Below are 288,358 nucleotides of genomic sequence, written 5' to 3' on the forward strand. Positions count from 1 at the left end.
ATAAACCCCCCCCCCCCCCTTTTTTACTACATTTTTATGAGCCCGTATCCGAATCATCCTGTGTTATATTATATGCGCATCCATTTATTTATTGGTATACACTTATCCCTATAGCTAGAATGACATGTGATATGGATAATCTTACCATCATCAGCAGATCCTTTTGGGGGGCCAGTTGGTCCTCCAAGGCCTTCAGTCTGGCCTCCGTGTCCATTTGTGCTCCAGCATTGGTTTCCATGTTGTGGAGTACAGCCGTCACCAGATTCCCCAAGCCCTGATAGGCTGGGAAACAAGGGATGTTGGCGCACAGCTCATTGAGCTGTCTTAAATTCATGGTGGATTGCGTTGTCATTTTTGAATTTTACTAATAAAGAACTAATAAAAGTCAAATAATTCGCCTTCTCGCTATGTAACGCTAAATATCACTTTTCTGTGTCTCAGTAACACCTCCTCTCACCTCTGAGTCAGAATTATGATTGACAGTTATGCCTGGCTGCGCTCCTTTTTATACCCTTTGTAAGGCTCCGCCCCCTGTAGGAGTTGGCAGCCTGCCAGATTTCTGACCGTTTTTTTTTTGTTTTTTTTTTTCAAAAAGTAACTGATCAATGTGCTAAAAATAGCGCTCAATACAAGTAGATGGGGGGAGGAGCATTGATCGTTATAGTGATACTAAAAAATTTCTATGGTCACATGACTCCTCACAAGAAGGAAACAAATCTTTACCCCCTTCAATATCGGGCTCCTCCCCCTTCCTGCCCAGGGCAAAATTCAGCTTTCAGCGCTGTCACACTTTGAATGACAATTACTCACTGTATCCATAGGACATTTTTAGAATTTTTATCACACAAATAGAGATTTATTTTAGTGATATTTATTCACCTCTGGGGGGAGGGGGGGGGGGTATTTTTTGTGCTACAAATGAAAAAAAAAAAAAAAGAACATTTTAAAAATAATTCTTTTTTTTTAGTTTCTGTTATATAAAAGTTTGCAAATAAGTAATTTTTCTCATTACATTTTGACCAAAATTCATACAGCTCCATTTCTTTGGTAAAAATACCTTAAATCACCCCCCCCCCCCCCAGTACAAATACCCCCAAATCACCCCCCTCAGTACAAATACCTCCCAAATACCCCCCAATCTTCCCACAAGCACAAATACCCCCGTGTCACCCCCCAGTGCAAATGCCCCCCAATCACCCCTCAGTACAAAGACCCCCAAATCACCCCCATCAGTACAAATACCTCCCAAGTACAAATGCCCCGCAATCACCCCCCAGTACAAAGACCCCCAAATCACCCCCAATACAAATACCCCCATATCACCCCCCCAGTACAAATGTTCCCCAATCACCCCCAGTACAAATACCCCCAATCACCCCCCTCAGTACAAATACCCCCAATCACCTGGACCCCTTTACATTACACAGCCCCCACACCTCTGGACCCCTTTACATTACACAGCCCCCACACTTCTGGACCCCTTTACATTACACAGCCCCCACACCTCTGAACCCCCTTTACATTACACAGCCCCCACACCTCTGAACCCCTTCACATTACACAGCCCTCACATCTCTGGACCTTTTTACATTACACAGCCCCCACACCTCTGGACCCCTGTACATTACACAGCCCCCCATACCTGTGGCCCCCTTCACATTACACAGCCCCCATTCCTCTGTACCCCTTTACATTACACATACTGTGGTAGAGTGGCATTTTAGGGTGGTATAGTAGTATTATAGGGGCAGGTTAGGGTGATATGGTGGCAGTATGGTGGCAGGTTAGGGTGGTATAGCGACTGTACAGTGGCAGACTGGGGTGTTATAGTGGCAAGTTAGGATGGTATAATGGCAGGTTAGGGCAGTATAGTGCCAGGTTAGGGTGGTACAGTCACAGTGGCAGACTAGGGTGGTATAGTGATTGTATAGCGGCAGGTTAGGGTGATATAGATATACTACGGCGGTTCGCGTGGGAGAGCCAGCCTGCCGCAGTAAAATGCGGCGGCTGGTCCGGAAGCAGTTAATTTACACCGGCATATGTAAACGGTGTTCAAACCACACGTGAGGAATTGTCTGCGATCAGAGTGAGAGTGAGTGAGAGAGCAATAATTCTAGTGCTAGACCTCCTCTGTAACTCTAAACTGGTAACCATTACAATTTTTTACAGCGTCGCCTATGGAGATTTTTAAGCACCGTAGTTTGTCACCATTTCACTAATGTGTGCAGTTTAACCACTTACCGCAAAGTGACGTAGGGCTACGTTGGCAAACTTTGTGGCGTTATACCGGAATGATACCTCTAGCTAGAGACACCATCCCGGTACCGTGGTTTACAGCCGACGGTTGGCTTTCCGTCAGTGATGACCGATGCGGCTCAAGAGCCGCTCAATCGTCACCCGGGTGAGCGGGAGGGGACAGCCCCCCCCTTCTGCCGCCTTCCGTAACTTTCAACGGGCCTCCCGTCCCACCGGGGGAGACCCGAGCACCCAGCCGGCGCGTCCGCCGGCTGGATGGAGTCCGATGATGTAACCCGGAGGCGGCGTCCATGACGTCACTTCCGGGTTACTCTGCTGCAAAAGGCGGCAGATTTAAAAAACGGCTGTATGCCGTTTTCGGCGTTTTGCATACATGAAAGTGTAGTGGAGGGGTCTAGGGTTCTTTTAGACCCTTGATCCCTCCATAAAGAGTACCTGTCACTGCATATTGGTGTCACAAGGGATGTTTACATTGCTTGTGACAGCAATAAAAGTGATTAGATTTATTTTTTTTTTTTAAAAACTGTAATAAAAGTTAAAAAAAAATAAAAAATTTAGCTGCCCCCGTCACCGTTAGCTCGCGCACGAAAAAAAACGTATATGGAAGTCGAGCCGCAAATGAAATCGCTGTTCAAACCACACATGTGAGGTATCGCCGCAATCGCCAGAGCATGAGCAATAATTTAAAAAAAAGAGCTACACTCTAACCCTAAACTGGTAACCGTTAAAAAAAATTTAAAGTGTCGCCTATTGAGATCTCTATTGACCGTAGTTTGTCGCCATCCCACGGGTGTGCGCAATTTTAAACCATAACATGTTGGGTATCTATTTACTCGGCGTGACATCATCTTTCACAATATACAAAAATAATGGGCTAACTTTACTGTTAAGTATTTCTTAAATGCAGTGAAATGTGATTTTTCAAAATTTTTCCAAAAAAATGGCGTTTTAAAGACCGCTGCGCAAATACCGCGCGACAAAAAATATTACAATGACCGACATTTTATTCTCCAGAGTCGTTGCTAAAAAAAATATATATATATAATGTTTGGGGGTTCTAAGTAGTTTTCTAGGAAAAAATACTGGTTTTAACTTGTAAACAAAAAGTGTCCTAAATAGGGCTGGGGCTTAAGTGGTTAAAGCGTGACATGTTAGGTATCTCGTTACTCGCTGTAAAATCATCTTTCACATTATACAAAAAAATTGGACTAACTTTACAGTTTTGTTTTTTTCTAATTCATGAAAGTATATTTATTCACAAAACAATTGTGTTTGAAAGACCGCTATGCAAATACTGTGCGACATATAATATTGCAACCACCGCCATGTTATTCTCTAGGCTAAAATATATGATATATAATGTTTGGGGTTCTAAGTCATTTTCTAGCAAAAAATACAGATGTGTTCTTGCAAGCAGCAAATGTCAGAAAAGGACATGAAGGGGTTAACCCTTGAAGAGCTGGAGAAACCAAATCTGACAGCAGCAGTGTTACTGAGAGAGTCCAGGGAGGGTGACAACACTTTGTATTCCCTTCATGTATGTGTGATCCTCTTCTGCCTTCTAGTGATGGGATTAGCATTGAATAGAGCCTCTCATCTTCACATACATGTAACATGTATGCGTGCCATTATATCATCTCATATACGTGTGTTTAATGATTCACTATTATCCAGAAACTGAATGGCTGCATCGGGGGCGCGCCCGTGGGCGGGATCAGGGTGAATAAAGTGCTGTAATACTTTGTAAATAGATTCCACGGAGAAACAATGGGCGGAGTATTGATCGGCTGGAGAGGCAGAGCTGGGAGGAGCTGGATTGCATCAGGCTGGAGGGGCGGAGTTCCGATCACAGCCGAAAGCAAGCAAGGGGAAACTGGTTTCCTTTACCGGTGTTCCGTGAGAATTACCTACCCGTGAGAAAAACCTACCCCTCGTCACTTCCGGGACTCCGCACTGTATGTAATGCAGCGGGTACATTAAAACAGCTGTGCTGAAATACGAGTGATCTCCGCTCCTGTCCCGGTCACTTCCCTGCTCTCGGATAGTAAATATAAAAGCGGCGGCGGCTGTATGAAAACATAAATCACTGAGCCGAAAGCCGCTTTTATATTTACTTGCCGAGAGCAGGGAAGTGACCGGGACAGGTGCGGGGATGACTCGTATGTCAGCACAGCTGTTTTAGGTAAGTGCCGCGTCGGTAGGTTTTTTTCACGGTACACCGTGATCGTTTTATACTAGTGCGCATGCGCACTAGTAAGCTCCTCTGTTCTGCCATTAGGTATCCGGCGCTCTGAGCATGCGCACTGCTGCGCTGCTCAGATGCTTCTGGCCGGAAGTGACGAGGGGTAGGTAATTCTCACAGGGTAGGTAATTCTCACGGAACACCGGGCTGCTGTGTTGTCTCCTCCTCTTTCTCCTTTAGCGGTGAGATCAGCCTGAGGGTAGGAGGAGTGGAAGAGGCAGCCACACCCTGAACCCGCCCACCAAATCCGGAGATAGTGAACATCACCGAGGGACAGCCTAACTCGATCACAGATGAGGGGGGAGTGTTACTGACAGCCTCCCCCCACACCGCTTGACTCTCATCTGACCCGATCAACTTTTTTTACAAAGCTGCAATGACAGGGAACAATGACAGTGCAGGGACCCCACATGCAGCAGAGGTGCCCGTTCATTAGGATGGCCCTGCCTGACACCCCCCAATGTGTGTCACCTGGGGCGGACCCCCCCCTTGGTACTGCTCCTGGATATAGTGAGCTCTCCCTCAGATGGTCATCAGGTCCCCTGTAAAGTACACGATCGGATCCTCTCCCAAGCCCTCCACTAAAATACTCTCCTTACATGGGGGAAGATTGCTAGCTGCAGATTCCTCTGCTCAGAGCATTTGAAGACACCCACTAATCAATTCTTATTAATTCTTATCAATTCTTATTAATTCTTGGATTTTTTTGCACTTTTGAAATTGGACATTTTTCAGCACGTTGTCACTTTTTATATTTATTTACAATATTTGTATTTTCCATCAATGAATATTTTATTAATGGACACTGTTTGATGCACTATGGCAGTGATGGTGAACCTTGGCACCCCAGATGTTTTGGAACTACATTTCCCATGATGCTCATGCACTCTGCAGTGTAGTTGAGCATCATGGGAAATATAGTTCCAAAACATCTGGGGTGCCAAGGTTCACCATCACTGACTATGGACTCTAGGGTTTGTTTGACATAAACCCCCCCCCCCCCCTTTTTTACTACATTTTTATGAGCCCGTATTCCGAATCATCCTGTGTTATATTATATGCGCATCCATTTATTTATTGGTATACACTTATCCCTATAGCTAGAATGACATGTGATATGGATAATCTTACCATCATCAGCAGATCCTTTTGGGGAGCCAGGTGGTCCTCCAAGGCCTTCAGTCTGGCCTCCGTGTACATTTGTGCTCCAGCATTGGTTTCCATGTTGTGGAGTACAGCCGTCACCAGATTCCCCAAGCCCTGATAGGCTGGGAAACAAGGGATGTTGGCGCACAGCTCATTGAGCTGTCTTAAATTCATGGTGGATTGCGTTGTCATTTTTGAATTTTACTAATAAAGAACTAATAAAAGTCAAATAATTCGCCTTCTCGCTATGTAACGCTAAATATCACTTTTCTGTGTCTCAGTAACAGCTCCTCTCACCTCTGAGTCAGAATTATGATTGACAGTTATGCCTGGCTGCGCTCCTTTTTATACCCTTTGTAAGGCTCCGCCCCCTGTAGGAGTTGGCAGCCTGCCAGATTTCTGACCGTTTTTTTTTTTGGTTTTTTTTTTCAAAAAGTAACTGATCAATGTGCTAAAAATAGCGCTCAATACAAGTAGATGGGGGGAGGAGCATTGATCGTTATAGTGATACTAAAAAATTTCTATGGTCACATGACTCCTCACAAGAAGGAAACAAATCTTTACCCCCTTCAATATCGGGCTCCTCCCCCTTCCTGCCCAGGGCAAAATTCAGCTTTCAGCGCTGTCACACTTTGAATGACAATTACTCACTGTATCCATAGGACATTTTTAGAATTTTTATCACACAAATAGAGATTTATTTTAGTGATATTTATTCACCTCTGGGGGGAGGGGGGGGGTATTTTTTGTGCTACAAATGAAAAAAAAAAAAAAAGAACATTTTAAAAATAATTCTTTTTTTTTTAGTTTCTGTTATATAAAAGTTTGCAAATAAGTAATTTTTCTCATTACATTTTGACCAAAATTCATACAGCTCCATTTCTTTGGTAAAAAATACCTTAAATCACCCCCCCCCCAGTACAAATACCCCCAAATCACCCTCCTCAGTACAAATACCTCCCAAATACCCCCCAATCTTCCCACAAGCACAAATACCCCTGTGTCACCCCCCAGTGCAAATGCCCCCCAATCACCCCTCAGTACAAAGACCCCCAAATCACCCCCATCAGTACAAATACCTCCCAAGTAAAAATGCCCCGCAATCACCCCCCAGTACAAAGACCCCCAAATCACCCCCAATACAAATACCCCCATATCACCCCCCAGTACAAATGTTCCCCAATCACCCCAGTACAAATACCCCCAATCACGCCCCTCAGTACAAATACCCCCAATCACCTGGACCCCTTTACATTACACAGCCCCCACACCTCTGGACCCCTTTACATTACACAGCCCCCACACTTCTGGACCCCTTTACATTACACAGCCCCCACACCTCTGAACCCCCTTTACATTACACAGCCCCCACACCTCTGAACCCCTTCACATTACACAGCCCTCACATCTCTGGACCTTTTTACATTACACAGCCCCCACACCTCTGGACCCCTGTACATTACACAGCCCCCCATACCTGTGGCCCCCTTCACATTACACAGCCCCCATTCCTCTGTACCCCTTTACATTACACATACTGTGGCAGAGTGGCATTTTAGGGTGGTATAGTAGTATTATAGGGGCAGGTTAGGGTGATATGGTGGCAGTATGGTGGCAGGTTAGGGTGGTATAGCGACTGTACAGTGGCAGACTGGGGTGTTATAGTGGCAGGTTAGGATGGTATAATGGCAGGTTAGGGCAGTATAGTGCCAGGTTAGGGTGGTACAGTCACAGTGGCAGACTAGGGTGGTATAGTGATTGTATAGTGGCAGGTTAGGGTGATATAGATATACTACGGCGGTTCGCGTGGGAGAGCCAGCCTGCCGCAGTAAAATGCGGCGGCTGGTCCGGAAGCAGTTAATTTACACCGGCATATGTAAACGGTGTTCAAACCACACTTGAGGCATTGTCTGCGATCATTAGAGTGAGAGAGAAATAATTCTAGTGCTAGACCTCCTCTGTAACTCTAAACTGGTAACCATTACAATTTTTTACAGCGTCGCCTATGGAGATTTTTAAGCACCGTAGTTTGTCACCATTTCACTAATGTGTGCAGTTTTAACCACTTACCGCAAAGTGACGTAGGGCTACGTTGGCAAACTTTGTGGCGTTATACCGGAATGATGCCTCTAGCTAGAGACACCATCCCGGTACCGTGGTTTACAGCCGACGGTTGGCTTTCCGTCAGTAACGACCGATAGGGCTCGGGAGCCGCTCGATCGTCACCCGGGTGAGCGGGAGGGGACATCCCCCCGCCTCCTGCCGCCTTCCGTAACTTTCAACGGGCCTCCCGTCCCACCAGGGGAGACCCGAGCACCCAGCCGGCGCGTCCGCGGCTGGATGGAGTCCCGATCAAAGCCGGAAACGGCTTCGATCGGGTCTCCGATGACGTAACCCGGAGGCGGAGTCCATGACGTCACTTCCGGGTTACTCTGCTGCAAAAGGCGGCAGATTTAAAAAAACGGCTGTATGCTGTTTTCGGCGTTTTGCATACATGAAAGTGTAGTGGAGGGGTCTAGGGTTCTTTTAGACCCTCGATCCCTCCATAAAGAGTACCTGTCACTGCATATTAGTGTCACAAGGGATGTTTACATTGCTTGTGACAGCAATAAAAGTGATCAGATTTTTTATTTTTTTTAAAAAACTGTAATAAAAGTTAAAAAAAAAATAAAAAATTTAGCTGCCCCCGTCACCGTTAGCTCGCGCACGAAAAAAAACGTATACAGAAGTCGAGCCGCGAATGAAATCGCTGTTCAAACCACACATGTGAGGTATCACCGCGATCGCCAGAGCGTGAGCAATAATTTAAAAAAAGAGCTACACTCTAACCCTAAACTGGTAACCGTTAAAAAAAATTTAAAGTGTCGCCTATTGAGATCTCTATTAACCGTAGTTTGTCGCCATCCCACGGGGGGGGGCGCAATTTTAAACCATAACATGTTGGGTATCTATTTACTTGGCGTGACATCATCTTTCACACTATACAAAAAAAATGGGCTAACTTTACTGTTAAGTATTTCTTAAATGCAATGAAATGTGATTTTTCTAATTTTTTCCAAAAAAATGGCGTTTTAAAGACCGCTGCGCAAATACCGCGTGACAAAAAATATTGCAATGACCGACATTTTATTCTCCAGAGTCGTTGCTAAAAAAAATATATATATAATGTTTGGGGGTTCTAAGTAGTTTTCTAGGAAAAAATACTGGTTTTAACTTGTAAACAAAAAGTGTCCTAAATAGGGCTGGGGCTTAAGTGGTTAAAGCGTGACATGTTAGGTATCTCGTTACTCGCTGTAAAATCATCTTTCACTTTATACAAAAAAATTGGACTAACTTTACAGTTTTGTTTTTTTCTAATTCATGAAAGTATATTTATTCACAAAAAATTGTGTTTGAAAGACCGCTATGCAAATACTGTGCGACATATAATATTGCAACCACCGCCATGTTATTCTCTAGGCTAAAATATATGATATATAATGTTTGGGGTTCTAAGTCATTTTCTAGCAAAAAATACAGATGTGTTCTTGCAAGCAGCAAATGTCAGAAAAGGACATGAAGGGGTTAACCCTTGAAGAGCTGGAGAAACCAAATCTGACAGCAGCAGCGTTACTGAGAGAGTCCAGGGAGGGTGACAACACTTTGTATTCCCTTCATGTATGTGTGATCCTCTTCTGCCTTCTAGTGATGGGATTAGCATTGAATAGAGCCTCTCATCTTCACATACATGTAACATGTATGCGTGCCATTATATCATCTCATATACGTGTGTTTAATGATTCACTATTATCCAGAAACTGAATGGCTGAATCGGGGGCGCGCACGGGGGGCGGGATCAGGGTGAATAAAGTGCTGTAATACTTTGTAAATAGATTCCACGGAGAAACAATGGGCGGAGTATTGATCGGCTTGAGAGGCAGAGCTGGGAGGAGCTGGATTGCATCAGGCTGGAGGGGCGGAGTTCCGATCACAGCCGAAAGCAAGCAAGGGGAAACTGGTTTCCTTTACCGGGCTGCTGTGTTGTCTCCTCCTCTTTCTCCTTTAGCGGTGAGATCAGCCTGAGGGTAGGAGGAGTGGAAGAGGCAGCCACACCCTGAACCCGCCCACCAACTCCGGAGATAGTGAACATCACCGAGGGACAGCCTAACTCGATCACAGATGACGGGGGAGTGTTACTGACAGCCTCCCCCCACACCGCTTGACTCTCATCTGACCCGATCAACTTTTTTTACAAAGCTGCAATGTCAGGGAACAATGACAGTGCAGGGACCCCACATGCAGCAGAGGTGCCCGTTCATTAGGATGGCCCTGCCTGACACCCCCCCCAATGTTTGTCACCTGGGGCGGACCCCCCCCCCCCCTTGGTACTGCTCCTGGATATAGTGAGCTCTCCCTCAGATGGTCATCAGGTCCCCTGTAAAGTACACGATCGGATCCTCTCCCAAGCACTCCACTAATGTACTCTCCTTACATGGGGGAAGATTGCTAGCTGCAGATTCCTCTGCTCAGAGCATTTGAAGACACCCACTAATCAATTCTTATCAATTCTTATTAATTCTTATCAATTCTTATTAATTCTTATCAATTCTTATCAATTCTTATTAATTCTTATTAATTCTTGGATTTTTTTGCACTTTTGAAATTGGACATTTTTCAGCACGTCGTCACTTTTTATATTTATTTTCAATATTTGTATTTTCCATCAATGAATATTTTATTAATGGACTCTGTTTGATGCACTATGGCAGTGATGGTGAACCTTGGCACCCCAGATGTTTTGGAACTACATTTCCCATGATGCTCATGCACTCTGCAGTGTAGTTGAGCATCATGGGAAATATAGTTCCAAAACATCTGGGGTGCCAAGGTTCACCATCACTGACTATGGACTCTAGGGTTTGTTTGACATAACCCCCCCCCCCCTTTTTTACTACATTTGTATGAGCCCGTATCCGAATCATCCTGTGTTATATTATATGCGCATCCATTTATTTATTGGTATACACTTATCCCTATAGCTAGAATGACATGTGATATGGATAATCTTACCATCATCAGCAGATCCTTTTGGGAGGGCAGTTGGTCCTCCAAGGCCTTCAGTCTGGCCTCCGTGTCCATTTGTGCTCCAGCATTGGTTTCCATGTTGTGGAGTACAGCCGTCACCAGATTCCCCAAGCCCTGATAGGCTGGGAAACAAGGGATGTTGGTGCACAGCTCATTGAGCTGTCTTAAATTCATGGTGGATTGCGTTGTCATTTTTGAATTTTACTAATAAAGAACTAATAAAAGTCAAATAATTCGCCTTCTCGCTGTGTAACGCTAAATATCACTTTTCTGTGTCTCAGTTACACCTCCTCTCACCTCTGAGTCAGAATTATGATTGACAGTTATGCCTGGCTGCGCTCCTTTTATACCCTTTGTAAGGCTCCGCCCCCTGTAGGAGTTGGCAGCCTGCCAGTTTTCTGACCGTTTTTTTCCCTCCAAAGTAGCTGATCTCTGTGCTAAAAATAGCGCCCAATACAAGTAGAAGGGGGAGGAGCATTGATCGTTATAGTGATACTAAAACATTTCTATAGTCACATGACTCCTCCCAAGAAGGAAACAAATCTTTATCCCCTTCAATGTCTGGCTCCTCCCCCTTCCTGCCCAGGGCAAAATTCAGCTTTCAATGCTGTCACACTTTGAATGACAATTACTCACTGTATTCATAGGACATTTTTATCATTTTTCTCACACAAATAGAGATTTTTTTTAGTGATATTTATTCACCTCTGGGGGGAGGGGTGGGTATTTTTTCTGCTACAAATTTAAAAAAAAACATTTTAAAAATAATTTGTTTTTTTAGTTTCTGTTATAAATGTTTGCAAATAAATAATTTTTCTTATTAAATTTTGACCAAAATTCATACAGGTCCATTTCTTTGGTAAAAATACCCCAAATCACCCCCCCAGTACAAATACCCCCAAATCACCCCCTCAGTACAAATACCTCCGAAATACCCCCCAGTCTTCCCCCAAGTACAAATACCCCCATGTCACCCCCAGTACAAATGCCCCCCAATCAGCCCCCCAGTACAAAGACCCCCAAATTACCCCCAGTACAAATACCCCCCAATGACCCCCCTCAGTACAAATACCCCCCAATCACCCCCCAAGTACAAATACCCCCATGTCACCCCCAGTACAAATGCCCCGCAATCAGCCCCCCAGTACAAAGACCCCCAAATCACCCCCCAGTACAAATACCCCCAAATCACCCCCCCCCCCCCCAGTAAAAATACCCCCCAATTACCCCCTAGTACAAATACCCCCAAATCACTCCCCCCAGTACAAATACCCCCAAGTACAAATACCCCCCAGTACAAATACCCCAATAAAAATCACAGCTTTTTGGAAAGTAGACATTCTGAGGGATTTAGTAAAAGGCAAAAGATGTATTTAACCCCTTCACGCCTAAATCTTTTTCTGACATTTGTTGTATATATATATATATATATATATATATATATATATATATAATTTTTAGCAGAGACCCTAAAGAATAAAATGGCGGTTGTTGCAATATTTTATGTCACACTGTATTTGCGCAGCGGTCTTTCAAATACACAGACTCCTCATCCCCCCATTGGCCGTAGATGAAGATGAAATTTAGTGTAATGTACAGGAATCCAGTCCACCCCCCCTCCTCCGATATGTGACTGCATTAAACCAAACCTACCAGGGCCTGGGGGTCGGCTTCTTCTGTGTACAATTCAGGGCAAGGCTGCCATGTGCTCCTAATTTTACCTTCTCTGTGATTGGAGGATCTGACGGCCTCTTCATTTCATTTTATTTACTTGGGCAAACCGAAGAGCTGGAGGCGGAGCTTCCTGGCATCTCCACAAAGCTGGAGGACATCCCGCTCTGCGCTAGGATTGGGATTTATAGCATGGGAGGGGGAGGGGGAGGGGGGAGGAAGATATCACTTTGATGATCAGTAGAGTTGGATTTCCCCCAGCGGCAGCATGTAATAAATGTTACGAATGAACAGATGAATGGATTGGCAATGTTTTTGCCTCGCATTTAGCTATACAGAACTTTAAGAAAAGTGGAACTTCCGCTTATCTGTCTCCCCCCCCCCCCCTCTGGTGCCACAGTTGGCACCTTTCAGGGGGGAGCGGGTACCTGTTTTTGACAGGTACCCTGTCCCCACTTCCGTCGGACCTCGCTGCGGCGAGGTTCATCACAGGTTCGGCCCCCTACTCCTCCCTCTGCTTTGTGGCCGATTACCGAGCGCAGCGACCTTCGCGCATGCGCAGTAGGGGCCCGGCCGTGAAGCTGCAAGGCTTCACAGCCGGGTTCCCTTATCGGCAATGGCGGTGGAAACATCGGCTGCGGTGCTGACATCGCTGGACTCCAGGACAGGTAAGTGTCCTAATAAAAGTCAGCAGCTACAGTATGTGTACAGTATGTGTAGAGTATGTGTAGCTGCTGTCTTTTAATTTTTGGAGGGGGGGTGGGGGCGGACCTCCGCTTTAAGGATCGGGCCTACTTCTGACATTTGTTGTTTACAAATTAAAATCATTATTTTTGGCTAGAAAACTACTTAGAACCCCAAACATTATATATATATATTTTATCAGAGACCCTAGGGAATAAAATGGAGATCGTTGCAATACTTTGTCACATATTTGCACAGCGGTCTTACAAACACAATTTCTTTGGAAAAAATACACTTTTTTAAATTAAAAAAATAGGAAAACAGTAAAGTTAGCCCAATATTTTTCTATAATGTGAAAGATGATGTTACGCAGAGTAAATTGATACCTAACATGTCATGCTTCAAAATTGCGCACACTTGTGGAATGGGGACAAACACTGGTACTTAAAAATCCCCATAGGCGACACTTTAATAATTTCTACAGTTTACCAGTTTAGAGTTACAGAGGGGATCTGGGGATAGAATTATCGCTCTCCCTCTAATGATCGCCCCGATACCTCACATGTGTGATTTGAACATCGTTTACATATGTGGGCGCGACTAGCGTATGCATTCGCTTCTGCGCATGAGCTTAGAGGGACGGGGCGCTTTCAATGTTTTTTTTTTTTCTTATTATGTTATTTTTTATATTGTCCCTTTTCAAAAAAAATGTATTTCCTGACAGACTCCATGGCAGCATACGTTTGGGTAGGCCCCGCCTCCTCTCCTACCTCATAGGACCCCACTCCCATAAATCTTTGCTCTCTTTCAGCATCAGTGTTCTTTTTTCGTCCTCCTCATACATACGGTGTTATGTTCCTACTATTTTCAAGTCCTATACCTTGAAGCAGATTGGGTCGTGGAGACTCCGATAAGCCCTGGCTATTAGCAGGGTATGGGGGGGGCAATGGAAGAGACCCTCAGCAGGTTCGCTGTGGTCTGGCCGAGAGAGCCCTGCTGCCGCGGGTGGCCTAACTTTGCCTGAAGACACAGTGCGGTGGTGTGCCTCTGGGACCCTTCTCTGCTTGGGCAGGGTGGTAAGCCCTGTTATGGGACCTTTTTTCATTCGTTTATCCTTATCGTTATTGTGCCAGTTTAAAGCTATTGTTTAGGCATATGTCAATATTTCTTACTGCTGGTGTTTGCGTCTGCGGCATTACCTTCTTTTCATTGTCCGGTGGCTCCCGGTCCCGCCGCGGCCGCGATCGTGGCCGCCGCTTCCGGGTTGCGCGGCGCTTCTGCGCATGCGCAGTAGCCGCCGGGCACTAGATTCGGTGCGCATGCGCGGGAGTGACGCGTGACGTCACTCGCGCATGCGCGGCAGCGATCGGCGGCCGCGAGGCGGCATACTTAAATCCCTCAGTATGTCAGAGCTGGTGGGAAGGTCGGCACACACATACAGCCTCCCCCAGACTGACTGTCGTTTTGAAAGGTAAGATTCGTATTTTTAAAAGGCTTATTGGCAGTTTCTGTTGTTTGATGCTTAGGCTTAGCTCTATGTATTTACCTTTTGCATAGTGGTGAAGAGTTTTTTCGCTCCCTTGGTTGCTTCGATATGGACGCTTCTCCACCCCCTAGTGGCCAGTCCGCTCATACCAGCTATGTGCTGGGCATTGGAGGGGGGGTGGGGAGGATTTGTGTGTCTTTCCCTTACATATCGCTGCATGTGTCTGTCTCCAGCTCTTCCAGGTCTGAACACCAGCCTAGCGCACGCAGCGAAGACAGACACTCTAAGTCGCATCACCGGCACTCCTCGTCTAGGTCCAGACGCAGTTCCCCCCACAATAGGGGACGTGATGGCAAATCTTCCGGTTCAACACATCATGGCCGTTCAGAGCACCCGCATGGGAAGAAATGCTGGGGTTGTGGTACCATAGTAACTGATGGCTCCTCTCTGTGTAAACCCTGTTATGCCCAAGCCACGGGTGAAAGGGAGAAGTCGGACCATCATATCGAGGAAGTGGTGCGCAGAGTCCTCAAAGACTCTTTAGCTGAGTTACAAAAGCCAAGTACTTCTGCAGGACCATCCCGCTCTCCGGAAAGAGATCTTTTGGTTCAGGATCCTTTTGAATCCTCTCAACCCAGCCATCCTTCTATCCTTCCGTCAGAGTACGAATCTGATTCAGATGACTCCGGTTCAGGTTTTGAGTTTAGCCTTGTCTCCCCTCTAGTGAAGGCGGTGAGAGAAGCCCTTGAATGGGAAGATCCGGCTGTCTCCTCCCCAAAACAACGAAAATATTTCAAGCAGCTATGCAAAGAGCCCTTGGACTTTCCATTTTCAGGGGAGTTGGGAGACATAATTACGGAAGAGTGGAGCAAAGTGGAAAGGAAGAATTCTCTGACCACAAAAATGGCGAAGTTGTATCCATTTAAACAAGAAAAGGGGAAGTACCTGGAATCTTCCCCAAGTGTGGATGCAGCTGTGATGCGTTTGGTCAAGCATGTCACCCTTCCAATGGAGGATACAGTCTCTTTTAGGGATCCGTTGGACAGGAGGATCGACGCTGACCTTAAACGAGCGTATCTTTCGGCCGGCATGGCCTGTAAGCCAGCTTTGGCTTTGGCTACAATTTCAAAGCCCATGGAAGTCTGGATTAATGCCCTCGAGGGCACGCTTGGAGGAGTTTCAGAAGAAGTGCTCCAGAGCTCCCCAATCCGGGAGCTGAAGATGGCTGCGGGTTTTCTGGGGGAGGCGTCTCTAGACACCATTCCCCTTTTGGCTCGAGTTATGCTGGCTTCAGTTACGGCTAAACGCGCCCTTTGGCTTAGGCCTTGGGTGGCTGATGCTGCTTCCAAACAGGCATGGTGCCGAATTCCCTTTGAGGGTTCTTCCCTCTTTGGGAACAAATTGGATGCAGCCATAGCTCGGGCCACGGGTGGAAAGTCTGGGTTCCTCCCTCAGGATAAACGTCCAGGCGCTCAGAAGCGCTCTTTCCCGAGAAGACAAACTACCAATCGTGCCAGGGAAGCTCGCAGCTACAGACCAGGCAAGTCCTACGGAAGAGGTTGGAAGTCAAGGCAATCCACCTTCCAGAAAGGCTCTAAAGGCTCTTCGTCTGGTGACCGAGAGGCCACCAAATCCTTTTGAGGTTGGGCCCGTCCAGGCCTTCCCGGTAGGGGCCAGGTTGCTCCAATTTCGGGAGGTCTGGGCGGCCTCGATCCAGGATCCCTGGGTGTTAAGCATCGTGTCTCAGGGACATTCGTGGGCGTTCGACAACGTTCCCAAACCCAGGTTTGTCGCAACCTCACTTCCTCCTTCGGCAGAAAAAAAGAAGATTCTTCTCGCCTACGTGGACTCTTTACTGGTTCAGCAAGCAGTTGTGCTGGTTCCCGAGGAAGAACGAGGTTTGGGAGTCTATTCACCTCTGTTTCTCGTCCAGAAGAAGAACGGCTCCTGGCGTCCGGTAATAGACCTCACATATCTCAACAGGTCTATCCATCAAGAAAGGTTCAAAATGGAGTCCCTAGTCACCATACAACATTTGATTCTCCCAGGAGATTGGTTGGCATCGATCGACCTAAAAGACACGTACTTCCACGTTCCTGTGGCAAAAGAGTACCATCAGTTCCTCCGATTTGCTGTAGGTCATGCTCACATGCAATTTACGTGTCTTCCCTTCGGGCTCTCAACTTCGCCTCGCACGTTCTCGAAGACCTTGCTGGCAGTTGTGGCTCTCATCAGGACCAGAGGCATCAGATTGCATCATTATCTGGACGATATCCTCCTTCTGTCCCAAGACAGGCGTTAGTTACTCTTACATCTGGAGCAAGTGACATCTACGCTTCAGGAATTCGGTTGGATTCTGAATCTAGAAAAGAGCCATCTGGTGCCTACACAGTCACTGGTGTTTCTTGGGGCACTGTTCAACACGGTGAAGTGCACCATTTCCCTGCCAGAGGAGAAAATTCCTGTTGTCCAGAGCAGGGTGTCTCACGCTCTCGCTGCCTCTCGTCTCACTGCTCGTCAGTGTCTGAAGGTAGTAGGGACGCTCGTGGCCACCTCGCCCATGGTGAAGTGGGCTATGTGGAAGCTGAGACCCTTCCAGAAGGGGTTTCTCCAACAGTGGACGACGGAGAATTTGTCACAAGTTATTCACCTGACCCCATTCATGAAGGGATGCCTTCCCTGGTGGTTACGCCGTACAAATCTGACCAACTGTCACTCAATCGCTCCAATTTCCTGGATAACGATAACCTCCGATGCCAGCAGTACCGGTTGGGGAGCCCACTGTCTGACCGAAGTGGCACAAGGCAGATGGAACTTCCCAGGTCACGGAGTGGTGTCCAACGTTCTAGAACTACGAGCTGCCCTCAAAGCACTCCAGGCTTTTCACCATCTAACACAGGGGGCTTCAGTGCTGTTAAGGATGGACAACACCACGGCAGTGGCTTATGTCAAGAGGCAGGGAGGAACACGCAGTTTGTCTCTCCTCCAAGAAACAGAGCCGATCATGACATGGGCTCAGCATCATCTGGCCAATCTTTCAGCGGTCTTTGTTCCGGGAGTGTTGAATGTGGAGGCAGACTTCCTATCCCGTTTCCAACTAGACAACAACGAGTGGTCCCTCCATCAGGAGGTGTTCAACTGGGTGCTGTCCCTGGGGATTTTGCCGGAAGTGGATCTGTTTGCGAGTCCACGCAACAAGAAGCTTCGGAAGTACTACACGAGATTCAGAGATCCTCGAGCTTTCGGAGTGGATGCCCTCACGGACAGGTGGAACTTCCAGTCTGCTTATGCTTTTCCACCAGTACCAAAGTACTCCAATTCCTGCGGAGACTGAAGATGGAGGAAGTAGAGATCGTGGCAATAATCCCCTTCTGGCCCAACAGGCCATGGTTTCCCCTGCTGTCCCTTCTGAGCTTTAGGGATCCAATCCCTCTACCTCTCAGGTCAGTCCTTCTGTCTCAGGGTCCTACTCTGCACCCATGCCCTGCACGGCTGCACCTCAGGGCTTGGAGTATTTAAACTAGGAAGGGGGGGGCAAAAGAGTGCAATTACAAGAGTCCAATTGCCCCCCGAAACAATGCCAGAACAGGTCAGAAGCACAGAGGTTAAGAAATGATAAGCTCAGAGTCCTGTCTACAAATGCTCGCAGTTTAGGTAAAAAAATCAATGAACTTGGGTCAATTATGGCATCTGAGAATGTAGATTTAGTGGCTGTTACGGAGACATGGTTTAATGAAAGAAATGACTGGGACATAACCATACCAGGGTACTCTTTATACAGAAGAGACAGAGAAGGCAAGAAAGGAGGAGGAGTGGCCCTGTATGTGAAAGATAGCATTAAATCTAACCTAATACAAGTTGGTGAAGCCAACATAGAGTCAGTTTGGGTTACGTTGCAGTTTGCTAATCATGCAGTAACTCGTGTAGGTGTGATATATAGACCACCTGGTCAAGTCAAAGAACTAGATGATCTACTAGTTGAAGAAATAGCTAAAATGACAATGAAAGGAGAAGTTATCATTATGGGAGATTTCAATCTTCCAGATATAAACTGGAAAACCAAAATAGCAAGTTCTACCAGGAGTACAGATATTCTAAACTCCCTACTGGGGTTGTCTCTGCAACAAGTGGTTGAGGAGCCAACCCGGAGGGAGGCCATTTTGGATCTGGTATTCACAAATGGGGATTCGGTATATGATGTCATTGTAGGCGAAACCTTGGGATCCAGTGATCACCAGTCAGTGTGGTTTAATATAAGAACTCTGAAAGAGTCACACCACACAAAAACAAAAGTTTTAGATTTTAGAAAAACAGACTTTTCAAAAATGAAATTAGTCATAAATGAGTCCTTATCAGACTGGTACGGATTACATGGAGTCCAGGAGAAATGGGACTACTTAAAAAGTGCATTATTGAAGGCAACAGAAAATTGCATTAGACTTGTCAGTAAAAGCAAAAAAAGGAAGAGACCACTGTGGTACTCAGCAGAAGTGGCCCAAATCATTAAAAATAAAAAGCTAGCATTTTGTAATTATAAAAAACCCAGAGCAATGAAGATAAGGAAATCTACAAGATTAGGCAGAAAGAGGCCAAGCAAGTTATAAGAACTTCTAAAGCGCAGGCAGAAGAAAAACTAGCTCAGTCTATGAAAAAGGGGGATAAGACATTCTTCAGATATATAAATGAAAAAAGGAAATTAAAACAAGGAATAACTAAATTAAAAACAAAGGATGGAAGGTATGTAGAAGAGAATAAAGGGCTAGCCGACTGCCTTAATGAATACTTCTGTTCAGTTTTTACAGAAGAAAAAGGAGAAGGACCTCCACTTGAAAGGATAACTAATGAATCGTTTGATGCATGTGTCTTTACAGAGGAAGACGTTCTAAGATTGCTGTCTAAAGTGAAGACAAATAAGTCACAGGGTCCTGATGAGATACACCCAAAATTATTAAAAGAGCTTAGTGGTGAGCTGGCAAAACCATTAACAGATTTATTTAACCAATCATTAGTAACAGGAGTCGTCCCGGAAGATTGGAAATTGGCAAATGTCGTGCCCATTCACAAGAAAGGTAGTAGGGAGGAATCGAGCAACTATAGACCAGTGAGTCTGACATCAATAGTAGGCAAATTAATGGAAACCCTATTAAAGGATAGGATTGTGGAACATCTTAAATCCCATGGATTGCAAGATGAAAAACAACATGGGTTTACTTCAGGGAGATCATGTCAAACAAATCTTATAGATTTTTTTGACTGGGTGACTAAAATAATAGACGGTGGAGGTGCAGTAGACATTGCATATCTAGATTTTAGTAAGGCTTTTGACACTGTCCCACATAGAAGACTTATCAATAAACTGCAGTCATTGAGCATGGACTCCCATATTGTTGAGTGGATTAGGCAGTGGCTGAGTGACAGACAACAGAGGGTTGTAGTCAATGGAGAACATTCAGAACAAGGTCATGTTACCAGTGGGGTACCTCAGGGATCTGTACTGGGACCAATTTTGTTTAATATCTTCATAAGTGATATTGCAAAAGGCCTCGATGGTAAGGTTTGTCTTTTTGCTGATGACACAAAGATATGTAACAGGGTTGATGTTCCTGGAGGGAAATGCCAAATGGAAAAGGATTTAGGAAAACTAGAAGAATGGTCAGAACTCTGGTAACTGAAATTTAATGTGGATAAGTGCAAGATAATGCACCTGGGACGTAAAAACCCAAGGGCAGAATATAGAATATTTGACACAGTCCTGACCTCAGTATCTGAGCGAAAGGGATTTAGGAGTAATTATTTCAGAAGACTTAAAGGTGGGAAGACAATGTAATAGAGCAGCACGAAATGCCAGCAGAATGCTTGGATGTATAGGGAGAGGTATAAGCAGTAGAAAGAGAGAAGTGCTTATGCCGCTGTACAGAACACTGGTGAGACCTCACTTGGAGTATTGTGCGCAGTACTGGGGGCCATATCTCCAGAAGGATATAGATACTCTAGAGAGAGTTCAGAGAAGAGCTACTAAACTAGTACATGGATTGCAGGAAAAAACTTACCAGGAAAGGTTAAAGGACCTTAACATGTATAGCTTGGAAGAAAGAAGAGACAGAGGGGATATGATAGAAACTTTTAAATACATAAAGGGAATCAACTCGGTAAAGGAGGAGAGCATATTTAAAAGAAGAAAAACTACCACAAGAGGACACAGTTTTAAATTAGAGGGGCAAAGGTTTAAAAGTAATATGAGGAAGTATTACTTTACTGAGAGAGTAGTGGATGCATGGAATAACCTTCCTGCAGAAGTGGTAGCTGCAAATACAGTGAAGGAGTTTAAGCATGCATGGGATAGGCATAAGGCTATCCTTCATATAAGATAGGGCCAGGGACTATTCATAGGATTCAGATATATTGGGCAGACTAGATGGGCCAAATGGTTCTTATCTGGGGACACATTCTATGTTTCTATGGTTTTTGAGAGGGGGAGGTTGGAAGCTCTCGGATGTCCAGAGGAGGTGATTTTGACTCTCATGAGTTCAAGAAGACCTAGCACCAACAGGGTATATGAAAGGATATGGGCCAGGTTCATGAGTCATCAGGCCCAGAGGTCAGGTCCAGTAGGTACACCTACTGTTCAGCAGATTTTAAGTTTTTTGCAATCTGGTCTGGATCTGTCCCTCTCGGTTAGTTCTCTCCGGGTGCAAGTATCGGCCATTTCAGCCTTCACCGGAATTCAGTGGGCAAGTCATCAACTGATTCAGCAATTTTTTAAGGGAGCAGTCAGGCTTAGGCCTCAGAGAAGGCCGAGATTTCCAAAATGGGATCTTCCATTAGTTTTGGACTTTTTTTCTTCAAAGGATGTTGCTTCCATGTCTATCAAGGAACTTACGTTGAAGACAGCATTTTTGGTGGCCATTTCCTCCGCTAAGAGGGTCTCCGAGATACACAATTTGGGTCACAAAGAACCTTTTTTTACCTTTTTTCAAGACAGGGTGGTCCTTATCCCTATGCTGGGGTCAAATCCAAAAGTGACCTCTGTCTTCCACGAAAATGCTGAGATAGTTCTTCCCACTTTCAGAACTGATGAGAATTTTTCAGTCCATCCTCTAGACGTGGGCAACACTCTAAGTCAATATTTGGAGGCCACATCCTCCTTCCGCCAATCGGATTTCCTTTTCGTTCTGCTACATGGCAAAAAGAAAGGAATGCGTGCATCTTCCAGAGCAGTGGCTGCGTGGATTGTTCAGGCTATCCAATGGGCGTATAGAGCAAAGGGCTTGGCTCCTCCAGAGGCGATTACAGCTCACTCTACAAGAAGCGTCGCTACGTCTTGGGCAGCTTCCAAGCACGTCGCACCTGACGTGATCTGCAAGGCAGCATCTTGGTCATCTGTTAATACTTTTCTTTCCCATTATTGTTTTTGATCCTGCTGCTTTATCTTCCGTTAATTTTGGCGTTCAAGTCTTGTCAGTTGACAGTGCCAATTAAAGTTTCTTTGTTCAGCATCTTCCCACCCGGGAGTGTATAGCGAGTTATTTCCCAAACGTATGCTGCCATGGAGTCTGTCAGGAAAACGGAAAATTGATATCAAATACTTACCATAATTTTCCTTTCCTGATGGACTCCATGGCAGCAGGAGTTCCCTCCCAATTCCTGAGTAGGCTAGTTACAGAACACTGATGCTGAAAGGGAGCAAAGATTTATGGGAGTGGGGTCCTATGAGGTAGGAGAGGAGGCGGGGCCTACCCAAAGGTATGCTGCCATGGAGTCCATCAGGAAAGGAAAATTACGGTAAGTATTTGATATCAATTTTCCGTTTTGATCACTTTTATTCCTATTACAAGGGATGTTTACATCTATTGCAATAGAAATAAGCAGGACAGGTCCTCTTTAATGTGAGATCGGGGGTCAAAAACACTGCACATCTCACATCTACACATAAAAGCAATAAAAAAAAAGGGCCCTTTAACCACTTAAGCCCCGGAAGATTTTACCCCCTTCCTGACCAGGGGGTATTTTGCGATTCGGCACTGCGTGACTTTAACGGACAATTGCGCGGTCGTGCGACGCTGTATCTAAACTAATTTGGCGTCCTTTTTTTCCCACAAACAGAGCTTTCTTTTGGTGGTATTTGATTACCTGTGCGATTTTTTGATCACGCGCTATAAACAAAAAAAGAGAGTAAATTTTGCAAAAATAGCAATATTTTTCACATTTTTTTATATGAAATTCCCCCCCAAAAAAATGTAAAAATCAAAATTTTTTAACATTTTCGGCCAATTTGTTTTATGCTACCTATGTTTGGTAAAAAAAAATCGCAAAAAGCGTATTTTGATTGGTTTGCGCAAAAGTTATCGCGTTTACTAACAAAGGGAAAGATTTTTGTCATTTTTGTTGTTTTTTTTTTTTAACGCGTAATGGCGGCGATCTGCGATTTTTTTTGCGGTACTGCGACATTGCGACGGACAGATCGGACCCTTGACTGACATTTTTGCCACTTTTGGGGCTACCAGTGACATTTCTACAGTAATCAGTGCTATACATATGTACTGTTACTGTAAAAATACACTGGCAGTGAAGGGGTTAACTTTTTTTGAAAGGGAGGGGCTGTGTGTGTCCCTAGGGGCGTGCTTTCTACTGTGATTGGCTGTGGCTTCAGATGTATGAAGAGTGATCAACGGTTCTACATAGTAGAACCGTATGATCATCCTTCATACACAGGGGAGAATGACAGGCAGCTTGTTTACACAAGCTGCCTGACTTTCTCCCTCTCCCCCGCCGATCGCAGAGTGACCGCGACCACGCGGGAGCGCACCTCCGGCGGCGCACGCTCGCTCCCTAGACCCTCACAAGCTAGTGACGTAGCCCTACGTCACTTTGCCTGTGAGGGGCTGACCTCCGACGTAGATAGTCGTGCGGCGGTCGGCAAGTGGTTAACCACTTCTGGACCGGAAGATTTACACTCCTTCATCACCAGGCCATTTTTTGCGATACGGCACTGCCCTACTTTAACTGACAATTACGCGGTCGTGCCACGCTGTACAATTTACGTCCTTTTTTCTTTTGGTGGTAATTGATCACCTCTGCGATTTTTATTTTTTTGGCGCTATATACAAAAAACAAAACCAATTTTTTTTATTTCTGTTATAAAACATCCAATAAAAATTTAAAAAAAAAATTTTTTTTTCATCATTTTAGGTCAATTTGTATTCTGCTCCATATTTTTGGTAAAAAAAAAAAAATCCCAATAAGCGTATATTGGATTGCGCAAAAGGTATCGCATCTACAAATTAGGGGAAAAAAATGATGTAATTTTTATTTATTTAGTTTTTCCTACTAGTAATGGCGGTGATCAGCGATTTTCAGAGGGACTGCGACATTGTGGCATACAGATCGGACACCTAACTAACATTTTTTAGGGGACCAGTTACATTACTACAGTAATCAGTGCTAAAAATATGCACTGTCACTGTACTAATGACACTGGCCAGGAAGGGGTTAAAACCAGGGGCGATCAAAGGGTTAAATGTGTGCCTAGGGAGTGCTTGCTAACTGTGTGGGCCGCAGGGGTCTTCAAACTATGGCCCTCCAGTTGTTCAGGAACTACAATTCCCATCATGCCTAGTTATGTCTGTGAATGTCAGAGTTTTACAATGCCTCATGGGATGTGTAGTTCCGCAACAGCTAGAGGGCCGTAGTTTGAGGATCCCTGGGATGGACACACTGGGTGAATACAGATCTGTGTTCCTAAATAGAAGGATCCTTGTGTTCATCTCTGACAGAACAGCGATGTGCCTTGTTTACATCGACAGACTGTCATTCTGTCTTCACAGGGAGCGATAGCGGTTGCCCGGCAGACATCGCAGGCGCTGGACCCACTGATTTGCTCCACCTCTAGCCAATCAGCATGCGCCCCCTCTATCTGCTACACAAAGCGTACAGGTACGTCGTTTCGCATAACAGACGCGACCTGCTGCAGTAAAACTCCGGCGGTTGGTCAGCAAGTGGTAAACCCGTTGGGTGGAAGTGACGTATGACGTCGCTCCAGTCCTCCAAGGGCATAGAGATGAGTGGGGGCCATCTTGCCCTCACTCCACTTCCTGCCCAGCAACACCGGGGATTGTATTGTTTTCCCCGCTACCGACGGCTCTGGTAATCGGGGAAAAACACCTGAAAGTGGCGTGGGGGGGGGGGGGGGGTCACCTCTCTCGACAACAATAAAAATGATTCTGTGGCCCCACTAGCACTACTTTTATGTGAAAGCAGACCACCCGCCATGTAAGAAAATACCGGATTTTTGGCTGCTATCTGCTGCCATAACTCCGGTATTTACTGTCAAATTACCGACGTATATACACGGCGGGCGGTCCGGAAGTGGTTAAGCATTCCTTTAACCCTCTTACTGCCCCCGCTTATCTAATCAGGCCGTGACTGCGGCAGCACAGGCATGTATAGAAACTACTGGCCGCCATAACAGCTGGGGGTGTACTTACCTTTTAACTCCTGGCTGCCAGCTGCAGTAAGGGAAAAAAGTATTTGATCCCCTGCTGATTTTGTACGTTTGCCCACTGACAAAGAAATGATCAGTCTATAATTTTATTGGTCGGTTTATTTTACCAGTGAGAGACAGAATAACAACAAAAATATCCAGAAAACACATTTCAAAAAAGTTATGAATTGATTTGCATTTTAACCACCAGATTTACTGTGGCAGGCAGCCGCTCCTGGCCAAAGCGACGTAGTACTACGTCGCTCGCTCAGGAGACTCTAGTAGGCGAGCGTGCGCTGCCCCCGCTCGTCAGCTGGGGAGCCAGTGCATGTGACCGGCGGCTCCGATGGCCGCCGGCCACTCGCGATCTCCCGCAGCCGAGAGAGAAGGACGGACGGCTGATGTAAACACAGCCATCTGTCATTCTCCCTTAGATGATCACAGAGGCTATGTTATCCTGCTATATAGGATTGCATGTCTCTGTGATCATCTCACAAGCAGGGCCGGTCTTAGTTGTTCAGGCGCCCTGTGCGAGCATATTGTGTGGCGTCATACCCCCCCCCCCCCGTGCGCACGCACGCACTTTCTTGCACCTTTTTTGCACTTTATTTGACTTTTCTTTTTATGATCACTGATAACTTAGCCCCCCTTACATCAGAGACCCCCCATACAGAGCCCCCCTTACATCAGAGACCCCCCACACAAAGCCCCCCTTAATTTAGAGCCCCCCCCTACATCAGAGAGCCCCCCACACAGCCCCCTTACATCAGAGACCCCCCCCACACAGAGCCCCCCTCACATCAGAGACCCCCCACACAAACCCCCCCTCACATCAGAGACCCCCACATCAGAGAACCCCCACACAGAGCCCCCTCACATCAGAGACCCCCATATCAGAGAACCCCCACACAAAGCCCCCCTCACATCAGAGACCCCCCACACAAAGCCCCCCTCACATCAGAGAACCCCCACACAGAGCCCCCCTCACATCAGAGACCCCCGACACTAAGCCCCCCTCACATCAGAGGCCCCCACACAGAGCCCCCCACATCAGAGAGCCCCCCTTACATCAGAGACCCCCCCACACAGAGCCCCACTTACATCACAGACCCCCCACAGAGAGCCCCACTTACATCAGAGACCCCCGACACAAAGCCCCCCTCACATCAGAGAGCCCCCCCCCGTACATCACAGACCCCCACACAAAGCCCTCTTACATCAGAGCCCCCCCACACAGAGCCCCATTTACATCACAGACCCCCACACAAAGCCCCCCTACATCAGAGCCCCCCCCACACCAGAGAGACCCCCTTACATCACATACCCCCCACACAAAGCCCCCTTACATCAGATCCCCTCCCCCACACAGAGCCCCCCACATCAGAGAGCACCCCTTACATCACAGACCCCCCACACAAAGCCCCATTACATCAGAGCCCCCCCCCCACACCAGAGAGACCCCCTTACATCACATACCCCCCACACAAAGCCCCCCTCACATCAGAGCCCCCCACATCAGCATACCTCCCAATCGTCCCGGATTCCGCGGGACTGTCCCGCAATTTGGCGGGAGTCCCGCGGTCCCGGGAGCCGGGCTGAAGTCCCGGAAAATGTGGCCGGCCATCTCTTCTCCCCCCTCCTCCTCCCAGCTCCGCCTCCCTGCCTCTCTCAGCGCCGCTGCGCCGGCCGCGATCGCTGCAGCGGGGGACAATCAGAGGAACACATGTCAGGGGAAGATAACTCTTCCAGAGAGTAGACAGATGCAGATCGCAGAGACCTCAACTCCCGGGTCCCGCTGCACCCGCCCGCAGGTCCTGCTGCTCGGCACTTCCTGTAATCATCATCATGTGTCAGGGGAAGATAACTCCGCGGCCGCCTGACACAGTCTGTAGTTAATGCTGCAGCGGGCTGTCTTCACTCCTGTACTTTTTAACTACCGTCTGTGTCAGGCGGCCGCGGAGTTATCTTCCCCTGACACATGATGATGATTACAGGAAGTGCCGAGCAGCAGGACCTGCGGGCGGGTGCAGCGGGACCCGGGAGTTGAGGTCTCTGCGATCTGCATCTGTCTACTCTCTGGATCTCCCTGTCTCCCGAGAGGTTGGTGTCCTTTTTGGAACTCCCTACCTCTTGCTGCGATGCGAGGGGGGGTTGTAAATGGAGCTGGGGTGAATGGATGTACCTGGGGAGGGATTTAACCGGGGGGAGGGACCTGGGGGAGGGATTTAGCCAGGGGGTTGTATGGAGCTTGGGTGGGCATTTGGGGTGGATGGAGGGATTTAACCAGGGGAGGCTGTATGGAACTGGGGGGGGGATGGATGGAGGGATTTAACCAGGGGGGGGCTGTATGGAACTGGGGTGGATGTAGCTGAGGGGGGGGTTGTTTGGAGCTGGGGTGGATGGATGGATGGATGGATGGATGGATGGATGGATGGATGGAGGGATTTAACCAGGGGGGGGGGCTGTATGGAACTGGGGTGGATGTAGCTGGGGGGGGTTTGTTTGGAGCTGGGGTGGATGGAGGGATTTAACCAGGGGGGGCTGTATGGAACTGGGGTGGATGTAGCTGGGGGGGGGTTTGTTTGGAGCTGGGGTGGATGGATGGATGGATGGATGGATGGATGGAGGGATTTAACCAGGGGGGACTGTATGGAACTGGGGTGGATGTAGCTGGGGGGGTGGATGGACCTGGGGGAGGGATTTAGCCAGGGGGGTGTATGGAGCTCGGGTGGGCGATGTAGCTGGGGGGGGGGGGGGGTTGTATGGACCTGGGGGGATGGATGTATGGAGCTGGGGTGGGCATTTGGGGTGGATAGAGCTGGGGGAGGGATGTAGCTGGGGGGGGGGTGGATGGAGCTGGGGGAGGTATTTAACCGGGGGGGTGTATGGAGCTGGGGTGGATGTAGCTGGGGGGGTGTATGGACTTGGGGGATGGATCGACCTGGGGGAGGAGGGATTTAGCCAGGGGGGTGTATGGAGCTGGGGTGCGCATTTGGGGTGGATGTAGCTGGGGGAGGGATGTAGCTGGGGGGGTGGATGGACCAGGGGGGATGTGTGGAGCTGGGGTGGGCATTTGGGGTGGATAGAGCTGGGGGAGGGATGTAGCTGGGGGGGTGGATGGACCTGGGGAGGTATTTAGCCAGGGGGGGTGTATGGAGCTAGGGTGGGCATCTGGGGTGTATGGAGCTGGGGGGTAGATGGAGCTTTGTTGGGTATTTGGGGTATATGGAGCTGGGGTGGGTGTTTGGGATGGATAGAGCTGGGATGGCAGGTTGGCTGGGGGGGTGGAATGAGCTGACGGAGGGATGTAGCTAGGGGAGGGGTGTATGGAGCTTGGGGTGGGCATTTGGGGTGTATGGAGCTGGGGTGGGCATTTGCGGTGGATGGAGCTGGGGGGGTGGATGGAGCTGGGGGGGGGGTGTAGGGAGCAGGGGTGGGCATTTGGTGTGTATGGAGCTGGGGGGTAGATGGAGCTTTGTTGGGTATTTGGGGTATATGGAGCTGGGGTGGGTGTTTGGGATGGATAGAGCTGGGACGGGAGGTTAGTAAGGGGGTGAATGTAGCTGGGGGGGTGGATGGAGTTTGGGGAGGGATGTATGGACCTGGGGTGGGCATTTGGGGTGGATGGAGCTGGGGGAGGGGGTGTATGGAGCTGGGGTGGGCATTTGGGGTGGATGGAGCTGGGGGGTGGTGTAGGGAGCTGGGGTGGGCATTTGGGGTGGATGGAGCTGGGGGGTAGATGGTGCTTTGTTGGGCATTTGGGGTATATGGAGCTGGGGTGGGTGTTTGGGATGGATAGAGCTGGGATGGGAGGCTGAGGGGGGGTGTAGCTGGGGGAGGGATGGAGCTAGGGGGGTGTATGGAGCTTGGGGGGGGGGGTTATGGAGCTGGGGTGGGCATTTGGGGTGTATAGAGCCGGTGAGGGGGTGGAAAAAAAAAAATAAAACAATAAAAATCACATAAATCTTTCCCGTAGTTAGTAGACTTTTGGGCAAACCAATCAAAATACTCTTATTGCGATATTTTTTTTTCACCAAAAATATGTAGCAGAAAACAAATTGGCCTAAAATGTTAAAAAATTTTGATTTTTAACATTTTTATTTTTTTTTGAGAATGTTATATAGCAAAATATGAAAAATATTGTTTTTTTTTCAAAATTGTCATTTTTTTGTTTATAGCACAAAAAATTAAAATCGCACAGGTGATCAAATACCACCAAATGAAAGCTCTATGTGTGGGGAAAAAAGGACGTCAATTTTATTTGGGTACAACGTCGCACGTCCGCGCAATTGTCTGTTAAATTAACGCAGAGCCAAATCGCAAAATAGGGCCTGGTCAACAAGGGGGCAAATCCTTCTGGTCCAGAAGTGGTTAAACCGTAACATGTTGGGTATCTATATACTCGGCGTGACATCATCTTTCACAATATACAAAAAAATTGGGCTAACTTTACTGTTTAGTTTTTTTTTTAATGCAGTGAAATGTATTTTTTCTCAAAAAAATTGCGCTGAAAGACCGCTATGCAAATACCGAGTGATAAAAATATTGCAACGACCGCCATTTTTTTGTCTAGAGTCTTTGCTAAAAAAATATATATAGTGTTTGGGGGTTCTAAGTAGTTTTCTAGCTAAAATTCCTGATTGCAATTTGTAAACAACAAGTGTCAGAAGTAGGCGGGTCCTTTAGTGGTAAGTAGCCGTGTAAGATGTTTGCGTATGTGTGCGCTATTCTCTATGGTACAATTTGTAGATTGGTCTTTATAGCAGCACCAGCCTTACAAATGTATGTTTAGGGTGTGCCCCCCCCCCGCCCCCAAATCTTTGTTTGTTTGCCCCCAGGTCACCAGAACTAGTGTCCCCATTGGAAGATTTCCCCTCTCTTACTTTTCTGGGGCAACCCATACTTTGGGATTTTCTGTCCCTTTCAATGATAATGGTAACCAGGAGAAATAGAGGGGGGGGGTGTGTCTTTTAGGCGATACAAACTGACAGGAGTTCTCATCCCTCTTCACTCTATCCAAAATAAATAAAAAATTGCCTTTAGTTATACTTTCATTTGTGAAACGCGTCAACTCCAGCTGTTGCTTTTCATGATTTGTTTATATGTGGAATAAAGAAACCCATTTAACCCATGGGTGTCCAACCTTTTGGCTTCTCTGGGCCACATTGAGTGTAGAGAAATTTTCTCGGGCCGCATATAAACTATATACTATAGTTAAGGTATATAAGTAATAAAATGCCGCCGCGCCGTTCCCACGCCGCTGCACCCCCCCGCACTAATTTAACACAACTAGAGGATGATGAAATGAAATGGAATCAGTATACGGAGGTTTACTTCTTCTGAGAGATATTAAAGAAACACTCTAACCATCATGACCACTTCAGTGATTTGAAGTGGTCATGGTGGTAAGAGTCACTGCACATGCTCGCCTCCCCTCCCCTCCCCTCCAAGGAAGCCTCTGCCTACCGTTAGTTGGAAGCCGCTGTGGCCATGCCCCTGACCTGACTTCCTTCCTTCCAAGCAAAAAAAAAAAAAAAATTGGCAGGGGGCAGTGGGCCGCATTGCCTGGGGTTCTGGGCCGCATGTGGCCCCCGGGCCGCAGGTTGGACATGCCTGGTTTAATCGGTTACCGACCGCCGCAAGTACATATACTGCGGCGGTCAGCCCTGGCCAGGCAAAGTGACGTATATATACGTCACTAGCCTGTCAGCTGCTTGTGAGCCAATAGCCCGCCCCGGCTCGTTCCCTGGGATGTCCGCCGGTCACTCGCGATCGTCCTCCGTGAAGGGAGAAAGGCAGGCGGCTGATGTAAACAAGCCGCCTGTCATTCTCCCCTGTGTAGGAATGGTGATCATACGGTTCTACTATGTAGGACCGTTGATCAGTGTTCCTACAACAGTAGCCATGTCCAATCACAGTTAGACTCACGCCCCTAGGGACACACTTAACCCCTCCTTCCCCAATAAAGTTAACCCCTTCCCTGCCAGTATCATTTTGCAGTAACAGTGCATATATATATAGCACTGATTACTGCAGTAATGTCACTGGTAACCCCAAAAGTGTCAAAAATGTCAGTCAAGGGTCCGATCTGTCCGCCGCAATGTCGCAGTACCGCAAAAAAAAAACGCAGATCGCCGCCATTACGCGTTAAAAAAAAAAACACCAAAAATGACAAATCTTTCCCTTAGTTAGTAAACGCAATAACTTTTGCGCAAACCAATCAAAATACGCTTATTGTGATTTTTTTTTTTACCAAAAATATGTTTATAGCGCAAAAAGTAAAAATCGCACAGGTGATCAAATACCACCAAAAGAAATCTCTGTTTATGGGAAAAAAAGGACGTAAATTTCGTTTTGGGTACAGCGTCGCACGACCATGCAATTGTAGGTTAAAGTCGCACAGTGCCGAATCGCAAAAAGTGGCCTGGACGTAAGACAGCAAAATCCTCCGGTGGTAAAGTGGTTAAAGACCTTAAAATGCTTTTACATGTACAGTGGCAGTAAAAAAAACATGCCTACAATGCATTTTAATAGGGTTTTTCTATTTCGCGGATTTTCACTTTTCGCGGCTGGGTCCGGAAAGGTAACCCCCGCAATGGGGTTGAATGAATGGGGGTGTATACACTATATTGTCAGAAGTATTGGGACACCTGCCTTTACACACACATGAACTTTAATATGTAACCTTGCTATGTACACTGGTCCAAATCATTTGGTGGAGGGGGGGATTATGGTGTGGGGTTGTTTTTCAGGGGTTGGGCTTGGCCCCTTAGTTACAGTGAAGGGAACTCTTAAGGTGTCACCATACCAAGACATTTTGGACAATTTCCAGCTCCCAACTTTGTGGGAACAGTTTGGGGATGGCCCCTTCCTGTTCCAACATGACTGCGCACCTGTGCAAAAAGCAAGGTCCATAAAGACATGGATGAGCGAGTTTGGGCTGGAGGAACTTGACTGGCCTGCACAGAGTCCCGACCTCAACTTGATAGAACACCTTTGGGATGAATTAAAGCAGAGACTGTGAGACAGACCTTCTCGGCCACATCAGTGCCTGACCTCACAAATGCGCTTCTGGAAGAATGGTCAAACATTCCCATAGACACTCTCATAAACCTTGTGGACAGCCTTTCCAGAAGAGTTGAAGCTGTTATAGCTGCAAAGGGTGGGCCAACTCAATATTGAACCCTACGGACTAAGACTGGGATGCCATCAAAGTTCATGTGCGTTTAAAAGCAGGCATCCCAATACTTTTGGAAATATAGTACCTCTATGACTAATTCACAGTGGGGTGGGGTGGGGCAAAGCATGTTAAGTGATTTATACAGTATTCATACCCCTTGAAATTTTCCACATTTTGTCACGTTTCAGCCAAAAGCGTAAATGTATTTTATTGTGATTTTAAGTGATAGACCAACACAAAGTGGCACATAATTGTCAAGTGGAAGGAAAATGATAAATGGATTTCAACATTTTTTGCAAATAAATGTATGTGAAAAGTGTGGCGTGCATTTGTATTCACCCCCCTGAGTCAATACTTTGTAGAACCGCCTTTCCCTGCAATTACAGCTGCAAGTCTTTTTGGGGATGTCTCTACCAGCTTTGCACATCTAGAGAGCGACATTTTTTCCCATTCTTCTTTGCAAAATAGCTCAAGCTCTGTCAGATTGGATGGAAAGCATCTGCGAACAACAATGTTCAAGTCTTGCCACAGATTCTCAATTGGATTTAGGTCTGGACTGTGACTGGGTCATTCTAAAGCCCCGTACACACGTACCGATCGTCGGCCGAACGATCGGCCGTCTTTTGTCCCCGGGCTGTCGTGTCTGTTGAAAAGTGCAAAAGACTGCACAAGAATTTTGTCCGCCGACTACAGAAGTGATGTCATGTGATGGTTCACTTTCCCTGTGTTTTTTCTTTTCTGAGCATGCCCAGTCTTGCAAATCTGCTGTCTGTCGACCGAAATCTGTACTGACTGACGAACAATCGGCTGTTCTGGTGTCGGCATACAAAAATTTTAATGCTTGCATGACAGATTCTGTTCGGCCGAAAGTGCGCTGTCGGCTGTCGGAAGCATCATACTAACAAGCCGAAAATCGGCCGATCGTTCGGCGGCCGAACATTTTCGGCCGACAATCGGTACGTGTGTACGGGCCTTTACACATGAATATGCTTTGGTCTAAACCATTCCATTGTAGCTCTGGTTGTATGTTTAGGGTTGTTGTCCTGCTGGAAGGTGAACCTCTGCCCCAGTCTCAAGTCGTTTGCAGACTCTAACAGGTTTTCTTCAAATTCTGTATTTGGCTCCATCCATCTTTCCATCAACTCTGACCAGCTTCCCTGTCCCTGATGAAGAAAACATCTCCACAACACGATGCTGCCACCACCATGTTTTACGGTGGGGATGGTGTGTTTAGGGCGATGTGCAGTGTTGGTTTTTGGCCATACATAGTGTTTTGCTTTTAGGCCAAAAAGTTCACTTTTGGTCACATCTGACCAGAGCACCTTCTTCCATGTTTGCTGTGTCCCCCCACATGGCTTCTCACCAACTGCAAACTGAACTTCTTATGGCTTTCTTTCAACAATGGCTTTCTTCTTGCCACTCTTCCATAAAGGCCAGATTTGTGGAGCGCACAACTAATAGTTGTCCTGTGGACAGATTCTCCCACCTGAGCTGTGGCTCTCTGCAGCTTCTCCAGAGTTACCATGAACCTCTTGGCTTCTTTTCTGATGAATGCTTGCCCTGCCCAGCCTGTCAGTTTAGGTGGACCGCGATGTCTTGGTAGGTTTGCAGTTGTGCCATACTCTTTCCATTTTCAGATGAAAGATTGAACAGTGCTCCGTGAGATGTTCAAAGCTTGGGATATTTATTTATAGCCTAACCCTGCTTTAAACATCTCCACAACTTTATCCCTGACCTGTCTGGTGTATTCCTTGGCCTTCATGATGCTGTTTGTTCACTAAGCTTCTCTAACAAACCTCTGAGGGCTTCACAGAACAGCTGTATTTATACTGAGATTAAATTATACACAGGTGGACTCTATTTACTAATTAGGTGACTTCTGAAGACAATTGGTTCCACTAGACCTTAGTTAGGGGTATCAGAGTAAAGCCCCGTACACACGTACCGATCTTCGGCCGAACGATCGGCCGTCTTTTGTCCAGGGCTGTCGGTGTCTGTTGAAAAGTTCAAAAGACTGCACAAGAATTTTGTCCGCCGACTACAGCCGACTGCAGAAGTGATGTCATGTAATGGTTAACTTTCCCTGTGTTTTTTCTTTTCTGAGCATGCCCAGTCTTGCAAATCTGCTGTCTGTCGGCCGAATTCTGTACTGACTGGCGAACAATCGGCCGCTCTGGTGTCGGCATACAAAAATTTTCATGCTTGCAAGACAGATTCTTTTCGGCCGAAAGTGCGCTGTCGGCTGTCGGAAGCATCATACTAACAAGCCGAAAATCAGCCGATCGTTCGGCGGCCGAACATTTTTCGGCCGACAATCGGTACGTGTGTACGGGCCTTAATAAGCCATACACACTATAAGATTTTCTGAAGACTTTTTCCTTTAGATTTACCAAAACCATATAATATGAGGTCAAACCTAAACACTTTCAATTTGTATGCAATCTGGCAGGCAGGCCCTTGCTCTACATAGAAAAGGTAAATCTGAAGGAAAAAAGTCTTCAGAAAATCTTATAGTTTGTATGGCCCTTAAAGGGGGCTGAATACATATGCACACCACACTTCACATATTTATTTGCAAAAAATTTTGAACACCATTTATCATTTTCCTTCCACTTCACAATTATGTGCACTTTGTGTTGGTCTGTCACATAAAATCCCAATAAAAGATATTTACGTTTTTGGTTGAAACTAGGGATGCACCGATTCGATATTCGGATCGGATATCGGCACCGATATGGCCATTTTAGATGGATCGGGGGATCGGTAACACTGGCCGATCCGGTTTTTGCTGAGTAACGGCTCAGCCATCCCTTACTAGGTGCAGTAGTAGTATGGGATGGGAGCCGCTACTTCCTGTATAGAGTCCGGCTCACAGGCGGAGTGATATCAGATGCACTCTGCCTGTGAATGGAGGAGTCGTACACATGAAGCAGCGGCTTTGCTCTGTGTGTAGCTCCGGATCAGTTAAGGTATCGGCGATTTCACAACGCCAGATATCGGTATCGGGTCCAAAAAAGTCAGATCGTGCATCCCTAGTTGAAACATGACAAAATGTGGAAAATGTCAAGGGGTATGAATATTTTTTCAAGGCACTGTAGCTGCAAAGGGTGGGCCAACTCAATGTTGAACCCTACGGACTAAGACTGCGATGCCATTAAAGTTCATGTGCGTGTAAAGGCAGGCGTCCCAATACTTTTGGTAACATAGTGTATGTATATATATATATATATATATATATATATATATATACACACACATATACACAGTATATATTATATATATATATATATATATATATATATGTAGCAATATTTCCAGGTTTTGGGCCTGATGTGGGTCTGCCATGGTCACCGGTAACACCAACAGCACATTTAAGCTGATTGCCCGGGGGCCGAGACCGAAAAAGCCAGTGGTGTAAGTGCCCCTGGGGTGGCAGCCCAGGGGTGCCTCAATTCTCACTGGTGAGAGGCAGCTCACCTGAGTTTTTTGGCACCTTGGTCACTGCACCATCACACTTTTTCCGCACCTGCCTCTTGGGACGGGCCTTTTGGCCAGCACCAGAGGAATTTTTTATTCCTGGCCGGGGGGCCTGTCAAGGTCTTGCACTTTGACACTACCCAGCACTTCTCCACTTCCCCTTTCCCCACTCTTTTTCTTTGTCGTGTGTTCACATTTGTCCTTTTTGCTTGTCACTTGCACGATTAGTACGGCGTAGGTCCTCGGGCCTGCCCTGAACGTCTTGGGAGGGGGTGGATATGGCCTTCTGGCTTAGTTCACCCTCTCTCATGGGGTCTTCCTTCGGGGGAGCCCCACCTAGTACTTGGGGTGGGCTGTTTCGGCAGTCCCCCTGGAGAACGGGGTCTGCCTGGCTTCGGCTGGGCAGACCAAAGTGAGTAGAAATCCAAAAAGAGAGAGACCGCACTCAAAGATGTAAAATGAAAATCAATCAAACTCCTTTATTCTCCATAAATACAGCAGACAGACAGTGCAATACACGAACAGACGTGTCGGGTTGACGCGTTTCACGATAAAAATCGCTTAATCATAACCACACACGATGAGACTGTGAATGCCAGCAACCTTTTGTAGATGAACTAAGTAGAAGGTGGACAGGAAATGTGATTGCTCACACCCTGAATTAATTGGTACGAAAAGACACACAGCTGCAAGTTCAGCAATCCACAGTCTCAAGGTGAAGACATTTAGTTACAAAAAACTTCTCCCTCCCTCCAAAGGGAGGGGGAAGAGTACATATAGACAATATAAAATCACATGTTTAGAAAAATAGAAAGACATATATATATAACAGGCTGAAAAGGATTACAACAGGCTGAAAGGGTTACAATATGACACATTGAATATATACTTATAGGGCTTGACCTCTGGTAGTCAAAAAACAAATACATATATAAAGAATTTTTATCAAAAGGTATTTTAGAATTCTGAAACGCGTCAACCCGACACGTCTGTTCGTGTATTGCACTGTCTGTCTGCTGTATTTATGGAGAATAAAGGAGTTCGATTGATTTTCATTTTACATCTTTGAGTGCGGTCTCTCTCTTTTTGGATTTCTACATGCTTGGATGGCGGATCTGACCTGCACCGAGTGCTGAACTTGCACCTGAGCGGCTTCTCCCCTTGGTTTAGACCAAAGTGAGTACCTCAGTCCCCGTCAGGAGCCTCGCACCCCGGGGGATCAGGGTTAGGGCCCTTCCTCTTTGGAGGAGGGATATGTGTACGCCTTGCGTTTTGCGTGTGTGCACTATTTTATGCACCGGGTGTAAGTCTTTTGAGTGTGTTTCACACACCACGGGCTTTAAAAAAAAAAAACAAAAAAAAAAAAAACCTGATTGCCCAAGTGTGAGATCTGAGTCAGAGAACAGTCTGGCATCTTTGATTTGTTTTGTTTATTTTATATAGGGATGGGAGAAGGGAATGAGTGGAGAACTCCTCTGGCTCAACTAGGTACAAATTGGGACATTTGAGGAAAAATGCCTTTCAGAGCTGACTTGACGCTGGCTGAATGCCGACCAACGCTTCCTGGCGCTTAAAATCACTGACTTGCTTGTACTGTACTGAAGACTGACTTCTGACACTCTGGTTAGCTCAAAAGTACTTGACCCTGCTCCCTCCAGTCCTTCCTGACTGAGGTAGCCTTTAGTAACACTGCTGCAACTCTCAACACTGTACACTGCATGCTGTGCACTTCCACTGTACACTGAATACTTTAGGGCCCAACCACTGGCACCCCCTTTACTCTTCAGGGTCAACACTGGCACCCCCTTTACTTTGCTCCTGCACCGGCTAGCTAGCTTCCGGATCCCTCTGACCTTCTCCGGAGTGGTCCCCTCTCACTAGGCAGACCCCCAGGGGCAGTTTGCAGTACTCATGAACTGGGAATGATTTCCTGAAACTCGACCCCTCTCAGCTCCGCTGGTCCTCAGCACACCGGATCCTCTCTGCAGCTCAGCTCAGCCCTCTGTCCCCTGAGGCAAGCCACCTGGGAAACCCGATTCCTCTTGACAGGAGGAGAGACAGCCGTACCCTCCCTCCTGAGACTCTGCTTCCCGCCAAAGACACTGCGTCATGTGCTCCCCTAAAACTTATACCCACTCCCAGAATGCTGTGCAGCAGAATCTGCCTTTCTGGGGTAAATACAAGCCTGGGTGTGCCATTGGCCGGGGTTTCCTCCACTGCCCAATGAGAGCCCTCATTGAGCACAGTGGGGAGACTCCCCAGTCTCAACAGCCACACCTGGGAACCATGACAACCCAGCTGAAAATCATGGCCCTGCTGATAAGCAGACAAGGCCCACTACACTTTACCTAGCACCTACCTTGTAGGGTGCTACATATAGTATCTGACAAAAGTGAGTACACCCCTCACATTTTTGTAAATATTTTATTCTATCTTTTCATGTGACAACACTGAAGAAATGACACTTTGCTACAATGTAAAGTAGTGAGTGTACAGCTTGTATAACAGTGTAAATTTGCTGTCCCCTCAAAATAACTCAACACATAGCCATTAACTAGTTTGCAACCGCCCGCCGCAGATGTACTGCGGCAGGCAGCCGCTCCCAGGCAAATCGACATACATGTATGGCGCTTGTTCTCAGGAGTCTAGGGGGCAAACCGCGCGCCACCAGCGGTACTCTCCCGCCCCCGCTAGTCAGCGGGGAAGCCGATGCGTGTGTCAGGCGGCTCCAATTGTCTCACACCCGCGATCGTTCCCTGCTGAGAGAGAAGGATGGTCGGGTGTTGTAAACACAGCTGACCTTTCTTCTCCCTGGGATGATCATAGAGCCCATGTGATTCTGCTATATAGGATCGCAGGTCTCTATGGTCATTTCAGAAGCCCAACCTCCCACAGTTAGAATCACTCCCCTAGGCTCACATTTAACACCTTGATCACCCACAGGGTTAACCCCTTCCCTGCCAATGGCTTTATTACAGTAACAGTGTATATTTTTAGCACTGATTACAGTAGTAATGTCACTGGTCCCCCCCAAAAGTGTAAAAAATGTCAGTCAGGGGTCTGATCTGTCCGCCGCAATGTCGCAGTCCCGCAAAAAATTGCAGTTTGCCGCCATTACTAGTAAAAAAAAACAATAAAAATGACATAAATCTTTCCCGTAGTTAGTAGACGTGATAACTTTTGTGCAAACCAATCAAAATACGCTTATTGCGATTTTTTTTTTTACCAAAAATTTGTAGCAGAAAACAAATTGGCCTAAAATTTTATAAAATTATGATTTTTAAAAATTTTTTTGGGGGAATGTCATATAGCAGAATGTGAAAAATATTGTTTTTTTTTTTCCAAAATTGTCACTCTTTTTTTGTTTATAGCGCAAGAAATAAAAATCGCACAGGTGATCAAATACCAACAAAAGAAAGCTCTATTTGTGGGGGGTAAAAAGGGTACAGCGTCGCACGACAGCGCAATTGTCCGTTAAAGTAACGCAGTGCCGAATCGCAAAATAGGGCCTGGTCAGGAAGGGGGCAAATCCTTTCGGCCTTAAAATGGTTAATGCCTAAACCGATGGCAACAAATCTGAGTACACCTATAGCAGCCCCTTTGGCATCGATTGAATAATGAGAGGAGAGGTTCTGACGGGTGCAGTATTTTTATTCTTTTGCATCAAAGGTGTGCAGGAGGGTTGAACACCACCAACGGTAATCTCTTTAACCACTTGCCGACCGCCTCATGACTATTTACTGCGGCGGTCAGCCCCTCACAGGCAAAGCGACGTAGGACTACGTCGCTAGCCTGTGAGGCTCTAGGGAGCGAGCGCGTACCGCCGGAGGCGCACTCCCGCTTGGTCACGGACCCCCCCGCGCGTGTGACCGGCGGACCCGATGTCCGCTGGGCACTCGTGATTGTCAGCATGGCTGTCGTCCCAGAAGGAAGCCTCTTCTAAAGATGATGCACAAGAAAACCTGCAAACAGTTTGCTGAAGATAAGCAGACTAAGGACATGGATTACCGGAACCATGCCCTGTGGTCTGATGAGACCAAGATAAACTTATTTGGTTCAGATAGTGTCAAGCATGTGTGGTGGCAACCAGGTGAGGAGTACAAAGACAAGTGTGTCTTACCTACAGTCAAGTATGGTGGTGGGAGTGTTATGGTCTGGGGCTGCATGAGTGCTGCCGGCACTGGAGAGCTACAGTTCATTGAGGGAACCATGAATGCCAACATGTACTGTGACATACTGAAGCAGAGCATGATCCCCTCCCTTCATAGACTGGGCTGCAGGGCAGTATTCCAACATGATAACGACCCCAAACACACCTCCAAGGGGACCACTGCCTTGCTAAAGAAGCTGAGGGTAAAGGTGATGGACTGGCCAAGCATGTCTCCAGACCTAAACCCTATTGAGCATCTGTGGGGCATTCTCAAACGAAAGGTGGAGGAGCGCAAGGAGCTTCCTCCAGCTCTGTGATGTCGTCATGGAGGAGGGGAAGAGGACTCCAGAGGCAACCTGTGAAGATCTGGTGAACTTCATGCCCAAGAGGGTTAAGGCAGTGCTGGAAAATAGTAGTGGTCACAGAAAATATTGACACTTTGAGCCCAATTTGGATATTTTTACTTAGGGGGTGTACTCACTTTTGTTGCCAGCGGTTTAGACATTAATGGCTGCGTGTTGAGTTATTTTAATGGGACAGCAAATTTACACTGTTATACAAGCTGTACACTCACTGCTTTACATTGTAGCAAAGTATCATTTCTTCAGTGTTGTCACATGAAAAGATAGAATAAAATATTTACAAAAATGTAAGGGGTGTACTCACTTTTGTGAGATACTGTATATAAAATGTTTGGGGTTCTATAAAAATTTCGAAACAAAAAAAAAGTTGATTTTTACATGTAGGAGAGAAGTGTCAGAATTGGCCTGGATGGGAAGTGATTAAAGTGTTACTAAACCCAGGAGCTTGCACTCACTATATCTGCTCTCCCACAGTACACAGAACGAGGAAATGCAATTATTTTAACCACTTGCCGTCTGCTCACTGTGCTGCTACTGCGGCACAGTGGCTCGTTATCGTCCAGTGACGTAGACCTATGTCGTTGGACTCCGCCCCTTGTGGGCGGCACGCGCGCGTCGCCGGAGGCTCGCTCCCACTGTTTTCAGTCACAGCGGGAGTCGGGCCAGGGGAGGAGCGCCGGCGATCGACGCTGCTCTTCCCCCGATCGTTGGGGAATCGAGTCTGGAGATCTGCCTGCTTGTGTAAACAGAGCGGGCGGATCTCCTAATTGACAGGCAGTGACAAATTGCAGGGTTCAGCATAGCTGAACATGCGATCTGTCCCTGTGTCACTCAGTCCCCTCCCCCCACACATGTCAGTAAGCACCAGGCATACATTAACCCCTCCCTCTCCAATAAAATGAACCCCTTCCCTGCCAGTGTCATTTTTACAGTAACAGTGCATATGTATAGCACTGATTACTGTAGTAATGTCACTGGTACCCCCAAAAATGTCAGTCAAGGGTCCGATCTGTCTGCCGCAATGTCGCAGTCCCGCAAAACAAAATCGCAGATCGCCGCCATTACGCGTTAAAAAAAACACCAAAAATTACAGAAATCTTTCCCTTAGTTAGTAAATGCAATAACTTTTGCGCAAACCAATCAAAATACACTTTTGCGATTTTTTTTTTTTTTTACCAAACATAGGTAGCAGAAAACAAATTGGCCGAAAATGTTAAAAAATTTAGATTTTTACATTTTTTTTGGGGAATTTCATATAAAAAAATGTGAAAAATATTGTTATTTTTGCAAAATTGACGCTCTTTTTTTGATTATAGCGCATGATCAAAAAATCGCACAGGTGATCAAATACCACCAAAAGAAAGCTCTGTTTGTGGGGAAAAAAAGGACGTCAAATTCATTTAGGTACAGCGTTGCACGACCGTGCAATTGTCCGTTAAAGTCACGCAGTGCCGAATCGCAAAATACCCCCTGGTCAGGAAGGGGGTAAAATCTTCCGGGGCTTAAGTGGTTAAATGTAGGAGAGAAGTGTCAGAATTGGCCTGGATGGGAAGTGATTAAAGTGTTACTAAACCCAGGAGCTTGCACTCATTATATCTGCTCTCCCACAGTACACAGAACATGGAAATGCAATTATTTTAAATACAAGCTGCTAAATCCCTTTTCTCATCAGCAGTATATAGCAGTCTTGTGACTTCTATCAGTGTCTGGTTAGAGCTTGTAGGAGGAGTTTTCATTCTCCTCTGACTGTCCTATGAGGCTGCAGGACCCCCGACCTCTGTCTGGACAGTGCTGATTGGCCTTGTGCTGATCACATGCACCCTCCCAAGATATCAATACACACCAAACTGAGCATGTGCAGAGTGACTCCATAGACTCTGTGTTATCAGGAGATGGATTGGGGACAGTGGAAGAAGGGAGGATCAAAGAAGACAGGATCAAACAGCCTTTTTTACACAATGCTAAGGATTAACCCCTCAGGTTCCACAGTGAGTACAACAAGCATGCTTTACTGCTTATACACACTGATTTTACTGCTTTGGATTTAGTAACGCCTTAAGAAGCTTTGGCCCCGCCCCTTCACACTGCTGATGCTTGGAATGTGGTGAACAGTCAGCTCCGCCCCCCGCTTCTGCGTAGCCTATTGATTCGGCCAATCACGTGCTTGCTGTGTGCGGCCCGTTCTGTTCTCCGCCCACCTCGGTCACCCGCATGCGTCTCCGCCCACTCCCCCCCTTCCATGAGGTGAAAGTCTCGCGACGGGTCGTAGAGGTCTCGCGAGAGTTGAGCTGTAAGATGGCCGCGGGAGGTCCGCCGCTGTTCCTGTGAGGGAAGGAAGGGATGCCCCGGGTGTGAGCCGCTCCAATGACCGGGGAGAAGCTCCGTCCCCTGCGCCGGGACCACAAGCCGTGCAAGGAGGAGGAGCTGCTGGAACCGGACGAGGAGAGCGGAGGGGAAGGCGGGAGGAATAAGAATGCTAAGAGCTTCTCCAATCACCGGATCATCCCGTCCAATCCGGCCCTCAGCCAGGCCTCCTTCCCCGTCCATGAATGTGTATTCCGGGGAGACATCCGCCGCCTGTCCTCCCTCATCCGGAGCCATAGCATCGGACACAAGGACATCCATGGTACGGGGGGGGGGGGGTATGACAGGTTAGAGAATGGGGGGGAGGTATGACAGGTTAGAGAATGGGGGGGGGGGGGGGGAAGGGTATGACAGGTTAGAGAATGGGGGGGGAGGGTATGACAGGTTAGAGAATGGGGGGGGGAGGGTATGACAGGTTAGAGAATGGGGGGGGAGGGTATGACAGGTTAGAGAATGGGGGGGGAGGGTATGACAGGTTAGAGAATGGGGGGGGGGAGGGTATGACAGGTTAGAGAATGGGGGGGGGTATGACAGGTTAGAGAATGGGGGGGGGGAAGGGTATGACAGGTTAGAGAATGGGGGGGGGGGGTATGACAGGTTAGAGAATGGGGGGGGGGTATGACAGGTTAGAGAATGGGGGGGAGGGTATGACAGGTTAGAGAATGGGGGGGGGGGAAGGGTATGACAGGTTAGAGAATGGGGGGGGGAAGGGTATGACAGGTTAGAGAATGGGGGGGGGAAGGGTATGACAGGTTAGAGAATGGGGGGGGAAGGGTATGACAGGTTAGAGAATGGGGGGGAGGTATGACAGGTTAGAGAATGGGGGGGGGGGGGGGGAAGGGTATGACAGGTTAGAGAATGGGGGGGGAGGGTATGACAGGTTAGAGAATGGGGGGGGAGGGTATGACAGGTTAGAGAATGGGGGGGGAGGGTATGACAGGTTAGAGAATGGGGGGGGAGGGTATGACAGGTTAGAGAATGGGGGGGGGGAGGGTATGACAGGTTAGAGAATGGGGGGGGGTATGACAGGTTAGAGAATGGGGGGGGGGAAGGGTATGACAGGTTAGAGAATGGGGGGGGGGGGGGTATGACAGGTTAGAGAATGGGGGGGGGGTATGACAGGTTAGAGAATGGGGGGGAGGGTATGACAGGTTAGAGAATGGGGGGGGGGGAAGGGTATGACAGGTTAGAGAATGGGGGGGGGAAGGGTATGACAGGTTAGAGAATGGGGGGGGGAAGGGTATGACAGGTTAGAGAATGGGGGGGGAAGGGTATGACAGGTTAGAGAATGGGGGGGGGGAAGGGTATGACAGGTTAGAGAATGGGGGGGGGGGGGAGGACAGGTTAGAGAATGGGGGGGGAGGGTATGACAGGTTAGAGAATGGGGGGGGAGGGTATGACAGGTTAGAGAATGGGGGGGGGGAGGGTATGACAGGTTAGAGAATGGGGGGGGGGAGGGTATGACAGGTTAGAGAATGGGGGGGGGGGGAAGGGTATGACAGGTTAGAGAATGGGGGGGGAGGGTATGACAGGTTAGAGAATGGGGGGGGGAAGGGTATGACAGGTTAGAGAATGGGGGGGGGGAAGGGTATGACAGGTTAGAGAATGGGGGGGGGGGAGGGTATGACAGGTTAGAGAATGGGGGGGGAGGGTATGACAGGTTAGAGAATGGGGGGGAGGGTATGACAGGTTAGAGAATTGGGGGGAGGGTATGACAGGTTAGAGAATTGGGGGGGGGGAGGGTATGACAGGTTAGAGAATTGGGGGGGGGAGGGTATGACAGGTTAGAGAATGGGGGGGGGGAGGGTATGACAGGTTAGAGAATGGGGGGGGGGTATGACAGGTTAGAGAATGGGGGGGGGGAGGGTATGACAGGTAAGAGAATGGGGGGGGGAGGGTATGACAGGTTAGAGAATGGGGGGGGTATGACAGGTTAGAGAATGGGGGGGGGGAGGGTATGACAGGTTAGAGAATGGGGGGGGAGGGTATGACAGGTAAGAGAATGGGGGGGGGGTATGACAGGTTAGAGAATGGGGGGGGGAGGGTATGACAGGTAAGAGAATGGGGGGGGGGGAGGTATGACAGGTTAGAGAATGGGGGGGAGGAGGGTATGACAGTTTAGAGAATGGGGGGGGGGGTATGACAGGTTAGAGAATGGGGGGGAGGGTATGACAGGTTAGAGAATGGGGGGGAGGGAGGGTATGACAGGTTAGAGAATGGGGGGGTATGACAGTTTAGAGAATGGGGGGGAGGGGGGGGTATGACAGTTTAGAGAATGGGGGGGAGGGAGGGTATGACAGGTTAGAGAATGGGGGGGAGGGAGGGTATGACAGGTTAGAGAATGGGGGGGGGGGGTATGACAGGTTAGAGAATGGGGGGGGGGGGGAGGGTATGACAGGTTAGAGAATGGGGGGGGGAGGGTATGACAGGTTAGAGAATGGGGGGGGGAGGGTATGACAGGTTAGAGAATGGGGGTGAGGTATGACAGGTTAGAGAATGGGGGTGAGGTATGACAGGTTAGAGAATGGGGGGGGAGGGTATGACAGGTTAGAGAATGGGGGGGGAGGGTATGACAGGTTAGAGAATGGGGGGGGGAGGGTATGACAGGTTAGAGAATGGGGGGGGGGAGGGTATGACAGGTTAGAGAATGGGGGGGAGGGTATGACAGGTTAGAGAGTGGTCGGAGGGTATGACAGGTTAGAGAATGGGGGGGGGAGAGGGTATGACAGGTTAGAGAATGGGGGGGGGTGAGGGTATGACAGGTTAGAGAATGGGGGGGGGAGAGGGTATGACAGGTTAGAGAATGGGGGGGGGAGGGTATGACAGGTTAGAGAATGGGGGGGGGGTATGACAGGTTAGAGAATGGGGGGGGGGGTATGACAGATTAGAGAATGGGGGGGGGGTATGACAGGTTAGAGAATGGGGGGGGGTATGACAGGTTAGAGAATGGGGGGGGGGAGGGTATGACAGGTTAGAGAATGGTCGGAGGGTATGACAGGTTAGAGAATGGGGGGGGGGGGTATGACAGGTTAGAGAATGGGGGGGGGGGGAGGGTATGACAGGTTAGAGAATGGGGGGGTATGACAGGTTAGAGAATGGGGGGGGGTATGACAGGTTAGAGAATGGGGGGGGGGAGGGTATGACCGGTTAGAGAATGGGGGGGGAGGGTATGACAGGTTAGAGAATGGGGGGGGAAGGGTATGACAGGTTAGAGAATGGGGGGGGAAGGGTATGACAGGTTAGAGAATGGGGGGGGAAGGGTATGACAGGTTAGAGAATGGGGGGGGAAGGGTATGACAGGTTAGAGAATGGGGGGGGAAGGGTATGACAGGTTAGAGAATGGGGGGGGAGGGTATGACAGGTTAGAGAATGGGGGGGTATGACAGGTTAGAGAATGGGGGGGGGGAGAGGGTATGACAGGTTAGAGAATGGGGGGGGGGAGGGTATGACAGGTTAGAGAATGGGGGGGGAAGGGTATGACAGGTTAGAGAATGGGGGGGGGAGGGTATGACAGGTTAGAGAATGGGGGGGGAGGGTATGACAGGTTAGAGAATGGGGGGGAGGGTATGACAGGTTAGAGAATGGGGGGGGGAGGGTATGACAGGTTAGAGAATGGGGGGGGAGGGTATGACAGGTTAGAGAATGGGGGGGAGGGTATGATATGACAGGTTAGAGAATGGGGGGGAGGGTATGACAGGTTAGAGAATGGGGGGGAAGGGTAGGACAGGTTAGAGAATGGGGGGGGGGGAAGGGTATGACAGGTTAGAGAATGGGGGGGGGGGGAGGGTATGACAGGTTAGAGAATGGGGGGGTATGACAGGTTAGAGAATGGGGGGGGGGGGGAGAGGGTATGACAGGTTAGAGAATGGGGGGGGGGAGGGTATGACAGGTTAGAGAATGGGGGGGGAAGGGTATGACAGGTTAGAGAATGGGGGGGGGTATGACAGGTTAGAGAATGGGGGGGGAGGGTATGACAGGTTAGAGAATGGGGGGGGGGGGTATGACAGGTTAGAGAATGGGGGGGGGGGGAATGACAGGTTAGAGAATGGGGGAGGGTATGACAGGTTAGAGAATAGGGGGGGAGGGTATGACAGGTTAGAGAATGGGGGGGTATGACAGGTTAGAGAATGGGGGGGGGAGAGGGTATGACAGGTTAGAGAATGGGGGGGGGGGAGGGTATGACAGGTTAGAGAATGGGGGGGGGAAGGGTATGACAGGTTAGAGAATGGGGGGGGGGGAAGGGTATGACAGGTTAGAGAATGGGGGGGGGGGTATGACAGGTTAGAGAATGGGGGGGGGGGTATGACAGGTTAGAGAATGGGGGGGGGAGGGTATGACAGGTTAGAGAATGGGGGGGGGGGGTATGACAGGTTAGAGAATGGGGGGGAATGACAGGTTAGAGAATGGGGGGGAGGGTATGACAGGTTAGAGAATGGGGGGGTATGACAGGTTAGAGAATGGGGGGGGGGGAGAGGGTATGACAGGTTAGAGAATGGGGGAGGGTATGACAGGTTAGAGAATGGGGGGGGGGAGAGGGTATGACAGGTTAGAGAATGGTGGGGGAGAGGGTATGACAGGTTAGAGAATGGTGGGGGGAGGGTATGACAGGTTAGAGAATGGGGGGTGGGGAGAGGGTATGACAGGTTAGAGAAGAGAATGGGGGGGGAAGGGTATGACAGGTTAGAGAATGGGGGGGTATGACAGGTTAGAGAATGGGGGGGGGGGGGAGGGTATGACAGGTTAGAGAATGGGGGGGGGGGGAGGGTATGACAGGTTAGAGAATGGGGGGGAAGGGTATGACAGGTTAGAGAATGGGGGGGGGGTATGACAGGTTAGAGAATGGGGGGGGGGAGGGTATGACAGGTTAGAGAATGGGGGGGGGGTATGACAGGTTAGAGAATGGGGGGGGGGAGAGGGTATGACAGGTTAGAGAATGGTGGGGGGAGGGTATGACAGGTTAGAGAATGGGGGGTGAGGAGAGGGTATGACAGGTTAGAGAATTGGGGGGGGGGGGGAGGAGAGGGTATGACAGGTTAGAGAATGGGGGGGGGGGAGAGGGTATGACAGGTTAGAGAATGGGAGGGGGGGAGAGGGTATGACAGGTTAGAGAATGGGAGGGGGGGAGAGGGTATGACAGGTTAGAGAATGGGAGGGGGGGAGAGGGTATGACAGGTTAGAGAATGGGGGGGGGGAGGGTATGACAGGTTAGAGAATGGGGGGGGGGTGGGGAGGGTATGACAGGTTAGAGAATGGGGGGGGGGAGGGTATGACAGGTTAGAGAATGGGGGGAGAGGGTATGACAGGTTAGAGAATGGGGGGGGGAGGGTATGACAGGTTAGAGAATGGGGGGGGGGAGGGTATGACAGGTTAGAGAATGGGGGGGGGAGGGTATGACAGGTTAGAGAATGGGGGGGGGGGTATGACAGGTTAGAGAATGGGGGCGGGGGGTTATGGCTGGGAGAGTATTGTATTGGGGGGGGGGGGTATGTTGGTAAAGGCCCTTGTAGGGTTGGTTTCAAAATGGGGCTCTGGGGCTCTCACGGCTTTTTTGCAGAAACGCAGTAAAATTGCCTATGGAGTTTTGCCGTATTTCCAGTGTTTTGCCTGTGAAAAAAGTACACTTGATCAAAAACGTAGCCACAGGTGTGTTTTTGATGCGTTTTCAATTTATTTCCATGAGGTGGTTGTGTGTTGCCACTTTTTTTTTTTTTTTAAACCATTCATGCGCCAAAAATAGAGATTTTTTAAAAATGCAACCGAATCGCAACCTGCCGGTGTGAAGGTCTAATGGTCGTTTCATTTTTTCTCTCCTGCTTTTGGTAAAGCGAGTATAGAAGAAAAACTGAGTGTGAAAGGACCCTATGGAGGGCAATACTATACTGGAGAGGAGGTGTAGGTGGGGAGCAATGTGAACCTGGGGTATGGCAGGGGTTAGCAGTGTGAAGGGGGGGGGGGGTGGTGGGGTGGAGAGCAGTGTGAAGCTGGGGGATGGCAGGGGAGACATCTCCGCTGCCATCTGCATTCCGATCCTGTCCGTGAAATCCGGACGGATGGAAACCCTATGTATGTGAGATCAGGACCTAGTGTCTATAGCTGCGTATACTCCAGTATATATACACCATAGGTTTGAAGATGCCATAACTTTCACACAAACAAATAATATACTCTAAGACTCCTTTCACACGGGCGGTGCGCCCGGCGGACTCTGTTTTGTTCGATCGATCTGCCGAGCAGGCAGATGGCAGTTCCACCTCCGCTTACTTTGCAGAGACGGAGCTGTCAGAACCCCGCTCTCCTCTATGGGAGATTGGATGAGAAGGACCGCCTGTCCGTTTTCATCTGATTCTATCCAATACTCCAGACAGATGGAAAATAGGACTTCCACCCATCCGGCTTTCACGGACAGGAGCATCTGATCAGGTCCGCCTGAAAAACTGACAAAGCGGACCGGATTGGAAAGCCCGTGTGAAAGGAACCTTATTGGGATTTTATTTGGTTTTTGTCAAACGCAGAATACAATTTTTGGCTTAAGTTTATAAAAAAAAAAAAATCTTTTTTTAAAATTATTTTATTGTAAATCTTTATAACGGAAGAAAATGTATAACATATATTTTTCATTTTCGGTCCTTTTTCATTTATATAATAAAAAAACCTCATGGTGATGAAATGCCACCAAAAGAAAGCTCGATTTGTGTGAAAAATATGGTGTTCAGTGTTGCATGACCTCACGATTATCAGTTAAAATGATTGTAAAGTCTTTGTTTTTTTTTTTTTTTTTTTATATTATGTTATATTTGCCTGCTCTGTGCAGTTGGTTTTGGAGTGACTCGGATCCTCCTCTTCTTGGGTCCCTCTTCTGTGTTCCTGGCCCCTCCCTCCTGTTAAGTGCCCCCCACAGCAAGCAGCTTGTGATTTACAGGCTCTGAGGAAGAGGCACGGCCTCGAAACGCGTCAGCCCTCTGCTTCCAGTAAAGGACGTTGATCTTCTGGCAAGAGCCAGATGTATGGAATTGATGTGCCTGAATTTTACGATTGTTTGTGAGTAGCTGATTTTTATTTTTATTTAAATAAACTCGCTGAGGATAATGCGCTAGGCTGGTGCGCCCTCTTCTTTGCTTTGTATTTTCAGTGTTTGGTCGACCGCCCTGGTCGTAAGGGGCAGCAAAGCCTAGCCATCATGGATGCCTAATATTAGCACGAGTTCCGGGATTGAGGCAGCCTGAGGACCAGGTTCCGAGCGCAGGAAAAAGGGGGTGCTATATAGCACTCATCTTCTTTTGTGATTTACAGCTCCCTGTGTCCATTCAGACACAGAGCCGCGCCCTGGCCCCGTCCCCTCTCCCTCCTGATTGGCTCACTGACTTTGACAGCAGTGGAAGCCAGTGCTGCGCTGCTGTCTTGGCCAATGAGGAGGGGAGTCCAGGGCAGCTGAGACACTCCTGCAACATTGCTGGATAGAGAGGGGGCTCAGGTTAGTATTAGTGGGGATGAAGGGGGGTGTTGCACACAGTGTTTCTCTATCGCTCATTGACAGACGTAGTCTTCTTGATTCTCAAGAGCTGGGTTATGTTGTCTCCGCAGGAGTAGGACTAGGCAGAATGACAAAAACGTTCTGGCTCCACCCTAGGGGGCAGTCCCTGAGGGTATATCCTCCCTCTCTCTGCTACAGGGAATCAGTTTTTTTCTGTCTAGTCAGGAGTAAGGACCTAAGTTCCTTGCTGGGATCTTTTGGTCCTGGCAAGACTTTTTTTCTTTAAGAAAAAGACATTTTTTAGGTAGTTTTCTCCAGTGTTTTTTTCCTGTGAGATCTTCAAGCAAAAATGCCGGACTGGGCGACACTTGTGGTCACCCCAGCCGGCCTACGAGCGCGTGCAGACCAGGCATTGCGCTTGGTCGGCCACGACATATTCAAGTAAGTATGCGGGGCCGGGCGACGGGCTGGATGTGAGATCCAGTGGTCACCCCGGTTTCTGCCTAAAAGCGCGTGCAGACCAGTGCGCTGAGTCGGCCGCGACGGAGTCCCAGTAAAGGGACTGACTTTGCGAGTTAAAAGCTCGCTTGGACGCCAGGACCAGAGAGTCGAGGCGTCCACAAACCCCCACCTCGGTGGAGAGGGTATTATGAAGAGAGGGTGCCTGTCGGTTCGGTATGGTGAGTAAAACGTTCCCTTTTTTCCTCATTTATGAGGCAGTATATATTATGGGCCCCTCCAGATATGGTCAGTATATATCTGACACTTACAAGTCCCCCTTGTAATACAGCATGTGTTTGTGGGAAGTGGACTTGGTTCAAGAGCTAACACTCTACCCAGCAGACTGTAACATTACAGCAAACATAGGAGGTATAATCCTACCTTATGTGCAGTATATCTCTGTAGATCCATATGTCACCTTTCAGCAGAGTGCAGGTGGATGTGCTGGGAAGACGATATCGGCGGTCCGCCGCCATTTTGCCGTAGACCGAATGCATGTATGTCCTCAGGTCACGCCGGCCGCCATGTTTTTGGAGTCTTATGTCTCTTCTATGGGGGCGGCCATGTTTTGTGAGCCCAGCTTCCTCGTGGAGGGCTGGGAACGCCGGAAGGCGTACACAGGGGGCGGAGCCACGCCTTCTGCCCGGGAAAAAGCAAACAGCTCCTTCCAGTCTGTGTAAGACAGACGCTGGCTGCAGTTTGTTGGAAACTGCACTGCATCGGTTGGTGAGCCTTGGGGGTCCCTCTCTCTCTCTCTCTGGGATCGAGAAGCAGGTACTCTGAGGGGCGCTATTGCGCTAGGGGGAGACACACAAAAAAAAAAAAAAAAAAGGTTTTTTTGTTTATTGCTGGCAAAGTGTCCTGTATTAACATGGACCCTGCCACTCATGTATCTCCTCCGGATCCCCTCGAGGGGTCTGCGGGATCCTCCAGCACCCCATTGACAATTGAATCTTTGTCAGCCATTATGGAAACTTTTGTGTCCCGGGTGGAAGTGGCTTGTCAGGGACAGGGCGCAAGAAAGCGACCCCCGCCTAACCCCTTATTATCTGAAACCTCGGATTCAGACTCTGAGCCTATTTCTGCAGTTGCAGGTACTTCATCTGGTATTGGTGTCTCGGGTCCTGTCTCTTCAGACAGTGAGGAGGATGTTTCGGCATCCGCCATAGCCCGAGAGGAAGCGTTGGTAAACGCACTCATTGTATCTGTCCAAGAGACTTTAAGGTTACAGGGTATTCCATCAGAAATAGCTGAAACTGAGATCCCTTTTGGGACTAAAAAGCGCATCAAAGTGGCAAAGGTTTTTCCATTGCCCAAATGTTTTGGCAATCCAATCGATGAAGAATGGCGTCTGCCAAAACGCACTTTTAATATTTCCAAACGCATTGACAGGCGTTATCCGTTTGAGGAAACCCTTATTAAGAAATGGACAGAACCACCTGTGGTGGATTCACCAATTGCTAGATTGAATAAAGCCACGGTTATTCCTTTAGAAGACGCTCCGTCTTTTAAAGATCCAGTGGATCGCAAGATAGAAGCTATGTCTCGCACCATGTTTTCCTTGATTGGATCAGCTTTCAGGCCAATAATTGCTATTGGTCTGGTTTCGCAGGCTGTAACTGAATGGACCAAGTGGTTACGCCGGGACTTAGAAGAAGTCCCTCAGGCGGTATCAGATTTGTTGGAGCAAATGATACAGGGGTTACAGTTTGTATGTGATGCGGCGTTAGACGCCACTCCATTAATGGCGCGAGCATCAGTCTCAGCAGTGGTTCTCAGGCGTACACTGTGGCTAAAAGGTTGGATAGCCGACCAAGGTTCCAAAAAAGCATTGGCTAATATCCCCTTTTCAGGAGAACGTCTATTTGGAGCCAACTTAGATGAGATCATTAAGGATCTCACCGGTGGAAAAAGCACCTTTTTACCGCAAAATTTTAAAGGTAGAGGAACTCGTCAAAGACGAGGGCCTTCTTTTTCTGCTCACAAGAGGTTTTTTCGTCCAGCGGGTGAAAAAACTAAGTCCTCCAAGGTTCCTACAGGAGGCATCAGGGGTCGTTGGTCGGGCAAGCAAAAGCCCGCCCCCTCCAGACCTGAAGATAAACCATCCAAAGCCTGAAGGTGCGCCCCCACCCATAACTGGGGTGGGGGGACGTCTTCGCCGGTTCCCGGATCCATGGCTTTCCAGAATCCCGGACAAATGGGTTTGCGAAGTCATAAAGTCAGGGTACAAGATCGAGTTTCGATCTCTCCCACCGGCGCGATTCTTCCCTTCCAATATCCGACTATCTCCGGATCGTCTAGAAGATCTGCGGAGAGCAGTCACAGATCTACTACAACAAGGAGTGGTAGTCCACGTTCCTTGGACAGAACGGTTTCAAGGGTTTTATTCAAACCTGTTTACAATACCCAGGAAAGAGGGCAAAGTGCGTCCAATTCTGGACTTAAGAGCACTCAATTCTTTCGTCAACATAAGAAGATTCAGAATGGAGTCCATTCGCACGGTAGCAGCCTTTCTGCATCCAGGGGATGTCCTAGCGTCCATAGACATCAAGGACGCCTATCTTCACATTCCCATTTTCGCAGGACATCAGCGTTTTCTACGCTTTTCCGTAGAGGAGAACCACTATCAGTTTGTGGCGTTACCTTTCGGTCTCGCCACGGCTCCGCGGGTCTTCACAAAAGTGTTGGCCCCAATGTTGGCACTTCTGCGCCAAAGAGGTATATCGATTCTAGGTTACCTAGACAATCTTCTGCTTCATGCAGAGTCTCCTCAGACCTTGCTACAAAACATAGAAATTACTATGATTTCTTTACAGGAATTCGGGTGGCTGGTGAACCAGCAAAAGTCTTTTCTGGTTCCCACCCAGAGGCTCGAATATCTGGGTCTAATTCTAGACACAGTCAGGACAAGAGTGTTTCTTCCGGTAGGGAAACTTCGAAAGATTCAATCAGCAGTCCAGTTGTTACTGTCCAACAGCTGGTCTTCCCTTCGGACTTGCATGAGGGTTCTGGGGTTGATGGTGGCTTCATTCGAAGCAGTCCCATTTGCCCAGTCCCATACCCGAATTCTTCAGCAAGAGATTCTCCTCAGATGGAATCGGAATCCGGAATCCCTGGACAATCAGATACGATTGAGCAAACAGACCAGAGAGTCTCTGGTTTGGTGGCTTCGGTCTCCAATGCTCAGCCAGGGAAAGTCATTTCTGCCAATATATTGGACGATAGTGACCACGGATGCCAGTCTATCCGGATGGGGAGGAATTCTCGGTCAATTATCTGCCCAGGGACTTTGGTCCCCGGAAGAATCCAGATTACCGATAAATGTATTGGAACTGAGAGCGATCAGACTTTGTCTGATTCACTGGACCGAGCAGCTCCAGGGCAGCCCGGTTCGGATCCAGTCGGACAATGCCACGGCCGTGGCTTATGTCAATCACCAGGGGGGCACCAAGAGTGTCCGAGCGGCCAAAGAAGTGGCTTGCATTCTTCGCTGGGCGGAACGATTTGTTCCAGCAATCTCTGCGGTGTTCATTCCGGGGGTGGAGAATTGGCAGGCAGATTATCTCAGCCGTCAGACCCTGGATCAGGGGGAATGGTCCCTCCATCCAGACGTTTTCCACCAGTTGTGCCTACGGTGGGGCACCCCGGATGTGGATCTGTTGGCATCACGATTCAACAGGAAAGTTCAGAGATTCGTGGCTCGCTCCCGCGATCCTCTAGCAGAAACCGCAGACGCACTGATCGCCCCGTGGGGGCAATACCAGCTAATATATGCCTTCCCTCCTCTCGCGTTACTGCCAAGACTTCTTCGCAGGGTAGAGGAGGAAGGAATCCCAGTAATCCTGGTAGCTCCGGACTGGCCTCGTCGAGCTTGGTACGCCGACATGGTCAGACTGGTGGCGGACGTCCCGTGGAGACTTCCTCTCAGAGAGGATCTACTGTCTCAGGGACCGATCCTCCATCCTGCTTTACGATCGCTGGCTTTAACGGCCTGGCTATTGAGACCCAGGTGCTGAAGGACAAAGGTTTGTCAGCTTCAGTTATTCCTACTCTAGTTGAAGCAAGGAAAGCGACTTCCAGAAAGATTTATCATCGCACATGGAAGTCCTACATTGCATGGTGTGAACCTTTGGGGTTCCGTCCTCGGTCTTATTCGATTAGTCGAATATTGGCTTTTCTGCAACAAGGGGTTGAGCAGAAACTGGCCTTGAGTACTATCAAGGGTCAGGTCTCAGCATTAGCCATCTTCTTTCAGAAGCCTTTGGCTACTCATTCCTTGGTGCGGAATTTCATCCAGGGGGTGCGACATCTGGCTCCGCCAGTGCATGCGCCGTTACCCCCCTGGGATCTTAATTTAGTGTTGTCGGTTCTTCAGAAACCTCCCTTTGAAGATATTAGGGAGATTCCTCTACCCACGTTGTCCCAGAAGGTGGCCTTCTTGGTGGCTATTACTTCTGCACGCAGGGTGTCAGAACTGGCCGCATTATCTTGTCGTTCACCATATCTGGTGGTTCATAGAGATAAGGTGGTTCTTCGTCCGAATCCATCCTTCCTACCAAAAGTAGTTTCAGAATTTCATCTGAATGAAGAAATTGTATTACCTTCCCTGTGTCCTAAGCCCAGTCATCCTCGGGAATTTGCTTTGCACTCCTTGGATGTGGTCCGGGCGATCAGGGTATACTTGAAAACGACAGACTCGTTTCGCAAGACGGATTCACTTTTTGTGATCCCAGATGGACCCAAAAAGGGGTTGCCTGCATCTGCCGCGACCATTTCCAGATGGATCAGACAGACGATAGTGCAGGCTTATTCTATTAAGGGTCGGGAGCCCCCGTTCCCTGTTAAGGCGCACTCCACTCGGGCACTTAGTGCGTCATGGGCCTTTCGCCATCAGGCGTCAGTGGTCCAGGTGTGCAAGGCGGCTACCTGGTCGTCGGTGCATACCTTCTCTAAACATTATAAAGTTGATGTAATGGCATCGTCTGATGCCTCATTTGGCCGCAAGGTTTTGCAGGCCGCAATTTGAGGAGACCAGTGGTCTACCTCGAGGGTTTTTTTCCGTTGGAAAATTTTTTCTTTAGTCTCATTCTTTGTTTATAATGAGCCTTTTAAACTTCTAGTTTGGCACCGGTTGGGCCTACTAGATTGGATTTGATTTTGTCAATCCCACCCCTCATTTGTGGCACTGCTTCTGGATGTCCCAGCTCTTGAGAATCAAGAAGACTACGTCTGTCAATGAGCGATAGAGAAAAATGGATTTTTGTAAGAACTTACCGTAAAATCCTTTTCTCTTAAGCTCATTGACAGACGTAGTACCCGCCCCTCTATCATTGAGTTGGGTTGGGTTAATTTCTCTGTACTGCTTTAAACAGAACTGATTCCCTGTAGCAGAGAGAGGGAGGATATACCCTCAGGGACTGCCCCCTAGGGTGGAGCCAGAACGTTTTTGTCATTCTGCCTAGTCCTACTCCTGCGGAGACAACATAACCCAGCTCTTGAGAATCAAGAAGACTACGTCTGTCAATGAGCTTAAGAGAAAAGGATTTTACGGTAAGTTCTTACAAAAATCCATTTTTTTTTTTTTTTTTGCATTAAGATTAAACAAAAACAAAACTTCCTTTAGCCCCCGTTCACACTGGGGCGACGCTACTTTGCCGGGCGACCTCATAGGTCGCGGCGCGCTACTCGCACCACGACCTCGGAGCGGCCGGCACGGACTTCATAACATTGAAGTCTATGCAGGTCGCTCCGGGTCACCCCAAAGAAGCTCCCGACCCTTTTTCTAAGTCGGAGCGACTTGTGTCGCTCCTATTAGAACGGGTCCACAGCTTCTCTATGGAAGGCGACCTACGGCGACCTGTCAGGCGACCAGGTCGCCTGACAGGTCGCCCCAGTGTGAACGGGGGCTAACAATCCCTTTTAGGCACCTTTCACACTTGTGCGACTTGTCATGCGATTTGGGACTGCAAAATCGAATGACAAGTCGTTCTCCATTATTTCCAATGAGTGCCAATCATATCTGTGCGACTTGAAGTCGCACCGACTTCAAAGTAGTCCCTGCACAACTTTGGCACGATTTTGAAGCGTTTTAAGGCCAAAGACATTCAAGCCCAGTCAAACTCGTGGTAAAATTGCACGACGTTGAAGTCGCACAAGTGTGAAAAGGGGCCTTAAAGTAGCTTAGTGCTAAATATCAAAACATGCTCTGGTCATAACATCTTCCAGTGGTTAAAGCAGTTGTAAACCTAAAATAAAAAAAATAAAAAAAACCTGCAAGACAAAGGCATAATGAGCTAGTATGCATTGCATACTAGCTCATTATGAATTACCTTAGAAGGAAGCCCCAACACGGATCCCTGGACACCGCTGCGGGCGCTGACATGATCCCACAGCATCTCTTCCGGGTTCGGCGGCTCCAGCGCTGTGATTGGCCAGAGCCGCGATGATGTCACGCCTGTGCATGCGTGCGGGAATCATTTTCCGGCAAGCTCCCGGCAAGGGAAGCTGAAGGTCCGCAAGAGCGCATGAGCCGCTCACGTGAGCGGCTGCATGCAGTGCAAATATCTCCTAAACCGTGCCGGTTTAGGAGATATTAAGTGTACCTACAGGTAAGCCTTATTATAGGCTTACCTGTAGTTAAAAGTGAAAAAGCGGTACCGCTTTAAGTACATAAATATATACTTGCATGGCCAAAGTGATCATTTACATCACGGGGGGGGGGGTGATTTACTAAGACCGGAGAGTCCAAAATCTGGTTTTCTGTGCATAGTAACCAATCAGCTTCTAACTTCAGCTCATTCAATGGAGCTTTCACAACAATAAAGGGAAGCTGATTGGTTTCAATGCAGAGCTGCACCAGATTTTTCACACCCCAGTGTTTTGTAAACGAACCTCTGATTGTGGCAGTGAATATTGGTTTATAGATTGTTATTGTGCCCCTGGTGATGACTATGAGCCGCTCCTTCATGAGTCATATTTACATTTATAATATTTCCTGTTTGTTTTTTTCATGTTGATGCACCAGGTGCACATGCCTTGTGTCCAAACCTGTAATGACCTAAAGCAAAATATTCTCTATATCTGCTACGTCTTCCCCATATTCTTATCCCTTGGGCAGATGTTGCTCTGTAAATATATTTTTTTCATGGTAATTTTATTTGCGCACACATGCCATGGTAGTCACTAAATAACTAGCTGCCAAACATAAATATGATCTGTAGCTATGTCAGTAGCTGATGCTGATTGTTTTTTTTTTTTTTTTTCCTGTACACTCTTCTCAGAACAGCCATATTTCTTAATTCAGGGTCCTAGGAGTCCTTCTAAGTGGCTAGATTGAGCTCAGAATTTTTTATTGGAGTAGGAAGCTTTTTTATATGGATGAGACGGAGCGGAGAAGCAAGCACAGCAGTAAAATCCAGGCTCGATAGACATTACAGTTACAGCACCCTGGTGAGGTACAGGATGGTAAGCGAAAGGGAAAATTTCCGCTCTTAAATAATTCTACATGCTTGATATGTTATGTAAAGCTGCTGATTTAAGTTTCCTAGTGTTAAAAATGGTCTGGTTTAGTGCTTCTGATAAAGCAGCTGTTCCTGTTCCTTATTTTGTATATAAAAATTAAAGTGGAACTGTAGGTAATAAACGACAATTGGCAAACAGGCAGGATTTTTATTGCAGAAGAGATGTTTTGTCTCTTCTACATTAACCACTTAAGCCCCGGAGGATTTTCCTGCTAAAAGACCAGGGGATATTTTGCGATTCGGCACTGCGTGACTTTAACGGACAATTGCGCGGTCGTGCGATGCTGTACCTAAACGAATTTGATGTCCTTTTTTCTCTATCGCTCATTGACAGACGTAGTCTTCTTGATTCTCAAGAGCTGGGTTATGTTGTCTCCGCAGGAGTAGGACTAGGCAGAAAGACAAAACGTTCTGGCTCCACCTTAGGGGCAGTCCCTGAGGGTATATCCTCCCTCTCTCTGCTACAGGGAATCAGTTTTTTTCTGTCTAGTCAGGAGTAAGGACCTAAGTTCCTTGCTGGGATCTTTTGGTCCTGGCAAGACTTTTTTCTTTAGAAAAAGACATTTTTTAGGTAGTTTTTTTCTCCAGTGTTTTTCCTGTGAGATCTTCAAGCAAAAATGCCGGACTGGGCGACACTTGTGGTCACCCCAGCCGGCCTACGAGCGCGCGCAGACCATGGCATTGCGCTTGGTCGGCCGCGACACATTCAAGTAAGTATGCGGGGCCGGGCGACGGGCTGGATGTTGAGATCCAGTGGTCACCCCGGTTTCTGCCTACGAGCGCGTGCAGACCAGAGCTCCGCGCTGGGTCGGCCGCGACGGAGTCCCATTGGAGGGACTGACCTTGCGAGTTAAAAGTCTCACTTGGACGCCAGGAACCACAGAGTCGAGGCGTCCGGAGTGGTCCACAACCCCCCACCCCGGTGGAGAGGGTATTGTGAAGAGAGGGTGCCTGTCGGTTCGGTATGGTAAGTAAACGTTCCCTTTTTTTCTTTCCTCGTTATGAGGCAGTATGAATTATGGGCCCCTCCATATATGGTCAGTATATATCTGATACTAATAAGTCCCCCTTGTAATACAGCATGTGTTTGTGGGAAGTGGACTTGGTTTGAGAGCTAACACTCTACCCAGCAGACTGTAACATTACAGCAGACATAGGAGGTATAATCCTACCTTATTTGTAGTATATCTCCTGTAGATCCATATATCGCCTCTTAGCAGAGATGCAGGTGGATGTGCTGGGAAAACGATTTCGGCGGTCCGCCGCCATTTTGCCGTAGACCAAGTGCATGTATGTCCTCAGGTCACGCCGGCCGCCATGTTTTTGGAGTCTTATGTCTCTTCTATGGGGGCGGCCATGTTTCGTGAGCCCAGCTACCTCGTGGAGAGCTGGGAACGCCGGAAGGCGTACACAGGGGGCGGAGCCACGTCCTTCTACCCGGGAAAAAGCAACAGCTCCTTCCAGTCTGTAAAAGACAGACGCTGACTGCAGTTGGTTGGAAACTTCACTGCATCGGTTGGTGAGCCTTGGGGGTCCCTCTCTCTCTCTGTGGGATCGAGAAGCAGGTACTCTGAGGGGCGCTATTGCGCTAGGGGGAGACACACAAAAAAAAAAACGTTTGTGTCCCGGGTGGAAGTGGCTTGTCAGGGACAGGGCGCAAGAAAGCGACCCCCGCCTAACCCCTTATTATCTGAAACCTCGGATTCAGACTCTGAGCCTATTTCTGCAGTTGCAGGTACTTCATCTGGGATTGGTGTCTCGGGTCCTGTCTCTTCAGACAGCGAGGAGGATGTTTCGGCATCAGCCATAGCCCGAGAGGAAGCGTTGGTAAACGCACTCATTGTATCTGTTCAAGAAACCTTAAGATTACAGGGTATTCCATCGGAAATAGCTGAAACTGAAATCCCTTTTGGGACTAAAAAACGCATCAAAGTGGCGAAGGTTTTTCCATTGCCCAAATGTTTTGGCAATCCAATCGAAGAAGAATGGCGTCTGCCAAAACGCACTTTTACTATTTCTAAACGCATTAACAGGCGTTATCCGTTTGAGGAAACCCTCATTAAAAAATGGACAGAACCACCTGTGGTAGATTCACCAATTGCTAGATTGAATAAAGCCACGGTTATTCCTCTAGAAGACGCTCCGTCTTTTAAAGATCCAGTGGATCGCAAGATAGAAGCTATGTCTCGCACCATGTTTTCCTTGATTGGATCAGCTTTCAGACCTATAATAGCTATTGGTCTGGTTTCGCAGGCTGTAACTGAATGGACCAAGTGGTTACGCCGGGACTTAGAAGAGGTCCCTCAGGCGGTATCAGATTTGTTGGAACAAATGATACAGGGGTTACAGTTTGTGTGTGATGCGGCGTTAGACGCCACTCCATTATTGGCGCGAGCATCAGTCTCAGCAGTGGTTCTCAGGCGTACACTGTGGCTAAAAGGTTGGTTAGCCGACCAAGGTTCCAAAAAAGCATTGGCTAATATCCCCTTTTTAGGAGAGCGTCTATTTGGAGCCAACTTAGATGAGATCATTAAGGATCTCACGGGTGGAAAGAGCACCTTTTTACCGCAAAATTTTAAAGGTAAAGGAACTCGTCAAAGACGAGGGCCTTCTTTTTCTGCTCACAAGAGGTTTTTTCGTCCCGCGTGTGAAAAAATTAAGTCCTCCAAAGCTCCTGCAGGAGGCGTCAGGGGTCGTTGGTCGGGCAAGCAAAAGCCCGCCCCCTCCAGACCTGAAGATAAACCGTCCAAAGCCTGAAGGTGCGCCCCCACCCATAACTGGGGTGGGGGGACGTCTTCGCCGGTTCCCGGATCCATGGCTTTCCAGAATCCCGGACAAATGGGTTTGCGAAGTCATAAGGTCAGGGTACAAGATCGAGTTTCGATCTCTCCCACCGGCGCGATTCTTCCCTTCCAATATCCGACTGTCCGCAGATCGTTTAGAAGATCTGCGGAGAGCAGTCACAGATTTACTACAACAAGGAGTGGTAGTCCACGATCCTTGGACAGAACGGTTTCAAGGGTTTTATTCAAACCTATTTACAATACCCAGGAAAGGGGGCAAAGTGCGTCCAATTCTGGACTTAAGGGCACTCAATTCTTTTGTCAACATAAGAAGATTCAGAATGGAGTCCATTCGCACAGTAGCAGCCTTCCTGCATCCAGGGGATGTCCTAGCGTCCATAGACATCAAGGACGCATATCTTCACATTCCCATTTTCGCAGGACATCAGCGGTTTCTACGGTTTTCCGTAGAAGAGAGCCACTATCAGTTTGTGGCGTTACCTTTCGGTCTCGCCACGGCTCCGCGGGTCTTCACGAAGGTGTTGGCCCCAATGTTGGCACTTCTGCGCCAAAGAGGCATATCGATCCTTGGTTACCTAGACGATCTTCTGCTTCATGCAGAGTCTCCTCAGACCTTGCTACAAAACATAGAAATTACTATGATTTCTTTACAGGAATTCGGATGGCTGGTGAACCAGCAAAAGTCATTTCTGGTTCCCACCCAGAGGCTCGAATATCTGGGTCTAATTCTAGACACAGTCAGGACAAGAGTTTTTCTTCCGGTAGGGAAACTCCGAAAGATTCAATCAGCAGTCCAGTTGTTACTGTCCAACAGCTGGTCTTCCCTTCGGACTTGCATGAGGGTTCTGGGGTTGATGGTGGCTTCGTTCGAAGCAGTCCCATTTGCCCAGTCCCATACCCGAATTCTTCAGCAAGAGATTCTTCTCAGATGGAATCGGAATCCGGAATCCCTGGACAATCAGATCCGATTGAGCAAACAGACCAGAGAGTCTCTGGTCTGGTGGCTTCGGTCTCCGATGCTCAGCCAGGGAAAGTCATTTCTGCCAATATATTGGACGATAGTGACCACGGATGCCAGTCTATCCGGATGGGGAGGAATTCTCGGTCAGTTATCTGTCCAGGGACTTTGGTCCCCGGAAGAATCCAGGTTACCGATAAATGTATTGGAACTGAGAGCGATCAGACTTTGTCTGATTCACTGGACCGAGCAGCTCCAAGGCAGCCCGGTTCGGATCCAGTCGGACAATGCCACGGCCGTGGCTTATGTCAATCACCAGGGGGGCACCAAGAGTGTCCGAGCGGCCAAAGAAGTGGCTTGCATTCTTCGCTGGGCGGAACGATTTGTTCCAGCAATCTCTGCGGTGTTCATTCCGGGGGTGGAGAATTGGCAGGCAGATTATCTCAGCCGTCAGACTCTGGATCAGGGGGAATGGTCCCTCCATCCAGACGTTTTCCACCAGTTGTGCCTACGGTGGGGCACCCCGGATGTGGATCTGTTGGCATCACGATTCAACAGGAAAGTTCAGAGATTCGTGGCTCGCTCCCGCGATCCTCTAGCAGAAACCGCAGACGCACTGATCGCCCCGTGGGGGCAATACCAGCTAATGTATGCCTTCCCTCCTCTCGCGTTACTGCCAAGACTTCTTCGCAGGATAGAGGAGGAAGGAATTCCAGTAATTCTGGTAGCTCCGGACTGGCCTCGTCGAGCTTGGTACGCCGACGTGGTCAGACTGGTGGCGGACGTCCCGTGGAGACTTCCTCTCAGGGAGGACCTACTGTCTCAGGGACCGATCTTCCATCCTGCTTTACGATCGCTGGCTTTAACGGCCTGGCTATTGAGACCCAGGTGCTGAAGGACAAAGGTTTGTCAGCTTCAGTTATTCCTACTCTAGTTGAAGCAAGGAAAGCGACTTCCAGAAAGATTTATCATCGCACATGGAAGTCCTACATTGCATGGTGTGAACCTTTGGGGTTCCGTCCTCGGTCTTATTCGATTAGTCGAATATTAGCTTTTCTGCAACAAGGGGTTGAGCAGAAACTGGCCTTGAGTACTATCAAGGGTCAGGTCTCAGCATTAGCTATCTTCTTTCAGAAGCCTTTGGCTACTCATTCCTTGGTGCGGATTTTCATCGAGGGGGTGTGACATCTGGCTCCGCCAGTGCACGCGCCGTTACCCCCCTGGGATCTTAATTTAGTGTTGTCGGTTCTTCAGAAACCTCCCTTTGAAGATATTAGGGAGATTCCTCTACCTACGTTGTCCCAGAAGGTGGCCTTCTTGGTGGCTATTACTTCTGCACGCAGGGTGTCAGAACTGGCCGCATTATCTTGTCGTTCACCATATCTGATGGTTCATAGAGATAAGGTGGTTCTTCGTCCGAATCCATCCTTCCTACCAAAAGTGGTTTCAGAATTTCATCTGAATGAAGAAATTGTGTTACCTTCCCTGTGTCCTAAGCCCAGTCATCCTCTGGAGTTTGCTTTACACTCCTTGGATGTGGTCCGGGCGATCTGGGTATACTTGAAAACGTCAGACTCGTTTCGCAAGACGGATTCACTTTTTGTGATCCCGGATGGACCCAAAAAGGGGTTGCCTGCATCTGCCGCGACCATTTCCAGATGGATCAGACAGACGGTAGTACAGGCTTATTCTATTAAGGGTCGGGAGCCCCCGTTCCCTGTTAAGGCGCACTCCACTCGGGCGCTTAGTGCGTCATGGGCCTTTCGCCATCAGGCGTCAGTGGTCCAGGTGTGCAAGGCGGCTACCTGGTCGTCGGTGCATACCTTTACAAAACATTATAAAGTTGATGTAATGGCATCGTCTGATGCCTCGTTTGGCCGCACGGTTTTGCAGGCCGCAATTTGAGGAGACCAGTGGTCTACCTCGAGGGTTTTTTCCGTTTGGAAATTTTTCTTTTAGTCTCATTCTTTGTTTATAATGAGCCTTTAAAACTTCTAGTTTGGCACCGGTTGGGCCTTCTAGATTGGATTTGATTTTGTCAATCCCACCCCTCATTTGTGGCACTGCTTCTGGATGTCCCAGCTCTTGAGAATCAAGAAGACTACGTCTGTCAATGAGCGATAGAGAAAAATGGATTTTTGTAAGATCTTACCGTAAAATCCTTTTCTCTTAAGCTCATTGACAGACGTAGTACCCGCCCCTCTATCATTGAGTTGGGTTGGGTTAAATTCTCTGTTACTGCTTTAGAACAGAACTGATTCCCTGTAGCAGAGAGAGGGAGGATATACCCTCAGGGACTGCCCCTAAGGTGGAGCCAGAACGTTTTGTCTTTCTGCCTAGTCCTACTCCTGCGGAGACAACATAACCCAGCTCTTGAGAATCAAGAAGACTACGTCTGTCAATGAGCTTAAGAGAAAAGGATTTTACGGTAAGATCTTACAAAAATCCATTTTTTCCCACAAACAGAGCTTTCTTTTGGTGGTATTTGATCACCTGTGCGATTTTTTTTGATCACGCGCTATAAACCAAAAAACAGCGACAATTTTGCAAAAATGGCAATATTTTTCACATTTTTTTTATATGAAATTCCCCAAAAAAAAATGTAAAAATCAAAATTTTTTAACATTTTCGGCCAATTTGTTTTATCCTACCTATGTTTGGTAAAAAAAATCGCAAAAAGCGTATTTTTATTGGTTTGCGCAAAAGTTATCGCGTTTACTAACAAAGGGAAAGATTTTTGTCATTTTTGTTTTTTTTTTTTTTTTTTTAACGCGTAATGGCGGCGATCTGCGATTTTTTTTTTTTTTTTTTTTTTTTTTTTTTGCGGTACTGCGACATTGTGGCGGACAGATCGGACCCTTGACTGGCATTTTTGACACTTTTGGGGTTACCAGTGACATTTCTACAGTAATCAGTGCTATACATATGCACTGTTACCGTAAAAATACACTGGTAGTGAAGGGGTTAACTTTATTTGGGAGGGAGGGGCTTTGTGTGTCCCTAGGGGCGTGCTTTCTACTGTGATTGGCTGTGGCTTGAGCTGTAAGGACACTGATCAACGGATCTACATACTAGATCCGTGTGATCAGTGTCTTTACAGCGAGGAGAATGACAGGTGGCTTGTTTACACAAGCTGCCTGACATTCTCCCTCTCCCCCGACGATCGCCGAGTGACCGGCGGACATCGGGTCCGCTGGTCACACGCGCGGGGGGGGGGGTCTGTGACCGCGCCTCCACGGGCGCGCGCTCGCTCCCCAGACCCTCCCAGGCTAGTGACGTTAATTAACGTCACTCTGCCTGGCAGGGGCTGACCGCCACAGTAAATCTACTTGCGGCGGTCGGCAAGCGGTTAAAAGCACCTATCTGCCTGTACTGTCCTGTCCGCCCCTGCACAGTGGGCTGCTCATGTACAGCTCCCTGTAGAAATTTGGCAATGCCAAAGCCGACAGAACTCCCGCACATGCGTGTGAGTAAAGTCATCCCTGCTTAGCCAATGAAAGAGGCCCGTGTTTAATACCCAGAAGCTGTTCGCAAGATTTCAGCTGCCGGCGGGGCAGCGCCAGGAGTCTGCATTATTTGAGCCAAGTGAAGAATAGTTCCACTTTAACCACTTGCCGTCTGCTCACTCGAGCTCTACTGCGGCAAAGTGGTTCGTTATCGTCTGGCGACGTAGACCTACGTCGTCAGACATTCGCGCCGCCGGAGGCTCGCTCCCTCTGTATTCAGTCACAGCGGGAGTCGGGCCAGGGGCTCTTCCCCGATCGTCGGGGAATCGAGTGTGGAGATCCGCCTGCTTGTGTAAACACAAGCGGGCGGATCTCCTAAGTGACAGGCAGGGTCAGATTGCATAGCTCAGTCGCCTCCCCCCCACACATGTCAGTAAGCACCAGGCATACATTAACCCCTCCCTCTCCAATAAAATTAACCCCTTCCCCGCCAGTGTCATTTTTACAGTAACAGTGCATATATATAGCACTGATTACTGTAGTAATGTCGCTGGTAACCCCAAAAGTGTCAAAAATGTCAGTCAAGGGTCCGATCTGTCCGCCGCAATGTCGCAGTCCCGCAAAAAAAATCGCAGATCGCCGCCATTACTCGTTAAAAAAAAAAAAAAAACACCAAAAATTACATAAATCTTTCCCGTAGTTGGTAAACGCAATAACTTTTGCACAAACCAATCAAAATACTGTATGCTTATTGTGATTTTTTTTTTTTTTTTTTACCAAACCTAGGTAGCAGAAAACAAATTGGCCAAAAATGTAAAAAAATTTTGATTTTTACATTTTTTTGGGGGAATTTCACATAAAAATATGTGAAATATATTGTTATTTTTTAAAAATTTACGCTTTTTTTTTGTTTATAGCTCAAAAAAGTAAAAATCGCACAGGTGATCAAATACCACCAAAAGAAAGCTCTGTTTGTGGGAAAAAAGGATGTAAATTTCGTTTGGGAACGGCATCGCACGACCGCGCATTTGTCAGTTAAAGTCGCACAGTGCCGAATCGCAAAAAGTGGCCCAGACGTAAGACAGCAAAATCCTCCAGTGGTAAAGTGGTTAATTCCTTTACACTGCATTTTTTTTCCCCCCCGTGTACTTTAATGCCTTGGTTCCACTGAGAGGTACGGTTTAGTACGGTACGCAATTTTTGCCGTTTCCATTGTCAAAAGTTGTGACTGGTACCCTAATTCCGAACCGTACCGTACCACGGACCCTTGGGACCCTTTCGTTGGGGTACCAAGCCCAATCGTACCATACCAACAGGGTGGAGCTACACTTTGCAGAACATTGATTGGCCTATCACCACGCCTATCAAGTGACGTCGATCACTACTTTCCGGTTACACCACGCCTATCATGTAAGGGTACTGTTGGCGGTGGAAACTCAAGCCTAATCAAGGTGTACCGTTCCAAACCGTACTGAACTGTACCGAACCGCTCAGTGGAAACAAGGCATTAAAGCACCAAATCGAAATCCTACAAATTTTAATAAACAATATACTTGTTAGGGGCTTAGGGTTAGGGATAGGGTTGCCTATTGCCCATACAGGCACAGGGGATGGTTTTGACACAGGAAATGGATCATGGACCCACCCCAAAGGTCAGCAGGTGTGGACTCGGAGGTCAAAGGTCAGCAGGTGTGGACTCGGAGGTCAAAGGTCAGCAGGTGTGGACTCGGAGTTCAAAGGTCAGCAGGTGTGGACTCGGAGGTCAAAGGTCAGCAGGTGTGGACTCGGAGGTCAAAGGTCATAGCTCCACCTACTGCTGGACACAGGAAAAAAAAATATAACGGTGAGCGAATGCCTCCACACTCCGTGGTTGCTGAGCTGTCACACCCTCGCAGTCAGTCCAGTGGTCAGGGGATTGACTAGAGCTGCACGATTCTGGGAAAAATATGAATCCCAATTTATTTTCTTAGAATAAAGATCACGATTCTGACAAACTTTTTTTTTTATTATAAAGATTTACAACATCTAATCATTAGGTCATCAAACAAAAGAGCAATAATGTATCTAGGTTTGATACCTAATCAAAAAAAGGATGTATTATTTGTTGCAGTAGACAGCAAAACCTAAAACGTATAATGGGACTCAAGTAGAAGAAAAAGGCCCAAATAATGTAATAAAGAGCGATATAGTTTGACCATTCTTATAAACCAGTCCTTGGTGCGAATAACTTTCCATTAAAAAAAGTTCCTTGTTAGCAGGCATACCCATCTGATATATTTCACAGAAACTTTTAGTAGGCATGTATATATTATCAAAAGTTACCCAGATATTGTATTTAAAAGAATTGCTGGAAAATATTGACCTGGTATTTAAATAAAAATAATTATGCAGTTTTCATAATTACCCATCCAGTAACATTATCATGAGCGTCTCTGCTGCTCTTTGCTATGATGAGCGAAGGTTAAGGTAGCCTGCAGCAGAGGGACTGAAGGGCGAGCCGCAAAGAGAACACTTCGTGCCAGGGGCTCCGCAGCAACTTCCTTATTTACATATAGTTACATAGTTAGTGAGGTTGAAAAAAGACATAAGTCCATCCAGTTCAACCTATGATGTGTGTGTGTGTGTTTGCTTTTAACCGTACATTGTATACCCCTGTATGTTGTGGTCTTTAAGGTAAGGTGTCCATCCAATAGTTTTTTGAAACTATCAATGCTCCCCGCTGATACGACTACTTGTGGAAGAGAATTCCACATCCTTACCGCTCTTACAGTGAAGAACCCCTTACACACTTTAAGGTTAAACCGCCTTTCCTCAAGTTTTAGTGAGTGGCAACGCGTGTCTTATTGTATCTCCTTTCTCTGAATAGTTTGTTCCTTATGCTAGGGTCGCCAGTACAGTATTTGTACATTGATATCATATCCCCCCTCAATCGTCTCTTCTCCAGAAAGAATCGGTTCAGTGCTTGTAGTCTTTCCTCATAGCGGATGTCCTCCATTCCCCTAATCATTTATGTTGCCCTTCTCTGGACTTTCTCCAGTTCCAGCACATCCTTCCTGAGGACCGGTGCCCAGAACTGGACAGCATACTCCAGATGTGGCCGGACCAGAGTCTTGTAGAGTATTGTTGAGGGTGACTGACTGGGAAAATTAACCCCAACCGGATCAGTTGGTTCTTTACTGGGACTGCTTTAACGTCTATATACAGTAGGGATAGACCGATATGTTTTTTTCCAGGGCTGATACCGATATATTGGTCACAACGTATCGGCCGATATTCTGCACAGGCAATCACACATCCAATGCAGAGTGGCCAGTGCCCCCCCATCCAATGCAGAGTGGCCAGTGCCCCCCCATCCAATGCAGAGTGGCCAGTGCCCCCCCATCCAATGCAGAGTGTGGCCAGTGCCCCGGGATTAGAGCGCTGCCTGATAACACAAAAAAACGGGATAGCCCCTTCTACATCTCTACAGCCCCGCATCTTCCCTAACCCGCTCTTCACAAACCGTCCCCTCTCACCTTTTAACTTGCCATCACAGCACCGCCTGTACCAACCAGTGGGCTCATACCACACACGGCACAGTTCTGTCCTTTATGCCCGGCTGTCCCCCACACAACAGCTACTGGATCTGAAACAGGCGCCAGAATGCAATTTCAAGTCGCCATAGAGACCTGGCGTCTGGGGTTTCTCAAGCCCTGGATTAAGCATAAACCTAAGTTAGGGTGCAAGGGTGTTCTTTTAAAGTGAAATTCCACCTTAAACCCAACCTAAAATGTCTCCCCTTCGAACACCTATGCTAACTAACCTGTGTAAAAAAGAAGAGACATATACTTATCCATTTTATGCCCGCTTCGGTTTGGTCATGTGATTCGGTTTCCTTGTTTTAGCACATCATCCCTGAAGTATCCCATACTGTTTTGCTGAAACCAACATATATATGATTCCAGTTACTTTTAGAGTGGCAAGTGGGATGTTCTGTATGAAGTCCCTCACCACCCCGTCCCAAGGGCTGCCATCCAGCCAGTGCCCCGTCCCAAGGGCTGCCATCCAGCCAGTGCCCCGTCCCAAGGGCTGCCATCCAGCCAGTGCCCCGTCCCAAGTGCTGTCAAGGTCGCAAGGAAGCAATCATTTTATTTGACAAATGTAGAAAATCAGATGGAGACTGATTGAAACGGGCAAAACAGAAACCAAATGTTTGTTAAAACTATTCCAATCCACAAGGAATGGAAATAGAACACAACGTATTGATCAATGATAGCTTTAACAGTGAATGCGGATAGAACACAAAGTCTGCATTTACAATGAAACTACTACTAATAGTCTGATCTCTACATGTCAATACAATACATTAGAAGCTAAAAAGGAGACCTCCATTTCAAGGTCTCGCGTGTCTGAAGAAATAGCTGTTCTGAGTGCCTAAAAAACCTGTAGACTGGTCTTTTAAAATAGGAAACCTTTTAAAATTTAAAGAGACAGACCATGTAAAAAGATTTCTATCAAATGTAAAGCGGGCCATAGATTATGCAATTTTCTTTCCTTCAACCACAGATTGAAGGAAAGAAAATTCCTTCAAGAAAAGTGCTATTGTATTCTGACAGAGGAAGGTTTCCCCACTGTCAGAATACAATGGTCACAGCTATAGCCACCAGCAGGGATCGCACGGGAAAAAAAAAAAAAAGATAGGCTGATTGTACTGAAGTCATTTGATAGATCAACTTCAATACTGCCAGCTTGCCCACAGATGGATTGAAATTAGGCCTGCCTCTGCTGAACCGGCCAAATTCTGATTTGTCTATGGCTAGCCTTAATGCTAACAGGATAAATCAGTCATTTATTTATGGGTCCCTAGAATCTCATTGCAAAGGCTTGACTGCTGGCTCTGCCCAACCCCAAAAACAACACAATCACACTGCTGCAAAGAGGAGGTAAAAGGATAAGATCTTTACTTTGACTGTAATTGCCTAGATACTGCAAAATACAGTATGGGCTCTTTGACATGATCCGTCTCCGTAGGCGGATCCGTGCTGCTCAGTGGGGATCGATCTGCGGATCCCCGCTGAGCCGGCGGATGACAGCTCCGTCTCTGCTTGCAGAGAGGAGAGGGAGGTGTCACAGCTCCCGCTGCTCTTTATGGGGGATCGGATGAGAGCGGATCGCCTGTCCGCTCTCATCCGATCCGATCCCTGGACTGATGGAAAAATAGGGTTTCCATCCGTCCGGATTTCATGGACAGGATCGGATACGGATGGCAGCGGATGTCAGCGGAGGTGTCTCCGCTGACATCCGCTGCCCCATAGAGCTGCATGGAGGATCTGATCAGATCCGCCTAAAAACTGACAGGCGGATCTGATCGGACCGCCCATGTGAAAGAGCCCTATAGGTCAAGAGGGCCCAGCAGCATCTGTATATTAGGGATCTACCGATTATCTCAGCGGCCGATATTCCCTTTTTTGCAAGTAGCAGTATCGGCCACAAACTTGGCCAATATGACCGATTATTTCTGCCTGCAGAAGGGGGGGGATGGGGATTAGACGGCCGCCTCATAACACAAAAGGCAGGTTTCTTCTGCTTACCCGGCGCGGGCGCTGTCATACGAAATCCCGCCTCCTGGACCAGCTCCTACCTACCTATGATAGACAGCACACTGGTGATGTCTATCATAGGAGTCGGTCCAGGAGGCGGGACTTCATATGACAGCGCCAGAGTCGGGTAAGCAGGAGAACCCTGCTTTTTGTGTTATCGGGTGGCGCTCTAATCCCCGGGCACTGGTCACTCTGCATTGGATGGGGGCACTGGTCACTCTGCATTGGATGGGGGGCACTGGTCACTCTGCATTGGATGGGGGGCACTGGTCACTCTGCATTGGATGGGGGGCACTGGTCACTCTGCATTGGATGGGGGGCACTGGTCACTCTGCATTGGATGGGGGGCACTGGTCACTCTGCATTGGATGGGGGGCACTGGTCACTCTGCATTGGATGGGGGGCACTGGTCACTCTGCATTGGATGGGGGGCACTGGTCACTCTGCATTGGATGGGGGGCACTGGTCACTCTGCATTGGATGGGGGCACTGGTCACTCTGCATTGGATGGGGGGCACTGGTCACTCTGCATTGGATGGGGGCACTGGTCACTCTGCATTGGATGTGGGGCAGTGGTCACTCTGCATTGTATGTGTGATTGAATGTGCAGAATATTGGCCCATATTGGCCGATACAGATACGTTATGACCAATATATCGGTATCAGCCATGAAAAAAACATATCTGTCTATCCCTACTGTATATATCCTTTAAAGCATTCCCAGTAAAGAACCAACTGACCTGGTTGGGGTTAATTTTCCCAGTCACCCCCCAACAATAAGGAAGTTGCTGAGGAGCCCCTGGCACAAAGTGTTCTCTTTGCGGCTCTCAGTGACATCATGGCAGAGTAGACTTGAGCCTCCTGCTTTGGGCTACTGGAGCGCCTCCTACAGTATCACTGGGTGTGGGTCTAGGCAGAGCTGTCCGGGGAGATTCTCAACCTCATCTCAGAGCAGGAAACGGTGGTGCTGAACTAGCTCAGCAATGGCCCTGAGCCAAACACCCCCCTGGACAGCCTGGAGCCGGTGTAAACCTCTATCAGTCCCCATCTCTGCAGCCCCGTCACCGCACATCAGTGAAGAAGAAAAATTACTTATTTACAAAATTCTACAACAGAAATGAAGAAAAATTTTTTTTTTTTTTAGTTATTTTTTTTTTTTCCATGTATTTAGCAAACAAACAAAAAAAAACCCAGTGCTGATTAAGCCCCGGTTCACACTTGTGCGTGTGCGGGGTTCGCATGTAATGTCGGAGCGCACTGCTCCGACATTACATGCGATCGGCTGTGCGGTGCGAGTTTAGCCATACAGTTTGTATGGCGAAATTCGCACCACAGCCGCACCAAACACGCACAAGGACCCTTTTTGGCAGCCGCATCAGGATCGGATCGCACAGCGGTTCACACTTGTGCGATCCGATCCTGTGCGAACTGCACGATCGCACTGCGATATGCGATCAAACTGGGGGTGTCGTTAACATTACATTGACACCCCCAGCGTATCGCATATGGCAGTGTGAACTGCCGGGGGTGCGTATGCGATGCGGGAACAGGCTGCGGATTCGCAGCCTTCCCGCATCGCATAAATGTGAACCGAGGCTAAATACCAGAAAAAGCAAGCTCTATCTGTGTGAGAAAATAGATAAAAATTTAATGAGTACAGTCTTGCATGACCACACAATTGTCTTTCAAAGTGAGACAGCGCTGAAAATTGGCCTTGGCAGGAAGGGGCTAAAAGTAACCAGTAGGCAAGTGGTTAAAAAAAAGTCTCCTAGCTTGTTTTCTTTTTTTAGCTGGCTCCTAGATTCAAAGCAAATTCGCCAATCCCTGGCTTAGTGGTTCTAAAGGCAGAAGGTTATTTTATCTAAATGCATTCTCTGCATTAAGATTAAAAAAAAAAAAAAACACCTGTGTGGAGCAGCCCCCCTAATAGTTACCTGAGCTCGATCCATTGATGTTGCACTAGAGATTAGGCTGTCAGTCAAAGTCAGTGAGCCAATGAGGAGAGGGGGTGGGGCCAATCCGCAGCTCTGTGTTTGAATGGACACACACAGCAGAGGCTCGGCTCGGGTGCCCCCATAGCAAGCTGCTTGCTATGGGGGCAGGAGGGAGGGACCAGGAGCGCCGACGGGGGACCTGAGAAGAGGAGGATCCGGGCTGCTCTGTGCAAAACCAACTGCACAGAGCAGGAAAGTGTAACATGTTTGTTTTTAAAGAAAAAAACAACACTTTATAATTACCGTATATACTTGAGTATAAGTCTAGTTTTTCAGCACATTTTTTTGTGCTGAAGACGTCCCCCTCGGCTTATACTCGAGTCATAAAAAAAAAAGTGTCCTGGCCGGCCCGACGTGCTCCTGAGACGCCTTAGATTTAAAAATGGCGCCAACATGTTACCGCGCATGCGCGGTCGCCGGTCTGGGACTAGCCGAACGTGTATACGAGCCTTCCCGAGCGGCGCATGTGTGGTGACGTGTTGGCACCGGGCGGCGCCATTTGTAAATCTAAGCCGCCTCAGGAACAGGTGAGTGAGACTCCTCCACAGCCGCACTACCTGTCATAATGAGGGGCTGCGGGCATACTACAAGAGATGCAGTGCTGCGGGCATGGCACACCTGTACCATGCCCGCAGCCCTGCATTCTCCTGTACCATGCCCGCAGCCCTGCATTCTCCTGTACCATGCCCGCAGCCCTGCATTCTCCTGTACCATGCCCGCAGCCCTGCATTCTCCTGTACCATGCCCGCAGCCCTGCATTCTCCTGTACCATGCCCGCAGCCCTGCATTCTCCTGTACCATGCCCGCAGCCCTGCATTCTCCTGTACCATGCCCGCAGCCCTGCATTCTCCTGTACCATGCCCGCAGCCCTGCATTCTCCTGTACCATGCCCGCAGCCCTGCATTCTCCTGTACTATGCCCGCAGCCCTGCATTCTCCTGTACCGTGCCCGCAGCCCTGCATTCTCCTGTACCGTGCCCGCAGCCCTGCATTCTCCTGTACCGTGCCCGCAGCCCTGCATTCTCCTGTACCATGCCCGCAGCCCTGCATTCTCCTGTACCGTGTCTGCAGCCCTGCATTCTCCTGTACCGTGCCCGCAGCCCTGCATTCTCCTGTACCATGCCCGCAGCCCTGCATTCTCCTGTACCATGCCCGCAGCCCTGCATTCTCCTGTACCATGCCCGCAGCCCTGCATTCTCCTGTACCATGCCCGCAGCCCTGCATTCTCCTGTACCATGCCCGCAGCCCTGCATTCTCCTGTACCATGCCCGCAGCCCTGCATTCTCCTGTACCATGCCCGCAGCCCTGCATTCTCCTGTACCGTGCCCGCAGCCCTGCATTCTCCTGTACCGTGCCCGCAGCCCTGCATTCTCCTGTACCGTGCCCGCAGCCCTGCATTCTCCTGTACCGTGCCCGCAGCCCTGCATTCTCCTGTACCGTGCCCGCAGCCCTGCATTCTCCTGTACCGTGCCCGCAGCCCTGCATTCTCCAGTACCGTGTCTGCAGCCCTGCATTCTCCTGTACCATGCCCGCAGCCCTGCATTCTCCTGTACCATGCCCGCAGCCCCTGTTTTGGGTCTCATGGTGGTCCAGTTGGGTCTATTAGCTGCTGCATTTCCCACCTTAGGCTTATACTCGAGTCAATCATTTTTCCCATTTTTTTGTGGTAAAATTAGGGGCCTCGGCTTATATTCGGGTCGGCTTATACTCGAGTATATACGGTACTTTAATCTGTTTACATTTGTTTCTCAGTATGGGGATTGTCCCCTACCTCATGGTCAAAGGCAAATTTGGGGCTTGCAACTGTGGGTGTGAAAATTTTTATTTGTTCAAATAAAATTCCCTTTTTATGTTTTAGAAGGTGAGACAAACTTAACAGTTTTGGTTACCATGCTGTATTTTGGTGGATTTTCCCTGTTAGAATGCTTTTTTTTTTATCTCTTGTGTGGAAAAACCTTCTGTTTATTCAGACAGTGAACTCGGTGAATGCAGAACCGTACTGTGACATTCTCTCCAAGCAGCAGAGCTCTTTTTTTGTGCACAGAAACTGAGCCCACCTTTACAGAGCTGAATAAAATTCCGCTATGTTGCTACATTTATTTTTTTTTACTAATTGAGTTGCGTGCTTTCACAATCTGCCTCTACCCCAGAGAGAAAGGAACCGCTGGCCGCCTTTTAAAAGTCGATAGTGCAAAGAATCCCGTAGAGAAATGTCTAAATTAAAACATAATGAAATTACTGCCAAGTTGTACTGCGCAGAATGTTACTCGGTCGCTATGGTTTCCGATGCCCAGGCTGACTAATCCTCCCACCCTTGTACAAATGTGCCCGTGTAATAACCCGGACGCCGCTGGCAAAGTGCTGCACATTGCGCATTTAGCTTCTTAAACCATGTAAATATAATTGTGCCAGGTGCTTCGGCTTTCTAGGAAACAGCGATGTGTTGCCACAGCAGCTGTGCAGATTTTACAAAACTATTCTGTTGACAAGCATAGCAATGTGTTTAGTTGTTGCAAAGTGTCAATGTGCGGGATTGTAGTGTGACCCCAGAGTAGGCGGCTCTTGCTGCGCAAGGTATTCATAGCATATTTGCACTTCATTGGTTTGACCTCCCTGGCTTTGGTAGCTCCTCTATTTCACAGTTGCCACTGTGAAACAGTATCCACTTCTTCAAGTTCCTGCGTTTTATATATATATATATATATATATATATATATATATATATATATATATATATATATATATATGTATATGTATATGTATATGTATATGTGTGTGTGTGTGTGTAATTATATTAACCACTTGCCGACTGCCGTCAGTAGATTTACATCGGCAGTCAGCCCCTCACAGGCAAAGTGATGTAGGTCTACGTCGCTAGGCTGTGAAGCTCTGGGGAGTGAGCGCGCGCCGCCCAATGCGCGCTCCCGCTCGGTCACGGACCCCCCGTGGGTGTGCCGGCGGACCCGATGTCCGCCGGGCACTCGCGATCGTCCGTGACACCGGGAGAAAAGCAGGCGGCTAATGTAAACAAAGCCGCCTGTCATTCTCCCCTGTGTGAAAATGGTGATCATACGGTTCTGCTATGTAGGACCGTTGATCACTGTTCTTACACAACTAGCCACAGCCAATCACAGTAAGAATCACGCCCCTAGGGACACACTTAACCCCTCCCTCTCAAAGTTAACCCCTTCACGGCCAGTGTCATTATTACAGTAACAGTGCATATGTATAGCACTGATTACTGTAGTAATGTCACTGGTAACCCCAAAAGTGTCAATGTCAGTCAAGGGTCCGATCTGTCTGCCGCAATGTCGCAGTCCCGCAAAAAAAATCGCAGATCACCGCCATTACGCGTTAAAAAAAAAAACAACAAAAATGACAAAAATCTTTCCCTTAGTAAACGCAATAACTTTTGCGCTAACCAATCAAAATACGCTTTTTGCGATATTTTTGGTAAACAAAAAATGTAGCATAAAACAAATTGGCCTAAAATGTTAAAAAATTTTGATTTTTACATTTTTTTTTTGAGTAATTTCATATAAAAAAATGTGAAAAATATTTTTGCAAAATTGACGCTCTTTTTTTTTTTTTTGTTTATAGCGCATGATCAAAAAATCGCACATGTGATCAAATACCACCAAAAAGCTCTGTTTGTGGGAAAAAAAGGACGTCAAATTTGTTTAGGTACAGCGTCGCACGACCGCGCAATTGTCCGTTAAAGTCACGCATTTTTAAGTGTACAAACATGTCGTCATACTTTCCTACTTTGTGGAATGGTTTTGCACAGAGCAGCCCTGATTCTCCTTTCAGATCCCCCGCCAACACTTCTGGCTTCTCCTCCTCCCTGCTGAGTACCCCCATAGCAAGCCGCTTGCTTGGGGGTATCCAAGACTGCTGTTGGCAATCATGGGGCCCCAAACAACTTTCCTGACAGCCCCCCCCCAGACTAGGTGTTTGTATGGCCCCAAGCATGGCTCCAGCTGCATGAACAAACCACTTATTCACGCAGCCAGAGTACCTGTGTGTATGATCCCTTCATTTTTATTTTTTTCAGCTTTGGTGAAATATCAGGGGTCTTAACAGGCTCCTGATGCCTTGCTTTTGAGACCAAGAAAGTAATTAAGGACACAGATCCCTAAATTCCTTGGTCTGCAGCCTCAGCTGCACTGCAGAATAAATGGACAGGAAGTGCTCTAGGCAGAGGCTCCCTGTTCATTCACTAACTGAAGTTGGGGGAGTTGGCATGCAGGGAATTCAAAGCTGCAGGAAGTTGGTTGAGTCAGATTAATCTCCTCCTCCTGGCTCCCCCTGCAGTGGCTGACAGCCAATGGGAAGGAGAGGAGAAGCCATCTGTACTACAGGTGGGAGGGGGGTCACTGAACTTGAAACTGTCTGCACCATACATCTGCCTAGACCCCCCCCCCCTCTGAAATGATTGGGCTCTGTATAGGAGGGCCTGTGTGCTACCCCCTTATTGGCGGCCCTGAGTGCACCCATGTGTGCTTACTCCCGAGCCAGCACAAACCGCTTTGCAGAGGTACTGTGGTTTAACCACTTACCGACTGCCGCACGACTATTTACGTCGGCAGTCAGCCTCTCACAGGCAGAGTAACGTAGGGCTACGACGCTTGCCTGTGAGGGTTTTGGGAGCGAGCGCGCGCTGACGGAGGCACGCTCCCGCGCGGTCACGGACCCCCCCACGCATGTGCCTGGCGGACCCGATGTCCGCCGGGCACTTGCGATCGTCCGTGACAGCGGTAGAAAGGCAGGCGGCTAATGTAAACAAAGCCGCCTGTCGGTTCTCCCTGTGTAAGAATGATGATCAAACGGTTCTACTATGTAGGACCATTGATCACTGTCCTTACACATCAAGCACAGTTAGAAGCACACCCCTAGGACACACTTAACCCCTCCCTCTCCATTACAGTTAACTCCTTCCCTGCCAGTGTCATTTTTACAGTAACAGTGCATATATATAGCACTGATTACTATAGTAATGTCACTGGTAACCCCAAAAATGTCAGTCAAGGGTCCGATCTGTCAGCCCCAATGTCGCAGTCCCCCAAAAAAAATCGCAGATCGCCGCCATTACGCGCTAAAAAAAAACAACAAAAATGACAAAAATCTTTCCGTTTGTTAGTAAACGCAATAACTTTTGCGCAAACCAATCAAAATCCGCTTTTTGCGTTTTTTTTTTTTTTACCAAACCTATGGTAAAAAAAAAAAAAATTGGCCTAAAATGTTAAATTTTGATTTTTACATTTTTGGGGGGGGGGGGGGAATTTCATATAAAAAAAGTGAAAAATATTGTTATTTTTGCAAAATTTACGCTCTTTTTTTGTTTATAGCGCATGATCAAAAAATCGCACAGGTGATCAAATACCACCAAAAGAAAGCTTTGTTTGTGGGAAAAAAAGGACGTCCAATTCGTTTAGGTATAGCGTCGCACGACCGCGCAATTGTCCGTTAGTCACGCAGTGCCGAATCGCAAAATAGGCCCTGGTCAGGAAGGGGGTAAAATCTTCCGGGGCTTAAGTGGTTAAATACAAGTCTAAACTTGGCCTAAATCCTAATTTTGTCCAACTTCTGGTCTCGTGTTTCTGTAATGTGTGGTTGCAGTGCATTCACATGAGGCATGGAACTAGAACAAGACACTTGGTTTGCATTTTTAGAAGCACAAATTTGGGAGTCTTTGGAATGAGGAAGTATCTAAGTATATTGTGGCAATTTTAGTAGCAGGCTAAGTAAGACAGGAATGAATCACACAGGATGTAGTATGTGACGTTGGAAGCCAGTTGGAAGTAAAGCTGAGAAACACACAGATTGCCATTGCTGACATCTCCAACTAATGCGGTTTTGTGTGTGTGTGTGTGTGTGTGTGTGTGTGTGTGTGTGTGTGTGTTTTTTTTCCTACTTGTTCAGTACAAGGGCTAAAGCATTCCCTGCATTAATGTTACTAAACCCAGGAGCCTGCATTCACTATATCTGGTCTCTCACAATACACAGAACATGGAAATGCAGCTATTTTAGTAAATATAAACTGCTAAATACCTTTTCTCATTAGCAGTATATAGCAGTCTTGTTTTAGACAGTGGTCCCCTTGTATTAGACAGTGGTCCCCACGAATGCCTGCCAGGGAGGTGTCCTCCGCAAGCATTCTGCTAAGAGGATCTGGACACTGGAAGAGTCCAGACTATCGATCAATGTCCTGGGACTCCAAGCGATCAGACTGTGTCTGGGATCATTGGATGGATCGCCTTCAGGGATGCCCAGTGCGCGTTAAATCAGACAATGCCACGGCTGTGGCTTATGTCAATCACCAAGGGGACACAAGAAGTGCTCTGGCGGTAGCCAGCATTCTAAGGTGGGCAGAACAGTTAGTCCCAGCCCTCTCCGCCGTACACATTCCCGGGGTGGAAAATTGGCAGGCAGATTACCCCAGTCAGCAGGTGTTGGACCACGTGAGGGGTCCCTTCATCCGCTGTGTCTCCAGTGGGGCACCCCCTAGGTAAATCTGTTGGCGTCTCGGCTCAACAGAAAGGTGCAGAGGTTTGTGGCCTGGTCAAGGGATCCACTGGCGGATGCCCCAGCTTTGGCGGTCTTTCCAACGACCCTTGGCCACACACTCCCTGGTGCGTACTTTTCTTCAGATTGTCCGACATTTGGTTCCCCCAGTGCAGGCTCTGTTGCCGCTTTTGGATTTTAATTTGGTGCTTTCGGCTCTACAGAAGCCTCTCTTTGAAAATATTCAGTAGATTCCCCTGCTTACGCTGTCCCAGAAGGTGGCCTGAATCTGGTGATTCACAAGGATAAGGTGGTTCTTCGCCCCTGTCCGTTATTCCTTCCTACGCTGGTCTCTGAATTTAATTTGAATGTAGAGATTGTGTTGCCTTCCCTATGTCCCAGGCCTAAACATGTGAAGGAAATTGCCTTGCATGCCTTGGGATGTGGTACGGGCAATTGGGGTGTACCTGGCAGCTACGGAGTCTTTCAGGAAGTCAGACTCTCTATTTGTGCTCATGCATGGATCTTGCAAAAGGTTGACCGCTTCCTCTGTGACCAATTACAGGCGCAGGTTTGCAAGGCGGCCACCTGGTTGTTGGTGCACACTTTTACAAAGTTTTATAACGTGGATGTTATAACTGCGGATTCTTCCTTTGGCAGCAAGGTGTTGCATCGGCTGTTTAAGAGGTCCTGCTTCTCTTTAGGAGTGTATTGTGTGGTTTTTGGGTTTTTTTTGTTTTTTTCCCCCTTTTTTTTCAGGTAGGCTCCAGTTGTTTTGGTTGAGCCCCTGTTGCCTGGTTGGCTAATGTTTAGCCTTGGGAATTTTTTTTGCTGTTTCCCACCCCTCGTGTTTAACACTGCTTTGGGACGTCCCAATGGTCAAGAATGACAGGAGCTGTGTCAATGAATGAAAGAGAAAATTAGATTTTTGACTTACCGTAAAATCCATTTCTCTGATGTTCATTGAGGGACACGGCACCCTCCCCTCTGTGGAGTTGTAATTCTTCTGACACTGCTTGTAACAAAACTGAGTGCCTATAGCAGGGAGAGGGAGTATACCCCTTGACTGACCATGGGTGTAGCCAGAAGTTTTTTCTGCCTAGTGTCCTTCTCCTGTAGGGGGCATTATAACCCAATAGTCAAGAATGACAGGAGCCGTGTCCATCAGTGAACATCATGAACAAAATGATTTTACGGTAAGACAAAAATCCAGTTTTTCACACCTGAGGTTGACGGTGATTTAAGTATTAAGTCTTTTTTTTCTTTCCAGCTTCTATATACTCAATCGACCATCTTCAGTTTTTCAGTCTTCCCATTATGCTCTCTCATGCAGATGTAACACATGAAACAAGATTTATTTTTTCCCTTTCTATCTACCTGAAATATTTATTTAAAATGCTGTTTAAAGTTTTATCGGAATAACTTGTGTGTTTAGCTGCCCCAGATCTGTCAACCTCAATATGTAAAAGAGCCCTCTTAGGCTTTTCATGGTCCCTTTTTTAAAAAGGTTCTCTCGTTTCCTTAAATCGCAGCCAGTTAATTAGGACTTGTGCTCCATGACACTGGAATGTGTGCTAATGTTAGAATTGCTGCCTGCTTGCCTTTCATCTTCACGTGATGAATTATTTTATTGCTGAAAGAGAAGCCAGTCTTTGAAAATATGTTTTGCTAAGTAAGCTGCCAAACTAAGTTTTGGGCCCCCCTGAAGCTTTTTGTCATCTTGGTGTGCAAGCATATATTGCAAAATATAGCAGATTTACCCAGCAAGGTGATCTGTTCAGCACTGCGTAGTCTGCGCTTCTGTCTTCACCTTGTTTTTTGTCAGGTCTCTCCAGCCATCTTGATTGGGCCAGGCTGATTTGACATAATCCCCATGCATGCGCACTGGAGTTATGTCCTGGCACAGAATCGTGGTTCAGTGTATCCACAGAGTGTGTCTCTTCCTAACACCTGTCTAGAGCGGGCCAGGAATGTGCATCTTCCTGATGCCTGTCTTGAGCGGGAGGGTTCACGATCTGCCCGACGCCCCTCTGGATCGGGCCGGGAGGGTTAACGATCTGCCCGACGCCCGTCTGGATCGGGCCGGGAGGGTTAACGATCTGCCCGACTCCCGTCTGGAGCGGGCCGGGAGGGTTTACGATCTGCCGACGCCCGTCTGGAGCGGGCCGAGAGGGTTCACGGTCTGCCCGACGCCCGTCTGGAGCATGCCGGGGAGGGTTCACGATCTGCCCGACGCCCGTCTGTAGCGTGCCGGGGAGGGTTCACGATCTGCCTGACGCCCGTCTGGAGCGGGCTGGGACGGTTCACGATCTGCCCGACGCCCGTCTGGAGCGTGCCGGGGAGGGTTCACGATCTGCCTGACGCCCGTCTGTAGCGTGCCGGGGAGGGTTCACGATCTGCCTGACGCCCGTCTGGAGCGGGCTGGGACGGTTCACGATCTGCCTGACGCTCGTCTGGAGCGTGCCGGGGAGGGTTCATGATCTGCCCGACGCCCGTCTGGAGCGTGCCGGGGAGGGTTCACGATCTGCCCGACGCCCGTCTGGAGTGTGCACCAGCTGCCCAACACCCGTCTGGAGCGGGCCGGGAGGGTTCACGATGTGCCCGACGCCCGTCTGGAGTGTGCTGGGGAGGGTTCACGATCTGCCCGTTTGGAGCGTGCCGGGGAGGGTTCACGTTCTGCCCGACGCCCATCTGGAGCGGGCCAAGAGGGTTCACAATCTGCCCGACGCCCGTCTGGAGCGTGCCAGGAGTGTGCACCAGCTGCCCAACACCCGTCTGGAGTGTGCCGGGGAGGGTTCACAATGTGCCCGACGCCCATCTGGAGTGTGCCAGGGAGGGCTCACGATCTGCCCGTTTGGAGCGTGCTGGGGAGGGTTCACGTTCTGCCCGACGCCCATCTGGAGCGGGCCAAGAGGGTTCACAATCTGCCCGACGCCCGTCTGGAGCGTGCCGGGAGTGTGCACCAGCTGCCCAACACCCGTCTGGAGCGGGCTGGGAGGGCGCACTTCACTGTTTGATGCAAGCAGTAAACAGAAAAAAAACGCGGAACGGGCGTATAAAGTCTCTTCTACCTGAAAATTCTACCTGCTGTCAGGTGTAATGTAATATCATTTTTTTTTTTTTTTTTTTTAAGTTCCACCCTAATAAATAATTTATACATATAGTTATTGTGCTTGAGCCACACTCGGCTCATTCTGCCGTACTGCTTGGCAGCACTGTCCCTTTTTTTTTTTTTTTTTTTTGGCGCAAGATTATAAAGAACTCCGACAAGAGACTTTCACTGAAATCGTTATTCCTCCTTAAGTCCTGTCCAGCATCAGACTTTCTTGCAGCAGTCATTCAGCAAAGATGAGGTTAGCAGTATCCATTTTTATTTAGTTTTCCACAAAGTTAGCATACCAGTAGAATCCAATACTAACTATATGAGAAAGATGGATATATCATTTTTTTTTTTTTTTTGAAAATTGTTCTGTGGTATTGCGTTTCTTTGATGATTTCGTGTTTTTTATTTTGCAGGTAATACTCCATTACACCTCGCTGTGATGCTGGGCAACAAAGGCAAGTGTTGTTTATTTTTTTATTGACTATCTCAGTCCTTCAGTCTCAGGCTGGTTTAACATAGGCTGTCCGATCAGGTCCACCTGTCAGTTTTTCTCTGGAGCGGCGGATGTCAGCGGACTTGTGTTCGCTGACACCCGTCTGCATCCGATCCAATCCTATCCTGTCCAATAAAAACATTGGATCGGATGGAAACGAACAGGCGGTCCGTTTCCATCTGGCAGCCCCATAGAGAACAGCGGTTTTCTGACCGCTCTGTCATCTGCCTGGTGGATGCGGACTACGGACAACGCCCATGTGATACCAGCCTTATACAGTTTCTGCTCTGACCACCAGCTGGGCCACGAATGGCCAAACGCATTTTGTCTAATGTCTAAATTGGCGTTTGTTAGTGGAGTTGTATGTTCCCTCAACATCTTGGAATAACTTCCTGCATTGGTGCCGGTGCCCGCAATAATAACCCCCAGCATTGGTGGTTAGTGCGGTTATAAACTTCCTTCATTGGTCAGAGGCAATGCTAAACCAACTGTAACACCCTCCCTTAATATATGGCCAATGGCAGTGCTGTTAACCTCCTCCCTGATCCTTCAATGTTTACTTACCAGATCACGCACTCCTGCACTGCTCTTTCCTGATGATGTGCTAGGACTGTACTTTCAACTTCAGGTGGTGTGATCTCCGCCTGACTGTATCCGGTTCAAATCAGTACCTGGCATGCTGCTGCCCTCTCTGAATAGTGCCCTACACGTGGCTGGCCTGCAGATAGAGCCTGTGTGTGTGTGTTGAGCACCAGGGACTATATTTTATCTACCTGTGCATCGTTCTTTCACCCTCTACCAGTCACTTGTTTGTGCTATCTATTCCATGGAACTTTGGTTTGGAGGTCATCTTCCCTGTGTTTGAAAACCACTTGGAGGAGTGTTAAACAATAGGCCATCTGCACGCACATACCGTAAAAGCAGCTGACTGTCACACCAAAATAGATTTTCGGTGGCGAGGTATCTTTACACTTCATCACACACTGCAGCCAATGCAGCTGTTCCTCTTCACTGGAGCGGACATCACCCTTTTACTCCTACATGACAATGCCATCATACTGTATTACCCTTATTGGGAGTCCTGCTTTTCAAAGACAGTTATACACATATTGACCACTTTATGTGCATCTCTCTGTGTGGGGACTTAACACTTTGTTGTAATCAACCCTCAGGAAGGATGTCCTTGAATTGGAGAGAATCCAGAGGAGGACAACATAGATGGCTAATAAGGTGGCTGAAGGACCTCCGTTACGAGGAACAGCTACAAACATTAAACTTATTACCCTTGCAGAAGATGTGCTTAAGAGGGGATGTGATAGATTTATATTTGAAATTGTGACTCTAGCATTGGGAGAAAATTGTTTTAATCTTAGGTCCCTAAAGAAGACACACAGTGCAGAGGGATGAGAAGCTGTTCAATCTTGAACTGTGTAGAACTGGGTGGTTCTTTACTGTTAGAGCGGTAAGGATGTGGAACCCCCCTTCCACAGATTTAGATCTATTTCTTAACAAACACAATTACAGGGATATTAAAAAAAATACTCCCTCTCCCCTGGTTGGACTGGTGTCTTTATTTAACCTTGCCAACTATGTAACATGGGTTTGATTTGCCAGATCAGGAAATTGGATTGCACATTGAAATCAGGGTGGTTTAAAAAACTTTTAATTGGATTTTAAGTGATTTTAAAGGCCTTCTTCTTTCTTCTTTCTTCTTTCTTCTTTCTTCTTTCTTCTTTCTTCTTTCTTCTTTCTTCTTTCTTCTTTCTTCTTTCTTCTTTCTTTCTTCTTTCTTCTTCCCCCCGCTGGTGCTGTCCACTCCTCACCCTGAGTGCTCTCTCTCAAGCCATGTGCTGAGGAGACTCGTGTAGGCACACTACAAAGTCCGGCTGCGTGCATCCATAGACACACACAATGCCAGCAAGACATGCCCCTGCTACCTCCTCACAGGAGTTTCACCGCAGCAGAAGTCAATTGCGCCCACTGTCCCTAGGGTCTCCTGTGACACCAGGAAGAGTGGAGCTGGACCACTACCAGGACTTGGGTAAATGTTTGGAGGTGGGGGGGGGGGTTTCCCCATAATGCAGGGAATGCATTAAAGTCTTTTTTTTTTTTTTTTCTTAGTTAATAAACATGTTATACTTGCCTGCCCTGTGTGATGGTTTTGCAAAGCAGCCCCGATCCTCTTCTTCTCCTGGCCCCTCCCTCCTGTTGAGTGCCCCCACTGCAAGCATTGCTATGGGGGGGGGGACCCGAGCCACAGCTCGATGTGTATATTCAGGCACAGAGCCCTGGTCTGGCCCCACCCCCTTTCTCTTCTTATTGGCTGACTGCACTCAGAAGGCTTTTTCTTAATGCATAGAATGCATTAAGAGAAAAAAACCTGCCTTTACAACTCCTTTTTAAAGGTAATAAAACAGTTTTGGGTTTAGAATCACTTTAAGGTGACTGTTACCTGGGTGGCTATAAATATTCATATATGTGCCTGATATTCATTAGAAATGAGTGGGTTGAATGTCTTCAATGTTACAAGTCCAGTTAAAGTAGTAGTAAACATGTTTTTAAGTTTTGCTTACAATATGGCTATGGTGCTGTGTTCCTGTTGGGGAGATTTAGTCTGTTGATATGGTGTCCACCATTGCTATATGAAGGAAAATCCAGAATTTGGAATTGTCACCAAAATAGGAATAGAGGGGAAACCTTCCAATGGAGATGCCTGTTTGCATCTGTTTTGTGAGGATTTTCCTTGCCTTGTTTCTCCTGCTGTACCTACGTTACACAACAGGAGGTGAAGGGGCAATGGGACTGATGACAAAAAATAAAACTAGCAGGATTTAGAGAGAACCTGTCGCCAAACAATTCAATTCAACTAAATCTAACCATAAGATATGTACATTCAACATATTCTATACTGTATCTCACAAAAGTGAGTACACCCCTCACATTTTTGTAAATATTTTATTATATCTTTTCATCTACCGTAACCACTCTGAAGAAATTACACTTTGCTACAATGTAAAGTAGTGAGTGTACAGTTTGTATAACAGTGTAAATTTGCTGTCCCCTCAAAATAACTCAACAAACAGCCATTAATGTCTAAACCACTGGCAACAAAAGTGAGTACACCCCTAAGTGAAAATGTCCAAATTGGGCCCAATTAGCCATTTTCCCTCCCCGGTGTCATGTGACTCGTTAGTGTTACAAGTCTCAGGTGTGAATGGGGAGCCGGTGTGTTAAATTTGGTGTTATCGCTCTCTCTCTCATATGGTCACTGGAAATTTAAACATGGCACCTCATGGCAAAGAACGCTCTGAGGATCTGAAAAAAAGAATTGTTGCTCTACTTAAAGATGGCCTAGGCTATAAGAAGATTGTCAAGACCCTGAAACTGAGCTGCAGCACAGTGGCCAAGACCCTACAGCGGTTTAACAAGACAGGTTCCACACAGAACAGGCCTCGCCATGGTCGACCAAAGCAGTTGAGTGCACGTACTCAGCGTCCTATCCAAAGGTTGTCTTTGGGAAATAGACATACGAGTGCTGCCAGCTTTGCTGCAGAGGTTGAAGGGGTGGGGGGTCAGCCTGTCAGTGCTCAGACCATACGTCGCACACTGCATCAAATTGGTCTGCATGGCTGTCGTCCCAGAAGGAAGCCTCTTCTAAAGATGACGCACAAGAAAGCCCGCAAACAGTTTGCTGAAGACAAGCAGACTAAGGACATGGATTACTGGAACCATGTTCTGTGGTCTGATGAGACCAAGATAAACGTATGTGTTTCAGCTGGTGTCAAGCGTGTGTGACGGCAACCAGGTGAGGAGTACAAAGACAAGTGTGTCTTGCCTACAGCCAAGAATGGTGGTGGGAGTGTCATGGTCTGGGGCTGCACTGGGAAGCTACAGTTCATTGAGGGAACCATGAATGCCAACATGTACTGTGACCTACTTAACAGATCATGATCCCCTCCATTCGGAAACTTGGCCGCAGGGCAGTATTCCAACATAACGACCCCACACACACCTCCAAGATGACCACTGCCTTGCTAAAGAAGCTATGGATAAAGGTGATGGACTGGCCAAGCATGTCTCCAGACCTAAACCCTATTGAACATCTGTGGGGCATCAAGGTGGAGAAGGGCAAGGTCTCTAACATCCCCCAGCTCTGTGATGTCGTCATGGAGGAGTAGAAGAGGAATCCAGTGGCAACCTGTGAAGCTCTGGTGAACTCCATGCCCAAGAGGGTTAAGGCAGTGTTGGAAAATAATGGTGGCCACACAAAATATTGACACTTTGGGTCCAATTTGGACATTTTCACTTAGGGGTGTACTAACTTTTGTTGCCAGCGGCTTAGACATTAATGGCGGTGTGTTGAGTTATTTTGAGGGGACAGCAAATTTACAGTGTTATACAATCTGTACACTTACTACTTTACATTGTAGCAAAGTGTCATTTCTTCAGTGTTGTCACATGAAAAGATATAATAAAATATTTACAAAAATATGAGGGGTGTACTCACTTTTGTGAGATACTGTACATGTTATATAGCTGTAATACCTCCCTTGTAGCTGTTGCTGGGTACTGCCATCTTAATTGTGATTTCAGCAGCCCCAGCAGATTGGAGCTGTCACTTAAATGACAATGTATAGTTTTTCTCTTTTTGCTCCATCCCTGGCAGCTTCATAAAGGGTTATGAAGGGAGGGGCAGAGGAGCTGGGCTGTCACTGACAGTTGAACCTTACCAGAAAAGGAGAGGGCTGTGACATGCCAGCGGTGAGGAGGCTGTGCTAGAAAATAGACTTTCCCAGTGTCGTCTAATTTCTTCTAGCAGTTAGGCACATTTCAAGTGAATAACAATTTTTGAAAAGGAAAATACTACAAGTAAGGCCTCTTTCACACTTATGCAACGCGATTTTACGGCGCGATTTTGAAAGCAATGGCTATGGCTCAAAACGCAATCAAATCGTGGCAAAGTAGTGCAGGAACTACTTTGAAGTCGGTGAGACTTCAAAACTCACTGATATGAATGGGGCTCATTGAAAATAATTGAAAACGACTTGTCGTGATTTTGCGGTCCAAAATCGCGGGACAAGTCGCACTAGTGTGAAAGGGGCCTAAAACATTTTAAAATAGTGACTTTTGCAAGGTTTTGTTTTTTTTTTTTTTTTTTTGTGACAAGGTCTCTTCAGCCATTCCCTATCCAAAATGAAAAAAATATAATGGCTTCAGCTATACAGTACTTAGGAAAAAAGAAACAATATGTGGTAAAGTCCATTCTTTGTTCCAGTATTACAATAACTTTTCCTTTGCATTGCAGAATGTGCTCATCTCCTTCTGGCACACAATGCTCCGGTCAAGGTAAAGAATGCCCAGGGCTGGAGCCCCCTGGCTGAAGCCATCAGCTATGGAGACAGACAGATGAGTAAGCACCTTTGTGTTTCTTTAGATTCACACAGCACATTGGGTTCTTCTGTCCTTTTTTTATTTGAAACTAAATGTGAAAGACAGGTGGGCAGTTCAGGTCTTGGCTGCTGTTGTCTCATCTTTTATAAATGCTGATTGTGAAATAATGGCAGCTAGTGTCAGGTCTCCTTAATGCTGCCTGAAGCTTGGAAACTGCTGTAACTCTGCCAGGGTTTCTTCTTCCTTATCCCCTTAATTTTCTTACAGCAATAACTAATGCATTTTGGATCAATACAATGACATGACAGTATTTTGTTACATCTGTATTCATCATTACACTGACTTCAATGTACTATATATTTATACTAATGCCAGTAATGGAAGTTTCAGTTCAGTCATTAAAGGATCAATCCACACAAAAAAAAAAATGTGGCACTTCCTTCTTTGAATTTGGCAATTTTGTGATGAGTCTGCTTTTGCCGACATTCACTTGTGGGCTGAGTACTCTTGGCTTTGGGGTTCCCAATCTGAACGTGAAAATAATACGAAACAATGATGTGGTTTTGATATTGAGGATTAGTAATAAATTATTGCGTTTAGCTTTGGGGGGTATTATGTGGAGGTGTGGAAATTAGTAGATCGTTTTGAGGTTTTTGGAAAATAATGGGTTAAAGTGAATTAGATTAGAAATTGTGATTAAGACGACACACCTGTGTAGTGTGAGGCTGGATTCACTGAGGGTATAGAGATAAAAGATTGTACTAAGGCCCCTTTCACACTATCCGTCCGTCGGTTGGATTCCGTTTTTCTCAGCGGGGGATCGAGCCGCCGATCCCCCGCTGAGCAGGAGAATGGCAGCTGTGTCTCTGCGCTGTGTGCAGAGACACAGCTGTCAGTTCCCCATACATCTCTATGGGGGAAATTGCATGGGAACGGACTGTCGGTCCGTTCTCATCCGATCCGCTGGACGGATGGAAAATAGGGTTTCCATCCGTCCAGATTTGACGGATCGTGTTGGATGTCAGCGGACATGTCTCCGCTGACATCCGACGCCCCATAGGAATGCATGGGGGGACCGTTCAGATCAGCCAAAAAAACGAACAGGCGGATCTGAACGGTCCGCCTGTGTGAAAGGGGCCTTAGGGTTAGTTCTACACATGCAGCTTGATGACATATGCATGTCCGAAACTGGGCAGTTGCTTGTAAATGTATGCTTACTTATATGCATGAAGATCAGAAGTAAAGGATATTTGGAACAATTATTGGATTGCATCGTCTATTTTATTTATATATAAAGTAAAACCTTGGATTGAGAGTAACTTGGTTTGAAAGCATTTTGGAAGACAAGCAAAATTTTTAAATTTTGACTTGATAAACAAGCGATGTCTTGATATACAAGTAGCGTCATGTCACAATTGAGTATAAAAGAGAAGAGAGTATAAAAGAGAAGAGAGGTGCCTCTAAGTGTAGCAATATGGTTACATTTAATGAAGGTGCAACCAGTGCCGGGACCAGGTCATCCAACGCCCAGGGCAAGGATGCCAAACTGCGCCCCCCCCTTCCCTTATGGTTATGGTCAAGGCACCCCCCCTTCCCCCCCAATCCTTGCAATAAATCATTGCACCCAGGAAAACCGCTCCCTCCTGCCCACCCCTTGTCCTGGCCCTATGTTGGGTACAACATTTAGCAACTCACATGGTTGATTTATTAAGAGGCACATTTAAGAATGCAGGCATCTGGGGTAAAACAGTCCACATAGACCGTCCTCCACACCGCCATCAACGCCATCCCTTCCACACTGCGCTCCGCGAGCGCTTCGAACCTCGCTTTCAGATCGCTCTACTGCAGGGTAGTCTTCCCAGTCACGAATACAGATTGACAGCAGTGAGAGCTGGCGGTGCGGAGGATGGTCACTGTGGACAGCTTTACCATGGATGCCTACATTCTTAGATGTGCCTCTTCCAATCATCAACCATGTGAGCTACTAAATGTTGAACCTCCATTAAATTAAAACATATTGCTACACTTGGAGGCGCCTCTCTTCTCTTTTATACCCTGTAGTTCCTGCTGGATTTTGCTTCTAATCCCCTTGTGGAGGCACCATTTGTGGATGGACATTTTTATGGTTGCACGACCCATCACATTGCTATAATCTTTTTGTCTGGACTATAAACTGAAGGATTTATGAATAAATGGTTGTGGAAAAGAATAATTGGAGTTTCCATTATTTTTTATGGGGAAATTTGCTTTGATATACGAGTGCTTTGGATTACAAACCTGTTTTCGGAAGGAATTATGCTCGCGATCCAAGGTTTTACTGTATGTATGTATGTATGTATACGTGTGTGTGGTGTGTATGTATGTATGTGTATGTATATGTATGTATGTATGTAAATACACAAATTTCTGGGTAGATGCAGTTAGTTGAATCGTCTACAATGTTCTTGTGTGTCCAGCTTTAGAAGTAAATCTAGTGAAGTTCCTGGGTCCGCCCACATGCGTGTGGGCATTAAAAAGTTTTGGATTTTTAATTAAAGTGGTTTTAAAACCTCAAGGTTTTCTACCCTAATGCATTCTCTGCATTAAGGTAAAAAAAACAGTTTAGAAGATCCTCCCAGCCTCTGCTTTTACTTAAGTCTGATCTTGATCTAGACTAGAGGAACGGCTTCTTCCTCTCTCCCTTCTCACAGAGCAGATTGATAGCAGCTGGAGCCATTGGCTCCTGCTTCGGTCAGTCAAATCCTATGACACTGCCTGTGTCTATGAATGCAGGCAGCGGAGATGTGGAAGGAGCCCACACAAGTACCCCCCCCTAGCAAATGACTTGCTGGGAGGTACTCGAATGTAGAGGGGGAAACGGGTACGCCGGCTGGGGACCTGAAAAGAGGAGGATAAGGGCTGCTCTGTGCAAAACCATTGCACAGAGCAGGTAAATCTAAAATAAAAAAAACCCTGAACCTTTACTATCACTTTAAAGAGCTCCTCTAAGCGCAAGTTGCAAAGCCAGAAAACAAACCGTGAAGGATTTTGGTTTAGGAGGCCAGTTGATTTATGTAGCAACACCCCTTCCATCTTTAAAGAGTGCCATAGGTTTAGAAGCAGGAGGTCGTGGGGCAGATTGTCACCCTACCTATTTATTGTGACAGGGTCTGTGTAGAGTACACCACTGCCTTTTTATACTTTTCTGCTATGCCCTGTCACTTCTGCTGCAACTGCCACCAAAATTTCAGGACCAGTGACATTGCCCCCTTCTATAATATGACCTTGCTTGTGCATAGTTATTGGTCACTAAAGCACTGCATCATGTACATCGATCATGTGCTGCTCCACATCTGGAAACTCCTGGTATTTTTCACTGTCAGCCACAGAAGGCGAAACAGCGGAGAGGTGATCAATTAGGTAGTTAGAGGGTGAGATTCCATTGAATGGGCAAGGTGACCATATCTCTTTAATATAGACCAGTAGTCTCCATACTGAGGCCCAGTGGTCACATGTGGGCCTTTGCTTTCCTTTATCTAGCTCTTGAGGCACTATTCCATCTACTGACACCAATAATGGGGCACTATTCCATCCACAGATGACAATGATAGGCTACTGTTCCTCCCACTGACACCAACAATGGGGCAATACTATTCTTCCCACTGATACCAACAATGGGGCACTACTATTCCTCCCACTAAATTGAATGAGGGGGCATTGTTTACTCTCATTGATGCCTGGGTGTTTTCTGCTCCCACTGGCACAGTCTGCTCCCCTAAAGTCTGAAGGACCATAAACTGGCCCTTTTTGTTTTAGAAAGTTTGGAGACCCCTGATCTACACTTACAGAAGTCAAGACTCCATGTTCAGCAAAGGATGTAAAGATGCTTTACTGGAATGCATTTGGAGATTAAAGGCTAATGACTTCCACTTCTACGATTAAGCTCTTTTAAGGTGAAACTCATCAGAGTGTGTGGTTTATGGGAGGAGAGCTGAAGCCGATCCCTGGATCAGTGTTACCTGGTTGACATGGACAGTGTGCATACCTGTTTTCCTATAATGTATGTACACACGTCAGCTATGTTACTGTTTAGGCCAGGGTAGGTTAACTTTAAATATCTATTGGATGTAAATTAAAAAAAAAAAAAAGACACCTATTGCCAGGCTGGGGAGTAATGGTCATGTTTGTTTTCCATTACAACTACTGATGACCATCAGATCATTTTTAATTGTAATCTCTCTATCACCCTGTCATTGGTTTGGTTTTGTATGTGTGCAGAATCAGATCAATAATGCAGTCGAGAGCCAGCATGTTTTTTGAGAAAAGCATGGCCTATGATTGTTCTATTAATATATTTCTGTTTCAGTTACAGCCCTGTTGAGAAAGCTGAAGCAGCAGTCCAGGGAGAGTGTTGAGGAGAAGAGACCGCGCCTGTTAAATGCGCTGAAAGAGGTAAATCCTTGAAGTCTTATCTGGAAAAGGAGTTCAGGTAGTATTAGAAATTGAGAGAGTTATGTTGATTCTAGTAAACGAGTCCTAAATGTCTGTATGTAAAGGGGTAAGAGAAATGTGTGAACATACACTGAATACCACATAAAGAAGAAAATGTGTAAATACAAGGAACTTCCTGTATCAAGAAATGTTTTGGATTCTTCGAATTAGTTGCGAAAAGCTAAAATAAAAGCAAAAAAGACGGCAGACAACTTTGTCTGTGAGTAGCTTGTGTCCTTACATTAAAGCGGAGTTCCGGCCTCAAAAATTTTTTTTAGATAAAAATACCCCTAGGACAGTCAGGGCTAGTGCATTTCAGCAACGGTAGCCTCTGAACTGTTCCCAGTTTCACTTACCTTTTAGAAGAAATACTTACCTTGAAAATGTCTTGTCCAGCGCTGCCATCTCAGGTGTGGGCAGCTGAAGCCAGAGCGTCCTTCTTCTGTGTCCTCTTCGGTGACGTCGGAGTCCCAGAATGCCCTGCACCGGCCCTGCTCGTCACTTCCGGTGCTGGCACGTCATCCCTGCACAGCTTCTGGGCATGCCCAGAAGCTGTATAGCAGGGAATAACGTGCCTGAAACGGAAGTGACGAGCAGGGCCAGTGTAGGCGCATTGACTCCTGGGAGCGATGACATTCGGGTCCCAGGAGTCAATGCAAGCAGGAGGAGACGGCGCGGGCCGCGGCCGCAGAGGGAGGAAGAGGAAGGAAGGTAAGTATATTTTCTTTAATAACAAGGTAAGTAAATAAAAATAAAAAAAGTAAATTATCCAATTCTTTTTGAGCTACATTACAGCAAGAGGATGGTGTAAAGTCTATTTTGAGGCCGGAACTCCCCTTTAAAGCTTAATTCTGGGGATAAAAAACCTTTACCCTTGCTGAGTAATGTGGTTGAAAGCTATACCATAGCACTGCCCACTGTTCCTTAATGCTGGCGTTGGGGACCTAAAAATTGTCTGTCATTTTAATCATTGTTATTTATTCTATGTTGTATTTTAATTGTTTGGATGTTTTATTTGTAGTGTAGTTTTAATTTGTTTTATTGCTAATGGCTGCTGTTGGTTGTTTTGTATCTTGTTCAGTCTATTGTTCTGCTCTTGTGTTGTCTTTGTGAAGTGTGTCTGTCTGTGTTGCAACAATTTTCCCTTTGGGATTAATAAAGTATTCTGTGTATGTGTAAAAGTGGCTTTTTCTTCACCCAACCGTAAGTGGAATCAAGCCCTTAGTGCAACTCTGTAGCCATTAATATAAATTGAATATAGATTTCCCCAAGCAGTATATATGCCTGAATTTAACTTGGTACCAGCCTCTTGCAATCCATTGCACAGCAGAACTCAGACTGGGGTGGAGGGAGAGTGTAAGGAGTATGCTGATGGGAGAAAGCAGAATGACAGATGGATTATTAGTCTGCTGCATTTCCTTTCACCATCCTCATTATGCTCTTGCTAGAGTTTTTTGTTCATTTTGGGACTGGATGAACACATACAAATTCTTTGGTAGGTAAAACTGTTCCAATATATGTATTTCATTTGTGTATTTAGTGGTTTGCCTGGAGTACGGCTTTAAGGGAAAAAGGTTTTTCATCTCCAGATTTTGCATGTAGTCCTACTATTTTACGTTTTTTAGTAAACTCAACATCTTTCTGGCTTGTTTCCATCCACAGCTGGGAGACTTTTACCTAGAACTTCACTGGGATTTTCAAAGTTGGGGTAAGTTTTTGGGTATTGCCTTTACTGAAGAGAGTTTGTGATGAAAGCTTGAAATTTTCTATTTGGTGTGATAGGGATGTTGAATTAATAAAATAGCAGTCTTCTGCCTACAAGAGACTCATGATTTCTATAGGGAACCTCTCTGGATTGTTCTTGGAGACGGTCCCATTACCCATCTGTAAGAAATCCTCCAGCACTGTCTGGGTACTTTGGTTGTGATGGGCAGCAAGATTAAAGTGCAGTTCCAACCAAATTTCGTTCATTGTAAAGCCAAACTCCAGACAAGACTTTGTTTTGGATAGAGTAAGAAAAGGTTTATAACCCTTTATTTTTATTGCTGGAGTAAGAAGAAGGGCAAGAATGGTATTCAAAAATGTTTGTTGCAATAAAAGGTTCAAGCATGGTAAATATTTAGCCAAGATGTTTAATTGGGTAGAATCTCTGCATGGCAGATTTCAAGTGGTAGTAATAAGAGCCGGTTCACACTACCACGACCAGAAAGTCGCCCCGTGACTTGTTTAGAGACTTGTTTGTTTACAGACTTGTTTGTTTACAGACTTGTTTGTTTACAGACTTGTTTGTTTACAGACTTGTTTGTTTACAGACTTGTTTGTTTACAGACTTGTGCACTACTTTGAAGAGACAGGCGACTTTGTGGGGAATGCCTGGCTAATCTTTCTTCTTCCTGGAAAGTCTGATAACAAGTCGCTTCAATTAAGATAAGGAGGCGACTCCCATTGAAGTGTATGGGACAGTCTGATCACAGGTCGCCTCAAAGTAGTACAGGACCCTTTTCTGAAGTTGGAGCGACTTCAGTAGTGCCAATTAAGACGGCACTGATTGATTAACATTGCTTTTGTTATGTCAAGCGACCTGGGGCTACACAAGTCGCCTCAAGTCGTGCTAGTGTGAATGGGCTCTTAGGGTTTTGTGTTGTGTTTTCAATTAATGCTTTTAGTTAGGCACTCATTCACACATAGTTGCTGCAGTCTTGAGCCCCCATTCACTCCGCAGTGTTTTGTCACGTGTTGTCAAAGTGCAGCAACGCTCAAGATGAAGAATGGGCCTCTTCACACCCGTACATGACGCTGAAAAAGTACATAAGCTTCTTTAGTGCAGAATTGTGCATTTTGACCCCATAAGCTTTAATGGGAGCGCCTAAAAAAGTGTGTGTTCAGAGACTCTGCTCCTTTTTACTACAAGTCACACATAACATAAAAAAGAAAACACCTGGTCCATGCTCCAGTGTTAATAGGGGGCTCCCCTTTGGAAGAAAGGTTTTAAGATTTGGAGGTACTTACTTCAGATGATTGCAAAGTGAGCAAACAGTGTAATCAGGCAGAGTAGAGGCAGATGGAACTCTAAAGCCTCGTACACACGCAACGATTGTTGGCCGTGAATTTTCGGCCAACGTCCGATCGGCCGATTGTCGGCTTGTTAGTATGATGTTTCCGACAACCGACTCCGACTTTTCGGCCGAACAAAATCTGGTGTGCATGCTATAAAATTTTTGTTGGCCGTCAACAGAACGGCCGATTTTCCGTCAGTCAGTACAGATTTCGGCAGACAAAATTCAGATGAGCAAGACTGGGCATGCTCAGAGAAGAAAAAACACACGGAAAGTAAACCAGCACATGACATCACTTCTGAAGTTGGTTTTTGTTGGCCGAGAAAATTCATGTGCAGTCTAGAGCACATTTCAACCAACACAACAACACTGGTCAAAAGACGGCCGATCGGTCGGCCGATAATCGTGTACGAGGCTTAAGATGCATATCCTAGAGCAGAGATATGCAAAATGTGGCCCTCCAGCTGTTGCAAAAACTACAAGTCCCATCATGCCTCTGCCTCTGGGTGTCATGCTTGTGGCTGTCAAGAGTCTTGCTATGCTTCATGGGACTTGTAGTTCTGCAACATCTGCAGGGCCACAGTTTGAATATCCCTGTGACCTAGAGGGATCACCAGCAGGATAAAGGAGTTCCTGATTCCCCCTAATATAGGTCTTATTTTAGACCCCACGTACAATATGGTGTCTAGTTCTGGAGACCTCACTTTGAAAGTGTAGGACCTCATATTGACCTATGCCAGAAAATAGGAAAAAAATTAAGAAATGTTTAAACAGTTAAAAAAATAAATAAAAAAAAAAGTAAATCTACCTTCCTATCTATCTACTAAGGCTATCAGCATCTGGACTAAAAATAGTTAATCTTGGTTGAGCTAGTTTAATTTTGCTTTTAAAAGTTTGTTTTTTTTGCTTTCCGATTTTAATGCTCGCATCAGCCTCAAATTAAAAACTAACTCACCCTGTCTATAACCTATCATGCAACCAATGCTCATGTATTATAGTGGTAGAATCTAAACAGGATTTCAGAATTTAGCCCTCTCCATTTCACTCCTGCTTTTCATTTTTATATTTTTATATATATATATATATATATATATATATATATATATTTTAAAATAAAAACTTTTGCTCAGAATACATCATGGTTAATGTAGCATTTTATTGTGTTTGTGTGGGGTTTTTTCAAAGTAGAAGGGATGATTAATAGCATGAAGTTGTTTTTGTATTGTGTTGGATAAATATACTGATTTTGCTTGAACCTTTTATTAGAATGAACAATTTTTGGACTCCATTGGTGCCATCTGGTGTGGCTGTCTTGTTCTTGCCTCATCCTCCAGTTCCAGTCTGAAACAGCACTGGGAACCCTTCTGTTTTGTGAGAGCTGCCAACGTAGTGTCAACACGCCACCATCACTTGGTTGGATACAAGACCAACTTGGGGATCCAGCACCACCCATCCTTCCCTCAAAGTGTTTTCATTGCTGTGTCCCAGTTTTTTTTTTTTTGGAGGATTTCTGTTAGTGGTTCTAAAGGCTGAAGGATTTTTACCTTCATGTATAAATATAGAATGGGATTGGTGCAGCGCTAACACAATTGAATCCACAGTCCATACAAATGTTCAAATGGATCAAATACAAAAGTGCAGTGAACAAAAGTTCATCAGAGAGTGCTCCAATAAAGAAGGGAAACTGTCCACCACTTCAAACTTGGAAAAAGCCCCGAGTGCAGGAACCGCCACCAAGATAATAAATGGCCTCTTACCAAATTGCAATGACCCCCATTACAAGGATCAAAGACAGCCTGTGTGATCAAATCAGTGCCCAGATCGACATGTATCGATTCCCAGTGTTCCCTCAGCAGCTCCGACCGGAACAAGTGAACATAAGGAAAAGAGGGACAACTCCAATAGTGAAGTACGTTCACAGGTTTATTCAGTAAAAGCAGAGTGGCAACTCACGTTTGCATGAAGAAATCACAGCATGTCTCGGAGCTATACTCTCAGAACCTTTGTTTCCAACCAATAAAATGGCCGCCGTGTCTCCTTGCTGGCCTCAGCACGACGAACCGCAGGCTCCTTGGAGGAGGAGCCTGCGGTTCGTCGTGCTGAGGCCAGCAAGGAGACACGGCGGCCATTTTATTGGTTGGAAACAAAGGTTCTGAGAGTATAGCTCCGAGACATGCTGTGATTTCTTCATGCAAACGTGAGTTGCCACTCTGCTTTTACTGAATAAACCTGTGAACGTACTTCACTATTGGAGTTGTCCCTCTTTTCCTTATGTTCACTTGTTCCGGTCGGAGCTGCTGAGGGAACACTGGGAATCGATACATGTCGATCTGGGCACTGATTTGATCACACAGGCTGTCTTTGATCCTTGTAATGGGGGTCATTGCAATTTGGTAAGAGGCCATTTATTATCTTGGTGGCGGTTCCTGCACTCGGGGCTTTTTCCAAGTTTGAAGTGGTGGACAGTTTCCCTTCTTTATTGGAGCACTCTCTGATGAACTTTTGTTCACTGCACTTTTGTATTTGATCCATTTAAACATTTGTATGGACTGTGGATTCAATTGTGTTAGCGCTGCACCAATCCCATTCTATATTGCTATTTAGATCTGGTATTTCTGATTCTAGATCAGGTGCTGGCTGCTTTCATTTGGTCTGTTGACTTTTTATTCATGTATGTTTTTATCTTTACATTTTAGCGCAGCAATATCCCCATTTTTATCTTCATGTATAAATGCATGAAGGTAAAAAACCTGTGTGCAGCCCCCAAATACTTAGCCCAATCTCGATCCAGCAATGAGCAGAGGCCCCCGCTCGGATCCCTCTCTCCTTATTGGCTCAGACTTAGTAGTGAGAATCATTGGCTCCTGCTGTTGTCAATAACAGACAGTGAGGAGGGGCCGGTGCTGATTCCTGTTCTGTGTTTCAATGGACACAGAGAAGGCTTGGGAGCAAGAACCCTTGAGTGTCCCCATTGAAAGTGGCTTTCTATGGGGTCACTCAGCAGGAGGGGGGGGGGAGCCTAGAGTGCTGGCGGGGGACCCCAGAAGAGGAGTAACGTGGCTGCTCTGTGCAAAACTATTACACACAGCAGGTGAGTATAACATGTTATTTTTAAAAAAATGCTTTTAATATCCTTTTTGATTTCCTCTGTTTCATTGGTTACCAGACAAAATGAGAGAGGAAATTTGCCCAGTGGGGACACACAATAAAAATAGAATAGGATAAAATAAGGAACACTTCCTTTTACTTCCTGCCCCAGTGACACTGGCCAGCTGAAATTGAAAGTGAGGGTAATTATCCTTTTTATCTGGACTGTATTTTAAGCACTCCTTTTAACATTTACTTTGTATGTCTCCATTGGGGACGGTCACAGGGACAGGAGGCAAGACGGAAGTAAAATAACCTCACTTTTTCATTTTTATCCATTCTGAAAATCCATTTTGAAAATATTAAAATAAAATACATTTAAAAATACACTAGCTTTAGCCTTTCCGGCGTTACCCCTGCAAATATTCCCTGCTCTATGGTTCGATGGCAGTCCACTTTCAGGTTAAATGATCCCACACCTGTGAGTTCTGGGCGTCAAGGACCTGTCCCCTGAGTTGCTGAACTCCCAGTACAATGATGCAGAGAACGGTGATTACATCAACAACTCTCCCTGCATCATTGAAGACTGCTAACCTCTGGATAAGATAATGGGAGGGAAGGACCCTCTGCATGTGCCATGACTGGCCAGAAGACATTCGAAGAAAAAGTAAGTATACAGACTAAATTACGAGAAGGGGTAGAGGGTGAAATTGGGCTTGAACTATTCATAGGTTCAGAATATGCTAGCTGTTTAACTCTCGCTCTTCATAATCATTAAATGCCATATCTTTCTGTTCAGTGCCTTTACTGTCCCGTATCCTGCCTTCCGATGCATGCAAGATCTATAAACAAGGTATTAATATCAGGTGTGTGTCCATCTTTTATTCTTGGGCTGAGTGAGGTATATTTTTGTCATTAACATCGTCTTCCTAATCTTAACCTTTCACATACATGGTTTATTAATCTTGATATTTGGTGACTGACTTCAGGGTTTATTAGAATATGTGCTCCTCCTTTAGAGAAGCCAATGAGTACACAGTATACCCCCACCCCCATGGGTCACCTTATCTCAAGTGCCGCATGACTTGTGTAAATTTCCAGTACCCTGTAAATGATTATTTTTACTTTGCAAATAATCTCTTTGTGCTCTAAGTAACTAAAAGCGATCAGATCTGTTTTGAGCTTTGGTTTGCTAAGTTAATAAGTGATCGAACCCCTTGAAGTCTGGCAGGTGCCCTATGGGGTACATGTGCCATTCAGAAGCAGAGATTTGGCTAAGGTGGCAGTGTTAAGCCTTGCTGGGTTGGATAAATAATAAAGAATTCAATGGCTGAAACTGTTACAACTTTTCCTGGAAGAAATGTTACTCTGGCTTCCCTCCAGTGCTGTGTGCAAAATCAAAAACCTAGACCATGATTGCAAGGATAAATGTTTGGATTGGCTGAGCACCCCAACAATTCTTGTCACCATAAGACTAGGACATGTTAATAGCATTAGTGATAACATAAGGATTGATTTACTAAAGGCAAATTGCCTATGCAGTTGTACCCAGGAAGGGCATTTGCTTCAGAGCTTAGTAAATGAGCTTAAGCTTCTCTTTGCAAAAAATACCCAATCACAGGCCAGGAAAAAAAAGACAAAAACTATTTTCTCTTTTGTTCATTGACCGACACAGCTTCTGAGCTCCATAACCGTTGGGTTTACACTGCCCCTTACAGGAGTAGGACACTAGGCGGAAAAAAAATTCTGGCTACCCCATGGGCAGTCCCAGGGGGTATACCCCCCCCCCCTCCCCTCTCTGCTATAGGCACTCAGTTTTTTTTCTGCCTAGTCAGGAGTAAGGACCTAGTTGCTTGCTGGGATCTTTGGTCCTGGCAAATTTTTCCTTTTTTAGATGGTTTTTTTTTTTTTTTTTTTCCTGTAAGATCTACAATCAACTGCTGCACTGGGTGATGGGCTGGATAATCTAGATCCAGTGGTCACCCCAGTCTGTCCAGCGAGTGAGCGCAGACCTCCACGCTAGGTCGGCCGCAACACTTAGCCCCACTGGATGGGGGATGGCCTGCGAGTTAAACGCCTTGCCAGGTCACATACGACCAGGGTTTCGACCTTCCCGACAGGCACCCCCCCCCCCCGGGCGCTATGCTGGCAATGGGGCCCCCCTGTCCTGCCTGGGTTCCCTCCTGGGTCCCTGTAAGCCTCGTAGTGCCACCGTTTTGTTGCAGCCTGTGTGTTTCTATGCCCGATGCCCAAGTTTGTGTAGTCCGGCGGCTATTTTGCGGTGGTTTGCCTTTGAAAATAGCGGCGGCCATGAAAGTGGAGCCCTGTGGGCGGCGATTTCGGAGGTGGTAGCCCCCCCCCCCCATCCCCTGGTGCTGACTCCTGGATCCTTTCACTTCCTGATTGCCGCAGGTGGGAGTGCACATTATCCTGGTCGCTGCAAGTGCCTGTTTCTGCTGGGTGGTGAGTCTGGTGGGAATCTCTCCCACCAGACTGGTGACTGGGTGGTACTGCTAGCGCAGTGGGGTTGTCCCTTGCAGGGTTTTACTCTTTTTGTGGGGTCCCCCTGGTGACTCATGGAGTCTTTGGAGCACATCTCCCCACCTGATCCCCTCTCTGAGGCTGCGGGGCACTCTGGGTCCAAACCATCTATCAATGCAATTACGTCGGTCCTGGAGTCCTTTGTGTTCAGGGTGGAGGTGGCTTTCAGGCAATGGGTTATCAAAAATGCTGCTGCGGACGTGGGTCATCCTGTTGGGTCTGCAACTACGTGTTTCTGTGCTTGAGACCTTAAAGATGGAGGCGCAGGTTCCCTTTGGCACTCACAAGCCATCCAGAGCAGCAAAGGTGTTTCCTTTCTCCTATTCTGACAAAATTATCGCTAAAGAGTAGAGACAACCAAAGCATCCCCTTGGGGTCCCTAAGCGCTTTACTAGGTGTTACCGCTATAAGGAGTCTCTTATTAAGAAGCCCAGGTTTCCAGATTGAACAAGGCAACCATTGTTCTGGTCGAAGAGTCCTCGGCCTTTAAGGATCCGGCTCACAGGAAGGCGGAGGCTGTGGCCCACAATATGTACACTTTAGCTGGTTTGACACTGAGGCCGGTATTCACCATTGCCCTGGTGTTACAAACTGACCGAATGAGCTAAGCTTTTACGCCGTGACCTGGAGGGTCAACCGCTCCTCCCTGCCTTTGCTGAGCTGGCGGACCAGCTGGTCCAGGGGCTTCAGTTTATCTTTGGATGCGGCTCCCCTAGTGGCACGGCTTTCTGTTTCGGCAGTGGTCCTTCGGCGTGTCTTTTGGCCTAAATGGTGGTCTGCAGACCAGACTTCTAAAAAGGCCTTGACTTATCTTCCCTTTCAAGGAGATCGCCTGTTTTGGAGCTACCCTGGTTGACATCCTAAAAGGTCTCACAGGGGGGGGGGGGGAGAGTACCTTTTTTCCACAGGCTATTAAGAGCAACTTTCTTTGCTTTGCTTTTGAAAAATCCCTGTTTAAAAAAGTGGACCGTCCCACCTGTGGTGGATTCTCAGGTTTTCAGGCCGAGTAACTCCACTGTAATTACGGTGGAGGAGTCTCTGGCTTATAAAGACCCCTTTGATGGGAGAGCTGAGACTTTGGTCAGCCACATGTTTCCTGTGGCCGGTTCGGTCCTTAGGCCGTTGTTCACCATAGCATTGGTGTCCCAGACTTTAACGGAGTGGGCAAAGCTTTTGCGTCAGGATCTGTAAGGGAAATAGCTTCCCCCTGCCCTTGCAAGCTGGCGGATCAGTTGGTCTAGGGGTTGTCGTTTTTGTCTGTGGTGCCTCTCTGGATTTGGCTCCCTTGGTTTCTAGGCTGTCCGTGACAGCAGTGGTCCGCCTGATATGGCTGAAACGCTGGTCTGCGGACCAGTCTTCCAAGACTGCCTTATCAGTTCTCATCTTTTTGGGGGATAGCATGTTTGGATCTTCCTGGATGATATCCTTAAAGCGGTAGTATCCCGCTTTTTGACACTTTTACCTACAGGTAAGCCTATAATAAGGCTTACCTGTAGGTACAAATAACATCTCCTAAACCGGCATGGTTTAGGAGATATTTACAGTGCAATCAGCCGCTCTCGCGAGCGGCGCATGCGCTCTGAAGGTCCGGGGGGACCTTCAATTAACTTGCAGGGAGCTTGCCGGAAAATCACTCCCGCGCGCATGCGCGGGAGTGACGTCATCGCGGCTCCGGCCAATCATCGCGCCGGAGCCGTCTTTTCCGGCCAATCACCGCGCCGGAGCCGACGAACCCGGAAGAGACGGCGAGGGATCATGGCAGCGCCCGCAGCGATGTCCGGGGGTCCGTGTCGGGGCTTCGTTCTAAGGTAAGTTACACATAATGGGCTAGTATGCGATGCATACTAGCCCATTATGCCTTTGTCTTGCAGGTTTTTTTTTTTTTTTTCCTCAAGGGTTTACAACCGCTTTAAGGGTCTTATGGGGGGGGGCAGTACTCTTCTTTTCTTTTACAGGCTGCCAGGGGTGAGGAGTCTCGTCAGAGAGCGGGTTCTTCCAGACTTGCAGACAAGCCCCCCTCTGCCTGAAGGGGAGCCCTCACCCGTGTCTGAGGTGGGGGGCGTCTTCGCTTCTTTCCGGACCCATGGACCTTCCTGATTCAAGACAGGTGGGTCCACGAGTTGATCCGGTCCGGCTACAAAATCTGGTTTCGGTCTTATCCTCCAGTGGGGTTCTTTTCTTCCAATATGCGTTTGTTCACAGACCGCCTGCAGTCTTTCTTCGGGGCGGTGCAAGTCTTTCTACTACAAGGGGTGATTTTTCCGGTTCCAAAATCCGATGGTTTTCAAAGTTTCTAGTCAAGTCTGTTTACAGTTCCCAGGAAGGAAGACAAGGTGGGTTCAATCCTGGACCTTGAAGCTTTGAACCGCTTGTGTGGGTACAGAAGTTCCGAATGGGGTCCATTCGTACAGTAGTGGCATCCTCACATCAAGGACGCTTGCCTTCATATTCTGTTATGTCGGTTGTCAGCGTTTCCTCTGCTTGCCGCGGGTGAGGAGCATGCTCAATTCATGGCATTACCCTTGGGTCGCCGCAGCTTCTCGAGTATTCACAGAAGTGTTGGCATTGGAGCAGCAGCGGTACTGGGCACCCTGGACTATCTTCTTCTGCCAGCAGGGTCTCCAACGGCTCTAAAGGACAACCTGGACATTACTGTGCAGACTCTAGGAGTTCGGTTGGAAATTGAACTTCCAAAAATCGGCTCTGGTTCCGCACCAAGTTGGACTATCTGGGTCGGATTCAGCCCGGGTGTTTATTTCCAGGGGAACAAAAACTCCACAACTGCAGGATGCGACTTGGCTCATGTTGTTCAGCAGTCAGTCTTCTTTCTGGACTTGCATGCGGGCGTTGTGCCTGATGGTGTCTACCTTCGAGGCGGTTCTGTTTGCACAGTTCCACTCAAGCCTCTGTAAAGGGAGATTCTTGCCAAAAGGGACAAGGATCCAGTGTCTCTAGATAGCCTTTTTCAACCAGGGTGCCTTGAGGCTTCTTCAGGGGTGCCTTGGCAAAATGCCTAAAAATATAGCAAAAATTGTATACAAGCAAGCAGGTGGATCAAGCCTTTTAGTTACACAAAGCCACAGGTTTATTTTATGCATCATTACAACCTTTTAGACACTATGTTGATGTCATCATTTAATAAGGAAGATGTCTGTTGCCTCCACAGCATTCTTGTTTGACTCTCCTGTGCCCCTCTTTTTCAGCACTGGGGTGACAGTAGCTAACTGATGGAGAGAAATTGAGGGAGAAGAGAAACATTGGAATACTAGTCAGTACCAGTGTACAAAGGTGTATTTGCTTTGGAACAAAAAAATCACCTCTAACGTTGGGTGTCCTACGTGTAAATGTTGCTGCATTATGTAAAACAATTAGAATAGTTGTTTACATTTGAGAATGGGGTGCCTTGAGACTTTACATAATTTTAAAGGGTGCCTTGACTGAAAAAAGGTTGAGGAATACTGCTCTAGATAATCCTGCCTTCATCTGTACTGGACGGTGGTCTTCGTGGTTGTCAGCCTGTCCATGTAGGGAGGCATTTTGGGCACGGATTTGCTCAAGGGGTCTGGACTCAGGGGGAATCAAGACTATCGATCAATATACTGGTACTTCGGGCAATGAGATTTGTCTCTCTCGTTGAACAAATCGCCTTCAGGAGAGCCAGATAAGGATCTATCGGACAATGCCACAGCCGTGGCATATGTCTATCGCCAACGGGGCACAAGAAGTGTCCTGGCAGTTTGGGAGGTAGCCGACATTCTAGGGTTCAGCTGTGTCTCCGGTGGGGAACTCCCGAGGTGAACCTGTTGGCCTTTCGTCTCAACAGGAAGGTACAGAGAATTGTCTCGGGATCTTTTGTCAGATGCACTGGTGTCTCCTTGGGGTCAGTATCTTCTGATATACGCTTTTTTCCCGCTAAAACTTATGCCGAGTCTTTTGCGAAGAATCGAGGGAGAAGGGATCCGGTTATCCTGGTGGCTCCAGACTGGTCTCGCCGGTCTTGGTACGGCTGGTCGCAGATGCCCCTTGGAGACTTTCTCTGAGAAGATTTTTTTGGCCCAGGGGCCAATCTTCCATCCTGCTTTACACCCGCTGGCTTTAACGGCTTGTCTGTTGAAGGCCAGGTGTTGCATTGGTGATTTTCCACGTTGTAAAAGACAAAAAAAAATCTACCTCCTAGGAAGGTTTTACTATGGTACATTGCGTGGTGAGAGTCTCTTGGGGTTCATCCCCATTCCATTTTGGTGGCTCGGATTTTGCCATTCCTCCAATGAGGTGTTAAGCAGCGCCTGGCCTTGGGTACCATCAAGGGCAAGGTTTTCGACCTTGGCAGTCTTCTATTACTGTCCTTTGGCTACACATTCTATGGTTCACATTTTTATTCAGGGGGTTCGCCACTTGGCTCCCCAGTACAGACTCCATTGCCTCAGTGGGATCTCAATTTGGTGCTGTCGGTTTTCCAGTACCCGCCTTAAGAGAATATTTGCGAGGTTCCTCTGCTTACATTGTCCCAAAAGGTAGCCTTCTTGGTGGCCATTACTTCTGCATGCAGGGTGTCGAAGCTGGCAGCGTTGTCTTGTCGTTCACCTTACCTGGTGGTTCAGAGATAAGGTGGTGCTTCACCCTTGTCAGTCGTTCCTTTCCTAAGGTTGTTTCTGGTTTCCATCTGAATAATGACATTGTGTTGCTTTCCCTGTGTTCTAAGCCTGAACATCTTAAGGAGATTGCCTTGCACTCTCTGGATGTGGATCAGGCGAATCAGGGTGTACCTCGCGGCAACCGAGTTGTTTAGGAAATCAGCCTTACTATTTGTCCTTACGGCTGGACTTTGCAAAGGGTTGGTCGCGTCTGCTGCGACTATTTCCAGATTGACAGGATGGGCGGTGTTGCAGGCCTATTCCATCAAGGGTCAGGTTCCTTCGTTCCCTGTTGAGGCACTTTCTACGTGGGCGCTTAGTGCCTTTTGGGCATTCCGCCATCAGGTGTCAGTGGTGCAGGTTGGCAAGGCGGCCTCCTGGTCGTCTGTGCACACTTTCACAACATTTTATTCAATAGATCTGCTGGCATCTGCGGGTGCTGCTTTTGGCCGCGACGTATTGCAGGCCGCTGTTTGAGAGGATTAGTCCTCTTTTGAGGGTGTATGTTTTTTTTTTTTTTTTTCAGGTTAGCTCCAGTTGTTCCTGGTTGAGCTCCATGTTACCTGGTTGGCTAGTTTTAGCCTTTTTGGCAATTTTTTTTTCCTCCTTTCGTTTTCCCACCCATGTTTTAACACTGCTTTGGGACATCCCAATGGTCAAGAAGATTCTGGAGCTGTGCCTGTCAATGAACGAAAGAGAAAATTGGATTTTTGTCTTAAGCGTAAAATCCTTTTCTCTGATGTTCAGACAAAAATCCAGGTTTTTTTTTTTCACATTCCCTCTGTTCTTAGCTGCAAAAGAGCTGGGGGAAGGAGAAGCCGCAGCACACTGAGCTTCCCAGTGAAAGGCTGTGCAGTAGGTGAGTGTCAGGACAAGTCTTATCATTGAAGGAGAGCATACTGAGTTCCCAGCATAGCTAGAGAACTCGCCACAGTGTGTTCTGCTTAGTGTGGTCAGTTTTTATTAGGAAAGCACTAGCAGAGGGATTGGCAGGAACACCAGAGATTTCACATAAAGGAAGTAATACAAAGAGAACAGGAGACTCTCATAAAAGTACATGGTACAGCAGGCACATGAAGTGTTGGGGTAACAAACGCTTTGGGGTAACAAACACTTTAGGCTGACCATACACTACAAAATCTGATTGTATAATCTACTTTAGATCTACCATCAACTATGTAATGTAAGGAGCTGTGGATTGGATAGAAATTGATTGGAATTGTGCAAGTTTGTCCTCCTTTTTATATAGTTTTGGTTGATTAAAAATGATTGTACAGGGATTGGACAATGCTCTTGTAGTATGGCCCCCCTTACATGGAACTGAACATCCTCCAGCCATAAAAAGATGCAGGCTCTAAAAAACTTGCTGAAGAGTCTAATGCAGTGGTCCTCAACTCTGGTCCTCAGGGCCCACTAACAGGCCAGATTTTAAGTATTACCTTGGAGAGATGCAAACTAGAATACTGCAATCACTGAGCAGCAAATGATATCACCTGGGATGTATATCAGTTATCTTGCAAACCTGGCCTGTTAGTGGGCCCTGAGGACCAGAGTTGGGGACCACTGGTCTAATGCACACTGCGAGAAGCTCACAGTGTGCAATAAAATCAGAGTAAGCCTTTTTTAGTCCAGGAGAGGAGGGTGTACACCTGCGCAAGACTGAAGGTAAAGCCAGAGTTCAGCTTTAAATATTTCAGCAATAATCCTTCCCAGTAATGCTGTTAACATAGTTTAACCTGAGGGGCTTTTAAGTGTAATAGAGAAAATGGAAAAAAAACTCCACATTTTGCACTGTCCTGTTCAGATTACCTAACTATTAATCTGTTTTACCAGAGTTGCGGAGTAGCTGCGAGGCCGCGCTGATCCCCATACAACAGATCCTGCATTGAGAGTTGTGGAGTCAAAAGAAAGGCCAATTAGTTTTGCTAACCTGCACTAGCTTCAGAGCTGCTTTCCAGCACAGGTTACACAGCTGAGCAGGACACAGCAAGGGTGGAGCGTTTTCAGTTTTCTCTTTGAAAGGGGAAAATCTTTTTAACAGAATATAAGCTAGAGATTCTTTGAGAGAGTCTGTCATGGTAGAATGCATGTTATGATTGAATCACCATATAATAAACATTTTTCAAACAGCGTGACGTAGTGACATCTGTTCAGGCTTTTACACACAAGTGCTTGAAGTGGAAGCGCTTGTGGCTTTCTGGGCTCCACGTTCATCCCAGCTGACGCAAAAGTGCAGAAACCTTAAGTGTATTGCAGCCACACACCTACTTTGTTTTAAAACCTGTTCCCATTCATACAGCCTAACCTAAAGTGGAAATAAACCCATTCATTTAAGTGTCCCAAAATGGTTACATTCAAGGCATGCTGTTACATTTGGATGTGCTATCAACCAAACTGTCAAACCATTAGATGGCTGCTGTCATAACTGATCACATGTGCAGCACTATTGCAACTGCAGATCAAAAGATGCTTAACTACTTTATTCCTGGAGCCATTTTTTTCAATTTAAAAAAAAAAAAGTGTTTCCATATTTCAAAAATTATATTGGGCATAAAGATTTCTTAAAACCCCAAAACATTAAATATTTTTTGAACGCAGACACCCTAGAGCAGTGATGGTAACCCTTGGCACCCCAGATATTTTGTAACTACATTTCCCATGATGCTCAAATACACTGAAGAGTGCATGAGCATCATGGGAAATGTAGTTCCAAAACATCTGGGGGTGCCAGGGTTCGCCATCACTGGTGTAGAGAATAAAATAGTAGTAGTTCCAATATTTTGTATCATTGATATTAGCACAACACTTTAAAAAAAGGAACATTTCGGTAAGAAATACACTAAAGTTCATTTTAGTGCGTATAAACTCAATAAATTATGGTATTTTTGGTAAAATATAAAAGAAAATCTAAATCAAAATAAAATATAAAAGATGAGGCTGCACTAAGTATATAGAGAACCAACATGTCAAACCTTAAAATTGTGTCCGTCAGTGAAGCGGTAAAAAAACTTCAATACCATATTGCACCAATAAAATTTTTTGCACCAGACCAGGAAGTGACATCATACATGTCGTTTACTGTTCAATCCTCTGGGGAACTGGTCTACGAATTGGTGTTTGTAGAGCTGCTGCTGTCCTCCTCAATGACACCATGTGACCACACTGGGTCGGCAGATGGGACAGTGAAGCTCGATAGAATTGGAGGGGCTTAAATCGTTCCCTTTGTGAAATTGATCGGTGGCTTCAGAGCTGACTGAAAAAAGACAGTCAGCTTTACAAATGTGAGCACACTCCCAGTATAGCAGTGCAGTCCCTGGGACTAAAGTGGTTAAAATGTTTTAGTTCCGCAAGCAAAAATTTACAAAATGCTTACCAGTTTAGATGTTCTTTTCTGATAACTCCAGCACTGTATAAATCCTACTTTTAGTTCTCTTTGAGACTGGGGAGCTGTTTGAAATATTTAGCCCTGGCTGTACAGTGCTGGCAGATCTCATTTGTCAAAGACAGTGGGCAAAATAATTATTTGATCCCCTGCAGGTTTTGCATGTTTGTAAAAAGAAAGGCAGGCGCCACTTTAAGTGTTAAAATGACTCAAATCTTAATGGAAACAACAGCACACTATATACTCACTAGAAGCCTGAGGAAGGAGTGCATGCTCCGACAACATGTCGCCTGCCCACGCCATCACGCTCCACGTCCTAGCCGGAAGTACGCCGCCGGAAGCCCCGACAGTGTCCCCTGGGTTCGGAGAAAGCCCCTTTCCCATCGGCTCGAGCGGACCTCACAGCGGATCGGTCGGATCCTTTTCCACAGGCACCCGGATTTATCGATCTCCCGGATGAACTTCATGGCTCTCACCCACTGCTGGTTTTTATTACTCGTTTGTGAGTATATAGTGTGCTGTTGTTTCCATTAAAATTTGAGTCATATTACACTGAGTGGCGCCTGCCTTTCTTTTTACAGTCCACTGCAAGTTCTTCTTCTTACTTGGGACAGAGCAACCTTCAAGTGTTTTAAAGACTTGGTTTTTTATGGACTTTTTTGGACTCCTTATGTGCCACGCTAATCGCTATTCCACAATTTTGTTCTATATGATAGAAATTGATGGTATCCCTCCAATTTCCTTTTGCGCCAGTACACCCCCAGTGTTGTGTAGGTTTTGCATGTTTGCACGCTTACGAAGAAATGAAGGGTCTATTCTTGTTGTCATAGGTTTATTTTAAATGATAGTGACAGAATATCAACCAAAAATCCCGGAAACAATGCATAATACAAATGTTATAAATTGAGTTGCAGTTCAGTGAGTAAAATAAGTATTTGATCCCCTACCAACCCACAATAATTCTGGCTCCCACAGACTGGCTACAGTATGTGCTAATGTGGTGCACAGATTAATCCTGTCAATTTAAAGAAGGTGCTCCTAACGACAACTCATTATGTGTATAAAAGACACCGGTCTACAGAATCTTTCTTACATTCAAACCTCACCATCATGGGTAAGAGCAAAGAGCTGTCAAAGGACATCAGGGACAAGATTGTAGACCTTCACAAGGCCGGAATGGGCTACAATACCATCAGCAAGAAGCTTGGTAAGGAGGAGACCACTGTTGTAGCAATTTGCAAATGGAAGAAATATAAAATAACCATCAATCACCCTTGGTCTGGAGTTCCATGCAAGATTTCGCCTCATGGGGTAAGGATGAGAAAAGTGAGGGATCAGCCCAGAATTACACAGGAGGAGCTTGTGAATGATCTCAAGGCAGTTGGAACCACAGTCACCAAGCAAACTAATGGTAACACAATATGCCACCATGGATTGAAATCTTGCAGCGCCCGCAAGGTCCCCTTCCTTAAGAAGGCACATGTACAGGATCATCTGAAGTATGCCAATGAACATGTAAATGATTCAGAGAAGGATTGGGAGAAAGTGCTGCGGTCAGATGAGACCAAAATTTAGCTCTTCGGCTTAAAGGAAGAAAAATGCTGACTATGACCGTAAGAACTCCGTCCCCACTGTAAAGCACAGAGGTGGAAACATTATGCTTTTTCTCTGCTAAAGGTACAGGCTGGCTTTGCTGCATTAAGGGGCCAATGGACAGGGCCATGTATTGAAAAATCTTGAACAAGATTCTTCTTACCTCAGCCAGAACACTGAAGATGGGTCTTCCAGCATGACCATGACCCAAAACATACCACCAAGGGAACAAAGGAGTGGCTCAAGAAGAAGCACATCAAGGTCATGGTGTGGCCTAGCCAGCCTCCAGACCTAATTCTATAAAATATTTATGGAGGGAGCTGAAACTTCGAGTTGCCAAGCGACAGCCAAGAAACCCTAAGGATTTGGAGAAGATCTGTAAAGAAGAGTGGACCAAAGTCTTTCCTGAGATGTGTGCAAACCTGGTCACCAAATATAAGAAACAGCTTACCTCTGTGCTTACCAACAAGGGTTTCTCCACCAAGTACTAAGTCATGTTTTGCTTGGAAATCAAACACTTAATTTACTCACTGAACTGCAACTCAATCTTATAACATTAGTATCGTATTTTTCTGGATTTTTGGTTGATATTCTGTTCCTATCATTTTAAAATACACTTATAAAAAAGACCCTTCATTTCTTTGTCAGTGGGCAAAATCTGCAGGGGATCAAATAATTTACCCCACTGTATATTTGAACACGGTCTATCCTAACAAAGAGCTAAGGGTTTAGAAGCTGGCTTTTCGCATTGTTTGTAATGAGAGGAAGTTAGCCTTGTCCTTGGGACAGTCTCTCCAAAATTCAGAAATGCCTGTCTTACCATGAGGCCTTCCGAGAAACCTCTAAAAGGTAAGCTTTTTTTTTTTTCCCCTCCTAGGTATGCTGTATAAATGGGAACACGTAATATTTGGTTGGGTTTTCTTACATTTTACTGTAAGAATGGAATACACTTTATATTTTTATTTGAAAGTGATGTTTCTGGGACTGTCTTTGAAAGCCTAAACCAAGCACCAAGGATACTCCCAGCTGGGTCCAGTTATAAAGCTGAACTCAGGCAGATATAAAAGCTACAAATTGATGCATGTATGTAATCCTTATCAGATCAAAATGCATATAAAATAAAAGCAGCGTAAGTACCTGAATTTGGTTTTTTGGCTTCTTGCAATCCCTGTAAAATAGTTCAGACTGGGGGACTGAATTGTGGAGTTCCTCTCGCTACCGCATTCTGTTTCCTATTTAATTCAGCATGGCTATGTGGCTCTGCCCACAGCAGAATCATCCATTCACACATCCTTTCAGACGATCTGTGATTGGAAGAATACAAGTCCCATCTGCTAGCGTGTTTTGTTGTCCACTAACTTGTAGTCCATTGATTACTTCCTCCAGCCCCATGATCAATGGGTCCTCTGTACAGACCTAGGTCTAGGGGAAGAGTCTGCTGGAGCCATGACTCACTGATGTTGGTTGCAATATTCTGAGAGCCAGAATGCCAACGTTATTAAATGCACGTTTTTCATTTTATCAATTTGGGTGCATTTTATTTGTTGTAGAAAGCATGCATCATTTTATTTTGTCGCTTTCTAGTAGTGTTCAGTTAGGTTGGGCAGGAAGTTATTTCTGTTTAGGAAAGGGATCTTATGGTGTCTTAAAAACAAGTGATGCAAACAATTTGCAGTGAATTTGCCATATGTTTTAAGCTTTTGGACTGTTTTGATTGGCTGAATCATCTGCAACGTTTGCTATTGCAGGCTTGACACTACTCTCATAGACTTCACCGACATGAAGTGCCAACGAGGGGACCTCAGCTTCATCTTTAACGGAGATGCTCCCCCCTCTGAATCTTTTGTAGTTTTAGACAATGAACAGAAAGTTTACCAGAGAATACATCATGAGGTAAGTCCATGAAAAAGAGCAGTGACTTTGAATAACTATATTTACTTGTACACGTGCTCAGAGATCTGTTTCTTCTACGACCTTCTGTTTAAAGATGCAAACAAATGGTAACTGCCCCAACCTAGAATTGGCCTGAACAGCAAGGAGCACATGGAAGGCTGACACATGTCAAACAAAAACAAAGAAAATTCCCAGCTCAACTTTCCAGCCTGCAACAAACCAAATTGTCTTGTCTGAACAGTTCATGTTAAAAACAGGGGTTTAGTTTGCACACATTTGCAAATACATGCGTAAGCTGCAGAGGACACAAGGCACCCCATTATCTCCAGTCCTAACTCTATACATTTTAGGAGCCTCCCTAGTAGGAGCACATATAGAATAATAGATAGATTGAGGGAAGTTATGCCTGAAGGGAGCCCACTCCTCCGCAAAGTTACAGGGGCACACTGGACACCCAGCTAGTTTACCAGAGAATACGTCATGAGGTGAGTCTATGAAAAGGAGCAGTGACTTCTTCTAATACCTATAAATCACTAGTACACGTGCCCAGAGATCTCAGTTTATCTGTTGTTCCCTTCTGTTAAGAGATTTCCTGTTGTTCTAAGGTAAAAGGGAACCTCTCAAAGTGGCTGTTGCCAATGAGGGCTTCCATTAATTAATTTAGGCTCCCACCTGACTCCTGGAAACAGTTTAGAAGCGGCAAGTAAGCAGACATACCAGGATTTTCTAGTGGTATGGCAAACATAGCGTAAAACCGGTTTGCAAAGGGTTTAACTCTGGTTCTCAACTCTGGTCCTCGGGACCCACTAACAGGCCAGATTTTAAGTATTACCGTGAGGACATGCAGACTAGAATACTGCAATCACTGAGCAGTAAATTATATCAGCTGTGATGTATTTCAGTTATTTTGCAAACCTGGCCTGTTAGTGGGTCCTGAGGACCGGAATTGAGAAGCGCTGCTGTAACTGAACATGTGACAAAAAGGCACCCAAGCTTAGTGGTAAATAGCTGTTGGCCCCCATAGTAAAAGATGTGCATCTATTAGTGGACCGTTAAGGTAGAAGCATTGTTTGAAAGGGAGTGGTCCTTAAGTTGAGGTTTAAATTAGTGCGATTGCAGACATCACATGTGCTTTTCACCGCATTCCTGTGCACATCACATGCGATGTCTGTGCGGTGCGATTTCAGCCATGCAGTAGGGATTGATCGATTATCGGTTTTTCAGGGCTGGTACTGATACCGATTTTTCCGGCCACCCTTCAGGCCGATAGCCAATATTAGGTGCCTATATTTTGTACAATTCAAGTTTTTTATTTTTTTTTTTTATTTTTACACCGTCCTTTTTTTATTAAAAAAAAAAAAAGGCCAAACATTTTGAGAATGACACAACTATACATTTTTACAAAGTCTGCTGCTTCAGTGTTTTTAGATCTTTTTGTCCGATGTTACTATGGTATACTGAAGTATAATTACAAGCATTTCAAGTCTCAAAGGCTTTTATTGACAATGATATGAAGTTTATGCAAAGAGTCAATATTTGCACAGTGTTGACCCTTCTTTTTCAAAACCTCTGCAATTCCCTCTGGCATGCTGTCAATCAACCTCTGGGCAACATCCTGACTGATGGCCGCCCATTCTTGCATAATCAATGCTTGGAATTTGTCAGAATTGTGGTGGTGTTTTTGTTCACCCACCTATTTAAGTTTGACCATAATTTCTCAATGGGATTAAAGTCTGGGGAGTTTCCTGGCCATGGATCCAAAATTTCGATGTTTTGTTCCCCAAGCCACGTTTGCCTTATGGCAAGGAGCTCCATCATGTTGGAAAAGGCATTGTTCCTCACCAAACATTTCTTGGATGGTTGGGAGACGTTGCTCTCCGAGGATGTTTTTCTGCCATTCTTTATTCATGGCTGTGTTCTTAGGCAAAATTGTGAGCGAGGCCACTTCCTTGGCTGAGAAGATACCCCACACATGACTGGTCACAGGATGCTTTAAGAGCAGATTTTCCAAGTATAAGGGCTGCTCTCCAAGGCTTAGAATGGGATGGAATATTTGCACCACAGAACAGAAATAAATTCTTCAAACTCACTGCAAAGTCTATTCCCATGGGCAATAATTTAAAAAGGCTAAAAATAAAACCTACTGTTTTATGCGAGGAAAATTATTTTGCTTAAGTGGAAATCGGCTGACCCCCCCCCCCCCCCCCCCCCCAGGTGACACATTGGAGGGCTTTAGTGGACTTCGTTCAGCCCCTATATAAGCTTACTTACATGAGTACATGAGTAGGGGTTGCCCCCAAAAATTTGACAAGGTCTGGAGCCTCTCTGGATGGGTTCCCGGATTGCAGTGTGATCTGCTCTCCCTGCATATGATTTGGATCTCTCTCCCCGTTTCCCTTTCTCCTACTTTGCTATATTCTCTTACTCCTTTCTCTTCCCTCTGCTTTCTGCTCCTCTCCCCCTCTGGCCCCTGATCTCTTGTCCCGGCCTTTACCCCCTGGCAGACTGTACCTTTTCGCGTGACACCTTGGATGAAGCCTGGTGTGCCTACGGTTTAATTCTGTTTATTTGCTGATGTTGCACTGCTGCCATGCCCGTCCTGCTGTAACATGCACTGTTCCTTGTATTTCTCTCCTGTATTTTGTTTTGCTCAGTTGTACTTTACTTGCTGCTCTAAATCAATAAAAACGTTTCTGTTAAAAAAAAAAAAAAGTAAAACCTATGTGGCTTACGGCCAAAGTTAGAAAAGTTATAAATATTAAGAAAAGAGCTTTTAAAAAACATAAAAATGAAGGAATGCTATTATTGTTGAATTGTTACAAAGAATATAATGGAATATGTAAAAAGGAAATCAAGGGTGCAAAAATTCAAAATGAACGACCGATTGCAAAAGATAGTATGGCAAACTCCCAAAAATTCTTCAAATATATTAACAGTAAAAAGTTCAGGCCTGAGCATATAGGACCTTTACAAAATCAGAAATGGGTGACTGGGGACAAAGAGAAGGTGTCAGGTCACCTGTGGCCAGGTGACAACTGCACCCTGTTGGAGGCAGGCGTGCAGCGCAAGGTAGTGAACCCGATAGCAGACTGCTGTGGATGGACCGGAACGTGAGCCCAAGATTCCCCAGGGTGTGCAGTTGAAGACCCAGCAGTTGTTCACCAGAGCCTCTAGTGGTGAGGATGGACTTGGCTACAGCTGGGCCCAGGTCGCGGCCCCTGTCGTCCCCCGGGTCACTCTCCATAGGAAGAGAAGGGAAGCAGCCACTCAGGACACACAGAATGGTGATGGGTAAGCTGTGGTCGGGGTAACAGGCAGACGAGGGTAACCAAGGGACAGGCCAAAGGTCAGGGTAACAGGCAAACAGGAATAGTCAAGAGACAAGCCAAAGTCGGTACACAGAAAGGTAGATCAAGCACACGGCAGACAGGAAACAAGAAACAAACACTGTTGAACAGCAAAGCAGACCTGCAGTGCACTGGTTAATATAGACTTCCTGTGATTACCTGGGGTGGGGCAGGAACAGGAAGGAGAGGTGATAAAAAGGAACCAGAAGTGAAGTCTGCCCTCTAATACAGACTTGAAGGAACAGGTAAGCTGCCAAACACTATTGCAAGTTCATGACAGAAGGCAAATTTATTAAATGCTTTCTTCAGCTCTGTGTATACAAAGAAGCATAGGGGAGCTCATGACCATAATGAGGATGGTATTGACACAGCCCCAAATGATCCACAATGGCTCAAAAGTGATATGGTCCAGAAATATTTGGACAGAATAAAGGTGGATAAAGCGGCATCTGCCCATGGATCCTAAAAGAATTGAGCTCTGTCATTTCAAAGCCTTTGTTTCTAATTTTTAGGGACTCGTTAAGGACTAGAATAGTACCACTGGGCCAATGTAGTGCCTAGATTTAAAAAAGGGATCAAAGTCTTTACCAAGTAATTATAGACCGGTTAGTTTAGCTTCAATAGTTGGGAAGATACTGGAGAGTTTAATAGACCACATCGATGAGTTCTTGCTGGAAAAAAAAATATTATAAGCAACAGACAGCATGGATTCATGAAAGACAGAAGTTGTCAAACCTGATTTCTTTTCATGAGGAGGGAAGTAAAACCTTGGACAGAGGGGTGACTGTGGACGTACAGTGCCTTGCAAAAGTATTTACCCACCTTGACTTTTTACTTATTTTGTTACTTTACAGCCTTAAGTTCAATGTTTTGTTAATCTGAATTTTGTGATGGATCAGAACACCATAGTCTAAGTTGAAGTGAAATGAGAAAAATATTTATACATCAAACTATTTTTTAGAAATAAAAAACAGAAAATTGGCATGTGCGTATGTAGTCACCCCCTTTGTTATGAAGCCCATAAAAAGCTCTGGTGCAACCAATTACCTTCAGAAGTCACATAATTGGAGAAATGATGTCCACCTGTGTGCAATCTGTGTCGCATGATCTGTCATTACATATACACACCTTTTTTGAAAGGCCCCAGAGGCATGCTTGAAATTGTCCAAAATGTCTTGGTATGCTGACACCTTAAGAGTTCCCTTCACTGGAACTAAGGGGCCAAGCCCAACCCCTGGAAAAACAACCCCACACCATAATCCCCCTCCTCCACCAAATGATTTGGACCAGCGCACAAAGCAAGGTCCATAAAGACATGGATGAGCGAGTTTGGGGGTGGAGGAATTTGACTGGCCTGCACAGAGTCCTGACCTCAGCCCGATAGAACTTGTGATGAATTAGAGCGGAGACTGCGAGCCAGGCCTTCCCATCCAACATCGGTGCCTGACCTCACAAATGCTCTTCTGGAAGAATGGTCAAACACACTCCTAAACCTTGTGGACAGCCTTCCCAGAAGAGTTGAAGCTGTTATAGCTGCAGAGGGTGGGCCAAATCAATATTGAACCCTACGGACTAAGACTGGGATGCCATTAAAGTTCCTGTAAATACAGGTGTCCCAATACTTTTGGTAATATAGTGTAGTAGTGTTTGGAAGACAGTCTTGCCTAATTGTAGTAGCAGAGGTTGAGAACAGTCCAAGGCTCCGCAGCTGAATCCCAGGGGGCAAACTTTTGAGTCTCTGATTACCTTGATCCAATGCGCAAATAGCAGAACCCAGTGCAGTGTCCAGCACACAGCCTTAGGGATCAGTTCAAAGTCACCACTCACACTGACAGGAAGAATCAATGAACTACCAGATTCAACAGCACCGTGGTAGTTCATTGGGACCTACAAGCCAACAGCTGCAAAAGATATCCGTACTTATAGTTCATTTGTTCACTGAACTCTGAATGAATGGCACGGCTCTGTGGTTGGAGCACCGCAGGGCCGCGCGCTTCAAAAAGTCACAGCTGGTACGGATAACTTCTCCCCGTACTGCTGTCGCACAGAGGCAGCAGACTGCTGGGCGACTGCAGGATCATGTTGCATGTTCACCCCTAAAAATGGGTGGAACATGCAATGTTCCTGAAGGTGAATTTATCCTTTAATACTCGCCTTTCCAATGGTCCTTTCCCAGCATTACCTCCTGTGGGCCGGTCTTCATTGGCAAGCGCATGTGCAGAAGGCAGTTACTTCGCCACACACACACAGACTGGCCTGGCGCATGCGCAGCTCAGTTCAGTGCCGGAGAAGACGTCAGGCAGGTAGGGGCATTTTATTACAGAAGAGACCTTGCATGATTCTGATCTTCTGGCTACTTTTGGGTCCTCATACTCTTGTTCTAATTTGATGACATTGCTGCATTTGCGGTACATTATGTCCTGTACTGACAAACCTTTTCATTACAGGAATCGGAAATGGAGACAGAAGAGGAGGTGGATATTTTAATGAGTAGCGATATCTATTCAGCAACTTTGTCTACTAAATCCATTACGTTTCAACGTGCCCAAACTGGCTGGCTTTTCAGGGAGGATAAAACGGTATGTCAGGGGAATTCTAAAGGATTCCAGATATTGTAGTGCTACTGTCTACCCACATCTTTTCTTCGTACTCTAATGTTCCTGGAATCCATCTTTTGGAGAGATGCTTGAACACCCTTTCTGATGGCCATCACATGTAGGAAGTCTGATGTTGGTGGTACCTGGTGTTAATGAGTGTTTTCGTATTCACCAGTCAAGATCTATGCTTGTCTTGGTGGATTGAATAGTGTGTGTGTGTTGGGGATTATGTAAAATTCAAAATAGTCAATGTTTTATTCTTTTTGATAACACAATTAGTGTTTGCTGGATAGTAGTATTAGCTGGAAATGTAACACAGACTATTAACTCTCTATAATAGCACATACCATGAATCTTTGAACCTTGCTTGGTGTCTTTGTGGGTGATATCAGGAAATAGGAGTACAAGACTTGCTAAAGTAGGGGATAGTGCAACATGTGACAAATAGGAATGTCTTTCGTTCATTGACGAACACAGCGCTCTATATTCAGAATCCATAGGGTTATATTGCCCCCTACAGGAGTAGGACCCAAGGCAGAAAAAAGAAACTTTGCTATGCTCTCCTCTACTCGTAATATATAAATAGGCTGCGCTACTAAAATGAAACAGTGCTATCACTACACATGTGTAAATAATAAAGTCCATAAAAGTCTCTCGTGAAAGGAACTTTTCTATGTGATAAGTCCAATGATCGCTAATTCACTAAATGTGTTGGGATCTCCACCAATAGTGCAGGCTGCTTACCAGAACTAAATGTAAATTGCGCAGATTAGCACATCCGAGGTCTCCAAAGGGATATCCTTCTTTGAGGACGGGTGCTCCGCTGTATTGCCCAAACTTGGACTAAATGGTAGACTCAGCCGATATCATACCACATACATATAAAAAAGGAAATTGCATCCCATAGCGTAAAACTGATATAAATTAGGAAGAACGTGAATAGAGGAACTTGCAAATAAAAAGTATCATTCGTGAAAGTGAATCTCACAGATCTGTAAAGAATCCACTAAGTGGCAGATGTTCCAAAAATTCCAAACTCCTCCAATAGTGTATTACCAGCACCAGATGTACAAACTGCTTACCAGATAAAATAAAAGGCCAGTATATGATATTTTAATATAATTTAGACTCCAGACTTCACCAAAGAAATAGCAGGATAGTGTCCACCACCATGAATACCAACTGCTTACCAGAAATAAGCATATAAATTGCCAAAAGAAGAAACAGGTATGGGTAATCTAGAAGTGGATCAAGTCCAGCCAGCAGGGACAGTAGCTGCCACCCGAATCTGCAAACCGCTTACCAGATGTAGATTTTTGATATGCCAAATAGATCCACTGCAAGATCTCCTGAAATCCAGCACATAAAAGTCCAGCAATCAAGATCCAGAAATCCAGATAGAGGGAGATTCAATTGACCTCTAATCAATAGTTGTGTTCAATCTCGATGGGCATCAGGCACGTACCTAGGAAAGCCGATCAACGGCACTTCCTTTTTTACTATGTGACCAGCTGTGATTGGACACAGCTGGCCACATGGTAAAGAGCCTACGTACCGAGATCGGAGATGCGGTGTGTCGGAGTGACACGCCGCATCACTGATTGCCGCTCTGCGCGCCCCCTGGAGAGCGCGCATTATCCTGCCGCCGTCATAGGACGTCCGGTCGGCATAATGTAACCACCTTCCCGCCGTCATTTGCCTATAGGGCTGGCGGGAAGTGGTTAAAGTTGCAGCGACTTTAAAGAAGATCATGCACTACTTTGGCCCAAGTTTCATGCAACTTGAAGGCCATAGACTTCAATGTTAACCCTCTGACGTTTCATGAAAGTCGTACCTCAATGTTATACAGTGCAACTTGTGTGCATCAGTTGTCCTTTTATCACTGGTCAAAGCCAAACAGTCCTATCCAAATTGCACTCATCCAAAGTTGGAGTCGTACAAGTGTGAATGGAGCCCAACTACTCCTGGTGCCAATACCTATTAATAGAAGTATCCAGTTATATTTTGTGCATTTATTTACTGTATATGATGTATTATATTTTGAAAATGTTTGTTTATTTGGGGCACAAATGTTTAATGTCAAACCTATATACACCATTTTAAAAGCACACCACCACATATTTATCAGACCCAAAGTATTCTGTGGTTTATAGATGTCTCTAAACTGCCATGTGCAGCTATTGGCTCCTCCAGTGTTCGGTGTCATAATTAAAGCTGGCCCTACACACACACAGGATCTTTTTCAGTTCAGCCTATAGGCTGAACAAAAAAAAAAAAGATTCCCTTATCAAAGCTACATAGTTCAGATGGACGAATCTCAAAATACCTGAGCAGTGCCTGTATCTGATTGGATGCAGGGGCTGTTTGGCTGACGATTTTCTGCCCAGCTCCTTGACCTTTCAGTTGCCAGATGTCAGACGGGAGGTGGCAGCCAGGGCCACCCACTGAGCAAATTTTGGCTGGTTCATCAGGAAATGGCCAGTTTCTACTAGGACTGAGACAGTCTTGGCCCGATTATAATAAAGGGATGGATGAAGATGAGAGGAAGTCTGGTCTGTACTGGACTGTTTACAAGCGCTTTTCCTGCTGCGAGGAACATGGTGCCCCATTTAATCCAGCTGAACCTGACTGTTTCCTGTACATCTGAACATACCGCTAACCAGCAAGCTGCTTTGTTATATATTGGTTTATTTAATGCTATGTGACCACTCCTCGGGGGGCATCTGCCCCCCTGCATAGGGGCCATAGAACTGCAGCCACATACACAGTTGAAATGCATATTTGTGAAGGGTTTTATTTGCCAAATATTTGTACATTCAGCTAGTCTTGTGATTCGTACATCCTGCCACTTGCATAGTCAAAGGTGGCAGAATTATTCAGTTTTGTAGTTCTGGAGCTTCCTGTACTACATGCTTTATTAAACCATGGAAGACCTATTTCCCCAAAGCTCTTCTTTTTCTAAATTGCAAGTATCTAGCAGCATTTTAATATCTTTTTTTAATTAATGCATAAATTAATTTGAGTTTGTGTGTGTGACTTGGGGCCAAACGGGGGGGGGGGGGGGGGGCTAAAGGGGATGTCCCTAAATGAACTTTTGCTGCTTCAAGTCTCGTGTCCTAGTTTCACCGCAGGACACATTCAGATCTGCTGTTCTGGTTGTGAGACTTAAAAACTAAAACTAAAGCCCTGTGTGCACACAGGGTGGTATCGGTCGGTTCAATAGAAACAGGCCGATAGTCGACCCGTGTGTACGGCAGACGGTCCGATGATAGTCTGCAGAACGTCCGGCTTCTATTGAAGGGGCGTTGCCGAAATTGGCCTGGCAGGCTGCCCCCTTAAATACCAAAACGGTCTGGTATGGATTGTGCCATTTTTTTTTTTCTTTTTTTGTTTAAATTTATTTGTCAGCTAGGAATACCCGGCTTACAGCTGAATAAGAAGGGCAGGGGTGAGTCGCTTGTTAGGAAGCTGGCAAGTACTGGCTCCCTGACAACCAGCCTCGTTAAGCTTGAACTGTCACATTTAGCAGTGGTAGTAATACAGCTGCTAAATGTTTCACTTCCCGCTGTAGCCAGAGGTACTGCCTAGTAAAGTAAGGTGTAAAAAAAAAAATATTAAATACCACAAAATATAATGAATGCATGCAGAAATTAACGCCTTTTTTTTTTTTTTTTTTTTTTTGTGTGTGTGAATCGTCTGCTTCTGGGATAAATACCTCAAGTTATTTTAACACAAAAATTCAGCCAGTATTTTATCTTAGCAAACCGATTCCCCCCCCATTTTTAGATCTGAAATCCCAGATCCTTATGCTGTTTGAACCTTTGTCTGGAGGGAAGAAGAGCAACTGATGTAACCTTGTTTTTTCAGGAGCGTGTGGGAAACTTCTTAGCAGACTTCTATTTAGTAAATGGCTTAATCTTAGAGTCCCGAAAGAGGAGAGAGCACCTGAGTGAAGAAGACATTCTGCGAAATAAAGCCATCATGGAGAGTCTGAGTAAAGGGGGGAGCCTGATGGAGCAGAACTTTGAGGTAGGTGTATGTTTGCTGCCTGCCGTCATTATTTGGAGATCACACTTTCTAGCTGTCATATCATAGCGCAGACAGAATGGTGAGCCAGGTTTATCTGATTGCTACTGGAGGTCAGCAAGAAATGTTTACCCTGCTAAAGTATATCTATGAGATAAAGGAAACTCTAAAGCCTCGAACACACAAGGAGAATATCGGACGAATGATCATCCGTGTTTTTTAAGAGGTTACTAAACTTCCGAAAATTCTTATGACAGAATACAATTTTGGAAGTGATGTAATGTGTTTTATTCTTTTGTTTCCGAGCATGTGTGCGCTTGCTTTTTCATTTTTTTTTTATTTTTTTATGGACTAATATTGTACCGATTTAAATGAAAATCGTACAATCTGGTATCGTACGAGATTTTTTTCGTGCTTGTCCCTTAGTGCCGGTTCACACTACGTCGCTCCGACTTAGGGGGCGACCTGTGAAGTCGCGTGCAGCGCGACTTGCACGGACTTCATAAAATGAATGTCTATGCAAGTCGCATCCAGGTCGCCCCGAAGTAGTACAGGACCCTTTTTCTAAGTCAGAGTGACTTGTGTCGCTCCTATTAGAAGGGCTCCTGTAGTACACAATGGGAGCATGACGGACCGCGACTTGTCAGGCTGACAAGTCGCTGTCCAAGTCGGATCAGTGTGAAGCGACACTTAGGGTAATTTCAGATTAATTGTTGTGATCAGCTCTCGAAAGCTGTATACTAACAATCAGATTATTGTAGGATCGCTTCAAAAGCTGTATTTTTTGTCTGTTATTTTCTCATGGTGTGTACAAGGCTTTAGGTGATTGAAGGGATGTACGCAGCACAAGGCTTTAGGTGATTGAAGGGATGTACGCAGCACAAGGCTTTAGACGGTTGAAAGAATGAATGGATCACAAGGCTTTAGGCGATTGCAGGAATTAACGCAGCCATTTATCAACTGTTATTTACCTGTCCTGATCATCAAACGGGATTTGCTTCTCTGATCAAAGATTATCCCATTACTTCCAGTTTCCTGTCCTTTTATCCTAAGTAATCAGGATTGATGAGTTCAGAAGGTTTGCCACTTCTAGTTTTTTTTAAGTAACCAGCTCCAGGATCGCTGGCTTGTAAATATCAGGGGTGGCTTGTAAATATCAGGGGTGATGTTAAAGCTGAACTCAAGCAAACCACTAAATACACAGAAGAAAGTGATTTTTTTTTTTCTCCCTACTTGCCTAGTATTTATATATTTGTACTTCTAGTCCTGAGATTTACACAGCTCTGTCACACCACAGAGCTTTATCTGATGGCAGGTGGGGAGTCCTGATTTCTTCTCTGCTGCAGTTAAGTCCTGGCTACAGCACTTGTCCTTCCCCCTAGCCTGCAGAACACAAAGTGGAAGCAGCATCATCTCTCTGCCACTCTGATGTCTCCTATCAGCATGCAGTTTGTACTGTTAGTACTGCAGCACAACTGAGGTTTGCTGAGCAGGGACTGCAGGAGGCTGATGCCAAGTCTATTCCCAAAAGCTGTATAAGATTCTCTTCTGTAGCAAGCTTTGGAGGACATTGATGACTAAGCCTACCCAAAAATGTGTTGATGGGAGTTTGTCAACAAGGTCTCGCTTCTCTAGTTCATTCAATGTAATGAAGAATCAACAAGGAAGGGTAAGCCCTTTCCTTAGAGCCGGTTCACACTGAGGCAATTCGACTTTGGGGGGGCGACCTGTGAAGTCGCTTGCACCGCGACTTCGGCGCGACTTGCAGGGACTTCACATAATGGAAGTCTATGCAAGTCGCCCCAAAGTAGTACAGGACCCTTTTTCTAAGTCGGAGCGACTTGTGTCGCTCCTATTAGAACGGGTCCTGTACTACTCAATGGACCTCGACCGACTGCGACTTGTCAGGCTGACAAAGTCGCCTGACAAGTCGCGCTAGTCTGAATGGGCTCTTAGTGCATAAGGGTCAATGGTGGAGCTGGGAACTTGAAGTCCCGAAAAAGAGAAAATATCCAGTGAGCGGTAGTTGTGTGGAGGAAAATATCTTGTTGATGTCCGAGGAGAGTGGGCAGACTGGTTTGAGATGATGGAAAAACAGTAACTCAAATAACCACTCGTTACAACCAAGGTATGCAGAATACGATCTCTGAACACACAACACCTCAAACCTTGAAGCAGATGCGCTACAGCAGCAGAAGACCACACCGGGTGCCACTTCTGTCAGCTAAGAACAGGAAACTGAAGCTACAATTTGCACAGCTTCACCAAATTTAGAAGACGGGAAAAACGTTGCCTGGTCTGAGTCTCGATTTCAGCTGAGACATTCAGATAGTAGGGTCAGAATTTGGCGTAAATAACATGAAAGCATGGATCCATCCTGCCTTGTATTAACAGTTCAGGCTGGTGGTGTAATGGTGGGGGAGATATTTTCTTGGCACATTTTGGGACCCTTGGTACCAATTGAGCATCGTTTAAACACCACGGCCTACCTGAGTATTGTTGCTGACCATGTCCATCCCTTTATGACTGCAGTGTACCCATCTTCTGATGGCTCCTTCCAGCAGGATAATGCACCATGTCACAAAGCTCCAATCATCTCACCTCTGGTTTCTTCACCAAACCATGACAATGAGGTCACTGTACTCCAATGGCCTCCACACTCACCACATCTCATCCAATAGAGCATCTTTTGGAATGTGGTGATTTGCATCATGGATGTGCAGCCGACAAATCTGCAGCAACTGCGTGATGTTATCATGTCACTATGGACCAAAATCTGAGGAATGTTTCCAACACCTTGTTGAATCTATGCTATGAAGACTTGAGGTAGTTCTGAAGGAAAAAAAGGGTCCAACCCGGTACTAGGAAGGTGTACCTAATAATAAAGTGTCCGGTGTGTGTATATCATTCAGTCTCTTCCAATGAGTCAGTGGTAGTGGAGAGTGTCCTTTCTTAGACCTCTTTGTTTAAAAAAAACCCTGCAGTTCCTCAATTATAGGAAAAAGGGATACTCCTAGGGATAGGAAAAGGGGATACTCCTAGGGATATGCTATTTAGTAATTTATGGACTGTAAACCATGTATTCTCTCATTTACAGCCTGTACGGAGACCGTCACTGCCCTCGCCTCCCCCCAACACCATTACCTGGGAAGAGTACATGTCTGCAGAAAGTGGAAAGTAAGTTTTTTGGTTTCTTTAGGAGAAAAAAAGTTTAGGTTTAGCCTACTCTTACTTATTCACTACTTATTCCTCTTCCTTTTTATTTTTTTTTTAAACCTTTCTAAAATGGTGCTAAAGTCAAGACATTTTTTTTACCTTTAACGCATTCCCTATATAAAGGTAAAAAATTCCCCCCATGGACAGAGAAGCAACAACAGGGAGCCATTGGCTCCTGCTGCTGTCCATAAAATCCTGGGGACGGAGCCGAGCCACTCTCTGTGTCTATAGATGTACCCAACCCAGGAGCAAGCTTGCACATCTGCCCCCGTAGCAACCCGCTTGTTATGGTGGCAGAAACTGAAGAGGAGCCGCCGAGTGCAGGCTTGGGACACCAGAAGAGGAGGTTCAGTTGCGCTCTGTTATTCCATTGCACACAGTAGGTTTAGTGTAACGTTCGTTATTGCAAGGTAAAAAAAATGCCTTTATAACCGCTTTTAAAGGAGTTGTAAAGTCTCATTGTTTTTCACCTTTTTTATTTTAAAGATATGTTGAGTTTTAAAGACGCACAAAACAGAACAACAATGGCAAAACAGTGCCTGGTCCAAGTAAAGAACAATCTTCGATCAACTATCCCACATGTCTCCCATGAACAGTTATCAGCTAGAAAGAATATACAGTTGCATAAGTGTTTTAGTATCATTATACAATACCTACCAGAGAGTGGTAAATAACAGACAAGACATACACTGGCAGTTAGAACTCAATTTGGCAGCAAAGGAGTCAGTGTCAGCGGACTTGTTATCCACTTGCCCCAAATTTTATTAAACGTCTTGATTCTTTCATGAACTCTTTTTGTTCGAAGGTGAGTCTATACAGGGGGAGGGAAGTCCTTAACCAATTTCAGCCACTGAGACTGTGTAGGTGACCTCGGTCCTTTCCAGGACAGTAAAAGGGACTTTCTCACTAGAAATATAGGATGCAAAGTAGTCTCTTGGCATGAGAGGGATTTGTCGGATGGCCAAGGATACCCAAAAGGCAGTTCTTGGGGTTCACTACATTAGGCAGACCCAGGGCAGAGGAGATAAGAGTTTATGTCCACCCAGAAGTCATGAACCACAGGGCAGGTCCAAAAACAGTACCGCCGGCTGCTACGTATGTGGTTTTTGGGCAGGGTCCTGGTGGGGGCACCTGCCGGGGTCTTCCTTCCTGGGCACCGCGTGGAGCCGCCATGTTGCCATGGATGCCTTCTGAATCGATCTGTGGCCATGTTTGTGTAATCCGGCAGGCGTTTTTTTGAAGTTTCCCATTGAATCCAAGTTTTTAAAGTCTACAGCGTGGTGAATCGGCAGTGGGCCTCTAGTGTTAACTCCGGCACTTCCTCCTCTCTGATTGCCGCACGCCGTCCAGCTGAACGCTCTGCGCTGTACCTGGGTCGGAGTGGTGAGTCCCTGTGAGGGTAAAACGTCTCTCCCTCTTCTCTGCTATAGCAGCAACTTGGTGGGCTCGGACCAGTGGTGCCGGTTGTGCAGTGGTGGTAATTTTTTAGCAGCATTTTTTTTCATATCTGCTAAGGTAATCCCTAGGTTAACCATGGAGCCCCTAGAGCATGTTTCACCACCTGACCCTCTCTCTGAGGCTGTGGAGCTCTCGGCGGCCCAGTCCGCTTTGTCTGCTATGACGGCGGACCTAGAGTCACTAGTGTCCAAGAGGGGGTCACCTAAACGCAATGTCGGGTGCTAATGCGTTTTGCTAGAAGGTATCCTTTTGAAGAGTCCCTGTTAAAAAAAAAAGCTGACAGTCCCACCTGTGGTGGACTCTCAGGTTTCCAGGTTAAATCCACTTCTTCCGGTGGAGGACTCTCCGTCTTTTAACCACTTTACTACCAGTCACGTAACCTCTACGTGATCAGACTTTGCGGGGTTATACCGGGATGATGCCTCTAGCTAGAGGCATCATCCCGGTACCGTTGTTTGAAGCCGACGGTCGGCTTTCCGTCGGTAACGATCGATGCGGCTCGGGAGCCGCTCGATCGTTACCCGGGGGGGCGGGAGGGGACGTCCCCCCCCTCCCGCCGCCTTCCGCGGCTTTGCTCGGGGCTACCGTCCCACCGGGAGCCCCGAGCACCCAGCCGGCACGTCCGCCGGCTGGATGGAGTCCCGATGAATGCCGGAAACGGCATCGATCGGGTCTCCGATGACGTAACCCGGAGGCGGCGTCCATGACGTCACGTCCGGGTTACTGTGCTGCAAAAGGCGGCAGATTTGAAAAACGGCTGTATGCAAAAATGCCGTTTTCGGCGTTTTGCATACAGGGAAGTGTAGTGGAGGGGTCTAGGGTCTTTTAGACCCTCGATCCCTCCATAAAGAGTACCTGTCACGACATATTGCTGTCACCAGGGATGTTTACATTGCTTGTGACAGCAATAAAAGTGATCAGATTTTTTTTTTTTTAAAAACCTGTAATAAAGTTTAAAAAAAAAGAAAAAATAAATAGGAAAAAAAAAAAAAAAAAAATTTAGCCGTCCCCGTCACCGTTAGCTCGCGCACAAAAAAAAACGTATACGCAAGTCGAGCCGCAAATGAAATCGCTGTTCAAACCACACATGTGAGGTATCGCCGCGATCGCCAGAGCGTGGGCAATAATTAAAAAAAAAGAGCTACACTCTAACTCTAAACTGGTAACCGTTAAATAAATTTAAAGCGTCGCAGATTGAGATCTCTATTGACCGTAGTTTGTCGCCATCCCACGGGGGGGGCGCAATTTTAAACCGTAACATGTTTGGTATCTATTTACTCGGCGTGACATCATCTTTCACAATATACAAAAAAAATGGGCTAACTTTACTGTTTAGTATTTTTTAAATGCAGTGAAATGTGATTTTTCAAATTTTTTCCAAAAAAATGGCGTTTTAAAGACCGCTGCGCAAATACCGCGTGACAAAAAATTTTGCAATGACCGACATTTTATTCTCCAGAGTCTTTGCTAAAAAAATATATATAATGTTTGGGGGTTCTAAGTAGTTTTCTAGGAAAAAATACTGGTTTTAACTTGTGAACAAAAAGTGTCCGAAATAGGGCTGGGGCTAAAGTGGTTAAAGACCCTTTTGACAAGAGAGGGGGGTCTCGTGTCCGACATCTTTTTACCGTGGCTAACAGGTGTTTACCATAATTTTGGTCTCCCAGACCTTAACGAAATGTGCAATTCTTTTACGCCAGGATTTGGAGGGGGAACAGATTTCTTCTCACCTCGCGGAGCTGGCAGACCAGTTAGTCCAGGGTTTGCAGTTCCTCTGTGATGCCTCTCTGGATGTGGCTCCTTTAGTCTGCAGGGTATCTGTAACAGCAGTGACCCTCAGGCGCATTATTTGGCTCATACATTGGTCTGCGAAACAGGCTTCCAAGAAGGTCCTGTCTGATATCCCCTCTGTAGGAGATCACCTGTTTAGGTCTTTCGGGGGTTAAGGGTCTCTGTGGGGGCACCCGAAGTAGAGGAGGAGCCAGGAGCGACGCCGGGGCACCCCAGAAAAGGAGGATCCGGGCTGCTCTGTGCAAAACCCTTGCACAGAGGAGGTAAGTGTTACATTTGTATTATTTAAAAAAAAAAAAAAAAAAAAAAAAAAAAACCTTTTACAGTCATTCTAATTTACTTTGAAACCACTGTCATTTGACACTCTGATGCCTCTTATGGGGGTAGAGACTGGTGATCCCCCTTTATCCTGCTCAGCTGTTATTGTTAAATTTTTACTGTGTATGCTCATGTACTATGATAAATTTACCCTTCATTATGTGGTGTGTCCCTGACTTGGATCAAATTTGTAAGAAGGTTTTAGGTAACTTCAGTGGCTGCACCCTTGTCAGTGACTCATTAGTAAGCTGGAGTACTGATGACTGCCCACGGCTTTTACATTTTTTTAAAAACCGGTTTCAAATTTTAATAATATATAGACGATAGAATAAGAAATATTCTCCTGTTCTACCTGGACCTTGCCATTTGCATTGTAAAATGCCTACGGTGGAGACCTATTTTGATTTCACTAGGGAGCCATGGACTTTTTCTTAAAATAAAGGAAAGATACCCAGAAACTCTGCAATCCTTGTGTAAGTTTATTACAATTCAGCAATTCAGTGTGTATATCTTTGCTCTTTTACATTTTAGGGCTCCCCATCTTGGAAGAGAGCTTGTCTGCAAAGAGAACAAGAAAACCTTCAAAGCAACAATTGCTGTGAGCCAGGATTTCCCTCTAGGAATTGAATCGTAAGTTCCCTCCTTATTCTTGTGCAGCGTATTCTTCATTGCTATCTGTGTTTTAAGTTTTTACACCAGCAAGCTGTAAATTAATGAATATGCCTTATTTTGAAAGGCATGACCAGACCCTTTGCATAACTCTTGACATTCAAGCTTGGCGTCATAGAAAGTGTGAGGAAACAATCGAGGTGTGGTTACTGACAATGTGATCCCTAATCAACTTTGACATGGTTATCACATACCAGCTTGAGGCATTATTAATAAACAAATGAGCAATGCTTTTTGCAGGCTGAAGGATTATTTTAATACTGACATTGCTAGAAACATTGCAGTATTTTTAAAATAGAAAACACATTTTTCTCTGTTGCTCATTTGTCCACTTACAAAAACGTATGCCAATTGGTCAAATATTAAATTAGTTGACGCTGCTAATTTTGCCATCTAGACATCAATGATTTCTTGTCCCAAAAAGTTAAAGTAAAGCTGGGCGTAGATGGATCTTTATTTCTTTCAGCCAACAGGCTGAATCAAAATGAAAACAGATTCCTCCATCCACATGAACAAGGTGGATGAAAGAATTCTCAAAAACTCTTATAATGTCCTTCTAGGATTGTGTCACAGTTTGTCACCCGCTGTGTCCTCCTGGCTGCTGCTGGTATCATGTAATCGCTGTGACCTATCACAGCAGATCACATGGCAATTGTACACAATAGATGGCTTCCATTCTTACCATTTGTGTACTATTGTGTTCATCTCTGTGATTGGTCACAGTAATCTCATGGTACAGACAAGGCCAATCAGTCCATCTGTACCATGTAATTAGGTGTGGCTAATCAAAATAGTACACACTGGATGAATGTTTTTTATTCAGAAAAAAAGAAAATGGTTGCTAATAGTAATTATTACCGTTATAAGCGATCATTGTGTGTGTGGGTGTGTGGGGGGGGGGACCTGATCACCTCCCCAAAGCAGTACAGTGTAACTATGGTAACATTGTATTGCTCTGGTCACATTATGTAAAAAAAAAAAAGAGAAAAACGTTTTAAATTATTTAAATGGTTTTTTTACATACTTTCACCAGTCGGGTCCGGGTCACACTTATGCAATGCGGGAAGGCTGCGAATTCGCAGCCTGTTCCCGCATCGCAAATGCACCCCTGGCAGTTCACACTGCCATATGCGATACGCAGGGGGTGTCAATAAAATGTTAACGACACCCCCAGTTTGATCGCATATCGCAGTGCGATCTTTACAGTTTGCACAGGATCGGATCGCACAAGTGTGAACCACTGTGCGATCCGATCCTGATGCGGCTGAAAAAAAGGGTCCTGTGCGTCTTTGCTGCGGGTGCAGTGTGAATTTCAGCCATACAAAGTGTATGGCTGAATTCGCACCGCACAGCCGATCGCATGTAATGAAGGAGCAGTGCGCTCCGATATTACATGCGATCGCCGCTGCCGCAAGAATGTGAACCGGCACTCAGTGTCACACTGCCACAGCAGTTGAATGATGACGCTGTACTACACTTGTAACAGAATGTAAAAAAATAAATTGAACTTTTATTATTCCTTTTCCAAAAAAATTGCAACTTCAAAAAACTTGTCATGCCTCTTACTAAATACCTTGGACTGTGTACTTTTCAATGAAATATTTATACTGTCCTGGCATTTTCAGGCCTCAAGAAATGATAGTCCGTCAGTACTGTACATCTGAATTGATTTTCAGATATACACCCACCGGACACTTTATTAGGTACACCTTGCCAGTATCGGGTCGGACCCCTTTTTGCCTTAAGAACTCCTTCATTCTTCGTGGCATAGATTTATCAAGGTGTTGGAAACATTCCTCAGAGATTTTGATCCATAGTGACATGATAGCATCACACAGCTGCTGCAGATTTGTCGGCTGCACATCCATGATCCCTTTCCACCACATCCCAAAGATCTATTGCAGGGATATGCAAACTACGGCCCTCCAGCTGTTTCAGAACTACAAGTCCCATGAGGCATTGCAAGACTCTTGACAGCCACAAGCATGACACCGAGGCATGATGGGACTTGTAGTTTTGCAACAGCTGGAGGGCCACAGTTTGCATAGCCCTGATTCTATTGGATTAGATGTGAGTGTGGAGGTCATTGGAGGACAGTGACCTCATTGTCATGGTAAAGAAATCAGTGGTGAGATGATTGGAGCTTTGTGACATGGTTGTATTATCCTGCTGGAAGGAGCCATCAGAAGATGGGGACACTGTAGTCATAAAGGGATGACATGGTCGTCAACAATAGTCAAGTAGGCAGTGTTTTTCCAATCTGCTATTGTCCAATTGTGGTGAGCCTGTGCAAAGTGTAGCCTCCGTTTCCTGTTAGCTTCCAGGAGTGGCACCCGGTGTGGTCTTCTGCTGCTGTAGCCTATCTGCTTCAAGGTTTGATGTGTTGTGTGTTTAGAGATGGTATTCTGCATACCTTGGTTGTAACGACTGGTTATACGACTTACTGTTGCCTTTCTATCATCTCAAACTAGTCTGTCTATTCTCCTCTGACCTCAACAAGGCATTTTCTTCCACACAACTGCCACTCACTGGATATTTTCTCTTTTTCGGACCATTCTCTGTAAACCCGAGAGATGGTTGGACGTGGAAAATCCCAGTAGTTCAGCAGTTTATGAAATACTCACTCAGCAGCCCGTCTGGCAACAACCAAAGTCACTTAAATACCCTTTCTCTAGCGCTCATTGACAGACGTAGTCCTCGGTGATACACCACCTTCGGGTTATGTTGCCTCCACAGGAGCAGGACTAGACAGGAAATTAAAAAGCTCTGGCCACACCCCAGGGGCAGTCCCAGAGGGTATATCCTCTCTCTCTCTGCCTCAGCAAATCAGTTATTTTCTGTCTAGTTAGGAGTAAGGACCTAGATACCTTGCTGGGATCTTGGGTCCTGGCAAGAATTTTTTCTTAAAGGATTTTTTTAGACAGCTTTTTTCTCCAGTGTTCCTGTGAGATCTTCAAGCAAGAAAGCTGAACTGGGCGACGGGCTGGATGTTGAGATCCGGTGGTCACCCCAGTTCAGCCTACGAGCGCGTGCAGGCCATAGCTCCGCGCTGGGTCGGCCGCGACAAAGTCCCATTAAAGGACTGTCCACGCGAGTTAAACGTCTCGCTGAAACGCCAAAGACCATGAGTCACGGCGTCCGTATCGGTCGACAGCCCTACTGCCCCGGTGGAGAGGGGTACTGTCAGGAGTTGGTGCCCGCCTGGTTCCGGTATGGTGAGTAGTATGTTCCCCCTTTCCCCCTGACGGGTTTTGTGGTGAACGCGGGCCCCTCTCTGTATGGTAAGATAGAGTCCCTTTCTATCCTACAACATGACACAGATCCTCCTACTTTGAGTGTGATTTTATGTGTGCAAAAAGCCAGGAGGCTTGGTTTGGGAGCTAACAATCTAATTGTATACATGTTTTAAAGATGTAATCTGTGGCATTCTGGGAATCTTATGGGTTAAGAATAAGCTACCTACCAGTCAGAAGCCACGGACATGTAGACTGCCTTCCTAATCAGATCTCCAGCTATTAGCAGGCCTCCCGAACGGCCATGCGGTCCGCCAGGGCCGGTACCGCCAACCACGCCATATCCCCATGCAGTGAGAGTGTTGTGTGCCCTGCAGCACACCGCTATTCAGTACGGGCCGCCGCCATTTTTTTTGCTGGATCGCACGAGCCGCCATTTTGGCGTAGCCTCGTGTCTCCAGCATGGGGGCGGCCATGTTTGAGGTGATCCAAACACCTCGTGGAGCTTGGGGGAGGCGCCGGAAGGCGTACAGAGGGGCGGAGCCGCCTCCTTTCTTCCTGGGCAGCCAGCCAAAAGACTTCCTGTTTAAGACAGCGCTGTAACCTGTTGCAGTTAAACTCTGAGCATCAAGTGGTGAGCCTGGGGGTCTATCTCTCTCTCTCTCTCTCGATCGATAGGGATCCCTAGCAGGTAACACTAAGGGGCTTTTGTGGCGCTGGGGGTCGAAAAAAAAAAAAAAAAAGAAAAGTTTTATTTTTGAATTATATTATCCAGGAAGTAACTGGAGTTATCATGGACCCTGCCACACATATTCCCCCACCTGTTTCCCTCGAGGGGGCCACGGGACCCGCCGGTGCACAGAGTATAGAGTCATTTACAGCAATTTTGGAGTCTATGGTGGCTCGGGTGGAGGCGGCCTGTCAGGGACGGGGGTCAAGGAAGCGACCCCCGCCTACCCCTATACCATCTGACACCTCTGACTCAGATTCAGAGGTGGTCACGGCAGTTGCAGGTTCCTCTGCAAGGGCTGTTATCCCAGGTAAAGCCCCCTCAGACAGTGAGGAGGACGCTTCTTCTCCTGCTATTATTCAGGAAGAAGCATTGGTGGACGCACTAGTTGTAGCAGTGCAGGAAACCTTACAACTTGAGGCTTTACCGGCAGAGGCAACTGAAACAGAGATTCCTTTTGGTACTAATAAGCCCATCAAGACGATGAAGGCTTTTCCTGTACCTAAATGTTTCGGTAATCAGATTAAAGGAGAATGGGAGCATTCTAAACGTACCTTTACTATTTCCAAGCGTATTGCTAGACGCTATCCGTTTGAGGAATCCATCATTAAGAAATGGACGGTACCACCAGTCGTGGATCCGCCTATTTCCAGGCTGAATAAAGCCACGGTTATTCCAGTGGAGGACACTTCGTCCTTTAAGGATCCGGTGGATCGAAAGATGGAAGCAGAGTCCCGCACCATCTTCTCTCTGATAGGGTCAGCTTTTAGACCAGTAATTGTTATTGGCTAGTTTCCCAGACACTTACGGAATGGGCGAAAATGGTACGCCAAGATCTTAGGGGAAAAGATATTCCCCAGGAGACATCTGATTTGATGGAACAGATTATACAAGGGCTACAGTTTATCTGTGACGCAGCCTTGGACACTACTCCCTTATTAGGGCATGCATCTAAGACAGCGGTGATCCTCAGACGTGTGCTGTGGTTAAAATGCTGGTCAGCTGACCTAGGTTCCAAGAAGACCTTGACAAATCTCCCCTTTCAGGGGAATCGTCTATTTGGGGCCAACCTAGATGAAATCATTAAGGATGCCACTGGGGGCAAGAGCACTTTTTTGCCACAGGCTGCTAAAGCTAAGGGACCTCGCAACAAGCGAGGACCTTTCTTTACCGCCCATAAAGGGCGCCCGGCTGGTACTAGCGGGAAAGGCAAGACTCCTCCAGGAGGGTTCAAGAAGGGCTGGTCGGACAAGCAAAGGACCAACCCAGCCAAACCCGAAGCAAAGGAGTACACAGCCTGAAGGTGCGCCCCCACCCGGTTTCAGGGTGGGGGGATGTTTTCACCGGTATTCAGGACATTAGATCGAGCATCAACCACTACTACCGGTGCGATTCTTCCCTTCCAACATTTAAGTACTACAGGAAGCGGTAATTACCGTTCCCTGAATAGATCTTTTCCTTTACCTTTTCCTAAGATTAGTCCCGATACCTCACAGGAATCGGATCTGGTTGACCAGATAGGCCAAGTAGCCTCTAGTCGGGTGACTTCGGTCCCTGAGGTTCAACCAGAAAAGATCACCTTTCCTGATAACTATCAGGTATCTGATAAATGTGTGGGAACAGAAAACGACCAGACTTTCTCGGATGGTCGGGGCCAGATACCTCTAGGGACGCCTGGTTCAGATCCAATCAGCGCCAGTGGTCCTAGAAATTCTAGGCTGGCCTCCTCAAGCCGGCCTGGCCGACTTGGACATGTTAGTCGTAGACGTTCCGTGGGAACTTCGTCTCAGGGAGTGTCTGTGGTCTCAAGGACCAATTTACCATCATGCTTTACAGTCGCTGGGTTTAATGGCCTGGCCATTGAGACCCAAGTACTGAAGGACAGAGGTTTGTCAGCTTCAGTCATTCCTACCCTTATTAAAGCAAGGAAAGCGACTTCCAGCAAAGTCTATTATCACACATGGAAAACTTATATTGCGTGGTGCGAATCTTTAGGATTTCCTCCACGTACCTATTCGTTGTCTCGAATATTGGCCTTTTTGCAACAAGGGGTTGAGCAGAAGCTAGCCTTGAGCACCATCAAGGGTCAAGTTTCAGCATTAGCAATCTTCTTTCAGAAGCCTTTAGCTACCAAATCCTTGGTGCGGAATTTCATCCAGGGGGTGCGGCACCTGGCTCCTCCAGTCCGCGCGCCCTTACCGCCTTGGGATCTTAATTTGGTTTTGTCGGTTCTACAGAAACCTCCTTTTGAAAACATCAGGGAGATTCCCTTGCTTACTTTATCCCAGAAAGTGGCCTTCTTGGTGGCTATTACTTCTGCTCGCAGGGTGTCAGAACTGGCTGCATTATCATGCCAGTCCCCATACCTAGTGATTCATAGGGATAAGGTAGTACTTCATCCTAAGCCATCTTTTCTTCCCAAGGTGGTTTCAGATTTTCATCTGAATGAAGATATTGTACTACCTTCCTTGTGTCCTCAGCCCAAGCATCATCGGGAACATGCGTTGCGTTCCTTAGATGTGGTTCGGGCAATCAGGGTATACCTGAAAGCTACGGAATCATTCCGTAAGACGGATTCACTTTTTGTGATCACGGATGGCCCCAGAAAGGGTTTGCCTGCATCTGCCGCGACCATTGCCAAATGGATTAGACAAACGGTGGTACAGGCTTATTCTATTAAGGGTCAGAGTCCTCCGTTCCCTGTTAGGGCGCACTCCACTCGAGCGCTCAGTACTTCCTGGGCCTTTCGCCATCAGGCGTCAGTGGTCCAGGTATGTAAGGCGGCCACCTGGTCGTCAGTACATACCTTTACAAAATTCTATAAAATTGATGTGACGGCATCGGCGGATGCCTCATTTGGCCGCAAGGTTTTGCAGGCCGCAATTTGAGGAGACCGGTGGTCTACCTCGAGGGTTTTTTTCTGTTTGAAAAAAAAAAAAAAAAAATTGTTTTCTCTTTTTTTGTTGAGTCTCATCATTAAGGATGAGCATTGTAAACTTCTAGTTGGCACCGGTTGGGCCTTCTAGATTGGGATTTGATTTCCATTTTCCCACCCCTCAGTTGTGATACTGCTCTGGGACGTCCCGAAGGTGGTGTATCACCGAGGACTACGTCTGTCAATGAGCGCTAGAGAAAAATGGATTTTTGTAAAATCTTACCATAAAATCCTTTTCTCTTAGCTCATTGACAGACGTAGTCCCCGCCCCTCTGTTTTTTTGAGTTGGGTTAAAATCTCTAAAGACTGCTTTTTCACATAACTGATTTGCTGAGGCAGAGAGAGAGAGGATATACCCTCTGGGACTGCCCCTGGGGTGTGGCCAGAGCTTTTTAATTTCCTGTCTAGTCCTGCTCCTGTGGAGGCAACATAACCCGAAGGTGGTGTATCACCGAGGACTACGTCTGTCAATGAGCTAAGAGAAAAGGATTTTACGGTAAGACAGGCCTCGACAAAACCCGGGCGCCAGGTCGCATTTGCGACTAGAATTAGCGACCTGGCGCCTGGGGGTGCCCTGCAGAGGGTGTCCTGTCATTTTTGTATGGACTTCCGCGCACGGAGTGCACGGACTTCCGGGCCGTCCGAAAATTGAGGCCCCGGCTTTTCGGCCTACTTGAGATGAGGCTTCCAATGGGGAACTGGCGCCCTCTTGTGGTGGCCGGGAGTAATGACTGTTGTAATTACTGTTTCCACTGTTTGTTCACAATGCATTACCATCTCCCTGTCCAGTTAGTTACCTTTGACAGGGAGTGTGGTTATTTATTATTAATTTAAATTTATTTTTTTAATGTAAAAACTAAATAATATTTTTTTCTTTTTTTTTTTTTTAATTATTAAAAAAATATATATATTTTTTCCAATTATTATTATAAAAAAAAAATGTATATATATATATATATATATATATATATATATATATATATATATATATATATATATATATATATATATATATATATATATATATATATATAAATCTTTTTTTTTTTTTTTTTTTTTTTTTCCTCTCATCGCCATGCCACAGCCGAAGGCCCCTTTCACACGGGCTGTCTGATCAGGTCCGCCTGTCAGTTTTTCAGGCAGACCTGATCGGACCCTTCATTCTCCTCTATGGAGCAGTAATCTGCCGCCATCTGATCCTGTCCGCCAAAAGCAGACTGATGGTGGTTCTATTTTCTATCCATCCCGTGGATCGGATCAGATGGCATCGGATGGAAAGAGACAGACAGTCTGTTTTCATCCAATTGCGCTAGAGGAGAGTGGGGTTCTAGTCGTATTTATGTGTAAATTTAGTATCCGTTTTATTAAATAAAGCTTGGTTGTTAGTTTAAAAAAAAAAAAAAAACTGGCTCCTAACTTTTTTAGCTGGCTCCTAGATTTCAGGAAAATTTGTCAAGCCCTGCGGTAAGATTTTACAAAAATCCATTTTTCTTCCCTTTTCTGATGCTCGGTTTGAACTTCAGAAAGTTGTCTTCAACACATCTAGGTGCCTGAATGCATTGAGTTGCTGCCATGTGATTGGCTGATTAGCAGTTTGTGTTACCAAGCAATTGAACAGGTGTACCTAATAAAGTGGCCGATGAGTGTATATATCATAATTTGTGGGCTCGCTGCATTAACACAGAGACCTGTGTTCCTAAATAGGAAAAACAAAGAATTCCTTTGTTTATTACTGACAGAACAGCAGTCTGCCGTGTTTACAACGGCAGACCTCCGTTCTGTCTCCACAGCGAGCGATTGTGGGTGGCCAGCTGCAATCGTGGCCGCCAGACCCGCAAAGTGGCTTCCCCTGTGGCGAATAGGCGTGCGCGCCTCCGCTAGCGGTCCCGCAAAGCGATGTATAGGTATGTCGTTTCGCAGGGCAGAGCCGACCTGCTGCAGTGCATGTACTGCTGGCGGTCGGCACGTGGTTAATAAAATCATATTGAACTTCCTCATAATTCTCATGAGAGGCTACAATACAATACAATACAGCCTTGGTGGATACTCGGCAAGCCACTGAATTAAATGGCCCTTGGTATGGAACAACAAAAAAACACAATAAAGACAATAAACATGTAACGTATAGATATCTACGTCCGGATGCCTGAGATTTCATACACGTGGTAAAATCTTAGCCGTTTTTCAATTAAACAAATTCCATATATATGGCTAAATTGATTTCACCACATGTGCAGAGGTCCCTGGGGGTTCGAGCCGCTGTAGGGAAAAGGAGGGAGGTGGGAAAATAGAGGAAATTGGGTATAACTAAAGGTAGATCACCTCAATACTATGAACAAGGTGGAATCACTAAACCAAAGAGTGGAATGAAGGATCACAGTCTCAATGATGACTTGTAGCAAAAGGGACCAGATAATGCTGGTAAAGTTCCTGTCATATCAAGTAGATCCGATTTTATCATCTGACCATCCTCTCCATACACATGGGTATATAGTTACCTTCTGACATGCAGGACCCTGAATGAAAATTGCCCTACTATAGCTACTAGTAATGCTTCAGCAATTCTTATGAATATGTAGTCGCTTATAAGTCCCCTATCGGCTGTACTGCCATACAGTACAGTCCAGATGAAGCTACGCAAATCCCAAGCAAAATGCCTTGACCTCATCTTTGTCACGTGATGCCAGGTCTAATTATGTCCCGGATGGGAGCCGGAATCAGCCAGGGATGATGAAGGGCTGCAAGGATTTGTATCCATTTGGATATACCACTAGACCATAGGGTGTTGAACTGTGGATAAGCACTTGTCTGCCATTTACCATCTGCCCACATAGCAAGGAGGAGAACGGTAATGTACAACTTTACTGATCCCCGGCATGGGATAGCTATGATACAGGAAATACCTGTGCAGTGGGGACGTACAATAAAACACACACACCAGTACCTATTTCGCAGGAAACCTGTGCATGTTATTACTTTAGCACCACCAACTGGATTGCTGTTCTTGCACCTTCCTTACACATGTATGGCAGTACAGCCGACAGATGACTCGTAAGTGAAAATTGGCCTGGGCCAAAAGAGGGGGTTAAAGTGTCCAGTGCTGAAGTGGTTAATTGGCTTACTTGATTTCACTACACACTTGAAGCTTCTCATAGTAATTCAGAGTAGTTCAACTGCTAGGAGGCTGCATTTTGCCCACTCCTGGCTTGGTATTGCCCACTCCTGGCTTGGTATTGCCCACTCCTGGCTTGGTATTGCCCACTCCTGGCCTGGGATTGCCCACTCCTGGCTTGGGATTGCCCACTCCTGGCTTGGGATTGCCCACTCCTGGCTTGGGATTGCCCACTCCTGGCTTGGGATTGCCCACTCCTGGCTTGGGATTGCCCACTCCTGGCTTGGGATTGCCCACTCCTGGCTTGGGATTGCCCACTCCTGGCTTGGGATTGCCCACTCCTGGCTTGGGATTGCCCACTCCTGGCTTGGGATTGCCCACTCCTGGCCTGGGATTGCCCACTCCTGGCCTGGGATTGCCCACTCCTGGCCTGGGATTGCCCACTCTGGCCTGGGATTGCCCACTCCTCCCAGACTGACCTCCACCCATGAAAGCATTTTGAGATTTGCACAACTCACAAGAGCCAGCTCACTTGTTTACATCAGGGCTAAGGGCTCTTGAAAAGATTGAGGTGGTGGAGAAAGGAGTAAAAATATATGCAGATTAAACTTCAGTTGTAATGTTGTTGTAGCAAGATTTGCTAGGTTGTCCTAAAAACTTAAGAGCGAAAAAGTGACATTCTGACAATATAAGCCCTTGAGTCTACCACCTTTGTTGGTTCCTTCTCCGCATTGAGATTGCAGATTTAATCGGTTCTACACCTTTTGGGGTCTGTATAAACATAAGTAAAATATTTCCTTCTCTTACAGACTGCTGAATGTTCTAGAAGTAATTGCACCTTTCAAGCACTTTAATAAACTTCGAGAATTTGTACAGATGAAGCTTCCTCCAGGTTTCCCTGTAAAATTAGGTACGTAATGCTAATTGTTTGCGACACTGGCAGGATTAAAGGTTGAATATCTGATTATGGGTTCTTCGGAGAAAGTGGTTGTTTGGAGGTGGTGGGGAAGGGGGAATCAAATCATTATTGGAAATGCATTTATACAGGTTGAATTAAAGCAGAGCTCCACCCAAAAGCTGAAGCTCCGATTGTTTGCTGCTTTCCCCCTCCCTCTGCTGCCACATTTGGAACCTTTCTGGGGGGGGGGGGGTTAACCGCTTCCACTTCTGGGTAAGATCGCTGCAATTGATGTGCAGCGATCTCCAAAATTTCCAGCCCCTCCTTATTGCATTTTCTGCATTAAGGTAGATAACCTTTCAATGTTGGTGTCGTTGTGGTCAAAACTGAGATGATTGTAATGTTTCCATTCCCAGATTTATTTCCCCTTCACCCTTTCATTTAGCTTGCCGATAAGACGTGTGTCATGGCCTAATTTGTGACCCTCAGTAGATGACCTGGGAGCAAAGAGAAGTTGTAATTCCCCTTTGCTCCTTGTCCTTGCAGTTGTCATCTACAGAACTCCTTATTCCAATAACTCCATGTCCTCTGGTGCTACCTGCAGTCAGCATCCCCCTGCTTCTTGTTTCCACTGGCCATGCGGTTCTTGGAGCAAGGGAAGGAGGGCCACTTGACTGCCATTTCTCTTTCGTTCACTGACAGACACAGCTGCATGTCTTTTTAGACCCTTGGGCTTATGCTGCTCTCTCTTCAGAAGTAGGACTAGGCTGAAACAATTTTGGCTATGCCCCTGAGGCAGTCCCAGGGGGTATACCATCACTTCCAGCTATAGGACTTCGGTTTTTTCTGCCTAGTCAGGAGTAAGGACTCTTTGCTGGGATCTGCGGTCCTGGCATTTTTCCTTTTTTCAATGGAATTTTTTATTTTCTCTTTCTTTTCTGTTCCTGTGTGAACTACAGTCAACAGCTGGACTGGACGAAGCACTGCATATCCCAGATCCTTATGGCCTTCCCAGTCTGGCCTGCGTGACCCTATCTATTAGCTCCGCGCTATGTTGACCGTGACATAGCCCCATTAAACGCGGGCTAGCCGGCGAGTGAAACGGCTCGTGAGGTTGCATAGCCCTGGTCACGACAACGGTCACTATAAGATTGCCAGCGTACTCTGGCCGCAGCACCCCCATTCCAAGATAGTGCGGTGACCTGCCAGGAGTGGTGCCCGCCTAATGCCAAGGTGTGGTGCGTACAGTCCCCCCTATTTTCTCTGGGAATTGCTGGGATGGTCGCGGGCCCTTCCTGGGGATGGTGTGCCCCCCTCCCCTCGTGTCCTTCCTCTCCTCATTGTTTCCCCCCCTCTCCTAGCGGGTTGCTCCCTGCATTGGTCACCCTCACCTGCCTCCAGCCCTCTTCCCTAGTCCCCCTTTGGGGTGCATAGGTGTTTCTGGGTGGGGGGTGATACATTTGTGCTGGGCCAGAGGGCAGTGGGAGTGTGCTGCTGGTGGCTCCCTGTTGTCTGCATTTATTGCTTCGGGGGGAAAAGAGACTTTTACTTCCATGGGGTCCAGTGGGGTCTCGGGCACCGCTTGGCTCTGTCATTTTGCCTTGGATGGTTGTTTTCAGCCTTTGCGGCCATGTTTTGGGTTTCCCATTGTAGTCTATGCGGCGGCCATTTTCTTGATGTGCAGCGGGGACCTCTAGTGACAGTGTCAGCGCTTCCTCTTTGATTGCAGTGTGGAAGGCTGTTTGGCACTCTAAATCCAGCTCTGGGTGCATGGTGGTGAGTCTATGTGGGTATACAGTCCTTCCTGTATGTACAGCGCCGCTGGCGCTGATCCTTGTGGTGCTCCAAACGTTGTGCAGGGGGGTATTTTTTTTTGGGCACAGTGTGGCTCCGATTTAACCATGAAACCCCTCTAACATGTATCCCCACCTGACCCACTCCTTGAAGCTGCAAGACCCTCTGGGTCTCAGTCTGCCCTGGCGGCCTTGACTGCAGTCACTTGTGTCAAAGATTGATATGGCCCTGCAAAGGGGCCCTAGCAAGAAGCTCCCCCTGTATCCTCTGCCTCCTCAGTTTCTGAGGTAGTCTTGGCCACCGCGGATGCGAGTCAGTCCACTGGGTCTGCGTCCACCCACCCTGAGAGCTCTAACAGTGAGGATGAACCCCCTCTTCCTCTGCAGCCGCACAGGAAAAGGCTCTGGTGGAGGCATTGATTATGTCAGTGCGGAAAACTTTAAAGATGGAGGACTCGGCTAATGCTGAGTCGGCGACGCCGGTGCAGTTTGGCACTCGCAGATCTTCCAAGGTGACTAAGGTGTTCCCCTTTCCTGCCCATTTTGAAGAGATTGTCACTAGTCAGTGGGGATCCCCGAAATGCATGGTTGGAATACCTAAGCGTTTCCCGAGGAGATATCCCTTTGAGGAGTCTCTTCTGAAAAAAACTGACAGTTCCACCATCGGTAGACTCTCAGGTTTCCAGACTAAATAAGGCCACGCTTCCTGTGGACAAGAGGGCTGAGGCTCTGGTTCGTTACCTTTTCACCATGGCAGGTTCAATCTTGAGGCCGGTGTTTGGTACTACTGGTTCCGCAGACAAGCCTTCCCCAGCCTGAAGGGGCGCCCTCACCCGTATCTGGAGTGGGGGGCGGCTTTGCTTCTTTCCGGACCTGTGGACCTTGCTCATTTCAGGACAAATGGGTCCACGAGTTGGTTCGTTTCAGCTTCAAGATCGAGTTTCGGTCCTGCCTCAGGCAAGGTTCTTCCCTTCCAATTTAAGCCTGTCTCAGATTCGGCTGCAGGGCCTTTACAGGGCAGTGCAGGACCTGTTAGCACAAAGAGTCATTGTGCCGTTTCTAGAGTCGGAATGTTTTTTCAAGGTTTTTATTCAAATCTTTTTACCGTTCCCTGGAAGGAAGGCAAGGTCCGCCCGATCTTTGACCTCAATGCTCTTAACCACTTTGTGCAGGTTCAGAAATTTCGGATGGAGTCCATTCGCCCGGTAGTGGCTTTCCTTCATCAAGGGGATCTTTTGGCTTGTATCGATCTCAAGGACGCTTACCTTCATATTCCAATATATGTCGAGCACCAGCGTTTTGGCTTTGGCTTTTTGATCACTCTTTAGCTCCTTTGTGTTCACAAAAGTTTTAGCCCTAGTGTTGGCCTTGCTTCGGCAGAAGGGGATCACGGTACTAGGTTACCTGGATGATCTGCTTCTGTGTGCAGAGTCTTTGGCTCTAGAAGTCGACTTTATTGTATTGTATTATTGTGCGAACTCTACAGGAGTTCGGATGGACACTGAATTTTCAGAAATCTGCTTCGACTCTGTCCACCAAACTGGACTACTTGGGTCTGACACTAGACTCGGCCTCAGCCAGAGTGTTTCTTCCACAGGCTAAACTACAGAAGTTGCAGGATGCGATTCGGCTCCTGTTTTTTCAACCGTCAGTCATTGTTTAGGACTTGCATGCAAGTGCTGGGTCTGATGGTCTGCACCTTCAGGGTGGTTCTATTTGCTCAGTTCCATACCAGACCTCTGGAAAGAGAGATTCTTGCCAAATGGGACAAAGATCCGCAGTCGCTGGACGATCTGTTCCTGTTGAGTCTGGGTACGAGAGCGTCTCTGATATGGTGGCTTCTCCTGGGAAAGTCTTTTCTTCCCCTGTATTGGACAGCGATTTCCACGATGCCAGCCTGTCCAGGTGGGGCGGTGTCTTGGGAGTATACTGGGGCGGTGTCTTGGGAGTATACTCGGCTCAAAGTGTTTGGACTCAAGAGGGGTCCGTCTGCCGATTTTAACATTCTGGAGATTTGGGCGATCAGGCTTTGTCCGTCTCAGTGGATGGATTGTCTGCCCAGATGCGCGGTGAGCATAAAATCGACAATGCTACGGCGGTGGCATATGTCAATCATCAAGGGGGCACAAGGAGTGCCCTGGCGGCCCGAGAAGTAGCCGGCATCCTGAGGTGGGCAGAACTATATGTTCCGGCCCTCTCTGCTGTGCACATTCCGGTAGTAGAGAATTGGCAAGAGGAATATCTGTCGGCAGACGTTGGATCAAGGAGAATGGTCTCTTTACCCAGAGGCGTTTCATCCGATGCCCCATAGAGATGCATGGGGCATCCGTTCAGATCCGCCTGAAAAGCTGACAGCTAGTGTGAAAGGGGCCTAAGGGTCAGGTTCCTCCTTTTCCTGTCAAGGCGCATTCTACAAGGGCGCTTGGTGCCTCCTGGGCCTTTCATCATCAGGCTTCAGTGGTTCAGGTGTGCAAGGTGGCAACGTGGTGGTCTGTACACACATTCACAAAATTTTATAAGGTGGGTGTACTTGCATTTTCGGATGCTGCGTTCGGCCGCAGAGTTGTGCAGGCTGCGAATGTATTTTTTTTCCTGGTTGAGCTCCTGTTATATCTGGTTGGCTATTTTTAGCCCTTGTCAGGAATTATGTATTGCTGTGTTTTTCCCACCCCTCATGTTGATACTGCTTTGGGACATCCCAAAGGTCTAAGAAGACATGGAGCTGTCTGTCCGTGAACGAAAGAGAAAACTGGATTTTTGTCTTAAACGAAAGAGAAAACTGGATTTTTGTCTTAATGTAAAATCCTTTTCTCTGAGGTTCAATGACGGACACAGCACCTGCCCCTCTGTTGGGTTGAGTTATGTATTCCTCTGACACTACTCGTAACAAACTGAAGTCCTGTAGCAGAAAATGATGGTATACCCCCTGGGACTGCCTCAGGGGCAGGCAAAGCCAAAATTTGTTTCCGCCTAGTCTTACTCCTGAAGAGAGAGCAGCATAAGCCCAAGGGTCTAAGAAGACATGGAGCTGTGTCCGTCAGTGAACCTCAGAGAAAAGGATTTTTACAGTAAGACAAAAATCCAGTTTTCTCTATCGCTCATTGACAGACGTAGTCCTCGGTGATACAGCACCTTCGGGTTATGTTGCCTCCACAGGAGTAGGACTAGACAGGAAATAAAATGCTCTGGCCACACCCTAGGGGCAGTCCCAGAGGGTATATCCTCTCTCTCTCTGCCTCAGCAAATCAGTTTTTTTCTGTCTAGTCAGGAGTAAGGACCTAGATACCTTGCTGGGATCTTCGGTCCTGGCAGGATTTTTTTCTTAGAAAATAATTTTTTAAGACAGCTTTTTTTCTCCAGTGTTCCTGTGAGATCTTCAAGCAAGAAAGCTGAACTTGGCGACGGGCTGGATGTTGAGATCCAGTGGTCACCCCAGTTCAGCCTACGAGCGCGTGCAGGCCATAGCTCCGCGCTGGGTCGGCCGCGACATAGTCCCACTGGACGGGGACTGACCCTGCGAGTTAAACGTCTCGCTGAAACGCCAAAGACCATGAGTCACGGCGCCCGTATTGGTCGACAGCCCTCCTACCTCGGTGGAGAGGGGTACTGTCAGGAGTTGGCGCCCGCCTGGTTCCGGTATGGTGAGTAGTATGTTCCCCCTTTCCCCCTGACGGGTCTTGTGGTGAACGCGGGCCCCTCTCTGTAATGGTAAGGATGGGTTCCCCTCTATCCTACAACATGTCACAGATCCCCCTAATTGAGTGTGATTTTTGTGTACAAGAAGCCAGGAGGCTTGGTTTGGGAGCTGACAATCTAATTGTAAAGATGTGTAAATGATTGTAGTCATTTGTGGCAGTACTAGAACTTTACTGTGATAGTATAAGGTATCCTACCTGTCAGTAGCCACAGGGCGATGTCTATACATGTATACTGCATTCCAGATCATTCCTCCAGCTAAGCAGCGGTCCGCATACGGCCCGCTAGGGTCCGGTACCTCCGACCACGCTGACCACCATGAGGGTGAAGGGTTGTGAGGCCGAGATCCTTCTGCAGACATGCCGCTATTCTGTGCAGGCCGCCGCCATTGTCTGGTAGATCGCACGAGGCCGCCATTTTGGTGTAGCCTCGTGTCTCCAGCATGGGGGCGGCCATGTTTGAGGTGACTCAAACACCTCATGGAGCCAGGGGGAGGAGCCGGCAGGCGTGTTAAGGGGCGGAGCCGCCTCTTTTACAGACAAGCACTGAGCAAGCTGATGAAAACTTCTGTGCATCAGGGATGAGCCTTGGGGTCTGTCTCTCTCTCTCTCTGTGGGGTCCAAAAAGGCAGGTAACACTGAGGGACGCTGTTGCGACTGGGGGTCACAAAAAAAAAAAAAGTTTTTTTTACTTTGTCATTTTTTGTCGCTGGCAAGTGTCTTGTATAATCATTGACCCTGCCGCATAGGTATCCCCACCTGATCCCCTCAAGGTGGCCGCAGGACCCTCCAGTACCCCACTTGTGTTTTAATGCATTATCGGCAATTTTGGAGTCTTTGGTATCCCGGGTGGAGGTGGCCTGTCAGGGACGGGGGTCAAGTAGCGACCCCCGCCTACCCCTATTGTTTATCAGATACTTCAGATACGGATTCGGAACTGGTCAATGCAGTTGCAGGTCCCTCTTAGGGGGCTGTTGTCTCAGGTAATATCTCCTCAGCAGTGAGGAGCACGTTTCTGCCTCCGCTATAGCACAAGAGTGGTGGATGCACTAGTTGTGTCCGTCCGGGAAACCTTTAGTCTTGAGGTTACACCGGCAGAGGTAGCTGAGACTGAGATTCCTTTTTGGTACTTGTTAGCCTACCAAAAGGGCGAAGGATTTTCCTTTACCCAAATGGGGTCGTTTTGAAACGAACCCCTGTTATTTCCAAACGCATGGCTAGGTGCTATCCGTTTGAGGAATTCCTCTTTATAGGATAGACGGTACCACCTGCTGTCTTGCCACAGACTGTTAGGATAAAAAGACCTCGTAACTAACGAGGACCTTCCTTTTCTGCTCATATAGAGTTGTTCGTTCCGCGAGGGCGGGCGATAAGGCGAAACCCTCCAAAGCCCCTTTAGAGGGGTTTCAAAGGGCGCTGGTCGGGTAAACAAAGAGTCCGGCTCAGCCAAGCCTGAAGAATATAGCCTGATGCGCCCCTACCCATCTCTGGGGTGGGGGGGGGATGTCTTCACCGGTTTCTGGAGGACACAGGATCGAGTTTCGATCACTTCCACCGGTGCGATTCTGCCCTTCTAACATTGAACGGTTTCAGGGGTTCTATTCGAACCTATTCACAATGCCCAGGAAAGGGGGCAAGGTGCGTCCAAATCTGGACTTGGGAAGAAATAGAGTCCATCCGTACAGTGGTGGCCTCCCTGCATAAGAGATTTCCTGGCGTCCATAGACATATAGGATGCCTATCTTTATTTCTCTATCGCTCATTGACAGACGTAGTCTTCTTGATTCTCAAGAGCTGGGTTATGTTGTCTCCGCAGGAGTAGGACTAGGCAGAATGACAAAACGTTCTGGCTCCACCCTAGGGGGCAGTCCCTGAGGGTATATCCTCCCTCTCTCTGCTACAGGGAATCAGTTTTTTTCTGTCTAGTCAGGAGTAAGGACCTAAGCTCCTTGCTGGGATCTTTTGGTCCTGGCAAGACTTTTTTTCTTTAAGAAAGACATTTTTTAGGTAGTTTTCTCCAGTGTTTTTTCCTGTGAGATCTTCAAGCAAAAATGCCGGACTGGGCGACACTTGTGGTCACCCCAGCCGGCCTACGAGCGCGTGCAGACCAGGCATTGCGCTTTGTCGGCCGCGACATATTCAAGTAAGTATGCGGGGCCGGGCGACTGGCTGGATGTGAGATCCAGTGGTCACCCCGGTTTCTGCCTAAAAGGCGCGTGCAGACCAGTGCGCTGAGTCGGCCGCGACGGAGTCCCAGTAAAGGGACTGACTTTGCGAGTTAAAGCTCGCTTGGACGCCAGGACCAGAGAGTCGAGGCGTCCACAAACCCCCACCCCGGTGGAGAGGGTATTATGAAGAGAGGGTGCCTGTCGGTTCGGTATGGTGAGTAAAACGTTCCCTTTTTTTCCTCATTTATGAGGCAGTATATATTATGGGCCCCTCCATATATGGTCAGTATATATCTGACACTTACAAGTCCCCCTTGTAATACAGCATGTGTTTGTGGGAAGTGGACTTGGTTCAAGAGCTAACACTCTACCCAGCAGACTGTAACATTACAGCAGACATAAGAGGTATAAACCTACCTTATGTGCAGTGTATCTCTGTAGATCCATATGTCACCTCTCAGCAGAGTGCAGGTGGATGTGCTGGGAAGACGATATCGGCGGTCCGCCGCCATTTTGCCGTAGACCGAATACATATATGTCCTCAGGTCACGCCGGCCGCCATGTTTTTGGAGTCTTATGTCTCTTCTATGGGGGCGGCCATGTTTTGTGAGCCCAGCTTCCTCGTGGAGGGCTGGGAACGCCGGAAGGCGTACACAGGGGGCGGAGCCACGCCTTCTGCCCGGGAAAAAGCAAACAGCTCCTTCCAGTCTGTGTAAGACAGACGCTGGCTGCAGTTTGTTGGAAACTGCACTGCATCGGTTGGTGAGCCTTGGGCGTCCCTCTCTCTCTCTCTGGGATCGAGAAGCAGGTACTCTGAGGGGCGCTATTGCGCTAGGGGGAGACACACAAAAAAAAAAAAAGAGTTTTTTTGTTTATTGCTGGCAAAGTGTCCTGTATTAACATGGACCCTGCCACTCATGTATCTCCTCCGGATCCCCTCGAGGGGTCTGCGGGATCCTCCAGCACCCCATTGACAATTGAATCTTTGTCAGCTATTATGGAAACTTTTGTGTCCCGGGTGGAAGTGGCTTGTCAGGGACAGGGCGCAAGAAAGCGACCCCCGCCTAACCCCTTATTATCTGAAACCTCGGATTCAGACTCTGAGCCTATTTCTGCAGTTGCAGGTACTTCATCTGGTATTGGTGTCTCGGGTCCTGTCTCTTCAGACAGTGAGGAGGATGTTTCGGCATCTGCCATAGCCCGAGAGGAAGCGTTGGTAAACGCACTCATTGTATCTGTTCAAGAGACTTTAAGGTTACAGGGTATTCCATCAGAAATAACTGAAACTGAGATCCCTTTTGGGACTAAAAAGCGCATCAAAGTGGCAAAGGTTTTTCCATTGCCCAAATGTTTTGGCAATCCAATCGATGAAGAATGGCGTCTGCCAAAACGCACTTTTAATATTTCCAAACGCATTGACAGGCGTTATCCGTTTGAGGAAACCCTTATTAAGAAATGGACAGAACCACCTGTGGTGGATTCACCTATTGCTAGATTGAATAAAGCCACGGTTATTCCTTTAGAAGACGCTCCGTCTTTTAAAGATCCAGTGGATCGCAAGATAGAAGCTATGTCTCGCACCATGTTTTCCTTGATTGGATCAGCTTTCAGGCCAATAATTGCTATTGGTCTGGTTTCGCAGGCTGTAACTGAATGGACCAAGTGGTTACGCCGGGACTTAGAAGAAGTCCCTCAGGCGGTATCAGATTTGTTGGAACAAATGATACAGGGGTTACAGTTTGTATGTGATGCGGCGTTAGACGCCACTCCATTAATGGCGCGAGCATCAGTCTCAGCAGTGGTTCTCAGGCGTACACTGTGGCTAAAAGGTTGGATAGCCGACCAAGGTTCCAAAAAAGCATTGGCTAATATCCCCTTTTCAGGAGAGCGTCTATTTGGAGCCAACTTAGATGAGATCATTAAGGATCTCACCGGTGGAAAAAGCACGTTTTTACCGCAAAATTTTAAAGGTAAAGGAACTCGTCAAAGACGAGGGCCTTCTTTTTCTGCTCACAAGAGGTTTTTTCGTCCAGCGGGTGAAAAAACTAAGTCCTCCAAAGCTCCTACAGGAGGCGTCAGGGGTCGGTGGTCGGGCAAGCAAAAGCCCGCCCCCTCCAGACCCGAAGATAAACCATCCAAAGCCTGAAGGTGCGCCCCCACCCATAACTGGGGTGGGGGGACGTCTTCGCCGGTTCCCGGATCCATGGCTTTCCAGAATCCCGGACAAATGGGTTTGCGAAGTCATAAAGTCAGGGTACAAGATCGAGTTTCGATCTCTCCCACCGGCGCGATTCTTCCCTTCCAATATCCGACTATCTCCGGATCGTCTAGAAGATCTGCGGAGAGCAGTCACAGATCTACTACAACAAGGAGTGGTAGTCCACGTTCCTTGGACAGAACGGTTTCAAGGGTTTTATTCAAACCTGTTTACAATACCCAGGAAAGAGGGCAAAGTGCGTCCAATTCTGGACTTAAGAGCGCTCAATTCTTTCGTCAACATAAGAAGATTCAGAATGGAGTCCATTCGCACGGTAGCAGCCTTCCTGCATCCAGGGGATGTCCTAGCGTCCATAGACATCAAGGACGCCTATCTTCACATTCCCATTTTCGCAGGACATCAGCGTTTTCTACGCTTTTCCGTAGAGGAGAACCACTATCAGTTTGTGGCGTTACCTTTCGGTCTCGCCACGGCTCCGCGGGTCTTCACAAAGGTGTTGGCCCCTATGTTGGCACTTCTGCGCCAAAGAGGTATATCGATTCTAGGTTACCTAGACGATCTTCTGCTTCATGCAGAATCTCCTCAGACCTTGCTACAAAACATAGAAATTACTATGATTTCTTTACAGGAATTCGGGTGGCTGGTGAACCAGCAAAAGTCATTTCTGGTTCCCACCCAGAGGCTCGAATATCTGGGTCTAATTCTAGACACAGTCAGGACGAGAGTTTTCCTTCCGGTAGGGAAACTTCGAAAGATTCAATCAGCAGTCCAGTTGTTACTGTCCAACAGCTGGTCTTCCCTTCGGACGTGCATGAGGGTTCTGGGGTTGATGGTGGCTTCATTCGAAGCAGTCCCATTTGCCCAGTCCCATACCCGAATTCTTCAGCAAGAGATTCTTCTCAGATGGAATCGGAATCCGGAATCCCTGGACAATCAGATACGATTGAGCAAACAGACCAGAGAGTCTCTGGTTTGGTGGCTTCGGTCTCCAATGCTCAGCCAGGGAAAGTCATTTCTGCCAATATATTGGACGATAGTGACCACGGATGCCAGTCTATCCGGATGGGGAGGAATTCTTGGTCAGTTATCTGTCCAGGGACTTTGGTCCCCGGAAGAATCCAGATTACCGATAAATGTATTGGAACTGAGAGCGATCAGACTTTGTCTGATTCACTGGACCGAGCAGCTCCAGGGCAGCCCGGTTCGGATCCAGTCGGACAATGCCACGGCCGTGGCTTATGTCAATCATCAGGGGGGCACCAAGAGTGTCCGAGCGGCCAAAGAAGTGGCTTGCATTCTTCGCTGGGCGGAACGATTTGTTCCAGCAATCTCTGCGGTGTTCATTCCGGGGGTGGAGAATTGGCAGGCAGATTATCTCAGCCGTCAGACCCTGGATCAGGGGGAATGGTCCCTCCATCCAGACGTTTTCCACCAGTTGTGCCTACGGTGGGGCACACCGGATGTGGATCTGTTGGCATCACGATTCAACAGGAAAGTTCAGAGATTCGTGGCTCGCTCCCGCGATCCTCTAGCAGAAACCGCGGACGCACTGATCGCCCCGTGGGGGCAATACCAGCTAATATATGCCTTCCCTCCTCTCGCGTTACTGCCAAGACTTCTTCGCAGGGTAGAGGAGGAAGGAATCCCAGTAATCCTGGTAGCTCCGGACTGGCCTCGTCGAGCTTGGTACGCCGACATGGTCAGACTGGTGGCGGACGTCCCATGGAGACTTCCTCTCTAGGAGGATCTACTGTCTCAGGGACCGATCTTCCATCCTGCTTTACGATCGCTGGCTTTAACGGCCTGGCTATTGAGACCCAGGTGCTGAAGGACAAAGGTTTGTCAGCTTCAGTTATTCCTACTCTAGTTGAAGCAAGGAAAGCGACTTCCAGAAAGATTTATCATCGCACATGGAAGTCCTACATTGCATGGTGTGAACCTTTGGGGTTCCGTCCTCGGTCTTATTCGATTAGTCGAATATTGGCTTTTCTGCAACAAGGGGTTGAGCAGAAACTGGCCTTGAGTACTATCAAGGGTCAGGTCTCAGCATTAGCCATCTTCTTTCAGAAGCCTTTGGCTACTCATTCCTTGGTGCGGAATTTCATCCAGGGGGTGCGACATCTGGCTCCGCCAGTGCACGCGCCGTTACCCCCCTGGGATCTTAATTTAGTGTTGTCGGTTCTTCAGAAACCTCCCTTTGAAGATATTAGGGAGATTCCTCTACCCACGTTGTCCCAGAAGGTGGCCTTCTTGGTGGCTATTACTTCTGCACGCAGGGTGTCAGAACTGGCCGCATTATCTTGTCGTTCACCATATCTGGTGGTTCATAGAGATAAGGTGGTTCTTCGTCCGAATCCATCCTTCCTACCAAAAGTGGTTTCAGAATTTCATCTGAATGAAGAAATTGTATTACCTTCCCTGTGTCCTAAGCCCAGTCATCCTCGGGAATTTGCTTTGCACTCCTTGGATGTGGTCCGGGCGATCAGGGTATACTTGAAAACGACAGACTCGTTTCGCAAGACGGATTCACTTTTTGTGATCCCAGATGGACCCAAAAAGGGGTTGCCTGCATCTGCCGCGACCATTTCCAGATGGATCAGACAGACGGTAGTGCAGGCTTATTCTATTAAGGGTCGGGAGCCCCCGTTCCCTGTTAAGGCGTACTCCACTCGGGCACTTAGTGCGTCATGGGCCTTTCGCCATCAGGCGTCAGTGGTCCAGGTGTGCAAGGCGGCTACCTGGTCGTCGGTGCATACCTTCTCTAAACATTATAAAGTTGATTTAATGGCATCGTCTGATGCCTCATTTGGCCGCAAGGTTTTGCAGGCCGCAATTTGAGGAGACCAGTGGTCTACCTCGAGGGTTTTTTTCCGTTGGAAAATTTTTTCTTTAGCCTCATTCTTTGTTTATAATGAGCCTTTAAAACTTCTAGTTTGGCACCGGTTGGGCCTTCTAGATTGGATTTGATTTTGTCAATCCCACCCCTCATTTGTGGCACTGCTTCTGGATGTCCCAGCTCTTGAGAATCAAGAAGACTACGTCTGTCAATGAGCGATAGAGAAAAATGGATTTTTGTAAGAACTTACCGTAAAATCCTTTTCTCTTAAGCTCATTGACAGACGTAGTACCCGCCCCTCTATCATTGAGTTGGGTTGGGTTAATTTCTCTGTACTGCTTTAAACAGAACTGATTCCCTGTAGCAGAGAGAGGGAGGATATACCCTCAGGGACTGCCCCCTAGGGTGGAGCCAGAATGTTTTGTCATTCTGCCTAGTCCTACTCCTGCGGAGACAACATAACCCAGCTCTTGAGAATCAAGAAGACTACGTCTGTCAATGAGCTTAAGAGAAAAGGATTTTACGGTAAGTTCTTACAAAAATCCATTTATCCCCATCATCGCAGGACATCAGCGTTTTTTCGCTTTCCCAAAGATCATCCCTGGTTCCCACCAGGAGACTGAACTATCTGGGCCTAAGGTTGGATACATCCTGGGCAAGAGAGTTTCTCCTTGCTGGGAAACTCCAGAAGGTTCAGTCAACGATTCGGATGTTGCTGTCCGTCAATTGGCTGGGACTGATGGTGGCCTTCTTAGAGGCAGTACCGTATACCCAGTCTCATACCCGAATTCTCCTGAAGGAGATTCTTTTTTAATGGAATCAGAATTCCGATTCCCTGGACAATCGGATCCGGTTGAGCGAGCGGACCAGGAAGTCTCCGATGCTCAACCAGGGGAAGTCATTTCTTCCGATAGTATCCAGATTACCAATAAGGGTATCGGAATTGAGAGCGATCAGATTTTGTCTGATTTACTGGATCGAGCAGCTCTAGAGCAGCCCGATTCTGATCCAATCGCATATGGCCTCTTCATCCAGAGGTTTTTTCCCTAGCTGTCCCTTCATTGGGACATCCCGGATGTGGATCTGTTGGCACCTTGGCCTAACAGGAAGGTGCGGAGGTTTGTAGCTTGCGCCACGATCCTCTAGCGGACGCAGCAGAAACGCTGATCGCCCCGTGGGGGCAGTATCAGCTACGGCATGCCTTCCATCCTCTCAAGTTGCTGCGGGAACTTCTTCGCAGGATAGAGGTGGAGGGAATTCCAGTTATTCTGGAAATTCTGGATTGACCTCGTCAAGCCTGGTACGCCGACTTGGCGAGGCTAGTCGCGGACGCTCCTTGGAGACTTCCTCTCAGGGAGGATTTGCGGTCTCAGGGACCGATCTTCCATCTTGCTTTACAGTCGCTGGCTTAATGGCCTGGCCATTGAGACCCAGGTACTGAAGGACAAGGGAGTGTCAGCTTCAGTTATTCCTACCTCCAGTTAAAGCAAGGAAAGCGACTTCCAGCACATGGAAGTCTTATATTGCATGGTGTGAATCTATTGGATTTTCCCCACATACCTATTCGGTGACCCGAATTTTGGTCTGTCTGCAACAAGGGGTTGAGCAGAAACTATCCTTGAGCACGATCAAGGGTCAGGTTTTCAGCGTTAGCAATCTTCTTTCAAGAAACCTTTGGCTAATCATTCCTTGGTGCGGAATTTCATCCAGGGGGTGCGACATCTGGCTCCGCCAGTGCGCGCACCCTTACCGCCTGGTATCTTAATTTAGTGTGGTCGGTTCTTCAGAAACTTCTCTTTGAAGATATTAGGGAGATTCCCTTGCTTACATTCCCAGAAGGTGGCCTTCTTGGTGGCCATTACTTCTCTACGCAGGGTGTCAGAACTGGCCGCATTATCCTGTCGTTCCCCAGATCTGGTGGTTCATAGGGATAAGGTGGTTCTTCTTCCGAATCCATCCTTCCTTCCTAAAGTGGTTTTCGTAAGACGGACTCACTTTTTGTGATCACGGATAGCCCTTGAAGGGGGTTGCCTGTGTCTGCCGCGACCATATCTACATGGATCAGTCAGACGGTGGTACAGGCTTATTCTATTAAGGGTCGGAATCCTCCGTTCCCTGTTAGGGCGCACTTCACTCGAGCGCTCAGTACTTCCTGGGCCTTTCGCCATCAGGCGTCAGTGGTCCAGGTATGTAAAGCGGCCACCTGGTCGTCGGTACATACCTTTACAAAATTTTATAAAATTGATGTGATGGCATCGGCGGATGCCTCATTTTGGCCGCAAGGTTTTGCAGGCCGCAATTTGAGGAGACCGGTGGTCTACCTCGAGGGTTTTTTTCTGTTTGAAAATTTTTTTGTTGAGTCTCATCATTAAGGATGAGCATTGTAAACTTCTAGTTGGCACCGGTTGGGCCTTCTAGATTTGGATTTGATTTCCATTTTCCCACCCCTCATTTGTGATACTGCTCTGGGACTTCCCGAAGGTGCTGTATCACCGAGGACTACGTCTGTCAATGAGCGATAGAGAAAAATGGATTTTTGTAAAATCTTACCGTAAAATCCTTTTCTCTTAGCTCATTGACAGACGTAGTACCCGCCCCTCTGTTTTTTTGAGTTGGGTTGGGTTAAATTCTCTAAAGACTGCTTTTATGACATAACTGATTTGCTGAGGCAGAGAGAGAGAGGATATACCCTCTGGGACTGCCCCTAGGGTGTGGCCAGAGCATTTTATTTCCTGTCTAGTCCTACTCCTGTGGAGGCAACATAACCCGAAGGTGCTGTATCACCGAGGACTACGTCTGTCAATGAGCTAAGAGAAAAGGATTTTACGGTAAGATTTTACAAAAATCCATTTTTTTTGTGGCCATGCTAGGACTGCACAGTCAGTGCTTATTCCTCAGTTCACAAACCTACATCACCTGCTGTGAAAAGGAGCAGGTCATCACAGGAGTCCTACATGTTAGCTGTTGAAAGAGACTAGAATAGGATGAAGGAAGTGGCCAAATTGATATTCCTTCCTCTGTCCTCGTTTTGGGCATTTGTCCCTCGGTGCATACTGCCCTAAATGTTCGTAATGGTAGGTGCTGTGTTCAGCCACAGCATCTGTTATCCTAATAAAAGTATGACAAGCTGTCAGCAGTGGGGCTGGACAGGACACCTGTGCCCTCTGCCCTCCCTGGTTCTGGACAATGGTGCCGCATCCTTAACAACTGAGTCCTCAGCTGTCAGTGCTAAATAAAAAAACAAGTATTGCCGGCAATAAAAAAATAAATAAAATGGTGTGGGGTCTCCCCCACAAAATCCATACTAGACACTTATCCAAGCATGCAGCCTGGGAGGTCAGGAAAGGGAGGGGACGAACAAGAACCCCACCCCTCCTGAGTCATACCAGGCCACATACCATCAACTTGGGGACAGGGGGGCCTCCTCCCCACAACCCTGGCTTGTTGTGGGGGTTCGGGTGGGGGCTTATCGGAATCTGGAAGCCCCCTTTAACAAGTGCCTATAGCGGAGAGTGGGTGTATACCCCCCTGGGACTGCCCATAGGCGTAGTCATGCTTTTTACTGCCTAGTGTCCTACTCCTCCTGTGTCCTGTAGGGGGCAGTATAACCCAGTGGTTAAGAAGAATCAGGAGCTGTGTCCAACAATGAACATCAGAGAAATGGATTTTACAGTAAATCAAAATCCCATTTTTTTTTTCCTGCTCCGCAATGTGACGGTTCTTAAATAGATAAGAGGTGGGGCCTCCCGGTGATGTCACCTGGTGGCACTGCCACTGGTGCATTCTGGGCTGCCAATGTAACGGGGTCCGGTATCGGGAGCAGTTTTTTTTTCCGGGTGCAGTGGGCGTCGTGATTGACGATGGATCCACACTGGGTGACATTGTTTTTTTTTTTATTTTTTTTGTAGAGGGCATGTGGCCTGGTATGGTTCAGGAGGTGGAGGAGTGGGGCGCTCGTCCCCTCCCTTCCCTGATGTGCCGGGCTGCATTCTTGGATAAGGGTCTGGTATGCCGATTTTATTTATTTATTGCAAGCATTGCTTGTATTTACATTTAGCTGACAGCTGATGAATCATCAGTTGTTAGGGACGTGGCAGCTGGCGTCCTGTTCCCCCTCCTTAACAACCAGCTATACACAGTGTGTTAGAGGGGAAAGAAAATGCAACACTTGCGTTTTCTCTGTGGGTCCATTGAAATCTATTACACGCAGAACACAATCTGCTGTGGGAAAAAAAGTCTGACTCTTTCTAAAAAGGCATAGATATGAATTTGTACTATAATAAACCATGGTAAATGGACTGTCGTGCGTTATTGCAAAATGCACGAAAAAAAAAAAAGTATAGGTGTGAACCTACCCACATGGAAGAAAAATATATTTTTAAAATAATTTTTTTTCCCCCAAATATATTGGAAATATATTTGAAATGCTACAATTTTGGCTATATTCAGTATATTTCTAAAAATTTTTCCCTAAATATATTGGAAATATATTTTTCTTCCATATGGGTAGGGTCAGTAAACCCGTCCAACAATGTTGGAAACTCGTATTTGCTTGACGTGTATTTGTAGCATTAATGGTTACATTGACTGTATACACTGAACTCAATTTAGAGGGATGGTCTACTATACTGTGAGCCATAAAGCGGATGTGTAATGGTTCGGTGTCCACAATTTTCTGGCATATGTTTCATACTTTCCCAAATAATATGGTCTTTTTTTTGGCAGATATCCCTGTATTCCCAACCATTACAGCCACGGTAACGTTTCAAGAGTTTCGCTATGGAGAATTTGAAGAGTCCATCTTTACGATACCGGATGACTACAAAGAGGATCCAAGCCGTTTCCCCGACTTATAATTGAATCTCATAGATGTGGGTGTAGAGTAAGATTCTGTGTGGGGAAAATCCGATGAGATTCTTTGGGAAAACACAGCGCCTATGCGTCCTGTGTTCAGTTGCAAGCGAACGGCTTCTGATCTCTCGTAATCTGTGATCCATTACCTCCTAGGATCGATAACCAGCTGCACACTCCGGCAAGCCAGGGGCATTATGGGACAATCTCAGTATCCCCCCACCCTTCCTTACACTTACACTTTCCTTTTTTTTTTTTTTTTTTCTCAGTTTAATTACTCACTGCAGCTGCGGATCATCCAGTTGTGTTCAAGGACTTTTTTTGACACTCAAATCTTGTATAATTCCACCTTATGTTTTAGGGTGAACTTTTAAATAATCTCTTTTCCATAAATTATACACTATGTAATATTATGTATAGATTCCTGTTTGCTGGATATATATATATATATATATATAAAATAGAAGGTGTGTCCTTCTGTAGTCTACTTAAAAACATTGACTGAATAAATCAGTGCAGACCATCACACTCACAGGGGAGGCCAGAGGCTTGGCTCCGGAGTGGGTGCAATTAATATTTTTTTTTTTTTTTTAACACATTGACATTTTTTATTTAACTTTTTTCTCTCCTTTTTTTAAAAGAAAAATGTAATTGACTTTTTTTTTTTTTTTTTTTGCAGAAGCGTCTTTTTTTTGTTTTTTTATTTTTTTGTTTTTTGTTCTCCCCCCCCCCCCCCTCTCATAACTACTTAGGATGCATGTGTTACCATTAAAGGCTGCATTGAGTTGTTCTTTGAGCAGTACATAGATTTTTATCCTAATATGCTGGAAAGGGTTATATTAATTTGTTTCAGAAGCCAGACTGTCTCTGGAGGGGGGTAACCGCTATCATGCAGCAGCTAGGCAAACAAGCTTTAAAGGGGCTTTTTAAAGGTCTATTAAAAGGGACAGAACACGCTTGTGTAAAAAAAAATGTCTTTTACTAGGCAACCTCCTAATCTGTTTTTAAATATTGCAATATTCGTCTTCTTGTTGGGGAATTTTGTAAATAAAAAAAAAAAAAAATTCCCTGTAAAGAATTTTTGCTTTTATTTTAAAAGGACTGCATTTTATCATAAAATAATTACAAAAAGAAAAAAAATGCCACTAATGGTACTGTATGTTGATGGGAATTTCTTCCACGTAGTTTCCAGTAAGATCTGTGACCTTGCTGGGATGGAAACCTTTATAATGGACATATAATATATGTATCTCACTCGGTGCACCCTGGGTAATATGAAGCAGATTTTCAGGCTCACAAGTCAGGTCTTCCAAAATGTTGCTTTTTACTGAAAGGGAACGAAGAGTCCTTTACCCATCCCTTCCCCTGCCGCATTGAAGGTTGTCCCCAATCCCCCCATCACTGCAGAGATTTTTACTGGAAGATGTACACTTTGTCATACTTTTTAGTTTTTTGCTGTTTGTTTTGTAACTAGTAAAGGAGTTAATGATAACCATTTCTTGCTGGAACCACACCTAGTACTGGTTTAATTAAACAAAGATCAATCTGTTTTATTCGGCTTGTGTGCATTGTTTCTCAAGATTGTTTTTCAAATGGGTTTTAGAAATGTAGTCATGCAGACTTCTCAATATGCAATAATAGTATTTGTATCATAAAAAAAACAGCAGTGCTCTTCTCAGGCTGCGATAATGCCAGTCTGCTGCAGTCAAGAGAGCATTTCCTCAGTCACCACTCCCCCCTGTGGCCAGACTGCAACATTGTAACTTTGTGGTAAGCCACAAGGTGAGAGGCTGATTTGTTTTCAGACATTCATACTGCACAGGCACCAGGATTTAAATGAAGTACGTGGTGACCCTGGATGATGGCTGGTAAAAGATGGCCCTGTCGTTTTGGAGAGAAAAGCAGAAAGCAGTGTAACAAGGAGTACTGGAACACTATTGGATTTATAGATCTACAGAGAGGGGTCTAACATACTCACCGGCCACTTTATTAGGTACACCTTGCTAGTACCGGGTTGGACCCAGTGTTAATTTTGGTAGCAAATTTTGATTCAGTTTTAGTTAGTCTTTTGACTAAAATGCCACTTTAGTTTTAGTCGTATTTTAGTCTTTTGACTGAAATGCGATTTTAGTTTTAGTCGTGTTTTAGTCGTATTTTAGTCATCTGAATTGTTTTAGTCATATTATAGTCGACTAAAATCTCCAGTACATTTTAGTCGAATAAAATCTCATACATTTTAGTCAACTACAAATGGAATAGGTTTAGGTTAATTGTAATGCATTATTTAAACATTTCTCTAGCATTTCCAAATGAATTGTATACTCCTGGACTAAAAATCTAATAATATGTTATTATAAGGTTTGAAGTTTGAACACGCACTACAGACACAGATTAAGAGCCGGTTCACATTAGCGTGACACGACTCCTTACTACTTCGGGGGCGACTTGTGCATAATACAACATGCAAATTAATATGATGCCTAGAGATGGGCAAATATCTTACTGAGAAAATGGGAGGCCACCAGAATGCAGATTATAAAGATTAGAACAGCGCTGGTTCTCTGTCGATCATTTAGAATACCATTATTTCTCTTACGTCCTCCGACAGTCGCCGCCACTTCATAATCTTCACTAATGGGGTAATTGACCTTTGCTCCGCAGGAGTAGCTAGGCAACAAGATTTGTTAATATCAAAGCTTTTAGCATATCACACCCCTAGGGGGTGGTCCCCTCAGTCAATACCTCCCTGCTTCCTGCATTCTCAACTCAGTTTCTAATGCCTAGCTTAGGAGTAGCTGGCTGATCCTGTGCTGGGGCTTTCAGTCTCAGCCTTCTATCCTCTTTTTGATTTTCTTTTGAGTATTTTTCTCTTTCTTTTACTAGCTGTTCTTTTTCTCAGCATTAGTTTAGTTTCTTCGGATGAAGATGATCATGCGGAGCTGGGTCTCAGTCTGGCCACCCTGGATCCCAGGGCTGAGAGCCAGGGGCTTCCCAGCCTGCCATCGAGCGTTCAGCTCAGGTTTTCCTGGCATATTGAACGACCCATCCCTGTTCGCTGCAGGGATGCTGCCTGTGAGGTGGCTACCTCACCGGACGCCATTTGCGGTTTCGCACCGCAGTTCCACTGCGTCCTGGCTGCGACACTCCCTGTCCTCAGTGCAGCGGTTTGGTTGCTGGAGTAGGCTCCCCACGCCATCCGGACTGGTAAGTGCAATTCTTTGTGGGGACCTGTCTGTTTTTGGGTGTCAGTCCGTGACTGTGTGACCCTGCATGTCTGTGTATGTGCTGAGCTCCCTGTCAGATTCCTGTGTGGAATAGCTGCCTTTCTGTGGGCTGCGGGGGGGGCTCTCCCGCTCTGCTATGTGAGGGTATGGGGCAGACTGGGCTTGGACATGCTGTGCGGCGGCCGCTGCTGCGGCCCGCCATTTTTTTGCGGCAAATTATGGTGACCGGCCCTGTGTGGTACTGCGCGGTGTTTTGGCGCCAAACGCCGCCATTTTGGCGGCGATCGATCGTACAGCAACATGTCGGCGCCATTTTCTCATTGCCTGAAATGCCTCGGCCGAGCGGCCATGTTTGTGTAGCCTGCATAGGCTTTATAGGGCGGTCAGTCATTGCATCACTTCCTTTTGCTCTGGAACAGCGATCAGTGGCAGCAGCCTGTGTGGTCTCTCCAGGTTTTTACCTTTTCCTTTTCCTGTATTTCCTTGCTCAGTGTCCTTATCCCTGTGGGGGTCGGTGCATACAGTAGTGTGCGGTGGGCTACGCTCGCTGCGGTCTTAAAGGGGCAGTCCTCCTTTTTCAATTATTGCTGGGGCATGGATTCTCAGGATTGCAAGTTTCCTCCCACCTTGGTGGGGGGCCAAGGGGCTGCTGCATCCCCCGAGGGGGCTGATCTGGCTGCTATTGTGGCGAACTTGGCTTCTCAGGTGCAGATGCTAATGGCTGATCGATCCGCAAAACGGCCCAGATTGTCTATTTCCTCTGATTCAGAGGGCGATGGGGCTGCTATGGCTGGAGTGCCCTTCTCAGGGTCTCGCTCATCTCTGGACCTTGGGGGGGTCTGAGGGGGAGGCTGAGGTAGAAGGGGTTGATAATTCTCCCCCTGGCTCGCCTGAAGAGCTTGCACTCATGGATGAGTTGGTTGCTTCTATCAAGGAAACACTGCGTTTGCAGGATGAACCGTGTCCTCCTGCTTTGATGTCCTCTTATGGGACGCAAAGGAAACGCAAAACAGAGCAGGTTTCTCTATCGCTCATTGACAGACGTAGTCTTCTTGATTCTCAAGAGCTGGGTTATGTTGTCTCCGCAGGAGTAGGACTAGGCAGAAAGACAAAACGTTCTGGCTCCACCCTAGGGGCAGTCCCTGAGGGTATATCCTCCCTCTCTCTGCTACAGGGAATCAGTTTTTTTCTGTCTAGTCAGGAGTAAGGAGAGGGCAAAGTGCGTCCAATTCTGGACTTAAGGGCACTCAATTCTTTTGTCTACATAAGAAGATTCAGAATGGAGTCCATTCGCACAGTAGCAGCCTTTCTGCATCCAGGGGATGTCCTAGCGTCCATAGACATCTAGGACGCATATCTTCACATTCCCATTTTCGCAGGACATCAGCGGTTTCTACGTTTTTCCGTAGAAGAGAACCACTATCAGTTTGTGGCGTTACCTTTCGGTCTCGCCACGGCTCCGCGGGTCTTCACGAAGGTGTTGGCCCCAATGTTGGCACTTCTGCGCCAAAGAGGCATATCGATTCTAGGTTACCTAGACGATCTTCTGCTTCATGCAGAGTCTCCTCAGACCTTGCTACAAAACATAGAAATTACTATGATTTCTTTACAGGAATTCGGGTGGCTGGTGAACCAGCAAAAGTCATTTCTGGTTCCCACCCAGAGGCTCGAATATCTGGGTCTAATTCTAGACACAGTCAGGACAAGAGTTTTTCTTCCGGTAGGGAAACTCCGAAAGATTCAATCAGCAGTCCGCCAACAGCTGGTCTTCCCTTCGGACTTGCATGAGGGGTCTGGGGTTGATGGTGGCTTCCTTCGAAGCAGTCCCATTTGCCCAGTCCCATACCCGAATTCTTCAGCAAGAGATTCCTCTCAGATGGAATCGGAATCCGGAATCCCTGGACAATCAGATCCGATTGAGCAAACAGACCAGAGAGTCTCTGGTCTGGTGGCTTCGGTCTCCGATGCTCAGCCAGGGAAAGTCATTTCTGCCAATATATTGGACGACAGTGACCACGGATGCCAGTCTATCCGGATGGGGAGGAATTCTCGGTCAGTTATCTGTCCAGGGACTTTGGTCCCCGGAAGAATCCAGGTTACCGATAAATGTATTGGAACTGAGAGCGATCAGACTTTGTCTGATTCACTGGACCGAGCAGCTCCAGGGCAGCCCGGTTCGGATCCAGTCGGACAACGCCACGGCCGTGGCTTATGTCAATCACCAGGGGGGCACCAAGAGTGTCCGAGCGGCCAAAGAAGTGGCTTGCATTCTTCGCTGGGCGGAACGATTTGTTCCAGCAATCTCTGCGGTGTTCATTCCGGGGGTGGAGAATTGGCAGGCAGATTATCTCAGCCGTCAGACTCTGGATCAGGGGGAATGGTCCCTCCATCCAGACGTTTTCCACCAGTTGTGCCTACGATGGGGCACCCCGGATATGGATCTGTTGGCATCTCGATTCAACAGGAAAGTTCAGAGATTCGTGGCTCGCTCCCGCGATCCTCTAGCAGAAACCTCAGACGCACTGATCGCCCCGTGGGGGCAATACCAGCTAATGTATGCCTTCCCTCCTCTTGGGTTACTGCCAAGACTTCTTCGCAAGATAGAGGAGGAAGGAATTCCAGTAATCCTGGCAGCTCCGGACTGGCCTCGTCGAGCTTGTTACGCCGACTTGGTCAGACTGATGGCGGACGTCCCGTGGAGACTTCCTCTCAGGGAGGATCTACTGTCTCAGGGACCGATCTTCCATCCTGCTTTACGATCGCTGGTTTTAAACGGCCTGGTTATTGAGACCCAGGTGCTGAAGGACAAGGGATTGTCAGCTTCAGTTATTCCTACTCTAGTTAAAACAAGGAAAGCGACTTCCAGAAAGATTATCATCGTACATGGAAGTCTTATATTGCGTGATGTGAATCCCTTGGGTTCCATCTACATCTTTATTCGGTAGTCCGAATATTGGCTTTCTGCAACAGGGAGTTGAGCAGAAGCTGGCCTTGAGTGTTATCAAGGGTCTGGTTTCAGCATTTGCTATCTTCTTTCAGAAGCTTTTGTCTACTCATTCCTTGGTGCGGAATTTCATCCAGGGGGTGCGACACCTGGCTCTGCCAGTGCACGCGCCGTTACCATCCTGGGATCTTAATTTGGTGCTGTCGGTTCTTCAGACACCTCCCTTTGAAAATATCAGGGAGATTCCCTTGCCTACTTTATCCCAGAAGGTGGTCTTCTTGGTGGCTATCACTTCTGCACGCAGGGTGTCAGAACTGGCTGCATTATCCTGTTGTTCCCCAGATCTGGTGGTTCATAGGGATAAGGTTGTTCTTCATCCGAATCCATCCTTCCTTCTAAGGTGGTTTCAAAGTTTCATTGAATAAGGACAGTGTATTGTCCTTCCTATGTCCTTAGCCCAATCATCCTCGAGAATTTGCATGGCATTCCGTGGATGTAGTTCGGGCGATCAGGATATACTTGAATACTACGGATTCAATTTGTAAGACGGATTCACTGTTTGTGATCACGGATGGCCCTAAGAAGGGGTTGCCTGTTCTGCTGCGACCATCTTTAGATGGATCAGACAGACGGTGGTATAGGCTTATTTTATCTAAGGGTCGGGATCCCCCGTTCCCTGTTAAGGCGCATTCTACTCGGGCGCTTAGAGTTTCCTGGACCTTCCGCCATCAGGCGTCAGTGGTTCAGGTTTTCAAGGCGACTGTTTTAGTAGTCGGTTCATACCTTTACAATATTGTATAAGGTTTATGTGATGGCATCGTCAGATGCCTCTTCTGGCCGCAAGGTTCCTGCAGGCCACTGTTTGAGGAGACTGTTGGTCTACCTCGAGGATTTGTGGGGTAGGTCTCATCTGTTTTCTCGATGAGTCCTTTGATACTTCTGGTTGGCTCCGGTTGGGCCTTCTAGATTGGATTTTGATTCTGTCAATCCCACCCCTCATTTTGTGGCACTGCTTCTGGATGTCCCAGCTCTTGAGAATCAAGAAGACTACGTCTGTCAATGAGCGATAGAGAAAAATGGATTTTTGTAAGATCTTACCGTAAAATCCTTTTATCTTAAGCTCATTGACAGACGTAGTACCCGCCCCTCTATCATTGAGTTGGGTTGGGTTAAATTCTCTGTTACTGCTTTAGAACAGAACTGATTCCCTGTAGCAGAGAGAGGGAGGATATACCCTCAGGGACTGCCCCTAGGGTGGAGCCAGAACGTTTTGTCTTTCTGCCTAGTCCTACTCCTGCGGAGACAACATAACCCAGCTCTTGAGAATCAAGAAGACTACGTCTGTCAATGAGCTTAAGAGAAAAGGATTTTACGGTAAGATCTTACAAAAATCCATTTTTTTCCCTGCCCTGCGGAATTTTAGCGCGCTGTTGATGAGCAATGGCGCAATTTAAAGAAGCCCTTTACTGTGCCCAGTAAGTTCAAGCTGCGTTATCCCTTTACACCCACCACTGATGAGCGTTGGTGTGTGCCGCCTCAGGTGGATCACGCGGTGGCGGTGATTTCGGTGTTTCGAGACCCTACGGACAGGAGATTGGAGTCTCTTGCCCGTCATGCTTATACGGTTGCTGGTTCTATGCTGAAGCCTATTTTTGCTTCCATTTTGGCAGCCCAGGCTATTGCGGATTGGGCGCAGGTGCTAAGGCGCACCCTGGTGGCTGATTCTGCTCCGCCGACAACTTTGGCTATGGTGGATCAAATTCATCAGGGTGTCATGTATTTGTGTGATGCGGACTTGGATTTAGTCCCTTTGGCTGCACGCCTCTCAAGTGTGGCGGTATTGAACCGTCGCCTGATATGGCTGAAATGTTGGTCGGTTGACCAATCATCTCGCAAGACTTTAGCTAATTTGCCCTACGCGGGATCTCGCCTTTTTGGCGAGTCTTTGGATACTCTGATAAAGGGAATTTCCGGGGGTAAGAGCACTCTCTTACCCCAAACTCACAAGAATAAGTTTGTTCGCGGTAAGAAGAATACCTCGTTTAGGCCCTCTCAGGGGTCCTTTCGTGCCTTTCGGTCGCAATATAAGGGCAAGCCCTTCAAGGGCCAAGGCTCCCAGAAGAAGCCGTGGGCAGGTAAGCAGAAGTCCGGTGCCCAGAAAGGAGGGCAAGGTACGTCCGATTTTGGACTTAAAAGCTCTGAACCGCTTTGTGCGGGTTCGCAAGTTCCGCATGGAATCCTTGCGCTCGGTGGTGGCTGCCCTGGTTCCGGGGGAATTCATGGCCTCCATCGACTTGAAGGATGCGTACCTTCACATCCCCATTTTCAAGGGTCACCAGAGGTACCTTCGATTCGCCATTGCTGAGGATCATTACCAATTCGTGGCGTTACCCTTTGGTCTCGCTTCGGCTCCGCGGGTTTTCACCAAGGTGCTTGCGCCGGTCCTGGCTTTATTGAGAGCTCAGGGCGTCTCTGTCTTGGGGTATCTGGACGATATCTTGATTCGGTCTGTGACCAGTCAGGGCCTGGTGAACTACCTGTCCATCACGATGCAGACTCTGCAGGAGTTCGGTTGGACGATAAATTTTCCAAAGTCAACGCTGTGTCCGTCGGGTCGTCTTCCCTACCTGGGGATGATCCTGGACTCTGTTCAAGCGAAGGTCTTCCTGCCAGAAGACAAGCTCCGGACACTTCAGGACGCAGTCAGGTCCCTCAGGGACAATCAGTGCTCGTCCCTCCGGACGTGTATGAGGTGTCTGGGATTGATGGTCTCGGCTTTCGAGGCGATTCCCTTCGCCCAGTTTCACACGCGGGATCTTCAGGCGGAGATCCTGGCCAAGTGGGACGGGCGTCCGCAATCTCTGGATCTGCGGATTTCGTTGAGCCGCCTCACCCGAAAGGGTCTTTTGTGGTGGCTCCAGTGCCCGGCGGTGTCGGGGGGCAAGTCCTTTCGTCCTTTGTCATGGACGGTGATCACCACGGATGCCAGCCTGTCGGGCTGGGGTGGTGTTCTGGGCGTTCTGTCCGCCCAGGGAACTTGGTCGGAGGAGGAATCCTCCCTTCCGATCAACATTCTGGAATTGCGAGCGGTAACTCTCTGCCTTCTGCGTTGGACGGACAGGCTTCGGGGCTGTCCAGTTCGGGTGCAGACAGACAATGCCACAGCGGTGGCCTACATCAACCACCAAGGGGGCACCAGGAGTGCCCGAGCGGCTCGGGAAGTAGCCGACATTCTGGCTTGGGCCGAGACGCACGTCCCGGCGATATCTGCAGTTCACATTCCAGGGGTGGAGAACTGGCAGGCGGATTATCTAAGTCGCCAGACCCTGGACCAGGGGGAATGGTCCCTTCACCCGGATGTCTTTCAGATGTTGTGCGCGAAGTGGGGTTCCCCAGATGTGGACCTGTTTGCGTCTCGTCTAAACCACAAGGTGGAAAGGTTCGTGGCAAGGACGCGCGATCCTCGGGCAGACGCCTCGGACGCGTTAGTGGCGCCCTGGCATCAGTATCGTCTGATGTATGCCTTTCCGCCGATTCAGCTGCTGTCCAGGCTCCTTCGCAGGTTGGCCTCGGAACCGCACACGGTGATTCTGGTGGCGCCAGACTGGCCTCGCCGGTCTTAGTACGCAGACCTCGTGAATCTGGCGGTCGACGCCCCGTGGCGTCTGCCTCTTCGAGAAGATCTCCTGTCTCAAGGACCGATATTCCATCCTGCTTTACAGTCGCTGGCTTTGACGGCCTGGCTGTTGAAAGCCAGGTCCTGAAGGATAGGGGTCTCTCCCCTGAGGTCATTCCCACTTTGATCAAGGCTAGAAAAGCCTCTTCGGGGAAGATTTACTACCGTACTTGGAAGGCGTATTTTGCCTGGTGTGAGTCCAGGGGGTATTCCCCTCGCTCGTACTCGGTATCGAGAGTGTTGGCTTTCCTTCAAACGGGCGTGGCCCAGTGTTTGGCGTTGGCCACGATTAAGGGTCAGATTTCTGCGCTGGCCGTTCTTTCAACGCCCTGTGGCGTCTAATTCCTTGGTTAGCACCTTTGTTCAAGGGGTGCGACACTTGGCCCCTCCTCGGAGGGACCCTTTACCTCCATGGGACTTGAACCTTGTTCTGTCCGTGTTGCAGCATGCTCCCTTTGAGAAGATCAGGGAGATCTCGCTGTCTCTGTTGTCCAAGAAGGTTGCCTTTTTGGTGGCGATCACTTCGGCTCGCAGGGTATCGGAGCTGGCGGCCTTGTCCTGCAGCTCTCCCTACTTGGTGATTCACTTGGATAAGGTGGTCTTACGACCTAACCCTTCTTTTCTTCCGAAGAGGATCTCGGAATTTCACCTCAATGAGGACATTGTCTTACCTTCGCTTTGCGCGAAGCCTAAGCATCCAAAGGAGGTGGCTTTGCATGCCTTGGATGTTGTCCGGGCGATCAGAGTTTACCTGTCATCGACGAAATCCTTTCGCAAGTCGGATTCTCTATTTGTCCTTCCAGAGGGTCCTCGGAAGGGCATGGCGGCATCTGCTGCGACCATCGCCAAATGCATCAGACAGACCATTGTGCAAGCCTATGCTTTGAAGGGGAAGGTTCCTCCTTTCCCTGTGAAGGCGCACTCTACCAGGTCTCTGAGTACGTCTTGGGCCTATCGTCATCAGGCTTCTGTGGCCCAGGTGTGTAAGGCGGCGACTTGGTCGTCCGTTCACACCTTCTCAAAATTTTACAAGGTGGATGTTCAGGCATCGGCAGATGCTTCCTTTGGCCGTAAAGTTCTTAGTGCGGCAGTGCTTAGGGTCCCTTGGCTGTTGGGGTGTTTTTACCCCTAGGTTACTTGTTCTTCCTGGGTTGTTGCTCCTGTTGAGCACGTTTTTCCTGTTGCCCAGTTGGTTCTCTTACTTTGGTAAGGTTCTTTTTTCTGCTGTGGGTACTGCGTTGCTTTAGGCGCGGCTGCGTTTTTCCCACCCCTCATGTCTACACTGCTCTGGGACGTTCCCATTAGTGAAGATTATGAAGTGGCGGCGACTGTCGGAGGACGTAAGAGAAAACGGAATTTTTGTAAAATCTTACCGTAAAATTCCTTTCTCTGAGTCCTCCGACAGTCGCTGCCCCCGCCCCTCTTTTGGGGTTTGTTTATGTACTCTACTGCTATGCTACTGAAACTGAGTTGAGAATGCAGGAAGCAGGGAGGTATTGACTGAGGGGACCACCCCCTAGGGGTGTGATATGCAAAAAGCTTTGATATTAACAAATCTTGTTGCCTAGCTACTCCTGCGGAGCAAAGGTCAATTACCACATTAGTGAAGATTATGAAGTGGCGGCGACTGTCGGAGGACTCAAAGAAAGGAATTTTACGGTAAGATTTTACAAAAATTCAGTTTTTTTTTAATATTCATGAGCCATGGGCTATACTTCTGCCTTTAGAAAGGATACAGATCCAAAACGTTGCTCCAGTCATTCGAGTGTGGGCCGCAAGAATTTAGTAACCGCTGTTTTATACTGCTGGCCATATGAGTTTGGGACACTCGCAAACAGAAAAAGTTGTAAGCCAGCCTCCATGAAACCCTTCCTCTACCCCAGCACGCCTCAATATTTTGCTCCACTACACAAGTCTACCTAATTTTTTTTTAGATTTTTTTTCTTGACAACTTCAAGAATTTTTGGCTCATGACTGATTCATTTTTTTCTCCTTGGTGACTTCAATCAAGATTCCTTGTTTCTTATGCTGGTATTTACATAGCTGCTATCTGGATCAGCGTATCCTCAGCAAAGATTTGGAGCCCATAACTGGATGTGCATGGCTTGCCTAGAATGTGTCTTTTGGCCCTGTGCTATGCATGATGGTGCTTTCCTCCAGTGTAATGTGTTGGTTACCCATTAAGTGCGTTCCAGGTTCAGAGCCTGGATACTGCCTTTTGTGTTCCTGTCTCTGAAAATGACTTTATTAGGTAAGGTCAGTTGGGGGTAAAGAACTGGCAGCTACCTCACAAGCACCATTGGGCCCATTTTTTTTAATTTCTCTCCACTGCCAATTTTTCTGCAATAGCGGTTAAAGCCTCGTACATCCTGAGTGTTTTTTTCATTTGAAACAGCGGGTTGGAAAAAAAAAAAAAAAAAAAGTTGGCTCTGGTTGGAGCTGCTGTACTAACGATTGCCCCCCCCCCCCCCCCTGCCAGAAGACTCTGATCAGCACTCTCAGCTATTGGCTTAGAGCGCTGATTGGGAGCTGGTCTGCTGCTGGTTTTCCAGCATGCTTGTCTGGCAGAAGGCGGCCAAACAGCCAGCTTTGACTGGCTGCCATACATACAGGCCGAATGTCTCATGGTTTTTTATTATGCTTGCTCCGATGCTGGTGTCGGTGCCAATACTAGGCATTTTCGTGGGGTATCGGTACTCGTGAAAATATTGTTACAGGAAGCGACGTCCACTAGGGAGTGGAATGCCTCCTCCGGCCAGCTGTCTCCTCTGGCGCAGGGCCATCTTAATGCACTGTCCAGAGGGAGGGGGGGCCTCCTGCAATTCCAATACTGTGCCCTCCCTATGTTGTGTTCTCCTTCCCTCCACCAGCTGTCATCTCTGCCCTTGTGTCTCCCAATGACTCTCCCATCCCCCCTGATGAGCCTTTTCCATCCCAATTCACACCCCACAATTCTTATTTCACCCCACCATCAACTACCCGGCTCTCACCCCTTTACTCCCCCACCCAGCTCCCAAACCACCCCTCTACCTAGGCAATAGATATCGGTAATTTGCATCGGTGAGTACTTGGAAGAAAAAGTATCAGTACTCGTTGGTGTTATGCAGCCGAATATAGATTATACATAATTTACATCAGCTCAAGATGTCTTGCTGAGTGCGCTTGCTCAGTACGAGCCTTGCACATGCTCTGAAATGTGTTGCTGTTCTCCTCCCTTTCTGGTGACATCACAGGCTGAACTGCCCCTGGAAGACACTGATTTACCAGCACTCTGCCATCCACCGTGATATCGTGGCTGACACATCCTTGGACCGAAGGTGCTTTTTGCAGAACGTCTGTCACCAGGCTTATAGCCCCCTTTTTATAAGCTATTATGCTAGTGTTCACTTGTCTGCCTGCCTGATCTTTAATAAATACTGCACTTAGAGGCACTTTTCTTTCTTTTGCATCTCCTTCACAGAGCTGCCTTCACTCTCCACAAGAGCTTTCCTTGACCTTAGTGCATGTCAATGATCAGACCTTGAACATTGACCGGTGTCACCCAAATGTGTGTCATGGACTCCATTTAACAGTCTCATTGGACTATTTTCAGTCTTTTATGTTGAGCTAATACCTTGCGCGTTAACATTAACCTTCCTTTCCCCTCCTCATGCTGACATGCCACCTATGTCTGAAGAGTTTTTGGTAAAATCATTCTTTTAACCTGATCTCCCCTTGACATCGCCTTTGTGCTACAGGACCTTCATCTATGGGAAGATTTTAGGAGCTCTTCTGCAACAAGTTGAGTGTCCCGCTTGACTACACTGTCACTACTAGAGACAGCGCATCAGACTTTGGATATTGTCAACTGAGAATTCCCACATTGAAGAGTGACGTTTCAGTACTTGGATGCACATCTATTCCTGCTTGGTGGGACTTATCTCTGTTGCTGGATGGAGATATTTAATATAGTCCCAATTGAGATGTAGTAAACAGTGCAAAATGTACAGACGGGAGCTTTGAAATAGCTATCAGGAGGGAAACTTTTGCTGGGTCAGGCAACCCTTTAGTTAAAGGAATAGCGTGGCAATAGTATCAGCTGTGATAGGTAAAACAGAAAGGTTGGGAGAGAAAAAGAAAGAGGAGAGACGAAACAGGCAAATGGGTGCCCATGCAAAGGAAGGGGATAATCTGGTGCACTGTAAGGTCAGTTCCAAATATTCATACACAATGGGATACAATAAAACAATCTAAAAGTTCAACGGTGTTCAGAAAACTCAGTGGCAGCTGCTCCTAAAAGCTATAAGAAACTAAGGCCAAGAACAAAAAAAAAAAAGCAGCACCTTCTGATTATAGTATTAAAAGCACTTTTACTTGAAGTCATCAAACTGGCAACTTGGAGGAATAAAGTTAAGAGCGCTCAGTAATGTGATATAAGGGCACTGCTGCAGCTGGCCGGTCCGTGGACTCTCTCCATGAAATGTAAAGCCAGAGGAAACCCTTGGTGGTTCTGGAGAATTACAGAACTTCCTGGATCATTATGGGAACCCTGGGTGGACGGGGATGATGACAGCGTCAGATATGGTGGGAGTGGTACACGTTAGGAGAATGTATGTGCCTTCCAAACCAGGAAGTTCTAGAAACCACCAGCACCGCTCAAAGGTTAAATCTGGCTCTACATTTTGGGGAGAGTGTCCACTGGCTGGCCAGCTGCAGCACTCTTAACTTTTTTTCCTCTAATTTGCCACTTTTAAATGGGAATGCACAAATATGCATACTTGATGTCTCTCAAAGGCTAGAAATTGCCCTTGTTGCACCGATGCTGTTACAGACTCGGCTGATTCCATTTGGAACTTTTGGACCCACAAGAAGGTGTTGAGGACCTTCACGTCTGGATTGGGCAAATGCCACCATTGAGCTTCGGAATTGCAAACAGGTTTGAATAAAAGCCCTGAAACTGTTCTTTGGAGGGAACTAGAACAAAAGGAACAATCACTCCTTAAAACATTTCTGTAAGGCAGTCTAAATGGTAGGTTTGAGGGCATAAAGCGGAGAGGTGGTAGGGTGCAGAACTCCTGGTTGTAACTCTGGGACACCATGTGCCAGACCCATATATTCAAAAATGCTCTGAGTTCAAGGCAACCAAAAAAGACCAATAGACATGTACTTGGAAAAGTGTAGGCGACCATTCATTATGAGGAAGGCTGGATACCAGACTTAACTGGCTTAGCAAACCAGGACTTGTGATAGAACTGAGTGGAGGAACTTTTTTTTTAAACCCATTCAGCCCTATGGAGCAGCGGATGTCAGCGGTGACATGTCCGCTGACACCCGCTGCCAAGCGGTCTGCTCTCATCCGATTCCCCATAGAGAGCAGCGGGGCTTGACACCTCCCTCTCCGCACTGTGTGCTGAGACGGAGCTGTCATTCGCCGGCTCAGCGGGGATTGGCAGATCGATTCCCGCTAAGCAGAGCACGGTCCGCAACAGAATGCGGACCGTGTGAAAGAGCCCTATGGCTGTAACCCATTTATAATATTTGAAAAGATTGCTTTTACAATAATGACTGTAACAGAAAAGTGGTTAGAGAAAAATACCAATACCTGGTTTCATGATCAAGGTTTTACTGTGCTTGATTAGCCAGCAAACTCACCTGACCTAAATCCCATAGAGAATCTGTGGGGTATTGCCAGGAAGAAAATGAGTCACCAGACCCAACAATACAGACTAGATGAAGGCTGCTATCAAAGTAACCAAACTTCCATAGCATCTCAGCAATGCCACAGGCTGATCGTCTCCATGCCATGCCAAATAGATGCAGTAATTCATGCAAAAGGAGCCTTGACTAATGCCTCGTACACATGCATCGATTATTGGCTGGGAATTTTCAGCCAACGTCCGATCGGCCGATTTTTGGCTTGTTAGTATGATGCTTCTGACAACCGACTCCGACTTTTCGCCCGAAAAAAATCTGGTGTGCAGGCTATAAAATTTTTGTTGGCCGTCAACAAAACGGCCGATTTTCCGTCAGTCAGTACATATTTCGGCAGACAAAAATCTGATGAGCAAGACTGGGCATGCTCAGAGAAGAAAAAACACACGGAAAGTAAACCAGCACATGACATCACTTCTGAAGTAGATTTTTGTTGGCCAACAAAAGTCCAGTGCAAGTCTAGAGCACATTTCAACCGACACAACAACACTGGACAAAAGTCAGCCGATCGGTCGGCCGATAATAGTTGCGTGTGTACGAGGCATTAGTATTGAGTGCATATTATACTGTACATGGACATACTTTTCAGTAAGCCAACATTTTTGTATTAAAAATCCTTTTTCTCTTTCATTCATTGACGGACACAGCTTCATATCTTCTTTGACAGATGGGTTATGCTGCTCTTCCTAGGAGTAGGACACTAGGCGGAAAAGGGTTAAAGCATGACTACGCCTATAGGGAAGTCCCAGGGGGTATACTCCCTCTTGATATGGGAGTATAACCCCTGGGACTGCCCTACGCACTTGATATCCTAGGTCCTCACTGTCCCCCCAGTGAGCGCATGCAGGCCTCGGCTCCACACTAGGTCAGCCGCGACATAGCCCCACTGGATGGGTGCTGGCCTGCGAGTGCAACACCTCGTGAGGACGCATATGACCTGGTCGCAGTGTACCTCTGGCCACAGCACCCCCCCATTCCAAGATTGGGAAGAACACCACCCCGAGAGGTGCCCACCCGGTCCCAAAGGTGTGGTGAGTAGTGCCGCCCCCCCTCTCCTTCAGGAAAAGTCAGGGTGGATGGGGAAAGGCTGCGTTGGTAGACCCCCCATAGGTCCATCCTACCCAGTAGCAACCCCTCCTGTTCCCTTTTAGGGATAAGGAGAAATGTAATTTTTATTATATGCAAATTTCTGTGTGGTGTGGGTGAGCTGTCGCTGGAGGGGGGGAGAAGCAGGCTGTCGGCTGCTCCTCTGGCTGTTTGTGGGTTTTTTTGTGCCCTGGAGGGAGGGGGGGGGGGTTTCCTGTATAGCCCCCCCCCCCCTTGCTGCTGTCAGTATTTAGGGTCCCTGAAGGGCCAGGAATAGCGCACCTTGCCGCATGGCACTGCCATTTTGCTGGTGACTGCATGAGGAGGAGCGGCGGCAATGTTTGCGCTGGCTCCTATGTTAGTTATATTGGCGGACATTTTCTTGAAGCCTAAGTGATTGGTGTTAGGCGGGGGGCTTTTAGTGTCAGCTTGGCCAATTCTGCTTTCTCTGGATTGGCATTCTGCTGGCTGTTGGTGCTTTTTCGCTCTCTCCCTGCTGAGTTGTTTGGTGGTGAGTCCTGGAGCGGTATAGCGCCCTGTTTTCTGCTGAGTCCTGGAGCGGTATAGCGCCCTGTTTTCTGCTGAGTCCTGGAGCGGTATAGCGCCCTGTTTTCTGCTGAGTCAGCGCTGTTGGGACCTGTAGTACCACTGGTGACAGCGGTAGAGGGTGCTTTTACAGCGTGCCTTATAATTTTATAATATTTTTACTAACAGTCCCCAAGGTGTCAGGAAGCCCCTAAAAACAGGTGTCACCACCAGACCGGCTCTCGGAAGCTTCAGGATCCTCTTAGGTCTCAGTCTGCCATGACGGCGGTCCTGCAGTCTTTGGTGTCAAAAGTAAACATGGTTCTCCAACACAGACCTAGTAAAAAAAAATCGCCCTCCGCCTTCACCTGGTTCCTCTTCCTCAGATTCTGAGGCAAATTTGGCTGCCGTGGACAAGAGTCACCCCAAGGGGGTCGACGTCCACACATGTCGAGTGCTCCGACAGTAAGGCCGATTCCTCTTCCACTACTATGCAAGAAAAAGGTGCTTGTGGAGGCACGGATTGTATCAACGCAGGAAACTTTATAAATGAAGGACACAGCTGAAGCTGCATCAGTGCAATTTTGCACCCACAAACCATCCAAGGTGACTAAGATATTCCCCTTTCCTGTTTATTTCGCCGAGATATTCGCTAGTCGGTGGGGGGCCCTGAAACGCAGGGTTGGTATACCTAAGCGTTTTGCTAGGAGGTATCCTCCTAAAGAAACTGACAGTGCCACCGGTGGTGGACTCTCAGGTTTCTGTTAAATAAAGTCATGTTTCTAGCAGTGCAGGACACCCCGTCCTTTAAAGACCCTGCAGAGAGGAAAGTTGAATCTCTAGTCCGCCCATCTTTTTACTGTGGCAGGCTCAATGTTGAGGCCGGTGTTTACCATAACCTTGGTCTCCCAGACCTTGGCGGAATGGACAAAGATTTTATGCCAGGACTTGAAAGGGGATCAATATCCTCATTAACTGGTGGACCAATTGATAGAGGGGTTGCAGTTTGTTTGTGACGCCTCCCTAGATGTGGCCCCTTTAGCCTGTAGGGTGGCAGTGACTCTGCGACGCATAATCTGGATGAAATGCTGGTCTACAGACCAGGCCTCCAAAAAAAAGGTACTGACAGATCTCCCCTTTGAAGGGGACCGCTTGTTCGGGTACAAGCCCTCTTCTGCCTGAAGGAGCACCCTCACCCATTCTTGGGGTGGGGGGATCTCTGTTTCTCTCCAGACCTGTGGCCTTCTTTCATTTAAGAAAAAATGGGTCCACGAGTTGATACGGTCCAGTTACAAGATCGAGTTTCGATCCTTGCCCTCAGCAAGCTTCTTCCCATCCAACCTGCACCTGTCCCCAGATTAGCTTCAGGGCGGTTCAGGATCTACGGTCACAAGGCATCATTGTACCAGTTCCAGAGTCAGAATGTTTTCAGGGATTTTATTCAAATCTATTTACGGTTCCCAGGAAGGAGGGCAAGGTTTGTCCAATCGTGGACCTCAAGGCCCTGGACCACTTTGCGTGGGTTTCGAAATTCCAAATGGAGTCCATTCGCACAGTAGTGGCTTCCCTTCATCAAAGGGATTTTCTGGCCGCTATCGATATCAAGGACACTTACCTTCATGTTCTAATCTATGGTCAGGCAGCAGCGTTTTCTTCGCTTTGCTGTAGACGAGGAGTACTATCAATTTGCTGCGTTACCTTTTGGTCTCGCCTCAGCTCCTTGGGTGTTGAGAAGAGTGTTGGCCTTACTCAAGCAATGGGGAGGATCTAGGTGTTAGGGTACCTGGACGATCATCTTCTGAGAGCAGTGTCATCGTCTGTTCTGAAGGAAGATCTGAACATCACAGTGGGAACTCTGCAGGACTCTGAATTTTCAAAAGTCAGCCTTGACCCTGTCCAAGAAGTTGGACTACCTGGATCCGACTCTGGATTCAGCCTTAACCCGGGTCTTTTTTTCAGAAACAAAACTGTTGAAATTGCAGCATGCAATTTGGCTCCTGTTGTCCAATAGGTAGTCGTCTCTCAGGACTTGCATGCGGGTACTGGGTCTGATAGTCTCCACCTTCAAAGCGGTTCCATACCAGACCTCTACAAAGACATTCTAGCCAAAATGGGACAAGAATCCAGGGTCCCTGGACAATCTGATCTTATTGAGCCGGGGTAAAAGGGGATCACTAATATGGTGATTTTGTTTCCCGGCGCGTTGACAGGGGAAAAAAAAAAAAAAAAAAAAACCCTTTTCTTCCCCTGCCAGCCTGTCCGGGTGGGGAGGTGTCTTGGGCACGGAATCAGCCCAGGGTGTCTGGTCTTGGCAGGAGTCCAGTCTGCCAATCAACATGCTGGAAATTTGGGTGATCAGGCTTTGCCTGTCCCAGTGGACGGAGCGTCTATAGGGGTGTCCAGTAAGGATTCAATCGGACAACACTACAGCTGTGGCATATGTTGATCACCAAGGAGGCACCAAAAGTGCCCTAGCGACCAAGGAAGTGGCCGGCGTTCTAAGGTGGCAGAACGCTTTGTTCCAGCCCTCTCTGTTATGCACATTCCTGGGGTGGAAAATTGGCAGGCAGACTACCTCAAAAACAGGCCCCGAGACCAGGCGAATGGTCCCTTCACTCATAAGTGTTTCAACAACTGTCTCCAGTGGGGAACCCCCCGATGTCAACCGTTAACCTCCCGCCTCAACCAGAAGGTTCCAAGGTTTGTGGCAAGGTCTGGTGGCCCCTTTGGGGCCAGTATCGTCTAATGTATGCTTTTTCTCCACTACAGCTTCAGCTGAGACTGTTGTGCAGAATCGAGGCAGAAGAGATTTCAGTAATTCTGGTGGCCCCAGACTGTTGGGCTTGATAAGACTGGTAGCCAATGCCTCCTGGTGGCTTCCAGTCAGAGAAGATCTTTTGTCCCAAGGGCCGATCTTCCATCCTGCTTTATGGTGTCTGGTTTTAACAGCCTGGCTATTGAGGGGGGGGGGGGGGGGGGGTTGTCGGATTCAGTGATTCCTACTCTGTTAAAGCTAGGAAATCTACTTCTCGGAAAATTCCCCTTGTTCTTTTTTGGTATCACGTCTGCTGGAATTTCTAAAAAGAGGTGTAGATCAGCGTTTGGCCCTGGGCACCATTAAGGGCCAGATTTCAGCCTTGGCAATTTTCTTCCAAAGGCCGTTGGCCACAAATTCCTTGGTTCACACCTTCGTGCAGGGAGTTCACCATTTAAACCTTTTGGCAATGGCACGTACTGATGTGTCATCCTGGAGTTCTCATTGTCATTAGTACTGCGAGTACATATTTTTAGCGCTGATCACTTTGTGTCACTGGTTCCCACAAAGGGTGACCGTTTGTGTCAGATTGTCCGCCACAATATCGCAGTCCCGCTATAAAGTCACTAATCGCGACCATTACTAGTATACAAAAAATAATTTCATAAAACATACCATAGTTTGTAGACAATATAAAGTTCATCCACACGGCCGCATCATTCATTCACATAGCTCTGTGTGTGAATAAACTACAAACCCAACATACTTTGGGGTTGTTTGCTTGTAGTTCTCAATGAACTACCATGGCTCTGTGGAGCACTGTGGTAGTTCATTGATTTGTTTCTGTCAGTGCATCTGCCTGGCCATATAGGATGTACACAGATATCCCTATAGGTCTGCAGGAGACCTGCAATGCTTTACAGCAGTGGTCTCCAAACTGTAGCCTGGGGGCCAAGTGCGGCCCCTTTTTTTTTTTTTCTTTTCTTACTGATGGGGCAGCATTCCTCCCAGTGACACCAGTTATGTGGCACTTATTCCTCCCAGACAAATAGGGCACAATTTCTCCCACTGACATCAATGATGGGGCATTGTTTGCTCCCACTTATGCCAGGCCATTTTCTACTCCCGCTGACCACAGTCCAGACCCCCTAAAGTCTGAAGGACAGTAAATTGGCCATTTATTTAGAAAGCTTGGAGACCCCTACTTTACAGGGTCCTAAAGGGAAAAAAAGAAAACATGTTTTACCAGCAAAAATAAATATGTGCAATTTTTTTCAAAAAAGGTCTAAAAAAACGTATCCTTTAACCCCCACTGAATTTTATTAGTATGCCACCTATACCTGTGTCTTAGGTTTGCACCAGTGACAAATATATGCACCCTCAGGTATTTTAAATCACATTGGTCTTGGTTAGATTGAGATAATCCCGCAGTGCATGCACACAGATAGGTGGAACAGTAAGCAAACTATACAGTCAAAAAACAAGGCTTACAAATAAAATGAAACCAGCAATTCTGGTTTATATATTTTATTATCAAAGTTTCTTGTAAAACAAAATTCAGGAACTGTACAACGAGATGGCACAGACTGGAAACTAGCTTTCGTTACTGGGTCATCCACAAAAAATAAGCTTTTATGTTTTTGAAAATGCAAACAGAAAAATAAAATAAAAATTCACTGACTACTGTGTGTAAGAATGGAATCACCATCAGTATACTACAGCACTAAGAACACAATCAGCATGGTACGTTCTGGTAAGGGGGAAAAAAAAAAAAAAAAAAAGAACTCAACAGTATACAAAAATATCCAATTAAAATGCAGTACTTTTTAAATTGATTTACACAGCAAAAAGTTTTCAAGTGAATGGTCAAGACATACGTGTTAAAACGCTAGCAGGCTTTTTTAATAAGGTAGGCCAAACAGCAATGGATGTGACAAATCCAGGACAACATGCTATAACCTGGAGCTAACCTCAGATTTACATTTACTTCAGACATATCTGTTAAAATAGGCAAGGTGACAGGTTCTCTTAAAAGCTCACCTGCGCTTTTCCATTTTTCCATTAGAGCCATGGGTCCAATCCTTGTGTAAGCTCTTTGCGCTAATATAGCATTAATGACTTGTTCTCCCTCATGGCTATTGGCCTCTCAGGCCTGAGCACTGACTTGTTCTCCCTCATGTAGCCATGGCTTTTGGCCTCTCAGGCCTGAGCACTGACTTGTTCTACCTCATGGCTATTGGCCTCTCAGGCCTGAGCACTGACTTGTTCTCCCTCATGTGGCCATGGCTTTTGGCCTCTCAGGCCCGAGCACTGAAGCCTGGGTGGATAGGTTGAAGGTTGCATGCTTCCCCATACCCGGAGACACCGGCTATTCACCAGGGCTCTGACAAAGGAATGAAGTTGCAGGCTATGTGACAAAAGGCATATACACGTGAGTAGAGGGGAAAAAAAAAAAAAAAAAGGAGCTTTCAAGAGCCAGTCACTTTGCGGAGAATAGGCTGACTTGGGCTGGGTTGTGATGGGTTCACAGGAGGGATTTTCATGGTTATTATAAGGTCAGAAGAGGGGATCTTCTGAAAGACTGAAATGGTCAACATGCTAAACGAACATTAAAAAAAAATATATATATTTAAAAGAAAAAATTTCAGCATATTTTCTAGTTCAGACAAATTCAATCAAGTCTTTCAAAAAATCATGTTTATAACACATGGCCCCTCCTGACGAATATAAACAAGTCTTCAAAAGGGCATCTACTTTTACACAGGCCTTCTACATGGGCAAAGCCCTTTCATCCTTGATGGGCAAGGGTGACCCCATTCTGACTGCCTAGGCCCAATGCTTGGCAAATCAGCTCTCATTCCATCTTTGAAAACCCATTGATCTCCAAGTGGTCGGTGTTGCGCAGTCTGGTCTTTAAATCCACCACAAAGTAACTACTTTCCAAACACAAGTGACCAAAGCTTACCTTCTTCTGAGAGATGACCGCCCTGAGCAGAGCGGAAACTGTAGAGGGCTTCTTCTTTCTCTTCCCCTTCAGATTATTTTTTTCTCACTATACATCACTGCTTTATGTGATCGCTTATTGAAGAAGCCTGTTTTTTTTTGTTTTTTTTTTAAATATTGTAGCCGACTATATCCTGAAGACCACAAAACAGAGTATTGAGGGGGTCATTCACAGCCTTCAAAGAAATTAAAGTCTTTAAAAAAAAAAAAAAAAAAAAATCACTGTAAATTGACAGAATGCGTCTCATTCCCATGAGCAGAGAAAGGTTCCGATACCTATTCTGCTGCACACAAGACTTGCTGGCTGTGAACACGGGGGAAGGGGTCTAATGACTGCAAACACACATACAGCTTTCTCCCACTAAAGTACTGCTTAGATCTGTCTAGCACACAGGAGAGAGGAGGGAAGGGAATGGGAGGCTAAGTAGCAAACAATGATAATCATGCGAGGTGTTAAGACGCATGCAACATATTTGTTAAGTTGTGCCACACTAGAGAATTGGGGTGGTTTTAATTTTACAAGTTTTTCTTTTTTTTTCACCACACAAAACCGGTTATCCACTTCAATGTTTTAGATCGACAAACCTTTTCAGCACAGCTCTAGTAACATAAGGAAATGTACATTCACCAATAGCTCAGTGTTGCATACAACCAAAATTAGAACATATTAAATAGAAATAAAAATCACATAGTAATAAGGAGAGTTAATCGCTCATATCCATGTCTTCCTCATGATGATCGTCTCCGTTCACTTTGGAGTCCTTTGGCGTGTCGCTGCCCGATGGCTCAGCCACATTTTCGCTGTCTTGTGGCCCGCTGGCCTCTGTAACCAAGTACTCTTCCCGCTTCTCCTTCTCGCTGTCATAGCCCTGCTCCTCTTCATCATAATCCCGGGTTACCTGCTGTGTGGATGGAAAAAGAACAAGATAAGACTTTAAATGTAGGTGTAGCACTACACAACATAACCCACTTGGGCTCAGGAAGGTTTTACCCCCTTCAGGACAAGGCATTTTTGCTATTTAGCACTGTGCTACTTTAACTTTAACTGGCAATTGCGCGGTCATGCTACACTAAACCCAAATTAAATTTATACAATCTTTTTTCCCCCTTTTTTTTTTTACTAAACACTTTAACTGTACTAAAGACACTGCCTGGGAAGGGGGTTACCATCTGGGGTGATTAAAAGTTAAATGTTTTCCTAACATGAATAGGTTACTTTTTAAATAGATCTATCCCTGTGTACAGAGAGCCCTGTGTTGATTGTCAACTCAGGGCTGTGATTGGATACAGCCAATCAGCAGGTCCCGACTATGAATCACTGGCCGGGACATGTTGACTAAGTACCACTGTGTTCAATCACGGCAGAGCCGGCGGGGCACGCGTCTGAACCAGGAAGGAAGCTTTGACGTATAGGTACATCATTATGGTGCTTGTACAAGCCACCCTGCCACAGTATATGTACTGCAGCGGGTTAAATAAGGACACCGAGAACAGCCTTAACCTTGTTTACCTTGGGAGAACCTTTAAAAAGTTCAGTCTTGGGGAATGCCTGAAAAAAAAAAAAACATTTAACCTACAGCTCATGGTACGGCACGTAAAAAAAAAATTGAAAAACATTTTCAGTAATAATCTATTTTAAGGGGTCCCTGTACATAAACGACCAGAGTAAACCTGCCCCCATACATTAGTGGTGAATGCTAGTGGGAGATCTTTTCACCATTACTCCAGGAACCCCTAGAAACCTCAGGAGGAACCCTTGGGTTCTAAAAAGCCTGGTTGAGAAAAGGTTGCTCTAGACTTTAGTACTGCTGAGGGTTTACCATCCTTGTAGAAGCCCTTTGTGAGTGTGTGTGTGTGAGTGTGTGAGAGAGTGTGTGTGTGTGAGAGAGTGTGTGAGAGTGTGAGTGAGTGTGAGTGAGTGAGAGTGAGAGTGAGTGAGAGTGAGTGTGAGTGAGTGAGAGTGAGTGTGAGTGAGTGTGAGTGAGTGTGAGTGAGTGTGAGTGAGTGTGAGAGTGAGTGTGAGAGAGAGTGAGTGAGAGTGAGTGAGTGAGTGAGAGAGTGAGTGAGTGTGAGTGTGTGAGAGTGAGTGTGAGTGAGTGTGAGTGAGTGAGTGAGTGAGTGAGTGAGTGAGTGTGTGTGTGTGTGTGTGTGTGTGTGTGTGTGTGTGTGTGTGTGTGTGTGTGTGTGTGTGTGTGTGTGTGTGTGTGTGTGTGTGTGTGTGTGTGTGTGTGTGTGTGTGTGTGTGTGTGTGTGTGTAACACATACCACCCTATGGCAATTCTGGCTTCTATAAAGGATTTGGAATCATATCAGTGTGGCTCCTGATCATCTTCTGATCACTATGACCTACATAAGAATCCGCCAGCTAAACAGACTGAGAAAGGGAAAATATAAACTGCTCTCACCGCCACAAGCCAGGGACCCATGTTGTCTTGCGCTGTCAGGGGGCGTGGTTTATTGGATTTATCAGTATTATTGGAGTTATATTCTCTTTATTGTTGTATATCCATTATCATACATTATTTCCATGATTAGCGCTGCACCCTATTGTGAGTATCATTATCTGGAACTTGTGCTATTGTTTCAGGTGTCAGCTGCTTCTCCTTAAGCACAGTGTTTTTTCTGGTTTGCATATATTCATAACCATGTCCCAAAGCAGTTTTAAACATGAGGGTTGGGGAACAACCAAAAAAACTCCCAAGGCTAAACATTACCCAACCAGGCAACAGGAGCTCAACCAAACAACCGGAGCCCACCTGGAAAAAAAAAAAACACAACAATACACCCCTCAAAGAGCATCAGGTCCTGCAATACCTTGCGGCCAAAAGGAAGCATCCGCAGATGCCAACACATCCACTTTATAAAACTCTTTAAAAAAAGAAAAGTGTGTGCACCGACGACCGGGTGGCCGCCTTGCAAACCTGAGTCACTGACGGAAGGCCCAGGAGGCACTAAGCGCCCTAGTGCGCCTTGGCAGGGAAAGGAGGAACCTGACCCCTGATGGAATAGACCTGAACCACCGTCTGTCTGATCCATCTGGAAATGGTCACAGAGGAAGCAGACAACCCTTTGCGGTCCATCAGTGAGCACAAATAGAGAGTCTGACTTCCTGAAAGACTCTGTAGCTGCCAGGTACACCCCAATTGCCCAGACCACATCCAAGGCATGCAAGGCAATTTCCCTCGGATGTTTAGGCCTGGGACACAGGGAAGCCAACACAAGGTCTTCATGTAAATGAAAATCAGAGAAAACCTTTGGAAGGAACGATGGGGTGAAGAACCACCAAGCCCGGCAAGGCCAGTCCGGAGCCACTAAGATGACTGGAATCCCTTCTGCCTCGAAGTCTGGGCAGAAGCTTGAGAGAAGGAAGGGCGTAAAAATCAGCTAATACTGACCCTGCGGGGCCACCAACGCGTCTGTGGCATACGACAAAGGATCCCTTGACCGAGCCACAAACCTCTGCATCTTTCTGTTGAGCCAAGACGCCAACAGATTCACTCGGGAGTGCCCCACCAGACACAGCTGATGAAACACCTTCAGGTGCAGAGACCACACCCCGTGGTCCAACGCCTGCCTGCTGAGATAATCCGCCTGCCAATTTTCCACCCTGAGAATGTGTACGGCGAAGAGAGGGCTGAAACAAACCATTCCGCCCACCTTGGAATGCCTGCAACCTCCAGAGCCGCCAGGACATTTATTGTGCCCCCTTGATGATTGACCTACGCCATGGCATTGTCCGATTGAATGCGCACTGGACAACCTTGAAGATGATCCTTCCAATGATCCAGACACAGTCTGATCACTCTGAGTTCCAAGAACTTGATCAATGCTTAAACATTGAAGAATGCTTGCCGAAGGACACCTCCCCAGCCGGACAGGCTGGCATCCGTGGTGACTGTCTAATACAAGCAGAGGAAGGATTTTCCCAGCCGAAGCGCTGGAGAACGAAGCCCACTTTATCAAGGACTCTCTCATTCCCAGACTCAGCCAGATCTGGTATTCCACAGACTGGGGAGTCATCCCATTTGGTCAGAATCTCCCTTTGCAGGGACCTCATATGGAACTATGCAAACGGAACCGTTTAGAAGGTAGACCTCATCAGGCCCAGTACCCGCATCCAAGTCTGGAGGGACGATCATCTGTTGGACAGCAGGAGACAAATTGCAGCCTGCAATGTCTGGAGTTTGTCCAGAGGAAGGAGCACTCTGGCTAAGGCCAAGTCCAGAGTCCTGCCCAGTTAGTCCGGCTTCGTGGACGGAACCAGAGCAGACTTCTGAAAGTTCAGAACCCAGCCGAACTCCAGCAGAATCTGGATCGTGATATCCAAGTTGTCCACCAGAGCAGAGGGAGACTTCGCTCGCAGAAAGATTTTCCAAGTAGCTCAGTACCGTGGTCCCCCGTTGGCTTAATGCTAGCACCGGGGCCAACACTTTTGTGAAGACCCGAGGAGCAGAGGGGAGACCAAAGGGTAACACCACAAACTGAGAATACTCCTCTCCCATGGCAAAGCGGAGAAAACCCTGGTGACTGGCACATATTGGAATATGAAGGTAGGCATCCTTGATATCGATAGGAGCCGAGGAATTCCCCGACACAGGGATCCCACCATCGTTCAAATGGACTCCATTCTGAACTCTGTACCCTGCACAAAGCAGTTTAGTGCCTTGAGGTCCGGGATTGGACGCACTTTGCCTTCCTTCCTGGGGACTGAACAGGTTTGAGTAAAAACCCTGAAAACATTCCGAAGTCTGAACCGGGACAATCACCGCCTTGAAGGAACAGGTCTTGTACTGCCCCAAATAGGACCTGTAAGCTGTCTGGGGACAGGCGCAAGTTGGAAGGAAAAGACCTTGCCGGGGGGCAAGTGCGAAACTCGATCTGGTAGCCAGAACGAATAACTTAGTGGATCCGCTTGTCCTGCACTAGGGAAGTCCACAGGTCCATAAATCAGGGAAGACGTACGTTTAACTCGCAGGCCAGCGCGGAGCTGAGATCTGCGCACGCTTGCTGGCCAGACTGGGGTGACCACTGGATCTAGATTATCCAGTCCATTGCCCAGCCCGGCAGATGATTGTAGATCTCACAGGAAATAGAGGAAAAAATAAAATTCTAACAAATTTTGCCAGGACCAAAAGATCTCAGCAAGGAACTAGGTCCTTACTCCTGACTAGGCAGAAAACAATAGCAAAGAGGGAGTATACCCCCCTGGGACTGCCCTAGGGTGTAGCCAAGATTTTTTCTGCCTAGTGTCCTACTCCTGTGGGGGGCAGTAAAACCCAATAGTTATGAAAACCACGAGCTGTGTCCGTCAATGAACAAAAGAGAAATACATTCGATTGTTATTTTTTAAAAACTCAAATAGTTATGCTGAAAAAACTTACAAAAAAAAAAAAGATTAACATTAAGTCACCTTGCCTATTAAACTCCTTAGCTCCAGGTCAATTTCCCAATGTGGAGTTGACAACCTAATAACTTGCACCTATAAATGTGCGCCTGCCTGTATTCACCAGTTACATACAAGAGTGAGTGGGGTCTTTTTCTCCGCTGGCTAGCTAATAACCGTGCTGGGAAATATATTTTGTTTTCTTTGCTCTGAGCAAATCCCTTTAATGTGCACCTTGCTCTAAAAGCAGGTCATGAATTTGTGTGGTTGCCATTTTTGTTTAGCATGTTGTATAATTGACTGTCTACTGAGGTACCTGAATACTATTTGCAGGGCAACCAAAAAGCTGCCAGGAAATTAAAGACATTTTTGTACAGATCTCCATTCACTATGGCAAACAGACATTTTGCCAAATAAGACCAAATATTGAGAAGGAAAATAAAAATTCCACGGGAAAAAAAAAAAACAAAAAAAAAAAAAACCCCAGCAACTTACTTTCACATCTTTTTCACTTTCTGATCTCCGCTCCCGCTCCTTCTCTTTATCTTTGCTCTTCTTCTTCTTACTGGAAGATCGCTCTCTTTCATCCCTGTTCCTCTCACGATCCTTATCCTTCTTCTTTTCTTTCTTGTGTCTGGAATTTCAAGAAAGTTGTAAAAAGTTATAAAAAAAAAAAAAATTGTCCAATGTACAATATTTCAGAAGCTTAAACAGGGTTTGTATTGCTGCCTCTAGACAGAGAAGCCAACTAAGCACAATGTGCAAAATGCATTGCAGAATGACTGACTTAAAGGAACCCTGTCAAAGAAACCAAGGCTGCCATTACCGGTCTCCTGAAAACGTCAGCTGCCCATGATGTATGATGTATAGGTTTCAACTGTTTTGCGAGAGGTCAGAAATGTTGTCATCTCCCATAGTCTCTCACCACACTTTTTTTTACCACTTCAATACTGGGCCCTTTCACCCCCCTTCCTGCCCAGACCAATTTTCAACGCTGTCACATTTTGAAAGACAATTGCGCGGTCATGCTACACTGTACCCATATGACAATTTTTTCACACAAATAAAGCTTTCTTTTGGTGGTATTCACCGCTGGGTTTTTTATTTCTTACAAAAAAATAGAGTAAATTTTGAAAATAACGGAATTTTTCTCCTTCACTTATGGGCACTGATGAGGCGGTACTAATATGCCACACTGATGGGCACTGATTGTGGGCACTGTTTTTTAACTTTACAGTAATGAGGGCACTGATGATCAGTGCCCCGATTACCTGTCCTAGGCTCCCCTTTGAGGAAGAGACGCTGATCGACTCTCCTCGCCACACACTGACAGTGTGAGGCGAAGAGAGCCAATAAACGGCACTTCCTCATTTACATTTATTGGACACAGCTGATCACATGGGTAAAGAGCCATGTCATTAGCTCTTTACCAAGATCAGGGTCGCGCCTTGTCTTTTGCAACATGGCGTGGCCATGATAGACACACTGTCGCGGGCGCACGAGAGAGGCTGTTCTGAGGCGCCGTCATAGGACGTCATCACAGAACAAGAGCAGCACGGCTCCGTCGTCATTTGACGGTGGGAGGGCGGAAAGTGGTTAATAAGGGCATGTATCAATTAGCTTTTGTTTTTGGCAGAACCACTTTGCTCACAAGTCTATGTGCATACAAAAAGGAGGTCAATTGCACCTTTCAATAAATGATTGCATGAGGGTCTCAAACTGATGTCAAAAGCAAGCTCATTGACACCCTCCAAAGTCCATGAACATGGGCTCAAGTTAAACAATGCATGCATGAGCATTTGTAACTTTGTTATATTATCGAAATGCCATCTTGCAAAGGCTGAGCCGTCTATTTAATCAGCATTATTGGGAGGTGATGAAGTGGTTAGCAACTTTCATTCTCTGCCAGGACTGTGCATATAAGAGGGTGGTTTTGTCAGCACACAAATCCTCCATCTTTCCTGCCCTATCAGACACTAAATTTCCAAAAGCAGCTGTCACTTAGAATGTGTTCAATCCTTCTATTACGCAAAATGTAGGAGAGGTGTGGAAAGCCTATGATCAGATGGGCAACTAGTAGAACTAAAAACAAGAGGTCAGAGAATCCTTGGTCCTGCTACTGCTGAGGACCCTTTTGAGAAAGACAGAAGGCACACCTAACTGGCAACTTCAAACTAGTTGCATTACAAAAAAAACACTTTAGTCTTAGGTTACCAATCCACTCAAATTGTTCGCTTACCTGACCCCACTCCAATGCTGGGGGAGCCTATAGCGGTACAAATAAAGCTCCTTGACTGGTTAAAATTAATGAGAGGCAGGACAACTTTGGCAAGTGTCAACACTACTAGGAAATATGAAGAGTTTGAGCTTTGCCTGATCAGAACAACCTGGCAATCAGACAGAGCAGGGGAACAGAAGCTGCAGCAGGCATGTAAAATGTATGAGTCCAGCTGTTTTGGTTTTTTTTTTTGCTACAGTGTTGTCAAATGTATTTAAAGAAACCCTGTAACCAACTTAAAGTGATACTAAGGTCTTTTTCTTTAAAAATAACAAATGTTTATTTTCACAGCAGCCAAAATAGCAATAGCCCGTTCTTAGCGATCTCCGGTGGTACTGATTGGGCTGCTTAAGGCTAAGCTGACCTGGATCATGATCAATGAGAGGATGGTAGCTGTCCTTCAAGACAAAATGCACCTCTGATAAAACATGGGACCCCAGCGTGAGATACCTAGCAGGCTCCCCATGATCAGGGGGGGAAACCCCCATATAACGGGATCGAGTGGCATGCTTGCGCTACCCGACCCTCTATCGCGTGGATCTGGACACCGATTCTCAGCTGCTCTTTTTTCTCTTCCTTTTTCTACTCCTATCTCCTTTTCTTATTTCTCCCTTTTCACGTTTCTTTCGCCTTTCTACCTTTTCATTCTCTTTACCACAAAGTCATTTATGAAGACGTGGTTGTCATAGGGCCATTGTTGGTCCTCTGCCGCCGCCTGTTGCGGTCAATATCTATACCTGACATACCAGTGGCTCCTTTGCAACATTACCAGAGGTGCGGGACTCCAAAACTAGTCATGGTACTATATGCTAGGGGCTGGGTGGCCGCTCTCCCCCTCGGGGTGCAGCATGATCCCCTGGGGGCGCCGGAGAGGGGTGTGGTGGGGCTCTGGCCAACCGGCACTGATTTAGTTCACAAGAAGAGCCAGCACTATTTTCAGATGTGTATGCCACAGTTACCTTGAAGGCCATGTCACTGTTCCATGTTTTCTTGTTCCATGGTTATTGACTAGGTATCTTTGTGACTTTTTTTTTACAAAAATGTAACAAACATATTGAAATCTAAAAATAACAAATGCTGTGCACAGATACTTTTGCACAGAGCAGCCCAGATCCTCCTTTTTTCGGGTCCCTCGCCAGCAATTCTAGCCCCTTCCTCTTGTCGAGTGCCCCCACAGCAAACCGCTTGCTATGGGGGGCACCCGAGCTGAGGCTCTGTCCATTCCAACATGGAGCTGCGGTTCGGCCCTGACCACTCTTTTCAAAATGGCTAACTGGCTTTGATTGACAGCAGCGGGAGACACTGCTGTGTCTTAGACAATCAAGAGACACTCATGGATCGAGATAGGGCTGAGGTAAATATTAAGGGGGCTGCTGCACACTAAGGCATAGAATGCATTAAGATAAACCTTCTGCCCTTATCACTTAACATGCAGGTAAAAGCACAGTAGAACCAAATACTTGCGGCATTTCCTTTTCCATGCTTTAGCCAGTGTGCCCTTGAACGTGCTAGAAAATTAACTACTACTGGAACAATCAGTTCCCTAGTTCCTCACATCCCTTTACTCTTCTGGGCTTGTCCATTTACGTTCTGTGCTGGACCAGCGCCTGTGTCCCTTCCCGCACTATAGAGTGCCACTTAAATGACAGTTCTGAGTCTGTTGGCATCACATCCAAGATGGCGGAGCCCAGCAGACATTTCACAGCTTTTGGATGTCTACACACGGGAAGGATTTTACAAGCAAAACATACATACACACATACTATATATATATATATATATATATATATATATATATATATATATATATATATATATACACACACACACACACACATATACATACATACACACACACATATACATATATATATATATATATATATATATATATATATATATATATATATATATATATATATATATATATATATATATACACACATACATACACATACATACACACACATACATATATACATACATACACATATATAAAAAAAAAAAAAAATTGTGCGTATAAAGCTTATAGGAAGTTTATTGTTGGAATATATAGTGTGGCAACAGGATCTCTTTAAAAATAACTAGGGTCTCCTTTGCGCAAACCATAAGGAATGGTTCACACCACAAACGCACTGAGGATCCGTTCTGGATACGTGTTATCATCCGTGTTTTTGGTGCAATTCAGTGCGTTTTTTACGGTTCTCAATGTACAGTGGTCCGATGCGTTTTTGATGCGTTTCAGTGCATTCTAGTGCGCTTTACTGCATTCCAGTACAGTCCAATGCAGGAAAAATGCAGCATGTTCTACTTTTGTTTCATGAACTGGAACGGACTGCACCAGTGTGAACTATGCAATTGGAAACCATACAACCTACTTCCATGTGTTTTTGATGCAGGAAAAAAAAAAAAAAAAAACGCACTGGACTGCGTGGTGTGAACTAGCCCTCAAGGGTAGAAGCACATACACTTATGGTCATTAAAGAAATTACCTCCTTGGTGAAGGAGAGCGCGAGTACTTCCTCTTCGGTGACCTTGGCTTCTTAGGAGACCGAGTTACACTTCGACTCTTCCTGCGCCTCCGATCTCTGTTAAAAATAATACATTATATGATGCATTTGAAAGCAGATAATTGGCAGATGCTCATTTCATCCTACATTAGGATTTTACACACAGCAAAAGACACTTTACCTGCTTGTGCTTCTAGACCGTCTGCTTGTGCTATAGCTTTTGGGAGGCGTTTTGGATCGTTTTTTTTCTTTTTCTTCCCGCTTTTTCTCTCTAAAACAATTTAACATAAGTTAGAGATACTGAGTCCAGAGTACAGAGCTGTATGTTTTTTAATCGTGTGAAGTTAAAAGTAATAGCAATTTTGGAAGGGGCAAAGGTTCTGGAAAAGGGTAGTGAACACTGGATGATGAATACATAGGAAAAGGCAAGTTGACAATTACCTGGACTTGGACCGAGTGCGGCGGGGTCTTTCACGTGAGTGTGATCTTCGCCTGCGTGGGCTCTTTGATCGTCGCCGGCTTCTAGACTTTGAATGAGATCTTCTCCTTGATCTGCTTCTAGATCGCCTAAGGTGGTAAGAGAAACAGGCTAAGATTAGAATTAAAGATTGATTTAAGAGTTTGTTTGTGCAGAGCAATACAAAAAGGGTCACTTAAATTGCTTAAGGTCCGCCCTACAGCAGTTTTACAGCAACAGGATGGCACCTCAGTGCTGGATCACGTTACACATACACACACACACACATATATATATATTATATACACACATACATCACACACACACACACACACATACACACGATCCGTCTCATCCAGGTCGGGGGCCTATGTAAACAAGACAACAGATGGAAGGCATGGATCCTGTGTCTCTGCAGAGCAGGTACTAGGATTCATGTCTTCCCCTAGTAACAGCACCTCCCATGGTTTAGTAAAACAGTTAACCCCTTCCCAGACAGTAACATTAGTACGGTGACAGTGCATAATTTTTTTTAGCACTGATCACTGTATTCGTGTCACTGGTCCCCAAAAAAAGTGCCAAGAGTCAGAATGTGTGCCGCAATATCGCAGTTCCGCTATAAATCACTGATCGCCACCAATAATAGTAAAGAAATAAATATATCCCATAGTTTGTATACGCTATTATTTTTTGTGCAAACCATACGCTTATTGGGATTTTTTTTTAACCAAAAATATGTAGCAGAAAACATTGGCCTACAGTTATGAAAAAAAAATTTCAAATTTTTTTTTTTTTAAATTGGATAGGTTTTATAGCAGAAAACACAAAAACACAAAATCAGAGGTGGTGGTGAGTAAATACCACCAAAAGAAAGCTCTACTTGTGGGGAAAAAAGTAAATACAATTTATTCGGGTACAGCATCGCATCACTGCGCAATTGTCAGTTGAAGTAACAGTGCCATAATCGCAAAAGAAAAAAGCCAGGTAATGAAGGTGGGTAAATATTCCGGAGGTCATGTGGTTAAAGCGGACCTCCTTAGCAGCATATATACATACTTTCCTTTTACTCTCCTGACACTTGTCACTGGGAGCAAAAAGGAAAGACCTGTATGAAATGTGAGTCAATTAAGTCACCCTTGAATGTCACACGGAGTGAACCATGTGCTCCTCTACCTAAATACCAATATTGCCTTAGGCTTTATAAGCTACTTGGGTGGATGGGTGGAGGGATTCAAATAAACATTTTGCACAAAGTTATAGTGTCTGTCTGTTATGCCCCGATTCCCAACCATCACCAAAATACCAGGGGGTCAGAGCTAAAAAGTAGCAAGTTCACCACATCTGCCATTGCACAGGCCTAGTGGCTGACTGTTAGGCTCAAACAATGGATCAAGATATCAGATCACATGATCTTTCATATCAAGAACAAGGTATTTCACAGTGACCGTTACAGAGGGGGCTTCAGAGGTTTGCAGAAGGGCAGATTATAAACTTGCAAGGGAAAAGGTTTCGTCGGTGTCTACCAACTTAGCTAATCAACGAGAGCTAAAGCAAAAATCACAGCAACAATGACATATTAAGGGGCAGGCGTACTTTTGTGCTGAAGATGGGACAAAATACTTGCTTCTTTGCACGGATCATCAAAATAGTATTTAAACTGTGCGCTGTGAAGGGGGAAGAAAGCCTCGTACACTCCCAGGAGAGGCTCAAAGTACAAGTATATTTTTACTACATTAAGCTCAGTATGGTGCACTGTGGTTACAGGATCTCTACTCTTGTGAGGCAAACTTAACATTAAAGGCCTCTGCGTGTTTTACTACAATTTTATAACAAACATTGGAATTAGATGCAAAATGATCTCTCACCTGTGTCTGGAAGAAGAAGGCGTCCTCCTCCTCCTGGACCGTGAACGTGACCTTGAATGCTTTTTCGACTTATCATCCTTCTTGTCTGAAATCAAAATATGCAGATAGCTCTCAGATCCCTGATCAATCAACATACAGAAAGTCACATAGGACCTGGCACTTACCTGGCTCAATAGCTGCAGATATCAAGGACTGGGCCTCCCGAACACGCTTCATTGCCTCCTCAATATCTTTATTAGAGGTATCAGACTTCAGACTTGGTGACCCTAGCCCAGCCGTCACATGATTCAGCCTAGAAACCAAATACATGGTATAGTTCATTCAATGCCCATACAGAATGAGGTGCAGAAATGTGCTATGAGAAAGCTGTGGGCTTAATAGTTAAAGGGAGAGCAAGACTTACTTTGGATCCACTGTGCTCATAAGCTTCAACAGCTGATCTGCTGCAAGAGACTGGAACCAAACACACAAAAACACATTAACTACAAAATGACAGTCAATGCACAGAAAGAAAAAAAATCTTAGCTTTCAAAGAAATTAAGAATCTTTACAACATAACCCTGCCTGGCCTTCACAATATACCCATAAAGAATGCTGGCCCTTTGACTACCACGGAAGAAACGCACACAGAGAAAAATGCTGCCAATGCTGACCTCTAAGGCTCGGTTCACATATATGCGATGCAGGAAGGCTGCGAATTCGCAGCCTGTTCCCGCATCGCACACGCACCCCCCGCAGTTCACACTGCCATGTGCGATACTCTGGGGGTGTCAATGTAATCTTAACGACACCCCCAGTTTGATCGCATATCGCAGTGCGATCGTGCAGCTTGCACAGGATCGGATCGCACAAGTGTGAACCGCTGTGCGATCCGATCCTGATGCGGCTAGAAAAAAGGGTCCTGTGCGTGTTTGGTGCGGCTGCGGTGCGAATTTAGCCATACAAACTGTATGGCTAAACTCGCACCGCACAGCCGATCGCATGTAATGTCGGAGCAGTGCGCTCCGATATTACATGCGAACCCCGCACACGCACAAGTGTGAACCGGGGCTCAAATGCAATCTACAGGGTCATCCCCTGTATTTTCACATTACTAACAAATTAAAGACCCACCAAAATATATTCTGGTGACTGTATTGGGGTTAATACATCTTATTTTAGGATTACAAAAAACAAAACAAAAACAAACAAAAAAACAAAAACAAAGACAAAAAAAAAAAACACATGATCATTTTTCCCCAGATTAACTACTTCCTGACCAGCCACCGCAGATACACTGCAGCAGGCTGGCTCTCTCCTGCACAAACCAACGTACTGGTACGGCAGTTTGCAGGAGCTCGGCGATCACTGCAGGGCCTGACAGAAGGCAGTGTGCCGCTCATCTATCACTGATTGAAACAGGGACACCTTTAACCCTTTGATCGCCCCTGGTGTTAACCCCTTCCCTGCCAGTGTCATTATTACAATAACTGTGCATATTCTTAGCACTGATTACTGTAGTAATGTCACTGGACCCCCCCCCCTAAAAACGTGTAAAAAAAAAATGTCAGGTGTCCGATCTGTCAGCCACAATGTCGCAGTCCAGCTAAAAATCGCATATTGCCGCCATTTATAGTAAAAAAAATAAATAAAATGACAAATCTTTCCCCTAGTTTGTAGACGCAATAACTTTTGCACAAACCAATCAAAATACACTTATTGGGATTATTTTGTTTACCAAAAATATGTAGCAGAATACAAATTGACTAAAAATTATGGAAAAAAAAATTTGTTTTAATTTTTTTTATTGGGAATGTTCTATAACAGAAAGTGAAAAATACCGTTTGTTTTTTCTTTTGAAAATTGTCGCTCTGTTTATAGCGCATGATCAAAAACTGCAGAGGTGATCAAATACCACCAAATAGAAAGCCCTGTTTGTTTTATTTGGGTACAGTGTCACACGACCGTACAGTTGTCAGTTAAATAACGCAGTGCTGAATCGCAAAAAAAAAAAAAAAATGGCCTGGTCATTAATGGGGGGAAATCCTTCCAGTCCAGAAGTGGTTAAAATGCAGGCCAAGCTATCCAGTAAAAGTGACAGTCCCCATCACACCTGAGTATTTTGCAGCTCGAAAATACTCAAAGCTGAACCCCATATCAATTGTCCCTGTTCACGTTTGATTATACAGGTGCACGTAACTCAATACCTGAAGCTTGAAGAGATGTACATAAGCTACTTTTGAGGCAAAATTAGGTATTTTTGGACTCACTCCATTGGGAGTACATGAAGAGATGCAAGATACAGCAATGTCACTTAATTCAACGGTCAAAAAGGAAAACCTACCTGTGAATTTAGATTGGCTCCTGGAAGAGTGAGAGCCGCAAGAGTGGGATCCAGTGTAGGTGCTCCCAACGCAGAGAGGGGAACAGCTCCAATCTAGAGGCAAGTAATATCCATTGTTATGCAGAAACATGCCTATTCTGTATATGGATTACATATAAAAACAGGATTGTGTGGTACATAAATTGCAACTACGCCTATGAAATACCAAATGAAAATGGAGCACACCCATTGTAATGAAATGTGCCCAATCCGCAAACACATTTACAAGAAGGCGTTCAATATTTTAGAGAAAACAATGGGGGGTGATATATGCGCTGCCACTTAGGTACTTGTTGAGAGGGACTCTCGAAGAGCTATTGGTGTATTCTGAATGGTAAATCTCTATTTAGATGTGGATATGAGATTAGGACAAAGTCCTCCACCCTCAGCAGCCAATTCTGGTATTTTTCACCAAATACTAACAGAATTATTATACAAGAAGTGAATCAGCGCTAATGGGATAAAATCTCAAAAAAGCTCTGAATGAGCTAACATTACATCATATCATAAAATTCTGGTTAAAATGTATGGATAAAATGTAAACAAAAATATAAATATATGGACTTGTGTTGACACTAGTGGGCCTGGAGTGTATCTGACCATAAACAGTCCCTTCAACAATAAGGCTACATTCACACCTGAGCGTAGCGTTTTTCGCGCGTTTTTTACCGCGATTTTACCGCGATTTTTGCGGCGTTTTTTACCGCGATTTTTACCGCGATTTTTGTGCAGGCGTTTTTAGATTGAATAGAGATCAATGGAAAACGCCTGTAATCTGCCCAAAAAGAAGCTCATGTACTTTTTTGAGCGTTGGGCGTTTTGTATACAGCGTCAAAACGCTCAGATGTGAACAGGGGCCATTGAAATGAATAGGATTTGTCTTGTTGGGCGTTTTGAGAGCTGATCCTAGAGCAGAAAAACGCCCCAAAAACGCCCCAAAACGCCTAGATGTGAACGGAGCCTTAGAATAAGATATCTAGAAAAAGCCCAAAAATCGCATCTTGTGGTCAGAATCGCAAAGTTAGAAATATATCTGTCTTCAATAAAAATATTAAATTTTCAAACATATATCTATCTTCACTCTAAGAATCTAAAACCATTAATCAAAAGAAAAAAATCAGAACATGCGATCACAGTCGCAAGCAAGATCTACCTTCAATCCAAAATCCAAGAAATCGCTGAACTCATCCAAAAATTATCTCAAAAGAATAATTCATGAATTAGATCCCTTGATTAAAGTCACATGGTTTGTGAGGCAACGCGTCGGGGGGCATCGGGTGACATCTACTTCCGGTTTATGGCAGTAGCCTGAAGTACCCAGAGGATAGTTACCGCACTATTGCGGCTGCCGTTTATTGCCCGCTATCGTCATTTTAAATGCGAGTGTACTCTATATATCGTTTGAATAAATATCTATTTTATGACATACTTCACTATGGATTCCAATATGTTTCTTTTAGTACACTGGGATCACTAGAATATTCATTGGAAAGGTGGCTATTGAGGAAGCAGTGGGAGTCACTAGGTGGCGATATCGGTAACCGTGGATACCAGCATAACTTACAAGCCAATTAAGGAAATCCTGCATTCATATCCCAGGGCTATAGATCAGCAAAAAGCGCCTTTAAAAAGGTGCAATGAGGTGAGCGGCCATTGCACTTAAAACGATTTCTGCTCACTTCGGATCACATCACTGGAAATTCACAAAATTGTCTTAAAGAAAAATCACCATTGATCACTTTATTTTGAGCACTATTTATTTGATCGCTAATAGTCACTTTAAATATTGCACAAGGACTTCATCTATTTATCCAGTATTTATTTAATACAGTTATATATTTATTCCCACCGTTTGAGGGATTCTCACCATCACCGATTTTTTAACACATTTATATATGAATTATTGAATTGTTGTTTACAGATATCATTATTGCGGTTTTATAGATTTTATACACTAATATACACTTTGATCAAATATGCAACACAGGGATTTATCACAAGATTTTATCTAATTTATGACTTATTCTTTGATCATTTTTGGATGAGTTCAGCGATTTCTTGGATTTTGGATTGAAGGCAGAGATTATAATATATATATATATATAAATAAATAATCTTGCTTGCTTTTGATTCATGGTTTTAGATTCTTAGACTGAAGATATAGGTTTGAAAATATAATATTTTTATTGAAGACAGATATATTTTTAACTTTGCGATTCTGACCACAAGATGTGATTTTTTTGGCTTATTTTTAGATATCTTAGTTCAATATTTTACCTGCTGGTATGAGGTTAGCAGTTTGCAATACAGTACATCATTACCTGACAAAGCGTATCTTAACCAAAGAACAGAAACGGTATACATTTCAGATTGCCAAGTGATCGTCAGTGGTTTCAGTTTTTCTCCCCCATTTCACTTTTTTGGCAATCCTGCCACTAAAACATGTTGTCTTGGGGTGGCAAAGCTCACTCTGTACTGTAACTATGGAGGAGTATTACTGTCACCATAGGGTAGGAAGAGAGTGAAGGAAATCTGGTACCCGAGTTTTCAGAGGTATCCCCTTCCATTGTAATCGCATAATATCACAGGTCCAAGAAGGTTGTGGGTCCATTCATAAAGGTGCAGTGTGGCTTGCCCATGTGCACAGTCAAGATGCCAGCACCTCGAAGACCGGGAAGCACATGTGTTTAATAAAAGTCAGCAGCTGCTGACATTTCTGAAAACCAGCCTACAGAACTGCTTTAACCTTAAAGTATAACTTAAGGCAAAGCTTTTCGTTTTTAAAGCTTCGGATAGAGTGGAGATGGATTAGAACCCCTGTCCATTATTGCTTTCTTTGGCCTCAGATTCACCCTCCCTATTTGTCTTGTTTTCCATTATAAGTGTTAAAAAAGAAAAAGAAAAAAAAAACAAAAAAAAACAAAAACGGATTGCTTGTTACTCCCCGTAAATTCCCCTTCTCAAAGTTAATTGAAGGACACAGCTGCTCTTCTATTCTTGACCATAGGGTTTATAGCTCCACCTACAGCAGTGGTACACTAGGCAGAAACACACCACCACCTATGGGTGGTCCTAGCTGGTACAAAACCCCCTCTCTGCTACAGGCAAGCCAGTTTAAAAAAAAACCTCAAGTGGGGTGGGTGCAGTGTTTGTCAATATACTCTGAGAAAGGCATTTTTGGTAACGAAAAATCCTATTTCATTCTAGGTCCATTGACAGACAGCTCCCATAGGGATGTCCCAGTATAGTGCCTCAGTGAGGGTTGTGCAAAAAAAAAACAAAAACCTGGGAGCAACCAGGCAGACATGCCAACCACCCACACAAACTCCCTACCACCAGGGAAACTAGGAACCTAAACACAATGGCCTGCAAAACCAAACAGCTAAAACAAGCAAAGATAAACGTCGTAAACTTTAATTGGAGTGTTCACAGACGATCAGGAAGCTGGGCTTGCAAACCTGAGTCACAGACACCGGATGTCGGAAAACGCAAAAGGCAACAATTGCTCTGGGAGGAGTGTGCCATGACAGGGAGAGGTGAAGCCCGACCAATAACGATAGAAACCTGAACAATCGTCTGCCAAGTACCACAGAAAATAGTGGCAGGGGAGGCCACCAAGCCAATCAAGCGGTTGTCCGAGACCACAAAAAAAGGAATCCGACCTTCGAAAAGGAGGCCGTAGCAGCCAGGTATACACGAATTACCTACAGTACATCTGGAGGAGAGTAGTGCAACCTCTTAAAGTTGTGGACACTATGAACGCAGGACAGAGTCCTAAAATCGGGTAGAAAACCGGCACCACATCCGTAAAGGAGGAACACTGATGGATGACCCCCATTTTCCTGTGCAAGATCAGCAGAAAAAAAACATACTGGATAAAGTCATCAGTTCTGACACCCGCTGTGCAGAAATGAAGACAACCAAAAAGGGAACATTCCCAAGACCCTCAAAAGGGAGGCTTCTGGAGGACCAAAAAAGAGCCAAAGTCAGGTCCCACAGCAGAGATGGGAAATGCATAGGGGACACCACAGGACAAACACTTCGGATGAAGGTACGAATCAAGGAGTGTGCAGCCAAAGGCAACAAAAAGGTTTGCCGTAGCAGAAACCTGGTCTTTATGGTATACAAAAGACAAGGATTTGTTCAACGTCCCATTTGGAAGGACAAAAAACCCAAAGCCACTGCAAAAGGAGCACGGACAAGTACCCAGAGCCTTGCACCAGACTATGTAAGCTTTCCAGGGGCACCGAGAAAACTCCCGGGAGGAAGACCTGCACGTCTTCAACATAGTCAAGATCACCGAACCTGAAAACCGCCTAAATCTCTGAACCAGACTCTTAACAGAAACGCAGTCAAAGCCAGAGACGGTAGATCCAGGTGAAAGGTCAGCCCTCAGTGCTGAAGATTTTCCTGAAGGAGCAGCTCCCATGAGGAATGGAATCCCTTTGGCCTCTACCCTGCGCAGCAACTGAGCAAGGAACTCGAGAGGAGGAAACGCATAAATGAGAATACTGGCCTCACTGTGCTACCAATTAACCAAGGTGCACCTGCCAGGAGGCTACGAACCTCAGCACCTTCCAGTTGAAGCAACAGAGCCTCAGTAGAAGCCGCTGCAGTCCAGTCGCCTGTGGCAATCGCTCCCCTGAGTGGTCACCAACATGCAGCATCCTAGGGGAGTTGCTTTAAGGTGAAAATGTGGTCACCACCATCCTCTGCCCACTGCAGCACCACTCATCTGGGGGCAGGAGCCAGGCTCAACAGTGACACTGGCAAGCAGAAAGGGCGCCTGCCCATAAGCAGCCTAAAGTTGCAGGGAGCCCAACCACCTGTTTTGTTCATCCATGAAGGGGCCCAAAAACAAAATCCCCTAGCGAGGAGAGCCAAAAGCATGCTCCTTCCCCCCCTCAATCTAAGCCCATCAAAAAGGGCAAGAGGCAATACTTGCCCCGCATGGTCTCTGCAGCCTCTGGATTCCCAAAAGAAAAACCCTGGAAGGGAGGTGGAAGGTGCACATGCAGCAGTGTACTTACCGTTCCTTGGAGGTTGCGGGAAACATTCCCAAGACAGATTCTCCTCTCCAGCGAAGTGGGGGACTGTCCCGACAGTGCAACACTGACAGACTGCAGGGGCCTGGTCATGTGTCTCCCCATGAGATGTTTACCTCCCTAGCCACCACGGTCCATGATGGGGCTGTCGCAGCAGACTCAGCTTAGAGCTAAATGCCAGCACGCAATAAGCTGGCCAGACTGAGGTGACCAATGGATCTACATTATCCAGCCCATCACCTAGACCGGCTAGTGAGTGGAGATCTCCACAGGAAAAAATAAAAGAAAAAAAAGGGGCGAGGCTATGGAACCACAGGTCCCAGCAAGGTACTAGGTCCTTACTGCTGAAAAACACGAGGCAGAAAACTGGCTTGCCTGTAGCAGAGGGGGTTATCACCAGCTAGGACTGCCCATAGGCAAAGATTTGTTTTATATGTATGTACAGTATCCCACAAAAGTGAGCACACCCCTCACATTTTTGCAAATATTTTATTATACCTTTTCATGCGACAACACTGAAAAAATGACACTTTGCTACAATGTAAAGTAATGAGTGTACAGCTTGTATCACAGTGTAAATTTGCTGTCCCCTCAAAATAATTCAACACAGCCATTAATGTCTAAACTGCTGGCAACAAGAGTACACCCCCAAGTGAAAATGTAACCTTAGGCACAAAGTGTCAAACTTTTGTGTGGCCACCATTATTTTCCAGCACTGCCTTAACCCTCTTGGGCATGGAGTTCACTAGAGCTTCAAAGGTTGCCACTGAAGTTCTCTTCCACTCCTCCATGACGACATCACAGACCTGGTGAATGTTAGAGACCTTGCGCTCATCCACCTTCAGTTTTAAGGATGCCCCACAAATGCTCAATAGGTCTGGAGACATGCTTGGCCAGTCCATCACTTTTACCCTCAGCTTCTTTAGCAAAGCAATGGTCGTCTTGGAGGTGTGTTTGGGGTCGTTATGTTGGTGAAAATGTCCAAATTTGGCCAAATAAGCCATTTCCCCTCCCTGATGTCATGTGACTCAGTGTTACAAGGTCTCAGGTGTGAATGGGGAGCAGGTGTGTTAAATTTGGTGTTATCACTCTCTTACTGGTTACTGGAAGTTCAACATGGCACCTCATGGCAAAGAACTGAGGATCTGAAAAAAGAATTGTTGCTCTACATAAAGATGGCCTAGGCCAGTGATGGTGAACCTTGGCACCCCAGATGTTTTGGGACTACATTTCCCATGATGCTCCTGTACTCTGCAGTGTAGTTGAGCATCAAGGGAAATATAGTGCCAAAACATCTGGGGTGCCAAGGTTTGCCATCACTGGCCTAGGCTATAAGAAGATTGCCAAGACCCTAAAACTGAGCTGCAGCACAGTGGCCAAGACCATACAGCGATTTAACAGGACAGGTTCCACTCAGAACAGGCCTCTCCATGGTAGACCAAAAAAGTTGAGTGCACATGCTCAGCGTCCTATCCAGAGGTTGTCTCTGGGAAATTGACATACGAGGTCTGCCAGCATTGCTGCAGAGTTTGAAGGAGTGGGGGGAATCAGCCTGTCAGTGCTCAGACCATATGCCAGTCACTGTATCAAATTGTTCTACATGGCTGTCATCCCAGAAGGAAGCTTCTTATAAAGATGATGCACAAGAAAGCCCGCAGTTTGCTCAAGACAAGCAGACTACAAACATGGATTACTGAAACATGTCCTGTGGTCTGATGAGACCACGATAAACTTATTTGGTTCAGATGGTGTTAAGCGTGTGGCGGCAAACCGGTGAGGAGTACAAAAGACAAATGTGTCTTGCCTTCAGTCAAGCATGGTGGTGGGAGTGTCATGGTCTGTGGCTGCATGAGTGTTGCCGCCACTGGGGAGCTACGGTTCATTGAGGGAACCATGAATGCCAACATGTACTTTGACATACTAAAGCACAGCATAATCCCCTCCCTTCTGAGACTGTGCCACAGGAAGAATTCCAACATGATAAAGACCCCACATACCTCCAAGACGACCACTGCCTTGCTAAAGAAGTTGAGGGTAAAGGTGATGGACTGGCCAAACATATTTCCAGACCTAAACCCTATTGAGCATCTGTGGGGCATCCTCAAAACAGAAAGTGGAGGAACGCAAGGTCTCCAAAATCAACCAGCTCCTTGATATTGTCATGGAGGAGTGGAAGACGACTCCAGGGGCAACATGTGAAGCTCTGGTGAACTCCCATGCCAAAGATGGTTAAGGCAGTGCTGGAAATAATGGTGGCACACAAAATATTGACACTTTGGGCCTAATTTGGACATTTTCACTTAGGGGTGTACTCTTTTTGTTGCCAGCGGTTTAGACATTAATGGCTGTGTTTTGGGTTATTTTGAGGGGACAGCAAATTTACACTGTTATACAAGCTGTACACTCACTACTTTACATTGTAGTATTATAATATACTGTAACATATATTATATATAAAAAAAACACAAAATGATTCAATTGGTATTGGGGCATGTAATAAAAATAATAGCGGCTTTCCCCCATTATAAAAACTCACTGAAGCTCATGGAGGACCCAGAAAACGTATAATTATTTGGTGAAATCCTGAGACCCTGGAAGACATCTTGGGAAAGGATGCTGTAACTATTTAAAGTGACATTAAAGGTTTATTCTAAAAAACAAGCATGTTATACTTATCTGCTCTGTGCAGTGGTTTTGCACAGAGCAGCCCCAATCCTCTCTCTAGTCCCTCACTGAAGCTGCTGGCTCTTTTTTTCAGCCGCTGCTCCCAATAGCAAGCAGCTACTCTGGGGGCAATGGTATGTGCTTGCTCCCCAGCCCTGCTCTATGCGTCCTTAGGACACAACTGCAGTTCACCCCCCACTCTCTCCTTATTGGCTTACTGGTTGTGATTGACAGGAGGAGCCAATGGTTACCGCTGCTGTCTCAAGCCAAATGGGACACAGGAGAAGCTGAGCTCTCGTGCACATAGCTGGATAGAAATTGAGCTCAGGTTTTAGGGGGTTTACCTTCAAAAACCTCAAGCCTTTAAAACCACTAACAAAGATTTCAATGAAAGCCTGTTGGGCTGTACAGGTGAATGCCTTAATGGTATAGACAAGATTACTGCCATAGGGAGGGCAAATGGAAGTCAATGTAGTTTTATGTTGATTGTGTTAGAATATAAAAAACTGCAAGGTTTCCTTTTTTTTATCAGTTTATGTTACATACTGCAAAAACGTTAAAAATGTGCTGAGATGCCCAAAGCAGAGGTTTCTACAGTATGTACTTTGATAGTGGATAACAGTTCATAAAGGTCTACTATTGAAAACATTTTTAACTTTTGATGTGTTACAAAACTTATGTTGAAATCTCCACAGCAATAAAAAAAATCTTGAGGAAAGAAAAACTTACCGAACTGAGGGGGTTCGGAGTAGGTAGGAGTCCTCCACCTGGTAGCAAACCAGTGACTGCATTGGCTGGGGCCACAAGTGACAGAGCTTTGGCCTCATCAGGAATGATTCCTGCAGAAGAACACAACTGTATTAGCCACACCATTCACAGGAGGACTTAACAAAACAAAAAAAAAAAAGAAACAAAAGAAAAAAAAGAAAACAGAAAAAAAAACACCCAGAAATTCACTGATCCATCACTCAAATTTGCTGATTGTATTTATGGCTGTCATGTTCATGCTAGCTCTATCTACATTTTACCGATAAAAGTGAAAAGAAAAAAAAAAAATCACTTGGCTTTTTTCTTGACTTTCTACACATGGTTAAAAAGTTCTAGAGTAAGAAAAGATACTGCACAATACACACTACTGCTGCTTTGTGTTAACACTGCCGAGGTTTCATCACCTGTACGGGATTTTTAATTCATGAACCAAACGTAAGCAAGCACAGTCGGTTTTCTCCGTAGGGGGGTGTGCTCTCAACTTTTCAAAAGCTGTTATATGAACAACGACTCGTGTCGGCTGCTTCACTATAAAGCACACAGAGAAATCAAGATACACAAGACAAAAAAAAAAAAAAAGGTCGGTTTAGGCGTTAATCATATGGAACAATTCACTAGCTCTTGTATCATACCTACCACAGAAGAGTGTGTGAGTTTGTATTGTGTTGTACAAGGGTGTTCGGAAGTTTAAAATTAAGCCATTTGATTTCTAACGCTTTGCTTACCTGATGAAGAGCGATAATAAAAGACTGGGTAGGGTTATGGGAGAAAGCATGGAAAGGATGTAATGCCAGTCTACTGTGCCTAACCCATACGCAAGGTGCATTTATGTCAAAATAGAATGGCCACATACATACAGCAGGGAGGCCGTTTTGAAGACTGAACCAATATTAAAGTGTACCTGTCATTTTGAAGACATTTATGCAAAATGGAACGCTTTTGGGTGATCCTAAAGTTTACTTTGGCTCAGATCTTGCCGTTTCCATTACAATAAAGCTGAACCCTGGCCAAAAACAAAATTTAAGCACGTGCACTTTAAAAAGAATTGTACTGAATCCCTAGTGCCCGAGCCTTACAGTTCAAGTTGGGAGTACCCTGATCACAACACTCACTCAACGCCTTGTTCACTGAGAAACACCTTGCATATTTTTTTTTTTTTCACAGAATGCTAGGCAATCTGATTTAAGGAGGAAGAAAGATTTTAACAATCATAAGAACCGCCTCCATTCTGTAAAAAGTTTAGTCAATGAATGAGGTGAGGAGTGAGTGACCTGCTTTGATCAGTATACTCCAAACACAACAGTTTCAGCACCAGACATTCAGCATTTGCTATACTTTAAGGGGTAAATGAAAATAAAATGTTTGCACAATGCTGACCCCTTTACACATGGGCACACATAAGCATCTATTTTTTTCTAAAGATAATCTTTGGCTAGAGTTTGGCTTTAAAGCGGAACTAACCCCCACTGATTTACCAAGTTTCTCCAAAGCAAGCTCAAGATGAAAAAGGGCTTGAAAAGGGCCTCAATTCTTAACCTGTTGCTGCTGGCAGTACCGATACATGTGACAGCACAGCAGTGGGCTTCAGACGCTGTGCTGTCATAGATATGCATACAGCCAGCGCTGCCATTTTGTGCTGGGAGTGTGCTCACTAGGCACGCCCAGTTGAGAGCAGTTAGGGTGGCTCAACCATAGAGTCATAGCTGGCCACATGTGCAGCACCATAGCACCTGCAGATCCAAACAGGGGCTAAGATGGCGCCTTCCTTAGACAGAGGAGTTAAATTCCGCTTTAACACGCTCTTCTTAAATTTAAGGACAATGCATACTTACCCATATAGCACCTACTATGTTCTCACTATACCCTCTCTGACATCTTCTACCCCGCCTAGTTCCAGCCTCTGACCCCAAGATGTGTTGGCAAAACCCCCCACTCCTGTGTTGTCATGTTCATGTGCCACTAATTCTGAGCAGGCTAGTTGCCGAGTCCCATGACATCAGAAAGGGAAACACCGCTGTTCAACAGTAAGTGAAGACAGCTGCTGACATCAGAAATGTTTAGCATGGGCAGGCGGCAAAATAAATTTGGAAAAAAGTGTGTGTTTGCTTCAAGTGACTAGAGTATGCAGTCTACCCCAGAATAAAAAGTTTGTAAAATCATAATGGCAATAGGGTCATTAGAACACAAAGCAAAATCAGTCAGTACAGGCCTTTAACAGACGGAAGCTTCTAAACCACCTGATCAATATTTTCTCCCAGGTGTTGCACGCTAGCTGTGGTAAGGTGTATCACAGGCATAAGCATTAGCTGCCCAACCATTATATTAACCAAATTGTTACTCAATGGGGAATATGAATGTGACAGTTTTTCCCTAGGCAAATTGTCTATCAACGAACCATATAGTTATATCCCAAAATTTTAATAGAAGGAAGGTGGCAAACGAAAGCAAGTATGTAAAGATTTTAAACCAAATAAAACTTCTAACTTTAACCCCTAGCTGGACAAAATGTGGACAAGTAGTAAAAAATGGGCTAAAAGGTTAAGAATGGAGTGTGTTGGAAAACTCTGCTTGTGTTAGGTAGACCATAGATTGTGCAAATTTCTGAGAAGGAAAGAAAATTGCTCTATTCCACCATCTGACAGCCAGAGCTATTGGGTTGTACCGGCGGGTAGCCTTCCCTGCCAGCAGAACATAATAGTGTTGCCAGTAATAGCCGGTGGCACTAATCATTCAGGAAAAACTGGACAGACTGATGTGTAAAACCATGGTGCCCAAAATGTTGTTCCTTGCTGAATTGGCAGAGTTGCAATCCATATATGGCAAGCTTTAGAGGCGTAGGCCATATTTTTAAAGGAAGTGCCATGAGGTGTGGACTATAGTTAAGGTGCACTTATCTCAAACTCAAACCCACCTCCCCTCCCAAAAAAAAAAAAAAAAAAAAAAAAAAGGAAAGGGGCTGATGTTAAAACAAAAAAAAAAAAAATGACTTCAGGCATGCTGCCTGGTAAAGACAGTATTTAAACCCGTGAGTATGTGTTCCTACTCAGTACAGGAGAGCATTCTTGAGAGTTCCAGATTCTCATCTTCCCAAGGATCATGGAAGAAGGTCCAATTACATCATCCCGTGTAGCAGAAAATTAATTTGATGGCAGGGTATAGGGAAGTGGTTCTTCAGGTTTCTCCCTACTTCTACCAATGGCACTTTTCCACTGCAAGTACCGGCTCGGCTCTACTCAGACCGGTTTGCTTTTCCACTGCTGGTACTGCATAGTACGGTGTTGGAATGGTTCGGTACGGTTTGCTTTTACACTAAAGTAGTACTAAAGTTAAGTGGGTGGGATTCTCTGACCAATCAGTGGCTAGTAGTGACTGCATGCAAAGGATTGTGGGATATGGTACCTCTTGGAACCACAATCGAGGTTGTACTGTTTTTGAGGGCCGTACCGTTCGGTTCCATGCAGTGGAAAAGCGCCGCCGTACCGTACCGAACCGTTCCTACACCATACCATGCGGTACCAGCAGTGGAAAAGCACAAAAGCGAGCCGAACCGTTCGGTTCCATGCAGTGGAAAAGCGCCACAAGTGTTTATTCTAGTGGGCGGACTACCTAATAAAGCAGAGCTTGCCTTTTTCTGCAAGGCGTACCTCAGCAGCCAATGGTTGTAAATTGTGAAGCCCATGGTCTGATGGCTATCCATTTTCCTGTTTCTTCTTTCCTAAAGCCACTAGTGGAACTGTATCCTTTGCACAAAAATGTCTGATACAAAGTGACAGGTTCACTTTAATAAGTGATAAGCAGATATGACCCTGTGTTTGCAACAATTACATTCACACACACCAATTGGTGCAGCCAAAACAGGTCCTCACTGTATGTTGGCGATGACTTAAGACAGCACATTTAGTAGAACTCCAATGTGCCATATTCGTCCACCCTCCCCCTTCCAACTGCCCGCATCCACCCCCAAAATCAGAGCGTGAGCAAAATTAACGAAATGGAAAAAAAATAAAAATAAATGCAACTATAGATTTCCATATACCAGTCGTTTGTCTTGGATTAACAAAATGCGTGTGAGCATTAAACATACAACATGTACAGGGCACTTAAGAGAAACTGGACAAGCTGGAGAAGAAAACGGTTGAGTGGCATTTTCAGCAGGGCCTGGTATATAGTTCAGGCTGAACCAGGGAAAAGAACTGTAAAACACAACAACAAAAAAAGAAAAACCACTGTTAAATAAGGGTCATGGTTCCTTCCACCTACGCTGAGAGCTGCAGATCTTAAACAAATTATATATTACACTGCATGAGGCAGCTGTGTTTTGAGGAAAAAGGGGGCCCAAGTCTTTGCCAATTTCACCATACATCACAAATATCTATGGTATATCTCAGGGGACAGTCATGCATTGGTCCAGAGACAAGAGTTGGCCAATATTTAGAAAAAAAAAAAAAAAGTAAAACAGCAGCTACCATAAATCATGCACTGGATAAACCAGTCTGGATTAAATTTTTTTTTTAAACTTTCGTTAAATGTGACATTAATTTAGAAGAAAACGAACTGAAATAAAATAAAATGAAAAAAAGCAATGAGGACCCTCACCAGGTATTTTTCATGCGTCATGGTTTAATTTTTTACACTGCCGCTTTGTTAGAACCATGAAATACTGCGTGGATATGTTGAAATGAAAGAAAAAAGAAGAAACAGACAAAAAAAGAAACAAACATTAACCAATACACCTGAAAACCAGCCCATTTCTAAGACCATTAATTTTAAAAGCCAGAGAGTAAAGAGCATTTGTGTCTAGTAACCCATAGCATCTAATCAGGGAGTTTTCTTAACTCTGCCTATGCCAATATGCTCAAAGCCACTTTCTGATTGGCCACTATGGGTAACAGCACACCAGTGCTCTCTGTAATGTTAAGACCCTAAAGGCAGCGTTCACCGTTTTTTTCTCTAATGCAGTCAAGTGGCTCCAGCAGTGTAAGAAACATTGTCTAGCTGAATTAAAAAAAAATTATATTATTATATATATATATATATATATATATATATATATATATATATATATATATATATATATATATATATATATATATATATATATATATATATATATATATATATATATATATATATATATATATATATATATATATATGAGCTCAGCCACTCTTGCAACGGGGAGAGATGCTTCCATCTGCTACTGGGGGCTTGCTCAATGATCAGCAAGCAGTCCCAGCTCCTATGCAAAGCCTCATGGGATGTGTAGTTCTGCAACAGCTGGTAGGCCGCAGTTAGAGGATCCCTGTTCTAAGCTATAAGTGTTATGTTTGTATGTTTGTAAGCCAAGCCTGGTTTTACCATAGCCTGGCTAAAAGAAACTAACAATTGAGTGTTTGGCCTCATTCTGCCCAGGATCTGGAATGTATAGCACATGGGCCATCCCCAGCATCACGAGAACAAGCCCTCCTTCCACTTTCAAGACCTGTTCAGTGTTCTCGCTCCACTCATCATAGTAGCACTGAAATCAGCCGCTCTTGCAACTGGGAGTGATGCACCTGATTGTGAATAAAAAAAAAGATTGTTTTATCTGTTACTGGGGGCTTGCTCAATGAGTCCCAGCTCCTATGCTAGGACCAAGGGTTGATCTGTCAGAAGGCTTGTGGAAGCAGAGATTTGCCTACTGGTATGTCATGGAAGCTCATCTAGATAGTACAGGTCCTTCTAAAAAAATTAGCATATTGTGATAAAGTTCATTATTTTCTGTAATGTACTGATAAACATTAGACTTTCATATATTTTAGATTCATTACACACATCTGAAGTAGTGCAAGCCTTTTTATTGTTTTAATATTGATGATTTTGGCATACAGCTCTTGGAAAAACCAAAATTTCTATCTCAAAAAATTAGCATATCATGAAAAGGTTCTCTAAACGAGCTATTAACCTAATCATCTGAATCAACTAATTAACTCTAAACACCTGCAAAAGATTCCTGAGGCTTTTAAAAACTCCCAGCCTGGTTCATTACTCAAAACCGCAATCATGGGTAAGACTGCCAACCTGACTGCTGTCCAGAAGGCCATCATTGACACCCTCAAGCAAGAGGGTAAGACACAGAAAGAAATTTCTGAACGAATAGGCTGTTCCCAGAGTGCTGTATCAAGGCACCTCAGTGGGAAGTCTGTGGGAAGGAAAAAGTGTGGCAGAAAACGCTGCACAACGAGAAGAGGTGACCGGACCCTGAGGAAGATTGTGGAGAGGGAAATGCCAAAATGCCTGAGGTCCAGTGTCAAGTAACCACAGTCAGTGATGGTCTGGGGTGCCATGTCAGCTGCTGGTGTTGGTCCACTGTGTTTTATCAAGGGCAGGGTCAATGCATCTAGCTATCAGGAGATTTTGGAGCACTTCATGCTTCCATCTGCTGAAAAGCTTTATGGAGATGAAGATTTCATTTTTCAGCACGACCTGGCACCTGCTCACAGTGCCAAAACCACTGGTAAATGGTTTACTGACCATGGTATTACTGTGCTCAATTGGCCTGCCAACTCTCCTGACCTGAACCCCATAGAGAATCTGTGGGATGTTGTGAAGAGAAAGTTGAGAGGCAAGACCCAACACTCTGGATGAGCTCAAGGCCGCTATCGAAGCATCCTGGGCCTCCATAACACCTCAGCAGTGCCACAGGCTGATTGCCTCCATGCCACGCCGCATTGAAGCAGTCATTTCTGCAAAAGGATTCCCGACCAAGTATTGAGTGCATAACTGAACATAATTATTTGAAGGTTGACTTTTTTTGTATTAAAAACACTTTTTATTGGTCGGATGAAATATGCTAATTTTTTGAGATAGGAATTTTGGTTTTTCATGAGCTGTATGCCAAAATCATCAATATTAAAACAATAAAAAGGCTTGCACTAATTCAGTTGTGTGTAATGAATCTAAAATATATGAAAGTCTAATGTTTATCAGTACATTACAGAAAATAATGAACTTTATCACAATATGCTAATTTTTTTGAGAAGGACCTGTACTATCTAGATGAGCTTCCATGACATACCAGTAGGCAAATCTCTGCTTCCACAAGCCTTCTGACAGATCAACTCTTGGTCCTAGCATAGGAGCTGGGAGTCATTGAGCAAGCCCCCAGTAACAGATAAAACAATCTTTTTTTATTCACAATCAGGTGCATCACTCCCAGTTGCAAGAGCGGCTGATTTCAGTGCTACTATGATGAGTGGAGCGAGAACACTGAACAGGTCTTGAAAGTGGAAGGAGGGCTTGTTCTCGTGATGCTGGGGATGGCCCATGTGCTATACATTCCAGATCCTGGGCAGAATGAGGCCAAACACTCAATTGTTAGTTTCTTTTAGCCAGGCTATGGTAAAACCAGGCTTGGCTTACAAACATACAAACATAACACTTATAGCTTAGAACAGGGATCCTCTAACTGCGGCCTACCAGCTGTTGCAGAACTACACATCCAATGAGGCTTTGTAAATCTGTGCCATGACAAGGCATGATGGGAATTGTAGTTCCTGAACAACTGGAGGGCCATAGTTTGAAGACCCCTGGCTTCGAACATTGTTCCTTGGATGAAGTTTTTTTTTTCTCTTTGTTTTTTTAAAGCACTGGAGCCCCTTAACTGCATAGTACATTTATTACAAAGGTGCACTCAGCCTTTAAAAAGGGTTAGTTCATCCAAAAAGAATACTTCATTTTTTGGTAAAAGCCAGCAAGTAGAGTTTTGCGGGCACCGTTATTGTTCACAATTACAAAGCTTGAAAATTCACCAATATAGAAAATGCAACAAAGGTGCATAAACTGGGCACTATACCAAGTGCCACGTTATGCAACTGCATAGTAAATTACAAAGGTGAATTGTCGACTGGAGTCAACTGGCCAGCAAATTTCCAGGTGTGAAATATCCAATTTGGGTGGACTAGCCCTAGAAATGTATGGCAAAAAACCTCACAATGGTAATATAAAATTATCACCTTGAAATACATTATTACAAATACAGTACTGCTGGAAAGTGCCCATTTTATTTTAGCTTTCGTTAGAACAAATAGCAATCATACGCTGTAATACATAGCAACTAGACATTTACCCAGTCTAACATGTTTAACATACATTCCTACTAATGGCTGCCACCCAGGACACTCCACAGAAGAGTATGTAATGCTTACAGCATCCTAGCTGACACTTCACCAGCTACAAAAGTGAAAGCAAACATACACTTTAATGGGAGATTCTCTCTTCTCCACATTGCTGCTTTTGAATCAGTTTCTCCACCTTTAAGATCTTAAGTCAGCAATCCTGAAGTTATAAGCAACCAAGTTGGTCAGCGCTGATTAGTTGAACTCCAGTCAGCTTACAAAGGCTAACATGTGGGTGCCGCTCCAAATACCACATCTTCCCCCATATATTCCAAATGGAATTCTTGTTCAATCTAGAGAGGATGTAATAGAGAGAATTGCTTACTTTACTCCAGAGTTGCTCCTCACCAGTTATGGTACAACTACCACTCCCGCAAAGTCGCTTTTTCCAAGTCATGGGGCCACCCCTCTCACAGTTACTGCCTACATTGCAGAAACCAGAGCCACCACTGTTGGGATTTAATAGTAGCGCCAGCTGCCATGGGACCAAAGAATAAAGCAACAATTTCTCCATTACATCCCTCTGGACACGCATTCGATCTTTAATGTGGTAGGAGTTGGGCTACTTTTATGTAAGCTGTCCGGAGTTCAGCTTTATATTAGGAGTGTGTACTGAAGTTGGAGGATTAGCATGACAAGGCGGCAGTTGGCATTTTCAGAAGAAGCACTGAAATGCCTGCCAATATATTTCTTCCAATGAAAAGTTTCCTTTTTAGTCCTGCCTAAGAGCAGATACCACACTGCCTTTGTACCAAGTTTTACATAATAACTAAAAGGCTCTGACCTCCCTATTCACAGGTCTAACACCTACCAGGCATTATCCACTTTTCTAATGACACCTCAAGGACCTACAAGGGGGTGGCAGCTAGCATGGACTTTCAGACAGCAAAAAAAGTGAAACTAGTTTTTTTAAATGGCCACAGACATGCATTTCTGGCACACAAAAGGTGTTGAGCTACTAAAACCGGGTACACAACAGTTTTTTTTTTTTTTACGTGCAACCCAGCGGGTTGAACAAAAAAATAAATAACCCTGACAGCTCCTGTTGAGGTTGGTCCAGCAATCACCCCCAGCAATCACCCCCCGCTGAGTTGTGTTCTGACAAGGGGACAGGCCCCTGTCAGAACACTCCGATCAGCGCTCTCTGCCATGGCCTGAGAGCGCTGATAAGGAGTCGGTCGGCTGCTGGTTTTCCAGCATACACAACCGGTTCTGTTGGACAGACTGACATACACACAGAAGGAATGTCGGACATTTTTATTTATTTTCTTGAACTGGCAAATGTGTACCGACAATCTGCCCGTGTGTACGGGGCTTAAAACTAGAGAGAACAAAATCTGGTGCTGTTGTGCATAGAAACCAATCAGTTTTTAACTTCAGCTTGTTCAATTAAGCTTTGACAAAACCTGGAAGCCGATTGGTTTCTATGCACAGCTGCAGCAGATTTGCACTCTCCCAGTTTTAGTAAATCAACCCCCAAATTACTATTTAGTGGTGTCTGTGGGACTTTTCAGATAACAGGTTTACTTTACGTATTCTACTCGTTTAAAGCTAACCTTCAGGCAGTTCTAAAAACACAAAATTAAGGGAGATCAAAATTCATTCATATATATTTTTTAATAAAATTAAGTACCTGAATTGTATTTGGCATCAGCCTCTTGCAAGTCTACTGTACAGCAGAACTCAGACTGGGAGAGAAGAAGCATTATAAAGAGCCAATTATTTGCGCTGCAGTGCTAACAAGAAGCATGCTCAAAGAGCAAAAGTGACAGATGAGCTGTTAAATCTGCTGCTTCTCCTTCAAGATCCAATCACAGAATGGTGGAGGTACAAGACCTGTCAGAACTACTTGGCTGCATCAGAGGAAAATTAGGTCTCCTGCTCCACCAGAGAGGACTTTGCAAATTGCAAGTCTAAGGACTGTATGGACAAACACAAATCCATTTAATCTTCATATTTAGCTGCCTGGAGTTCAGCTTTATTAAAAACAATGCTATCATGAGATTCTAAGACCCAGCATCAGTCTTTGACCTTACACAGCTATTCCAAAATTAAGTGACGAGTGTAGAGTAAACAATTTATACCCCTTATTTTCATTACAGATAAGTTTGCCCACACGGATAACGTTCAGCTGTGCCTTTTTAATAACCCTTAAACTGCTTTGTTACCTGCATACAACTTATGCATGATGGTGGCAGAGGCAACAGCTTAAATAAAAGGGATTAGGAAGGAAAATCGTACAAGTCCCATCAAGTGTTGCTTAGCATGTGACAGGGATATATAGCTAAAGCAGGGTATTTATAGAAAGCCTATTTTTAAAGTGAGGAGGCACTAAAGAACCAAGTCACTGCACTGCTAATACTGAATAAAAGCACCCCAGGTAATTCACGGCTTGGAAGAAAACAATCTCTACAAGGCACATCCAAGATTGTGTGGTCAAATGGAAGAGATACGTCTATAAAATATATTTGTATATGTCACCCCGCCCTTCTAAATATTTACACAGCTTCTTGACATTTAAAAAAGGCATTAAATATGTAAAATGAAATTTTTGACTTACCGTAAAATCCATTTCCCTGATTTTCATTGACGGACACAGCTCCTGATATTCATAACCATTGGGACGTCCCAAAGCAGTGTTAAACATGAGGGGTGGGAACAGCAAAAAAAATTCCCAAAGGCTAAACAGTAGCCAATCATGCAACAGGAGGTCAACCAAAACAACTGGAGCCCACCCGAAAAAAAAAAAACAAATACACCCTCAAAGAGCATCAGGTCCTCTTAAACAGCAGCCTGCAAAACCTTGTGGCCAAAAGAAGCATCCACAGACGCCAACACATCCACTTTATACTTTGTAAAAGTGTGCACCGATAACCATGCAAACCTGCGTCACTGACGCCTGATGACGGAAGGCCCAGGAGGCATTAAGCACCCGAGTAGCGCGTGCCTTAATCGGGAAAGGAGGAACCTGACCCTTGATGGAATAGGCCAGAATCACTGTCTGTCTAATCCATCTGGAAATGGTCACAGAGAAAGCAGACAACCCTTTCCGGGGCCCATCCATGAGCACAAATAGTGAGTCCGACTTCCTAAAAAGACTCCGTAGCTGCCAGGTACACCCTGTTTGCCTGGACCACATCCAAGGCATGCAAGGCAATTTTTTTCGGATGTTAAGGCCTGGAACACAGGGAAGGCAACACAATGTCTTCAAATAAAAAAATCAGAGACAACCTTTGGGAGGAACGACAGACAGGGGCGAAGAACCACCTTATCTCAATCACCAGATAAGGCAGACAGATTAACGCCGCCAGTTCCGACACCCTGGGCGCAGGAGTAATAGCCACCAAAAAAGCCACCTTCTGAGAAAGTGTACGCAAGGGAACCTCCCGAAGAGTCTCAAATGGAGGCTTCTGTAGGACCGAAAGCACCAATTTGAGGTCACAAGGCGGCAACGGAGACCGCACTAGAGAAACCAAATGTCGGACACCCTGAATAAAGGTACGCACTAGTTGGTGTGTGGCCAAGGGTCATTGGAAGAAGACAGCCAAAGCAGATACCTGGCCCTTGATGGTACTCAAGGCCAATTTCTCTTCAACCCCCCATAGAAGGAAAGTCAAGATCCGAGCCACTGAGAAGGAGCGAGGATGAACCTCAAGAGACCCACACCACGCAATGTATGTCTTTAACGTACAATGGTAGATCTTCCTAGAAGTAGATTTCATAGCTTTTAACAGCATAGGAATCACCGACTCAGATAAACCTCTATCCTTTAGCACCTGGCGTTCAACAGCCAAGCCGTCAAAGCCAGCGACTGTAAAGCAGGATGGAAGATTAGTCCTTGGGACAGCAGATCCTCCCTGAGAGGAAGCTTCCAAAAAACGTTGGCGATCAGCCGCACCAGATCAGTGTACCAAGGCCGGCGAGGCTAGTCCGGAGCCACTAAGATAACCGGAATCCCCTTCTGCTTCGATTCTACATAGAAGTCTTGGCAGAAGCTTAAGAGGGAAGGTGTAAATCATATGATACTGACAGCACATTGCCACCAGCGCATTGTGGCATCCGCCAGAGGATCTCTTGACATAGACAAACCTATGCAACTTTCTGTTGAGCCGAGACACCTGCCATTAATTCCACCCCGGGAATGTGTACGGTGGAGAGGGCTGAAACGAACGGTTCTGCAAACTTAGAATGCCGGCTACCTGCAGAGCCACCAGGACACTTCTTGTACCCCCCTGGTTATTGACTTAATCCACGGCCATGGCATTGTCCTATTGAATGCGCACTGGGCATCCCTGAAGACGCTACGCCCAATGTTCCAGACACCGTCTAATCGCTTGGAGTTCCAAGACATTGATCGGTAGACTGGACTCTTCCAGTGTCCAGCTCCCCTGAGCAGAATGTTTGCCGAGGACGCCTCCCCAGCCGGACGAGCTGGAATCCGTGGTGACCACTGTCCAATACAAGGGGAGGAAGGCTTTGCCCAGCTTAAGCGTCAAGAGAATGAAGCCACCATATTAGGGACTCCTTCGTTCCCCGGATCCGATTGTCCAGAGACTGCGGAGTCTTGTCCCATTTAGCCAGAAACTCCCTTTGCAGGGACCTCATATGGAACTGTGCAAACATGCAAGTCCAGAGGGATAACCATCTGCTGGAATGCAGGAGACGAATTGCCGCCTGCAATTTCTGGAGTTTGTCTAGAGGAAGGAGCACGCTGGCTAAGGCCAAGTCCGGAGTCATACCCAGATAGTACAGTTTTGTGGACGGAACCAGGGAAGTTCACGGGCCTGGAAGTCAGCGAAGACGTCATCCCCACCCCCCCCGATACGGGTGAGGGAGCACCTTCATGCTGAAGGAGCCTTGTCCGCGGGTCTGCAGAAGCCTCTTCTTGGCTTGGTAGACCAAGTTTGTTTGGATCCCCTAGGGGAGGACCTGAAAGGCCTCGAGCCCTTTGTCAGTCGACGCTGTGGATAAAAAAATAAAAAAGTACTATGAGCTGAGAAGTTCCTTACTCTTAGTAGCCTGCGGAGAAAGGAAACTCTTCCCCGATAAGACCATTAATGTCATCCAGGGTAGCTCCAAACAGGCAATCTCCTTTAAAGTGTAGAACAGTCAAGGAGTTTTTAGAAATCTGGTCTGCAAACCAGCATTTTAGACAAAAAAGACGCCGTAGAACCACTGCCGAAACAGAGCCAAGCCACTAGGGGAGCCACATCCAAAGAGGCACCACAGATAAACTGCAGTCCCTGGACCAGCAAAGGCAGGGGGGAGCTGTTCTCCCTCCAGGTCACGGCGTAAGCTTAGCCCGCTCAGAGTTTGCAACACTAGGTCAATGGTGAATACCGGCCTCAATGCCTAACCAGCCAGACTGTACATATTCCTGTCGCCGGATCCTTAAAGGATGGGGACTCTTTAACCGGCATCACGGTTGGCCTTGTTCAACCTGAAAACCGGAGGGTCCACCACAGGTGGAACAGTTCACTTCTTAATAAAAGGGACTTCTCATAAGGGTAACTCCTAGAAAATCACTTAAGGACCCCAAGGGGACGCTTTGGTCGCCCCAACTCTTTAGCGACAATAGGCGGGGAAAGGAAACATCTTTGCCTCTCTGGATGGCTTGTAAGTGCCAAAGGGAACCTGCGCCTCTGTCGTAGATGCGTCCTCCATCTTTAAGGTCACAAGCACAGGTACAATCAATGCGTCCACCAGCACCTCTTGGTGCGCAGTTGCAGATGTGGAGGAATCATCCTCACTATCAGAGGATTCTGGGCACGTGGTTGCTTTTTGATAGCTCGTTGCATGAAAGCCACCTCCTCCCAGTACACCCAGGACTCCAGGATAGCCGTCAGTGCATCGATCGATGGAGGGAGCCCAGAGGGCCCCACAGCCTCAGAGAGGGAATCAGCTGGGGAGAGGTGCTCCAACGACTCCATGAGTCACCAGGAGGACCCCACAAAAAAGGTGCAACACTGCAAGGGACAACCCCCACCGCGCTGGCAGCACCACCCGGTCGCCAGGCACAAAGCACCAAACGATCTTCAGCAGAGAGGGAGAGAACCCCATTAGACTCGCCACCCAGCAGAAACAGGCACCTGCAGTCACCAGGATAATCTGCACTGCACGCACGGCAATAAGTAAAAAGATCCAGGAGTCCGCACCAGGGGATGTGGAGGGGCTCCCATCGCCAAATTATTTTCAATGGCAAACCTCCGCAAAATGGCCGCCGTGCAGAAACACAGGCTACAACAAAATGGCGGCACCACGAGGCTTCCAGGGACCCAGGAGGGATCCCTATGCCTCTAGGACAGACCCAGGCAGGACGGGGGGCCCTGACAGGAGCCCCCACCGGGTACAGCCCGTCCCCAGCAAAGCCGATCATCCGGTTGCCAGAGGCGCACCCCCCCCACCCCAGTATAGCGCCCTGCTTCCACCCCGGGAGGTGGAACACTGCAAATCAGGCCAAAACCCCTCCATATACGACATAGCGAGGCGTTTAACTCGCGGGCCATCCCCCTTTCAGTGGGGCTATGACTCGGTCGAACTTGCGCCGAGCTGAGGATTGCGCGCGCTTGCAGGCCAGACTGGGATGACCACTGGATCTAGATTATCCAGCCCGTCGCCCAGTCTGGCAGTTGATTGTAGATATCACAGAAAAAATCCAGGAGACAAAAAAAATCTATGTAAAAAGAAAAATGCCAGGACCAGAGATCGCAGCAAGAAACTAGGTCCTACTCCTGACTAGGCAGAAAATAAACTGGGTACCTATAGCAGGGAGAGGGAGTATACCCCCTGGGACTGCCCATAGGCATAGCCAGATTCTTTTTCTGCCTAGTGTCCTAGGGGGCAGTATAAATCAATGGTTATGAAGATCAGGAGCTGTGTCTGTCAATGAACGAAAGAAAAAATAATTTTAAAGTTATCACTGTTTGTAAATCTACTTTGGATATGCAGCTCAATGTCTACAATTTTGAAACGAGAATTATAGCACTAAAAAGGCATTAGGTAGGCAATGTACAAGAGCAAAAGTTCATACATGCAACCTAATCGTGGGTTTGGAATTTCACACCAATTCACCATGTATAGCACTATGTTCACCCGCACACAGAAAGGCATTTTCTCCTACTTACTACTGAACGCAACATGACTAGCATGACCAAATTTAATCTGCATTTATCTAGTGTCAGGTTCCCTGGTATATGTAAAGCCAGGGGTTCGGACATAGAAATCCACTGGTCCCAGCAACCGTTTAAGGCAACTAGCTGATCAGGCCCACTTAAAAGTGTATGTAAACCCAAAATGTGTTTTTCAGACCGTTAATGCTTCGCTGTATACAGATTTCGTAAGGAAATTGCTTTTTGGGAATCCCTTGCAAAGTTAATACCTGGAAATCCTGCCAGTAAACTAAACTACTGCCTTGCAATCAGCATCAGTCTTATAACATGCACTCCATCAGTTGGCTGTTGGGCTAACAGAACCAGGGTCCAAATTGCAACTAAGGGAGCACGTATGGTCAGTTTGCAATGCTGCAACCAAAAAATATTGGCTTAAAGTGGAATTCCAGTCATAAATTTACTACTCCCACCTGCTTTCTAAAGTGATTCTCCCTAACCCTGTAAAGAAGGGATCGCTATACTCACCAATTCTGAAGCTTCTCTGGTCTGGTCCCAGGCTGAGCTGTCAGATGTGGCTTCTGTGTAGAGCAGAGGTAACTTAAAACGGATGCCTCATAGCAAGTCTATAGGTGACGTCTTCTCCATTTTCCAGCTGTTGTCGGCTTCCTCTCTCTACACAAAAGCCACCGCTGGAGACCAGACTGGAGCTGCTTCAAAAAAAATGCAAGTATAGCAATTTCTTCTTTACAGGGTTAGATAGAATCGCTTTAGAATGGGGGTGGGAGTAGGTTAAGAGTTAAGACTGAAACTGCACTTTAAAGCAGGTTTTTAAATAGCGATGGCAGCACAGTGGTTTAGGGGACCTATGAGGGTTCCCTGTTCCAGCCGGGACACTGTCTACATGCAGTTTACATGTTCTGTGCGTCCGTGCGTTTCCTTTGACAAAATACATGTCCATGACTAAATTGGCTCTAGAATGTGCGCAGGTGATAGGGGCCTCAGATGCTAAGCTACGAGAAAGCAGGGATGTGAATGAATAGTTGCTTTACATAAATTGATGCCTCTATAGAAGTATCTGTAGTAAAAAAATATCAGGAAGCTCTGGTTACAGACAGATAAAGAGACAGAGAGATAGATAAAAAGACAGATAAATAGAGAGATATTATACAATGTTAAACATTTTAGGTTTACATACATTTTAAGCCTCTAATATGGCAACAAACTCAATAGGTAGCCATTAAAACCACAGGCAAACATTAATAACCCACTGACTGTTATAGGGGAACCTCTTTCATGACTGATGGAGACAATCTTATGCTCTATGACAAGAGTAAAGGGCTGTTACTCAACCCCAAGGAATGCTGATCTTGCTAGGAAATAGTAAACCTGAAATTTGTGAACAGCTGTAGTATGCTGGCTGAAAACACCATCCACTGAAGAGGCAAACTTTTGCAACCTAATTCTTTTTTTATGAACACAGCGGCTTAAAAAGACTGTCATTCATAAAACATGTTTGTGAAACTCAGTGACCCTGGGTAAGACTCAAAAGGTTTTACTATCCACATAAGGAAGGCTAGCCAAAGCTGTAATACAAGACTTGTTTTATTAATAAAGCTACTATTGAGTATTTGCAATACAACTTCAGACAAAATGGTTATGTCCAATATGGGAGGTGGGGGGGGGGGGGTAAGATTTACCCACCCAGTGGTCATCACAGCTGCCCAGGATTTTGCTGCAGCAATCTCTTCCCTTGTCCCAGCAGAACTGTGATAGGATAAGATGGGCTTTAAACTATCTATCAGTATTACCACTTTCCTTACAGAGAATACATTAGTGGTCACAGGATATTGTGTCCAGCATCCTGAAGAGTCAACTAAAGGGACCCGGTCGCCAGACCATCCATTTCAAAAACAAGATTCTCATTATGTGCAATATGCATGCCATTTACCTGTATAAGCCTCCCTTGTGTAGATATCAAAAAGGCCAGAGACTGCTGCTGGGTGCAACCATCCTAGATGTGAGGTCAGTATCCCAGCAGACTCAAAACTGTCACTCCATTGACAGTCAAGTATTGCCCTTTGCTCCTCCCCTGGCTTCTTCATAAAAGGTTATGAAGGTAGGTGAGAGGCAGAGGAGCTGGGCCAGCAAAGGTAGCACTTAGATGCTCCCAGAAGAGGAAGGGGCTATGAACTACAAGGGAGGTAGCTGTGCTAGGTAACAGACTTCCTGGGGTAGTCAAATTTTCTCGCAGGTTCACAGGCATGTTTGCAAGCGGGAAAAAAAATGACGTAAGAATTTAAAAACCTAATTATTCTGTGCTTTTACCTGCAATTTTTTAAGTTGCTGACAGGGTTTCTTTTTAAAAGCCGGTCTACCAGTATAACCACCCTTCATACAGTGAAGACACAAGGAGTCACATGATACTGTACTGTGTTCAGCATCCTGAAGAGTAAACCAATTTAGTGACAAACGCACCTTAATCTGTTACAGTCAGGAGAGGGAAGACCCCTCCACTGGGAACTTGGTCAGCAATGAATGGATAATTGAACCTTGTCCAGATCCACCCAGAAGATAAAAATCCATTTTCGAAGGAGATGCCGTTTTAGATACAAGTTGTCCATATATCCTTTAAATCATTTATCCCGCATATGTTTTCAGATACAAAACCTCACACCTGTCGTCTTATAACAAACTCACAATACTAGATACACATAAAATGATGCCATTTTTTTTAAAAAAAAAGAGAAAAAAAAAAGAAACATTGTTAGCATGTAGTTACAGCATGTACAACACGCGAGTGCTTGCTGGCGTCTAGTTAATGTCTAGCATCCCCTGAAGCAGAAGAGGACCCACTTTTTTTCTGCCATCAGGAAGGGCTTTGCAAATGCCTTCTCCACTACAAAAATCACACACACAAATAACAGAGAAAAGAGTTCATTATTCGGTAAATACTGTGAGGTATTGAAGGATGCAAACTTCAAAAAAGGGAGAGAGGAAAATTTTACACCCTGCACCCATTCAGCACCTCTGTAAGTTACTGACTTACAGAACACCAAGACTGATCTGTGGTATACCTGAGATTCTATCAGCCAATGTGCCAGTTATAAGCATAGCTTTTAGAAAAAAGTGTGACTATGCTACAAAGTTAAACAATGACTAATTCCCATCAAGGGAGACCTTTTTTTTTTTTTTTTTGTCCTCGTAAAAGGACAGTAAGACACCATATCGATGCAACCAATAACTGTAATGAGATTGTAAGCTCTCCAGAGCAGAGCCCTCTAACATTGCTCTTGTATTGTAACTGTACGGTCTGTCTCCCTTTATTATATAGAGCATTACGCAAACTGCTCGAGCTCTAAATATATTATAATTTAGCAAATATCAAAAACAGGATGTAGGCGGTGGAAGACTAGGAACTGGCAGAACAGCCTCAGGATACATTTTTGAAGAATAGAATCAGCGTATACCAGAGATCTTTAAACAAAAAAAAACGACAAGCATGCAGACTGTGCACATATAGAACCCGAAACAGACACCCCCACCCCATCTTCCTTTAAAAGATGTGAATAGCCAGGTAATGTACAAACCTTCTGCGTACGGAACCACTATTAATGCTCGGTCCACGAACACGGTGTTAGTCAGGTGCTGGGCCACCACCGCAGACTCTGGATCATGGAACTTTACAAAACAGACACGAGATGTTACAGGCAAAGGAGAATCACTAAAAAAAGGAAAAGGAGAAATCCAGATGAAATACATGAAAAATATAAACAGAAGCACTGGGGGAGATCTACTATAAAAACCAGTATTGGGGCGATTTAGGCAGCCACTCAAGATAGCAGTACTCACCCTTTATTGAAACCCCTACAAAAAATTAAATTATTGAGATTGGTGTATAAGACAGCTATTTTCTGTCACAGATGCCAGCTCCTGGAAGGAGTGCTAGTTCTGGTATAAAGTACAAAACTATTAATAAACTATGATTTTTTTTTAATTATTATTATGGACAGAAAATCCAGTTGCGTTTCATTAAAGAATAAGTTACCCTTTTAAAAAATAAATAAATGCAAATTTTTTGCAGGTAAAGGCTGTCTGTACTTGTAGTTTTCCCATTCACAGAATACAAATGAATGACGCGGCCAGGAGGAGCCCCTATCGGCCACCCCCCCCCCCCCGCCAGATTGTGACAGCTGGGGGGGGGGGGGGGGAGCCTTTACCCCACTAGCTATCAAAAAAACGGGGGATTAGCAGAGGCCAATCCATCTGTAACATTACACCCTGACTACGGGTGTAACATATTAAAAAGGGTGAACTTATCCTTAACGAGAACTACCCCATCCATGAGCTGAATGACTGCAAACCTTCAGTTTGCAAAATGTGCCAGCTAAGGCCAATACCTTACAATAAAACAGTTGCAATTATTAAACATTCAGCTACAACTCAAAAGCATTTAAAAACCGTATTTATAGTACATACACCTCCCGCCCCAGGATTATTGAGTAATAGTCTTTAACAACTTTGTTAGCATTCTCATGACAGTAGTATGGAGTCTTCTCAGTGTCTTATGCATTATGAAATTGGGCAGAGCCACAGGAGTTGGTTTTCTAAGGGTCTACTAATACCACAAAGCTGTGTGCTGCAAAGTAAGCGGTGAGTACTGACGTACATTGTGGTGTTTTTAATAGCCCATTAAAAATTAACAGTCTAAAACACACAGCTATTCACATAACGAGACAGGCCTAATTTTTTCACAGCTTGATGATTTTGGGAGGTGTGTTTGGATGCCATTATCAATAAATGGCAGTGCAGAGCAAAAAACACGTTCATTACTCAAATGCAGAGGGACAAATAGGCACTGAAAGAGCAGAGAAGTATTTCTCCAGCGCTCAGGTGGTATGCGGGAAGGTGAGTGGTTTATGCGATCCTTGGTATCACAACCTAAGGTCTTGCTGCCCCCTCAGGACCATAGGTATCCTAACATACTACAGGAGAATGATTTATTGTTCTGGCGCCCGTGTAAAGCTTGGCTCACAAGCTTCGAGGGAGAACCCTCTTCCTCAGAGGGCTCAATGGTGCATCCTAGCAGTCTTGGAGGCGATTGGTTCCATTGTACTGATATGCATGTATACATAATACGTTTGAGTATAATGTATGTTGTCCTTTCATTTTAATAAAGAATTTTTAGTGGTAATGCACTAGGTCAGTGTGCCCTTGTTTTACTGAAAGAACAGAGGCTTAATTATAACTTGTAAGTTCTTAAATAAGATAAACCTGAATTCATTTTGAATGCCCAAATCATATGCAATGGAGGAAATACAGAAATTTTGCTAGCAAAAGGTTGGGTAAAGCGAAAAGAGCTTCACCTAACCTAAGCAGGGTATACACATTCAATATTTTTTTTTTCTTTACATTCAACCAGAAGGTTGGAAAAAAAAAAAAATCCTTACATAAACATAAACACAAACTGTGTGTGAAGCCGGGATCTCTCACACTGTGATACTGCATTCTGAAAGGGTGGACTAACTGCCTGTCAGAATACAAAGATCAGCGCTGCAGCCATTGGCTGCTGATTTTCGGTCTGTGTATACCCTGCTTACTAGCATTTACAATGTAAACAGCTAATTTTGTAAATCAACTTCAGATTTTGTTTTAAGCCAGCAACATGGCTCTGAAAACCCTGCAGTCTCTACAAAGTGGAGTACCAATGCAAAAGACAAATGCAACATGGTCTATGCTTTTTCCAAGGACCAGTAAAACAGTGTGCTCTCACTTTATGTCCTGATCATCAGCATCTAAATATATTCAATAGCCACAAGGGATATAAACTCACTGTGTATGCACCAATTGCCTTTACAAATCAAGTTATTACTTTGAAAAGTAGCGGTGACATCACTAGGCTGTACAAAGCCTGTACAGGGAGCAGAGCTGTGGTAAGGACCCAGCAGGTCCAACAAACCACATGCTGTCTGCAGAAAACTACAGGAGGGGCGGTGACAAAGATACACCGATCCGACTTTTCTAGTCCTGATACCCTGGCTTTGTGTATCTGCCGATACCAAACTACACACACATACACAATATGCATTCGGCTGCAGTACAGAGCAAAGCCACTGCTTCCTGTGTATGGCTCCTCCATTCACAGGCGGAGTGCATCTGATATCACTCTGCCTGTAAGCCCGACCTATACATGAAGTAGTGGCTTAATGCAAGGGACAGCTGAGCCGGGACTCAGAAAAACAGGATCGGCACGTGGATCGGTGAATTTTACCGATCCCCCCGATCCAGCTATTTTGGCAGCATCGGCGCCGATATCCGATCCCAATATCGGATCGGTGCATCCCTAGTGACAAGACGAGTTACCCTGCACAAGGAGAAAGAACAGCAGTGAGCGATCTTTATTACAAGAAACTCCTGCAGAGGGAAAATCTCACGGAATAATGCATAGGTCTAGAAGAATATTAAAAAGCACACCGAGAGTAAAGAACGCACAAGCCTCTAGTATTTACAAGTTTGTATATCCTGGAGTTCAGCTGTAAAATAAACGATTCCCAAAACACATATTGGTGTAGCCTTTGCCAATCTGCTTATGAAGAGGCTAGCTGCCTGGGCTTAGCAAGGTTTGGATCACTGACCTGAACAAGTGTCCCTACTTGCAAAGTCAGAGTAAAGTCAGGCATTCTAATGCCCGTTTCAGGTGAATAAGTATAGAAAGCAGCGAGGATAAACATGGCAGCCAGTATTTGCAGAAGAACAGCACTGGGCAACTAAATGTTCCCGCCAGAAAAAAAAAAAAAAGTTTCCTTAAATTCATGTACACAAAAATAACCTCTTTGCTTAGCTAACAAGACTTAAAATCCTCTTAACCCTAATTACCAAATACAAATCGCAAGGCACAACTAAAAGCTCTTTAAAAGCAGCCAGGCAGTAAAAGCTACAATCACACAGCACCACGAGTGTAACAGCATACTTTTGTCTTACACAAAGATATGGATGCCAGTCTATTGGAAATAACACAGGCATGCTTTGCTTCAGCTTGCAGTGGTGTCAAAACAATTTATAGATTGCATGCTCATGAATATTGATGCAAAGAGCAATAAGGCTGCATTCTGTGTTCAACAGCTGCATAGATGACAAGTTTTAATTACGCTAAAAAATTGTCCGGCATTAGAAAGCACTAACCACCACTGCACAGCTCAATGAAAAATAAAAATTCAGAGTTACTCAATTGTACAAGCCTGGTCCAATGCCATCTTCATATACCAATACACATATATAAAATGCATAACAAAAAAGTGAATCTATTTAGGACATTCATAATTTCCAATTACAGAAGCAAATCAATTTTTTTTTTCACTTTAACCTCTTCCTGACCGCCCGCCGCAGTTATACTGCAGCAGGGTGGCCCTCCTGCGCGAACCGACATAGGTATATGTCGGTCGCGTGCCTGCAACTAGAGGACGAGCACTCCCAGCAGGGAAGCTGATGCACTGGGCTGAGAACGGTCAGCTGATCGTTCTTCTCCCTCACAGAGCCCATGTGATCCTTCTATATAGGATCACCGATCTCCATGATTTTACACCCCCCCCCCCCCCCACTCCAGTTAGAATCACTCCACTAGGCTCACATTTAACCCCTTGATTACTTGCCGTGTTAACCCCTTCCCTGCCAGTGTCATTATTACAGTAACAGTGCATATTTTTAGCACTGATTACTGTAGTAATGTCACTGGTCCGCCCAAAAGTGTCAAAAATGTCAGTTAGGGGTCCAATCTGTCCGCCGCAATGTCGCAGTCCCGTAAAAAAAAAAAAAAAATAATTCGCAGATGGCTGCCATTACTAGTTAAAGAAAAAAAAAAAAAAAAACAATAAAAATGACAAATCTTTCCCGTAGTTAGTAGACGCGATAACTTTTGTGCAAACCAATCAAAATACACTTATTGCATTTTTTTTTTTTTAACCAAAAATATGTAGCAGAATACAAATTAGCCTAAAATGTTAAGTGTATTTTTTTTTATTTTTGAGAATGTTATACAGAACGTGAAAAATATTGTCGCTCATTGTTTGTTTATAGCGCAAAAAATAAAAATCACACAGGTGATCAAATACCACCAAAATAAAGCTCCATTTGTGGGAAAAACAGGACATTAATTTTATTTGGGTACAGTGTTGCACGACCGCGCAATTGTCTGTTAAAACAACGCAGTGCCGAATAGCAAAATATGGCCTGTTCATTAAGGGGGAAAATCTTCCGGTCCAGAAGAGGTTAAGATGAGCCAACTACCTGCTTACAATAAATTATTACAGCACGCTGCCAATAGCTGATCATGCGACACCTAAATCCCTCTGTATAAGATATTTAACTAAAAGAAAAGGTTGCAATGTTCTCACTGCCGCAGCTTATCTGTGGCAATGTGGCAAAAGGTAACTTCTATTGATCTGCAGAAAAAAAATTTTTTTTAAAAAAAGTGTCTATATAAATTAAATGATGCAGTTGTGACCATAAGAAAAATTGCTTTAATCAACGTATCAAATTCATACAACAATAAATAAGTCATCTTAAATGCAAATTTATGATTAAGGATTTGCTTTGCTCTGAAATCTAATCCAAGTTCTGATCTCTAATACTTCAGATAAAGATATTAAAAAAAACATAGTATACAAAAATGTTACAGAATACATTTCTTCCATGTATCGTTTGATCTGCACAGCCCTGCAAGAAAAACGTTACATAATGTTGACAAGCAGAGCTATGCCTGCAGTGTAAGATTGTTACCGGACAAAACCTGCAAAGATTAATTTAAAATTTAGACTAAACTAGAAAGAAGAAAAAAAATGTGCGTATGCTTAGGAATGAAGATCATTTTAATATAAAATCACATCCTTATTTTTATGTATAAGCAGTCAGGAAAGAGAAGAATTATAGGAGCTGTCTTAGCCAACTTTGTTTTCTGTCAAATTGATCTTGGCTATATTAGTGTGTCACTGACCTGGAACAAGCACAAAGCCAATGAAGCTTTGGGACGCAAGGTATGCTTGTGTTCAAATAACCAAATAAGTAGAGCAAAAATAATAAAAATGACATCCTCGGAGCTTAAAGAAAAACTGCAGGCAAAAGTTTTGTTCTTCATTTTCGATAGAGGATGGAGGGTTAAAATCCGGGTCAGATTTTTTTTGTCATTTGTGTCCCATTGCGGAGATTTCCCTTCACTTCCTGTCCCAGGGACCAAACAGGAAGTGAGATGAAATCCCTGCAAATTTAGGGAATTCTTTGGGGACCCCCCAGGTCACCAGAACTAGTGTCCCCACTGGAAGATTTCCCCTCTATTACTTTTCCGGGGACAAGCCAAAATTTGGTATTTTCTTCTACTTTCAATGATAATGGTAAACAGGAAAAATATTGAATCCCTCTCCACTCTATCCAAAACAAACAAAAAGGAGTTTTGCCTTTAGTTATACTTTAAACCTTCAAAGTGAGTATTGGCAGCTTTTACATGTCTATTGCGACAGGTTTCCCTTTACCTATAATGATATTGCATAAAATGAATATATATCTATATCTCACATGCCTTTATTTATATGATCCTACCCACAAGTTATAGGGATTAAAACAAACTGCTTAAAGTGAAAGTCCAGTAAAATACTGACTATAGTTAAACCTGCTCCCACCCCCATTCTAGCCTGTAAAGGAAAGAGATCTATGCATACCTATGCTGAGGATGCTCCGGTCACATGACGGGCTTCCAGCGTCAGCTGACAACGGATGCCCCATAATAGGCCTATGGATGACGTCGCCGCCCAGGCTTTGCAGCCGCTGTCGGCGATCTCTCTTTGCCGCTGGAGAGATCATGTGACCAAACCAGGAGCACCCCGGGGTTACAATTAGGAAATAATTTGCATTTTCTTTGTTAAACATCAACCTATCCTTTAACCACTTCCCATCGGTAGGATGTCCTATGATATCCTAGACTTGAAGTGGAAATATCTAGATGATGCCTGCAGCCACAAGCATCATCTAGATATCTTACTTTTCAGCCAGTGATTCCCAAGCAGAGTATATTGTTTGGCTTGTGCAAAAGTTAAAATGTCCAGAAACTATGGGATATATTTTTGAATTTTTTTTTTGTTTACTAGTAACGGTGACAATCAGTGACTTAAAGCAGGAGTGCGATATTGCGGTGGACAAATCAGACACCTGACACTTTGGGGACCAGTGACACTAATAGTGATCAGTGCCAACAATATGCACGATCACTGTTCTAATGACATTTGCTGGGAAGAGGTTAACATCAGGGACATGGAAAGGGTTAAATTTGTTACTGGGGGGGGGGGGGGGGGGCAAATTAAGCAGAAACAGGATCCCAGCCTTCCCTTGTCACAGAACAGCAAACTACCTTGTTTACATAAGAAGATCGCTGTTCTGCCTGTCTCCTGAATGATGGTAGGTCCTGGAGGACATGGCATCGACTGGACCAGCTTTGTCCAACCAAACCAGGAGCAGAGCCAGCAACGTGCCCCAGACCCGGAAGTGCAGAATCACATACAGTAGAGCTACAAGTTTCTGAATAAAATGACAGGATTTTTTTTGCTAAAGCCCCGTACACACGTACCGATCGTCGGCATACAAACGTTCGTCTTTTCTCCCCGGGATGTCGGTGTCTGTTGAAAAGTGCAAAGACTGCCCAAGAATTTTGTCCGCCGACTACAGCCGACTGCAGAAGTGATGTCATGTAATGGTTAACTTTCCCTGTGTTTTTTCTTTTCTGAGCATGCCCAGTCTTGCAAATCTGCGGTCTGTCGGCTGATTTCTGTACTGACTGGCGAACAATCGTCCGTTCTGGTGTCGGCATACAAAAATTTAAATGCTTGCAAGAAAGACTCTTGTCCGCAGAATGTGCGCAGACAGCTGTCGGAGGCACCATACTAACAAGCGTACAATCGGCAGATCTTTCGTCCGCCGACGTTTGTATGACGACGATCGGTACGTGTGTACGGGCCTTTAGAAGATAACGTTTCCCTCACAATACTCGGCGTAACATCTTTCATATTATACAAAAAATTGGACTAACTTTACTTTGTTTGTTTTTTCATTCATTAACAGGGTTCTTTTTCCCAAAAAACTACATTTGAAAAACAGATGTGCAAATACTGTGTGACATAAAATATTGCAACGACCGCCATTTTATTCTCTAGGGCAGGGGTGTCAAACTAAATTTCATCACAGGCCACGTCAGCATTATGGCTGCCCTTAAAGAGCTGGTTGTATCTTTAAGACTGCATGTCCAGAGCACTCCACCAGCCACCCCCCACATCAGAAAAAAAAAAAAACACTTTCTGAAGTCAAATGTCCCCTACCCTCCCTTACATCACAGTGCACCACCCCTTCTCTTATGCTATTGCCAGGAAGAAGCTGAGGGCAGAGCCAGTGAGGAGAAAGTGCAGGGTCTGGAGAAGGACCAGGGGATGGCTGGAGTCAGCTGCCAGGATATGCTGAATCCTGAGACCAGGGGAGTTGTAGATGAGGGGGTGCTGCACATAGAGGCACAGATCTGTAGGAGTTCTGTACTCCTTCCTGCTGCCAACAGCTGAGACAAGGTAGTGCCATAGACAAGAGGGGGTGCCACAGCTGCAGGAGAGGTGTGAAGGTGACATGAAATGGCCTGGCAGGCCGCATTATGTCCGCAGGCCTTGTGTTTGACACATGCGCTCTGCTAAAAAGAAAACATATGTTTTGGTTTTCCAAGTATTTATTTTAATCAAAAACAATAAATTTTAACTTGTAAGCAACAAGCGTCAGAAAAAGGCTTAATCTTTAACCTCTTGCCAACCAACCGCCGTGGATATACTGCCGCAAGGTGGCTCGGCTGCACGAATCACTGTAGCCATACATCGCTCCTCGGGAGCAAACGTGGGTGCGCGAGCGGCGATTTGCGAGAGGGGAAGCTGATCTGCGGGGCCGACGGGCACCCGCGATCATTCCCTGGGAAGACAGAACGGCAGACCATTGTTCTGTCAGTAATCAACACAGGGCTCCTGTGTTCCTCCTATTTAGGAACACAGATCCCTGTGTTGATTCCATAAGCCCATCCCCCTCACAGTTAAAAAATACCCCCCAGGGGTGTATTAAACCCTTTGATCGCCCCTAGTATTAACCTCTTCCCTGCCAGTGTCATGATTACAGTAACAGTACATATTTGTAGCACTGATTGCTATAGTAATGTCACTGGTCCCCCCAAAAGTGTCAGTTAGGTGTCCGATCTGTCCACTGCAATGTTGCAGTAATGCTGAAAATAGCTGATCGCCACCAATACTAATAAAATGATGACAATACACTTATTGGGATTTTTTTTACCAAACATGTGGCAGAAAACAAATTGGCCTAAAATGAATAAAAAAAATTAGATTTTTAAAATTTTTTTATTGGGAATGTTATATAGCAGAAAGAAAAAATATTTTTCAAAAAATTGTCGCAGAGATGATTAAAAACCACCTAAAGAAAGCCCTATTTGTGGGGAAAAAAGGATATCAATTTAATTTGAGTACAGTGTCGCACGACCGTGCAATTTTCAGTTACAATAAAGCAGTGCCGAATGGCAAAAAAATGGCCAGGACAGCTCCCTCGAACCACCGTACAAGTAAGGCGATTCGTGCAGCCGAGTCAGCCTGCCGCAGAATATATGCGGTGCGCAAGTGGTTAAAACCTAAACGTTCTTAAGAAGTAATGGAGTTGACAAGTCAAAAGGCCCTCTAAGAGTAGGAGCCTCCCCAGCACCCCCTAATGCATACCTGAGCTCCATCTCTATCCAGCGATGTCAACAAGTTGAAGAGAGAGAGGAGGCGGGGCCAAACATCAGCTCTGTGTCTGAATGGACACACGGAGCCACAGCTCAGCTAGGGTGCCCTAATAGCAAGCTGCTTGCTGTGCGGGCACTCGACAGGAGGGAGGGGCTAGAAGCAGCAAAAAGGGACCTGAGAAGGAGGTTCAGGGCTGCTCTTGGCAAAACCAACTGCACAGAGGAGGCAAGTATAACATGTTTGTTATTAAAACAAATAAATAAAAAACGAGACTTTACAATCACTTTACGTGGTTAAACTGACTTAATTTACAGACTGAAGTTCCTTCCTTTGATCTAAGGCCCCTTTCTCACGGGGTGGATCAGCTCAGCGGACTCCGCTAATTACCGCTGAGCAGGAGGCTGACAGGTCCGTCTCCACTCACTGTGCAGAGATGGACCTGTCCGATCCCCGCTCTTCTCTATGAGGAGATTGGATGAAAATGGACAGCATGTCCGTTTTTATCTGATCCGACCCGCTTGACGGACGGCGAACCTTTCGCCATCCAGCTGTTTTTGGATCGGATGGCAGAGGAGAAAGGGTGGCCCGATCAGGTCCGCCTGAAAAACAGACAGGCGGACCTGATCGGTCTTGATCGCGTGAAAGGGGCCTAAGGCCCCATTCACACTAGTGCGACTTGTCCCGCGATTTTGGACCGCAAAATCGCATGACAAGTCGTTTTCCATTATTTTCAATGAGCCCCATTCATATCAGTGCGTTTTGAAGTCGCACCGACTTCAAAGTAGTTCCTGCACTACTTTGCCACGATTTTAATTCATTTTGAGGCATATAGCCTTGCCCATGCTTTCAAAATCGTGGCAAAAATCGCGCCAAAATTGCGTTGCAATAGTGTGAAAGGGGCCTAAAAGAACCAAATAATACTTTGTTTATAGTTATCTCCCAGCCCTGAGCAATGTTAATAAACATTTGCAGGAGATTTGTTTTCCCTAGATAGCTGTGAGTGGGCAGTGAACGGGTCTTGCACAGTATAAAAATCAGGGAAATGCTGGATTAACCACTTGCCTACTGGGCACTTTTACCCCCTTCCTGCCCAGGCCAATTTTCAGCTTTCAGCGCTCTCACGCTTTGAATGACAATTGCGCGGTCATGCTACACTGCACCCATATTACATTTTTATCATTCTTTTCACACAAATAGAGCTTTCTTTTGGTGGTATTTAATAACCTCTGGGTTTTTATTTCTTACAAAAAAAAAAAAAAAAAGACAGAAAATTTTGAAAAAGAAAAAGGTTTCTTATTTTCTGAGAGTGAATTTTGAAAATAAATCTCTCTCCTTCACTGATGTGCGCTGATGAGGCAGCACTGATGAGGTACTAATATGCTGCACTGATAGGTGGCACTGATGGGCACTCAGTGCCCATAGTGCTGCTAGTCAGTGCCCATCAGTGCCTAGCTGAGCAGGCACTGACTGGCAGCATTATGGGCACTGATGGCGGGTACTGTGGGCAGTTATGGCATTTTTTTCCCCCTCTTGTGTAATCAGGGCACTGGTGATCAGTGTCCTAATTACATTCCTCTGTGTCCCCTTACCGCTGATCGGCTCTCCTCTTCCTCACACGCAGTCTCTGTGTGAGGAAGGAGAGCTGGCGATGAGAGATGATCTCATATGTTTACATTTGAGATCATCTCTCATTGCACGGTCCGATCACGTGGTAAATGGCCGATGTGATTGGCCATTCACCACGATCTGCGATTGGCTGTGTCCAAGGGACATGGACGACAGATTTTCCCCGATGCGCGCTCGCGGGGAGCCTGTTACTGGGAGGCCGTTTAAAGACGGCCTCCCGGAAATTAGAGACCGCGCTGTAGCCGTCTTTCGGCTAGAGCGCAGGCGGAAGGTGGTTAAGATCGTGAGGGGGGTTGAATCAAGACCGTGATGATTTTTTAACGATTAATCGTGCAGCTCTACAAAAAGCTATGTGATTCTGCCCAGAGCAGGTGCTCTGCCGAAGTAAATGTGGGGCGGTCGCCATCTGATTAAAGAATTACAACGACTGCCTTTTTATTCTCTAGGGTCTATGCTAATAAAAAAAAAAGATATGTTTGGGGGGTTCTGAGTAATTTTCTAGCACACCCCCCTCCCTTTAGAGGGTAAGAGGACCGGTATTTTGCACATGCACAACACCAAGTCAGCGGCCAGACCAGGGATCAGAATTCAGCCAAAAAGTGCACACAAGGCACCTGGTACTGAAGCGAGGTGCGGGTGATGTGCAGTTGTTGGGGTGGGCACATGCATGCTGGGTTTTGATATTAGTTCTCAAGTAGCTGCAGAACCCAACAGGCCATGTTGCCCCTTAGTAGCTGGTTGCACTAGCGCACCATGTAGCAGAGAGGGGCTCCATAGCGCCTTGGGGCCCCCCAGCTGCCCGGACGGCATGCAGGGCCTTGGGGCCCCCCAGCTGCCCGGACGGCATGCAGGGCCTTGGGGCCCCCCAGCTGCCCGGACGGCATGCAGGGCATTGGGGCCCCCCAGCTGCCGGACGGCATGCAGGGCATTGGGGCCCCCCAGCTGCCGGACGGCATGCAGGGCCTAGTAGTCCCTCAGCTTTTAGGGGCCTAATTCTACCATTTAGCAGAGGCGCCACGCTGGGCCCTGTGGCCCCAAAGCAGCTAAGGGAACCCCGCTATACCATGAGCGGGGATTAGTCCCACTGGGCACTGTAGTACCACAAAAACTGTGGGGCCCTGCCAGGCCTAGCAGAGAGAGGCCCCACTGGTCCCCTAAAACCTGAGGGGCCCAGTTGTGTCATATAGAATACAGTCCCTCAGCAGCTGTGGGGTCCGCCAGGCCCCGAGGTGCCTCAGCAGCTGTTGGGACCCCACTATGCACATGTAGCAAAGAGGGGCCCCAACGGACCCAGTGCTGTGGGGGGGGGGTTGTTGAGTTCTGGGGCCCCTCAGCAGCTGTGGGGGGCCCGCAGAGCCATCTAGCAAAGAGGGGCCCTGCAACTCAGCCGCTGTAGGGGCCCCGCGGCTCAGCAGTTGTGTGGGGCCCCTGCCAGACCCTGAGGTCCCTAGGCAGCTGTAGGGGCCCCGCTGTGCCATATAGCAAAGAGGGGCCCCGCCGGGCTCGGTGGTCCCTCAGCATCTGTGGGGGGGCCTGCGGCTCTGCAAAGAAACTGTGGGGCCCCACCAGACCTAGTGGAGGGGTCTGCTGGGCCTTAGGAAAGGAGGGCTTTGCAGAAGGGAAAAAACCAGCTGGGCCTTGTAGTACTTCAGAAGCTGAGAGGCCTACTGGGCCAGGTAACAGATAGATTATTATATATACAGGATTTACGCTGATCCTTGTAGTCCCACAGGGCTCCCCTCACACACATCCGCCCCGCCCCCTCCCGGGCGCCATTTTGTCCCTCCTCCCCCCGTTTTCCGCCATGTCGGGCTCCCCTCACCTCCCCGTCGGGTCACTTACTCGGGCGGGAAGATGCGCAGCTCGTCGATCTTGCCCAGGAAGCCGAAGAGAGTTCTCATCTGCTCGGAGCTGGCGCTGGGGGACACGTTGGTCACCTGGATGACGTCTGTGCTGGAAGTCATGGCGCCTCTCCTGCTCTAACACACAACAAGAGGGACACACACACACGATTAGTACAGGTCGGCGGAGGGGGGAATGGGGAGCGACAGCGGCCGGCTACAACGAGCAGCACACCGCCGCCATCCAACAACGACAAGAACCTGACTGGGCCGCGGCCTCCCACAATGCACCGAACGCGCCTGCGCACTGAGCACTCCGCCTCCTCAGGCTGGAGGAAAGGAACCGCCTTCCGCTCTGAGCATGGCCACTCCCCCAGGAACGGCAGCCTCCGCCTCCCTCTGGGCCTGAGCCACACCTCCGCACGGTCGTCTACTTTCCCGCTCAGGCCACGCCCCTCCCATGCTCTCAGAGAGGTTTACTCAGTGAAAGCGCCACAGTGTGTGTGTGGTAGCTATAACATAACAGGATGACAATGGAGGCTGTTCTCTCCAGCCTCTTACAATGTAAAACCTTCCTTCATACCTAATCTTCCTCAGGTGGTGGCCATACAGTAATAAATATATTTAAAGCGGAGTTCCGGCCTCAAAAACGACTTTGGGCCATCCGCTTGCTCTGCGTCACCTGTAAAATAAATGGATAGTCCCGATTTTTTTTTTTTTTGTTTACTTACCTTGTTATTAAAGTAAATATACTTACCTTTCTTCCACTTCCTCCCTCTGCGGCCGCGTCCCGCGCCGTCACTTCCTGCTTGCATTGTTTCCTGGGAGATGAACATCATCGCTCCCAGGAGTCAATGCGCCTGCACCGGCCCCGCTCGTCAGTTCCGGCACAGGCGCGTCATTCCCTGCTAAACAGCTTCTGGGCATGCCAAGAAGCTGTGCAGGGATGCCACGCCTGCACTGGAAGTGACAGCGGGGCCAGTGCAGTGCATTGTGGGATCGAAGAGGATGCAGAAGAGGACGCGCTGGCTTCAGCTGCCCACACCTGAGATGGCAGCGCTGGAGAAGAAATTTTCAAGGTAGGTATTTCTTCTAAAAGGTAAGTGCGACCCGGGACAGTTCAGAGGCTATCCATTGTGGAATGTACTAGCCCTGACTTTACCCGGAGGTATTTTTAGTAAAAAATAGTTTCCGAGGCCGGAACTCCGCTTTAATCACATGCCCCCTGGAAGATTTACCACCCTTCCTGACCAGGTCATTTTATGCAGTGAGATTCAGTGCATAAGATGCATTTTCCGGATGTCTTCCCTGGTACTCCTACTTAAAGAACACCCCAAAAAAGATGCAGTTTCTGTAGAATACAGTGATATAGGCGTGACATCCGCTATTTTTGTCCCTCCTGTCCTGGCGAACCTGTTCTCTGCATCGGTGACTGTTTCTGTCGCTACCACACACTAGTAGAGTATTAGTATAGGGTACAGCACGGCACAGTCTAGGCGCATTTTTACACAGGGTCTCGAACGAGATGACTATCACACTTTGAGAGACACTAACCTGGAATGTTTATAGTTACAATAAAAGTGTAAAAGAAAAGATTAAAAAAAAAACATAAAAAAGCCAAAAATAGTTGTCGTTTTATTGTTTTTACTATATTTTATGCTATACTGTAATGTTTTATTGTTACTGTATTTTATTGTTAACCGTTGTTTGCTTTGCAGGTATGTCATTCAGCTGCAGCACTGATTTGCTTATTTTGACAGCAATAGGGTTTGCTCTCACAATACATAAAATCAGTGACAGCAGCGCTGTAGGAGGTGATTTCACCACCACAGTTAAAAAAAGAGAATATATGGGGAAGCATGGGGGCTGGGGTGGACATAGGGGCGAATTGCCCCTATGCTTCGCCATATATTTTCTACTCTTTTTTTTTTTGGCACAAATTGCAAAAAAAATTTGTTTTATTGAGTTAATGTTTTATTGACAATGTTTTATCATTAAGGCTGCATTCACATGTCAGTGTATGGATCGCGGGCAGAATCGCCGCGATTCCGCCTGCGATCCAGAGATTATTGCAAATCGCGGGACGCCTGTGCGTTGCCCGTGATTTGTAATAGCCCCCCAAATGCTGAGCGATGTTGCCGCGATTTCCGCCTGCCGAATCGCGGTAACATCGCGCAAAAAAAATCGCGGGACGCAATACGCTCCAAAGAAGCTCTTGTACTTTTTTGGGCGTAATGCGTCCCGCGATTTTTTTTTGCACGATGTTACCGCGATTCGGCAGGCGGAAATCGCGGCAACATCGCTCAGCGTTTGGGGGGGCTATTGCAAATCACGGGCAACGCACAGGCGTCCCGCGATTTGCAATAATCTCCGGATCGCGGGCGGAATCGCGCCGCGATTCATACGCTGACATGTGAATGGAGCCTAACCGTTGTTTGTTTTGCAGGAACGCCATTCAGCTGCTTTTGAAAATCAATAAAAATTGTCAGTTTCTAAAAAAGCATATATGCCGAAGCATAGGGGATGGGGTGGACACAGAGGGCGGATCTCCCCTATGCTTCGGCACATATGTTTTTTAGAAACTGACAATTTTTATTGATTTTCAAAAGTAAGATCAAAGAAGAATATATATAAAAAAACAGATACAATTAGAGACAAAAGCCACAATAGGTGCCAACTTACAAGACATACAACAATTAAGCTCAATTAGGGAGAATAAATCCTGGGAAAAAAACATGTATCATTCATCAACATCAAGCTTGATAATTATTGCTCAAGACTGTTGTATGTCAACCAGGTCCCGGCTACGCTGCCATGCGTAACCCATCAGAAGCTTGCACCATATGAAGCACACAAAAGGAGAAAAATAAATAATAATAATAAAAAGAGGGGAAGAGAGAGACTGAGAAGCGAGAGAAAGGAAGAGATAGAGGGAGGAGAGAGGGCAGTAGAGAACATCCACCTGTGTCAAAATCCCACCAAAGTCCACAGCAACCACCCAACCATACCGCCATTAATTCGGGGGAACAGAGGTCAGGGGCGTTTCCAGTATATCCCACAATTCCCATATTCGGTTATGAGCTTCAAGAGAGTCAGTTAGTGAAGCAGTCAGGTACTCCATCCTCTTCACATCCCGCTCTTTCTGTTTAAGAGCAACTAAGCATCGTGCAGCAGTCAGCAGGTGTGCTAGGAGTTTTTTAGGCAATTTGCAAAAGGAGGCAGGCGGGAGCCCCAGGAGGAAGATTTTGGGATGAAAAGGCACCCAGGATCCGAAGACGGAATAGAGGAGGGAATTGACCATTTGCCAATAAGGGATGATCATTGAGCAAGACCAATAGATGTGATACAATGTACCTATATCTTTACTACAGCGCCAGCAGCGGTGATCGGCAGAGGGATATTTGGAATGGAGCACGTCTGGAGTTTGGTACCAATAAAAGAGGATTTTATATTGGTTCTCTTTATACAAGGTGCAAATCAAGCTCTTTGATGCCAGCGACCAAATAATTTGCTATGTTTTCAATGGCAGCTCCTCATTCAAGACCTGATCCCATTTTCACATATAGGCATGTCGAGGCCCAGGTGATGATATATTTGTAATTTGGAGCTGGTAAATATGAGAGAGCATACCCTTGGAGGCCGGACCCTCCAGGCAAATTTTTTTCAAACTTGGTTAGAGGGGAAAATTGAAGGTAAGTCGTAAAGGATTGTGCAAAATTTCACATTTGTAAGTAGCTAAAAAAGGTCTGTTTAGGCAGGTCATAGGCTTACTGCAGGTCTTGAAAGGATCCAAATATTCTAGTTCTGAAATCCACCAGCTAGCCAAAGTGAAAGAAGGCAATTTCCTTCCAAGGATGAGACATATGCGAGATCATACTCTCTGGGACGTTGGGCGTGAACAGAAATTAAGTCACCAATGAGGCCTTGGAAGTAAGTGGATATAATACCTTGGCGCCTTGCCCAAGAGTGCAAGTAGCGGCTCGGCCCTGCTTGGCCCTGTTTGGTTTTCCACTGCATGGTACCGCATGGTACGGTGTTGGAACGGTTCGATACGGTTTGGTATTGTTTACTTTTCCACTAAAGTAGTACTAAAGTAAGTGGGTGGGATAACAACGATTCTCTGACCAATCAGTGGCTAGTAGTGACTGCATGCAAAGGATTGTGGGATATGGTACCGGTATGGTACCTCTTGGAACCACAATCGAGGTGGTTCTGTTTTGGAGAGCTGTACCGTTCGGTTCCATGTAGTGGAAAAGAGCCAACGTACCTTTCCGTACCGAACCGTTCCTACACCATACCATGCGGTACCAGCAGTGGAAAAGCACAAAAGCGAGCCGAACCGTTTGGTTCCATGCAGTGGAAAAGCCCCATGATGAGCAACATAGGTCCCAATAGTTGCTCTGTAATAAGTGGAGCGTCAACACTCTATAGAAGGGAATTTGGGTGGACTGGAGCCAGCCACAATTTCTCAATCTGTGTCCAGGGGTTGTAAGCATGGAGTGTATACCAAGAGGCGAGGGGAAGTAATTGGGTTGTCAAATAATATTGAGCCACGTTCAGGAATGCGAGGCCACCTTGGCCACAGGGGGCGTACAAGACGGACCTAGCGATCCTATGTCTTTTGAAGTTCCAAAAGAAATATAGAAGATCACTCTGAAGATTCTTAAGATGTATAGCTGGGATGGGAATGGGTAGTGTCTCGAAGAGATAAAGAAATTTGGGCAAGATTGCCATTTTGATGGTCGCCATGTGGCCAAAGAGAGATAATTTTTGGGATTTCCATCTAGTAAAAAAGGGTTTGATAGAGGCATATACTGTAATTGAAGGAAGTTAGCCTTATTAAGGGTATCTTAAGAAGGTGTAAGATTTACCCCACGGTACTTTAAAGTATAAGTCCTCCATGAATAATTAAAAGATTGGGGAGAAGAGATAGTTTCTGTCGGGAGTCAGGACATGTTAAGAGGGAGGGCCTCGGTCTTAGAGTTATTAATTTTGTAACCCGAGAGAAGGCTATAGCGATCCAGCTCCCTATGCAGATTGAGGAGTGAGATATGTAGTTGCGCAATCGTAAATAGTGCATCGTCAGCAAAGAGACACTTTAACCACTTCAATACAGGCACTTTCACCCCCTTCCTGCCCAGGCCATTTTTCAGCTTTTAGGGCTGTTGCAATTTGAAGGACAATTGCGCAGTCATGCAACACAGTCCCTAAACCAAATTTATGTAATTTTTTTTACCACAAATAGAGCTTTCTTTTTCTTTCGCTCAGGAATCGGGATAGAGTTTAGACAGGCTAAATCCGAGGAAAAGATGGTGGGGAGATCACAATCTGACAGATAGGAGTGGATGGACTGAAGGATGTCTGGAGGTGGGAGGTAGTGTCCGTACGCTTGCTGAGTTGCCTAGCCAATAACGTGTGTGGTTTGTTGGCCTTATCATAATAGGATTGTCAGAGCCGAAGAAGGGCTTTCTCAACTTTCCCAAGGTCAATATCCCGTAGACCCACTCTGGTGCTGATTATGTCCCTGAGGATGGATAACGAGGGGGATGACAACAGGCATGCTTCCAACTGCTGGAGTTTAGCCTCCAGCAGCTGACGAGTCGCTCCAGCATTTTGCTTTAGGGCGGTAGAGAGTGATATACATTGACCACAAAAGACTGGTTTATGACCCTCCCATAAGGAGGCGTGGGAAATGTCTGGGAAACTGTTTTCCGCAAAATATAATTTCAAAATGTTCTCCAACTCCACTCTGGAAGGAGCATGTTTAAGTAGAAACTCATTTAAGCGCCAGTGACAAGCTCTAAGGGACCCTGGTGAAACGCTTGAGAGAGCATGATTGGGACATTATCAGACCAGGATATTGAATGGATATCAGAGCTGTTGCAGGCTCTAAGAGTGGGAGCATTTACAAAGAAATATAGTCTATTGGTGAATGAGATTTATGGGGCTGGGAGTAGAATGTGAATTGCTTAGCTAAAGGATAGGTAGTGCACCATGCATCAAAAAGAGCATAGTGTCTGGTCAGTTGGTGGAAACGAGTAGATTGTCTGTCTAGGGTCGGAGAGGGCCGTCCACGGCCCAAAGTGTGTTTATCTAGGCTAGTGGAGAAAGGTAAGTTAAAGTCTCACCCAACCACCAAATATTGATGAGGAGAGGCGAACAAACATTTATACACTTTAGATAGAAAAGACATTTAGTTAACATTCGGGGAGTAGATGTTGCAGAGGGTAAGATCCGATTCCTTCCAAGAGCCCCAAAGATTGAGATTGTGCCCCATTGGATCAACGTACAAGGAGTGTAGTTAGAAAGGGGAGCCTTGTTTTAAGAGGATCGCCATGCCCACCCATTTCCGTGGGTTGGAGGCAAGGTAGAATTGAGGGAAATTTGTAAGGGCAAATGCCATTGTGCCAGATTTATCTAGATGCATCTCTTGGACCAAAATAAGATCTGCCACAGACCGCTTGAACTCACAAAGTGTCAGGCTACGTTTAACATTAGAATTGAGACCTTTCACACAATCATGGTGGACACAGAAAGAGAAAATACAGTAGCATACTTTACAGTCCAGAAGTAGTCCAGATACACCGGGGATGGTAATGGAAGTCCCACGAGAGGCCCTGAGCCAGTTAACCAGAAACAGGCGGGTAGGCAGACAATTCCGGGGGGTGGTGGGTGTCCAGGTGGCATGTGAGGGAACAAGGAAGGGCAGAGAAAAGCCAGGAGAAGGAAGGAGAAGAAGAAAGAGAAAAAAAAAATTGTAACCAGCAACAACAAAAAAGTACCAAAGACATTCAGCATTTCACAATATAACCTGCCTGAATAAAATGGCGGGTTGAGGGTCTCCTAGTGGTCCCTCTCGACTAAGGTATGGGAGAAAAAAAAAAGACAAAAAAAAAAAAAGACAAAAAAAAAAAAAAGAAAACCCTTCGGAGAACCTCAAAAAAGGGGGAGAGGGCAGTTAGACCAAGGGTGTGCTAATACCACTCCAAGGCCTGCCTATTAGAGTAGCTAAGAATAAACCTGCAATTTCAAATAGCTGTAGCCTAATAAAGACGTAACACATTCCTGAACTGAAAATGAAAGAGGGGAAGCCCGTAATCCAGGGGGCTAGAACACAAGTACGTCCCCGCCACTAGTATCCAAACAACAACGGGGGTGGGGGGGGGGGGCTGGTCTGCGCAATTAGGAAGTAGCAACAAGCATTAATCAAAAAAAAAAAAAAAACACATCAGCATCAAATGGATAATTCCTATATAGTAGAGACATCTGGAAAGTCTATGAAGATAACTAAAGATATAGCCCCTGAATGGTGGGAGCCTGGGACAATGTTGCAACACAGATCCAAGAGAGTCCAGGAAATAGGATCAGATGGTAAACATTAAGTAGAAAAAAAATGCAAAGGGCACCAATCACCATCAACCATGAGCAGATGGTGAGGAAGGTACATCAGTTGAACGTGGCAATGTTCCTTCCAGTGACCTAAATCCAGGACTCCGTGCGCGGAGTATGGGTTAGGAGAGGTTCCCAGCCCGGGGTGGCCGGAACAGGAATGTCCAGATCTCTGCAGAAGGACTGGAGGTCCTCTGGATATCGTAATGTAACGGATCTTCCATCTCTTTTAGCCTTCAGGAATCCCCAATATCAGAAGTCATGGTCCTGTAGCGTAGTGAGAAGTGACTGGAGCGAGATCCATGACAGGTCAGGAAAGAGTTGTAAGGAGGCCCCTTCAAATTCTATTGTCAAGTACCTGACTGGAGGCTGAGGTGAGGAGAGGGCTCCCCTTGCGGCTGAGTGCAGAGTACCCCTGAAGGTGGTGACAGAAGGTGCTATGCCCAAAAATTCACGGGTTGCCTGCAGGTGAAGCTGCCTGATGAAACCAGATGCGAGGACAACCACAAGTAGAAAAGGTGGTTCTCTGGAGGTGCTGGTGGATCATGACAGAGGAGTAAGCAGGAGCAAGGTTAGAAGCCAGGCCAAGGGTCAAATATAGCTAGTCAGTCAGGAGCAGAGGCAAGTAGCTTAATCGAGATCAAACCAGGGTCAAACACAGGATATCAATCTGGAATAGACAGAAGCAGGTCTGAGAAGCAAGCCGGGTTCAGAGCCAGGAGAGAAGCCAGAGCAAGTCAGGGGTAAGCCAGGTTGGTAACTGGTAATCAAACAGAAGCACAAGGCACAGGAACACAGCAGTTTGTGATAGCCATTGGTGTCCTTATATAGGCCAGAGAACACTCGCAATTGGCACGCTCTGCGCCATCAGTTCTTCTGGGAATCTGTTGAAGTTTAGGAGCATGCACGTTATTTGCTGGTTTCCATGAGTTCCACCTTCTTCGACCATCCACGATGGCTTCCACTTCAAATTCTGTGTCTTCCCCTACAGTAACTGGTGGCAGAGGTGGCTCTTCTCTTTCAGGAAATGAACTAGACACTGCTGGTTTGAGTAGGGAGATGTGGAAGACTGAATGGATTTTATAGGAGCTTGGCAGGTCCAGTTCAAAAGCTTCAGGTTTAATTTCTCTCTTAATCTCAAAGGGTCCAATAAACTTTGGGCCCAATTTCCGAGAGGGACAAGCGAGTTTGAGGTTAGCTGTGGAAAGCCAAACTTTGTCCCCAACCTTCAGGACAGGATTACCTCTTCTCTTTTTGTCAAAATGTTTTTTGTAATCCTCCTGAGCTTTCTTCATGGCTTCCTACAGTGCCAGGTAGTTGGTTCGGATGAAGGTCAGAATGCGCCATTGCGTGCCTTTCGCTAATGCACATGCGCAAATTAGCGCGACCGTATTGGGTATTGGCATATTTGCCAGTACTTCTTGGACTTCTTCCCTGACATCTATAGAGCACATAAACCGTACATTTTGCATAATCTCTTTTTTGAGAGTGTAGTTATGGACCCTGCAGATCACATCTCGTGGTCTAGATGATGGACCACGAGGATGAAGAGCCCGGTGGGCACAGTCCAATTTGACTTTCTGGTGAGTCGGGTGACCCAATACATTATTGAAAATGGCTTGTAGAGTAGAATGCAGGTCTTCATCAAGGGTCGCCTCCGGGAGGTCCCAGACCCTGATATTGTTGCGCCTGCTCCTGTTGTCCAGGTCCTCAAGATGATGCTGAAAGTCACAGAGAGTAGAGGTCCTGCGAGGCGATTGTGAATTTGTGAGAGTTCTTGCTTAGTGTCATGGACATCTTCCTCTAGAGTTGTGACTCTGGTAGACAGTTGATGAAGATCAGAGCGAAGCATATTGATTTCAGATCAACATGTCTCACGTACCTTCTGGATGAGTAAGCGAAAGTCTTGCTTTGTAGGCATACAGCGTACATAATCTCGCCAAGTAGTATAGACTTCAGAATCAGTGTCAGAGTCTATCATGGTTTCCGCCTGGGCACCTGCTGCATTAGGCGGGTGGGAGGCATAATAGGTCTGGTGACCCTGAGGAAGCTGGCAGGGTACCTTAATTTGGGATTAATTTTGGAGGAACCAGGCGGGCAACTGGAATGAGAATCCGACCGATGGTAGCCTGCTAGTTACGGGGTGCTGGGGGTCCTTCTGGACCGGAAGGATTTGCCCCCTTAATGATCAGGCCATTTTTTGTAATTCGGCACTGCGTTATTTTAACGGACAATTGCGCGGTCGTGCAACGCTGTACCGAAATACAATTGATGTCCTTTTTTTCCCACAAATATTTCTTTTGGTGGTATTTGATCACCTCTGCGTTTTTTTTTTTTTTGCGCTATAAATGAAAAAACAGCAACAATTCTGAAAAAAAAAAAAAAAAAAAACATATTTGTCACATTCTGCTATATAACATTCCCAAAAAAAAATTTAAAAATCAAATTTTTTTTTAACATATTAGGCCAATTTGTATTCTGCTACATATTTTTGGTAAAAGAAATTGCAATAAGCGTATTTTGATTGGTTTGCGCAAACGTTATTGTGTCTACTAACTGCGGGAAAGATTTATGTCATTTTTATTGTTTTTTTTTTTACTTGTAATGGCGGCGATCTGAGATTTTTAGCGGGACTGCGACATTGCAGAGGACAGATCAGACCCCTAACTGACATTTTTGACACTTTCGGGGGGACCAGTAAATCTACTACAGTAATCAGTGCTAAAATTATGCACTGTCACTGTACTAATGACACTGGCAGGGAAGGAGTTAACACAGTGGGTGATCAAGGGGTTAAATGTAAGCCTAGGGGAGTGTTTCTAACTGTGGGGGGGAGGGGCGTGGCTTTTGAAATGATCACAGGGACCTGTGATCCTACATAGAAGGATCACAGGCGCTCTGTGATCATTCCAGGGAGAAGAACGGTGAGCTGTGTTTACAACAGCTGACCGTCCTTCTCTCTCAGCGGGGAGCGATCGCGGGTGCCGGACGTCAATCAGAGCCGCCGGCCCCTTGCATCGGACTCCCCACTGCCAAGTGGGGGTGGGAGCGTGCTGCCGGCGGGAGCGCGCTGCCGGCGGCGCGCGCTCGCTCCCTAGCTGCAGGCGCGTGACCGACATACAGTTACGTCGGTTTGCGCAGGAGGGGCTGCCTGCTGCAGTAACTCTGCGGCGGGCAGTCCTTAAGTGGTTAAAGACTGTTTTGCCGATTTTCAGACAGAACTGTAATATATTATGTATGACGGACTCCCTTGTCATAGGCAGGTGGCTTGATAAAAGCTCCTTGCGCCTGATGTCACATATGTTGGCCACAGAAAAACAATGTCTTCCTTCCAAATTTCATTCATTTGTTAATATTCAAAGCAATCTCCCCCGTCCATGTCTCTATGCTAAATTTTGAAAATCACTTTGAACTAGAGATCGACCGATTATCGGCAACACAGATATATCGGGGGCCGATATGCACTTTCCCCGATATATCTGTATCCGCCTTTGGATTTACCGATATTTCGGAAAAGTTCATGTACTGCAGCTAGAGGCATCACCCCGGTACCGGCGTCCATAGCGGACGGTCGGCTGACTTTTAATGACAACTGATGCGGCTGAGAAGCCGCTTAGCTGTCATTACAAGGAGCGGGAGGGGACGGTTCCACCAGGAGTCCCGGGCATCCTACCTGCACCGCCGCCGAAGAGAAGACCCAGGTCTCCATGTAAAAAAACCCAGAAGTGATGTCATGACATCACTTCCGGGTACTCGGCGCCGAATTAAAAAAACTGACAGCATTCAAAACAGCCAAACTTGACGTTTTGAATGCTTTTCAGTGCCGAGGAGGGGGGCCCTCCACAAGAAGTACCTTTAGAAAAAAAATAAATAAAAAAATAATTACCGATATCCGATGACAAACATATCGGTATCGGCATTAAAAAAACGATATCGGTTGATCACTACTTTGACCCCCCCAGCATTTCTAGCTGCGGTTATCTTGGGTAAAGGCAGATGAGTCATGTAGTATTTACTTCATTGAATTTATCTGCCCTTAGCTCAGGCATGGAGGCAGGAGGGTGTGCACAGCAGAGAATGGCCCTCCTACAGATGAAAGTAAAATTAATACCATAGAGATGGGATGTATGACATCATTTTGGCCTAGGACAGAAACCAGGTAGCAACCGAAGAAATTAAAAAAAAATAATGTTTAAAATGTGTAATTATACTTTCTATCTAATTACTAATACTAGCAGCATAAGGGGTAAAAATAGTTCATGTTGATTGAAGTTTTGCTTTGATAAACTTGTATAGATTTTAAAAAATAACAGAAATTCTTCCTGGGTACCAAAAAGTCAGTTATGTTTCCTATTTCTATTCTGTATAATATAAAACTGACATAACATTGGGCTCTAAAACTGACATAACATTGGCGGCATCTAGCGGCGATAGTTAATTGGTGACAGTTCTGTGCTCTCTAGCGACATCTAGTGGATGCGGCTGGGTAGTGACAGGTCTGTTCCCTTTAGCGGCATCTGGTGGCAAGGCTTGGGCAGTGTTAGGTCTGTGCTCTCTAGCGACATCTAGTGGATGCGGCTGGGTGGTGACAGCTCTGTGCTCTCTAGCGACATCTAGTGGATGCGGCTGGGCGGTGACAGGTCTGTGCTCTCTAGCGACATCTAGTGGCGAGGGTGGGGTAGTGTCAGGTGTGGGCGGGGTCTGCATTTTGAACCGGGCGCTGGTAGCACGCTGTTCGGGGAGATGTCTCGGTTCGGGCGGGGAGGGAGAGGCGCGGATCCCCGGGCTGGGTTCCGGGATCAGAGGGAGAAGGAGCCGCCCGTTCCCCAGGGACTGATCAAGGCGGCCCGGAAGAGCGGACAGCTGAACCTGTCCGGGAGAGGCCTGACCGAGGGTGAGAGACGGGGGCACTGCTAGAATGGGGTGTCTGCGGGTGATAGGTGTAATAATGGGGTGTCTGCGGGTGATTGGTGTAATAATGGGGTGTCTGCGGGTGATAGGTGTAATAATGGGGTGTCTGCGGGTGATAGGTGTAATAATTGGGTGTCTGCGGGTGATTGGTGTAATAATGGGGTGTCTGCGGGTGATAGATGTAATAATGGGGTGTCTGCAGGTGATTGGTGTAATAATGGGGTGTCTGCAGGTGATTGGTGTAATAATGGGGTGTCTGCGGGTGATTGGTGTAATAATGGGGTGTCTGCGGGTGATTGGTGTAATAATGGGGTGTCTGCGGGTGATTGGTGTAATAATGGGGTGTCTGCGGGTGATTGGTGTAATAATGGGGTGTCTGCGGGTGATTGGTGTAATAATGGGGTGTCTGCGGGTGATTGGTGTAATAATGGGGTGTCTGCGGGTGATAGGTGTAATAATGGGGTGTCTGCGGGTGATAGGTGTAATAATGGGGTGTCTGCGGGTGATGTAATAATGGGGTGTCTGCAGGTGATTGGTGTAATAATGGGGTGTCTGCGGGTGATTGGTGTAATAATGGGGTGTCTGCGGGTGATTGGTGTAATAATGGGGTGTCTGCGGGTGATTGGTGTAATAATGGGGTGTCTGCGGGTGATTGGTGTAATAATGGGGTGTCTGCGGGTGATTGGTGTAATAATGGGGTGTCTGCGGGTGATAGGTGTAATAATGGGGTGTCTGCGGGTGATAGGTGTAATAATGGGGTGTCTGCGGGTGATTGGTGTAATAATGGGGTGTCTGCGGGTGATTGGTGTAATAACGGGGTGTCTGTAGGTCATTGGTGTAATGACGGGGTGTCTGTAGGTCATTGGTGTAATGACGGGGTGTCTGTAGGTCATTGGTGTAATGACGGGGTGTCTGTAGGTCATTGGTGCAATAACAGGGTGTCTGTGGGTGATGCAGCATTATCAGGGTGTCTGGGAGGTGACACTAATGGAATAGCCTATCCTCATGCTCTGTCTCCTCCCCCGCAGTCCCGGTGAGCGTGTGGCGGATAAATGTGGACACCCCGGAGGAGGCGCACACCAACGTGCAGTTCGATGGGACGGACCGATGGTGGGAACAGACCGAACTCACCAAGCTGATCCTGGCCTCCAACAAGCTGCAGCGTCTGTCGGAGGAGCTCCGCCTCCTGCCGGCTCTGGTGGTGTTGGATGTAAGCCCGGTGTTCACTGTACTACACTATGACATCACACCATCCAATGATAGAACACATAGAGCAGAATCACAGACCAGACCCAGCATACAGAGTCTGAACGGAGGAGCGATCCTTTCTTTTCTTTTCCTTTTTTTTTTTTTTTTTTTTAGAATTCCAGATAAAATCTTAAATTCTCTTTCGTTCATTGACAGACGCCGCTCCAGATCTTCATAACCATTGGGTTATACTGCCCCCTACAGGAGTAGGACACTAGCCAGAAAAAGAATCTGGCTAAGCCTATGGGCAGTCCCAGGGGGGTATACTCCCTCTCTGCTATAGGTATAGGGTTTTTTTTTTTTTTTTTGCCTAGTCAGGAGTAAGGATCTAGTTCCTTGCTGGGATCTTTTTCTCCTGTTTTTTTTTTCCTGTGAGATCTACAATCAGTTGGCGGACTGGGCGACGGGCTGGATAATCTAGATCCAGTGGTCACCCCAGTCTGGCCAGCGAGTGCGCGCAGACCTCCGTGCTAGGTAAGCCGCGACATAGCCCCACTGGATGGCGGCTGGCCTGCGAGTTAAATGCTTTGCGAGGTCACATATGACTGGGTCTCCTCCCGAGTCGCAGCGTTTCTTCTGGCCGACAGCGCGCCCATTTCGATGGCGAGGGGTTCTGTCTGGAGCAGTGCCTGGTTACCGGTATGGTGAGTAGCTGTCCCCCCCTCTCCCCTTGGAGGGTTTTGGGGTGGACAATGGCCCCTCCTTGGGACAGTCAGACCCCTGGGTTTCCCTCCTTCCAGGCTCCTCCCTCATCTGTCCCCCCCCCTCCACTTATGCTGGGGCTGTGTGGGTGGTCTGGTTCACCTCCTGGGGTGGGAGCAGGAAGCTATGCTGGTGATGGGGGTGAGGGGTGCGCCGCCAGCAACCGGATGATTGGCTATGCGGGGGGGCTGTTCCTGTTGGGGACTCCTGCCAGGGCCCTCTATCCTACCTGGGCCTGTCCTTGAGGCCTAGGGATTCCTCATGGGGCCGCCATTTTATTGTAGCCTTGTGCAGTGGTTTACCATAGAAAACAGCGGCGGCCATGTCTGTGAAGCCTTCTAGGTGCGGTGGGAGCCCCTTCTCATCCCCTGGTGCTGACTCCTGGATCCTTTCATTTCCTGATCGCCGCTCGTGCAGTGCAGATTATCCTGGTGGCTGCGGTGTCTGGTTTCTGCGGGGTGGTGAGTCTGGTGGGGTCCTCTCCCTCTCTGCAAGGATCAATTGGTGCTCTTTGACTGGCAACCAGGTTGGCTGCCAGAGCGGGGAGTTGTCCCTTAGCAGTGTTTTACACTTTTTCGTGAGGTCCTCCTTGGAGCACATCTCCCCACCTGATTCCCTCTCTGAGGCTGCGGGGCCCTCCGGGTCCCAACCATCTATCGATGCACTGACGGCAGTCCTGGAGTCCTTTGTGTCCTGAGAGGAGGTCGCTTTTGAGCGACGGGCTAGCAAAAAGCGCCTCTGCCTTCCCCTGCCGAATCTGTCTCGTCGGATCCGGAATCTGATTTGGCCGCCGCAGACGTGGGTTACCCTGCTGGGTCTGCGACCACACGCCCTGAAACCTCAGATAGTGAGGAGGATTCCTCTACTTCTGCAACCGCGTATGAAAAGGCACTGATGGAAGCACTGATTGTATCTGTTCGTGAGACATTACAGATGGAGGACGCAGTTGCGACAAAGGCGCAGGTTCCCTTTGGCACTCACATGCCATCCAGAGCGGAAAAGGTGTTCCCTTTTCCCCTCCTATTTTGACAGAATTGTCACTAAAGAGTGGAGATAACCAAAGCTTCCCCCTGGGGTCCCTAAGAGATTTGCTAGGCGATACCCCAAAGAGGAATCCCTTCCTAAGAAGTTGACTATTCCACCGGTGGTGGACCCTCTGGTTTCCAGATTAAATGGAGGCTGTGGCCCGCAATATGTACACCCTGGCTGGTTCGGCACTGAGGCCGATATTCACCATTGACCTGGTGTCGTAAACTCTGAACGAATGGGCTAGGCTTTTGCGCCTTGACCTGGAGGGGGAGTAGCTCCCCCCTGCCTTTGCTGAGTTGGTGGACCAGCTGGTCCAGGGGCTGCAGTTTATCTGTGATGCCTCTTTGGATGCGGCTCCCCTAGTGGCTCGGCTCTCTGTTTCAGCAGTGGTCCTTTGCACTGTCTTTTTGGCTCAAATTCTGGTCTGCGGACCAGTTTTCTATAAAGGCCTTGACTGATCTTCACTTTCAAGGAGATTGCCTGTTTGGTGCTTCCCTGGATGACATTAAAGGTCTCACAAGGGGAAAGAGTACCTTTCTTCTGCAGGCTACTAAGGGAGGACCCTCGTCATAGACGTGGGCCCTCCTTCTCGGCTCATAAGATGTTTTTTTGTCCCTCAGGGTCGACTGACAAGGGGTCGGAGCCCTTCGGGCTTCCTCTGGAGGATCCAAGCAAACTTGGTCTGGCAAGTCAAGAGGGGGCTTCTCCAGATTCACAAACGAGGCCCCTTCAGCATGTGGGTGGGACGTCTGCTTGTTTCTGGACCCATGGACTCCCCTGTTACAAGACAAGTGGGCCCACAAGGTCATTCGGTCCAGCTACAAGATCGAGTTTCTTTCTTCTAACATGCGACTGTCCCCTGTCCACTTACAGGCTCTTTTTGTTGCGGTGCAAGACCTTTTACTTTAAAGGGTGATGGTCCCGGTTCTGACTTGGGAAAGTTTTTCAGGAGTTTTACTCAAACCTGTTTACAGTCCCTAGGAAGGAAGGCAAGGTGCGTCCAATTCTGGACCTCAAGGCGCTGAACTGCTTTGTGCAGGTGCGGAACTTCAGAATGGAGTCCATTCGCACGGTGGTGGCTTCCCTGCATCTGGGGGATTTTCTCACCTCCATCGACATAAAGGACGCTTACCTTCACATTCCAATATGTGTCGGTCTCCAGCACTTCCTCCGCTTTGCCGTGGGAGAGGAGCATTATCAGTTTGTGGAGTTACCGTTTGGTCTCACCTCTGCTCCTCGGGTCTTCATGAAAGTATTGGCCCCCGGTGCTAGCATTGTTACGCCAATGGGGGATCGCGGTAATGGGCTACTTGGACAATCTTTTTCTGCGAGTGGGGTCTCCTACTGCTTTGGTGGAAAACATGGAAATCACCATACAAGCTTGAGGGAGTTTGGCTGGATTGTAAATTTTCAGAACTCTGCTATGGTTCAGTCCACAAAGTTGGACTATCTGGGTCTGACTCTGGACTCGGTATTAGCCAGAGTTCTCCTTCCTCTGGACACACTCCAGAAACTGCAGGCTGCAATTCGTCTCCTGCTGTCCAGCAGATGGTCATCTCTCCGGACTTGCATGCGGGTGCTGGGCCTGATAGTGTCTACTTTTGAGGCGGTTCCGTTTGCACAGTTCCATACAAGGTCCCTGCAAGGGAGATTCTGACCGAATAGGACAAGAATGCACAGTCTCTGGACAATCTGATCCTGCTGAACAGGGGAACGAAAGATTCCCTGATATGGTGGCTTTGTGCTTCGGCTGGGCAAATCCTTCCTCCCCTTCTACAATGGTCACCACGGAATCCAGCCTATCTGGCTGGGGAGTGGTCATTGGCAAACATTCTGCTCAGGGGTTCTGGACACTGGAAGAGTCCAGACTACTGATAACTGTCTTGGAACTCCGAGCTATCAGACTGCCTGGAACATTGGACCGATCGTCTTCAGGGATGTCAAGTCCGCATTAATTCGGACAATGCCACGGCTGTGGCTTATGTCAATCACCAGGGGGGCACAACAAGTGTCCTGGCTGCTCTGGAGGTAGCCGGCATTCTAAAGTGGGCAGGACGGTTCGTTCCAGCCCTCTCTGCTGTACACATTCCCGGGGTGGAAAAATGGCAGATGGATTAACTCAGTCGGCAGGCGTTGGACCAAGTGAAGTGGTCTCTTCATCCAGAGGTATTTCATAAGTTGTGTCTCCGGTGGGGCAACCCCAAGGGGGATCTGTTAGCATCCTGACTCAACAGAAAGGTGCAGAGGTTTGTGGCTTGGTCACGGGATCCTCTGGCAGATGCTAAAGATGCGACGGTGGCCCAGTGCGCCGGCGTTTCTGGGAAGCTTCCTCTCAGGGAGGATCTGTTGTCCCTAAGACCAATCTTCCATCCTGCTTTATGCCCCATACACACGTGCAGATTATCTGCAGACTTTTGTCTGCAGACTTACCAAAACCATATAATATGAGGTCAAACCTAAACACTTTCAATTTGTATGCAATCCGGCAGGCCCTTGCACTACATAGAAAAGGTAAATCTGGAGACAAAAGTCTGCAGATAATCTGCACGTGTGTATGGGGCATTACAGTCGCTGGCTTTGACAGCTTGTCTGTTGAATGCCAGGTGCTGATGGATAGAGGTTTGTCTGGGTCAGTGATTCCAATGCTGTTAAAAGCTAGGAAATCGACTTCAAGGAAGATTTACCATCGTAAGTGGAAGACGTACATTGCGTGGTGTGAGTCTCTTGGGGTTCATCCTCGCTCTCTCGGTGACTCAAATCTTGACCTTCCTTCAACAGGGGGTTGAGCAGAAACTGGCCTTGAGTACTATCAAGGGTTAGGTGTCGGCCTTAGCAGTCTTCTTTTAACAGCCCTTGGTCACTTATTTCCTGGTGCATACTTTTCTTCAGGGAGTTAGGCATTTGACCCCTCCAGTGCGGTCTCTGTTGCCGCCTTGGGACCTCAAATTGGTGCTCTCAGTCCTCCAGAAGCCTCTCTTTTGAGAATCTTTGGGAGATTCCCCTGCTTTGGCTGTCCCAGAAGGTGACTTTTTTGGCGGTTTTCACCTCTGTGTGCAGGGTGTCGGAATTGGCCGGGTCCTGTAGTTCACCTTACTTGGTGGTTCACAGTGATAAGGTGGTTCTTCGCCCCTGTCTGTCGTTCCTTCCTCAGGTTGTCTCTGATTTTCTTTAGAATGAAGACATTGTGTTGCCTTCCCTGTGTTCCAGGCCAAAACATTCAAAGGAAATTACTTTGCATGCCTTGGATATGGTCCGGGCAATTAGGGTGTACCTGGCAGCTACGGAGTCTTTTAGGAAGTCAGACTCACTATTTGTGCTCAAGGATGGGCCTCGGAAAGGTTTGTCGACTTCCTCTGTGACCATTTCCAGATGGATCAGACAGACGGTGATTCCGGTCTATTCCATCAGGGGTCAGGTTCCTCCTTTCCCTGTCAAGGCGCACTCTACTCTGGTGCTCAGTGCCTCCTCGGCCTTTCCGTCATCAGGCGTCAGTGACGCAGGTTTGCAAGATGGCCACCTGGTCGTCGGTGCACACTTTCACACAGTTCTATAAAGTGGATGTGTTGGCATCTGCAGATGCTTCCTTTTGGCCGAAAACATTTGCAGGCTGCTGTTTAAAAGACCCGATACTCTTTGAGGGTGTATTGTTCTTTTCAGGTGAGCGCCAGTTGTTTTGGTTGAGCTTCTGTTGCCTGGTTGGCTACTGTTTAGCCTTGGGAATTTTTTGCTGTTCTAACTCATGTTTAACACTGCTTTGGGACGTCCTAATAGTTAAGATCAGAAGCTTTGTCCGCCAATGAACGAAAGAGAAAATGGAGTTTTTGACTTACCCTAAAATCCATTTCTCTGAAGTTCATTATCGGGCACAGTACCCACCCCTCTGTGGAGTTGTAATTCTTCTGACGCTGCTTGTAACTAAACTGAGTACCTATAGCAGAAAGAGAGAGTTTACCCCCTTGGACTGCCCATAGGCGTAGCCAGACTTTTATTCTGCCTAGTATCCTACTCCTGTAGGGGGCAGTATAACCCAATGATTAAGAAGATCAGGAGCTGTGTCTGTCAGTGAACATCAGAGAAATGGATTTTACAGTAAGTCAAAAATCCAATTTTTTTGGGCAGAATGTTGAAGGGTTGGACCTTCTGTGTTTGGGAGATTTCCGCTCCCTTCCTGTCCCAGTGACACCCAGGGCATTGCTGTGTGCGGGACTTGCTATTTCCCTTTTTATTTGGCATGTTGTCCTCATACATTCCTATGGAGAATCTTCATGGGGCCAGTGACAATGACATTGACCATGTTGTGGATTCTACTTGGCAGTCTTTGGAACAGGGATGTCCCTGGTGAGGCCCTCGAGAGCAATAAGAGTAGATGGAAACTTGATGAAAAAAAGCTTTAACGTTTAAGCATCTGGTTGTGGGGGTTGGGCAAGTATATATCTGTGCTCTCTAACACCCAGTGACAGAGGTCAGGCAGGGACAGGTCTGCGCTCTCTAGCAGCACCCTGTGGCTGCTGCTGGGCAAAGACAGGTCTGTGCGCACCTAGTGACAGAGGTCAGGCAGTGCCAGGTCTGTGCTCTCTAGCATCACCCGGTGGCTGCGGCTGGGCAGTGACAGGTCTGCGCTCCCTAGCAGTACCTGGTGGATGCGGCTGGGCAGGGACAGGTCTTTGCTCTCTAGCAGCACCTAGTGACAGCAGTGACAGGTCTGTGCTCTCTAGCAGCACCCGGTGTCTGCAGCTGGGCAGGAACAGGTCTGTGCTCTCAAGCAGCTTATACTGGCAGAGATCAGGAAGGGACAGGTCTGTGATCTCTAGCAGCACCTGGTGGCTGCGGCTTGGCAATGACAGGTCTGTGCTTTCTAGCAGCACCTGGTGGCTGCGGCTGGGCAATGACAGGTCTGTGCTCTCTAGCAGCACCCGGTGGCTGCGGCTGGGCAATGACAGGTCTGTGCTCTCTAGCAGCACCCTGTGGCTGCGGCTGGGCAATGACAGGTCTATGCTCTCTAGCAGCACCTAGTGACAGCAGTCAGGCAATGACAGGTCTATGCTCTCTAGCAGCACCTAGTGACAGCAGTCAGGCAGTGACAGGTCTGTGCTCTCTAGCAGCACCATGTGACAGCAGTCAGGCAGTGACAGGTCTGTGCTCTCTAGCAATACCTGGTGGCTGCGGCTGGGCGGTGACAGGTCTGTGCTTTCTAGCGGCTTATACTGGCAGAGGTCAAGCAGGGACAGGTCTGTGCTCTCTAACAGCACCTAATGGCGGGGGTCAGAATGTGCCCTCTAGCGGCACCTGGTGGTGACAGTTGGGATTTTCAAGCCCTGTGCACACTGGGTGTTTAGCCCTGGTGTATGAGACTCCGGCGTTCAGGTGCAGGTAGAAGGCACAGGCGCACCATTCAACCTTACTGGCAGCAGCCTAAAAAAAGTCTGAGAGGCTAATTAGTTGCTGTGTGGGGTTGAAGGCGTAAAAGCAGTAGGTGAGGAAGTAATACAAAGCCTGCCTGTTAAATGCTCTGTGAAGAGTAATCCTAACATAGATCGTGTCTGATAGTGACCCTGTCTCACTGCTGGAATAAAGTGCTGTATACTATATGCAGCTGAGGCTATATACCAAGGGTAGGGAAACTTGGCTCTCCAGCTGTGCTGAAACTACAAATCCCATCATGCCTCTGCCTTAGGAATGCATGCCTGTGACTGTTTTGCAGTCCCTAATGGGATTTGTAGTTTCAGCACAGCTGGAGAGCCAAGGTTCCCTACCCCTGCTATATATAATACATACAGCGCACCCAGCAAGCACACCTGTCAGTGCAATAAATTGTTAGTTTGGGCCAGCTTGGCCCAAATTAACTCTTTAAAGGGACAGTAAATATGTAAGGCTTTAACAATATCCTTCTCCTCACTCTCTTTCCTGTTGCCCCAATTTGGGCTTTGGAGACTTCTGCAGTAACAAGTAATAAGTAGTAAGTTCAATTTATAGACAGGTACTCGAGAAAAGTCATATTCTGAAGATCTTTGTGTTTGTAGGTTCATGACAATCAACTGTCAGAACTTCCCAGAGAGATCGGGGAGCTGGTGAACCTTCAAAGGCTGAATATCAGGTATGGCCTCCCCTGTGATTCTGCTCTTACTATAGGTTGCTGTCAGCTTCAAGCTGTAATATGAAGGGAAACACATGTGTGATAGAAGGCCACACAATATATTGTAGATCTTTGCCAGCACACCACAGATCTTCAGGTTGAGTCCATACAATTTTTTTATTGAAGAATGATCACATCACAAATGAGAGAGTTTAAAGTTTCGGAGCCGCACAGGACCCCTTTGTCAGGCATGTGATCATCAGATGCCTGATGTAGGGGTCCTGCACGGTGCGACACCCTCTCTGGTTTCAGCAGTGAGGCTTTGCTCCCTTTCTGTTGAAAGTGTTGCAAAGGTAAGAGAGCGCAGCGGTCTCCTTCAATCAGAGAGAGAGTGACGTGCCAGCAGGTAAGTGTTTTATTGCCTCCCTCCAGGGTGCCACAGTGTGACACGGCCCTAAGCCTACGCTCACGGGCAGAATCCCCGCGATCCGGAATCATTGCAAATCGCGGGATGCCCGTAATTTGCAATGGCACCCCAAACGCTGTGCGATGTTGCCGCGATTTCCGCCTGCCGAATCGCAGTAACATCGCGCAAACAGAATCGTGGGACGCATGAGGCACAAAAGAAGCTCCTGTACCTTTTTTGGGCCTCATGCGTTTTCATCCTCCTGCAAGTTTTCAGGGGCTACTTTGAGGCCGCCCAGATTACCAGAACGTAATTTAGTTATCTGGCAAACCTGGCCTGTTAGTGGGCCCTGAGGACTGGAGATGAGGACCACTGATGTGAGCCACCTGAAGACTTTAAAAAAGGTAGCTTTAAAAACAAACTCAAATGTAAAATGCAGCTATTGAGGACCACTAGTGTGGGGGGTTCATTAAATGGGGGGGGGGCTCCAAGTTGGTGTTAAATAGGAAGTAAACTCTCTCTTTTTACTTGTACCTACGCTTGCACAGTTTAGGAGATATTCAGAGTGCATACAGCCAATGACGTCCTCGACGCATGCGCTCTGAAGGTCCGGCTTACCCTGCCATACCTTCAGAGTCCGTGCCGAAAACAGGCGGCTCCTGGAGTGATGTCATCGCGGCTCCGGCCACTCACAGCGCCGGAGCCAAATGAACCCGGAAGAAACACCGGGGAAGATGTCAGCCGCCTCAGCGGTGTGCGGATGCCGATGAGACAGCTTCATTCTAAAGTATTTCATAATGAGCTAGTATGCGATTCAAACTAGCTCATTATGCCTTTGTCCTACAGCCCCCCCCCCTTCCCCAGGGTTTACAACCTCTTTAAAGTTTTTTTTTTTAAATGTTTGATTTTTTTTTTTTTTTTCATTTTAAATCTTTTTCTGTATTTCTTTTTAATAAAGTCACAATAAGTTGAAGAGTCTTCCAGAAGAACTGGCCCAGCTGCAGAACCTCAAGAATCTTCTTCTTCAGCACAACCAGTTGGAGGAAGTTCCCAACTCCATGGGACGTCTGACCGCTCTGGAGGAATTGGTAAGCTGTTTATATTGATGGAAAGGTGATCAGTTAAAGCCCAACTCCGGGCAAAGAATGTTTTGTCTAGGAGTGAGCAGAAAGCATATACTCACTCGATTCTTTGAAAAATGGCTCTCCCCCACGGTCCAACAGTGGACTGTTCTTGGTCTATGGAGCCTGCTCTGGGAGTGATGACGTCAGGAACAGTCCACAATTCAAGACCACGGGAGTAGGGGTGCCTGACCGGTCTTGTGCGGGGAGGATCAGGAAAGTATTGCTCTACTCTCCTCTTCCCTAGAAAAAAATAAGCAGTTAACCCGTGCAGTGTGAGCACAGGCCTACTGCATGGGAAAACATTTTTTCGCCCAGTCGGGCTTCAAAAGAGAAGCATGGGAATCAAAAATAATAAACATACTGTACATACTCCCCTACATGCCTGCAGAATGCATCTGTCCCCTGCCAGCTCTACACCAAGAACTGAGCATTTAAAGGCAGCTGATCGCTCAGTTCTTGGGTCCGCTGCGAGCAGAGTGGGGGGGACTGTCAGTCACTATACTGTGCTCTGCCCCTCCAGTGTTTTCTGAAGTTCCGGGCTGCAGAGGGGGTGGAAGCGGCTGCCTGAGGCTCTCAGTGGTGAGCTTGGAGGATGATCCAGGATGTAAGGTATCTGGGCAGATCCCGACATTATTATCGTGATCCATGCAAAGCCTGGGCGGACTCTGTGATGTCTGCAGACAGCGGACAAAATCCCTCTGTCGGCTGGGTCAAAGGAGTGCAGAATACGTGCTCTCCTGTGACCCACAGAATTATGGCTAAGTGCCGGTTCACATATATGCGATGCAGGAACCCTGCGAATCCCCTGCGGGTTCCCGCATCGCATTCAACTCGCAGGCAGTTCACACTGCCATATGCAAATCGCTGGGGGTGTCAATACAAAGTTAACGACACTCCCAGATCAGTTCGCATATCGCCGTGCAAACTGTCAGTTCAGACAGGAATCTGATCCCGTAGGTGTGAACACCCATGTGATCCGATTCTGGTGCAGACCCAAAAAAGGGTTCTGTGTGAGTTGTCTGAATCAGATGCATATTCAGCCAAACAATCTGTATGACTGAATTCACATTGCACAGACATCGCATGTTATTTTTAGAGCGGTGCGCTCCGAATCACACGCGTGTGTCTCATCGCACATATGTGAATCGGGACTTAAATGCTTTGAAACTTCTCCTTTAAAGGTACAATCCACGTTTGTCTCTGGGGATGATTTACTGAGGCCCCTTTCACACATACGGTCCTTTCAGTTCATCAGTTCAGTTACGTCAAAATGTATCAGTTTTCCGTCCGTTTTCCTGACGGATGAAAAATAGGGCATTCATCCGTTCCAAAAAACGGACATTGACGGAAGCGGATGAAAACGGATGTTACGAATGATCATCCATTGTCATCCGTTTACATAGAGATGCATTGATTTCCATTTTTCATTTGTCAACAGATGGATGAAAAACGGACAAACGGACCGTATGTGTGAAAGGGGCCTAAGGGCTCTTTCACACAGTATGTCCGTCGGACGGACTCCGTTTATCTCAGTGGGGGATCGATCTGCCGATCCCCCGCTGAGCAGGAGAATACAGCAGCTGTCAGTTCCCCATACATCTCTATGGGGAAATCAGATGGGAACGGACCGTCGGTCCGTTCTCATCCGATCCGCTGGATGGATGGAAAATAGGGTTTCCATCCGTCCAGATTTGACGGATTGGATGTCAGCGGACATGTCTCCGCTGACATCCGATGCCCCATAGGGATGTATGGGGGGACTGTTCAGATCTGCCAAAAAAGCGGACAGATGGATCTGAACGGTCCACCTGTGTGAAAGGGGCCTTAAACTGGTGCACACAGAATGTGGTTCAGCTGTGCTTAGTAACCAATCAAGCTTCTAGGTTTTATTGGCAAAGCTTATTTGAACAAGCTGAAGTTAGAAGCTGATTGGTTACCATGCACAGCTGCACCAGATTCTCTGTGCACCAGTTTGAGTAACTCCCCCCCCATGTTTCATGTTCAAACCATATTAGGGTTTAACATGAAGCATGATTGCATACAGTAACCATGTAAAAACCAGTCCTGAAATTTTAGAAAAAAAAAAATATAAAAAGTCGCATCCACTGTTTCTTTAAAGAGGAAGTAAACCCTCCTCTACAACTTGTACCCATAGGTAAGCCTATATTAAGGCTTACCTATAGGTACTGTAAATATCTCCTAAACATGCACCGTTTAGGAGATATTTACTTTGCATGCAGCCACTGACGTCACTGGCACATGCGCTCTGAAGGAACGGCCGCTCGTGCCGTTCCTTCAGAGCCCCGTGCCGCTACCGTCGGCTCCCACGCGCATGCGCGGGAATGACGTTATCGCGGCTCCAGCCAATAAGGTGGCCGGATGCCTCAAACCCGGAAGCAGGGCGACAGAACGTGTTGCCCATGGACAGGTAAGCGGTCGGCACTGCGGGGGCTTCGTTCTTAGGTAAATATTTCATAATGAGCTAGTATGCGATGCATACTAGCTCACTATGTGTTTTTTCTTTCAAGTGTTCCTTTTAAAAAAAAATAAAAAAATCGGAGGTTTACAACCTCTTTAATGCAAAGATAAGGACTTAGGGCTCAATCACACCTATGCATTTTTTAGCGTGCTTCAGTTTTGCAGAAACACACTACAGTCCATTTACCATGGTTTCCTATGGGTCACGTTCACATCTATGCATTTTATGGAAAGTTCCAGGGACTTTATTCTGGTTTTTGGTTCCATAGATTTCAATGAATCAGAATCAGAATCAGAAACATGTATTGAAAAACACAAAATTCACCTGGAATATGCAAACTGCAACCTGCATAGGGTATGAATCAAGCCTTACTGGAAATGTGCTTTAGTTCCCTTTAACACAGCAATCCTATTGCAGGACCTCTCCAATAACAGCCTGAGGAGTGTTTCCAGCTGTCTTGGTGCCCTCACCTACCTCACCCGGCTAAACCTGTCCAACAACAAGCTGAAGGCCCTTCCTCCAGAGTTCAGCCACATGAAGAGTAAGATGGTCTCTTTATAACCAGATATAAATGTTATTTCCTAATTGCATAACACTCATTGGGCACACTGGATGGATATTTGATACAAAATGATTTCAAAGGTTGTTTTTCTTCTTGGTAAGAAAATCATCAAGGAGAAAGGACCTGTGAATGAATCCAGTACACACACTGCAGACCAGACCAGGGAGAATTTCCCTTCCACTGGGATTTAATGGGAATGTACATTATGTAAAAGGTAACTCCCCTTGCGTGGAGAAAAAAAAAAAAAAATATATGTATGTATGTGTATGTGTGTATATATATATATATATATATATATATATATATATATATATATATATATATATATATAAATAATATATACACACAGGGTTTGTATGGTCATTAAATTCCTTGAAAAGCAATGGGATTTTGAAGTGGCACTTTGCAGGCCTGGGAAAGTTTTGGAAAAGTCATGGAATTAAGAAAGGCCCCACTGTGGAGCAGATACTTAATTATTTTATTGACACATTTTACATGGTGTAAGCGTCTATCTGCATAGGAGGTAGGCGTCCTTCCGGGTCCGCGTTTTTTTCCTGAGACTGCCCAGCAGCAGCCGAGAGATGACACTAGAGAACCAATCAGGGGCTCACTTCTGATCGAGGCAGCGGTGAAGCGCATAGTCACTGGAGGGCCGCATGAACGTGATGACGTGGGGGTGCGCATGCACGCTCCGAAACCAGTTACCGCTCCCCCCCCCCCCCACGTCATCACGTTCATGCGGCATCTCCTCAGTGTCGCCTTTCTGTCTGTTCTGACTGTGGCTTTGGCCTACAAAGAGTAAGTGTCGCATATTTGTGCAATCTGTGCCATCCACCAGTCCAGCTGCACCTCCATCATGACTGCCTGAACTGAAGCTTTATCCCCAAGCAGGAGCGCTCATTAATCTTCTTTCTCCAGTATATTGGTCAAATGGAATAAGCTGGTGTCACTTCAGGTGCACGGGCGAAAGATGGCAGCGATCGGGATGAAAGCTGTCGAGCACGCAGCTGCAGACTGGTTAACTGTATGGGGGTGGACCAAAGTCACACAAGACCCTTTTTTGGTCCACACCAGAATCGGATCGCATGGGTGTTTACACCTATGCGATCCGATTCATGTCTGAACTTACAGTTCGCGCTGCGATATGCGAACTGATCTGAGGTGTCCTCATCGTTGTATTGCCACCCCCAGCGAATTCGCGTATTGCAGTGTGAACTTGCGAGTCGAGTGCGATGCAGGAACCTGCAGTGGATTCGCAGGGTTCTTGCATCGCATATGTGTGAACCGGCACTAAAAGAGGAGAAAGGCGCCTCTAAGTGTAGCAATATGGTTACATTTAAGGACCAGGCCTATTTCTGACATTTGTTGTTTAAGTTAAAAGCAGAATTTTTTTTTATAGAAAATTACTTGGAACCCTCATATATATATGTTTGTATATACAGTACAGACCAAAAGTTTGGACACACCTTCTTCTCATTCATAGAGTTTTCTTTATTTTCATGACTATGAAAATTGTAGAGTCACACTTCAAGATGTAGTCTAGTCACCTGAAATGGTCTTCCAACAGTCTTGAAGGAGTTCCCAGAGATGCTTAGCACTTGTTGGCCCTTTTGCCTTCACTCTGCGGTCCAGCTCACCCCAAACCATCTGGATTGGGTTCAGGTCCGGTGACTGTGGAGGCCAGGTCATCTGGCCCAGCACCCCATCACTCTCCTTCTTTGTCAAATAGCCCTTACACAGCCTGGAGGTGTGTTTGGGGTCATTGTCCTGTTGAAAAATAAATGATGGTCCAACTAAATGCAAACTGGATGGAATAGCATGCCGCTGCAAGATGCTGTGGTAGCCATGCTGGTTCAGTATGCCTTCAATTTTGAATAAATCCCCAACAGTGTCACCAGAAAAGCACCCTCACACCATCACACCTCCTCCTCCATGCTTCACGGTGGGAACCAGGCATGTAGAGTCCATCCGTTCACCTTTTCTGCTTCGCACAAAGACACGGTGGTTGGAACCAAAGATCTCAAATTTGGACTCCTCAGACCAAAGCACAGATTTCCACTGGTCTAATGTCCATTCCTTGTGTTCTTTAGCCCAAACAAGTCTCTTCTGCTTGTTGCCTTTCTTTAGCAGTGGTTTCCTAGCAGACCTTCTACCATGAAGGCCTGATTCACACAGTCTCCTCTTAACAGTTGTTCTAGAGATGTGTCTGCTGCTAGAACTCCGTGTGCCATTGACCTGGTCTCTAATCTGAGCTGCGATTTCTGAGGCTGGTGACTCGGATGAACTTATCCTCCGCAGCAGAGGTGACTCTTGGTCTTCCTTTCCTGGGGCGGTCCGCATGTCAGCCAGTTTCTTTGTAGCGCTTGATGGTTTTTGTGACTGCACTTGGGGACACTTTCACACTTTCAAAGTTTTCCCAATTTTTCGGACTGACTGACCTTCATTTCTTAAAGTAATGATGGCCACTCGTTTTCCTGTACTTAGCTGCTTTTTTCTTGCCATAATACAAATTCTAACGGTCTATTCAGTAGGACTATCAGCTGTGTATCCACCTGACTTCTGCACAGCACAACTGATGGTCCCAACCCCATTTATAAGGCAAGAAATCACACTTATTAAACCTGACAGGGCACACCTGTGAAGTGAAAACCATTTCAGGTGACTCTACAATTGTCATAGTCATGAAAATAAAGAAAACTCTTTGAATGAGAAGGTGTGTCCAAACTTTTGGTCTGTACTATATATATATATATATATATATATATGAGAGATTTTTTTTTTTTATTTTTATTCTTGTTACAAGGATTACATCCTTTGTAATAGAAAAAAGCATGACCGGTCCTCTTTATTGCGAGATCTGGGGTCAAAAAGTCCTCAGATCACACATTTACACTTAAAAGCAAAAAAAAAAAAAAGTAATTTCACATTTACAAATAATTGGCCTTTTAAGGCCGAAGTGACGTCAGACATCGCACCGGTCCTCCAAGTGCATAAAGTCGAGCGGGGGCCATCTTGCCCTCACTCAACTTCCTGCCCATCCGCACAAGGGATCGGATCGTTTCTGCCGCTACCAGTAAGCTGGGGAAACAACCAGGAAGTGGCGAATTGGGGAGGGGGGGGGGTTGGATCACCTGGGGCACCTCTCCTGCTGTCCAATAAAGTGATCCTGTGGCGAATCCACAGCCAGGACCACTTTTATGTGAAAGAGGATCGCCCACTGTTTAACCAGTTCTGGACCGAAAGGATTTGCCCCCTTAATGACCAGGCCATTTTTTGAGATTCGGCACTGCGTTACTTTAACTGACAATTGCAACGCTGTACTGAAATAAAATTGATGTTCTTTTTTCCCCCACAAACAGAGCTTTTTTTTTTGGTGGTATTTGATCACCTCTGCGATTTTTTTTTTTTTTTTTTTTTTTTTTTGTGCTATAAACAAAAAAAGCGACCATTCTGAAAAAAAATATATATTTTTCACATTCTGCTATATAACATTCCCCCCCCCCCCCCCCAAAAAAAAAAAATTAATATTCTGCTACATATTTTTGGTAAAAAAATTGCAACAAGCTTATTTTGGTTTGCGCAAAAGTTATCGCGTCTAAAAACTAGGGGAAAGATTTGTCATTTTTATTTTTTTTTACTAGTGATGGCGGCGATCTGCGATTTTTAATGGGACTGCGACATTGCGGCCGACAGATCGGACCCCCAACTGACATTTTTGACACTTTTGGGGGGGGGGGACCAGTGACATTACTACAGTGATCAGTGCTAAAAATATGCACTGTTACTGTAATAATAACACTGGTAGGGAAGGGGTTAACCTAGGGGGTGATCAAAGGGTTAAATGTGAGCCTAGGGGAGTGTTTACTACCTGGGGGGTAGGGGCTTGTGAAATGATCATGGAGACCTGGGATCCTATATAGAAGGATCACAGGCGCTCTGTGGTCATTTCAGAGAGAAGAACGGTCAGCTGTGTTTACAACAGCAGACCGTCATCCTCTCTCAGTGGGTAGCGATAGCGGGTGCCCGGCGAGCTATCGCGGCCGCCGGTCCTGTGGATCGGCATCCCCGCTGCCTAGTGGGGGCAGGAGCGTGCCGGCGGGAGCGCGCGCCCCCCAGCAACACACCTGCGAACCAACGTACCAGTGCGCCGATTCGCGCAGCTGAGCCAGCCTGCCGCGGCAAGTGGTTAAAAACATACCGGGGTTATGATAGCTAGCTGCTGCCATAAGCACAGTATATAACATCAAAGTAATGGCGTGTGTATATATACAGTGGGCGGTCCGGAAGTGGTTTTTATTCATCAACCATGTGAGTTGCTAAATGTTTATTAAATGTAACCATTAAATGTAACCATATTGCTACACTTAGAGACGCCTCTCTTCTCTTTTAGTGCCGGTGTAACGTGAGAATTACCTAACCCGTGAGAAAAACCTACCCCTCGTCACTTCCGGCCAGGAACAGCTGAGCAGCGCAGCAGTGCGCATGCTCACAGACCCGGATACGTAATGGAAGAGCTGAGGATCAGACTAGTGCGCATGCGCACTAGTCTGAAATGATCTCGGTGTCCGTTTAAAAAAACCTACCGACGCGGCGGTGACATAAAATAGCTGTGCTGCACTATGAGTCATCTCCGCTCCTGTCCCGGTCACTTCCCTGATCTTGGCTACTAAATATAAAAGCGGCTGGCGGCTCCGTGATTTATCTTTTCATACAGCCGCCGCCGCTTTTATATTTAGTAGCCAAGATCAGGGAAGTGACCGGGACAGGAGTGCAGCACAGCTATTTTAATGTAACTGCTCGCATTACACAGACTGCCGTGAACCGGAAGTGACGAGGGTAGGTAATTCTCACGGAACACCGGTTCACACTAGTACGACTTGTCAGGTGACTTGGTCAGCCTGACAAGTCGTGCACCGTCGCGGTCCATTGTGTGGTACAGGACCCGTTCTAATAGGAGAGACACAAGTCGCTCCGACTTGGAAAAAGGGTCCTGTACTACTTCGGGGCGACTTGGAGCGACTTGCATAGACATTAATTTTATGAAGTCCGCGCAAGTCGCGCCGAAGTCGCGATGCACGCAACTTCACAGGTCGCCCCCTAAGTCGTGCCGCTTCAGTGTGAACCGACACTTATACTCTGTAGCTCCTGCTGGATTTTGCTTCTAATCCCCTTGTGGAGGCGCCATTTGTGGATGGACATTTTTATGGTTGCGCAACCCATCACATTGCTATCCTCTCTTTATATGGACTATAAACTGAAGGATTTATAGATAAATAGTTGCGGAATGGTTGGGGAAATTTGCTTTGACATATAAGTGCTTTGGATTACAAGCATGTTTCCGGAATGAATTATGCTCGCAATCCAAGGTTTTTCTGTATAGTGTAACTGTCTTTTGCTGACTCCTGCAGGTCTCCGTCAGCTGGACTGCACCTCCAACCTACTTGAAGACATCCCTCCTAACCTGGCCGGTATGGACTCTCTTGAGCAGCTGTATCTGAGGCAGAATAAACTGACCTTCCTGCCAGAGCTGCCCAACTGCAAGCTACTCAAAGTAAGGCTTTATAATGCAAGAAGTGAAAAAGGTGCTGTGATAATGAATGGTAATGAATAAAATAATATGGCATGAATCTTCCATGGTGTGATGTGACAAAAAGAATGTCAATAAGTGACATAAAATAATTAATGATTATTAATTAATAAAAAATGAATGTGCAAATTTGAGTAATCCTTCACCATGTGATAAACAATGGAGAACTTGAACAAAATTGGTGCAAATTGGTGAAAATCTGCAAAAGTGACACCTCTTTGTGCTCAAGCCGCTCACCTTACTTCTATAAGGTAACAACATGGGATAGATTTCCTTGACTGCAGCTTCTACCGTATTGAAGGTGTCCTCTATGCCAGTGGTCCTCAACCCTGGCCTACAGGGCCCACTAACAGGCCAGATTTGCAAGATAACTGAAATACATCCCAGGTGATATCATTTGCTGCTCAGTGATTGCAGTACTCTAGTCTGCATCTCCCCAAGGTAATACTTAAAATCTGGCCTGTTAGTGGGCCCTGAGGACCGTAGTTGAGGACCACTGCTCTATGCTCCTCGCCCTCTATTTTTAAAGGCTCTCTGTGATATGTGTGAAGAAAATAATAGAGCTCCATTGTGTAATCCCGTTTTGTACTTTAAAATGTTTAATAGGTGACAGCAGGGTACTCCCTTTTGTGAAAACTCAAATGCAGTACATCCACGAGCGCCAAGTTCGTTCGCACATCCCTTCCGGCATACTGGTGCCCTACGCGTTACGTCACAGCATGTGATTTCTTCAGGGGATCAAGGGATGTCTCTTTTTTTTCCCTTCCTAACTAAGGAGCTTCTGCCTTTGGGGCTCATGCACATAGGCACTTTTGCCTAAATACAGTGGGTTGTTTAATATATTTGTAGTGGGATGGTGCCAACATGAGGGTATTCATATACCATTGTCTGGCTCACTTTTTTTTTTTTTTTTTTGTACTCCTCAGTATAGAAAAGAATGACCCCGCTTTAAAATGATTTACATTTTGTTGCTTTGCAGCCTGAAATGAAGACATATAAAGTTTGTTTTTATCTATATTTATTTACTATTGCAACTTATAACATCCAAGTGAAAAATAGAACACCAACATTTCAGAAAAAAATTAATAAAGTTTTTTTTAAGAATTTTTTTATTTAAACAAAAAAAAAAAGATCACTGAGTTGGAGAAAGGATCACCCCCTTAGGTCTGTATTTCTCTAGCGCTCATTGACAGACGTAGTCCTCGGTGATACACCACCTTCGGGTTATGTTGCCTCCACAGGAGCAGCACTAGACAGGAAATTAAAAAGCTCTGGCCACACCCCAGGGGCAGTCCCAGAGGGTATATCCTCTCTCTCTCTGCCTCAGCAAATCAGTTATTTTCTGTCTAGTTAGGAGTAAGGACCTAGATACCTTGCTGGGATCTTAGGTCCTGGCAGGATTTTTTTTTTAAAGGATTTTTTTAGACAGCTTTTTTTCTCCAGTGTTCCTGTGAGATCTTCAAGCAAGAAAGCTGAACTGGGCGACGGGCTGGATGTTGAGATCCGGTGGTCACCCCAGTTCAGCCTACGAGCGCGTGCAGGCCATAGCTCCGCGCTGGGTCGGCCGCGACAAAGTCCCATTAAAGGACTGTCCACGCGAGTTAAACGTTTCGCTGAAACGCCAAAGACCATGAGTCACGGCAGCCCTCCCGCCCCGGTGGAGAGGGGTACTGTCAGGAGTTGGTGCCCGCCTGGTTCCGGTATGGTGAGTAGTATGTTCCCCCTTTCCCCCTGACGGGTTTTGTGGTGAACGCGGGCCCCTCTCTGTATGGTAAGATAGAGTCCCTTTCTATCCTACAACATGACACAGATCCTCCTACTTTGAGTGTGATTTTATGTGTGCAAAAAGCCAGGAGGCTTGGTTTGGGAGCTAACAATCTAATTGTATACATGTTTTAAAGATGTAATCTGTGGCATTCTGGGAATCTTATGGGTTAAGAATAAGCTACCTACCAGTCAGAAGCCACGGACATGTAGACTGCCTTCCTAATCAGATCTCCAGCTATTAGCAGGCCTCCCGAACGGCCATGCGGTCCGCCTGGGCCGGTACCGCCAACCACGCCATATCCCCATGCAGTGAGAGTGTTGTGTGCCCTGCAGCACACCGCTATTCAGTACGGGCCGCCGCCATTTTTTTTGCTGGATCGCACGAGCCGCCATTTTGGCGTAGCCTCGTGTCTCCAGCATGGGGGCGGCCATGTTTGAGGTGATCCAAACACCTCGTGGAGCTTGGGGGAGGCGCCGGAAGGCGTACAGAGGGGCGGAGCCGCCTCCTTTCTTCCTGGGCAGCCAGCCAAAAGACTTCCTGTTTGTTAAGACAGCGCTGTAACCTGTTGCAGTTAAACTCTGAGCATCAAGTGGTGAGCCTGGGGGTCTATCTCTCTCTCTCTCTCTCTCGATCGATAGGGATCCCTAGCAGGTAACACTAAGGGGCTTTTGTGGCGCTGGGGGTCGAAAAAAAAAAAAAAAAAAGTTTTATTTTTGAATTATATTTTCCAGGAAGTAACTGGAGTTATCATGGACCCTGCCACACATATTCCCCCACCTGTTTCCCTCGAGGGGGCCACGGGACCCGCCGGTGCACAGAGTATAGAGTCATTTACAGCAATTTTGGAGTCTATGGTGGCTCGGGTGGAGGCGGCCTGTCAGGGACGGGGGTCAAGGAAGCGACCCCCGCCTACCCCTATACCATCTGACACCTCTGACTCAGATTCAGAGGTGGTCACGGCAGTTGCAGGTTCCTCTGCAAGGGCTGTTATCCCAGGTAAAGCCCCCTCAGACAGTGAGGAGGACGCTTCTTCTCCTGCTATTATTCAGGAAGAAGCATTGGTGGATGCACTAGTTGTGGCAGTGCAGGAAACCTTAAAACTTGAGGCTTTACCGGCAGAGGCAACTGAAACAGAGATTCCCTTTGGTACTAATAAGCCCATCAAGACGATGAAGGCTTTTCCTGTACCTAAATGTTTCGGTAATCAGATTAAAGGAGAATGGGAGCATTCTAAACGTACCTTTACTATTTCCAAGCGTATTGCTAGACGCTATCCGTTTGAGGAATCCATCATTAAGAAATGGACGGTACCACCAGTCGTGGATCCGCCTATTTCCAGGCTGAATAAAGCCACGGTTATTCCAGTGGAGGACACTTCGTCCTTTAAGGATCCGGTGGATCGAAAGATGGAAGCAGAGTCCCGCACCATCTTCTCTCTGATAGGGTCAGCTTTTAGACCAGTAATTGTTATTGGTCTAGTTTCCCAGACACTTACGGAATGGGCGAAAATGGTACGCCGAGATCTTAGGGGAAAAGATATTCCCCAGGAGACATCTGATTTGATGGAACAGATTATACAAGGGCTACAGTTTATCTGTGACGCAGCCTTGGACACTACTCCCTTATTAGGGCATGCATCTAAGACAGCGGTGATCCTCAGACGTGTGCTGTGGTTAAAATGCTGGTCAGCTGACCTAGGTTCCAAGAAGACCTTGACAAATCTCCCCTTTCAGGGGAATCGTCTATTTGGGGCCAACCTAGATGAAATCATTAAGGATGCCACTGGGGGCAAGAGCACTTTTTTGCCACAGGCTGCTAAAGCTAAGGGACCTCGCAACAAGCGAGGACCTTTCTTTACCGCCCATAAAGGGCGCCCGGCTGGTACTAGCGGGAAAGGCAAGACTCCTCCAGGAGGGTTCAAGAAGGGCTGGTCGGACAAGCAAAGGACCAACCCAGCCAAACCCGAAGCAAAGGAGTACACAGCCTGAAGGTGCGCCCCCACCCGGTTTCAGGGTGGGGGGACGTTTTCACCGGTATTCAGGACATTAGATCGAGCATCAACCACTACTACCGGTGCGATTCTTCCCTTCCAACATTTAAGTACTACAGGAAGCGGTAATTACCGTTCCCTGAATAGATCTTTTCCTTTACCTTTTCCTAAGATTAGTCCCTATACCTCACAGGAATCGGATCTGGTTGACCAGATAGGCCAAGTAGCCTCTAGTCGGGTGACTTCGGTCCCTGAAGGTTCAACCAGAAAAGATCACCTTTCCTGATAACTATCAGGTATCTGATAAATGTGTGGGAACAGAAAACGACCAGACTTTCTCGGATGGTCGGGGCCAGATACCTCTAGGGACGCCTGGTTCAGACCCAATCAGCGCCAGTGGTCCTAGAAATTCTAGGCTGGCCTCCTCAAGCCGGCCTGGCCGACTTAGACATGTTAGTCGTAGACGTTCCGTGGGAACTTCGTCTCAGGGAGTGTCTGTGGTCTCAAGGACCAATTTACCATCATGCTTTACAGTCGCTGGGTTTAATGGCCTGGCCATTGAGACCCAAGTACTGAAGGACAGAGGTTTGTCAGCTTCAGTCATTCCTACCCTTATTAAAGCAAGGAAAGCGACTTCCAGCAAAGTTTATTATCACACATGGAAAACTTATATTGCGTGGTGCGAATCTTTAGGATTTCCTCCACGTACCTATTCGGTGTCTCGAATATTGGCCTTTTTGCAACAAGGGGTTGAGCAGAAGCTAGCCTTGAGCACCATCAAGGGTCAAGTTTCAGCATTAGCAATCTTCTTTCAGAAGCCTTTAGCTACCAAATCCTTGGTGCGGAATTTCATCCAGGGGGTGCGGCACCTGGCTCCTCCAGTCCGCGCGCCCTTACCGCCTTGGGATCTTAATTTGGTTTTGTCGGTTCTACAGAAACCTCCTTTTGAAAACATCAGGGAGATTCCCTTGCTTACTTTATCCCAGAAAGTGGCCTTCTTGGTGGCTATTACTTCTGCTCGCAGGGTGTCAGAACTGGCTGCATTATCATGCCAGTCCCCATACCTAGTGATTCATAGGGATAAGGTAGTACTTCATCCTAAGCCATCTTTTCTTCCCAAGGTGGTTTCAGATTTTCATCTGAATGAAGATATTGTACTACCTTCCTTGTGTCCTCAGCCCAAGCATCATCGGGAACATGCGTTGCATTCCTTAGATGTGGTTCGGGCAATCAGGGTATACCTGAAAGCTACGGAATCATTCCGTAAGACGGATTCACTTTTTGTGATCACGGATGGCCCCAGAAAGGGTTTGCCTGCATCTGCCGCGACCATTGCCAAATGGATTAGACAAACGGTGGTACAGGCTTATTCTATTAAGGGTCAGAGTCCTCCGTTCCCTGTTAGGGCGCACTCCACTCGAGCGCTCAGTACTTCCTGGGCCTTTCGCCATCAGGCGTCAGTGGTCCAGGTATGTAAGGCGGCCACCTGGTCGTCAGTACATACCTTTACAAAATTCTATAAAATTGATGTGACGGCATCGGCGGATGCCTCATTTGGCCGCAAGGTTTTGCAGGCCGCAATTTGAGGAGACCGGTGGTCTACCTCGAGGGTTTTTTTTCTGTTTGAAAAAAAAAAAAAAAAAATTTGTTTTCTCTTTTTTTGTTGAGTCTCATCATTAAGGATGAGCATTGTAAACTTCTAGTTGGCACCGGTTGGGCCTTCTAGATTGGGATTTGATTTCCATTTTCCCACCCCTCAGTTGTGATACTGCTCTGGGACGTCCCGAAGGTGGTGTATCACCGAGAACTACGTCTGTCAATGAGCGCTAGAGAAAAATGGATTTTTGTAAAATCTTACCGTAAAATCCTTTTCTCTTAGCTCATTGACAGACGTAGTCCCCGCCCCTCTGTTTTTTTTGAGTTGGGTTAAAATCTCTAAAGACTGCTTTTTCACATAACTGATTTGCTGAGGCAGAGAGAGAGAGGATATACCCTCTGGGACTGCCCCTGGGGTGTGACCAGAGCTTTTTAATTTCCTGTCTAGTCCTGCTCCTGTGGAGGCAACATAACCCAAAGGTGGTGTATCACCGAGGACTACGTCTGTCAATGAGCTAAGAGAAAAGGATTTTACGGTAAGATTTTACAAAAATCCATTTTTTGTTGGACCACCTATTGCTTTAATTACAGACGTTAGTCTGTTGGGATTTGTCTCTACTAACTTTGCTAAAAAAAAAAAAAAAAAAGATTAATATAAATATAGAAAGATAAACTCAGTGCTGAACTTAAAGTGAATGTAGTAGGATCGCTGGCTGAACACTAAAGGACAATCCCAAAAAAAGCCTCTAAATAAATCAAACACACAAGTGCAGCTTAAAGTGGAGTTCCACCCTAAATTTAAACTTACCTCCATCTTCTCGCTCCGGGTCACCTGAAAAACAAATGGACAATCGCAATTTTTTTTTTTTTTTTTTACTTCATTTAGAAGAAAATATACTTACCTTACTTCCTCTTCCTCCCCTTGGCGGCCACGGCGATTCGTCACTTCCTGTCTTTGCAATGATTCCTGGGAGCTGAACGTCATCGCTCCCAGGAATTTCCTACCTTGCTAAACAGCTTCTGGGCATGCCCAGAAGCTGTGCAGGGATGACGCACCGGAAGTGACGGCGGGGCCGGCGCAGTGCATCGTGGGACCGAAGAAGACGGAAGAGGACACAGAAGAGGATCGCGCTGGCTTCAAGCTGCCCACACCTGATATGGCAGTGCTGGACAATACATTTTTAAGGTAAGTATTTCTTCTTGCAGGTAAGTGCAACCCGGGACAGATCAGAGGCTAGCCATTGTGGAATGCATTAGCCCTGACTGTCCCGGGGGTATTTTTATTAAAAAAAAAATGTCCCAGGGTGGAACTCCGCTTTAAAGTGGAGTTCCACGCTAAAATGTAATTTCGGTCCATCTTCTTGCTCCCGGGTCACCTGAAAAACAAATGGATAATCACAATTTTTTTTTTTTTTACTTACCTTGTTTTAGAAGATAATATACTTACCTTGCTTCCTCTTCCTCGGCGGCCACGGCGAGTCGTCACTTCCGGTTTGCAATGATTCCACGGAGCTGAACGTCATCGCTCCCAGGAATCAATGCGCCTGCATCGACCCCAACGTCAGTTCCGGTGCAGGCGCCTTCATACCTTGCTAAACAGCTTCTGGGCATGCCCAGAAGCTGTGCAGGGATGACGCTGAGGCACCGGAAGTGACGGCGGGGCTGGTGCAGTGCATCGTGGGACTGAAGAGGACGCAGAAGAGGACGCTCTGGCTGCAGCTGCCCACACCTGAGATGGCAGCGGTGGACAAGACATTTTCAAGGTAAGTATTTCTTCTTGCAGGTAAGTGCAACCCGGGACAGTTCAGAGGCTATCCATTGTGGAATGCACTAGCCCTGACTGTCCCGGGGGTATTTTTATGTATTTTTTTTTGTTTAAGGTGGAACTCCGCTTTAATCATATATACCACAAACAATTCCACAAGCTAAAATGGAATACCATATAATAAACAGTCACCAGTCCATGTAATTAGATAAATGCAGACTTCAATCAGTGCAGGTTGCAGTCAGTTGATTCCGCACACTAGATGGAGTACTTATGGAAATAAATTTGCAGCAATCCATAGAGCTCGGTAAACGGAGCCAACTTCAGTCAATATGAATTGCAGTCAGGTGAAAGAGAAATTGTCCAGTGGGCAAAGAGGGGGCTGATATCCATGCATATGATAATTATCATAGTGCTCCTATGGTCCCATCACCAAAGCATTATCTGCCTCTCACCTCCAGACCCAGACCCTGCAGGGTCAAACAGCACATCAACTGAAATTGCTTCAGTCTTCTTTTGCTCTAGATGGCTATTCCTGGACCTCTTCCATGATGTAAATATGCAGAGGAAGGGAGAAAATATCTAATGCTCTCCGTAATGTTTTATTAAAAAATCCAAAGCAATTGCACTTTTAAGAAGAATTGTAAAACAGTAAGCTGGGTGTACTGCTGCACCGTTGGTGTACCAAGAAGGCCGCGGGTCACGTGGTTTCCCCCGTACGCGTTAAGTCCTGTTGTGAGCGGGACTTCATCAGCGGAGGATCCCGCGCACGTGATTATTCGCAGCCGAGCTGCCCTGCCACAGTAAATCTGCGTGGGGTGGTCAGCAAGTGGTTAAAAAAATAATTGTATTTTTATATATAATTGTATTCGACTTTTTAATTAAAATCGTCAATTTAAAAGAATATGAATTTATTGTCGGCCATTATTGGCACCTTTAGTGCAAGAAAAATGTATCCCTTTAAATTCTATGTATGTCTTGATGCTGGTCTATTGTGGTATTAAAAATCCTGCTTGTTTGTGGTCAGGTAAAAAAAAATGCCCCAAAAATGCACCTCCCTGTTGAAATACATTAAAAACGCAGCAAGAATGTATCAATAACGCACATGTGTTACGCTATTGATGTGTTTTTTGAGTCACATGACCAATGGAAAACAAACCATCAGCACAGTAAAATCGCAGGAAAATCGTTTTCGGCGCCATTATCGGTACCTTTTTCTCTATCAACAAAACACCATTTTTGCCCGTTTATGTTTTGGCAAGGAAATTTCGGTGCATCTTTAATATAAATGTTTGGCTGGAGTTTAGCTTTCATAAATGACGCTGATCCTTTGACTTCTCAGGAGCTGCATGTTGGGAACAACCAGATAAGCGCAGTGGGCCCGCAGCACCTGACGCACCTCACTTCCCTCTGTATCCTCGAGCTGCGGGATAACAAGCTGAAGAGCCTACCGGATGAGATAACCGTGCTGAAGGGACTGGAGAGACTCGATCTCAGAAATAATGACCTTGGCAGGTAAGAACATGTTCAAAGCACAATTAATGCCTTTAATGCAGCATCACTACAGCTTCACTTTTATAAATGGCTAACAAAATGCAGCACCTAAGATCCTTTGTTTTTGTTTGCAGCCGCCTACTGCACTAGGTAGGCCCAGAAGTTACTATTTGGGGCCAGCAAATGGCAGGGGTATGCAATTGCTCCACAGCAGTCATTGTTCTTGTGTGCCCTATAGACTTAGTTCCTTATGGGGACCGATCCTCCTATACATTCCCTATAGAACCCCTCTTATAGCCATTTAGAGCGCTGGAGTTGTCAGGTGTCCTGTGTGTTTGCTTTATCTATATAAAGGATTTTATTTTATGTTTTCAGTTTGCCCAACGCCCTGGGAAATCTTCCGAATTTGAAATCCCTACAGCTGGAGGGTAATCTACTGAGAGGATTTCGTAGGGACATACTGAGTGTGAGTATTTGTCATAATTTGCCAGCTACGGTCTTACTGCTTAAAGCAGAGGTGTCCAACCTGAGGCCCTCCAGATGTTGCAGGACTACATCTCCCATACTACTCTGTCAGCTAAGAGGGCTGGTAAGGGAGTATGGGAGATTTAGTCCTCCAACATCTGGAGGGCCACAGGTTGGACAACCCTGGCTTAAAGGGTAAGTTCACTTTTTCATAAAAAAAAAAAAATATGAAGAGGTGAGCTAACATTTCAATATCTTGGCCACTCCTCTGGACCTCATTGCATATAGATGCTCTGTGTTGCTGGTGCAGCAGTCCATACACTATAATACAGAGATGGCGAACCTTGGTACCCCAGATGTTTGGGAACTACATTTCCCATGATGCTCATGCACTCTGGAGTGTAGTTGAGTATCATGGGAAATGTAGTTCCAAAAAATCTGGGGTGCCAAGGTTTGCCACCTCTGCAATAATACATAACCCCGGTGTAAGTAAGCATCGTAATGTTTGGGGTGGCAATCACTCATTGTTTAGCGTGACCAATGAGCAGCACTTCTTTCCTTTGGGACACCCTAACAGAAGAAAAAGCCTCAGATATGCTTTTCATTGATATCATCATTCTTAAAGTGCTCCCTTCATATTATGTAAGATATGATCACACATCTCAGACAGTTATTAAACAAGATATGCTTCTCATTGGTCAACAAGATCACCTATACCAAACATGTAAAGCTCTGTCCTTTTAAGTACCATAAACTAATATATAATACTAATTCCTATTCTTTTACAACATAAACGTCCAAAGTATAACAACTTTACTTGCTTCTGGACTGCCCACTGCCAATTTCCTGCAGCAGGACAGCCCTCCTGCACAAACTGACGTAGGTCTACGTCGGTTGCGCGGCTACAGCTAGGGGGCGAGCGTGTGCTCCCGCCCCCACTCGGCAGCGGGGACTCCGAAGCACGGGGCAGGCGGCTCCGATTGCCGTCTGACACCTGCGATTGTTCCCCTGAGAGAGAAGGATGGTCAGCTGTTGTAAACACAGCCGACCATTTTTCTCTCTGAAAGGATCACAGAGCACCTGTGATCCTTCTATATAGGATCACATGTCTCTATGGTCAGTTCACAAGCCCAACCCCCGTACAGTTAGAAACACGCCCCTAGGTGCAAATTTAACCCCTTGATCACAAACAATGTGAACCCCTTCCCTGCCAGTGTCATTATTACAGTAACAGTGCATATTTTTAGCACTGATTACTGTAGTAATGTCACTGGTCTCCCCCAAAAGTGTCAAAAATGTCAGTTAGGGGTCTGATCTGTCCGTCACAATGTCGCAGTCCTGCTGAAAATCGCAGATCGCCGCCATTATTAGTAAAAAATAAATAAATAATAAAAATTATATAAATCTTTCCCCTAGTTTGTAGACCACTTTTTTGCGCAAATCACAAAATACACTTATTGGGATTTTTTATTTTACCAAAAATATGTAGCAGAATACAAATTGGCCTAAAATGATGAGAAAATTCGATTTTTAATTTCTTTTATTGGGAATGTTATATAGCAGAAATTAAAAAAAAAAAAATATATATATATATATATATACTTTTTTTTCAGAACTGTATTTTTTTTTTTTTTTTTATCTTTTATAGCCCAAAAAAAAAAAATCGCAGAGGTGATCAAATACCACCAAAAGAAAGCTCTATTTGTGGGAAATAAAGGACTTATATTTTATTTGGGTATAGCGTCGCATGATCGCACAATTATCAGTTAAAGTAACGCAGTGCCGAAATGCTAAGGGGGAAAACCTTCCGGTCCAGAAGTGAATAAACTTAAAAAAAAACAAAACTAACGTTTGTGGGTATATTAAAGACTACAACTATCATTATTATTATTATTATACAGGATTTATATAGTGGCAACAGTTTGTGCAGCATTTTACAACATGAGAGCAGACAGTACAATTCAATACAGGAGGAGTCCGGGGGCCCTGCTTTTTGGAGTTTACAATCCAAACAATTTGTCTTTTTTTTTTTTTTTTTTTTTAATGACAGGTTCACTTTAAACTATAAGTTTTGTGGCTGTAAGAAAAATTGGAAATTAGAAGTCTAACAGTGTGTGTGTATATATATATATATATATATATATAATATATATATATATTATACACATTTTTTTTTTTTTTTTTTTGTCCCTATAGAAAGGCACTCAGGAGCTACTAAAGTATTTAAGAGACAGAATACAAGTTCCAGGTAAGTTATTTTCACTCTTCAGTTGACATTTCTCATCTGGGCTCTGAGGTGATCATTTAAAAATAAAAAGAAGAATCCCTCCTCCTGCTTCCCTTTACCAAACAAATGGTAGTAGCTTACCAGGTTTACCTTTCTATCTACAGTCTTTTATTTCTATTGCGCCTCCTGCAAGTAGGGGCTCCCATGTCCTAGTGTGACAACGCTGCCATAGTCTGTGCCTCTGCAGAAACAACGTTGTCTCCCTGGGGGGGGGGGGGGGGGGGGGAATTGTAAGACTGTAACGTACCTGGCTGTTTTCTCAGGTTCTAGATTCTTCATCAATGGTTCAGTGGAAAGTGCGGCGCTGTGCATGACTTTTTTGGCAAAGACAGTGATGCACAGTAGTTTTTTATAGTGTATTGTCCTGGTACCCAACATGTTCTTTGGTTGGTATTGTGCGGTCCCCAGGTCCCAGCAGCCAGTAGTGGGAGCATTGCTTGGTAAAGGGGCTGTAACAGCAGAATATTGGCGTAACATATATACACTCACTGATCTGCAGCATAGTTCCAGAATTCAGCTATACCTATTCTCTGACCCATCTCCAGCAGTGCATAAGCAGTAGGGATCGAAGGATCGTTTTCTTCATTGCCGATACCGATATTTTGGTCATCGCGTATCAGTTTTGGCCGATATGGGCTGATATTTTCGTGCATTTAAAAATTTTATTTTTTTTTTACTTGACGGCTAGAGCAGTGGTCCTCAACTCTGGTCCTCGGGGGCCACAAACGGGCCAAATTTTAAGTATTACCTTTGGGAGATGCAGACTAGAATACTGCAATCACTGAGCAGCAATTGAGATCACCTGTGATGTAATTTAGTTATCTTGCAAATCTGGCCTCTTAGTGGGCCCCCGAGGACCGGAGTTGAGGACCACTGCTCTAGTGGAGGGATCTGGGGGTCTAAAAGACCCCAAAGCGCTCCTCTGCACTTAAAGCATTCAAAACGCCAAGTTTGGCTGATTTTGAATGCTGTAATTTTTTTGAATCTGGCGCCGAGTACCCGGAAGTGATGTCATGACATCACTTCCGGGTTTTTGCATGGAGACCCGATCAGAGCTGAATGCGGCTTTGATCGGCTCTTCAGCGGCTGTGCAGGCTGGTTGCCCGGGTCTCCCGGCGGGATGGGAGACCCGGGCGAGCTGCAGAAGGTGGCGCGAGGGGAGGGGGGGGGTACGTCCCCTCCCGCTCCTTTATAATGACAGCCGAGCAGCTTCTCAGCCGCATCAGTTGTCATTACAAGACAGCCGACCGTTGGCTATAGATGCCGGTACCGGGGTAAGGCCTCTAGCTGCAGGCTTCACTCCGGTACAAGCACTTTCTGAAATATCGGTCACCTTGGTGGCCAATTCCGATATATCGGGGAAAGTGCAGATCGGCCCTCGATATATCGGCTTTGCTGATAATCGGTCGATCCCTAATAAGCAGTCTCTGGCAACCTTCTGTAGACTTTTTTTTATTAAATTTTTTTCAGGTACTTGTATAGCGCTGTCATATACATTGCACATTCACATCAGTCCCTGCCCTCAAGGAGCTTACAATGTAAGGTCCCTAACTCACATTCATACTGTACATACACAGTCGGGCAAATTTAGACAGGATCCAATTAACCTATCAGCATGTCTTTGGAGTGTTGGAGGAAACCGGAGTTCTCAGAGGAAACCCACGCAGGCACAGGCTCTTTTGCTGCTGGCGAAAGTTCAGATGTCCGAGACTGCATTTGAGACCCCCCCTACATTTCGTAGGTTGGCCTGTACTGGTGGTGGGAGTTGACTTTGTGCATTGTTAGATGGAGTTTGGTTATTCTTTTATTATCCGATAAAATTCAGTGGATTTTTTTTACAGCTTAATTTACAACATGCAGACAGATTAGGATACTCCACTCAAGGCACTCTACCCCCTGTTCTATTGGCCCAAAGGTGCCGGCTTCAAGTGGTCTGTGAATCTATGAGAAAAAAATCATGAAATTTCACCAAAGAAAAAAAAGCTGGTTGTGGTTCTAAAGGCAGAAGTTTTTTTTTTTTTTTTTTTTATCTTAATGCATTCTATTGGAGGCCACATCCATCTTTGCCCGTCTTCCTTCCGTGCTACTGTCCGGAGCCGCGTGATGTCAAAAAGTCATATGCGCGCGGGAGCTGCCGGTCATGGCACAGGGCTCTGAAGAAACGGCACAGGCGGCCGTTCCTTCTTGGGGCATGCACCGATGACGTCATTGGAGCAGTATACAGTAAATGTCTCCTAAACGGTGCAAGTTTAGGAGATATTTACAGTACCTCCTGGTAAACCTTATCATAGGCACAAACATTATAGGGAAGTGTAAGGGGAATAAAAAACTCTTGCCGACCGCATACTGTGTATGTGTGTGTATATATATATATATATATATATACACACACATACAGCGGAAAGGCGGCTCTCCTGCGCTGGATCACTTACCTAGTAGGGATTAGGGATGCGATCAGCAGGTACCATGGACTTGACGTCCGCCGGCACCCGATCATTATTTGTTACACAGGCAGCATGGCAGTCTGCCTAAGTAAACAAGGCAGATCGCCGTACTGTTGGCGGGGAATACTTTGGAACGTTAATCCATAGGCAAATAAAATAAATAAATTGGCGCTAAATTCAAAGTGGGTTTAAAAATGTACTCAATACACATTTAAATAGTGAATTGTCATAAAATCAATAAATTGTGCAAAATAGTGCAGAGAATAGAAAATATGTAGGAAAATAAATAAATATATATATATATATATATATATATATCCAATAGAGATTCATACAGACAAAGTGCTGTGCAAAGGACAATAAATATGTATATCAATATTCCAAAACTGCATGACAGTCCATATAAAGTGCTGGTGTGAAAGGTTCCGTGAATAAATGAATAAGTAAGCTCATAAATAAAAAAAAGTCCATGTGCAAAAAATAACGAATAATAGTGGTCTGAACACGTGATATGCACTCTCAACCCCAACTGTGTCACCGATGTGAACTTTTATTTTATTTGCTTATGTATGGTATGTGGTGACACTACGAAATTGGCAGCTTTATTCCTCAGTATCACTATTTTGTGTTAACATTTTTTAACTTTTTGATCCCTTTCAATGACTTAATTGGTAGCACATTGGCCCTTTTACTCGATAACATGAATCCATGCCTTCCCCTAGTACAAGCAGCTCCCACAGTTTAGTAAAGCACAGGCTAGGAACACATTTAACCCTTTGGTCACCCCTGATTTTTACCCCCTTCTGAGCCAATGTCATTAGTACAGTGACAGTGCATATTGTGCATATTTTTTTATTAGTGTCACTGGTTCCCATAAAGTGTCAGTGTCCCGACTATCCACCGCAATATTGCAGTCCCACTAAAAGTCGCTGATCGCCGCCATTACATTAATATATATATATATATATATATATATATATATATATATATATATATATATATATATCTGAATGTTTTGTTTCACAATCCCATGCAATTTTACATCTTTGTAAGTTTACAAATGACGACTTTTTACATTTAGTAGGAATTTTTTAGATTTCAATGTGCTTGTAAATTCTAGTGGTAATTTTAGTTTTTTTTACTGTATTTGTTACTAGGGATAAAAAAAAATAGTAACACAAGAGCAATAAAAATGTTTTTTATTTTTTATAAGCTTCAAAGAGTGAAGAAAATAGTTCTGTGGTTACGGCTATGACACTTCCAAGTGACTCCCTGGTTAATACACATGCAATTACTACACTGAAGACATTAGAGTATTGGTAGGACTTGTTATATTTATTTTATTTATAATCTATACTAGTCGTGTCCTTGTTCAGTATTGCTGAATTCACATGATTTTGCATGAATTGAAAAAGTGTTATATACTGTATATTACTTTAATATAAATTGTAATAAAAAAAAATATTTGTGTGTGTGTATATAGATATGGATATATAGATACATACATACATATATATATATATATATATGTGTATGTGTGTGTGTGTGTGTGTGTATATATATATGTATGTATGTGTGTATATATATACACACACACACACACACACACACACACACACACACACACACACACATTTGTGTGTGTATATACACGCTGTATATCTCACTCTTTCCATAAACAGTGCTCAGCATAAATGAGTGCACCCCAACAGATTTGTCAGAAAACTTTATTTTCCATTTAGACATCAACATTTTCTATGGGACACTATACTACAAAATGCTCCCACAAATGTGGGCCATTGATTGCAACCAAGATTTGTTTGCAAATTAACAAACAATTTGCAAACAAATTAGATGAAGACCATGTTGCAAAAATGAATACACCCCAGTGAAAGTCTTGCTAAGCTAATTCTTAGATGACAAAATCCTAATTAACAAGAATTCAGCTAGAGGTGAGTGTAATTATTCATTAAACAGGTGTTGAGCAGACAGTTGATTATAAAAGGGCGTTACTTAAATATAACCCCTTCCATTTCATGCTGTCAGAAATGGAACCACATGAAAGAGAAATGTCACAAGGCTTGAGAAAGAAAATAATTTATCTCTTCGTTCATTGACAGATGCAGCTCCGTATTCTTCTTAACCATTGGGTTATGTTTCTCCCCTACAGGAGTAGGACACAAGGCAGGAAAAAACTTTACCACGCCTATGGGGCAGTCCTTGAAGGCATACACCCACTCTCTCTGCTATAGGATTCAGTTTGTTTCTGCCTAGTTTAGGAGTAGGACCTGGGGCTTCGGTCTTAGCTTGAGAAAACTGCAATCAACAGCCGGACTGAGTTTCGGACTGGATATGTTGGATACTTAAGGTCTCCCAGTCTGGCCAACTAGCATGTACAGGTTATAGCCCCGCGCTAGGCCTCGCCACGACAAAGCCAAAATGGACAGGGGCTGGCCCGCGAGTGAAACACCTCGCCGGGACGCACGCGACCTGGTTTGGCCTGAGTTGCAGCGTGCCTCTTGGCCATCAGCACCCCCACCCCGAGTGGAGAGATAGTCTGTCCGGAGTGGCGTTCACCCGATTGTCGTTGGTATGGTGAGTAGTGTCCCCCTATAGCTCTTGCGGTCTCGGGGAGGACGTGGGCCCCTGGGTTCCCTTCTATTTCCCCCAGCGCCTCTAACAGTCACAGTGGTCTTTTTGCCCCAACCTACCTCCATGCCCCCCCCCCTCCCGGGGTTAGGTAGGAGCTGGCTTTGCCACTTGCTCCAGTAAGGGGGGGGTGGATGTGGTTGTTGTTGACCGAGCTGCCCGGATCGCACACGGGGGGTCTTTGAGCAAGTTCCTGGCCCCCTAGGGGTTAGTAACTGGGACGGGATGTCCTTTGGGCTCCCTGCGGTGGTTATAGGCTGGGGGGGAGTGAATGTTTCTTCATCCGCAGGTCTGGGCCTTATGTGTCCGGGTCAGGCCAAACATTTAGTCTGCGGCTTTGCGGCCTACTTGCGGCTGTCTGGGTGTCTGGCCGAGTGCCTGACTGAGCTGACCGAGATGAGGTGCCTGACCAAGCTGACCGGCGGATGCCTCACATGGCCGGATTGGGCCAAAAATTGAGGCAGCGGCTGACGGAGCTGGCTGTCCGAGCTCTTGACCAAGCTGTCCGAGCTGCTGATCGAGCTAAAGGCAGACTTGCGACTGGATCGGGCCCCAAATTTAGGCCACGGCTTTGCGGCCTACTCACGGCTGGCTGTCCGAGCTGTTGACCAGGCTGTTTGAGCTGCTGACCGGGGTGATAGAGCAGTGGATGGGTGCCCCCACCCCTCAGTGGGGTGGACATATGGACTGGCTGCAGCCCCCTTGAACTAGGGGGCGCAATGGAGGCATTGTTCTGTGGGGGTACTCTGCCTGCGCTTCTGCGTCACGGCGAGCCCCCTCTTCCCCTTTATAGGGGGCTATGTCATTTTATGGTGGGTGACCCTTAGGTCTAATAGGGGTCTTTTTGTGGAACTTTAGCTGGCGTCTCCTTTCGGGACAGTGGTCGATGACTTCCCCTGCTTATGTTCTCAGGGTGAGTTTAGCATATCCCATTGGGCAGGACAGACTTCACAAATGGTGGTGCTGGTTTCTTTTTCACTGAAGAACTACACGATTATATACTATTTTTTATTTCACTATTACTTTTATACGATTTTATGAACTTTTATATGAACTATATGATTATTTTATTTGTTTCATTTAATATTCATGTCTAAAAACCATTATCTATTGATGCATTGATTAGCGCAACCCTTTTTGTTATTTGAGCTTGGCATATAGCCACTCTACTGGGTCTTCGTCCATGCTCTTCAGGTGCTCTGCGGCGAGGATGATTCCTTTTTTTTACTGCACATGCGCATGCAAGGGTGCTGGTGGATGCATTGATTGTATCGGTGAGGAAAATTTTTAACATGGGCGGTGGCAGTCCCCTCTGGGCCCGTACACAGGCGGCCCCTTCGGCACGCAGGAGAAAGGACTTAAGCCATTTAGGTCATCAGGGGGTTCCAAAAAGACGTGGTCGGGTAAGCTGAGAACAGGCCCCTCCAGATAAATCTCTGTTTGCATGAAAGGACGCCATCACCCGTATCTGGGGTGGGGGGGCGTCTTTGTTTTCTGTCCGGAACCAGCCCCTCTTTGATTCAGGACAAATGGGCCCACGAGCTGCTCCGATGGGGTTATAAGATCGAATTCAGGTCCCGACCGTCGGACAGATTCTTCCCATCCAGTCTACGCCTATCTTCAGATCGGTCAAGGGATCTACAAAAGGGGGTACAAGATCTTCTGTCGCAAAGGGTGATTGTGCCGGTTCCCTCTTGGTAATGCTTTCAATTTTTTTATTCAAACCTGTTTACTGTTCCCAGGAAAGAAGGGAAAGTGCGTCAAATTCTGGGCCTCAAGTCTCTGAATCACTTTGTGTGGGTACAGAGGTTTTCGAATGGAGTCCATTCGCACGGTAGTGGCGTTGCTACACCAAGGGGACTTTTTGGCCCTTATCAATATCGAGGACGCATGTCTGCACATCCCTATTTACGTTTTCTTCACTTCTCTGTAGGAGAGGAACATTATCAATTTGTGGCGTTACCTTTTGGTCTTGCCTCTGCCCCCCAGGGCCTTCACCAACGTGTTGGCTCCGGTATTAGCATTACTGTGACAGCGGGGGATTGCGGTACTAGGGTACCTGGGCGATCTCCTCTTAGGTGCAGACTCCCACTCAGTTCTGGTGGGTGATCTGTCAATCACTGTACGGACTTTGCAAGAGTTCGGTTGGACCATCAATTACAGAAAATCTGCTCTGGTCCCAGCCTCCAAAATGGTTTATCTGGGACTGACTCTGGACTCTGGTGTTTCTTCCCCCAGGAAAGCTGCAAAAGTTGCATTGGGCGATTCGGTTGCTGTTATCTAGCACTCTGTCCTCATTGCGGACTTCCATGCGAGCTCTAGGCTTGATGGTGTCTACATTCGGGGCGGTTCCGTTTGCTCAGTTCCACACAAGACCTCTGCAAAGGGGTATTCTTGTCAACTGGAACCCTATATCCATGTGGGGGATTTTAAACCATTGGTTATTGTTGTTGCCACTCAGTGTGCTGTGTGAGATCACCTGGGAGTGTCTGGCAAGCCTGATAAATCTTTGTTCTAACCATAGTGATGTGATAAAGCCTGTAGAGATTAAGTTCTACATATGGTCCCTGAAGAAGCTACTGTAAGAGCACAGCGCTCAGTGAAACGCGTAGGACTCTTTAGTACTATATCCACATGATACCTATCCAGGCAGTGATGCCAACACTATGGTTGTAATAATGCTTTTTATACTATTCACAATTTTATCTTTGTATTGATGGAAAATAATAAAGATGTTGTTTTATTAACACTGTGTACCTTTTAATGTATGACAACCCCACATGCCCTTAAAGTCCTGTTATGAGAGGATTAATGTAAAGGAAAATACCTCCCAAATCGTCCAGGGAGGTCCTTCCTAACATAGACCCAGGTGGGTCCTTCTCTTTCCCAATTTTTTATCATGTTTATGAACCGGGATATGGCTGTCCTTAGAACCAATATCTCTTTTTAAATAATTGTGTTGCCTTCACTTTGTCCTAAGCCCAAGCATCCCAAGGAAATTGCCTTGCATTCTTTGGCTGTGGTTTGGGCAATTAGAGTTTGCCTGACGGTTACTTAGTCTTTCAGGAAAATCAGACTCTTTTGTCCTCACTGAAGGACCTCGGAAGGAATTGGCTGCGTCTGCTGCGACCATATCCAGATGGATCAGGCAGACGGTGGTACAGGCGTATTTGCTTAAGGGTCAGATTCCACCTTTCCCTGTGAAGGCGCAATCTGCTAGTGTGCTCAGTGTCTCTTGGGACTTTCGCCATCAGGCGTCAGTAATACAAGTTTGCAAGGCGGCAACTTGGTCGTCTGTGCACACGTTCACTAAGTTCTACAAAGTAGATGTGTTGGTATCCTCAGATGCTTCTTTTGGCCGCAAGGTTTTGCAGGCTGCTGTTTAAAAGAGCAATTTCTTCTCTTTGAGGGTGTATGTTTTTTCTAGGTGAGCTCTAGTTGTTCCTGGTTGAGCTTCATGTTACCTGGTTGGTTAAGTTTAGCCTTTGGGGAATTACGTTCTTTCTCTGCGTTGTTTTCCACCCCTCATGCAAAGACTGCTTTGGGACGTCCCAGTGGTTAAGAAGAATATGGAGGTGCGTCTGTCAAAGAACGTTAGAGAAAACTGGATTTTTGACTTACTGTAAAATCCTTTTCTCCAAAGTTCTTTGACAGGCGCAGCACCCGCCCCTCTATTTCTGAGTGGGTTGTGTTTTTTTCCTTTGACACTACTTGCAACAAAACTGAATCCTATAGCAGGGTGTGTGGATGTATGCCTGC

General features: G+C 46.3%; 3 protein-coding genes across 3 annotated transcripts in view; 2 read left to right on the plus strand and 1 right to left on the minus strand.

The window, feature by feature from the left end:
* Window positions 1-42,461: 42,461 nt before the first annotated feature.
* ANKRD13C (ankyrin repeat domain 13C) lies at window positions 42,462-159,498 on the plus strand. The gene is made up of 13 exons (XM_082266106.1): window positions 42,462-42,824; window positions 82,855-82,896; window positions 88,240-88,344; window positions 92,671-92,756; window positions 94,458-94,503; window positions 99,738-99,804; window positions 112,837-112,981; window positions 118,776-118,907; window positions 122,793-122,954; window positions 126,049-126,128; window positions 130,266-130,364; window positions 141,223-141,323; window positions 158,747-159,498. The coding sequence occupies exons 1-13, from the start codon at window positions 42,563-42,565 to the stop codon at window positions 158,875-158,877; spliced, it is 1,458 nt and encodes a 485-aa protein (XP_082122232.1). The 5' UTR covers window positions 42,462-42,562; the 3' UTR covers window positions 158,878-159,498.
* Window positions 159,499-181,893: 22,395 nt separating this feature from the next.
* On the minus strand, window positions 181,894-236,941 carry SRSF11 (serine and arginine rich splicing factor 11). The gene is made up of 12 exons (XM_082265607.1): window positions 236,633-236,941; window positions 223,961-224,094; window positions 205,070-205,179; window positions 196,593-196,685; window positions 194,673-194,722; window positions 194,434-194,561; window positions 194,270-194,354; window positions 192,389-192,514; window positions 192,129-192,218; window positions 191,930-192,025; window positions 187,655-187,793; window positions 181,894-182,678 (listed from the first exon to the last, which is right to left on the minus strand). The coding sequence occupies exons 1-12, from the start codon at window positions 236,752-236,754 to the stop codon at window positions 182,481-182,483; spliced, it is 1,371 nt and encodes a 456-aa protein (XP_082121733.1). The 5' UTR covers window positions 236,755-236,941; the 3' UTR covers window positions 181,894-182,480.
* An 11,761-nt stretch (window positions 236,942-248,702) lies between these two features.
* Window positions 248,703-288,358, plus strand: part of LRRC40 (leucine rich repeat containing 40) — a 66,534-nt gene continuing 26,878 nt past the window's right edge. Inside the window, exons 1-10 of the mRNA XM_082264898.1 lie at window positions 248,703-248,914; window positions 249,960-250,141; window positions 257,931-258,004; window positions 259,348-259,477; window positions 262,410-262,533; window positions 267,963-268,105; window positions 276,603-276,775; window positions 277,130-277,220; window positions 279,416-279,467; window positions 283,164-283,269. Coding sequence (XP_082121024.1) covers window positions 248,764-248,914; window positions 249,960-250,141; window positions 257,931-258,004; window positions 259,348-259,477; window positions 262,410-262,533; window positions 267,963-268,105; window positions 276,603-276,775; window positions 277,130-277,220; window positions 279,416-279,467; window positions 283,164-283,269 — 1,226 coding nt within the window. The 5' untranslated portion in view covers window positions 248,703-248,763. The remainder of the gene's footprint in view (window positions 248,915-249,959; window positions 250,142-257,930; window positions 258,005-259,347; window positions 259,478-262,409; window positions 262,534-267,962; window positions 268,106-276,602; window positions 276,776-277,129; window positions 277,221-279,415; window positions 279,468-283,163; window positions 283,270-288,358) is intronic.

Source organism: Pelophylax lessonae (assembly GCF_965119305.1).
Source record: "Pelophylax lessonae genome assembly, chromosome: 8".
Classification (NCBI taxonomy): domain Eukaryota; kingdom Metazoa; phylum Chordata; class Amphibia; order Anura; family Ranidae; genus Pelophylax; species Pelophylax lessonae.

What these genes read in the sequence shown, in the direction of transcription:
- ANKRD13C (XM_082266106.1), top strand. Translation starts at nt 42,563, where the DNA reads ATGACCGGGGAGAAGCTCCGTCCCCTGCGCCGGGACCACAAGCCGTGC. An exon ending in ACCAGAGAATACATCATGAG is followed by an intron (nt 112,982 to 118,775) that starts GTAAGTCCATGA and finishes TTTTCATTACAG; the next exon opens with GAATCGGAAATGGAGACAGA. An exon ending in TGATGGAGCAGAACTTTGAG is followed by an intron (nt 122,955 to 126,048) that starts GTAGGTGTATGT and finishes TCTCATTTACAG; the next exon opens with CCTGTACGGAGACCGTCACT.
- SRSF11 (XM_082265607.1), bottom strand. Translation starts at nt 236,754, where the DNA reads ATGACTTCCAGCACAGACGTCATCCAGGTGACCAACGTGTCCCCCAGC. An exon ending in CGCTCTCCTTCACCAAGGAG is followed by an intron (nt 187,794 to 191,929) that starts GTAATTTCTTTA and finishes TTGAAATTCCAG; the next exon opens with ACACAAGAAAGAAAAGAAGA. An exon ending in AAAGTGAAAAAGATGTGAAA is followed by an intron (nt 182,679 to 187,654) that starts GTAAGTTGCTGG and finishes CCATCCACACAG; the next exon opens with CAGGTAACCCGGGATTATGA.